We start from the raw sequence: 251,125 nt of genomic DNA, 5'->3' as shown, positions 1-251,125 counted from the left end.
GCACAAACTATTCTTGAGCGCTAGCTTTCCCACCCCGCTGCCATTATCGCCCCAAAAACATAAAAGTTGAAAATCCAGTCCTAATGGTCGGACTGGAACCCACAACCTTCTGATTCAGAGGCAACAGTGCCACCAACTGAGCCACAGTTGACACAGCAGTAACCAGAGGACACAGATTTAAGATTATTGGCAAAAGCACCAAACGGGGTGATGAGGAAACATTTTGTAGACAGCGAGTTGTTGTAATCTGGAATGCACTGCTTGATGGAACAGTGGAAGCAGAGTCAATAATAACTTTCAAAAAGGAAAGTGCATTTGCAGGGCTATAGGGAAAGAGCATGGTGAAGCGGGTTGGGGGTGCGGGCTGCTGGGATCGTGGGATTAATTGGATAGCTCTTTCATATAGAAACATATATATAAAATAGGTGCAGGAGTAGGCCATTTGGCCCTTCGAGCCTGCACTGCCATTCAACTTCAGTACCTCATTCCTGCTTTCTCACCAAACCCCTTGATCCCCCTAGTAGTAAGGACTACATCTAACTCCTTTTTGAATATATTTAGTGAATGGCCTCAACAACTTTCTGTGGTAGAGAATTCCACAGATTCACCACTCTCTGGGTGAAGAAGTTTCTCCTCATCTCAGTCCTAAATGGCTTACCTCTTATCCTTAGACTGTGACCCCTGGTTCTGGACTTCCCTAACATTGGGAACATTCTTCCTGCATCTAACCTGTCTAAACCCGTCAGAATTTTAAATGTTTCTATGAGATCCCCTCTCATTCTTCTGAACTCCAGTGAATACAAGCCCAGTTGATCCAGTCTTTCTTGATATGTCAGTCCCGCCATCCCGGGAATCAGTCTGGTGAACCTTCGCTGCATTCCCTCAATAACAAGAATGTCCTTCCTCAACATGACATAAATCAAAAAATAAATGCAACACTGCATTATAACATACCTGTTGTGCAAATATCATTACAATTATATTGCTATATAAATAAAAGTTATTATTATTACATTGATTAGTTAGCGTAAACCTAACTACAACTTTTTCAGTTAACAGCTTGGCAAGAATGATTGCAATTCTATAGTGAAGGTTCCCTTATTGCTCACTGGGTGGCACAGGCACAGTGGGCCAAATGGCCTCATTCTGCACTGTAAGATATCCGGTCACTTTATGATTTAACACCAACTATGTTTTCCCACATTAAGCAGTTGCTCACACACACTCTTATACACATACATTTATATACACACAGTCATACATGCACTCACACACACACTCACTCATTCTATGATTCTATACCTGCTCACTCTACAATTAAAGGCCAAATCTGTTCTGTTTTGTTCAATGGTTCCTCTCTAAATCCATGGGCAATAATGAATCCAATTTCTTAAAATCAGCTCAGAAAATAAATTGTACCTGGTAGCAAGCTGAGAAGGATCAGCATCAGTCTGAGTACATCCATCTTCAGATCCTCTCCTAACTGTAAAAACATAAATAGGGAGTATTTTTAACAAGTTTGAGCCAGCCTTCCTTCCTCAACCAACAATATCTTGCATTTAGATTGCATCTTTCAGGTAGAAATAACAGCCTAAGGTGCTTCGCCAACATCAAGCCAAGGAAGGAGAGATTGGGAAGGCATGGTCAAAACCATGGCCAAACAGATAACTATCAGTCTGCCCGTCATCTCCTTCGCTGGGTGTGGGATATTCTCAGCCATGGCTCAGTGGGGTTAGCACTCTCTCTCTATCTCTCTCTTGCCTCCGAGTCAGATGGTTGAGGGTTTGCGTTACCACTCCAGGGACCTGAGCTCATAATCTAGCTTGACACTCCTCGGCACCAGCACTGAGGGAGTGCTGCACTGTCGGAGGGTCAGCACTGAGGGAATGCTGCACTGTCGGAGAGTCAGTACTGAGGGAGTGCTGCACTATCAGAGGGTCAGTACTGAGAGAGTGCTGCACTGTCGGAGGGTCAGCACTGAGGGAATGCTGCACTGTCGGAGAGTCAGTACTGAGGGAGTGCTGCACTGTCAGAGGGTCAGTACTGAGAGAGTGCTGCACTGTCGGAGGGTCAGCACTGAGGGAATGCTGCACTGTCGGAGGGTCAGTACTGAGGGAGTGCTGCACTGTCGGAGGGTCAGTACTGAGGGAGTGCTGCACTGTTGGAGGAGCAGTACTGAGAGAGTGCTGCACTGTCGGAGGGTCAGTACTGAGAGAGTGCTGCACTGTCAGAGGAGCATCACTGAGGGAGTGCCACACTGTCGGAGGAGCAGCACTGAGGGAGTGCTGCATTGTCGGTAGGGCAGTACGGAGAGAGTGCTGCACTCTTGGAGGGGCAGTACTGAGGCAGTGCTGCATTGTCGTTGGGGCTGTAGTGAGGGAGTGCTGCACTGTTGGTAGGGTAGTACTGAGGGAGTGCTGCACTGTCGGAGGGTCAGTACTGAGGGAGCGCAGCACTGTCGGAGGGTCAGTACTGAGGGAGTGCTACACTGTCCAAGGGTCAGTACTGAGGGAATGCTGCACTGTCGGAGGGTCAGTACTGAGGGAGTGCTGCACTGTCAGAGGGTCAGTACTGAGGGAATGCCGCACTGTCAGAGGGTCAGTACTGAGGGAGTGCTGCACTGTCCAAGGGTCAGTATTGAGGGAGTGCTGCACTGTCAGAGGGTCAGTACTGAGGGAGTGCTGCACTGTCCAAGGGTCAGTACTGAGGGAGCGCTGCACTGTCCAAGGGTCAGTACTGAGGGAGTGCTGCACTGTCAGAGGGTCAGTACTAGGGAGTGCTGCACTGTCCAAGGGTCAGTACTGAGGGAGTGCTACACTGTCGGAGGAGCAGCACCGAGGCAGTGCTGCACTGTCGGAGGGGCAGTACTGAGTGAGCACTGCATTGTCGGTAGGGCAGTTCTGAGAGAGCGCTGCACTGTCTGAGGGAAGCACAAAGGTGCTGTCTTTCAGATGAGACATTAAACCGAGGCGCTTTAAGGTGGATCTAAAAGATCCCATGGCCACTATTGCAAAGAAGAGCATGGGAGTTCTCTCTGGGACCTGTTATTGCTCAACCCACATCGTTAAAAAATAGATTATCTTTTAATTACCATAATGTTATTTGTGGGACCTTGCTGTGTGAAAATTGGCTTTGCATTTCCCAACATTACAGCAGTGACTGCACTTCAAACAAAAGGACTTAACTTCAAAGTGTCTGGGTTGTCCTGAGGTCGTGAAATGCACAAGGATTTTACCTGAGGATGAAACCACGTTCTAGTTACTGAAGAATCCTTCTGGGTTGCAGGTTGAATCCTGTTAGATGAGCAGTCAGTTTGATCTCCTTCAGCACACTGATGTAAACCTGGAAGTGTTGAGTTGAACAGGATTGTAGGTGATTAGCTTTCACGTTCTACTGCATCAGACACAAGACGACATGGGAGCGGTCCGAGTGTCAGTGTCAACGCAGCTAATCTGTGTTTGAGGGGAGTTGTACATCCTGGGATGGCAGATGGCTTCTGACGTAATGCTTCTAGGTCCTTATTTGGTGCAGTGGTTATTTTAAAGCTATGAAACTACACACAGTTCCTTTATATCACTGACAGTTTCTGTCTGACCATTGCACAATAACATACAGAAATGATTTAGACTTTGATGTAGGTGCATGATTAAGAAGTGTGCAGATGATACAAAAATTAGCCCTGTGGTTGATACTAAGGAAGATAGCTGCAGACTGCAGGAAGATATCAATGGACTGGTCAGGTGAGCAGAAAAGTGGCAAATGGAATTCAATCTATAGAAGTGTGAGATAATGCATTTGGGGAAGGGTAACAAGGCAAGGGAATACATAATAAACGGTAGCCTACTGAGAAGTGTAGAGGAAACATAGAAACATAGAAAATAGGAGCAGTAATAGGCCATTTGGCCCTTTGAGTCTGCACCACCATTCAATATGATCAGGGCTGATCCTCTATCGCAACATATTCCCGCTTTCTCCCCATACCCCTTGATGTCTTTTGTGTCTAGAAATCTATCTATCTCCTTTTTAATTAAATTCAGTGACTTGGCCTCCACAGCCTTCTGTGGTAGACAATTCCACAGGTTCACCACCCGCTGAGTGAAGACATTTCTCCTCATCTCAGTCCTAAATTTCCTACCCCGTATCATGAGACTGTGACCCCTTCTTCTAGACTTCCCAGCCAGGGGAAACATCCTCCCCGTATCCAGTATGTCCAACCCCGTCAGAATTTTATACGTTTCAATAAGATCCCTTCTCATTCTTTTAAACTCTAGTGAATACAGGCCTAGTCGACCCAATCTCTCCTCATAAGACAGTCCTGCCATCCCAGAAATCAGTCTGGTGAACCTTCGCTGCACTCCTCTAAGGCAAGTATATCCTTTCTTAGGTAAAGAGACCAAAACTGCACACAATACTCCAGGTGTGGTCTCACCAAGGCCCTGTATAACTGTAGTAAGACATCCTTGCTCCTGTACTCAAATCCTCTTGCAATGAAGGACAACATACCATTTGCCTTCCTAACAGAGGGACCTTGGATTGCATGTCCACAGATCCATGAAGGTAGCAGGTCAGGTAGATAAGGTGGTTAAGAAGGCATATGGGATACTTTCCTTTATTAGCTGAGGCATAAAATATAAGAGCAGGGAAATTATGCTACAACTGAATAACATACTAGTTAGGCCACAGCTAGAGTACTGCGTACAGTTCTGATCACCAAATTACAAGAAAGATGTGATTGCATTAGAAAGGGTACAGACGAGATTTATGAGAATGTTGCCAGGACAGGAGATTTTTAGTTATGAGGATAGGTTAGATAGGAGTCTGGCGAGATTTAATTGTGTACAAAATGATGAGGGGCCTAGATAGAATGGATAGGAAGGACCTATTTTCCTTAGCTGAGAGATCAATTAGCAGGGGGCATAGATTTAAAGTAATTGATAGAAGATTTAGAGAGGAGTTGAGGAGAATTTATTTCACCCAGAGGGTGGTGGGAATTCACTGCCTGAAAGGGTGATCGAGGCAGAATCCCTTATCACATGTAAAAAGTACTTGGATATACAGCTGAAGTAATGTAACCTACAAGCCTACAGAACAAGAGCCTTTAGTGGGATTACAAGTGGGATTTGGCTGGATGGCTCTTCATTGGCCGGCACGGACATGATGGGCTGAATGGCCTCCTTTTCTGTCGTATATTTCGATGATTCTATGGTGCAGCCAGCTTCGTGATTGTTTAACGAAGGAAGGTATTTTTAACGTGTGCTGTTATTCTTGTTGCTGTGGCCAGGTGGTGATAGAAAGCTGCAGTAGTGTTGGGGCCCAGAAATGAATTTGTCGCTCTGTAAACCACTTCCTCTGTGGCAGGTTTGGTTCACCTGATTTACTCATAGTCAAATCTCAGTCGTTTCAAAAGAAAAGTCAGGTTTGTGTTCGAGGAAGGAGTGGTTTCAAAGCTGTGTGCTTCTGGGTGAAGCAAGATGTAAAATGGGAACTGTTGCGGCGAGAGGCACAGAAATGTGGTAACGAGTGGAAAGTTCAAACTTAACTTAAGGATGTGAGGTAATCTGTATTGTTCAGTATGTTTACATTGAATTACATAGGGCTAGATTTTCCACTTTTGTGCTTATCGCCCAAAATGTGCGTAATTTCCAGCATGGGCGGTAAAAAAGGGTTTTCAGATCGCTGGCTTCTCGCCCATTCTCAAAGCACCTAGTCTCCATTTTTGAAAATGGGCATTACTGCGAGCGATATGAAATGGGCGTAGCATTACATTTCGCTGACCTTCTGCCATAAAGTGTCGCCATCCTTAGCAATGGCTAGGCAACGTTCGATTCCCACGATTCAGGAGGTCAAGGGTCATCATGACATGCGCAGAAGAGGAGACAGTGAGAGAGGTTGCTCAGAGGGACTGAAGGCGTGTCTGGGTGCGGTGTGGCTGGTTTGGGAGCAAGGAGGGAGAGTTTAGAGTTTTACAGCAAATAGGGAAACAAAAATTAGCTGTTACCAGCCATATATTTGCCCGAATCTGGCCTATAATGGTGGGAGATGAGGAGGCATCACATCACGCTGTGGAGACTGATGCTGGAGAGAGTAGTGAGGTGGGAGAGGAGCACATTGGAGGGCACAAAAGAGCGAGGAGGCTCTCAGATGAGGAAAATGCCTCCCTCCTGCAGGAGGTTGAGTTACGCTGGGGTGATTTGACACAGGAAGGGCGTGGGAAGCCCACCCCAAAGACCTACCAGAAAAAATGGACCGAAATAACAGAGGTGGTCTTGTCGGCGACCATCGAGGTTCGTGAGGGCAACCAATGCCGCAAACGATGGAACGACCTTGTGTGATCCGCAAGAGTAAGTATTACATTGATTTACATGTAATTGAAGAGCATTCGTAATAAGGTGGATGAATTAGCTGCGCAGATAGCTGTTAACGGACATGATGTAATTGGGATTATGGAGACATGGCTCCAGGGTGACCAAGGCTGGGAACTCAACATCCAGGGGTATTCAATATTCAGGAAGGATAGACAGAAAGGAAAAGGAGGTGGGGTAGCGTTGATGGTTACAGAGGAGATTAACGCAATAGTAAGGAAGGACATTAGCTTGGATGATGTGGAATCTGTATGGGTAGAGCTGCAGAACACCAAAGGGCAGAAAACGCCAGTGGGAGTTGTGTACAGACCATCAAACAGTGGTAGTGAGGTTGGGGATGGCATCAAACAGGAAATTAGGGATGCGTGCAATAAAGGTACAGCATAGACATAAAAACATAGAAAATAGGTGCAGGAGTAGGCCATTCGGTCCTTCGAGCCTGCACCACCATTCAAAAAGATCATGGCTGATCATCATCTCAGTACTCCTTTCCTGCTTTCTCTCCATACTCCTTGATCCCTTTAGCCATAAAGGCCATATCTAACACCCTCTTGAATATATCCAACGAACTGGCATCAACCACTCTCTGTGGTAGAGAACTCCTCAAGTTAGCAACTCTCTGAGTGAAGAAGTTTCTCCTCATCTCGGTCCTAAATGGCTTACCCCTTATCCTTTGACTGTGGTCCCCTGGTTCTGGACTTCCCCAACATCAGGAACATTGATCTTGCTTCTAACCTGTCCAGTCCCGTCAGAATTTTATATGTTTCTATGAGATCCCCTCTCATCCTTCGAGGGATAATATTAAGTCCAAGGAAGAGGCATATAAATTGGCCAGAAAAAGCAATAAACCTGAGGACTGCAAGAAATTTAGAATTCAGCAGAGGAGGACAAAGGGTTTAATTAGGAGGGGGAAAATAGAGTATGAGAGTAAGCTTGAAGGGAACATAAAAACTAACAGCAAAAGCTTCTATAGATATGTGAAGAGAAAAAGATTAGTGAAGGCAAATGTAGGTTCCTTGCAGTCAGAATCAGATGAATGTATAATGGGGAACAAAGAAATGGCAGACCAACTGAACAAATACTTTGGTTCTGTCTTCACTAAGGAAGACACAATTTACCTTCTGGAAATACTAGGGGACCGAGGGTCTAACGAGAAGGAGGACCTGAAGGAAATCCTTATTAGTTAGGAAATTGTGGTAGGGAAATTGATGGGATTGAAGGCCGAGGAAGGACATTCTTGCTATTGAAGGAGTGCAGCGACGGTTCACCAGACTGATTCCTTGGATGGAAGGACTGACATATGAAGAAAGACTGGTTCGACTAGGCTTATTTTCACTGGAATTTAGAAGAATGAGAGGGGATCTCATGGAAACATATAAAATTCTGACGGGGTTGGACAGGCTAGATGCAGGAAGAATGTTCCCGTTGTTGGGGAAGTCCAGAACCAGGGGTCACAGTCTAAAAGTAAGGGATAAGCCATTTAGGACCGAGATGAGGAGAAATTGCTTCACTCAGAGAATTGTGAACCTGTGGAATTCTCTACCACAGAAAGTTGTTGATGCCAGTTCGTTAGATATATTCAAAAGGGAGTTAGATGTGGCCCTTATGGCTAAAGGGATCAAGGGGTATGGCGAGAAAGCAGGAATGGGGTACTGAACTTGCCATTATCATATTGAATGGTGGTGCAGGCTCGATGGGCCGAATGGCCTACTCCTACACCTATTTTCTATGTTTCTATGTTTCTTTCACTTTTACTGGAAATGTTTTACTCAAAGCCTTCAGTCACGGTACACATCTTTAGGTAAAGAATGATAATTTTCATAATAATCATGATTACATCTGTCGGTTATGTGTTGTATCAGTCTCTATGACAATACCTAGCAATGATATCAAGCAATGATCTCATGCCATGTCGTCCTGTCACCTTTTACAGAAGAAGCTATCGATGATGAGGTCCATGCAGAGGCGAACAGCTGGCGGGCCACCCCCAGCAACATCACTGAAATGGAGGAGCAGGTGCTCGCACTTGTGGGGAAGCACCCCCGGACAGTCACAGAAGCATCTGCAGACCCTGAAGTGATGCCACGTGAGTAAAGCTTACACCATTGCGTGATGTAAAGTCAATAGATGCCACACCTACTCATATCCGAACAATCATATACATTTGATGATTTCTAAAGTTGTCCTATAAATAATGCTGGTCTAATGAAAATCATTGCAATGCAAATGTGTTGATGATTATGAAATGTGATGTCTGTGATGATTTTGAGAGCGGTGGTGCTTTTCTCATGCATATGCTGTGTGTAGCACTGGACTAACCTTGTGACCCTAGCACCCACTTCTCCTCTCATAACCTTATTTGTGTTTTGAAGCTCAGCCAGCAGCGTGGACCCAGGCAAGACCACAGAGGCCAGAAGGTGGGGAGCGCGGGGCCCGACTCTCCGGACAATCCTACATCTGCTGCTGAGGAGCTCAGATTCTCGCCCGTCAATCCGCTGGATCTGTTCTCCATGGATGAGAACGTGGACTTCGAGGAACCTGCATCGCCATGATCCAGAAGCCATTCTACCCCAAGACCATCTAGTGGTTCTCCAGTCATTCCTGCCTCCACTCTGGAGATTCCGGCCCCAAGCACCTCGCCACAGGGCACCCTATTTGTCCCCAGGACGGCGCCTACTCAGCGGAGGCCTCGTGGACGCAGCAGGTCTGTTCCACGAGCGCCACGAGAGCGGAGAGTGAAATCCTTCTCTGTTACGAAAACACTCCGAGTCCTGAGAAGGTGGCCGCATGGCGATGTGAGTGTACTGTATAGCTCCCTGTACTCTGGGGAACTTAGAAATGTGGTAGAATGCTCAAGCCTTGTCAGTCTGATCCTCCGTGGTCATGGGGAAGCAGATAAAGTCCATTCTTCTCGCCTCCGTGACCTGTCTGATGCAACGATGGGTTGCATGGTGAGAGAGAGGGCAAACCTCGACCGCGGAGGCCCGAAAGGAACAGGATGTGTAGAAAGACAGTGCCGCGGTGACCTTGACCTTGACCGACACTGATGTCCTGATGGCATGCTGCATATGTGGCCTGATGTGCTCACATATTTCATTGATCACCACCTTGTGGAAGCACAGTCTCCGAAGGCAGGTGTGGTCGAAGACGTCGAGGTAAGACCTCTTTTCCTTGTACCTGCAGGGTGTATATGGTCTGGCCCTCCTCCCCATTCTTGCACATCTTAAATTGGGGACATAATGATGTGCATCACACATTGAGCCATCTGCACTCTGCAGCATCTGTGTATTAATCGATGCAGGCTGAGAAATGGCTGGCTCCATTGCAATGAAAGTATAATAGCGATTGATTAGAAGCAATGATTTTCTCACTAAAATACGCCTAGAGCAAACCCCAGTAGTCCAGAGTCTGAAAATATGTCTGTTGAGATGTTCACTTCACCTGAGAAGAACTCCAGAGTCAATGCAAACTCCCCCAAAGTTGAAGTAGCCTTTTGAATGAAGCGACCTGCGATTTAAAAAAATGGCAGCCACACTGCTGGCATTCGTTCAGAACAGTTCCACTTTTTGTGGGCAGTTTTTTAGGCGAGCGATATTGTGGGCGATATGTGTGCAAGCTGGTGAAAGTGACAGTGGGCGATCTCCTGGGCGTTAGTTTCGTCAAATGTGCTCTTTACGACAAAGAAAAGTGGGTGGGCGGTATTATTGAATCTCGACGTTAATTCCTTGTGGAAAATAATGCTGGTCGATATTATGGGCATTGATTTTGCCCATTCTGATGATTCCGCCCCAAAAAAGTGGACGGGCGGTAATATATTTCCCCGGCGGTAAGCACATGGGGAAAGTAACGCTTGGCGAAGTTTCTTAAAAATGCTTGTCAGTTTCCATTTTGTGCCAAAATGGGCGATATATGGGTGTTGTACGTCATTTCAGCAGTAAAATGGGCATTATGTGGGCGTTAAGCATGCAAAAAGAGTGGAAGCTCTAGCCTATCGAATTTACAGCACAGTTTATGCGCTACACGAGCCTCCTCCCACCCTACTTCATCTCAGCCTGTCGACATATCCTTCTATTCCTTTCTCCCTCATCTACTTATCTTGCTTCCCCTCAACTGAAGCTGTACTATTCGCCTCAACCACTTCATATGTTTGCAAGTTCCAGTGAGGAAGGAATCAGGGAAATTTCTGATTATCAATGAATGAGATAGTAACAGAAAATTAATGAACATTGCTTACACCAGGAGCCCAATATTTAGGTTTTATAATTTTTCATTTCATTTACAATGAGAAATATTCCATTTGGAAATTAATAACTTGCCAATTGCCTGAAACCAATATTTGAAAAATTGTTTGTTAAAGCAGTAAAAATTACAGCGATAGCGTCAATGAAAATAAGGAAATGGCGGACATCTGGAATAATGACTTTGCTTCAGTATTTACAGCATGGCGGATTTTCCAAGGAAACAAATATTGAATCAGGGACAGGGACTAACCAGAATTAACGTAAGCAGATTAATGAGGACAATAATGGTACTAAGGAGTGCCAAATCCCCAGGACCAGATAGTTTCCATCCCAGGGATTTAAAGGAAGTAGGTGAGAACATTGCAGATGGCTTAAATATAATCTTCTGAAGTTCTCTCGATTAGTAACTGTTCCTTTAGATTGGAAAATTGCCCATATTTAAGAAGAGTAAGAGAGGGAAACCAGGGAATTATAGAGCAGTTAGCCTAATACCTGTTGTCGGGAAATTACTAGAATCTATAATTAAGGATAGAGTGACTGAACAACTTAAAAATTTGCAGCTGATCAGAGAGAGCCAGCATAGATTTTATTATGGGTAGTTTATGCCTGATGAACCTGCTTGAATCTTTTGAAGAAGTGACAAAAGTAGTGGACAGGGGGACTTCTATGGATGTTATATATATATGGACTTCCAGAAGGCATTTGATAAAGGCCCTAGGAAGATACTGTTATCTAAAGTTGAAGAGCATGGAATTGGAGGCAAACTTTTAACCTAGTTAGGAAATTAGCTGAGTGGCAGGAGACAGAGTTTAGGGATAATGAGCAGATACGATAATTGGCAGGATGTGACTAGTGGTGTCCCGCACAGATCTGTGTTGGGGCCTCAACCATATTTATTAACGACTTAGATGGTGGGATAGAAAGCTACATTTCCAAGTTTGCTGATGACAAAAAGATAGGTGGCATTGTAAGCAATGTAGATGGAAGCATAAAATTACAAAGAGATATTAATAGATTCATGAATGGACAGACTGTGGCAAATAGATTTTAACGTAAGCACATATGAGGTATCTACCTAAAAAGGATAGAACAAGGTACTTTCTAAATGGTGAAAAGGTAGAAGAAGTGGATGGGCAAACAGACTTGGGGGTTCGGGTATATCGATCATTAAAATGTCATGAACTGGCACAGAGAATAATAAAAAAGGCTAATGGAACGCTAGCCTGTATATCTAGAGGATTAGAATACAAGAAGGCATAAGTTAGGCTACAGCTGTACAAAGCCCTGTTTGACCACACCTGGAGTATTGTGAGCAGATAATTTCAAAGATTCCACCACCCTCTGAGTGAAGAAATTCCTCCTCATCTCTGTCTTAAATGGCCTCCCCCTTATCTTGAGACTGTGCCCTTTAGTTCTAGACACTCCAGCCAGGGGAAACAACCTCTCAGCATCTACCCTGTCAATCCCCTTCAGAATCTTGTATGTTTCAATAAGATCACCTCTCATTCTTCTAAACACCAGAGAGTACAGGCCTATCCTACACAAACTCTCATCATAAGACAGCCCACTCATCCCAAGAATCAATCTGGTGAAGCTCTGTTGTACCACCTTCAGGGCAAGTATATCCTACCTTTGATAAGGAGACCAAAACTGTGCACAGGTGTAGTCTCATCAAGGCCCTGTACAATTGTAGCAAGATGTCCTTACTCTTATACTCCAACCCCCTTGCAATAAAGGGCAACATACCATTTGCCTTCCTTATTGCTTGCTGTACCTGCATGTTAGCTTTCTGTGTTTCTTGCACAAGAACACCCAAATCTCTCTGAACACCAACATTTTAAAGTTTCTCAACACTTAAAAAGTATTTGGTTTTTCTATTCTTCCTACCAAAGTGAATACCCTCACATTTCCCTGCATTATATTCCATCTGCCAAACTTACAGCCCATTCACTTAGTCTATCTATATCCCTTTGCAGATGCTTTGTGTCCTCCTCACAGCTTACTGTCCCATCTAGCTTTGTATCATTAGCAAGCCTGTTTACATTACACTCAGCCCCTTCATCTAGATCATTAATATAGATTGTAAATAGCTGAGGCCCTAGCACTGATCCTTGCGGCACCCCACTAGTTACAGAATGACAACCTGAAAAAGACTTGTTTATCCCTACTCTCTGTTTTCTGTCCATTAACCAATACTCTATCCATGCTAATACATTACCTCCAATCCCATGAGCCCTTATCTTGTGTAATAACCTTTGATGTGGTACCTTATCGAATGCCTTTTGGAAATCCAAATATACTACATCGAATGATTCCCCTTTGTGTAACCTGCTAGTTACATCCTCAAAAAACTCCCAAAAATTTGTCAAACACGATTTCCCTTTCATAAAACCATGTTGACGCTGGCTAATCATGTTATGATTATCTAGGTGTCCTGATACCACTTCCTTAACTATGGATTCTAGCATTTTCCCGACGACTGATATCATGCTAACTGGCCTGAGTTCTGATAAAGGGTCATCGACCTGAAACGTGAACTCAATTTCTCTCTACAGATGCTGCCTAACCCGCTGAGATTTCCAGCATTTTCTGTTTTGATTTCAGATTCTAGCATCCGCAGTATTTTGCTTTTTCTAACTGGCCTGTATTTCCGTTTTCTCGCTCCCTCCTTTCTTGAATAGCGGTGTTAAATTTTCTACCTCCCAATCCACTGGGACCATTCTTGAATCTAGGGAATTTTGAAAGACCAAAACCAATGCATCCACTATCTCTGCAGCCACCTCTTTTAGAATGTTAGGATGTCGGCCGTCAGGTCCAGGGATTTGTCAACTTTTGGCCCCATTAGTTTCTCGAGTACTTTGTCTCTACTTATATTAATTACATTAAGTTTTTCACTCTCAGTCGACCCTTGGTTCTCCACCATTTTAGATATGTTTTTTATGTCTTCTACTGTGAAGTCAGATGTGAAATTTTTTTCAATATTTCTGCCATATCCTTATTCCCCATAATAATTTCTCCTGCCTCAGTCTCTAAGGGACCAATGTTTACTTTTGCTACTCTCTTCCTTTTTACATACTTGTAGAAGCTTTTACAATCTGTTTTTATATTTCTTGCTAGTTTTCTCTCATAGTTTATTTTTCTCTTTTTATCAACTTTTTGGTCATTCTTTGCTGGTTTCTGAAACTCTCGCAATCCTCAGGCTTACTACTATTCTTCGCAACATTATCATCATCATCATCATCATAGGCAGTCCCTCGGAATCGAGAAAGACTTGTTTCCACTCCTGAAGTGAGTTCTTTGGTGGCTGAACAGTCCAATATGAGAGCCACAGTCTCCGTCACAGGTGGGACAGATAGTCATTGAGGGAAGGGGTGGGTGGGACTGGTTTGCCGCATGCTCTTTCCGCTGCCTGCGCTTGATTTCTGCATGCTCTCAGCGTTGAGACTCGAGGTACTTCGCGCCCTCTCGGATGCACTTCCTCCACTTAGTGCGTTCTTGGGCCAGGGACTCCCAAATATCAGTGGGGATGTCGCACTTTATCAGGGAGGCTTTGAGGGTTCCCTTGTAGCGTTTCCGCTGCCTGGCCTTGGCTTGTTTGCCATGAAGGAGCTCCGAGTAGAGCACTTGCTTTGGGAGTCTCGTGTCTGGCATGCGAACTATGTGGCCTGCCCATCGGAGCTGGTCGAGTGTGGTCAGTGTTTCAATTGCAACATTATAAGCTTCTTTTTTCAATCTAATGCTATCCTTAATCTTCTTTAGTTAGCCACGGATGGATCACTTTTCCCGTGGAGTTTTTTTTTCTCAATGGAATGTATTTTTGTTGAGAATGATGAAATATGTCTTTAGATGCTAGCCACTGCTTATCTGTTGCCATACGTCTTAATCTATTTTTCCAATCTACCTTAGCCAACTCGCCCTTCATACTCTGTAAAGGGCTTTATTTAAGTTTAAGATTCTAGTTACAGACTTAGGCAAGTCACTCTCAAATGTAACATGACATTCTAGCATATTCTGATCACTCAGCCCCAGAGGATCCTTTACTATGAGATTGCTAATTAACCCTGTCTCATTACACAATACAAGATCTAAAATAGTCTGTTCCCTGGTTGGTTCCATAATGTATTGTTCTAGGAAACTGTCCTGAATGCATTTCATGAACTCGTCTTCCAGACTATCTTTACCAATTTGATTTTTACAGTCTATATGAAGATTAAAGTCCCCCATGATTATTACATTACCTTTGTTACAAGCTCCTACTATTTCTTGATTAATATTCTGTCCAATGGTATAGCTACTGTTAGGAGGCCTATATACTACTCCCACCATTGTTTTCTGCCCCTTGTTATTCCTTGTCTCCACCCTGATCTTCTGAGCCAAGATACTTTCTCTCTACTATCCTTAGTCATCCTTTATTATTAAATAATAGGAGCTTGTAACAAAGGTAGGGGACTTTAATCTTCGTATAGACTGGGTAAATCAAATTGGCAAAGGTAGTCTGGAGGATGAAATCATGGAATGCATTTGAGACAGTTTCCTAGAACAACACAGCATGGAACCAACCAGGGACAAATCTATTTAGATTTTGTATTGTGTAATGAGACAAGGTTATTTAGCAATCTCATAGTAAAGGATCCTCTGGGGAAGAGTAATCATAATATGATAGAATTTCACATTGGGTTTGAGAGTGAAATACTTAAATAAACACAAGAGATTAAAATTAACTAAAGCCAATTACAAGGGGCAAGTTGACTAAGGTAGAGTGGGAAATTAGATTAAAAGGTATGACAGTAGATAAGCAGTGGTAAAACTTTGAAGAAAGATTCCAAAATTCTCAATGAATATACATTCCATTGAGAAATAAAAACTTCTCAAGGAAAGCGATCCATCCGTGACTAACTGAAGAAGTTAAGGATAGTATTAAATTAAAAGAAGAGTCTTATAATGTTGCAAAGAATAATAGTAATCCTGAGGATTGGGAGAGCATGTACAAAGGAAGAGAACAGTAAAGGTAAGCGTGGGACCGTTAGAGGCTTAGACAGGAGAAATTATAATGGGGAATAAGGAAATGGCAGAGAATTTAAACCAATATTTTTTCTCTGTCTTCACTGTCGAAGACACAAAAAGCATACCAAAAATAGTGGGGAACCAAGGGGCTAATGAGAGTGAGGAACTTAAAGCAATTAAAATCAGGAGAGAAAAAGTACTTGAGAAACTAAGGGGACTAAAAGCCAACAAATCCCCTGGACCTGACGGCCTACATCCTAGGGTTCTAAAAGAGGCGGCTGCAGTGATTGTGCATGCTTTGTTTGTGATCTTCCAAAACTCCCTAGATTCCAAAACGGTACCAGCAGATTGGAAGGTAACAAATGTAACCCTGCTATTCAAGAAAGGATAGAGAGAGAAAACAGGGAGCTACTTGCATAGAAATTGTTAAATCTCTAACATCTTCCAGGACTGTTGAAAGCTCATCGACCTGAAACAGTGGAGGGAATTTTAATCCCAAATATGGGTGGGTTGGGGTCAGGTGGGAGATTAAAATATTAACTATGTGAATGCCACCCTCAACCCACCTCCAACCTGCTCACTTCCTAGTTTAACGGAGGTGGGACGGGGGTGCGCCCTGGCGATCGGATGGACCCCTGTCCCCGGGTTCGGTGATCAAATCCCCCTGTCCTCCCAGGCTCACACCTACCTGTGGTTGTGGCCTCCTGACTGGAAGCCAGTCAATCAATCAGGACTTCCGGGTTTCCCTTGCATCAAAGGGCCCAGCTAAAATTCCACCCATTAACTTTGTTTTTCTCTCCACAGATACTGTCTGATGGTCTGAGGGCTTTGCAGCATTTTCTGTTTTTATTCCTCTTTAGCCACGTTGCAAAAATAGGGAGAATACATTTCCCTTTCCTTTTGAATGGATGCCTTTCATCAATTTTGTGAATGCAGCCAAGATAACAGACCATGATAAACCCCTTTCAATCCAGTACAGCTTATTATCTCAACTCTGCCCTCAGATCACATATTTTGACCCAGCTCCTGTAGGTTTATAATCATAATTCAATTTAACCTACCTGCTCACAGCTAAATTGTCAGTCACCCTCATCATCTTAAAGACTTGGATCATGTCGTTTGACCCCCCTCAATTTTTTCCACCGAAACTATCTCCATGTGTCACTCACTAGATTCTGACATAACCAGAAGGGAACATTCACTGGGTTACAGATCCATCCTGTTTCTATGCAGAAGTTACCATTTTAAAACATCTTCCACTATTTCATTTTTACACAGACTATTTTAAAATAAAACCTTCAAAAATCTGACCTCATTGAAAATCATTCCTTAGAATTCTATGTGTGTAATTCCCATCGTTAGGAAGGATAGGGGGACTGGAAGAGGAGAAGGGGTAGCTTTATTGACGCAAGATACTATTAAAACATTAGTAAGATAGGATAGAATTCAGGAAAAGCAATCAATGGTTACTCTGTGGTTAGAATTGACCAATAAGAGAGGACTTAAAACTGCTATGCGAGTTGTCTACAGGCTTCCTGATAGGAGCAATGAAGTGGCAGAATTATTAATTCAGAGATTGGAGAGGAAAGTAGAGGAGACGCACCAATGTCAGTGTTTTCGCTCAGGCCAACATCCCCAGCATCGAAGCATTGACCACGCTCGATCAGCTCCATTAGGCGGGCCTCATCGTCCATATGCCCGTCTCCCAAAGCAAGTGCCCTATGTGGAGCTTCGACAGAGCAAGCGAGCCCCAACTGGGCAGAAAAAAACACCTCAAGGACACCCTCAAAGCCTCATTGACAAAGTGCAACATCCCCATGGACTCCTGGGAATTCCTGGCCCAAGACCGCCCAAAGTGGAGGAAGAGCACCCGGGAGGGCGCTGAGCACCTCAAGTCCCATTGCTGAGTATAAGAAGAAAACAAGCGTAAACAACGGAAGGAGCGTGCGTCAACCCAGACTCCCCACTCACCCTTTCCTTCAACCACTATCTGCCCCACCTGTGACAGAGACTGTAGGTCCCGGATTGGACTCCTCAGTCACCTGAGAACTCACTTTTAGAGTGGAAGCAAGTCATCCTCGAATCCGAGGGACTGCCTATGATGATGATGATGATGATGATGAGCAAAAGACGAGTTGTTTTATTGGGAGATTTTAATTTTCATATGGGCTAGGAAGAGTAGAGTAGCTCTAGTCAGAAATGAGTCAAATTTTTTGAGTGCTTTCAAGATAGATTTCTGGATTAGTAGGCTGTAAAAACTAAAAGGGGGCAGGACATACTAGATTTAGTAATGGGTTATGAGACTGAGTTCGTGAATAATCTAATAGTAAGGGTACATTTATTTAATCATGATATGATTGAATTCAATGTTATGTTTCTCCCTTTCAAACCTAACACAGTTACTGTAGGGTCCAAGTTTCCCTAGGAGTTGCTCCTATTTTTTGGAGCAACTAGTTTTTTTTGGCGTATCTTAAAAATCGTAATTCTCCCCATTTAGTTTGCTCCAGTTTAAGTGAGTTAGTTCAGTTTCTTTTCAGTTCATTTTTTTTTTCAAAAGTGGGTGTTACCAGCCACCCACACCTGTTTTGGCCATTTAAGCAAATTTAGCCAGCGAAAAGTTACTCCAAACTAACTTAGGCCAGCATCTGTCCACTTTTGTATGCTCAGAAACACCTCGTGGAGACTTAAGAAATCAGCGCAGATAGCCAGAGATGGGGCGGGGAGGGAAGTGAGAGTTAGTGCTTATCCAACAGTTAGAAGTATATTTGCAGTTCATAGTCTTTATCACAACAAAGAGAGCAACTATGCTATAAATTCCAAAGAATACAAAATACAAACAATCTTTTTAAATATATCAAAGAATCTCCTCCTGCAAACACTCCTATGCTATCCACAGAGAAATAAATGCCTGAGGAAGAATAATTGGCTCTGCTAATGTTACCCTTGGCAATAATCAAAGAGATTTGCATTTCATTAAAATTTTGTAATATAGAAATTCCTCAATCCCACATTTAATTGTTGCCCCTAAATGCATATGGAGATGAATGTGTTGTGCAGATGGACAGGAGTAAGCCCCCATCTGTTATTGACTATATCACTATAATGTTTTGAAAATGATTACACCATCCCACACCATAACTATTTTTTGACGTAGTAAATTTGCTAATTAACTGTTGACATGCCTAATCACAACCAACTATCGCAGCCAGTTCCTCCGAACGTACGCCTTGGATTACAAGCTTACTGCTTCATGCATTGCTAAATCAGACGTGCTTCAGAACTGCCCCTCCTTTACCATATTGATTGCTTTTACAGAATCCTAGGTAAAATAACATAAATTTACAAGCAACAGGTAGGTGGAGATAAAAGCTGCATAAAGTGCTTTAAAACAATAACAATTTAAACATCCAGTAACACAGGATCTTTACACCCTCAAGTGACTTTTGTATAGTTTATCAAATTATTTGAAACTGTCTGCACGACATTACATTTTTAGCTTTGTCATTGTAAACCCCCAACTGGCTGAGCCACTGTGAGAAAGCTGAGTGTAATTGCTTCTTCAGAAAATAATGCAAAAACCCACAACTCCATGGGGTGGGGGAGAACAGACACATGTTTAGGAACAAGCCCATCCCTTTTTAAAGAATCTCAACCCCAGAAACCCAGCTTTTCCCCATACCCTTCAATCATTTTCTCTCCAGAAACTTACCTTAAACTCATTTATATTATTACTCTCTATTGCTCTCTCTCTCTCTCTCTCTCGAGCAACTTCTTCCACAACGTCATTACTCTTTGTGTAAATAAATGCTCACTGACTTCCCTCCTTGTTCCATGATACAACAATAAGGCATGAATTCGGGATGGTGCAGGCTTGGTGATTCAAATGGCCCTTTCTCATTCCAGACTTTATGTTCTTTATAGTACTCCCGGCTGAACGCGGCAGGCACTGTTCCCGCAGGTCGCGGCAGGGAACCCATTCGGTCAGGGCTAGGGGCGGCGTGCTTCAGGCCCCTCCTGCACATCCTACACAGATTTGGGGGTGAGGAGCACGCTTGTGCAGAGGTCCCGGCACTGTTTTCAGCACAGGGACCTGGCTCCACCCCCCACCCCTTGTGCTGCGCTACGTCAAGGGCCTTCATCGTTCCAGCTTCGGGGAGAATAGCAAGGTAACTTTTAGGCGCAATTTTTGTTCTAAAAAGTCGGCGCACCCCACGGAAGTGCGCCGTTCTATGCGTGGGGGCAAACTTGGGCCCATTAGTGAGTCTAAATTTTAGTAAATCTAACTTTAACAGGGTAAGGCAGAGACTGACCACAGTCAACGAGTCAAAACTGTCATCAGTAAAATTACAGAGGCGTTATACTCAATGACAGTGTAGACCAGTTTGCTGTCATCAGTGTGAGGTGTTCAAAAAGAAATTTAGCTTAATGTAGGACCAGTATATACTCCTGTGGGCCGAGAGCTCTACTTACCAAATAAAACAGCCTTGATCGACAAAAGAAGTGAGAGAAAATGGCCCTGAAATTCCGATGTCCCGGGTCCGTAAGAATTTCCTACGGACCCGGGAAGGCATCAGAAAAGCCGGGTTTCTAGCGCGCAATGTGCATGCGCTGGAAAACTACTTTTTCAATCTGTCAAGTTTATGGTTTTGACAGATGGCCGTATCTTGGGAGCTAGGACACTTGCAGGGTAAGATTTCCGATATTTATCAATATTTTGCCCTGCAAATGTCCTTTAAAATCCTGCGCCTGAAAAAGCAGGCGTAAAGCCTACTTTTACAGGTGCACGTGGTTAAAAATACACATACAAATAGAAAATAAAGTTATAAAAGCACTTTTTACGTTTAAAAACCCTCCCCACTACGGTAAGTTTACTTTACGTGTTAATAAAAAAATATTTTTAAAAAGTCGGAAAACAATTTTTTTATATAACAACTTTAATTTAAATGCATATTAATTGTGTACTTTATTTTCTATTTGTTATTGTTTTTTTAAGTGTTTGGCGGTGGCGGGGGGGTTCTCATTCATAGCAATAGGAGTTCCGTACTGCTATGAATGAGAAACTATACTGCACCTGATTGGCTGCTGTCGCTAGATCCCAGCCTGCGCACGTCCCCATGTGGACGAGCTGTGCGCGCAGTCACCTCTGGGCCTCATGCTGGGAAGTTCGAACAGTCGCAGCAGCAGCAGGTAAGTGCGTATTTTTCTGCTTTTTTTAGGTCGGTTCCCCACGGGAAGAGGTCGAATGAAATTTCAGGGCCATTATGAAACTAAAGGAAAGAGCATAGAGAAGTGCAAAAAGTAGTGTAGATCTAGGGGACTGGGAGAGATATGAAGAACAGCAAAGCAAAATAGTAAGAACTGCATAAAGGAAATACAATAAGAAACTTGCGAGCGATATCAAGATTAACACAAAAAGTTGTAAAGTGTCTTGGAGAGTTTCTTTCATAATAGTTTCTTTGCTACATAAATGTCCATTTTTTTGTTAAAGCTTTGGGAGGTGAGAGAATGTATGAGAAACCACAATCCATTGTAATAAGTGCCTACAGTAACAATAATTACACAGATCGGATTGAGAAGTTGCTATCTAATTTTAAAATGTTTTTCCTCTTTTCTTGCAGGAGGCCGGAATTATATTTATTTTTTTGATCAGGAAGGTAACTTTGTATTGAAAGGGCCAAACAATCCTGGAAATGGCTCCATTGTCTGGGAATGGAGACCACACTCAGGGCAACAAACTACAAAGCAATTGGGAACTTTTCACAGAGAAGGTCACAGTAAGCAAATCCTGAAACAGTATGAAGCATTTGGGATTAAAGGTAAGTAGTACTAGAAAGGGTACAATAATAATTCCACCAATATTCCTAACAGAATCTCGGGATGATGTCATGATTTTCCAGTTCTATCACACAGCCCAGAATGAATCTCTCTTTAAAAACAGCCATGTGGGTAAAAATCCTCTGTGCATTAGAACTAAGGGTGAGTAATTTTGATTGTGAACATTAGCATTTGTACACTATTTTTTGTCTATCCTCCTAAAATTCCTAAGACAATGGCCGGGAAGGGAGAGGGAACTGGTGGCGATGATATTGTATTCGTGGCGAGGGTCGAAGACGATGGTTTCCGTCTTTCAAATATTTAACTAGAGGAAATTGCAGCTCATCTAAGACTAGATGTTAGATAAGCGATTTGAGAGCACAGAGGCAGTGGAAGGATCGAGAGAGGTGGTGGAGTGGTAGAGCTGGGTGTCATCACCATACATGTAAAAGCTGACCCAATGTCATTGGATGGTGTTGTCAAGGGGCAGGAAGTAGATGAGGAAGAGGAGGGGCCAAGAGAGACAAGTCGACACTATCTGGGAAATTTAGATAGTCAGCACTAAGCACGGCCGGTTAGCATTTGTCTGACTGTTCTGTAGTGAAAAGAAAATTCTGAAAGCAATAATTCAGGAAGTTTATGGAAATCTATATTACACGTCATTTATCTGTTTTTACAGTTGAGACAGATTCACAGAGGCCTGTAATGGGCAGTGACATGACCCTCAGTTGTACCATCTCCAGACTCTCAGATACAGTCAGTCTTCAGTGGAAACCACGAGACTCATCTCAGCAAGACAGGAGGAACACTGATGAGATCCAGCTGAATAACACAGTCTATCTGATTGTCACACACGTTGGAGCAGAAAATCAGAATTTGTATACATGGGAAGTGCAGGAAAATTACTCCATTGTTCTCACTGGAAACACAAATGTTGATGTGGATCAGAGTAAGTCCAAAGCTACCTTGCAGTAGGTATTAAATAGTTACTGATATAAAACTGTTACACACAAAGTACAGCGAGCACAGGCACCCTGTGGGCTTTTACTGCAGAATGTGATCCTTTTTTTTATCCTGGAACATGGGTGTAAATATAAAATGGTGACATTACAAGCTGATGTAAACAAAAAGGTGAACTCAATGGATTCATTTTGATTCACATGTATGAATAAAAAAGAATTAAATCAATGAATCGAGAAAAGCAACTGCAATTCCAGTCTATATTGGAATAGAGAAATATGAACAAATTAAAGGATCCCAACACAGGTGTTATAAGATTCGGGTCTTTCCTGAGACATTTTCTTGTGTAGAGTGGAGCTGTTCCCTCACATAAGAACATGAGAAATAGGAGCAGGAGTAGTCCATTTGTCCTCTTGAGCCTGTTCCACATTCAATGAGATCATGGTTGGTCTTCTACCTCAATTCCACTTGCCTGCACTATCCCCATATTCCTTGATTCCCTTAATATCCAAAAATCTATCGATCACTGTCTTGAGTATATTCATCAGTGAGCTTCCACGGCTCCCTGGGGTAGAGAATTCTAAAGATTCACGATCCTCTGTGTGAAGAAATTGCAAATTTTTTTTTGTTGGCCATTACCTATCTCTGGTTGCAGCAGTTAGTCAGTGTGGCTGCTGAACCGATCTCAGTGATTGTTTGCTCAATCATTGTGCTATCTCCTACCTTTTCCCCTGTATCACTCAGGGTACTTTCAACTTTGTACCATTTATGTCACTTCTTGTGGTCTGTGGTGGCAGTCGACCGCCTGCTCCAACTTCACCATTAGAGGATGCTTCGCTGAAGACAATGGCACTGCCAATTACAGAGGAAATGGCATCAGGAGAGTGAGAGAGAAATGCTACAACTAGGAGAGGCCCATGAAGAAGTCTATGGAAAAAGCCATGAAGCATGCCACAGGGAGAGGCACAATTATAAGGAAAGGAGAGGGAAATGGAGAGGCACAGAGCAGCACATCCAGAACCACAGGGAGAAGCACATCCAACAGAAGGCCTTTCTCTCCCAGGGTATTCCACCAGCAGTTCTCCTGCATAAATTTCAGTGAGAAACAGTGTGTGCGAAGGCTGCGTTTCAGGAAGGATGTGATCACAGAGCTCTGCCATCTTCTGCAATGAGATCTCGAGCCTCAGACGAGGGTGAGGACGGCTCTCTCAGTGGCAGTCAATGTCACCATCGTGCTCAATTTCTATGCCCAATGGACCCTTCCAGGGTGCGACAGGAGCCATCGCCAACATCTCTCAGTTTCGCGACCATTGCTCCATCCACGAGGTCACAGATACTCTGTACAGAAGGAGGAGGGGCTACATCTCCTTCCCCATGAGCAGAGAGAAGCAGCATGAGTGTGCATGTGGCTTTCCCAGGACAGTGGGCTTCCCCATGGTGCAGGGTGCTATTGACTGCAGCCAATTCGCTTTGCGGGCACTGCGGCACAATCCAGTGATCTTCCGTAACCGCAACGGCTATCACTGAATGTACAGTTGGTGTACGATCACACACATAAAATAATGACCGTCAATGCCCGCTATCCTGGCAGCTGCCACGGTGCCTTCATCCTGCGTCAGACCAGTGTGCCAGCTCTGTTCCAGCCTCCAAATGAAGCTCGTGGCTGGCTGTTCAGAGATAAGGGCTATCCGCTATGCACCTGGTTCATGCCTCTCCTCCACAATTGCAACACTCCTGGCCAAGACTCGTACAATGCGAGCCATGCCGCCATCAGTGTCATGTATGCAAACTCTTTGTATTCACTATGTAACTATGTATGATGTACCACCTGAGGACGTTGCTTGTGGAGGTTCAGGGGTTGCTTACCCTGGTGTGAGGGGGATATAAAAGGGAGCCAGCCATGCTGCTCCTCACTTTGCAGTTGTATTAAATGGACTGAAGTCACACAGCTCTTACTCACAGTACAAGGCCTTGTGGAGTTATTCAATGGTAATTGCAGATATAATAACTGGCGATGAGTTATTTCACGCGATTATGGCTACCTTTGGCATACTAAAAGACTTCACAGAGGCTGATGATTGGGATGCCTTCAAGGAAAGACTCGTGCAATATTTCGTGGCAAACGAACTGACAGGGGAGACGGACACATTGGCGGAGAAGCGCAAGGCTATACTGCTGACCAGTTGTGGGCCCGAGGTCTACCGCCTCATAGAGCCTTGCTGGCACCCAGGTAGGCCAAGGATAAGACATATGATGAGCTGACTGAACTAATTCGCGATACCATACAGATGACTTCCTATCAGAATCGGAGCTCACTGGCAAGTACTGTACGTAAAATAACGCCGATTGCAGGCAGAACTGTTGAACTAATAAGAACTGTACAGAGCAGAGCCTACATGCCTGCTGCAACTAGGCCGCCAAGGGGTGTAAATGCGAAATCATTAACACAATGCTAGCGTTGTGGGGGTAGTCATGGGGCACCTCCAGCGAATGTGCAAATGTACTGCAACTCACCATGTGGCAGTGGAGTCGGCAGAAGAGTCCCGATCCAGCGTGGATCGCAAGGCACAAGCTAGAGAGGCAACTCAGCCCAAGGGAGCAGAGTACAGGGTGCACACCCTCTCCACAAAAAGTCCTCCCATGATGATAAAAGTCAAATTAAATGGCGTTCCTGTATTCATGGAGCTGGACACGGGGGCGAGTCAGTCAATTATGAGCCAGAAGGCATTTGAAAGGCTGTGGGGCAACAAAACACAAAGACCCAAGCTGAGCCCGATTCAGATAAAGCTGCACATTTACACCAAGGAACTGATACCAGTTATTGGCAGTGCAAATGTAAAAGTATCCCATGATGGAGAGGCACATGAGCTGCCACTGTTGATTGTACCAGGCGATGGGCCAACGCTGCTTGGCAGAAGTTGGATGGGGAAGATTCAGTGGAACTGGGAAGATGTCAAAGTATTATCGTCAGTGGACAATGCTTCCTGTGCTCAAGTGCTGAGCAAGTTCCCATCTTTATTTGAACTCGGCATCGGCAACTTCACAGGCGCCAAAGTACAGATCCACATGGCCCCGAGGCATGGACCATTCATCACAAGGCTCAAGTGGTCCCCAACATGATCAGGGAGAAAGTGGAGATCGAATTGGACAGACTTCAATGCGAGGGAACCATATCGCCAGTCCAGTTCAATGAGTGGGCCAGCCAGATTGTTCCAGTACTAAAGAGCGATGGCACGGTCAGAATCTGTGGCGACTACAAAGTAACGATCAACCGAGTCTCGTTACAGGACCAGTACCCACTACCCAAAGCCGATGCCTTTTTCCAGACATTAGCAGGGGGAAAGGCGTTCACCAAGCTGGATCTAATCTCCGCTTACCTGAGTCGTCAAAAAAATTAACATGCATTAACACGCACAAAGGACTGTTCATGTACCACTGGTGCCCGTTCGGGATTCGCTCGGCTGCAGCCATATTCGAAAGAAGCATGGAGAGCCTGTTGAAATCAGTTCCACACACTGTCGTATTTCAGGACGACATCCTCATCACTGGCCGCGACACCTCCGAACACCTGCACAACCTGGAAGAAGTTTTAAGCAGAGTTGGACTCCAGGTGAAACGATCCTGGTGCCAGAGGTAGAATTCCTGGGGAGGAAGATTGCGGCAGACGGCATCAGACCCACGGACTCAAAGACAGAGGCCATCAAGAATGCACCCACACCACGAAATGTAACGGAGTTGTGCTCGTTCCTGGGACTCCTCAAGTATTTCGGTAACTTTCTTCCAGGGTTGAGCACCTTGCTGGAACCATTGCACAAGCTGTTACGCAAGGGAGACGACTGGGCTTGGGGTAAAAATCAAGAGGCCACCTCTGAGAAGGCCAGAAACCTGCTGTGTTCGAATAAGTTGCTGGTATTATATGACCCATGTAAACGTCTAGTTTTAGCATGTGATGCGTCGTTGTACGGTGTCGGGTGTGTTTTGCTGCAAGCCAATGCAGTGGGCAAGCTCCAACCAGTTGCATATGCATCCAGAAGCCTATCAAAGGCCGAAAGAGGCTACAGCATGGTCGAAAAGGAGGCTTTAGCCTGTGTTTACGGTGTAAAAAAGATGCACCAATATTTGTTTGGACTCAGGTTCGAGTTAGAGACGGACCACAAGCCCCTAATCTCACTGTTTTCGGAAAGCAAAGGCATAAACACCAATGCTTCGTCTCAAATCCAAAGATGGGCACTAACATTGTCTGCCTACGACTATGTGATCCGCCACAGGCCAAGCACTGAAAACTGCACCGATGCCCTCAGCCGACTACCGTTGCCTATGGGGTGGAAACGGTGCAGCCTGCAGACCTGCTACTGGCCATGGATACCTTTGATAGCGAAGGGTCACCCGTAACGGCCTGACAAGTTAAGACCTGGACCAGTCAGGATCCTCTGCTATCCCTTGTAAAAAGTTACGTCCTCAATGGGAGCTGGTCAGTGGACCCTAGAGACATGCAAGACGAGATCAAGCCGTTTCACCGTCGTAAAGATGAAATGTCGCTCCATTCAGATTGCCTCTTATGGGGCAGCCGCGTTACTTGCCAAAGAAAGGCAGGAAAACTTTCATACGTGACCTACACAGCACCCACTCAGGCATAGTCATGATGAAGGCTAGTCCGAGGTCTTGAAATGAGGCTGTGAGTGTGAGTAGGCACAGAAGGTTGGTGGCTACCTGCTGGGTTAAGTGCTGGTTAGCAGAGTGTGCACAGACTAGGCTCAGAGGCTGCTATGTAAGAGTTGTGGAAACATGTACTCACTTTGATCACCCGAGTGAGGTAATTGAATTTTTTGCGACACTGTGTAGGGGCTCTATCCACCACCGTGCTACCCGATACCTCCGCAGCCATCTCTGCCCACATCGCCCTTAAAATCTGTGGAGTTGGCCTTCTCCCAGATGGAGGGAACAGTGCATCCCTCCTTCTCTCGACTGCCCCCACCAATGTCTCCAACTCCAGCTCACTGAACTGAGTGCTCCTTGCATATTACCTTGCAGCACCCATTGCACACCTTCCTTGCAGCTCAGTCAACTGAACAAATGATGAGATTGACCAGGTGCTGCCCGAAACAACATACGAACATAAGAACATAAGAAATAGGAGCAGGAGTAGGCCATTTTGCCTCTTGAGTCTGCTCCGCCATTCAATAAGACCATGGCTGATCTGATCCTGGCCTCGACTCCATTTCCCTGCCCGCTCCACATAACCCTTGACTCCCTTATCGGTTAATAATCTGTCTATCTCCACCTTATATATATTCAATGACCCAGCCTCCCTCCTCATTTCCATTTTAAATGGGCAATCCCTTATTCTGAAACTCTGCCCCCTAGTTCTAGATTCCCCCATGAGGAGAAACATCCTCTCCACATCAATCCTGTCAAGCCCCCTCAGAATCTTATACATGTCAATAAGATCACCGCTCATTCTTCTAATGAGTATAGGCCCAACCTGCTCAAGCTTTCTTCATAAGACAACCCAATCATCTCAGGAATCAACCTTGTGAACCTTCTCTGAACTGCCTCCAATGCAAGTATATCCTTCCTTAAATAAGGAGACTAAAACTGTATGCCATACTCCAGACATCCCCTTTAAGAACTGGAATGAACAGCAACCTCATTATCAGTGAAAGAAAGTCAGGTGAGATTGTGTGCAGCGTTGGTAATAGCGCCCCTGCAGCGCCCCCATGAGGCCATTAGCGCCTGATACCGCCTTGCTTCATTTCTGAGGGAAAATTGCCCAATTTCCCACAATTTCCCAGGCCATCTCGCAGGGCGCTAGATCGTCAATGTTTAAAAAGTTATCGTCTGAAATGCGGTGCTATTGAATTTCGGCCCTGAATGTCTTACATTTAGGGATGTTCTCATTCTGCCCAATATCTAACCATATGACAGCATATCTTAAGGGTGTAAGAATAAGACCCCTTTGTCATCTGAACTGGATATTCCTGTCTATCGCATGTTCACTTCTTTAGTCATTTTGAAGGTGGACCAAAAAACCCCTTGGTGAGACAAGGCTGAGATGAATTGTTTAGCTGCTTTATTTCACAGCGAGTGAATATACAGAATAATCATTATGATCAGATTCATTTAGTTCGATCAGTACAACCTGTCTTTTTATATAATTTCAAAATTAGGAGCAGCTATTCTTTTCCAAACCAATTGGTCACCTATCTTAACTCCTAACTACCTTCCTCTCTATCGACTCTCTAAGCCCGGCCCAAGCTGGCCCTTGCAGCTTCTGTTTTAAGCCAGAATGATGTTGAACTGCCTATGTCTCTCTCTTTTTATCTTCTGCTGTTAACCCGAGGAGACCAGAGGTGCCCAACACAATGGGTAGAGGCATTCATTGATAATCAATTGCTGAGACAGTTTAACAAATTGGTTATAATCTACAATCCACAGGGAAACAACATCAGAGTTTATCTGTGAAGCATTTTGACCACGTATGTTAGAATAACTTGTGTGAATACACTTCACGTTAAATCCCAACATTTAAAAGTAACTAGAGAAACAGAGTGAAAGTTTTCAGTCGATGACCCTTCCTCATCGACCTGAACCGCTAACTCTGTTTCTCTCTCCACAGATGCTGCCTGACCTGCTGAGTATTTCCAGCATTTTCTGTTTTTATTTCAGATTCCAGCATCCACAGTATTTTGCTTTTGTATTTAAAGTGAACTCTTTTTCCAAATCCTTTCTGGAATGGTCAAAGAATCACAAAATATGACATCATCAGTCTTGAAGAACTTTAATCACAATTAACTAAGGATTGTCACTGTGCTTATCCCTTGTTACTTGACAATATCTCTTTGCCCTGTTCTAACATTTATACTTGCCACACTTGGCCCTGGTTTTTGTGATGTAAATGTCTCCTGTCATTTGGATTGAACATCCGAAGCCAGAGGTGGGCCTACTCTCGGGATTGCTGAGTCTTAGGATGGACCCACCACAACTTGCTTCTCTGGGTTTGGATCCTCAGTAATCTGGGTCTACAGAGCAACTCTTTCTTGTGAAGGCATCTGGGAGGACAATCCTGAGAGTTCCCCTGAGCTGCTGTGATGAGGGAGACTTGGCCCCTCGGAGCAGTCTCTTGCAATTCATCTAAAAGAAGGGTCAGAAGGCTGATGATTGCAAATCTGTGTGAGAACAGAGCGACTGGAATCATTAGTATCTTCAAACCTCTGACAGAGAGTCTACCTGATATCCTCCAAACACCCTGAGATGTTGCTCTGTGGAAATCTGAATCTGGCAGTCAATCATCATTCTTTTTCTTTGTTTCTTTTCTTCTTTTCTCGTTACCTTTCCTAGATTCCTCTCTCCTGTCATTATGTTCCCTTTCATTTCTCCCCTCTTGGGCACTCTGCTCTGACAAATCCCCACCCCAACACCTCACCACCCCTTGACCTTCTTACTCTCCTGCCAAGGCTTGACTCCCTCTTATATAAGCCTCGAGCTTCCCTCTTTGCCTCTCCTGGCATCCTCCGAATGGCCCATTGAGACACTTGCTGCTGGCTCCTTCTGAACAGCAACCCCAACTGCCCCATCCTACTCCCTCACCGACCTTCCCACCTAGCGTGCCTGGTGGGGGAAAATCTTGCCAATCTCCTTACTGCCCCACTCACCTTTCCCAATGCTGACTCTGCAGACTCTGCGAGCAGATTGGCTATCACCACCGCTCTCCGAATCTCCCTCCAGAATGCCTGTTCATTTTTGAACAAGGCCCTTGCCATCCATGAGCTTATTGTAGATGATTGCATCAACAACCTGGCCTTGACAGAAACCTGGCTGATTGGTGATGAAACCTTCAGCTTTAATGAAGCCTCCCCACCTGCCTATACCTTCTACCCCTTGCCCCGCCCAAACCGCCCCAGTTGTGGTGTGGTCTGATCACTAAATCACACTTTGGCCTGTCCCCTTCTCCTCTGGCACCTTTTCACCAACTCACCTTGTTCCATCCCACTCGCCTCTCATTAAAAATCATCATTCTCTACCACCCACCCAAGTACCACACTGTTTCTCATTGAGTTATCTTCACTGTTTTACCGACGTTCTGGTGATCGTCGACTGATTCTCCAGACGGGTAGAGGCCGTACTAACCAGAAGGGCCACGGCCACCCACACTGCCAAGGTCCTGTGCAAGGATTATATTCCCCAATGGGGGGTTCCAAATAGTATTGACTCCGATCAAAGAACCCATTCTACGGGTGCTGTTTGCCAAGAAGTTTGTAGGTTACTGAACATTACATGGAACTTACACTGTCCTTATCACCCACAGTCATCTGGGCAAGTAGAACGGACTTTCCCAGCATGCCACATATTGCTGCATTAAACAGGTCACTGACGCCCTGTACGCACGTAGGAGCGACTTGATCAGCTTCCCTATGAAAGAGTGAGAGGGCTCTAGGATTCTCCAGAATTGCAAACTTCCCCAAGACGCAGGGAGCAATAGACTGTACGCACATCGCGATGCGGGCACCTTTTCAGGATGCTGAGGTTTTCAGGAACCGCAAGGGATTCCACTCCCTGAATGTCCAACTGGTTGTCGATCACCAGCAAATTATACTGGCAGCGAATGCTCAATTTCCGGGCAGCATCCATGATGCTCACAGCCTGCGTGGGAGCACTGTATCTGACTTGTTTAACAATGAGCCACAAGGTCAATGCTGGATGCTTGGGGACAAAGGATATGGCCTTGCCACCTGGCTGATGACCCTACTGCGTGACACCCACACCGAGGCTGAGAGGTGATACAACGAGAGCCACAGAGCAACTCGCAATATCGTGGAGAAAACCATTGGAATGCTGAAGCAACACTTTAGATGCCTGGACCACTCAGGAGCTGATCTTCAATACCACTCTGAGTAGGTAGCTCAATTCGTGGTGGTGTGCTTCAATGCTACACGACTTAGCTATTAGGAAGGGACAAGAATTGCCTGATGAGTCTGACAGTCCCCTTCACCAGAGAGAGGAAGAGGAGGATGAAGAGGCGGACGCTGACATCGGCCCAGACAATCAGGCTGATGCTGAAGCCATGCCCCCTGCTACCCTGTAGACCACATGAAAGGGCCCCTGGTGGCATGATAGCTGCAAGAGCCTTATGTCAGGAGCTCATCAATGATTGCTTTGCCTGAAAGAACATTGGTGTTATTTACAAGGCTGACACACTGCTGGGTGTGCAGGTCATATATCAATGGTGGGCATCACTTTAGTGACAGTTAAAGTTTAAATTGATTAAAGTTAAGTGTGATGTCAAGGAATCACCAGCGTGTAATGGTGCAGCAATCTGAGCCAATGTGCTACAAGGTTTTGTTAAATAAAAAACATCTAAACCAAACATTAGTCTGAAATCATTAGTATTCCTGTAAAAACCAATCCTTTCCCCGCCCCGCTTCTCTTCCCCACCTCTACTCCTTCCCCTTCCCCTCCTGACTCCATGCCGCCTGGCCGAAGAGGCCCTCAGGCGATGCTTCATTTGGGGGGCGGGGGGGGGGGTGCGGTGACAGCCGAAGCACTGCTTGGACGGATACGGGAGAAGACGGTCCCGAGGCGGGAACGTGCTCTGAGCCAAGGATTCCCAGGTGTCGGTGGGGATGCTGCACTTTATCAGGGAGGCTTTGAGGGTGTCCTTGTAACGTTTCCTCTGCCCACCTTTGGCTCATTTGCCGTGAAGGAGTTCCGAGTAGAGCGCTTGCTTTGGGAGTCTCGTGACTGGCATGCGAACAATGTGGCCTGCCCAGCAGAGTTGATCAAGTACTTCAATGCTGGTGATGTTGGCCTGGTCGAGGACGCTAATGTTGGTGCATCTGTCCTCCCAGGGGATTTGTAGGATTTTGCGGAGACATCGTTGGTGGTATTTCTCCAGCGACTTGAGGTGTCTACTGTTCATGGTCCATGTCTCCATGTCTCTGTGCCATATAGGAGAGCGGGTATTACTACAGCCCTGTAGACCATGAGCTTGGTGGCAGATTTGAGGGCCTGGTCTTCAAACACTCTTTTCCTCAGGCGGCCGAAGGCTGTACTGGCACACTGGAGGCGGTGTTGAATCTCGTTGGCAATATTTGCTCTTATTGATAAGAGGCTCCCGCGGTATGGGAAATGGTTCACGTTGTCCAGGGCCGCACTGTGGATCTTGATGATTGGGGGCAGTGCTGAACAGCATGGACAGGTTGGTGGAGGCCTTTGTCTTACGGATGTTTAGCATAAGGCCCATGCTTTCATATGTCTCAGTAAATACGTTGACTATGACTTGGAGTTCAGCCTCTCTATGTGCGCAGATGCAGGCATCGTCCGCGTACTGTAGATTGACGACAGAGGTTGGGGCGATCTTGGACCTGGCCTGGAGGCGACGAAGGTTGAACAGGTTCCCACTGATTCTGTAGTTTAGTTCCACTCCAGCGGGGAGCTTGTTGACTGTGAAGTAGAGCATGGCAGTGAGGAAGATTGAGAAGAGGGTTGGGGCGATGATGCAGCCCTGTTTGACTATGGTCCGGGCATAGATTGGACCTGTAATGGATCCATTGGTAAAGATTACAGCCTGCATGTCATCGTGGAGCAGGCAGAGGATGGTGATGAACTTTTGGGGGCATCCGAAATGGAGGTGGACACTCCATAGACCCTCGCGGTTGACAGTGTCAAAGGCCTTTGTAAGGTCAAAAAAGGCCATGTATAAGGGCTGGCACTGTTCCCTGCATTTTTGCTGCAACTGTCTTGCTGTAAAAATCATGTCTGTTGTGCCCCGGAGGGCACAAAATCTGCACTCTGACTCTGGGAGGAGCTCCTCAGCCACAGGGAGAAGACGGTTGAGGAGGACTCTGGCGATGATTTTCCCAATGACTGATAACAAGGAGATTCCTCTGTAGCTGCCGCAGTCGGACTTGTCCCCTTTTTTAAAGATGGTCATGATCACTGCATCTCTGAGATCTCCTGGCATGCTCTCCTCCCTCCAGATAAGAGAGAAGAGGTCAAGTATTCGAACCAACAGTGCCTCTCCACCATACTTCAGTGCCAGACTGCCAGCGACGACCAGGCCTCCTGCGGTGGCGATCTGGGCCTGGACCTCTTCCCTCCTTCAGCGGCCTCCTCCTTCGATGTCGACTCAGCTGCCCCACCCGATTCCTGATCCTCGATGATGGCTGGTGAGCCAGGTGAGCCTCCAACCAGGCGACCGGGCCTCCATTCCCGCCTCCAGCGGCGATCAAGCCTGACTATAAGAGGGAGCTGAGCTAACACTACTGAGCCTGACCACAAGAGGGAGCTGAGCTAACAATACTCATGGTCGACAGGGCTGTAGTAATACCCGCCCTCCTTTATGGCTCAGAGACATGGATCATGTACAGTAGACACCTCAAGTCGCTGGTGAAATACCACCAATGATATCTCCGCAAGATCCTACAAATCCCCTGGGAGGACAGATGCACCAACGTTAACATCCTTGACCAGGCCAACATCCCCAGCATTGAAGCACTGACCACACTTGATCAACTCCGCCAGGCAGGCCACATTGTCCACATGCCAGACACGAGGCTCCCAAAGCAAGCACTCTACTCAGAACTCCTTCACGGCAAGCGAGCCAAAGGTGGGCAGAGGAAACATTACAAGGGCACCCTCAAAGTCTCCCTGATAAAGAGCAACATCCCCACTGACACCTGGGAGTCCCTGGCCAAAGACTGCCCTAAGTGGAGGAAGTGCATCCGGGAGGCCGCTGAGCACCTCGAGTCTCATCGGCGAGAGCATGCAGAAATCAAGCGCAGGCAGCAGAAGGAGCGTGCGGCAAACCAGTCCCACCCACCCCTTCCCTCAACAACTATCTGCCCCACCTGTGACAGAGTCTGTGGCGCTCGTATTGGACTGTTCAGCCACCTAAGGACTCATTTTTAGCGTGGAAGCAAGTCTTCCTCGATTCCGAGGGACTGCCGATGATGAAGAGGGAGCTGAGCTAACAATATTGAGCCTCACTGTCAGAGGGAGCTGAGATAACGTCACAGAGTCGGACATCGTGTATTTCTAGCATTTCCTATCTTCTTTACAGATTTTTGCCATTTCCATTGTTACTTTGTACAACATATACGGGAGATTTTGATATATATGGATGGTGATTTCGTCATCATCATAGGCAGTCCCCTGAAATCGAGGAAGACTTGCTTCCACTCTAAAGGTGAGTTCTCAGATGACTGTACAGTCCAATGCGGGAATTACAGTCTCTGTCACAGGTCGGACAGACAGTGGTTGAAAGAAATGGTAGGTGGGGAGCCTGGTTTGCCGCACGCTCCTTCCACTGTCTGCGCTTGGTTTCTGCAGGCTCTCGGTGACAATGGTGATTCATATCTCTGCTGATGCTTGTTCAGGTTACTCACACTGATGGACCCTATAACTATTCTAAAGCATTATCTACATTGATGTTAGCAACATTCAGTATTTACATAAAATGGCGGGGAGGTTAATGACTGCAACCAATCAGTAGTTCATCATGGAAGGACCACAGAAGTTAGCTGACTAATGGCTCAGTGAAGTTATAGAGAGAGTTGGTGAACCATAGAGACAGCATAGGAACATAGGACCCGGAGTTGGTCATTTAGCCCATCGAGCCTGTTCCACCATTCAATGAGATCATGGTTGATCTGTGATCTAACTCCATATACCCGCCTTTGTACGATATCCCTTCATACCTTTGGTTAACAAAAAATTATCAATCTCAGATTTAAATAAAACTACTGATCTAGCATCAATTGCCATTTGTGGAAGAGAGTTCCAAACTTCTACCACCTATTGTGTATATAACCAAAGATGTTTTACAATTACATAAAGAGCAAGGGGATAACTAAGGAATGGGTAGGGCCTATTAGGGATCAAAATGGAGGCGGAGGATATGGGTAAGGTACTTAAAGAATACTTTGCGGCTGTCTTCACAAAAGAGGGGGACGATGCTGATGTTGTTCAGGAGGAAGATTATGAAATATTGGATGGGATAAATATAGTAAGAGAGGATGTATTAAGGGGTTTAGCATCCTTGAAGTAAATGACCAGGACCGAAGGAATATATCCAAGGATATTAAAAGAAGCGAGAGAAGAAATTGCGAAGGCTCTGACCATCATTTTTCAATCCTCCCTGGCTGTAGGAGTTGTGCCAGAGGATTGGAAAATTGCGAACCTTGTACCATTGTTTAAAAAGGGAGGAAGGGATAAACCGAGCAATTGCAGGCCAGTTAGTTTAACCTCGGTGGTGGGCAAATTACTGGAATCAATTCTGAGGAACAGTATAAAGCTTCATTTAGAAAGATACAGATTAATCAAGGAGAGTCAGCATGGATTTGTTAAGGGAAGGTCGTGTCTGACTAACTTGATTGAGTTTTTTGAGAAGGTAACAAGGACAGTCGATGAGGACAGTGCCTTTGATATAGTTTACATGGATTTCAGCAAGGTTTTTGACAAGGCCCCACATGGTAAACTGATCAAAAATGTAAAAGCCCATGGGATCCATAGGAGAGTGACAAATTGGATCCAAAATGGGCTCAGTGGCAGGAAACAAAGGGTAACAATTGAGGGGAGTTTTTGCAACTGGAAGACTACAACACTAGTTAGGCCACAGCTGGAGTACTGTGTGCACTTCTGGTCACCACACTACAGGAAGGATGTGATTGCATTAGAGAGGGTGCAGGGGAGATTTACAAGGATGTTGCCAGGAATATGAGAATGTAGCTATGAGGAAAGATTGGATAAGCAGCGGTCGATTTTCTTGGAACAGAGGAGGCTGAGGAGAGATTTAATTGAGATGTAAAAAATTATGAGGAACCTAGATAGAGTGGATAGGAAGGGTCTATTTCCCTTAGCAGAGGGGTCAATAACCAGGGGCATAGATTTGAAGTAATTGGTGGATGGACTAGAGGGGATATGAGGAAATATTTCTTCACCTAGAGAGGGTGGTGGGGGTCTGGAACTCACTACCTGAAAGGTATTTAAAAAGTATTTGGATGTGCGCATAAAGAGCCGTAACCTACAGGGCTACGGCATGGACATGATGGGCCGAATGGCCTCCTTCTGTGTCATAAATTTTCTATGATTCTATATTTCTAAGTGTTTCCTAATTTCATTCCTGAAAGGTCTGGCTCTAATTTTTAGACTATGCCCCCTCGTCCTAGAATCCTCAACCAGCAGAAATAGTTTCTCTCTATCTACCCTATCTGCTCCCCTTAGGACCTTGAAAACTTCGATCAAATCACCCCTTAACCATCTAAATTCTGAGGAATACACCATAGTTTGTGCAATCTCTCCTCGTAATTTAATCCTTGGAGTGCAGGTATCATTCTGGTAAACCTGCACTGCACTCCCTCCTAGTCCAATACATCCTTCCTAAGTTATGGTGCACAGAACTGCCCAGAACTGGGACAAGGATGATCCCAGTTTGATCTTGCTCCCACATACCACATTGGCTCAGCTTAGCTGGGGCGGTGAACACAGGGACGTTGCAATTAGCCACCGCTAATTGAGATGTGGAGGCCACCATTGACCAGGGGTGCTGCCCCTGATGCTAGTCAGCTCCCACATTTGGATGTGTACATTTGTGGGTATTTGGTGAGGTCACAAGTAGGCTCGGTTATGATGCCCACCAAGGGCAAATAGGCTGTCAACATCCACCCTCAAGGCTTACACATGAACAATAGCCATTTGGGTCAGGTACCAGAGAGTAGACAGTGCCCATGGAATGCTATGCAAGCTAGCATTTAGGAGGAGAGAATGGAGAACATTGGCCAGCAATCAGCTGAAACGGAGTCAATTTGCAACTTTTAATTTTAAAGTAAGAGATACCAGGGGAATTGGGGTCCTTTTTGTCAAGCTATTTTAAATAAAGGCTGTCATTTACAGTTCAAAATAAAGTACTTCCTCCTCCAGTGGAAGTTTGGAAAGTTTTTTGTATTAAGCTGTTTGGTAGAAGATCTGAATTTGTAAACAATCCTTTGATTAGTCTAGATTACGGAAATAGTTCTTACCAACTAATCTGGGTTGGGTCAGAAGGAGCTTTTCCATAATATCAACATTTTTTTGTAAAACTCTAAAATGTTATATCTAAATGGTCAACGATATGATTTTTTTTCAGAGTGGAATAAGATTGCGTATTTCAACTATATTCTCATTTCTGTGATTCTTGTGCTTCTTCTGTGGATCATTGCAGCAGTAATGATCTACCAGAGGTGGAGCAACAAAGCAGGTAAGAGAAATACCCGTCTGCAGATGATTCAGTCACTAGGACCAGACAGAATGATGATAAAAACCCGAAGGACAATGCACCTTGTTCCAACGTTACTTGCTCTTGCCCTGACGAGCACCTGCACAGAAATAATGACTTAAGATAGTTTTAAGCGACTGTACTGGAGCATTCACTGAGCAGCACTGAGCAGGTGGAGGTACCAAACCATGCCAAGGTGAGGGAGCGTGTGGGTTGGTGGCAGTGAAGTAGGTGAAAGAGCTCTTTAGACAGGCATTATAGGGACCAGTAAAAAGAAGAAATCATGACTTGGCTTTATATAGCACCTTTCACGACCACCGGATGTATCAAAGCGCTTTACAGCCAATGAAGTACATTTGGAATACCACAATACTGCTTGACATCTTTGTGCGCAGAGTGTTCCTGCAGTGGCTGGTGATCTTGCAATGTTAGTTAACATGAATATTAGTATTGGTGTTTGGGCAGATGCTGCTAATTGTAGGGTGGGAGGACTGGGACGTATGTTAGACATGACTTTGACACAGGGGATGAAGGGATAGTTTAGCTGAAGTTCTCGGCCAAACAGCCCAGGCTGCTGGAAACTGTTGGACCTTTCCCACTTTCTCGCCATCCTCCCCATCAAGGAGGCTCCCATGTGTTACAACTACAGCAACTTGTACTTATAGTGCCTTTAACGTAGCAAGTTGTCCTAAGGTGCTTACCCCCATTATAGTGCAAAACTATGCAGCATAAAGGACGTTCTTTCTGAGTTGTATTGTCCAGGCCTCAGAATCACTGTCTGAGGACTCCAATGGTTTGCTCCATGGGGGCTCTAGTTCACAATATCTCATTGTTGAGAGTGAGATGGAGCACTGCAGCAAGGAAGATGGAGAAGAGCGTTGGCGTGATGACGCAGCCCTGCTTGACCCCGGTCCGGACGTGGATTGGGTCTGTGGTGGATCCGTTGGTCAGGCTTGCATGTCGTCATGGAGCAGGCGGAGGTTGGTGACAAACTTTTGGGGGCAGTCAAAATGGAGGAGGACGCTCCATAGTCCCTCGCAGTTGACAGTGTTGAAAGCTTTTGTGAGGTCATAGAAGGCCACATACAAGGGTTGATGCTGTTCCCTGCATTCCTCTTGTAGTTGTCGCGCAGTGAAGATCATGTACGCCCTCTTATATGGCTCAGAGATGTGAACCAAAAGCAATAGACACCTCAAAGCCCTGGAGAAATACCCCCAGCCTCGGCAAGTGAGCCCCAGGCGGGCAGGGGAAATATTTCAAGGTCACCCTCAAAGGGCTTGATGTAAAATTTTTTGTCAAGGACCAACACTAACACCACCACCAGCAGCACTGCCAACATCACCAACAACAACATCCCCACCGGCACCTGGGAATCCCTGGCCAAAGACCACCATAAGTGGAAGAAGAGCATCCGGGAGGGTGCTGACCACCTCGAGCCGAGAGCATGCAGAAACCAAGCACAGACAGCGGAAGGAGTGTGCGGCAAACCAGACACCCCACCTACCCTTCCCTTCAACCACTGTCTGCCCCAACTGTGACAGAGACTGTAATTCCCGCATTGGACTGTACAGTCACCTGGGAACTCACTTTTAGAGTGGAAGCAAGTCTTCCTCGATTTCGAGGGACTGCCTATGATGATGATGATGATGATAATGACCATGGGTGACTGAGCTGTACGGGGGCGGGGGGGAGGAAGAAGAGTGGTAAGGCAATAGTGGTAAGGGATTCGATAGTTCCGGGAGCAGAGAGATATTTTAGCAGGGGCAGACATGACTCCAGTATGATATGTTGCCTCCCTGGTGCCAGGGTCAAGGATGTTACAGTTGCAAAACATTGTGAGGGGGGAGAATGAACAGCCAGAGGATGTGGTCCAATTTGGTACCACAGTAGGTAGAAAGAGGGATGAGGTCCTGCTGGCAGATTGTAGGGAGCTAGGACAGAGATTAAAAAGCAGGACCTCAAAGGTAGAAATCTCCGGATTACTCCCAGTGTCACGCGCAAGTGAATATAGAAATAGAAGGATAGAGCAGATGAATGCATGGCTCGAGAGATGGTACAGGAGGGAGGGCTTCAGATTCTGGGGCATTAGGAGCAGTTCTGGGGGAGGTGGGACCTGTACTGCCTTTAAGTTTCTGTATAATTATTTAATAGTCCAATAAATAAAGGCATGGCAGGGCATTTCAGTACCATGGAATGCACATCCTGTGTCATGTGGGAAATCCAGGACGCTTCCTGTGTCCTGGAAACCTCAATTGGGCTGGAACCAATATCCTCACGGGGAGGTTTGCTGGTGCTGTTGGGGAGGGTTTAAACTAATTTGGCAGGGGGATGGCACCAGGATGTAACATTATAAAGGGGAAATAAAGTGTTCAAAGGATTGGGAGAGGCAGAGAGCCCTAAAGTAAAAAATGGTAAGGTATTAGGTGGGGTTCTTACACTAAACATCCATAAGACAAATGTCCTCCACCAACCTGACCCTGCCACACACACATCAAAATCCACAGCCCGGCCTTGGACAACGTGGACCATTCTCCATACCTTGGGAGCCTATTATCAGCAAAGGCAGACATCGACGACGAAGTCCAACACTACTTTGTGTGTTAATTCACATAACAAATGTTGTTGCTATCAAATGATCAGTTTTGATTTCCTGTGTGCACTATTTAATGTGAATGTGTAAGTTCCTATCTGTGATATTCTAACATAATTATGAAATGTTTTATTTAAAATATATGCCATATAACTAAACTAATAACAGAAGCAGCAGATTAGGCAAACATATGAATTGATATGATAAAAATAGGATAACAAAGTATTTCACACAAAGCGAAATGTGGTATTCACTGCTTGAATACCATTAACAGTCTTCTCTGACCATTAGAGTTCAGGCTGTAGGCTCAATATCTGAGGAAGACAAGAATGGGGATAGTGGACACTATGATCCCACATAGGACACAATTTTTTTTATTCCACATTGATTCTTCCACATGGAATTTTCTCAATAAATTGGCCTCATTTTATTTTCCAGATTTTTCAATCTAGTTTTAATACCCCAGCATAGTCAGCAGAATTATTTCATTCCAGTTAACATTATATTACTGACTTGTCCAAAAGAATTTGTTCATAAGTCTGCTGAAGTTTGCATCCAATTATAGTTGACCAGAGTTATGCTTCAAATAATAAAACTTAGTAGTTCATATTGAACAGCACTTTCTCATAGGAGACGCTGAACTAGATCTCAGCCCAGACACTGGAGAAAGTGCAAATCCTTTTGCTTCCCTCCCTTTCCCTGGTCTACCAAGGCAGATGGGGTCTAGCCTCATCCCCAGCTACACTTCAAAAGTACTTCATTGACTGTAAAGCGCTTTGGGACGTCCAGTGGATGTGAAAGGTGCTTTATAAATGCAAGACTTTATTCCTTCTTTCTGTGGAATGTACAATCGGAGATAATGGTTGAAGCAGAGAATATACCAACATTAAAAATAGCAGCTCATGGGTCTAGAGGTATGATTCTTGCTTGGGATGTTTCACAGATTGAAATGTGAGAGGTTGTATAATATGTTGTACCACAGCTGTATATAATGTGGACTAGACCGCTAAACCACAGCAAAGGCTTTAAAAAGCTGCTATATTGATATGACTGAGTTGTGGGGAGCGGATGCTACATTGAATGAACATATGATTCTGTGGGCTGAAGTTCGACCACAATGTGGGAACTAATGGTGTTCAGGTATGAATTTTACAATCATAGAATCATAGAATGGTTACAGTACAGAAGAAGGCAATTCAGCCCGTGCCGGTTCTCTGCAAGAGCATTTCAGCTAGTCCCATTGCCCTGCCCTTTTCTGGTACCCATGAAAATTCTATTCCTTCAGGCACTTATCCAATTCCCTTTTGAAAGCTGTGATTGAGTCCACTTCCACCACCCTTTCAGACAGCACATTCCAGATCCTAACCACTCGCTGCGTAAAATTTTTTTCCTCATGTCGCCTTTGGTTCTTTTGCAAATCACCTTAAATCTGTGTCCTCTGGTTCTCAACCCTTCCGCCAATGGGAACATGTTCTCTCTATCTACTCTGTCCCGACCACCTCGTGATATTGAACATCTCGAACATCTCGAACAGATCTCCTCCCAACCTTCTCTGCTCCAAGTAGAATAACCGCAGTTTCGCAAATCTAGCCATGTAAGTGAAGTTCCTCATATCTGGAACCATTCTTGTAAATCTTTTCTGCACCCTCTCTAAGGCCTTCACATCATTCCTAAAGTGCCCAGAATTGGACACGATATTACAGTTGAGGCCGAACCAGCCACTGGCTGCCATGGTTTGTTGGGAATAGGGTCGAGGGAGCAGGTAGTGAGTCTCATGGACAAGAGGAACTCAGAGAGGGCATGCGGGGACACAGAAGTTTGGCTTGGTAGGCCAGGGGAAGGGGGGAAGCAGCAGAGGCAGCTGAATGTATGGTCTCCATTTTATTGACAAAAAAAACCATGATTGATCACAATTTTTGTTGGTGAGGGTGGAGGGGGCAATGGAGAGGGATTTAAGGAGGCTATTTGTCATGGAGAAGAGAAGCCGGGGGGTTAGTGAACAGCTTTGGCAGTGGACCCGATAGTGCTTTATTTTGTTCCAACTACATCTGGCGATGAATGGCTAAACCAGTTCTCCACCATAAATGTTCAAATCTACATATGTTCGACTTAAGAGAATGTAAATAAGGACCGTACCAGGGGGAATGACCAGTGAGAGAGTGCAATGGATTAATGTAGACAAGGGCAGCAAAAGTGGAGGTGAGAGTGTGATTATGGAGAAATGTCATGGTGAAAGGAAGGCCAAAAGCTAGACAGTTGGGAATTTGAAAAATCTGTTATAAATGACTTGGGAAGAGATTTTTCCAGGGCAGACACAGAAGGAAGTGGGATTGGGACAGGGAAGGGGGATGTGAGTGGAGATAGATACAAGGAAGTGGTCAGAGATGGCCTGATCTGTGATTGACGCGATGGAAATAGAGAGGACACATGAGATAGCAAGGTCGAGGGGGTAGCCGTTATTATGGGTAGGGGAGTTTATATTGAAGGTGTGATTAAGGGAGGGTAGGAGGACAGTGAACTCAGTGGAGAGAGGGCATGATGAGTTGAGATTGATGTTGAAATCGGGTACAGAAGCTAAGTGAGGAAATCAGTGAAGATATATTGGTGTGAAATTTGCATGGTATTTGGGTAGGTGGTAGCAAACAAGATTTAAATGAAACAAGAAGGGCAGACAAGGTGACATGTTCAAAGGAGAAGGTGCCGGAGGAGTAGTCGGACAGACCAAAATGTGATTTGGTATTAGGGCCACAACACCACCGCGGCAGTTCGGCAGGACAAGTGGTGCAAGGTATAGCCAGGTGGGGAGGCTTCATTAAAAGGGAAGATGTCATCACCTGTCAGCCAAGTTTCAGTCAAGGCCATGATCTCGATGCAATCATCCATAATAAGCTCATGGATGACAAGGGCCTTGTTCACAAGTGAACAGAATTCTGGAGGAAGATGCGGAGAGAGCCAATGACAGCTGATCTGCTGCCAGACTCCAAGGGCTGGATTTTAGGCTTTTCTGTTGTCGGGGCGAAATCGGAGGTGGGGCGGGAAAGTTACCGACTGGGAATAGGTTGTGCTTTAGTAAGGAAGTTTGGGCATCTGGGATCTGTGCCAGAGTGCGCAGCGCAAAGGGAAGCGTACAACTTTGGAGACGCAAAAATAGGAACCTCAAGAAAGAAAGTGCCGGGCCATGTGCTCTCCGAGAGAAGCCTTGGTGGGGGCAGGGGGGGACCTCAAAAAAAGGAACAAAAACATTGCCCACGCCACCACAACACAAATCGCTAAAAAAATTAAAAGAACAAACACTCGCACTTACCTTTACAGCACTTTACCATCCTCACCACTGCCGGCATGGCTGCACTGCTCTGGTTTCCCAAGCGGCCATTGTGAGGCGCGATTCCAGGTGTATGAGTCGGGTTTGAGTCAAAACTCAGAAGATGTTGCAACGAGTGGCGTTGTACACCCGGTGCAGCTCTTCCCGGCGGTGCTGCTAAGCACCACCGCAAAACCCGACCCGAGGATCGCGACCGGACACAGGAGACCTCACCACCGCATTTCACGCCGCTCCGGGGCGAAACCCAGAGCGCAAAGGGCCGGAAAATCCAGCCCCACAGGGTCAGTATTGGGAGGGGTGAGTGGGACAGAGAGGAGGGAGGAAAGATTAAACCCGAGCAGCCACACTGCTCAGGGAGGTCGGTGAGCGAGTAGGATGGGGCAGTTGGGGTTGCTGTAAGGAGGCAGTAACAAATGCCTTGATGGGCCCTTCAGAGGATGCCAAAAGAGGCACAGAGGGAGCTGTGGGCTTTTCTAAGAGGGAGTGTGTTGGGGGAGGCATTTGGGGGCATGGTATTCGAGAGGGGGGAAATGAAAGGAGGCTTGACAGTAGGAGAGAGGGGCCTATGACGGACAATGAGTAAAGGGGTAAAAGGTGGGGAGGGGAGAGGGCAAGCATGCACTATTTTGGTAAAACTTGTACTTGTAACACAGCTTGCAACTATAACTTTCGAGCAGTTCCAATTATCTAGTCAGAAGTGAACATTTTGGATGGGGCTGGATTTAAATCTTGGAATGTCTCAAGCAGAACACTTTAGGACTAGCCCATCGCAGAGCATTACCAAGTTGATGTTAACTTTTCTCACATGAGGTGCCTTTGGATTGACCTTCGGGATATTTATATGAGTTAATGAAGCCATTTGAGGATATGAATGGGCAGCCTTTACCGGCATTATCTGAGTGACTCCAGATGTGAGTATCCTAGACAAAGGACAATGACTCACTAAAATTACCTCATCAATCTACAATTTTTGTTTTCTGTTTTTAAATGTTACTTATCAGAGTTGTTTTGTATTGAAACTCCTCTCCCAGAGTTTCTTTCTCCTATAACGGTGAGCACTGGTTACATGGAAAGGCTCCTCTCTGCGGCTTCATGTTTTGTGAGCTGTCCCAAACTTCCAAGGATTGAAGAGCAATGCAGAACTAGAGAGGCAGAGCCAGGCTCTTACCATTTAAAACTCACATTAGTCAGCGTCAACCCACTGGTGGATGTGTTGCAGCTTTCACTGTTTTCTATTCTTCAGATCTTTCAGTTTTCATTTCAAAATGAACAATTTGAGTGAGTGGGGCTTTATTCTGCTGCACCGCTGACAATTCAATAGATTGTTTAAAAATGAGGAACCCTCGTGGATCCACTCTGTTGCTGACGATTCTAATTTTCATTCATCAACTTCCTTCAGATGACACACCCACAAAGCACCCAAATTCTAACTTCCCATCGTTGTCCCGTAAATTGCGGTCGGAGGCTTCCCGCGGGCAATTGCTTCCGGCCTGAAACATTTCTACGAAAGTACCTGGTGGTCCGGGAAGAGCCTGTGATTCCCTTGGGGAGACCTTCTCTTCCCGCGCTGGTTCCCACGGAGAAGGTGCAGTCACGTGTGACTGCTCAGCCAATCAGGTACTGTATTCCACAGCTATTCCGTATCTACGAGTTCCCATTGCTAGTAATGGAAGAAAAACCAAACACACTAATAAAAAATAAAAAACAGATGTCACATTATTAAAATTAATTGAAATTAAAGTTAATAAATACCTTAGAAAAAAACAATATTTTTCCGATTTTTCAAAATTTTTGTAATTCGGGTTAAAAATAAATTTACCTTAGTGGACAGAGTTTTTAACAATAAAATGTGTTTATTTAATTTTATTTCATTATATTTGTTTTTAAACATTTACGCTTGTAAAAGTAGGCTATGCACCTGCTTTTTCAGGTGCAAGAATTTTGAGGACATTTGCTGGGCAAGATATGGGTAAATATTGCAATCTTGCCCAAGCAAATGTCCTCGCTCCCAAGATGTGGATCATCTGGCAAGCTCCAACTTGACAGATCGGAAAAGCCGGTTTTCAGCGCATGCGCTTTGTGTGCTGAAAACGGGCTTTTCCGATGTCTTACCAGGTCCGTAGAAACTTCGTATGGATCCGGGGAAGCTGGGATTTCCAGGCCATTATCTCCATATCAAGATGGCCACCCAGGTATGGAGGATCAACGTATTATGGGAAATTCACAACTGGGCCAAGAGTGGAAAGCAGACTGATTGTCAGCTGACAAAGGAATATAGGAAGAGGAGTAGGCTATTCAACTCCTCAAGCCTGTTCTACCATTCAATTAGATCATGGCTGATCTGTATCTGAACTCCACCTACCTGCCTTGATACAGCAACCCTTAATACCCTTGTCTAACAAAAATCTATCAATCTCAGTTTTGACATTTTGAATTGACCCACAGCCTTTACAGCTCTTTGAGCATTGGGAAGAGTTTGAGATTTCCACTGTCCTTTGTGTGAAGAAATGCTTCCTGTCATCACCCCTGAACAGCCTAGCTCTCATTTTCAGGTTATTCCCCCTTGTTCTTAACTCCCCCACCACAGCATCTGGAATTTGTGGTTGAACCTTATTTCACCAGGATTCTCCGTTCCATTTCTTGCTTGCGGGCATTTTCCGATGGGGCTGGGGTGGGGGTGGTGAGTGGGCTACTGCACCACCCATCCCCCCATGTTAAGGCAGTGGTCTGAAAAACAACCATCATCACTACTCTCTGATTTCTGTATCTCAGACTGTTTCGTATCTACGCTACCACTTCCTCTGTAATCCCATGGGCCATTATGTGGCACTTTATCAAACACATATTGAAAGGCCATATGTCAACATCAACCGCAGTAGCCCCATCAATGTGACTCACCTTTGACAAATCTGTGCTGGATGTCATTTATTAACCCATGCTTTTCCAAGTAAAAATGAATTTTGTTTATACAGTTTTGGTTGAGTGTCAGTATTTGCTGAAGAAAATCAGTATTTTTGCTGCTTTCAGCTATTCAGGCGAAGAATTGCCGCAGAAAATCGCAAACGTTCTTTGTGAGCATGCACCGATTTGTGCTGATACCAGTTGCTCTTAAAGCCTTTGACTACATATCCTCTTCACACCTCCACCTCTGTAAGATCACCTGCCTCCACCTCTGTCTCAGCCCATCTGCTGCCCAAACCCTATTCCATGTTTTTATCATCTCCAGACTTGACTAGTCCAATGCTCTCCTGGCCAGTCTTTCATCCTCCATCGACCTCTGCTGATCTAAAATGTTTCTGCCCCTTTTCCAACCTGCACCAACTCCCATATACCCACCACTCCTGTGCTTGCTGTTTCACTTTGGCTCCCAGTCTATGGTAGCATAGTGGTGATGTTACTGGACTAGCAATCCAGTAGGTCTGCACTGATGATGGTGATGTGAGTTCAAATACAACCACAGCAGCTGCAGAATTTAAATTCAATTAATTAAATAAATCTGGTATTAGTGGATTGTTGTAAACCCATCTGGTTTACTCATGTACTTTGGAGAAGGAAATCTTCTTTCCTTACCTGCGTTGGCCTATATCGATGCCAGACCCACAGCAATGTGGTTGACGCTTAACTATCTTTTATTCGTTCCTAGGATGTGGACATCACTGGCAAGGCCAGTATTTATTGCACATCCCTAATTGCTCTTGAGAAGGTGGTGGTAAGCCACTTTATTGAACACACTGCAGTCCATGTGGTGAAGGTATTCCCACAGTGCTGTTAGGGAGGGAGTTCCAGGAGTTTGACCCAGCGACGGTGAAGGAACAGATGGTGGATGAGGTGGCAATCAAGCGGGCTGCTTTGTCCTGGATGGTGTCGAGCAGCTTCAGTGTTGTTGGAGCTGCACTCATCCAGGCAAGTGGAGAGTGTCCTCTGAAATGATCGAGCAAGCCACTCCGTTGTAACAAACTGTTGCTGCATCGGTTCAATAAGGCGGCTCACCACCACCTTCTCAAGGGTAATTCGGAATGGATAATAAATGCTGGCCTTGCCAGTGATGCCCACATCCTGTGAAAGAATTTTAAAAAAAATCCCCCAATCGTTCAAAATTAAAATCCTCATGTTAAAATTCTTTCATGACCTTGCTTTCCATTTCTCTATAATGTTCTCCAGCCCTGTAACTCTCCAGGAACTCTGCTGTCCACGAACTCTAGCCTCACCCGTCCCCCACTTCCTTCTCCTCACCATTGGTGGTTGTGCCTTCAGGCATCTAGGCCCTAAGCTGTGGAATTCTCCCCACTAAACCTCTCCTCCACTGCACCTCTCTCGGTCCTTTCACACCCTCCTTGAAGCCGACTTTTTTAGGAAAGCTTTTAGTCATCCCACCTTATTCTCCTTCATTGGTGACAATTGTTGTCTGATTATGTCTCTGTAAAGTTCCTTGCGACGTTTTCCTAATTTAAAGATGCGACATAAGTGCAAGTCCCCCCTCTGTGCGAAGCTCTACTGCCCATATCCTATTGTTATGAAGAAGATGAAAGCACTGGGAGTATGCAATCAAATATTGGATTTTTTCTGGAATTTTACTCCACCTCCAACCACCCATGTAAAGGTGGATAAGAGGCATTAATCCCTCCATGAATGGATAGATTGGATAGGCTGGTTTGTTTTCTTTGGAACAGAGCAGGCTGAAGGGAGACCTTATTGAGGTGTATAAAACGATGAGGGGCCTAGATAGAGTGGATAGGAAGGACATATTCCTCTTAGCAGAGAGGTCAATAACCAGGAGGCATAGGTTTCAAGTAATTGATAGGAGAATTGAGGGAAAATTTCTTCACTCAAAGGGTGGTGGGGATCTGGAACTCACTGCCTGAAAGCGTGGTAGAGGCAGAAATCCTCACATTTAAAAAGTACTTGAATGTGCACTTGAAGTGCCGTAACCTTCAAGAGCTGGAAAGTGGGATTAGGCTGGATAGCTCTTTGTTGGCTGGCATGGACACGATGGGTCGAAATGGCCTCCGTCCATGCTGTAAAAGTCTGTGATTCTGAAATTAAATGGTGGGAAAGGACCAGGGCTGAAAAAGTGAAATGTGTGGCACGGGACCCAACCCGCCGTTCATGCACCTGCCGCCATTTTTATGGTGTGGCTAGTATGACACTAATTAACATATTTAAATCAGGTTCCTACAGTCCAATTGGGAGCCCGATTTGAAGTTACCTGATGCTGTACGGTGTTGGGAAACTTGGCAGTGAAATGGAGACGTGGGCTGCCGGCTACCCAAGGTAAGCAATCCATATGGACCAAGAGCAGCAGGTGTGAATCCCTCAAGGAAACTTTCAGGCTCTCCCAGCCCCAATCTCCAGCCTTCTGCCACCCCGCCCCCCCCAGCCCGAATCTCCAGCCTCTTGCCCCCTCCCCCAACAGCCCCAATTTCCAGCCTCCTGCCCCCTCCTCCCCAGCCCCAATCTCCAGCCTCCTGGCGCCCGCACCCCCCCAGCCCTAATCGCCAACCTCCTGGCCCCCCACCTCCCCAGCCCCAATCTCCAGCCTCCTGGCGCCCGCACCCCCCCCCACCTCCCTAGCCCCAATCTCCAGCCCCCTGGTCCCCCCAGCCCCAATCTCCAGCCCCCCCCCCACCTCAAGCCTCCTGCCCACCCCCCCAGCCCCAATCTCCAGACTCCTGCCCCCCCAGCCCCAATCACCAGCCTTGTTCCCCCTCCTGATTGACGAACTCCCTTTTCCGATTACTGACCTTCCCTTGTCTCCCGATCGGCAGTAACCGTCCACAAGGATCCCTGGCTGCGGCCTCCTGCTGCTGGTGGTCCTACCTGCCTGCCGGCCAGGCTGCCCAGTGGGCTGACTGATGGACAGGAGGCAGAGCTACAAGATGTTAATGAGGCCCGGCCATTAAGATCGGCAAGACCTCTGTGTCCCCGGCCTTGCCGGGTTCTTCGGCCATTGTCGGCCTCACCTGCAACCTCCCCGTGAACGTATCTCTCTCAAAAGAGTCATCAGGCAAAGTTGTCCACTGCAACTTGTCCATTTGAATATCTTCATTAATGGCATTGTAAGCGATGTCCTCGGAGTATCAGCTGGGGGAGATCTGTAGCATGTTCCTTTTCACAGACTGTTGGCAGACTCACCTGGGGATCTATATGCTCTACTCACCAGCTGCGGCATCAGTCATAACAAATCCGTGTCCCACTGCACTCTCATTGCAGATATTTCTTATTGTATGTCATGGGTTTCGGGTCTCAGTGAAAAACAGACTCAATTGTGGAACATATTCAGAAAGCATCGATTCCGAGTATAAAAAAAAGGAAATTAACTCAATCGGTCACTTTAAATCAATGGCACTGGTCGTAGTGATTTTATTCCGAGACCTTTTTTCAGTTATACATTGGTTTTTGAGTTGTCAGCTTCTCTGGGGCTGAATCAGCTTTTTCAACACTGTTTGTTGGTTTTACCAGATTGGTGAAATTGTCATGTGTGAATCGAGATAGAAATTTAGCTGGCTTTATTTTAGCCTGCAGAATTTGTTTTTAAGTTCAGAATGTACAGTAGCAATCTGTAATTGACATTGAATATTAAGTCCTAGACCTACGCGCTGGCTGGGTCACTGTAACATCGCTACACTAACAATGAGGCAACTTCTTCATTGCCCACTTCCTCCTTTAGGTTAACAGGAACTGGCAGTTTGAAAGAAAGAAATAACTTTTCAAGTTGCCAAAGACGGAAGCAAGTGACAGATGCCCACCACCAGCACCAACAACCACTATATTTCTATAGCGCCTTCAGTATCGAAAAACAAAGCATTTCACAGAGGAATAATGATACAAGTATACGCTGAGCTAAAGAAGGAAATATTTGAAGGACTGTCCAAAATCTTGATGAAAGAGATGGATGGGTTTAGGAAGGGAATTTCAGAGCATGCAGGACATGTCAGCTCAAGGTCCAGCTGGCAATGGTGAGGTGAAAGAATGGGGGCGGGGGGGGGGCGGGGGCGGTGCACAAGAGGCTGGGCTCAGAAGAATGGAGAGTGCGACGGTGGTGGGGTGGAGTTGGAGCACTTGAGGAGGCGACAGAGAAAGGAAGGGAGAGGCTATGAAGAGATTTAAACATCAGGGTGAGAATTTTAAATTTCAGGTGTTGAGCCAATGAGGACATGGGAGATAAGTGAGCAGGGCTTGGTGTCGGAAAGGATATGGGCAGTAGAGCTTTGGATCGAGGGTAGGGGCCTTGCATTTATATAGCACCTTTAATGTAGAAAAATGTCCCAAGATGCTTCATAGGAGCTCAATCAGCTAAAGGAGGAGATTTTAGTAAGGTGCTTAAAAGCTTGGTCAAAGTGTTAGGTTTTAAGGAGGGTCTTAAAGGAGGACAGAGAGATGGGAAGAGGTTAATGGGTGGAATTTCAGAACTTAGGACCTAGATGGCTATCAGCATTAGTGCCGAGAAAAATAAAACACAAGTTGGGCCGGATTTTCGGCTTTGCCCATTTCGGGGCGGTAATGGTAGCGGACGGTAAAGTTTGCGCCCGGGAATAGTTTGCGACTCAGTCAGCAATATTCAGCAGCTGGACCCTGAGTCTGGACGGAGTGCTGAGCGAGGCTTGGACACCTCACTTAGGGCACTAGGCCGGCTGAGTCTGTGAAAATCCTGAGCTAAACAGCCGGCCTCGGAGCGCTCTAAGAGAGGCCGGGGGGGAAAACCTGAAAAAACCCATCAGAAACATTCTCAATAAATAACTCACGCCACCACAACGTAAGTCACAAAAAAATAAAATAATAAACAATGGCACTGACCTGAGGTTGACTTTACTTACCTCACTGCTGCTGCTACAGGTCGGACTGCCCGCTTTCACAGGCGGTCCCAGCAGGGAGCTCGACGGAGCGCTACAGATCGAGCGGCAGCAAAAAATTGAGCCGGTGTTGCAACCAGGGGCATTGCACTCACCTCTTCTGGGTGGGGTGCCGGTAGCTGGCCGCCCACCCGGAAGAGCTTACCGCCTCCATTGCCACCCCTCCGTGGCAAAACCAGGTGCATCAACAAGCTAAAAATCCAGCCCCATGTCGTCGGATAATGTCGCTGAGCAGCAGCATGTCGATGGGAAGCAGCAAGGGGCCAAGAATAGATCCCTGTGGAACTGTAGAGGTAATGGTGCATAGTAAGATACATAGACAAAGGGTGTCTGTATTAGAAAGATAGAGACATCCAAGGGCAACATGTTAATTTTAATGTTAGGCCTCCCCTGTTTCCAATGGAGAACTGCTCCAAGGCTTTGGCCTAATTTAAAAAATAAATGAGATCTTAAAGCATCTTGCACACAGTCCGTTCACAGGCTTCTAGTGCGCTAAGTTCTGTCTGTCCACATTTTCATTGGAATGGGTGCACAATAGGCTAGATCTCCACCCCTAATTATACCTGGTCTTGGTGACATTTTTAAATTATTATTCATCCTCAGGATGTGGGCGTCGCTGGCAAGGCCGGCAATTATTGCCCATTCCTAGCTGCCGTTAACTGAGTCACTCGCTAGGCCACTTCAGAGGACAGTTAAGAGTCAACCACGTTGACCTCTGAAGCACTACAGAGTCATGGACTGCAATATGCACCCCATAATGTTCCTGTAGCCCAAATACTAAAGAGAAAAACAATTTAAACCTCAGGATTTTATATTCAGTCCTGGTCAAATTCTAAAAGAATTGTTTTATGAAGATGGAGCAGTTACTGTCCTGAGTAAACTCAGATATAATGTTAATATTTTTCACAGCAAAAATTTGCATCAGAAGCAAGGCTTAGTGGCTTTGGAGAAAACAAACGGTTGTGATTTTGGACAGCTGAAAACACAAAATCTGTCGGTGTGAGCCAGCTACAGGATCTGTCTCAATAATGGTTTGTTTTGTGGTTAACCACATGGAGCTAAGATACTCATTTGACAGTTTCCGCAGAGCCGGAGTGAAGAGACAGCCTAGAAATTCTTTAAATCGTTTATATTGTGGTAAAGGGGCTGCTGAATGATCCCAGTGCCCGAAGACTTTGGCCCGAGGATGGCGAGAAATTGGTCCTCGGGCCTTATCTCAATATTCTCAATACTCCTTGTCGGCACCTCTCACACCTCCACAGATAGCCCGCCCGAGGGGCGCTGATTGTGGCCGACACTGGTTATTGGAAGCACTGTGCAGCCATGAGCAGCACTCCTGGTCCTCCTGACTCCACAGACATTCAAACATTAAACTTTCACTTACCTTTTCAGTGGCAGTCACTGGTTAGACCACATCTAAGTCCCAAAAACCAAGGCAGCCCAATTTCTTGTATGGTTCCTTAAACAGGTGTTTGGCCCACCCATTGGCATATGTAAAGGGGTTGAATGTCTATTTTAGGCATCTGTGTCAGACGCCTCTAAAATGCTAAGACCCAATTTCCGGTCAGGCGTTTTTCAGGCATTCTGGGGGCACAGTGTGTTGTGCACCCCTTTTTGCAGCTGTTGCCTGAACTTCTGTTTTTAATTTTGAACCGACTTCAGCTTGTTCTGTATTATTTGTGTATCGGGTTACTCTTCATAGAGAAATGAACCTGAAGTGGAAAAGAGGGACAAGGATAAGCAGTTAGTGGCAAGAGTAAGTAGTTAGTGGCAAGGGTAAGTAGTTAGTGGCAAGGGTAAGCACTTAGTGGCAAGGGTTAGCAATTAGTGGCAAGGGTAAGCAGTTAGTGGCAAGGGTTAGCAGTTAGTGGCAAGGGAAAGCAGTTAGTGGCAAGGGTTAGCAGTTAGTGGCAAGGGAAAGCAGTTAGTGGCAAGGGTTAGCAGTTAGTGGCAAGGGTTAGCAGTTAGTGGCAAAGGAAAGCAGTTAGTGGCAAGGGTTAGCAGTTAGTGGCAAGGGTTAGCAGTTAGTGGCAAGGGAAAGCAGTTAGTGGCAAGGGAAAGCAGTTAGTGGCAAGGGTTAGCAGTTAGTGGCAAGGGTTAGCAATTAGTGGCAAGGGTTAGCAGAGACAATGCCCGGTAGCACCGCACCTCAAGATGTCATCGCCGTGCGCGCTGACCCCTCGCCGCCCCGCTTTGACCCCTGTGCGTCCTGCGAAGGTGACAACCCCACGGGCCACAAGGCTGGTGCAGGCGGATGTAAATGCTGGACATTTGCCGCCGAGGCGCCCCTTAAAGGGGAGGCCTCCAGTACCCCGGGCCTACATTTTGATTTGTCGTCTGACTCTTGCGTTGGCCGGCCAATGGTGGCCCTTGCCTCGACCGGGCCACCATCGTGCAGCCCGGCACTCTGCTTTGGATGCTTGGCTGCTGGCCCAGTCGATCGCCTCCCTGGTAGCCCAGTGATAGCCACCGAAGGGCCTGCAGAGTGTGCAGCATCCCTCCCGTTTAATTGAAGGGGAGAGGCATTGTTGTAAAGTCCTTACTCTGCAGCATGCAACCACACGAGGCACATTCCAGGGACAAGGCCACTCTGTGACCTTAACTCTTTATTACAGGACTCCAGAAGTGAAGACCCTGCGTGGGACCTCCCTTTATACCTGTGTGATCAGGTAAGGAGTGTCTCCCACAAGTTCACCCCCTGTAGTTAAGGTGTGCATCTAAGTTGAGTGTATACAGTAATACAGTGGTGTTACATTGTAGTTACAAACATGACATCACCTTCCCCCCCCCAAAGTCTTATTGGGATCATACGTTTAGTCTTTCAGGTGGTCTACGCTCCCTCGTGAAGCGCCGCAGTTGGGGCTCTGGTTGTTGGGCACTGACGTGAGTGTCTGTCACCTGTGGTGATTCCGGCCTGTCCGGGCTGACCGCAGGGACTGTGCATTCTTCTGATTGCTCTTGTTGCACGTTCGCTGGTGGTAGTGTGAGCTCCATCTCATGGTCTTCTTCAGGTTCCTCCGAGTCCATGTTGAAATTTTTTTTTTACTTGGTCCAGATGCTTATGGCAAATCTGGCCATTGTTGAGTTTTACCACGATGACCCTATTCCCCTCTTTGTCAATTACAGTACCCTCAAGCCATTTGGGTCCCATGGCGTGATTGAGGGCGAATACAGGATCATTTATTTCTATACATCTCCCCCTTGAATTACGGTCATGGTACTCGTTTTGTGACTTGGGCTTGCCCTCAACTATGTCGGTCAGGACTGGGTGGATGAGGGACAACCGAGTTTTGAGTGTCCGTTTCATGAATAGTTGTGCGGGCGGGACCCCCGTGAGCGAGTGCGGGCGGGATCTATAGGCCAGCAGGAGGCGCGATAGGTGGCATTGTAGGGAGGGTCCTTGAATCCTGAGCATACCTTGCTTAATGATTTGGACTGCCCGTTTCGCCTAGCCATTGGAGGCCGGCTTGAACGGAGCAGACCTGACGTGGTTGATGCCATTGCCCGACATAAACTCCCGGAATTCATAGCTTGTGAAACACGGGCCATTATCACTAACCAGGATGTCCGGCAAGCCATGGGTTGCAGAGATCACACATAGGCTTTCCACGGTGGTGGATGACGTGCATGAATTCAGGATGATGCACTTGATCCATTTTGAATACGCATCTACTACAATGAGGAACATCTTCCCCATGAACGGGCCCGCGTAGTCAACGTGAATGTGTGACCATGGCTTGGTGGGCCAGGGCCATGGGATGAGCGGGGCCTCCCTGGGGGCATTACCCAGCTGGGCACAGGTCGTGCACCTGCAAACACAGTGTTCTAGGTCTGAATCAATTCCAGGCCACCAAACGTGTGACCGGGCAATGGTCTTCATCATCACAATGCCTGGGTGCTCCCTGATGAATGCCTCCCTGCCCTTCTGGGGCATGACTAACCGGCTGCCCCTTAGTAGGCAGTCGGCTTGGAAGGAAAGCTCATCCATCCGCCTGTGGAATGGTCTGACCTCCTCAGTGCATGCTCCGTGTACAGGCGCCCAATCCCCAGTCAGGACACATTTCTTAAACAAGGATAGGAGGGGATCTCTGTTTGTCCAGATTTTGATCTGGCGTGCTGTGATGGGGGAGCCTGCACTGTCAAAGGCATCAACAGCCATGACCATCTCAGCGCTGTGCTCAGCTGCCCCCTCAGTGGTGGCCAGTGGGAGCCTGCTGAGCGCGTCAGCGCAGTATTCAGTGTCGGGCCAGTGCCGGATGGAGTAGTCATAAGCAGCTAGCGTGAGAGCTCACCCGCTGTATGCGAGCTGATGCTTTGACATTGACAGCCTTGCTGTCTGACAACAGGGATGTGAGTGGCTTGTCTCTGTCTCTAATTCAAACTTCCTACCGAAGAGATACTGATGCATTTTTTTTACACCATAGACACATGCAAGTGCTTCCTTTTCGACCATTTCATATCCCCGTTCTGCTTGAGAGAGCGACCTGGAGGCATAAGCCACAGGTTGTAGCTGACCCTCAGCATTACCCTGCTGCAACATACACCCAACCTCATAGGACGATGCATCACATGTCAGAACTAAACGTTTACAGGGGTTGTACAGGGTCAACAACTTGTTTGAACAAAGTAGGTTTCGCGCCCGATCAAAAGCCCGTTCCTGACAGTCCCCGCAAAACCAATCGCAACCCTTACACAAGAGCATGTGTAGCGGCTCCAACAACGTGCTCAAGTTCGGCAGAAAGTTCCCGAAATAGTTCAACAGTCCCAGGAATGAACTCAGCTCCGATGTGTTGCAGGGCCTGGGTGCTCGTCGAATCGCCTCTGTTTTGGATTCGGTGGGCCGAATCACATCTGCAGCAACCCTCCTGCCCAGAAACTCAACCTCAGGAGCTAAAAGCATACATTTAGACTTCTTGAATTGCAGGCCTACCCGGTCCAGTCGGTGTAGTACCTCCTCCAGGTTGTGGAGGTGTTCCTCGGTGTCTCGACCCGTGATGAGGATGTCGTCCTGGAATACGATCGTTCCCAGAATAGATTTAAGCAGGCTTTCCATGTTATGTTGAAAAATCGTGGCCGCTAATCGAATGCCAAACGGGCACCTGTTATACGCAAACAGTCCCTTGTGCGTGGTGATGGTGGTCAGTAGTTTGGATTCGTCGGCCAGTTCCTGGGTCATATAGGCTGAAGCGAGGTCCAACTTGGTGAACAGCTGCCGCCTGCCAGCATGGCAAAAAGGTCCTCCGCTCTCGGGAGCGGGTATTGATCTTGTAGGGACACCCGATTGATGGTGGCCTTGTAGTCGTCACAGATCCTGACAGAGCCATCCGCTTTTAGAATGGGAAAGATGGGGCTCGTCCAGTCGCTGATTTCAACAGACGAGATGATGCCCTCTCTCAACAGCCGGTCCAGTTCTCTTTCGATTTTTTCCCGCATCACATATGGCACCGCTCTGGCTTTGTAGTGCACTGGCCTGGCATCCGGGGTGATGTGTATCACTACTTTAGTGCCTTTGAAAGTCCCGACACCTGGTTAGAATAGTGACTCGAATTGTTGTAGGACTTGTGAGCACGTACTTCGCTCCACCGAGGACATTACGTGAACATCCCCCCATTTCCAGTTCATCTCGGCTAACCAGCTCCTCCCCAACAGTGCGGGACCATTGCCCGGGACAATCCAGAGTGGCAGCCGGTTCACTGACCCATTGTGTGTGACAGCCATCATTGCACTGCCTAGCACCGGAATGATTTCTTTGGTGTAAGTCCATAATTGTGTCTCATTCTAATTTGGGTCTACTGGCTTTGAGTGGCCATAGCTTCTCAAATTGCTGAACGCCCATGAGTGACTGACTGGCCCCAGTGTCCAGCTCCATGTGTACTGGGATACCGTTCAACAAAACCCTCATCATCATTGGTGGCGTTTTGGTGTATGAACTGTGAATATTCATCGCATGGACCCGCTGAACCTCGGCGTCCATCGATTTGCCCCAAAAGTCATCCTGCCTCACAGAACCCTCTTCTGGTCCATCTGCCTCATATATTAGTCTGGTTGCAGGTTTTCTGCACGTTCGAGCTAAATGGCCACTGAGATTGCAGTTTCTGCAGACAAACTATTAGAATCTGCAAGATCTGGCTGAGTGTTTTCACCCACACCCCCAGCATGAGTTAAAGTTTCCATTGTTGGGGACAAAGGGACTATGGCCAGGAATTCCAGGCTGACTGTCCCTTTGACTGCTTTTAAGTACCCTATTAGTGGGTGTCAATGGCCCCATCCGGGCCGCATTGTCCACTGTGATGGTGTGAACGTCTGTTCAGCCTGCTATTGTCTCTGTTGAGGTCCTGCTCTGTGGTCTATTGCTGCCTGGTAAATGTCGGACTGCCCCTGCCTGCCTGCGGGGCTCAGAATAGCATTAATGATGTTGACTCCCTGATCCATCGCCACGTTAGAGGCAGTATTGCGCGCGGAAATCATTTTTGTCTCTTCCTCCCCCCTCCATGAAAGTTTGAGCTAAAAAGCTGCCGCTTCCAAGGTCAAGTCTTTGGTCTCAATTAACTTGCAAAAAATTCCCGCATGATCGATATCCTCGATAAAGAAGTCCCTTAGCATCTCCCCCCTGCAGGCGTCTGTAACTTACAGAGGCTGGCCAAACGCCGGAGGTCCGCTACAAAGTCCGGTATGCTCTGTCCTTCATGACGTCGGTGGGTGTAGAATCTCTGTCGAGCCTGTCTATGCTGCTCGCCGGCTTGAGGTGCTCCACGATTAATTTGCAAAGCTCTTCAAAGGTTTTGTCTGACGGCTTTTCGGGTGCCAGTAAGTCCTTCATGAGCGCATAAGTCTTTGGCCCGCAGCTGGTCAGGAGATGAGCCCGTCGCTTGTCGGCCGCTGCATGCCCCAGCCAGTCTTTAGTAACGAAGCTTTGCTGAAGCCTCTCGACAAAATCGTCCCAGTCTTCCCCAACACAGTACCTTTCTTCTGTGCTACCGGTGGCCATTCTCGTGGGTCGTGAATTCCCGTTTCTTGTCACCAATGTAAAATCCTTACTCTGCAGCATGAAACCACACGAGACACATTCCAGGGACAAGGCCACTCTGTGACCTTAACTCTTTATTACAGGACTCCAAAAGGATGACCCTGCATGGGACCTCCCTTTATATACCTGTGTGATCAGGTAAGGAGTGTCTCCCACAAGTTCACCCCTTATGGTCAAGGTGTGCATCTAAGTTGAGTGTATACAGTAATACAGTGGTGTTACATTGTAGTTACAAACATGACAGTTGTAGCACGTCAAAGTTGCGCTGGCCTCCTCCCCGTGTCGCTGGACTCAGCTCCGTGCTGCCGCCCCAGGAGAGCGCCTCCAATGAAGTGAAGTGCCGGAAACAGCGCTCCTCTTCCTTTTAGTGACACTCGGTCCAAATTCCATGTCGGGTCGGGGTTGACTGCAGGATCTCCCGGCCCGGAAGGTTACCGCCCCCAATCGGGGCGAGGAGCAATTTCCAGCCCCAAAAATCTACCCATCTTTGCCTTGAATATACTCAACGATTCAGTATCCAGGGCCCTTTGGGGAAGGGATTTCCAAGTATTCACAACCCTCTGAGTGAAGCAATTCCTCCTCATCTCAGTCTTAAATGGCCGACCCCTATCCTGGTACTATGTCCCCTAGTTCTAGACGCTCCAACCAGGGGAAACAAGCTCTCAGCATTGACCCTGTCAGTCCTCCTCAGAATCTTATATGTTTCAATGAGATCACCACTCATTCTTCTAAACTCCCTAGAGTATAGGCACAATCCACTCAACCCTTCCTCATAGGACAACCCTCTCATTCCAGGATTTGATAGCATTTATTCTGCTACTTTCTAACTTCTAAGTTTACAAGGACTGGTGCTGTATTCAGTAACCAGAAGATCACTGGGCAAGTTTAGTACCAAATATTGTTCATTTAAAGTTAAGAAAAAGGTCCCCTTATGTGTGTGCGGTATGTGACTGAGTATGAGAAGGCAGGAAGAGACCCTCTTATCCCTGGGCTGGGTCTCACTTTTTTCTTGTTTCAGAAATACTGTCAGTAGCATCAATCTCCCAGATTTACTATTTAATTAACTGATGAAAAATCCCGCTGGTGTCTGCAAAAACTATTGCATTTATAAGAACATAAGAATTAGGAGCAGGAGTAGGCCATTCGGCCCACCAATTCCCTCTGCCATTCAGTAAGATTATGGCTGATCTTCTACCTCAACTCCACTTTCCCGCACTATCCCCATATCCCTTGATTCCCTTAATATCCAAAAATCTATCGATCTCTGTCTTGAATATACTCAAAGACTGAGCCTCCACAGCCCTCGTGGTAGAGAATTCCAAAGATTCACCTCCCTCTGTGTGAAGAGATTGCTCAGTGCTTCATGTTTTCGTTGCTGATGTTTTGCTTTTGGATGTACCTCTGCAATATAGGTCACAGAGTCTCTCTTAACTTCGCATAATTCTACAAAAAAAGTGTCGTCTTAACTGAGCTGGTGCAGCATTTGGCTGTTACTCAAAGACCTGACCGATTGGCCTGTGCTTTCCACTCTGTGCTCACAGCCACTGACTTTCTTACTATTAAAGTGAAAACACAACAGAAATCACAGATTGGCAAATGCAAAGCAGAAAGAGTCGTCCAATATCTGCAGCGATTGGATGTAGAGGGCAGTAACCGATATTAGCAGCAGAGTTATTGTGGGCCACAGTTGTCCCTCAGCAAACATCACTAAAACAGGTTGGGGCTGCAAATGGACGAGGGCGGGAATGGAAATTAGTCGCTATCACATCGTTCATCTGGTAAACTCTCCGCCCGATAGTCAGTTCTGCAGAAAGCTCATCGACCTGAAACATTGACTCTGTTTCTCTCTCCACAGATGCTGCCTGGCCTGCTGAGTATTTCCTGCATTGTTTTTATTCCCTATTTCCAGCCTCCGCAGTTTTGTTTCAGTTCCATTGACTTCAATACAACAATCGGGCGTGTTGTATAACAATCGGCAAACACCATTCGGCCCCTTGTGTGTCCTCGTCCATGTCCAGTTCCTCCCCCATTGCTTGCTGTTTGTGGGACTTTGTGTGCCCATTAACTGCCTTCTATCCCTCCATTTCAAAAAGTGCTTCATTGGATATCGAGACGTCCCGAAGACATAACAGTTCTTTAAAAGGACAAGTTCTTTCTTTCGGTGTGTGATGTAAAAGATTCAGTTCACACAAGCGGGCTGTACCCAGGGTCAGATTTACTGCACCTGCAAAGTTATATTGAAGTCATGATTAATCTCATATATTTACAATATCTGAAACTCTGGAGAAATTATTTTTGGCTTAAAATGTGGAATTACAGTTGGCTTCAAACTATCACGAAATGCACCAAATAAAGAATTGATCAAATCATAACTTTCTGGGGATGTTCCTCCAGAAAATAAGGGGGTGATTTTAACCCATCCATCCAGCAGCTACTGGGCAAAGTAATTAAAATTGTCTCTCAGACTTCATAAGAACATAAGAGCATAAGAAATAGGAGCAGGAGTAGGCCATAAGGCCCCTCGAGCCTGCTCCGCCTTTCAATAAGATCATGGCTGATCTGATCATGGACTCAGCTCCACTTCCCTGCCCACTCCCCATAACTCCTTATCCCCTTATCATTTAAGAAACTGTCTATTTCTGTCTTAAATTTATTTAATGTCCCAGCTTCCACAACTCTCTGAGGCAGTGAATTCCACAGATTTACAACCTTCTGAGAGAAGAAATGTCTCCTCGTCTCAGTTCTAAATGGGCGGCCCCTTATCCTAAGATCATGCCCTCGAGTTCTAGTCTCCCCTATCAGTGGAAACATCCTCACTGCATCCACCTTGTCAAGCCTCCTCATAATCTTATACGTTTCGATAAGATCACCTCTCATTCTTCTGAATTCCAATGAATAGCGGCCCAACCTACTCAACCTTTCCTCATAAGTCAACCCCCTCATCTCCGGAATCAACCTAGTGAACCTGCTCTGAACTGCAAGTGTATCCTTTCGTAAATATGGAAACCAAAACTGCATGCAGTATTCCAGGTGTGGCCTCACCAACACCTTATATAGCTGTAGCAAGACTTCCCTGCTGTTGTACTCCATCCCCTTTGCAATAAAGGCCAAGATTCCATTGGCCTTCCTGATCACTTGCTGTACCTGCATACTAGCCTTTTGTGTTTCATGCACAAGTATCTCCAGGTCCCGCTGTACTGCGGCACTTTGCAATCTTTCTCCATTTAAATAATAACTTGCTCTTTGATTTTTTTCTGCCAAAGTGCATGACCTCACATTTTTGAACATTATACTCCATCTGCCAAATTCTTGCCCACTCACTTAGCCTGTTTATGTCCTCCTGCAGTCTCTTTGTGTCCTCCTCACTCTTCCTCCCACCTTTGTATCGTCAGCAAACTTGGCTACGTTACATTCAGTCCCCTCTTCCGAGCCGTTAATAAAGATTATAAATAGTTGGGGTCCCAGCACTGATCCCTGTGGCACCCCACTCGTTACTGATTGCCAACCCGAGAATTAACCATTATTCCCGACTCTCTGTTTTCTGTTTGTCAGCCAATCTTCTATCCATGCTAATATATTACCCCCAACCCCGTGAACTTTTATCTTGTGCAGTAACCTTCTGTGTAGCACCTTGTCAAATGTCTTCTGGAAGTCCAAATACACCACATCCATTGGTTCCCCTTTATCTACCCTGTTCTTTACATCCTCAAAGAATTCCAGCAAATTTGTCAAACATGACTTCCCCTTATAAATTCATGCTGACTTTGCCTCACCAATTTTGCTTTTCCAAATGTCCTGTTATTGCTTCTTTAATAATGGACGCCAACATTTTCTCAACCACAGATGTTAGGCTAACTGGTCTATAGTTTCCTGCTTTTGTCTGCCTCCTTTTTTGAATAGGGGCGTTACATTTGCAGTTTTCCAATCTGCTGGGACCGCCCCAGAATCCAAGGAATTTTGGTAAATTACAACCAATGCATCCACAATCCCTGCTGCTACTTCTCTTAAGACCCTAGGATGCAAGCCATCAGTTCCAGAGGATTTATCTGCCTTTAGTCCCATTATCTTAATGAGCACCGCCTCCTTAGTAATTGTGATTGTGTTAAGTTTCTCCCCCCCTATAGACCCTTGACTATCCACTGTTGGAATATTGTTAGTGTCTTCTACCATAAAAACTGATACAAAATACTTGTTTAGAGTTCCTGCCATCTCCATGTTCCCCATTACTAATTCCCTGGTCTCATCCTCTAGAGGACCAACATTTACTTTAGCCACTCTTTTTCTTTTTATATATCTATAGAAACTCTTACTATCTGTTTTTATATTTTGTGCTACTTTACTTTTGTTGCGTCCATAATAAAGTAATGTGATTGAGTACTGTATTCGTGAGTAAGTGTGACCTTAGTCTCTTTATTCTAACTCCAGAGTGTTGGTACAGCATAGGAGGCCTGCTTTATACAGTGCTCCCAAGGGATGCTGGGATCCGTTGGGACTCCACCAGATGCGCCCTCTGGTGGCGGTAGAATGCTGGTTACATAGGGTTGCATACATAACATCACTCCCTCCCAAAGTAATTAGTACACTTATTTACAGGGTGAGACGATCAGGGGCTTTTCGCTCCCTAGTCTCGGTACAAATGCAGGTGCAGGTGAGTTGGTTGGTTCTTCGCTAGCTGCTGTGCAGCTGGGTTGCTGGGCTGCTGGGATTGATGAGTTCAGCTTCGTGGTCTACCGTGATGTCGGTTGCCATGTGTGTGTGTGTCGGATGGTCGAAGTTGGTGATGTCATCTTCAGGTTGCTCGTGGCTGTCTGTGAATCGCAGTTTGGTTTGGTCCAAATGCTTTCTGCAAGTTATTCCATTTACGAGTTGGACCTGAAACACTCTACTCCCTTCTTTGGCTATGACAGTGCCAGTGAGCCATTTGGACCATGTCCATAGTTGAGTACAAATACAGGGTCATTGACTTCAATATCGCGTGACAAATTTGCGCGATCATGGTACATGCTTTGTTGATGCCGCCTGCCCTTGATGCTATTATGGAGATCAGGGTGGACAAGAGAGAAAGCCTAGTTTTGAGCACCCTTTTCATGAGCAGCTCGGCTGGGGGAACCCCGGTGAGCGAATGGAGTCCAGTGCGGTAGCTGAGCAGGACTCGGGACAGACGGGTCTGCAGGGAGCCTTCTGACGTGCGTTTCAAGCTCTGCTTGATGGTTTGGACTGCCCGTTCTGCTTGGCCGTTGGATGCGGGCTTGAACGGGGCAGATGTGATGTGCTTGATCCCATTGCAGGTCATGAATTCCTTGAATCCAGCACTGGTGAAGCACGGCCCGTTGTCGCTGACAAGGACATCAGGCAGGCCGTGTGTGGTAAACATGGCTCGTAGGTTTTCGATGGTGGCAGTGGACATGCTTACAGACATTACACACTCAATCCACTTAGAATGAGCATCTACAACAACCAAGAACATTTTGCCTAGAAATGGGCCCGCAAAGTCAACGTGGATCCTAGACCATGGTTTAGAAGGCCATGGCCACAAACTTAGTGGTGCCTCCCTGGGTGCATTGCTCAGTTGAGAGCAAGTGTTGCATTGGCGCGTGCAAGACTCCAAATCTGAGTCGATGCCGGGCCACCACACATGGGATCTGGCTATAGCTTTCATCATTGCTATGCCTGGGTGGGTACTGTGTAGGTCGGGTACGAATGTTTCCCTGCCTCTCTTGGGCAAAACCACGCGATTACCCCACAAAAGACAGTCCGCCTATATGGACATTTCGTATTTACGTCACTGGAACGGCTTGATCCCTTCATGCTGGGACGTGGGACCAGCTCCCATGGAGGACACAAGGGACAGTAAAAGATCCTGGTTGGTCCAGGTCCTGATCTGGCAGGCCGTAATGGGTGACTTTTCATTTTCAAATGCATCCATCACCAAGAGCAAGTCTGCAGGCCATTTCCACCCCGGTGGTGGGCAATAGTAGCCGACTGAGGGCGTCAGCGCAGTTCTCTGTGCCTGGCCTGTGGCGAATTATAGTTATATGCAGACAGCGTGAGCGCCCATCTTTGGATGTGAGTAGAGACATTGGTATTGATATCTTTGCTCTCTGAGAATCGTGATATGAGCGGCTTATGGTCAGTTTCGAACTCGAACTTAAGCCCAAACTGATTCTGATGCATTTTTTTTACCCTGTAAATGCATGCCATAGCTTCTTTTTCAATCAAGCTGTAGGCCCTTTCGGCCTTGGACAAGCTCCTGGAAGCATAAGCGACCAGTTGCAATGTTCCAGATTCGTTTGTTTCTTGGAACACACACCCGAAATCGTACGAAGGTGCATCACAAGCTAGCACGAAGCATTTACAAGGATCATACAGGAACAGAAGTTTGTTGGAACATAACAAATTTCTGGCTTTCCCAAAAGCAGTCTCTTGTGATTTCCCCAATACCCAGTAATCACCCTTGCGTAGCAACACATGTAGAGGTTCTAGCAAGGTGCTTAATCCGGGGAGGAAATTACCAAAATAATTGAGGAGTCCCAGGAACAACCGAATCTCCGTCACATTCTGTGGTCTCGGCACGTTCTTGATGGCCTCCGTCTTGCCGTCGGTGGGTCTGATGCCGTCTGCCGCTATTCTTCTCCCTAAGAACTCGACCTCTGGTCCCAGGAAAACACACTTTCAACCTGAGTCCCACACTATCTAGCCGACTTAGAACTTCTTCCAGGTTCTGCAAGTGTTCGATAATGTCCCAACCTGTGGCCAGTATGTTGTCCTGGAAAACCACGGTGCGCAGAACTGACTTTAGCAGACTCTCCATGTTCCTTTGAAAAATAGCCGTGGCCGATCGAATCCCAAACGGGCATCTATTGTAGATGAATAGACCTTTGTGTGTGTTGATGCAGGTGAGGCCTTTCGAAGATTCTGCCAGCTCCTGCGTCATGTAGGCCGAGGTCAGGTCCAACTTGGTGAACGTCAGCGTCAGCGTCGCAAATAGGTTGTCTGCCTTGGGTAGCGGGTACTGGTTCTGCAGCAAAAAATGGTAAATCGTTACTTTATAGTGCCCGCAAATTCTGACCGTGCCATCGCCCTTGAGAACCAGAACAATCGGACTGGAACACTCGTTGAATTCCACCGGCACGATGATGCCCTCTCGTTGCAGCCTGCCAAGCTCGATCTCCATTTTCTCTTGCATCATATATGGCACCGCCTGTGCCTTGTGGTGGATGGGTCGTGTACCGGGAATCAAGTGGATCTGCACCTTCGTCCCCGAGAAACTTCCGATGCCTGGCTCAAACAACGACAGAAACTTGCTCGTAACCTGGACACATGAGGAGTTGTCGATGGATGTAAGTGCTCGGATGTCGTCCCAGGACCTGCAGTTTTTTCCCAGCCAGCTTCTGCTGAACAATGTGGGGCCATCTCCTGGTACTATCCATGGTGGGAGTTCGTGCATTGCTCCATCATAGGAGACTTTTACTGCTGCGCTGCCAATTACAGGGATCAACTCTTTAGTGTAAGTTCTCAGCTTGGTGTGAATGGGGCTCAGCTTGGGCCTGTGCACCACAGCCTGTCGAAGGCCTTTTTGCTCATAATGGACTGACTCGTACCCGTGTTCAATTCCACGGATACTGGAATTCCGTTCAGTTCAACTTTTAACATGATCGGTGGACATTCTGTGGTGAAGGTGTATAACCCGTACCCTTCTGCCGCCTTGGTTTGAGTCTCTAGTTCAGTTTGATCCGCAATGGATCGGTCTTCCTCTGCAACGTGGTGGTTTGCAGGGTTTGCAGCTCATCTGCACATTCGCTGGAGGTGTCCCATTGTTCCACACGCACAATGTTTGAAGCGGCATTGATGGGCTCAATGATCACCGACGCAGTGCCAAAAAGGTGTTAACTGCCTCGCATTAATGCTTGATGGTGGACTCTGAGTCATGTGAGGTCATGCAGGCGTGTATGTTCTGCCATATACATTCCTGCCTGAAAATGATGTTATTTTGTGTACAGTACTTGCTGAAACATTTTTATGCTGCAAAATTTGTTTGGTGTTATCGCTGATGGACATAAATGCCTGGGTTAGCGTTATGGTTTTGCTCAGATTCAATGATTCAACAGTCAATAGTTTGCAAAGGATAACCTCATGGTCAATGCCAATCACAAAAAAGTCTCTTCGCATTTGCTTCAGGAATCCATCAAATTCGCAATGTCCTGCAAGGCGCCTTAGTTCGGCGATGTAGCTCGCCACTTCCTGGTCTTCAGACTGTTGATGTAAAATCGATACCTTGCCATCAGAACGCTCTCCTTTGGATTCAGGTGCTACCAGACTAGCGGACACAGTTCTTCATACGATTTGGTTGTTGGTTTCACCGGAGCAAGAAGATTCTTCATGAGGTCATAGGTTGTTGCCCTGCAGATGGTAAGGAGAATCGCCCTTCATTTGGCAGCGTTCTCATTCCCTTCCAGCTCATTGACCACAAAGTATTAGTCGAGTCACTCCACGAAGGCCTCCCAATCGTCCCCTTCTGAGAATTTCTCCAGGATACCAACAGTTCTCTGCATTTTCGCTTGATGGTTTGTTATCTCGTCGCCAGTTGTAACATCCATAATAAAGTAACGTGATTGAGTACTGTAGACGTGAGTAAGTGTGACCTTAGTCTCTTTATTCTAACTCCAGATTGTTGGTACAGCATGGGAGGCTTGCTTATATACAGTGCTCCCAAGGGGTGCTGGGATCCCTTGGGACTCCAACAGATGCGCCCTCTGGTGGTGGTAGAATGCTGGTTACATAGTATTGCATAGATAAGAACTTTCATAGTCAATCTTCCCTTTCTTAATCATTTTTTTAATCATTCTTTGTTGGCTTTTAAAAGCTTCCCAATCTTCTGTCCTCCCACTAGTTTAGGCCACTTTGTATGCCCTTGTTTTTAATCGGATACCATCCTTTATTTCTTTAGTTAGCCACAGATGGCTATCTTTTCTCTTTCCTCCTTACTGGAATATATTTTTCTTGAGAGTTGTGAAATATCTCTTTAAATGTACACCACTGTTCATCAACCGTCCCACACTTCAATCTGTTTTCCCAGTCCACTTTAGCCAACTCTGCCCTCATAACTTCATAGTCTCCTTTATTTAAGCTAAGTACGCTGGTTAGAGATCCAACTTTCTCACCCTCTATTTGAATTTGAAACTCAATCATGCTGTCATCACTCATTCCAAGGGGATCCTTTACACAGGACCAAATCTAGGATAGCCTGCCTCCTGGTTGGCTCCATTACATACTGCTCAAGGAACCCATCCCTTATGCACTCTATGAACTTTTCCTCAAGGCTACCCTGACCAATTTGGTTTGTCCAATTAATATGGAGGTTAAAATCATCCATGATTATTGCTGTTCCCTTTTTACAAGTCCCCACTGTTTCCTGATTTATGTTCCGACCAACAGAGTTGCTATTTCTGTATTCACTAGCTCGTGGCACTGGAAGTAATCCGGAGATTACTACCTTTGAGGTCTTGCTTTTTAATCTCTCTCCTAGCTCCCTAAACATTTCCTGCAGGTCCTCATCCCTCTTCCTACCTATGTCATTGGTACCAATGTGGACCACTCTCCCCAAGAATTCCCTGCAGCCGCTCAGTGACATCCTTGACCCTGGCACCAGGGAGGCAACATACCATCCTGGAGTCACGTCTGTGGCTGCAGAAACGCCTGTCTGCTCCCCTGACTACCACTATAGCTCTTCCATTCTTTTTCCTCCCCCCACCCGTGCAGCTGAGCCACCGTGGTGCCGTGGACTTGGCTCTGGCTGCACTCACCAGAGCCACCATCGCCCCCATCGGCACTCAGAACAGAGTACTGGTTGGAGAACAAGTTGCACTGAGGGGACTCCTGCACTACCTGCCTAGTCCTCCTCTTCTATCCAGGGGTCACCCACTCCCTATCTGCCTGCACACTCTTAAGCTGTGGGGTGACCGCCTCTAGAAACGCGCTATCCACGTTGCTCTCAGTCGCGCGGATGCACCGTGGTTACTCCAGCCGCCGCTCAAGTTCCAAAACACGGAGCTCAAGTTGGTGCAGCCGGAGACTCCTCCCACACACGTGGTCGTCCCGGCTGCACGAAGCATCCAGGATTTCCCACATGCCACAGGATGTGCAATCCACGTGACTGAGCTGCACTACCACCCCTCTAGTTATACCCGCAACTATCAAATAGAAATAAACTCTAAACCTTAGCAAAACACGCCCAGAAACTACTCAGCAAAAGCTGATTTAATGAACTGGTTCTCCTTAGATAATAAGGATCACATATATTTACTTTCAGTTCTGACTTACTTACTTACAACATTGCCGAATGTTTCCCACCAAAAGAAAAGAAAAAGATAAAATACTCACCAACCCACCAGGTAATCACTTACCCACTTGGCTGTGATGTCACACTTTGATTTCTTTTTACTTCTATGTTTACTTTCTGCCCCTGCTGCAGCTGGCCTCCTCCCGACTGTCGCTGTCTCAAGCTGCCGCCGCCCTTCGTAGTCCCGCGCCCGCTCCGCTCCGCTCTGCGATGCTGGCCTCGGTGTTGTCACTCCAATCCCACGTGTTCCCACCTTAACTGGGCCGTTTTTTAACTAAGTCCAAGTACCTGGGGCGGGAGTTTTATCACTATTTGCAAATCAAGATCCTGCGATGCCGTTAGGCAACTCCACTCAGTAAATCTTCTTGGGGAAGAAGCGAAAGCCCGAAAAGAATCGATTTTAACTCATCTTTAGGAGGCAGGTCTAGGCCTCTGATGTCCTGGCACCCCCCTTTCTAACCCATTATACCCCACGGAACCCCCGCCACCCTTCCCTTGCAACTTTGCTCAGTGCCAGCGGGTTGCCTCTAGGCCACGCGATCTTCACCTGCCGGTGGGCAGCCAGCTAGCTCCCTCATTGCCGGTGGGCAGCTGGCTGGTGAGATGTAAATGAGGCCTGGAGGTTAAAATCGGAGGTGTGTGGAGGGGTGGGCGTGGGGGAAGGGTTTGATGCTCGCCCCGCCCCTGTCTGTTCGAAACATGCTCCAAGTTAAAATCCCCCAAAGTCACATGTCCAGAACACTTGTATTTCCCTTTGGTAAATTGTTAAAATCCATTTCTGCTTTTCTCTTGCATTAAAGGAGATGTTGTTTAAGTTATGATAGACCTGTGTCCCACTTCACTTTCAATCCAACTTCTCATCTTCACAGGTCATTAGGCCATTATTTGGAGTGGTCATCTATTTTGGGGCTGAGTAAGTTTTTACCAGCCTGCTAGAATAACATGTACACAGACATGATGGGAACAAACACTTATCAGAAGTAGCATACATTCTTGCAGCATTGATGGGAAATCCAAAGCCCAGCATAGGCCCCAACTTTGAATCCCCTTTGCAACATTTCTTATCTTTCTATCTCAATCATACTGTTGCAGTCAATGCTTCTCTGAGCTTTTCTCTCTGGTTTCTCCTAAGTTACACATTTGCCATCTGACTCAATCTGCCTCTTACTCACATCCTCAATGTGTTGCAATCAAGATGCACATCCATTGTGACTGATGAGAAACTGACCAACAGCTTCAACAGAAAGTTGCCACACCATCAGAAAGAGCGACAACTCCTAAACCACCCCGAATGTGCGTTTGCAATGTGTGTTGTAATTTATGCTGCAAAATCCACCCAAAATTATTACACATCTTGAAGGAGAAAAATCAGAAGTTTATGAAAGTTTAGGAGAGGCTTAAGTTTAGAAAGCACAAGATTTGATTTTTTGACCATTATTCATTTTTCAGAATTTTAGATTCTAGAGTGAAAATGGGCATTGATTTTTTTTTTACATCTTAAAATGGAGAAATCTGAGAATCATCTTGAATAAAATATATCCTTGGCTGTAGGGGCAGCACCCTGAGAGAGTGGGAAGGTGCCCATCCAATTCTTCCAGCCACTCTGTGGGGCGGATGCCCACAGGCCCTTGGGACAGGTGGGCTATGCTGACAATGGGAAATCCCGCCCCCTGCACTTCCATGCTGGAGCCTCCAGCAATTTCAGGCCCCGTATGATTTTCAGTCCAAGCAACACCTGGTAAGGTGTTTATGGCCTGCTGATTAGATGGAATTTTACACCACATGCATGGAATTATGATTTATCCATCCTTTCGATAAATCATGGAGCACTCTGGTATTTCCTCATCTTAGATTGGAGTTTGAAATACTGCAACTCCATCATTAGACCATCACCTAAGCTAGGTCTGGGGAATGGTCTAATGGTGGAGTTGCATTATATTAAATCCAGTGTAACATGAGGAAACAGCACAGTGCCCCAGATTCTATGACACATAATAATATGCACATCAATGCTGTTAATCATTTTCACCCATGGATAGGAGCCTGAATCTAGTGGACAATATTCCTAGGGGACAAAATTCCTCTGTTGGGCATCTCCTGTTAGTGCGTCTGGGGAGCGGCGACCGCTTAGCACCCCACGGCAACGCCTTTCCGCCCCGCGATGGAAATTGGCTAGTGCCCCATGAATGGTTTTTAGCTCCAGCCTCGCGGGTCGTGTACCGGGCCGACTTCCGCGCCCAGGGCAGAGGTTAAAGGGGAGGTGCGCTGTGCCATGCACCACCATTTTGTCGTCTTGGCTGGCTCACCGGTCAGCCCGTCTTGCTGCTCCGTGGCATGCAGCCCAGCACTCCGTTTGTGTGCCGGGCTGCGGCCAAGGCAGCACGCCACCCTGATGGGCCAGTGGAGTCCATCAGAGGCCTGGCTACCGGAAGGGGAAGAGGTTTGAAACGCATCTGCGCTACATGGAGAAGCCGAGTAACGCCCCGGATACTGCCCCTACAGGAAGTGGGATGTGCATCATTGCGCTCCACTTCCTGTGAGGGGCGGTAACCCCAATTTCGCTTCTGGGGATGGACTTCTGCACCAGGCACAGAATGCCCGGCCCCTTAGAGGTTACCGCCCCCAATCCGGGAGATAGCGAGGCTGAAATTGCCCTTCCCCAGTAACGGGGTGCACCCACCGCATTTTAGCCTCCCTTACCTCCGATAAGGATGCTGCCATGTTAAGATCGAAATTGCGCTTTTTCGCGCCCAAAACGGAGCAGAGTGATAATGACTGGGCTAATAGGCTGGTTTCAGCTGGGGTGCCGTTTGGACCGTGAAATTCCACTCCGAACCAATTGATCCGAACGATGCAGCAGCTCTCTGGCCTTCTTAAAGGGCATGTTTTGCAGCCGAGTCTTGACTTGGGTCTGACTTGCATCAGAGGAGATGGCTGCAGGGGAACGTTTGAAGAGGGTCAGCTGCCTCAGTGCCGCTGAGCTGAAAAGTCTGATCGAAGCTGGGGAGGGAAGGAGGCAGCTACTCCTCCCCGTAACTGGTGGGAGACCAATTAGGAGCATCATCCTAAATGTCCGGAGGGAGATTGCAGAGAAGGTTTCGGGGACCTCCATTCACCAGCACACCCCCACCCAATGTAGGAAAAGACTCACTGACCTTATTCGACTGATGAAAGGGAGTACATGTTCCTCTAACTCCTCACATTACATCTGACAGACTCTCCTTCACCTTAACTTCTTTCTCACCAAGACTACACAGTAGCTGAAGTGCCTGTTGATTGCTGGCCTGTATGTGTGCACACTCACAATGGAGGATCCCCTACATCTGAGATTCACATCCATATGTAATCGACCCAGGCTTGCATTCATTGCTGAGGCTTCTGGAAACTCCGACTTCCCAAGCTTTGCAGGCCAAGGTGGTGCACAACCATGCCCAGCAACAAGCCACTGGTGAGGGCGAGTCGCAAAATGTGCAGCTCACAGATCTGGAGGAGAGGGTGCAGCAGCCAGTGGGCACACATGTTGGAATCCCTGTGGCCGCTGCTTGTTGCAATGGTGCTGGGGGGGGCATGGGTAAGTGAAGGCCTTTGTGCAATGCCATCTCTCCCTGACAATGCAATGGGTTTCCTGGCTATTGTTTATGCTTGTGTACAAGCTTCATGCTGCTTGGTGCTATGCAGCACATCACCCTCATGGCTGCCCTTATCCCTTTTATGATGGCAGATGAGACCCCGTGTGTCAGCATGAGCAAAACAGACACCCTTCATGGGACTGGAAGCCACAGTCAGGAGGACACAGTTGACACCCTGGATGATCTTGGTGGCATGTCCGATGATGGCGATGGAGAGATGGAGAGCTTTGCCAGCAACACTGCATCACTGCTTCATACAGTGACACGCAGCAGCTCAGATACTGGGAGTCCGTGGTCGGGTACCTTAGATTTAGGAGACGGGTCAGCACTGGGTGAAGCACTGGGACCCTGCGGGCTGCAGCATGGTGAAGGGCAAAGGGAACCTCGGGTGCCATCTCTCCGGGGGGGGGGGGGCGAGAGCGCAGCCGAGTCCTGCTGAGGAGGACTTAGACAAGACTATCGATGTTGGGGGTCATGAACAAAGGGTGGAGTCCATGCAATCCGAGCTCTTGGCGGCAATGCAAGGGGTGCCGAGAGGCTGTCGCAAGTGGTCAGGAGTGTGGAGGAGTCCACCTCTCGCATTGTGGACAGCTCTGTGCATACCATGGAGCCCATCATTGCCAGTGTGCTGACGATGGTGGACTCCCAGAGAGACCGTGCGGATCCAGCTGTGATGACGCCTCTCTTGGCTGAGGTGCCAGCTGCCATTGCAGCACAAGCGCAAGGGAACGAGTGTGGCTGTGCTTCTTTGGACAGGATGGCCGCTGCCTTGGAAGCTCAGAATGCTCTCATGCACTCTAGGCAACAGGGCATGGAGTGTCTGACTGCTGTCGCCTCTGATGGCTTCCAGAGTGTGGCTTCTCTAATGCAGTCTCCAGCTAAATGCTACGCTGCCATTGCGACTGGTTGCATCATGGTCCACCGGGGGCCTAACGGTGCCACCCCACCCTGCCGACCTGCGCTCCAGCAGCTTGGTGGGGGAGGTGGGCTGTTGCCCGTGGGAGAGGTGCTGGCTCCTCAGATCAGGATTCTGATGTGGGTTCTCCGGTTCACAGCAGTCCTGAGCCCGAGATCTGCCACTCTGCAATTGCTGCCAACCATGGAATCGCACAAGCCACTTACGACTGAAGGTACAGAGGAGGATGCAGCCCAGTATGCAACAGCCCTTCCAGGGCAAGAGCTGGTGGAGGGCGTCCGAGAAAGACAACTGTAGAATCCTCTACAAACACACAGCAGCCTTCCCAAAGCCACGATGCATACACAGGGGAGAGACTGCAGTGTAGTGTAAGGATAGGTCTGCGTAAGAGGGGTAATATGGAGTTGCACAAAGGTGATAATTAATTATGTGAACGTTTTGGAAACTCATTGTAATAAATCTTTATTTTTTGGGGGGAATTTCTGTTCAGGTCTCTCATTTAAGTGTGCGGGAATGATGTGTGAGAGGGCTGACAGATTGGTCCATGGACATGGCCAGCTGCAGGCTCAGCTGGCCATGCAGTTATGTGAAAGGCGCAGCTATGAGACGGCTTTGTGCTTCCCTTGCAGGGTCACCATGGCGATGGCACCCCTGCGTGGCTGCCCACCCGCATCCTGCTCGTCTTCCTGTGCCTCCTCCCCCTCCTCCTCCTCCACAGGTACCACTGCTGCCTCGTCCTACAATGGCTTGCCCTCATGATGGCCAGGTTGTGGAGCATGCAGCACACCACCACAAATATGGAGACACGCTCAGGCGAGTACTGCAGCACACCCCCTGAGCAGTCCAGACAATGGAACCTCTGCTTGAGGATCCGAATTGTGTGCTCGATGACGGTCCTGATGGCCGAGAGACTGCGCAGCAGTTCTAGGGTTGCGAAGAGGAGTCATGAGCCAAGTGCTCAGTGCGTAGCCCTTGTCACCGAGGAGCCTGCCGCAATCTTGATTGGGACCAGTGAAGAGGCCTGGCACATCGCTCTGCCACAGTATGAAAGAATCGTGGCTACTGCCAGGAAACCGGGCATCAACTTGCATAATCTTGCTGTTGTGGTCGCAAACCAGTTGAACATTGAGGGAGTGGAATCCCTTGCGGCTTCGGAATTGCTCGAGAGTGTGTTGGGGTGCCCTGAGAGTGGCATGGGTGCAATCAATGACCCTGTGGACTATGGGGAAGCCGGTACTGCACGTGAATCCAGTCTGCTGCTCCAACTGCTGGTCCCTGATCATAGGGAAGGAGATGTAATCCGCCCTGTCCCATATGGAGCACCTGTATCGATAAATGGGCTGTAATCCGCGGGATGTTGCAGATGTCCTCAGTGGCAGCTTGGAAGGACCCAGTTGTATAAAAGTTCATGGCGATAGTAACCATGGATGCCACACTCAGGGCTGTACTCACCCATGTTTGCGCCTCCAAGTCTGCCTGCAGCAAATTGCAGAGCTCCTGTCACTACGTCCTGTGAAATCGTAGTCTGTGCAGGTACTGATCATCATTCAGGTCCCTTAATGAGAATTAGTGGGGGAGGACCCTTTGTTGATATGGGCTTGTGCCCCCGCATCTTGCTCTCTGTTGTGCCTCATTGGCTTCTCCCTGCTGGCCCGCTGCTCTGCTGACTCCTCCATCTCTGCAGCTTGCTGCTGCCCAGCATCTGGCAAGCTGCCTCCTGTCCTGCTGTCCCAGTATCTGGTGCGGGGGGTCCATGTACCTCACGCTCCTCCTTCAGGACGCACTTGCTCAGGGCCTTCCTGTAGCAGCTCTCTGGCCTCCCATCTGTCGCCATCTCCCTGGCCCTCTCCATGCTGGGCTGCCATGATAGCTGTGGTCCTTGCCCGCTGCCTCTGCAGCCATTGGAACTGGTATCTCTGTGGCACGCACATGTGCAGGAAGCATTGGCCTGCCAGCACTGCCCCCATTTCCATCATCATCATCATCATCATTATAGGCAGTCCCTCGGAATCGAGGAAGACTTGCTTCCACTCCCAAAGTGAGTTCTTTGATGGCTGAACAGTCCAATATGAGAGCCACAGACCCTGTTACAGGTGGAACAGACATTCGTCGAAGGAAGTGGTCAGTGGGGCTGGTTTGCCGCGCGCTCCTTCCGCTGCCTGCGCTTGGCCTCTTCACGCTCTTTGCGTTGAGACTCGAAGAGCTCAACGCCCTCCCGGATGCACTTTCTCCACCTCGGGCGGTCTTCGGTCAGGGTCTCCCAGGTGTCAGTGGTGATGTCGCACTTTACCAGGGAGGCTTCGAGGGTGTCCTTATAATGTTTCTGCTGTCCTCCTTTGACTCGTTTACCATGAAGGAGCTCCGCATAAAGCATTTGCTTAGGGAGTCTCGTATTTGGCATGCGAACTATGTGGCCTGCCCAGTGAAGCTGATCTAGTGTGGTCAGTGCTTCAACACTGGGGGTGTTAGCCTGGTCGAGGACACTGATGTTGGTGTGCCTGTCCTCCCAGGGGATTTGCAGGATCCTGCTGCGATATCGTTGGTGATATATCTCCAGCGACTTGAGGTGCCTTCTATACATCGTTCATGCCTCAGATCCATACAGGAGGGCAGGTATTACGACAGCCCTGTAGAGCCCCATTTCCAAGTCCTCCCCACATCCAACCTCCTCGAAGTTACCTCCCTGTTTGCAGATGGAGGTACCTCCAGCACTCGCAAACAATCGCGGACTGTAACCTTGCACTGCTTGTCAAACATGGAGAAAAAGTCGCCAACACAAATTCAACAAAAACCAACACACCTTGAAGGCACGCTGGTGGTGTGCATCAGGAATTATGCACCACCCGGAAAAAACAACTCTTGGCACTGCCGAGTGATCGGACAATTTTTAAAAAGGAATATCGCTTCCGGCCCGAGATGTCGGCGTGCGCACTGTGATGATGTACTTAGGAGTGCTGGCCAGCACCGCGGCGGAAGTGGAGTAAGCGGTGCAGTGATAGTCAGCACCAGGAAACCGCAGCAGGGCAATTGCGCGACCGGCGGCCATTACACGAAAAGTCGGCGGCCACTCCACTCCACAGCATGGCCGATTTCCGGTGGTAACAGTCCGTAAGGAAAGGGGCAATTGCGGCCCCAGCCAATTTTGACCTCTGTGTTGATCAGGTAATTTAATTTTTTACTTCTGAATATAATTTGTAGCATTACCAGATATATACACTTGATGCATGACACAGAGCATGCATGAAATTGATTCGTGATTTGGGTGTTTAATGTGCAGGAACTTAAAAGTGGTTGCATAAGATGGAGCTCTCATTGGTAACCAAAGGAAACAAGAAAGAAAACAAAGACTTGCATTTATCTAGTGCCTTTCACAAACTGAAGACATCCAATAGTGCTTTATGTAATATAGCTCCACCTATTGAACTACTGCTCAACCGAGTGGACTACTGTGGTAATGCAATGACTGATGTAGAACAAAAAGACTCATATGACAATGACAACATTTGGAGCCATTTTTTAGAGTAGGCTTCTTAGTGATGTTGTAAGAAAATATATCATGTTGGCGAATGAGGATAGGTTTTCTGGATGCACTAGCTGAAATTTTTGTTGGCGGATTGTCCTGCCTACCAACAGAGAAACTCTGAGAGGTTCTTTATTCTCCAGAACAACAAAAAATCCAAGGTAAATTACAAGCATACTCGGCTGAACTGTCAGAGTCCAGATGACCACGCCTATAGGAATAATAGTTGGGTGAGTTCCATCATGACCGAGAGACTTTCGGAGCATACGTGGAGCGGCAAGAAATGTTTTTTTAACTGAGAATAATATCGTCAAAGTCCCCAATGATGAAAATCATAACCAAGTGGTGTTAAAAAGAAAACGGGCTATTTTCTTGACTGAAACAGACCTCGAGGTGTATGAAACCATGAAAAATGTGCTTGTTCCCGTCAAGCCAAAGGACACACATGGAGATTCTAAACAAGTTAGAACAGCACCTGAATCCCTGGAAATTGCTGAAAGTTATCATTTTGGAATACAATATCAATTCATTGACGAGGGTATCAGTGAGTACATTGTAGCTTCAAAAAAGCTATCCATTCACCATCATTTCGTAAACTTTCAGGACCGAGCATTGCGTGATCTCTTTGTTTGTGGATTGACAAATGAAGCAATCAGAAGAAAGTTGTTGACAACCCCTGAATTGACTTCTGTTTGGTTTGTCAGACAACTATGTTGATGGATAGGGCCGACCAGTATTCCCGAGACTTTCGTGCCATTTCCAGTCATCAGACAACTGAGGTGACTCACCTGCAGGTTAAAAATAAAAGGCCTCAGTAACTAGCCAAGGTAATAACACATTGAAGTCATCCTATTGGTGCCTGGGACAACACATTGCTCAAAGCAGCCCATATGGGAAGGCAGAGTGTTTCTTCTGCAAGAAAACTGGGCATCTTGTGGAGGCATGCCAACTGAAGATCAAACCAACTTTCAAAGCTAGAAGTAGAAATCGCCACACACTGCAAAGCATTGAAGAGAAGCAACAGGACAAGGAGGTTTTGGAGATACACAAAGGTATTTAACGACGATTCACAATGTATTGTCAACCAAGTAGACAGTGTAGGAACCAGGATACCCATGGAAATCGACACTGGTATATTTGTGAGCATTGTCCTGGAATCACCATATCTTGACAAGTTGCAAGATTTTTCACTGGAGAAATCGAAGTTGGAGCTGCGAGACTACTCAGGAGAGCAAATCCCTGTTATAGGATGTAAAACCGTATTGGTCAAATACAAGGATCAGTTTCAGAGCTTGCCTCTCATAATAATGGCAGGAGACAAGCCTGCATTGATAGGTAGAAATTGATTGAGATCACTGAAGCTGGATTGGAATGAGATTTTTCAGGTAGAAACAAAATTTTCATCATAAGATAACATCATCAAGCTGTATACAAAGCTGTTCTGTGAAAAAGGCAGTCCGATCCAAGACTTCAAGGCAAGTATCAGAGTACAGAAGGATGCAAGACCAGTTTACTGCAAGCCATGTCCGGTACCATTCTCAATCAAGGAAAAAGTTGAGCAAGAACTCAAAAGATGAGAAACTGAGAACATTAACTCAAAGGTAGATCTAAGTAATTGGCCGACACTCATTGTTGTTGTACCTAAGGTTGGTAAGGTTGTATGATGATTATAAAGTAAACGTAAACCAGGTTCTAGAGGATAATCTACCCAATACATTGACAAATGTAGAAGATTTGTTCACAACATTGACAGTTGGCCAGATGTTCTCAAAGTTAGATCTACTTACAAGCTAGATGAAGAGTCCAAGTCAGACTTAACTATAACTACTCATCTAGGCCTAGATCAATTTAATAGGCTACCGTTTGGAGTGTCTTCTGCCATATTCCAAGGAGTGATGAACCAGATTTTGCAAGGCACTAAAGGGTAGTATAAAATCTAGCTGACATATTCATTTCTGTAGCAAACAGGCAAATCCACAAGAGTCTATTGAAGGAAGTGCTCAAATGGCTAAAGAAGCACAGAGTACCAGTGACTGCTCATAAGTGTGAGTTAATTCAAAACTCAGTGGAGTACTTGGGGCACAGAGCAGACAAAGATGGTTTACATCCAACCAAGGGGAAGCTGGATGCAATCAGAATTGCACTGACTCCCAAGAATGTCACTGAACTTCGATCATTTTTGGGTCTTCTGAACTATTATGGGAAGTTCCTACTAAATTTGGCTACAATGTTACATCCATTGAATGAGCTGTTGAAAAACAGATCCATTGGAAGTGAGCAGAAGAATTCGAAACAGCTTTCAAGGAGTGTAAAATCCAGTTAGTAGAGACTACCATGTTAGTTCACTATGGCTATCTAAGGAGGTCAAGTGACCCCTCTCCATATGGAGTTGGGGCAGTAATCTCTCATGTACTACATAGTGTAGAGGAGTGGCTAATTGCTTTTGCTTCACGCACTCCATTGCCAGTGAGCATAATTATGCAGATTGAAAGAGAAGCTTTGACTTTGAGTTTTGGGGTCAAGACGTTCCATAAATACTTGTATAGTCGTAAGTTTACCAGTATTACTGACCATAAGCCCCTGACAGCAATCCTCCATCCAACATCTGCAGTTCCAACCTTAGCTGCAGCCCGAATGCAGAGATGGGCTTTGATTTTGTCAGCATATACGTATGACATTGAGTTTAGATGATCAGCTGATGCTATGTCGAGATTGTCATCCCCATCACAAGTTACACCCAATAGCGAAGAAGTGTTCTATTTTTCATACATTGATGAACTGCCAGTCACAGCTGAAGAGATTGGTGGAGCAACCAAACGTGACCCTATTACATCAAACGTGTAGGATTACATAGCAAATGGATGGCCAAACCAGGTATGTGAGAAAGATATTCATCCATACTTCATTCGTAGGAACGAATTATCATTGGATAAAGATTTTATCATGTGAGGTGCAAGATTGGATATTCCAAATAAGTTCAGGTTCCAATAATTAGATCTTCATGACCAGCACCTAGGAATGTGCTTGACCAAGAGTTTTTCACGCAGCTACTTATGGTGGCTAGTTTTACATAAAGATTTCGAGTTCATCGACAGTCAGTGTACAACATGTCAATCGGTAAGCAAGAAACCACCTTCAGTACCATTAAAGTCATGGAAATGGCCTCCCAGTGTGTGGAAAAGATTATATATCGAGTTTGCTGATCTAGAAGGAAAACAACACTTCATTGTGATTGATAGTCAAAGTGGGTAGAGGTATTTTCAATGTGGAAAATAACAAGTAAAACACTAGACAATTTGTGAAGATAGTTTTCTTCATATGGCCTCCCAGAAAAAATTGTGTCTGATAATGGCCCACAATTTTGATCAGAAGAATTTGCAGAAATGGTGTGAAACATACCAAATTCCACCTTACCATGCTGCTTCAAATGGTGAAGCAGAGCGCATGGTACAAATTGTAAAACGTGCCCTTATCAAGCAAATGTTGGATCCAAATCCAAAGAAATGACAGTTGTCGTTGGACCATAAACGAGCAAATTTTTGGATTGCTTATTGTAATACTCCTCATACAACTACTGGAAAAAAATCAGCAGAGTTGTTTCTCAAGCAACAGGCACAAACCAGATTCTTGTTGTTAATGCCACACTTGGCAAAGTCAGTAGAAGAGAAATAATCAATACAGAAACAGAATCATAGAAACATAGAAATTTACAGAGCAGAAGGAGGCCATTTCGGCCCATCGTGTCCACGCCGGCCGACAAAGAGCTGCACGGCCCTTGGTCAGCAGCCCTGAAGGTTACATATAAACATATGAAGAATGCCGGAAAGGCAAAGAGCACCCAGCCCAACCAATCCACCTCACACAACTGCGACACCCCTTATACTGAAACATTCTACACTCTACCCCAACCGGAACCATTTGATCTCCTGGGAGAGGCAAAAACGAGATCAAAACCCAGGCCAATTTAGGGAGAAAAAATATCTGGGAAAATTCCTCTCCGACCCATTCCAATAATTTTCCCAGCATTGAGGTTAGGCTGACAGGCCTGTAATTACTCGGCTTATCCCTTGCTCCCTTCTTAAACAAGGATACTACATTAGTAGTCCTCCAATCCTCTGGCACCATGCCCAAATCCAAAGAGAACTGGAAAATGATAGAAGTAGAGTAAGAGAGTGAAGTGTGAAATTGAATCAGAAGGTTAGGGTGAAGAACCATCACCATGAATGTTTAAAGTGGTTACCAGGAAGAGTAGTGAAGATATGTGGTCCTCGCACATATTTGTTCAACATGCTCGATCAGGTTTGTTCACATTGATCATATTTTACTGACAGATGTGGAAGGAGTTGAAAGTTGGAATGATTTGATTATTCCTGATGAGTCAGAAAGTCTTGTTACAAATGAATTACCAATAGCAAATCCTACAGCAGATGTACTAGACACAAATCCAAAAGAAAGTCAGAATTTAAGTATGAGTCTGAGTCAGGCAAGCAGACAAACAGTCTGAAGTTGTATAGAGTCAAGAATAGATCAAGGGTCGCCCTTGGAGAAAAATTCTCCTTAGGCTCCGCCTAGAATGAATCTAAGTTCGATACCAAGTTTGGAAAGTTCTGTTCGAGAGCGAAGGTATCCTCGTCAAAACAGAAATCCAGTTGTTAGGTTTGATTTATAAATATGGAAAAATAAGTCCATATCTACCTAGTGGACTACTGTGGTAATGCAACTACTGATGTATTACAATAAAGGGTCATGATGACAGTTGGATTCATCTTATAGAATGTGTTTCTTAGTGATGTCGTAAGAAAATATCACACTTTACAACTAATTAAGTACTTTTGAAGTGTAATCATCATTGTAACATAAGAAACACAGCAGCCAATGTGCGCACAATAAGCTCCCACAAAAGCTGTGTGATAATGACCAGACAATCTGTGTTAGTGATGTTGATTGAGGGATTAGTGTTGGCCAGGACACCAGGGCTATCTCCCCCGCTCTTCTTCAAAATAAAGCCATGGGATCTCTTATGTCCAGCTGAGAGAGCAGATGGTGCCTCAGTTTAACATCACATCTGACAGTGCTGCATTCCCTCAGTACTGCAAGATTAGATTTTTGTGCTCAAGTCTTGAGAATGGGACTTGAATACACAATTTTCTGACTCAGAGCTGATAATGCTCCCAACTGAGCCATGGCTGACACAAGGATAACCAGAGCAAGCAGTAGGTGCATCACAGAGTGAATTAATTAAATGCTGGTGGCTATTAAGGGATGAGTTTACCCATATTGACCCAATCAGAAACAGAAAAACTGGAGCTTAAGCGACACATTGCATATTTGAATCATTATTGTTGGTTATTACACTTCAGAGATATTAATTAAGTGGGCAACAAAATTATTTGTAAAATTACATTTATTTTTCATAATGTAGCTGCTTTTTTTACATAGCTTCTGTGGAAACTGTGAAAGAATTATTGAAACTATATTAATAAACCATTTCTAATGAAAGTTATCATTCAAAAGTTAAGTTCATGTTTGAAAAGCGTGATGCAATGCTTGTGTAAAATCAGAGCAGATACATAGGAAGAAAGCTACATATCTGTTCTCAGGTAATAATATCAATTCCCAAACATGTTATATTCCACATGAGAATTCCACGGAGTGCAGCAGGAGCTCAGAGTGCAAAGGTAAGAGTTTGGTAAGTGGGAGAGTTTGGGCAAGTGGGAGCGGGAGGTGTGGCTTTGTCTTGCTTTCCCCACCAGTGCTGACTCCCCGACCTCAGAGGAAAAGAAAATGAAGTGTGACGTCACAACCAAGAGGATAAGTGAGTGGCTGGTTGATTGGTGAGTAGTTTTTCTTTTTTCCTTATCTTGTCAGTAAGAACCCTTTGGTGTTGTTGCCAAATTAGATTATTTTAAGGGTTAAGTCATGGCAGGAAAGCCCAGACCCATGTCATGCTCCTCCTATGCCATGTGGGAAATCAGAGACGCTTCCAGTGTCCCTGACGACAATGTGTGCAGGAAGTGTATCCAGCTGCAGCTCCTGTTAGACCGCATGATGGATTCACTCTGGAGCATGCGTGATGCTGAGGATGTCATGGATAGCATGTTCAGTGAGTTGGTCACACCGCAGGTAAAGGTTAAAAAGGTAGATATGGAAAGGGTGACCATCAGGCAGAGCAGGATTGGGAGGCAGTGCAGGACTCCCCTGTGGTAATCACCCTCCAAAACCGATATACCACTTTGGATATTGTTGAGGGAGATGGCTCACGAGGGGAAGGCAGCAGCAGCCAAGTTCATGGCACCGTGGGTGGGTCTGCTGCACAGGAGGGCAGGAAAAAGAGCTATAGTGGTAGGAGATTCTATTGTAAGGGGGATAGATAGGCGTTTCTGTGGTTGCAACAGAGACTCCAGGATGCTATGTTACCTCCCTGGTGCAAGGGTCAAGGATGTCTCAGAGCAGCTGCAGGGCATTCTGGAGGGGGAGGGTGAACAGCCAGTTGTCGTGGTGCATATAGGTACCAACGATATAGGTAAAAAGCGGCATGAGGTTCTCCAGGCTGAATTTAGGGAGCTGGGAGTTAAATTAAAAAGTAGGACCTCAAAGGTAGTAATCTCAGGATTTCTACCAGTGCCATGTGCTAGTCAGAGTAGAAATAGCAGGATAGCTAAGATGAATAAGTGGCTTGAGGAGCGGTGCAAGAGGGAGGGATTCAAATTCCTGGGACATTGGAACCGGTTCTGGGAGAGGTGGGACCAGTACAAACCGGACAGTCTGCACCTGGGCAGGTCTGGAACCAATGTCCTTGGGGGAGTGTTTGTTAGTGCTGTTGGGGAGGGGTTGAACTAATATGGCAGGGGGATGGGAACCTATGCAGGGAGACAGAGGGAAATAAAATGGGGGCAGAAGCAAAAGATAGAAAGGAGAATAGTAAAAGTGGAGGGCAGAGAAACCCAAGGCAAAAATCAAAAAGGGCCACATTACAGCAAAATTCTAAAGGGGCCAAAAGTGTTAAAAAGACAAGCCTGAAGGCTCTGTGCCTCACTGAGAGGTGTAGTCATAATAAGGTGGATGAATTAACTATACAGGAAGCTATTAATTATTTTGATATAATTGGGATTACAGAGACATGGCTCCAGGGTGACCAAGGCTGGGAATGCAACATCCAGCGTTATTCAACATTCAGGAAGGATAGACAGAAAGGAAAAGAAGGTGGGGTAGCATTGCTGGTTAAAGAGGAAATTAAAGCAATAGTAACAAAGGACATCAGCTTGGATGATGTGGAATCTGTATGGGTCGAGGTGCGGAATACCAAAGGGCAGAAAACGCTAGTGGGAGTTGTGTACAGAGCACCAAACAGTAGTAGTGAGGTTGGGGATGGCATCAAACAAGAAATAAGGGATGTGTGCAATAAAGGTACAGCAGTTATTATGGGCGACTTTAATCTACGTATAGATTGGGCTAACCAAGCTGGTAGCAATGCGGTGGAGGAGGATTTCCTGGGCTGTATTAGGGATGGCTTTATAGACCAATATGTCGAGGAAACAACGAGAGAGCTGGTCATCCGAGACTGGATGTTGTGTAATGAGAGTGGACTAATTAGCATTCTTGTTGTGCGAGGCCTCCTGGGGAAGAGTGACCATAATATGGTAGAATTCTTTATTAAGATGGTGTTAATTCAGAGACTCGGGTCCTGAACTTAAGGAAAGGTAACTTTGATGGTATAAGACGTGAATTGGCTAGGATAGACTGGCAAATGATACTTAAAGGGTTGACAGTGGATAGGCAATGGCAGACATTTATAGATCACATGGATGAATTTCAACAATTGTACATCCCTGTCTGGAGTAAATATAAAATGGGGAAGGTAGCTCAACCGTGGCAAACAAGAGAAATTAGGGATAGTGTTAAATCCAAGGAGGAGGCATATAAATTGACCAGAAAAAGCAGCAAACCTGAGGACTGGGAGAAATTTAGAATTCAGCAGAGGAGGACAAAGCGTCTAATTAGGAGGGAGAAAATAAAGTATGGAAGGAAGCTTGCAGGGAATATAAAAACTGACTGCAAAAGCTTCTATAGATATGTGAAGAGAAAAAGATTAGTGAAGACCAATGTACATCCTTTGCAGTCAGAATCAGGTGAATTTATAATGGGGAACAAAGAAATGGCAGACCAATTGAACAAATTTTTTGGATCTGTCTTCACTAAGGAGGAAGCAAATAACCTTCCGGAAATACTAGGGGTTCGAGGGTCTAGCGAAAAGGAGGAGCTGAAGGAAATCCTTATTAGTCAAGAAATTGTGTTAGGGAAATTGATGGGATTGAAGGCCGATAAATTCCCAGGGCCTGATGGGCTGCATTGCAGAGTACTTAAGGAAGTGGCCCTAGAAATAGTGGATGTATTGGTCATCATTTTCCAACATTTTATTGACTCTGGACCAGTTCCTATGGACTGGAGGGTAGCAAATGTAACACCACTTTTTATAAAAGGAGGGGGAGAAAAAATAAGGAATTATAGACCGGATAGCTTGACATTGGTGGTGGGGAAATGTTGGAATCAATTATTAAAGATCAAATAACAGCGCATTTGGAAAGCAATGACAGGATTGGACCAAGTCAGAATGGATTTATGAAAGGAAAATCATGCTTGACAAGTCTTCTAGAATTTTTTGAGGATGTAACTACTAGAGTGGACAAGGGAGAACCAGTGGATATGGTGTATTAGGACTTTCAAATGGCTTTTGACAAGGTCCCACACAAGAGATTAGTGTGCAAAGTTAAAGCACATGGTATTGGGGGGTAATGTATTGACATGGATAGAAAACTGATTGGCAGACAGGAAGCAGAGAGTCGGAATAAACGGGTCCTTTTCAGAATGGCAGACGGTGACCAGTGGGGTGCCGCAGGGTTCAGTGCTGGGACCTCAGCTATATACAATATACATCAATGATTTAGATGAAGGAATTGAGTATAATATCTCCAAGTTCACAGATGACACTAAGCTGGGTGGTGGTGTGAGCTGTGAGGAGGATGCTAAGAGGCTGCAGGATGACTTGGACAGCTTAGGTGAGTGGGCAAATGCATGGCAGATGCAGTATAATGTGGATAAATGTGAGGTTATCCACTTTGGTGGTTAAAACAGGAAGACAGAATATTATCTGAATGATGACAGATTCAGAAAAGGGGAGGTGCAACGAGACCTGGGTGTCATGGTACATCAATCATTGAAAGTTGGCCTGCAGGTTCAGCAGGCGGTGAAGAAGGCAAATGGCATGTTGGCCTTCATAGCTAGAGGATTTGAGTATAGGAGCAGGGAGGTCTTACTGCAGTTGTACAGGGCCTTGGTGAGGCCACACCTAGAATATTGTGTTCAGTTTTGGTCTCCTAATCTGAGGAAGGATGTTCTTGCTATTGAGGGAGTACAGCGAAGGTTCACCAGACTGATTCCAGCGATGGCAGGATTGACATATGAGGAGAGACTGGGTCAACTGAGCTTGTATCCACTGGAGCTTAGAAGAATGAGAGGGGATCTCATGGAAACATATAAAATTCTGACGGGATTGGACAGGTTAGAGGTAGGAAGAATGTTCCCGTTGCTGGGGAGTTCCAGAACCAGAGGTCACAGTCTAAGAATAAGGGGTAAGCCATTTAGGACAAAGATGAGGAGAAACTTCTTCACTCAGAGAGTGGTTAACATGTGGAATTCTCTACCACAGAAAGTTGTTGAGGCCAGTTCGTTAGATATATTCAAAAGGGAGTTAGATGTGGCCCTTACTACCAAAGGGATCAAGGGGTATGGAAAGAAAGCAGGAAAGGGATACTGAGATTGAATGATCAGCCATGGTCTCATTGAATGGCGGTGCAGGCTCGAAGGGCCGAATGGCCTGCTCCTGCATCTAATTTCTATGTTTCTTTGTTTCGACATATTGAACTCTAAGCTCTTCCTCTGTCCTGTGCAGATCATTTCTACTTTGCTTGTGCTATTTTTGCATAGATGACAGAAGAATCATCTTCCTTTGAAGGAGCCAGGTTCTGCAAGAGAGATATTAACCATTTAAAATAATGTGATCCATTATTGCATCTTTTGACATTAGAAAATAACTTTACAAATTTGTTGCAGACATTAATATAATAGGTTGTGTTAATTCACCTATAGGAATCAATATACTTACCGTATCTGAAGATTGCTTATTGCACTGCGTACCATGTCTGGACCCTGTGACAATTGCAAACATCACAATTAAAGGATAACATTGATGGATTGGACTGACAAAAAAAACTGACAATTGGCTTACAAATGTCCTTAACTTACTGCATTTCACTGGTACAGCCAATGATCAGCAAGACATTGATTGACAGTGAACCCAGTTGTCTTCTGTATCCACACTGAGCCCTGCATTTACAAAGTGAGCCACAGGGATGACCATTAATGAACAAAGCTCCTTCTGTGATGGTTGGGAGATTACATGACCCACTGCTAGCTCGTTCAGGTGCTGTTGGAAGTGGGTGCTCTTCATATAAAACCACAGAGAGTGAGGCTGGAGGAAGAAGGAACTGCTTCTCCAGTTTTATCTCCATTGAAGCATAAAAGGGATGGAGGTCCCATGTCATAAATCATCTCCCTTCATTAAGTCACAAGGAATAAGGGGCTGAAATTGCCCTTTTTGTACCACCATTAATGCCTCCAGTGGGCGTTAATGGGTGCAATGGATTTATCGCCCAGGCAAGGGGAGTGAAAGCGCCTCCTGGGAAATTGCCCCGGAGGGTTCAGTTGCGCTGTCCCGGTATCGCCACGCCCCACGATTGGCGCCCCTGGCTGGCGCATGCGCAGCAATGATGTCATTGTTGTGTGCGCTGATACCTTTGTGCCCCGCGGGGGAAATTGCCCTGCAGGTCGTGAGGCTGGTATGGGCGGATGTCAATGCAAGCTTCGCGGGTCGTGAAGCTGGTGGACATCCGCCACCGGGTCATCCCTTAAAGCCATCATGCAGGCCAGTGTTGTGTATGGAGAAAGAGTCAGACTGAATACTGTGAGTTCAAAGTAAAGTGTGACCTTAGTCTTTTATTGCAGGTCTCCAGAGTGCCTCTCCAACCTGTGAAGCGTCCTTAAATACCTGTGCTCCCAAGGGATTATACGATCCGTTGGGACTCCAGGGGATGAGCCCTCTGGTGGCTGTACAGAGTAAATACAAGTCCACATAAATAAAAACACTGCCCCCCTTCCCAAAGTCAATAGTATAACTATTTACAATGTGAGTCGATCTGGGGCCCTTCTTGCCCTGATTGATCGTCTCGGTGTGAAAGCTGGTGTTGTTGAATCATTTATTGGGCCCTCGCTGGGCTGCTGTGCAGCTGGCCTTGCTGGGCTGCCTGGTGTATTGGGCCCTGCAGGGCTGCTGTGGATGATGGGTTCTGCTTCGTGGTCAACCGTGGTGCCGGTCGCCACTGGAGTATATGTTGGGGAATCAAAAAAGATAGGGTCCAAGATGGGTTTTGCAGGATAGTCCGTGAATCTGAGTTTGATTTGGTCCAAGTGTTTCCGGTAAATGAGTCCATTTGACAGTTTGACCTGAAACACCCTGCTCCCCTCTTTGGCCACGACAGTGCCGGGAAGCCACTTGGGACTTTGTCCATAATTTAATACAAATATAGGATCATTGATTTCAATCTCGCGTGACACATTTGCGCTATCATGGTATGCACTTTGTTGAAGCCGCCTGCTCGCGACCTGTTCATGTAGATCAGGGTGAACTAATGAGAGCTTTGTCTTAAGTGCTCTTTTCATGAGCAGTTCAGCAGGTGGGATTCCAGTGAGTGTGGTCTCATGCGGTAGCTAAGCAGGACTTGGGCAGTGAGCCTTCAGTTACCTTCTTCAAGCCTTGCTTGATGGTTTGCACTGTTCTCTCTGCCTGACCATTGGATGCTGGTTTAAATGGGGCAGATGTGACATGTTTGATACCGTTTTAGGTCATGAATTCTTTGAACTCAGCACTGGTAAAACATGGCCCGTTGTCACTCACCAGGACATCGGGTAAGCTGTGAGTGGCAAACATGGCTCGCAGGCTTTCAATAGTGGCAGCGGACGTGTTAGCCGACATTATCTCACATTCAATCTGCTTGGAGTACGCGTCTACAACCACAAGGAACGCTTTACCTAAGAACGGGCCTGCATAATCGACGTGTACCCTAGACCACGGTTTGGAGGGCCAAGACCACAAACTGAGTGGCGTCTCCCTGGGTACATTGCTTAACTGCGAGCATGTATTACATCTGCTAAAAGCAGGACTCTAAGTCCGCATCGATACCGGGCCACCACACGTGGGATCTGGCTATTGCTTTCATCATTATGATGCCTGGGTGGGTACTGTGGAGGTCATTGATGAAAGTGTCTCTGCCCTTCTTGGGGACCACTACTTGATTGCCCCACAGAAGGCAGTCTGCCTATATAGACATTTCATCTTTGCGCTGCTGGAACAGCTTTATCACTTCCTGCATTTCCACTGGGACACTGGACCAGCTCCCATGAAGTACACAGCTTTTGACTAGAGATAATAAGGGGTCCTGGGTTGTCCAGGGTTTGATCTGCCGGGCAGTGACGGGTGATTGCTCACTCTCAAATGCTTCCACAACCATGGCTAGATTTGCGGGCTGTGCCATTTCCACACCTGTGGTGGGCAATGGCAGCCTACTGAGAGCATCAGCGCAGTTTTCTGTGCCTGGCCTGTGACGGATGGCCTAGTTGTATGCGGACAACGTGAGCGCCCATCTCTGGATGCGGGCCGATGTGTTGGTATTTATCCCTTTACTCTCGGAAAACAGGGATATAAGTGGCTTATGGCCAGTTTCCAATTCGAATTTTAGCCCAAACAGGTATTGATGCATTTTCTTTACCCCGTAGACACACGCTAACACTTCTTTTTCAATCATCCTGTAGGCTCACTCAGCCTTAGACAGACCCCTGGATGCATAAGCAACCGGTTGCAGTTTCCTGAAATCATTAGCTTGTTGCAATACACACCCAACGCCATATGACGACGCAGCACATGCTAGTACCAAACGCTTACATGGATCATACAACACAAGCAATTTGTTTAACAATTTTCTCGATTTTACAAAGGCATTTTCTTGGCTTTTGCCCCAAACCCATTCACCCCCTTTTCGTAGTAAGACATGTAGAGGTTCTAGCAGCATGCTGAGACCTGATAAGAAGTTACCAAAGTAGTTCAAGAGTTCCAGAAACGACCGCAGCTCCGTCACGTTCTGTGGCCTCGGTGCGTTCTCAATTGCCTCCGTCTTCGCGTTGGTGGGCCTGATGCCTTCCGCCGAAATCCTCCTTCCCAAGAACTCCACTTCAGGTTCCAGGAAAATGCACTTCGAGCATTTTAACTTGAGCCCCACATGGTTGAGTTGACTAAGAATCTCCTCCAGGTTCTGCAGGTGCTCGACTGTGTTCCGACCTGTGACCAAGATGTCATCCTGGAAGACCACGGTGTGCAGGACCGACTTCAGTAAACTTTCCATGTTGCTCTGGAATATCGCCGCTGCTGATCGGATTCCAAATGGGCATCTGTTATAAACAAAAAGACCTTTGTGTGTGTTGATGCAGGTGAGGACCTTCGTTGATTCCTCCAGTTTCTGCGTCATGTAGGCTGAAGTCAGATCCAGCTTCATGAACGTCTTTCCTCCCGCCAGCATTGCAAAGAGGTCATCGGCCTTTGGTAGTGGGTATTGGTCCTGCAGGGAGAAACGATTGATAGTTACTCTGTAATCATTAAAGATTCTGATGCTTGAGGTCTGGGACAATAGGACTTGCCCACTCATTGAACTCGATCGGTGAAATGATACCCTCTCTTTGCAGCCAGTCTAGCTCGATCTCTACCCTTTCTCTCATCATGTATGGTACTGCTCTCATCTTGTGATGGCTGGGTTGCGCCCCCGGAATTAGGTGGATATGCACTTTTGCTCCTTGGAATTTTCCGATGCCTGGTTCGAACAACGAAGGAAATTTGTTTAGACCTGGGCACACGAAGTTTCGTCAGCGGGCGATAACGCTCGGACATTGTACCAGTTACAGCGTATCTTTCCCAGCCAGCTCCTGCCGAGCAGCGTGGGACCATCGCCCAGTACCACCCAGGGTGGTAGCTTGTGCACCGCTCCATCGTAGGAGACCTTTACGGTAGCGCTGCCGATGACAGGAATCAGTTCTTTCGTGTAAGTTCTTAGTTTCGTGCGAACTGGAGTTAAGACGGGCTTTGAGGCCTTGTTGCACCACAACCTTTCGAAAGTCTTTTTGCCCATGATGGACTGGCTCACGCCCTTGTCCAGCTCCATTGACACCGGGAGTCCATTTAGTTCAACATTCAGCATTATCGGGGGACAATTCGTTGTGAATGTGTGCACCCCATGTACCTCTGCCTCCTCTCTGTGAGGCTCTGGTTCGTCGAGATCCTCCGTGGATCTGTCCTCCTCTGCAACATGGTGGTTTGCAGGTCTAACAGGCTTTGCAACTTGCCTGCACACTCGTTGGAGGTGTCCCATTGTTCCACAGCCCTTGCAAATGTACTCTTTGAATCGGCATGAATGGAAACGATGATCACCCCCGCAGCGCCAACAAGGTGTTAATGGCCTTGCATTCATCACCCTTGATGGTGGACTCTGAGACATCTGTGGACGTGTAGCTGCAGGTATGTGTGACCTGCCCTGTATGTTACGATTTGAAAACAACATCACTTTGTTCACAGTACTTGTAGCAGCACTTGTGTGCTGAGAGATTTGCTTCGTATTGTCACTGGTGACAATGAACACCTGGGCTATTGCTATGGTCTTACTCAAGGTTGGGGTCTCTACAGTCAAAAGTTTGCGAAGTATTGTTTCGTGGCCAATGCCAAATATGAAAAAGTCTCCAAATGTCCTTCAAATTCGCAATGTCCTGCAAGGCGTCTTAGCTCGTCGACATAACTCTCCACTTCCTGGCCTTCAGGTGTAGGTGTAGAACCGATACCTCGCCATTAGAACACTTTTCTTTGGGTTCAAATGCTCTCGGACCAGTGTGCACAAATCGTCGTATGATTTCTCCGTGAGTTTCGCTGGAGTGAGCAGACTCTTCATGAGGCTATACATTGGTGCCCCACAGATGCGAGGAGGATCGCCCTTCATTTGGCAGCGCTCTCTTCCCCATCTAGCTCATTGGCCACGAAGTATTGGTCGAGTTTCTCCACAAAAGTTTACCAAACATCTCCCTCCGAAAATTTCTCCAGGATGCCCACTGTTCTCTGCATCTTTGGGTTCACTATCTGTACCTCGTCACCAGTTGTTTTGTATGGAGAAAGAATCAGACTTAACACTGTGAGCTCAAAGTAAAGTGTGACCTTAGTCTTTTATTGCAGGTCTCCAGAGTGCCTCTCCAACCTGTGAAGCCTCCTTAAATACCTGTGCCCCCAAGGGATTATGCTATCCCTTGGGACTCCAGGGGATGAGCCCTCTTTTGGCTGTGCAGAGTAAATACAAGTCCACATATATAACAGCCAGCATGCTGTTTTGGGTCCAGTGGTTGGCCACTAAAGGGCCTGCAGAGCACGCAGCGGCCCTCCCCTTTAAATGAAGGAGAGGGGCATTGTAGCAAGTTAGCGTTCCGCTGGGCTCCTGAGCGTAGCACTGGACTCAGCTCCCACACTGGGAGCGCCCCTCCAAGGAAGCGAAGCATCGGAGATGATGTTCCACTTCCTTTAAGGGGCGCACCTTCCCAATTCCAAGGACTTCTGGGCCGGGCCGATAACAGACCCGGTCCCAGAAGATTACTGCTCCCAATTGGGCCAAAGGGCAATTTCGCCCCCTCAGTGTTTTCTAGCCATTTATCGGAAAATCAGTTTTACTTATATCAACTTGGGAAGAATTTTCACAGTGCCTTTCACATCTTCAGGACATGTGAAATAAAAATAAACACTTTTATAATTTAGTTACTGTTCTCGGCAACACGCCTCCAACACTACAACACTCCCTGACTCTAGATTGCAGCAAGGCTGAAACCCAAAACCTTCTTTCTCAGAACAAATGGTATGTTAGCTTTTGTTACAACGGGATTAGAGTATATGAGTAAAGAAGTCTTAGTACAAATATACAGGGCATTTGTGAGGCCACACCTGAAGAACTGTGTACAGTTCTGGTCTCCTTACCTAAGGAAAAACATCTTAGAGAGCATGCAACAAAGGTTCACTAGACTGGTTCCTGAGATGAGGGAATTGACCTATGAGAAGAGATTAAGTAGACTAGGCCTATATTCCCGAGAGTTTATAGAAGAATGAGAGGTGATCTCATTGAAACATATAACATTCTTAAGGGGGGTTTGACAGGGTTAATGCTGAGAAAATGTTCCCCCTCGATGGGGAATCTAGAACACGGGGGCACAGACTCAGAAAAAATGGTCGGCCATTTATGATTGAGATGAGGAGAAATTTATTCACTCAAAGGGTGGTGAATCTTTGGAATTCTCTACCCCCAGAGAGCTGTGGATGTTCAATCGTTGAGTATATTCAAGACAGAGGTCAATAAATTTTGGGGAACTCAGGGAATTAAGGGCTATGGAGATAGTGCGGGAAGGTGGAGTTGAAGTTAAATGAAATCTCAGTTTAAGAGGAGAAGTGTGAAATATTAGATGAGATAAACATATTGAGAGAGGAAATATTAAGGGGTTGAGCATCTTCGAAACTAGGCCCGGATGAAATGTATCCCTGGCTGTTAAAAGAAGCATATGAGGAAATAGCGGAGGATCTGAACATCATTCTCAAATCCTCTCTGGCTAAAGGTGTGGTGTGAGAGGACTGGAAGACTACTAATGTTGTACTATTGTTTAAAAAGGGAGAAACGGATAGACTGAGTAATTACAGGCCAATCAGCCTAACCTAGTGGTGGGAAAATTATTGGAAACATTTCTGAGGGACAGTATTAATCATCATTAGAAAGACACCGATTAATCAAGGACAGTCAGCATGGATTTGTTATGTGAAGGTTGTGCCTCACTAACAATTGAAATTTTTGAGGAGGTAAGAAGCAGTGTCGTAAGGGTAGTGCATTTGATGTAGTCTACATGGATTTTAGTAAGGCTTTTGATACGGTCCCACATGACAGACTGGTCAGAAAAGTAAAAGCCCATGGGATCCAAGGGAAAGTAGCAAGCTGGGCCCAACATTAGCTCAGTGGCAAGAAGCAAAGTGTAATGCTTGATAGGTGTTTTTGTGACTGGGATAGCTGTTTCCAGTTGGGTAGATGAACATTTTTGGCCAAGTAAAAGCAGGCTGGGAAAATGTGTGGGCGGATACAGACATTGTGGAGTCTGGCTCACAAGCGAGACAGAGGCACTGGCCAATGGAGGGTCTGGCATTCTGGCAGGCCAATCAGGGGTCGAGTCGGGCCTGAAGTGGGGAAATCCTCAACCAATAAGGACTCCCCGGCCCAGTTTGAAAATGACTTCCCCCCCAAATCAAACTATGAATGTGGGCCATTATCTACCTAATTAATATGGACAGTAGCTCTGAATCAAAACTATGAATCACTGCAGGAATGGCTTACTGACTCCCAGGACTATAACAAAGGACCCACAGACTTTCAGGCACCTATGTACCCCGTATCTATATCCTGGTCCTCACACCTGCGTGTACCTGTGACATCTTCTGATTAAATATTCAAAGCTATCTCCCCGCCCAAACTTACACAATGGACCACCCACTGGGCTTGAGCGCGTAAAGACCAGAATTGAATACAAATATAGGACACAGAACCACCAAAAAAAAGGATTGTGGACCAAAAACAAGTTGTGGACCAAGAAGAGTTGTGGGCAGAGTTCACAGGGGAGGAAAGGTGTGGAGAGGAAAAGACTTGCAGGAGTTGTGGAGAAAAACAGTTTGGGGTCAGTTCTTGAAAGGGCTGCTGGCTGCTGGGGGGAGGAGCTGAGAGAGTTTTGCAAACTTTGATTTTGGTTGAGACTAAAACCCCACGATCTAACCTCCTGGTTAGTAAGTGGCAGCAGGTGCTGCTGTTAGCCCTGAACACACTGGACAGGGTGAGAATAGCCGAAGCATCAGGCTGGGGCATGCAGAGCTGTGCAGACCTGGACACCTGGTTCAATAACCTGGATTCACAGCTGTAGTCTGACGATAACCGAGAGGCAGATAGAAGAAACCGACACAACATCGAAGAGGAAAACCGAACAACAACAGAAAACCCACCACAGAGGGACCCTGAGCAGAAATACGTGGTACAGAACCCCGGAGTTGATAGGATTGTGAATATAGCCCAAAGCCCCTCACAGACTCAATTTAGGATAGGAATTAGTAGGAAGGGTGGGAGGTGTGGTTGTGTGTGAGTAGAATGTTTTAATCTCTTGTTTTCCCCTTCCCTGTTGCGAGATTTTTTGGGTTGTTGAATGAGATTTTGCCATTACTGCTATTTTATGACCTCTTCCTATGCCCTCTATCTTTGTGTTTGCTATTCTAAATAAACAACATCAGCCATTTTGTACTCTTACCCACTGTGTCTGGTGCCTCATTACTCACCCACCCTCATAAATCGCATGTGCAGAACCCAAGGGGAGTGTGGATTCGAACCCACACCCCAAGCTCCCCTTACAGTTACACAGGGTTCAGTGTAAGTTCCATTGCTTTTTGTGGTATACTTCAATGATTTAGACTTCACTGTAGGAGTCATGATTAAGAAGTTTGCAGATGATAAAAAATTGGCCGTGTGGTTGATAGTGAGGTAAACTGTCGGATGATAGCAATGGACTGGTCAGGTGGGCAGAAACGTGGAATCCAATCTGGAAAAGTGTGAGGTCATCTATTTGGGGAGGGCTAACAAGGCAAGGGAATACACAATAAATAATAAGATAATGAGAAGAAGTGTAGAGGAATAGAAGGACCTTAGAGTGTAAGTCCACAGATCACAGAAGGTAGCAGAACAGGTAGATAAGGTGGTTAAGAAGGCATACGGGGTACTATCCTTTATTAACCAAGGCATAGAATATAAGAACAGGGAGGTTAGGCTTGAACTGCATAAAACATTAGTTAGTCCACAGCTAGAATATTGCGTACAGTTCTGGTCACCACATTACAGGAAATAAGTTATTGCACTAAAGAGGATACAGAGGAGATTTACGAAGGTGTTGATTGGTCTGGAGAATTTTAGCGATGAGTAAAGATCGAATAGGCTGGTTTATTTTCCTAGAACAGAGGAGGCTGAAGGGAGACATCACTGAAGTATATAAAATAATTAGGGGCCTCGATAGAGTGAATAGGAAGGGCCCATTTCCCTTAACAGAGGTGTCAATAACCAGGGGGCATAGATTTAAAGTAATTGTTAGCAAGTTACAGGGAGTTGAGGAGAATATTTTCACCCAGAGGGTGGTAGGGGTCTGGAACTCACTGCCTGAAAGGGGGATAAAGACAGAAACCCTTTTTGCATTTAGAAAGTACTTGGATATACAATTGAAGTGCCATATCCAGCAAGGCTATGGACCAAGAACTAGAAAATGGGATTAGGCTGGATAGCATTTTATCTGCCGGCACAGACACGATGGGCCGAATGGCCTCCTTCTGTGCCGTAAGATTGTATGATTCTATGATTCTGCAGTCTCAATGTAGTTCCTACAAGGAATGGACCTACAGCACAATACTTTCTCTACTTAAACATTATTGACAATTTCTCTCAGAGAGCACAAGCTGTATGTTTATGGCAAATGCAAAAATGGTAGAGTTGTGCCATTGAAGGATTGAAAAATGAAAATAAAGATAAACATTGCAATATTAGGTTTCATTACCTGGGTTTTTTTTCTGGAAAGAGATGGATCCGTAATGAATATCTTCTCTTTCTGTGTCTGCAGAGAATAAGATGGAAATAATGATTTATATATATATCTATATCTAGATCTAAATCTATAAATCTCTACCTCTAAATCTCTAAATCTATATCTATATCTATATATATCTATATCTCTATATATATCTCTATATATCTCTATATATCTCTCTCTCTATATATCCCTCTATATATATCTATATATATATAAAATCTCTCGCTCTCTCTATATATTTATAAAGTTTCTGAACATATTCCAAAGTAAGTATAAGTATTGTTGTTAAGATCCGAAATGCAGATAATGAGATAACGACCAGTTAATCCCTTGTGTTCATTTTGGTTGAGCAAAGAATGTTATCAGTACAACTTCCTGCTCTCCTTCAAATGATACAATGATATCTTTAACATGCACCTAAACAGGCCTCAAGTGAAAGAAGCACTTTTAAAAATGCAGAACTCCCCCTGTGTGTCAGTCTAGAGTACACACCCAAGGTTTGAAGTTGGGCTTGAACCCAGAACGTTCTGTCTCCGAAGTAACAGAAATGTCAAGTTGACTCATAAATTGGAGAATCAGCAATGTACATCTGTTGCGGCAGATTTACTGAACAATGTGAATTACAAATATAGATCGCTCATTATATTATCTTTTCCAATTTTATTCTCTTTACCCTACCTCTCCTGACTCTCACTGGGTTCTGGTTCCACAAATACTGACAGTCCTCCAGTCTATAATATGCGGTGGCATGCCATTTCAGGGAGCAACTCGTGCTGCTGCAGGCGGGCGATGGCTGATTGCAATGCGGGCAGGTACAGCATGAGCGGCGAGGTCAGGGCGAAGGAGCGGCAAGTGTTTGTAGAGGGATGTGATCGGGGCCCAGGAGAAGCGAGAGTTCGGGGCCCAGAAGAGGCGAGGGCTCAGGGACAGAACGGACCAGCCCACACTGCAATATGTATGCGCACTAGGTCCGTGCAGCAGAGCTGGTCTCCAGTTGCCTTGGTAAATCCTCACCACTGGACCAAGACCTACCTCTGTCAAGCCCATGTGGTGACTGCAGTGCAATGGCCACCACACGTTAAAAAAATCCACGCACAGGCATCTTCCCCCCTTCAAAATGTAGTTCGGGATCCAGAATATTAGATACTTCATTGAAACACCTGTGAACTCATACCTTTTCGATGTGGAAGCAAATCATCCTCGTTTCGCGGGACTGCCTATGATGATGAACTCAAATGTTAATTCTTCATGTGTGAGACGGATATGAAGTGTTGGGAAGCTATAGGATCATGTGGCGTCTCAAAGTCAAGCGTGATCCTGACATCCGCACTTGCTTACTTTGTTTTAATGATTCGTTATAGCACGGAATTTGTGGTGGTAATGATGGTGAACTTGCAGCATTCACTGTTACTACCCCTTTGAAATTATTTGCAACTTCAGGATGTAGCACATGCGCATCTAAACGTGGAAATCCTGAGGTTGTGGCCAGTCATTCACTGCCCTGACACTGGCTGCGCTGTGTCCCACCATTCCCCTCCAGCCTATTGCCAGCAATCAGTGTAATCTGTGTAATCAGTGAAACTGACAAAATCTTGGACTTTTTCACGGTATTATCGCTGTTACATACCCCATTAAATGTTAAGCCTTGTTGGAATAGTTTTAACAGTGTATTAACTGCTATATATATATATATTCTCAAGTCTCAAATGTCTCCATTATGATAAAAATTACAATTTTTTAAAAACTTGAATTTTTGTTTAACTTTGTTGATATTTCAGCTTCTACCTTATCCCCTTGTGAATGTCCCAATTTTCATTTCGCTCTCTGTAACATTTTTTAATAGACCGGTTAAAAGCAACTTCTCATTACCTAGTGTGTTGTCGGTGAGAATTCTTCAATGTGATTGGCTGCTTAGACAGCTTGTTAATGTCACAGCAACTCTTCACTGGCAATTCCACTGACCGAGCTTTGCAATTAATTGATCATCAAAAAGTAAACTTCTCACCACTAGATCATGGGATCTCTGTGGCAGCTTTCTTCTGGGCCAACGCGAACACCTTTGCTTCATCGCTGACTGCAAATTACGGACCATTATTTCTAAACAGCCATTCCTATTGCAAATTTGTGATATAGTCAATGACTAAAATGACTGAATAAATAGACTGCTTTATTGTGCTTGAAGCCTTTTATATTGGACCAACATCACACAGATGTATTTTGCTAAAGACTGTTAAAATATCTCAGAATAAATCATTGTAAATCTAAAGAGATTCTGAGCAGTATTAAAATATAAACTATTTTAACAACATTTTAACTCAACAAATTCTGACAATTTCTATGTTAACAATTCCTACACAGAGAGAGCCACCTAATATGATTCATCTACTTACCATCTTCTTTTGCCTTTATATTGACATTTGCATATTCAGCAAAACTACTTGTCTCAGGCACCGTAGTGTCATTTTCTCCTGAAAATATATTTTTCTGATTAAGACATTAGCATGGTCTGATTTTGAAAAAGCTGTAACAGACATTTCTACAAAAACTGCTCCATTGCTCATGAGATATATTTGAATGATCGGGAATGTGGAATCAATCCTTCAGAGAAAACATTGGCCCAGATTTTGCATGGTAATGATGGTGAAACTGTCAGCATTCTCTAGCATTGCCCCTCTGAAACTGACAGAAGCTTCAGGATTCAGCAGAGGGGCAGATAAATGCGGGAATCCAGAAGTTCCGATCACTCATTCTGTGCTCCGCCCACGTTGCACTGTGGATCTCCACGGAGCCGATGCATATGTGGTCATCGGCCCCAGAAAATCTGCGGCAACATATTTTTTCGAAGTTTGTTTATGATATTGCAGTTTCTACATTAATCCTGTGTGTATACATTAATCCTTGCCAGCGACACCCACATTCCGGAACAAATAAAACATTTCCCAATCTTGATTTCGCAGGTTGTACAATTTATGAAAAGTAATTTAGAATTTGTGCATTTTACTTCCCGGTTTGCTGCCTATGAGAATTCTTCAATATGATTGGCTGTTCAGCCTGCATGATGTCACTGTTGCTCAACACTGTTGACTCATTTAATGTGGTGCCAGATTCAAACAAAGGTTGGGGGAGCTGAAATTCAGGCCACAGGAATTGCTCGATATCTGTGGACAGCTTTCTTCGAGGTCAATGGTGCGCACCATCGCTTTGCCACTGACTGCAAATTCTGTGCTAATATTGCTTAAAAAGACGTTCAAACCATACTGAATCTTTGGCACAAGTTGTCAACAGGGTTTTGGAAATACTAGAGTATTTGTAATGCATGCTGGAGGCATCTAATGGTGGTAGGGTGATATCTCAGGAAATGTATGAGCACTCTTTTAGTGAGGAAGTGTTAATGACTCAAAATACAACTATTAATCAGACTGTTAATTGAGTTGCACAGCAAACTATAAGTTAGATTTAAACTAATGCAGACTATCATTGTTTGTTTGAAAATAGTGATACCTAAAAATATATGGTTATGTGAATGAAACTGACGCAAATAATAATATGTTTAAATGATTGCAATAGAGCTCGAGACAAGTAAGGAATTCATGTATAAGTTACGTTTTACTGGAACATACTTTGACATACTATTGGGCACCTTGTTTTAAGGGGTCTTGCCAATATTCTACCCCAGGCCCACCTCTAAAAAGAGAATAAAAGCAAGACCCTAAAATCCCGAGGGTGGATACCATGCTGACTCTGGTCTAACACTCTTGTTCAAGAAGCGAGAGAGAGATAAGTAAGGCAAGAAGGAGTGCTGCTCACGCACACTAGCCGCCTGTCCGGTCAGGAACAGTACCAGCTACTTGTCATGGTCGTATGGTTTTGTTGTATAACTAATGTGTTGTATCCATTCTAACCTCAGTTCTGATTAAACATAATATACCCACCTCATTGGTTTGTAATTGATCCTGATTATTTGAAAGAACAGAAATAAATTAATCTCAACAGTATGATGTGGTTACTTAACATTTATGGTATGAGCGTACTGTTCAAATGAAGATTAGACTATGCTGTAATGTCATGCTTAAGAAATAGGACAAATAATGGAATATATTATGACATAAAATAATATTGAACTACATTGTAGAAAGTTCCAGATCAATTCTCAGTCCAATTGCTCTCAATAAATGAGCTTCAACAGGTTTATGGATGGCTAACTATGACTAGTCTCACCAGCAGTAATCTTACTCCTGGGTGTTGTTTAGGAAAACCTGTTCATAGAATCATAGAATGAGGCTGCACAGAAGGAGGCCATTTGGCCCATCATTCGTGTGCCGGTTGTTAATTGTGATCTTTGAGTAATCTATGACACACAGCATCCTAGGATGTTAAACTAAGAAAGTCCCTGAATAACAAGAGTCTGCAGAAAAGACCCAACAGTAAAAATGGGCAGAGATGAGGAAGAATAAGAAAATGTACTTGCTCTACAGGATATTTGGATGCAAAAGAATAAAGGCACAATATGTCCGTACTTCAGTGCCTTTTAAGTGTAACTGAAAATTACAATGGGGGATTTATAATTGCCAAGAACAAATGGAGCACAGCACTTGTAAAACTCCAACTATGTTATTGGTGTTTAAATGTTACCTTGCATTTGCTGTATTTCATTAGCATTTGAATAAAGCTGCGATGCATCGTCTTTATTTTCTCCTGGTTGCAGAGGTTTCTGTCTTTGATTTCCCAAACCTGTTCATACAGAAACCACCAATAAAATGCATTCAGCTTTCCTTATGAATTTCAGGCACTCTAATAAATCAACTCGGTTTTATAATGGACCATTTGCATAGATATGACAGACATTCTGACAAGATATAATTGATATTTCTGCAGACAATTGTCACAGACTTTTGGAGCTTCCTGACTTGGTTCAAGGCCTACTTCAGGACATGAGCACGTAATCTAGGCTGATACTTCAGTGCAAATACTGAGGGAATGTTGCACTGTCGCAATGTAAAGTGATATTCAACCAAAATTCTGTCTGCCTGTTCAGTTGGGTGTCAAAGGTCAAAGCTCACAGAATGAGTGCTTCCAGTGTCTCGGCCAAAATTTCTCCATCAACCAACGGCAGCAAGAAACAGACTAAGTGATCAATCATCTCATTTGCTGTTGTAGGAAATTAACTTGTTCAATTTGATTGCTACGTTTGCCTCGATAACAACAGTAACTACATGTCAACAGCAATGTATTGGTGTGAAATGTGAAAGGGCATCTTGAGGACCTGATATTTTCTTTCTGGACTGGTATTCATAGAAACATAGAAACATAGAAAATAGGTGCAGGAGTAGGCCATTCGGCCCTTCGAGCCTGCACCGCCATTCAATAAGATCATGGTTGATCATTCACCTCAGTACCCATTTCCTTCATTCTCTCAATACCCCTTGATCCCTTTAGCCATAAGGGCCATATCTAACTCCCTCTTGAATATATCCAATGAACTGGCATCAACAACTCTCTGCGGCAGGGAATTCCACAGGTTAACAACTCTCTGGGTGAAGAAGTTTCTCCTCATCTCGGTCCTAAATGGCTTACCCCTTATCCTTAGACTGTGAGCCCTGGTTCTGGACTTCCCCAACATCGGGAACATTCTTCCTGCTTCTAACTTGTCCAGTCCCGTCATTCCAGAGGCTTGGACTCATAATCCAGAAAACCTGAGTGAAAGTTCACCATGGCAGTTTGAGAATTTGAATTCAGTTTAACGAATAAATCGGGAAATAAAGGGCTGGTATCAATAAGAATTGATCATGGAACTATCGGATTGTTGTAAAAACCCAACTGGTTCACTAATGTCCTTCAGGGAAGGAAACATGCCATCCTTACCCAGCCTGGCCCATGTAAATCTAGTCCCCCACAAATTTGGTTGACTCTTAAGCAAGTGCCCTCTGAGGTGGCCTAGCATCCCACTCATTTGATCATGGGCAACTAGGGATGGGCAGTAAATTTCAGTGACCCCCCACATCCTGAGAATTATTATTTTAAATATGATGCTATATTAATGGAAGCTTTTTCTCTTTCCTTTAATTCACTTGTGATAAGATGTTTTATTTTCCTTTCCCAATTTCCCCGATTATAGGACTACAGTTCCATCGGCAGCACAGACTGTTGCTCTCTCTGTGGGCATGGATGATGTACATCATTGGATAGCTCTTCTGTGGACATCAGCACAGTTGAGGCTAATAGCACCCTCATAAAATGCTATCAGCATAGGAGTTAATGTCAATCATTTAGGTTACAACAAATCCAGATATGAGACAAGGAAAACTCCAGTGGTTGAGAGCTTTGGGAGCCACAGGTCCAAGGTCACCTGTTCCTCCCAAGCACACTAAAAATATCTTATGTTCTGTCTCAAATAAAATAAAAAAGAAAGACTTGCATTTATATAGCACCTTTCATGATTTCAGGACATCCCAAAGTGCTAAACAGCCAATTAAGTACATTCGAAGTGCAGTCACTATTGTAATGTAGGAAATGTGGCAGCCAATTTGCACACAGTAAGTTCCCACACTCAGCAATGTGACGTTGATTTAGAGATAACTATTGGCCAGGCCTACTTTGAAATAGAATAGGATTTTTATATCCACCTGAGCGAGCAGACGGGGACTCAAGTTCATGTCTCATCTGAAAGAGAGCACCTCCAACAGTGCAGCACTCCCTTAGTACTGCACTGGAGGATCAGCCTAGATTTTTGTGCTGAAGTCTCTGGAATGGGACTTGAACCCACATTCTTTTGACTCAGAGGCGAGAGTGTTACCAACCAAGCCACTGCTAACATTTTACTCATATACTGTATCCAAAAATATTATTTTTTGAAAAGAAATCTATCTAATTTGTATCTGAATGAATCAACCTATGTCCCTCCACTGTCTCTCTACAGAAAAAAATCGAAGAGCAAGTTATTATTTAAGTGGAAAAAATTGCATAGTGCTGCAGTACAGCGGGACCTGGGGGTCCTGGTGCATGAAATACAAAAGATTAGTATGCAGGTACAGCAAGTGATCAGGAAGGCCAATGGAATTTTGGCCTTTATTGCAAAGGGGATGGAATATAAAAGCAGGGAAACCTTGCTATAGTTATACAGGATATTGGTAAGACCACACCTGGAATACTGCGTACAGTTTTGGTTTTGAAGGGTGCAAAATTCGTGGGAGAATCCTCCCCCTCCAGTATTTGGACTCATTGGAAAGGAAATTTAATTTGGAACTATCTACCAGAAAGTTTGAAATCCTAAAGTGCACATGGAAGAAACTACGAACTTTAATCGAATTTGGGATTTTTAAAAGATGAATGTTGGGTCTGCAAGGGTGGGGTCAATCTCTAAAGGGCCAGTTTGGACATTGGAGCTAATCAAATTTCTGGGAACTGTTTACCCTCGAAACCTGTCCCTAGAAGACATTTACATTTTAACAATCGACCACGGAAGAAACATTATCCATCCCACCCAGAGGACCCAAATATCACATACATATTCCAACACCTTTTCAACAGGCATAGAAATATCTAGCTCAGGCCAGACTTCCAAAAGCAAAAAAAACAGTGCTATCCCTATGGACAAGAGCTCATCAACTCAGAAAAGCCTATCAACACCAGATTAAAACCACTTAATCAAGTTTCAGTTAGCTGGGTTGCAAAACTTAAACAAAGAACCAAGGTTGATTTGGTGCACAGTTAAGGAAGTATCTCAAAGTATAATAGGGCCTATCGTACCAAGAGAGCTATCTCTATTCTGACCATCACAGAAAGAACTTTTCTGGCCAAGCACTTCGGAACAACAAGATCGAGAGCACACGGCAAGGAAAAGCAGGAAGAATCATCGCGACATCGGAGAAAAGTACTCGCCCCAACTGGCTTCAATATGCAGCAGAGATCTTCTGCCACGTCCGGGGTACGGCAAGGCAAACCGGCTATAACCAAAGAACCCCGAGACCGTGAAACAGCCCGAACTGTCAAAGGAAGGATTGGTGAGCATTTTCCCTGTTGCCCTAGTGTCTAACTTAGCTAGAGAGTAAGTGGGAGGTGGAAATTTATGATGTGTTCATTACCTGTAATAAATTATTCCCCATTGTTTAGAACCTTTTGTAAGATTTTACAGTTTTACTGGAGTGTATTTGTGTTATTTGCTTTTTGAATAAAATCCATACCTTCTTTGTACAAAACAGTTGTCTGCCGTACTTTATCACACCCTGATTAATAAATCCAGGCTCGAGAACTAGGGAGTGGAAGCGACTCACTCTGGGTCAGGGAAGGCAAACTGACCCCGCACACCACTCCCTACAGTTTCCATATTTAAGAAAGGATATACTTGCTTTGGAGGCAGTTCAGAGAAGGTTCCCTAGGTTGATTGACTTATAAGGAAAGGTTGAGAAGATTGGATTTCAGAAGAATGAGAAATGATCTTATCGAAACGTATAAGATTATGAGGGGGCTTGACAAGGTGGATGCAGAGGATGTTTCCACTGATGGGGGAGACTAGAACTAGGGGGCATAATCTTAGAATAAGGGGCCGCCCATTTAAAACTGAGATGAGGAGGACTTTCTTCTCTCAGAGGGTTGTAAAACTGTGGAATTCGCTGCCTCAGAGAGCTATGGAAGCTGGGTCATTGAATACATTTAACACAGAGATCTACAGTTTCTTAACTGATAAGGGAATAAGGGGTTATGGGGAGCGGGCAGGGAAGTGGACCTGAGTCCATGATCAGATCAGCCATGATCGTATTGAATGGCGGAGCAGACTCGAGGGGCCGTATGGCCTACTCCTGCTCCTATTTCTTATGTTCTTATGTTCTTATGAGCAGATTCACTTGAGCAACCAGTCTTCATGTTTGAACCTAGAGAGTCAAGGTTATATGGGGACATCACAACCCAATCCTGTTCTCAACAAATGTGCCCACCCACACATTTGGTGAAAAACTCGAGGACATAATCAATATTATTCATCTCAGCGTATTACATTTCACAGGTAAAATTCCTCACAGTCAGAAAATGAATGGAATATTATATGGCTTATCCCTGTGTCCCCTTCAAATATTTTCATTGCCAGATATAACCAACACAAATGCAAAACGTATGGAATCATTCAGCCCATAAACCCATTAATCCTATAGATCATGGTTCTATTGTGAAATCCACCCAACATAATAAATGTCCCAACTTATGTTTTCCCTAGCTACAAATATAACTGAGAAAATAGCCAGAGCATCTATCCAACGTTGCAACCTATACGATGCCTGGTCTGGCAAAGCCTCGATTTTAAAATTCTCATCCTTGTTTTCAAAACCCTCAATGGCCTCGTCCCTCCCTATCTCTGTAACTCCACCAGCCCTACCACTCTGCAGGATCTCTGCTTCCTCCAATTCCAGCCTCTTGAGCATCCTCAATTTTCATCGCTCCACCTTTGGTGGCCGTGCCTTCAGCTGCCTTGGCCCAGGGCTCTGGAATTCCCTCCCCAAACCTCTCCGCCTCGCTATGTCTCTCTCCTCCTTTAAGATGCCCCTTGAAACAGATCCCTTTGTCCAAGCTTTTGGTCACCTGTCCTAATATCTCCTTCTGTGGCGTGTGTCAAATGTTATTTTATAATGCTTCTGTGAAACACCTTGGGATGTTTTAATACATTAAAGGCGCTATATTAATGCAAGATGTTGTTGTTATTCATTGGTGATCAGTTGCATAACCTCGTGTAGAACTCCCATCATTCTAGCAGTTCATGAATTGTTGCCTCCCTGGAACATTTGGCACATAGAAACACAAACACATCTGTTTATCTAATCCTAGTGAATTAATTGTTTAATTTCAAGCAAAGGTAGAAGCCAGAATCTTCTGGGGTCCGTGCGGGCATGATCAGGGCAGGTCGGGAGAGAAATTGGAAATAAGTTAGAGTGAGTCAGGAACCCGCTGTCATCCCGCCCCCCCCCATGCACCTTTCCCTCGGACATGTTTGCCAGTGCAGCAGCAACCCGAACGGCAGAGGTGGGCGACCTAATTCAAATCATTATCACCTTGTTGTCAGACCCTTAAGCACCTTTTTTAGATTACCTTTCAAATTTCCCTGGCTGACCATGGGATTCACGCAGCTCGGGAAACATGACTGTCAACCTGAGATGGAAGTTGAGTGGTCATTGCTCCAGCTGATTAGTTGACAGGATGAAATGTACTATAAAAGCTCCCACCTCACAGCTGATCACTTTCCTCAGGCAGACTACATCCCCAGCACAGATTTAGCTTTCCATAGGTTGCAAGTGTTTGCAGCAAAGCCGCCATCCAGTCTCACCTCATTGGTAGAACCTATCATTCCATTGATAAATTGAATCTCTCATTTCTACTAGATCTGCCATCTATTCTATCAGCATGGATTCCATTGATATTTTCTCAACATGGTCCTCAGAATCGGACCACAATGAGCCCCAACACCAGCAGCACCAACAACACCACCAACATTCTCCTCAATCACCTGATACTACACAGGACAGTGGGTATCAGTGCAGGGCTGCACCATGCTGGAGGCAGTACCCCCAAAACAGAGTATACAGGCAGAGGATGAGCTTCCTCAACATGATTGAGTAGCAGTGCCAAAGGAGGCTCAGGCTATCGCGCCAGGTCTTGTAGACATTTACACATTACTTGAGCAAGACCTGCAGCCCAGAGGAGCGGGTGGACACACCTTACCAGTGGCTGTTAAAGTCACCAGCATCCTCAATGTCCTCAACTCTGGCTCCTTCCAGGAATCTGCAGCAGACTTTGGTCGCCCATAGATGCATCACACAGGTGCACTCTTTGACAAGTCAGCTAATTATATCAAGTTTGCCACTGATGAAGCCAGTGTTACTGAGTGGGCGCTGGGCTTTGCCACTCTGGCTGGCTTCCTATGCATGCAGGGCGTCATCAACTGCACACATGTGGCCAACAGGGCACCCCATCAAATCCCAGGTGTCTTTGTCAACCGGCAAAGGGCTTCCACTCTATCACTGTGCAGCTGGTCTGCAACCATAGGAAGATCAGCATGCATGTGTGCGCCAAATTCCTTTGCAACTGCCTTGACTCTTTTGTCCTTCGCCAGTCCACCCTCCCTCAGCTCTTCGCACTTCCAAACAGATTTTCCAACGGCTACTTGGAAACAAGGGCTATTCACTGAAGATGTGGCTCATGACACCATTGAGGAGGGTTCCCTGCTGCGATTGCATAAACACTCTTGGCAGATATCCTCTGGGTATTGGAGCCTGTGATGGCCCCACCAAAGTCTGCTCCTCCTGCGACTGTCCAGGGGCGGACATTGTTGTCTGTGAAGGCATCTCGGGCTCTGACCAGGGGGTGGCAATGGGGCAGAAGTGAAAGTGCTTTGAGAGAAGTCCAAACTTCCATATCCCCTCTCACCGTCATCCCTCTCATAGGCCATCAGCACTTCCCTGTGAGCAAAGAGGTGGAAATCACCTTGTTGCACATCAGTGGGGCCATGAAGTTCCATATCGACGCTAACATCCCTCCTAGTTAGGAGGTGTGAGTGTCTACCATCTATTCTCCATATGTAACTGCAAATGTAATGCCCCTATTTAAAAAAGGAGGCAGACAAAAAGCAGGAAATTATCGACCAGTTAGCCTAACATCTGTGGTTGGGATAATGTTGGAGTCCATTATTAAAGAAGCAGTAGCAGGACATTTGGAAAAGCATAATTCGGTCAGGCAGAGTCAGCATGGATTTATGAAGGGGAAGTCGCGTTTGACAAATTTGCTGGAATTCTTTGAGGATGTAACATAGAAACATAGAAAATAAATGCAGGAATAGGCCATTCAGCCCTTTGAGCATGCACCACCATTCAATATGATCATGGCTGATCATGCAACTTCAGTACCCCATTCCTGCTTTCTCTCCATAACCCTTGATCCCTTTAGACGCAAGGGTCATATCTAACTCCATTTTGAATATATCTAACGAACTGGCCTCAACGCCTTTCTGTGGTAGACAATTCCACAGGTTCACAATTTTCTGAGTGAAGAAGTTTCTGCTCGGTCCTAAATGACTTACCCCTTATCCTTAGACTGTGACGGCTAGTTCTGGATTTCCCCAACATCGGGACATTCTTCCTGCATCTAACCTGTACAATCCCATCAGAATTTTATATGTTTCTATGAGATCCCCTCTCATTCTTCTAAATTCCAGTGAATATAAGCCTAGTTGATCCAGTCTTTCTTCATATGTCAATCCTGCCATCCCAGGAATCAGTCTGGTGAAGCTTCGATGCAATCCCTCAAGAGCAAGAATGTCCTTCCTCAGATTAGGAGACCAAACTGTACACAATATTCAAGGTGTGGCCTCACCAAGACCCTGTACAACTGCAGTAAGACTTCCCTGCTCCAATACTCAAATCCTCTCGCTATGAAGACCAGCATGCCATTTGCCTTCTTCACTGCCTGCTGTACCTGCATGCCAACTTTCAATGACTGATGTACCATGACACCCAGGACTCGTTGCACCTCCCCTTTTCCTTAATCTGTCACCATTCAGATAATATTCTGCCTTCCTGTTTTTGCTACCAAAGTGGATAACCTCACATTTATCCACATTATACTGCATCTGCCATGCATTTGCCCAGTCACCTATCCTGTCCAAGTCATCCTGCAGCCTCTTAGTATCCTCCTCACAAATCGCACTGCCACCCAACTTAGTGTCATCTGCAAACTTGGAGATATTACATTCAATTCCTTCGTCTAAATCATTAATGTATATTGTAAATAGCTGTGGTCCCAGCACTGAACATTGCGGTCCCCACTAGTCACTGCCTGCCATTCTGAAAATACCTGATTATTCCTACCCTTTGCTTCCTGTCTGCCAAACAGTTCTCTATCCATGTCAATACATGACCCCTAATATCATGTGCTTTAACTTTGCACACTAATCTCTTGTGTGGGACCTTGTCAAAAGCCTTTTGAAAATTCAAATACATCACATCCACTGGTTCTCCATTGTCCACTCTACTAGTTACATCCTCAAAACATTCCAGATTTGTCAAGCATGATTTCCCTTTCATAAATCCATGTTGACTTGGACTGATCCTGTCACTGCTTTCCAAATGCGCTGCTATTACATCTTTAATAATTGATTCCAACATTTTCCCCACAACCGATGTCAGGCTACCCAATCTATAATTCCCTGTTTTCTTTCTTCCTCATTTTTTAAAAAGTGAGCTTACATTAGCTACCCTCCAGTCCATAGGATCTGATCCAGAATCCATAGAATGTTGGTAAATGACCACCAATGCATCCACTATTTCGAGGGTCACTTCCTTAAATACCCTGGGATGCAGACTATCACGCCCTGGGGATTTATCGGCCTTCAATCCCATCAATTTCCCTAACAGTGCAATCAAGCAGACGCAACATGGATTCATGAAGGGAAAATCATGTTTAACTAATTTACTGGAATTCTTTGAGGACATAACGAGCATGGTGGATAGAGGTGTACTGATGGATGTGGTGTATTTAGATTTCCAAAAGGCATTCAATAGGTGCCACACAAAAGGTTGCTGCAGAAGATAAAGGTACGCGGAGTCAGAGGAAATGTATTAGCATGGATAGAGAATTGGCTGGCTAACAGAAAGCAGAGAGTCGGGATAAATGGGTCCTTTTCAGGTTGGACATCGGTGGTTAGTGCTGTGCCACAGGGATCGGTGCTGGGACTACAACTGTTTACAATATACATAGATGACCTGGAAGACGGGACAGAGTGTAGTGTAACAAAATTTGCAGATGACACAAAGATTAGTGGGAAAGCGGGTTGTATAGAGGACACAGAGAGGCTGCAAAGAGATTTAGATAGGTTAAGCGAATGGGCTAAGGTTTGGCAGATGGAATACAATGTCGGAAAATGTGAGGTCATCCACCTTGGAAAAAAAAAGGGAATATTATTTGAATGGAGAGAAATTACAACATGCTGCGGTGCAGAGGGGCCTGGGGGTCCTTGTGCAAGAATCCCAAAAAGTTAGTTTGCAGGTACAGCAGGTAATCAGGAAGGCAAATGGAATGTTGGCCTTCATTGCGAGAGGGATGGAGTACAAAAGCAGGGAGGTCCTGCTGCAACTGTACAGGGTATTGGTAAGGCCGCACTTCGAGTACTGCGTGCAGTTTTGGTCACCTTACTTAAGGAAGGATATACTATCTTTGGAGGGGCTACAGAGACGATTCACTAGGCTGATTCCGGAGATTAGGGGGTTACCTTATGATGATAGATTGAGTAGACTGGGTCTTTACTCGTTGGAGTTCAGAAGGATAAGGGGTGATCTTATAGAAACATTTAAAATAATGAAAGGGATAGACAAGATCGAGGCAGAAAGGTTGTTTCCACTGGTCGGGGAGACTAGAACTAGGGGGTACAGCCTCAAAATACGGGGGAGCCAATTTAAAACCGAGTTGAGAAGGAATTTCTTCTCCCAGAGGGTTGTGAATCTGTGGAATTCTCTGCTCAAGGAAGCAGTTGAGGCTAGCTCATTGAATGTATTCAAATCACAGATAGATAGATTTTTAACCAATAAGGGAATTAAGGGTTACAGGGAGCGGGCGGGTGAGTGGAGCTGAGTCCACGGCCAGATCAGCCATGATCTTGTTTAATGGCGGAGCAGGCTCGAGGGGCTAGATGGCCTACTCCTGTTCCTAATTCTTATGTTCTTATGTTAACACAATTTCCTGACTAAAAAGGATTTCCTTCAGTTACTCCTTCGAGCTAAACCCTCGGTCCCCTATTATTTTCGAGAGGTTATTCGTGTCTTCCTTCGTGAAGACAGTACCAAAGTATTTGTTCAATTGGTCTGCCATTTCCTTGTTCCCCATTATGAATTCACCTGTTTCGGACTGCAAGGGACCTACATTAGTCTTCACTAATCTTTTTCTCTTTACATATCTAACAAAGCTTTTACAGTCAGTTTTTATGTTCCCTGCAAGCTTACTCTCATACTCTATTTTCCCCCTCATAATTAAAACCTTAGTCCTCCTCTGCTGGATTCTAAATTTCTCCAGTCCTCAGGTTTTCAGCTTTTCCTGGCCAATTTATATGCCTCTTCCTTGTATCGAGGGATGGCTGGACTGTCAATGAGGAGAGACTGGATCAACTGGGTCTTTATTCACTGGCGTTTAGAAGGATGAGAGGGGATCTCATAGAAACGTATAAGATTCTGACTGGACTAGACAGGTTAGATGCGGGAAGAATGTTCCCGATGTTGGGGAAGTCCAGAACCAGGGGACATAGTCTTAGGTTAAGAGGTAGGCCATTTAGGACTGAGATGAGGAGAAACTTCTTCACTCAGAGAGTTGTTAACCTGTGGAATTCCCTGCCGCAGAGAGTTGTTGATGCCAGTTCACTGGATATATTCAAGCGGGAGTTAGCTATGGCCCTTACGGCTAAGGGGATTAAGGGGTATGGAGAGAAAGCAGGAAAGGGGTACTGAGGGAATGATCAGCTATGATCTTATTGAATGGCGGTGCAGGCTCGAAGGGCGAATGGCCTACTCCTGCACCTATTTCCTATGTTTCTATGTTTCTATTTAACACTATCCCTAATTTCCCTTGTTAGCCACGGTTGAGCCACCTTCCCCTTTTTATTTTTACGCCAGACAGGGTTGTACAATTGTTGTAGATCATCCATGTGATCTTTAAATGTCTGCCATTGCCTATTCACCGTCAACCCTTTAAGTATCATTCGCTAGTCTATCCTAGCCAATTCACGTCTCATACCATCGAAGTTACCTTTCTTTATGTTCAGGACCCTAGTCTCTGAATTAACAGTGTCATTCTTAATGAAGAATTCTACCATATTATGGTGGATTAAGGAGAACCAGTGGATGTGATGTATTTGCAATTCCAGAAGGCATTTGACAAGGTTCCACATAAAAAGTTACTGCACAAGATAAATGTTCATGGGGTTGGGGGTAATATATATGCATGGATAAAGGAATGACTAATGAACAGAAAACAGAGAGTCAGGATAAATGGTTCATTCTCGGTTTGGCAATCAGTAACTAGTGGGGTGCCGCAGGGATCAGTGCTGGGACCCCAACTATTTACAATCTATATTAATGACTTGAAAGAAGGGACTGAGTGTAACGTAGCCAAGTTTGCTGACGATACAAAGATGGGAGGAAAAGCAATGTTTGAGGAGGACACAAAAAATCTGCAAAATGACATCGACTGGCTAAGTGAGTGGGCAAAAATTTGGCAGATAGAGTATAATGTTGGAATGTGTGAGGTCATGCAATTTGGCAGAAAAAAATGAAAGAGCAAGTTATTATTTAAATGGAGTAAGATTGCAAAGTGCTGCAGTACAGTAGGACCTGGGTTACTTGTGCATGAAACACAAAAGGTTAGTATGCAGGCACAGCAAGTGACCAGGAAGGCCAATGGAATCTTTGTCTTTATTGCAAAGGGGATGGAGTATGAAAGCAGAGAAGTCTTGCGACAGTTATACTGTGTATTGGTGAGGTCACACCTGGAATACTGCATGCAGTTTTGGTTTCCATCTTTACGAAAGAATATACTTGCTTTGGAGGCAGTTCAGACAAGATTCACTAGGTTGATTCCAGAGATGAGGGGGTTGACTTTTGTGGAAAGGTTGAGTAGGTTAGGACTTTACTCATTGGAAATCAGAAGATTGAGAGGTGATCTTATTGAAACGTATAAGATTATAAGACGCTTGACAAGGTGGATGCAGAGAGAATGTTTCCACTGATGGGGGAGACTTGTACTCGGGGGCATAATGTTAGAATATGGGGCCGCCCATTTAAAACTGAGATGAGGAGAAATTTATTTTCTCAGAGTGTTGTGAATCTGTGGAATTTGCTGCCTCAGAGAGCTGTGGAAGCTGGAACATTGAATAAATTTAAGATAGAGATAGATAGTTTCTTAACCGATAAGGGAATAAGGGGTTATGGGGAACGGGCAGGAAAGTAGACCTGAGTCCATGTTCGGATCAGCCAAGATCATACTAAATGATGGAGCAGGCTCAAAGGGCCATATAGAAACATAGAAACATAGAAAATAGGTGCAGGAGAGGCCATTCAGCCCTTCTAGCCTGCACCGCCATTCAATGAGTCCATGGCTGAACTGAAACTTCAGTACCCCCTTCCTGCTTTCTCACCATACCCCTTGATCCCCCGAGTAGTAAGGACTTCATCTAACTCCCTTTTGAATATATTTAGTGAATTGGCCCCAACCACTTTCTGTGGCAGAGAATTCCACAGGTTCACCACTCTCTGGGTGAAGAAGTCTCTCCTCATCTCGGTCCTAAATGGCTTACCCCTTATCCTTAGACTTTGACCCCTGGTTCTGGACTTCCCCAACATTGGGAACATTCTTCCTGCATCTAACCTGTCTAAACCCGTCAGAATTTTAAACGTTTCCATGAGGTTCTTCTGAACTCCAGTTGATCCAGTCTTTCTTGATAGGTCAGTCCCACCATCCCGGGAATCAGTCTGGTGAATCTTCGCTGCACTCCCTCAATAGCAAGAATGTCCTTCCTCAAGTTAGGAGACCAAAATTGTACACAATACTCCAGGTGTGGTCTCACCAAGGCCCTGTACAACTGTAGCAACACCTCCCTGCCCCTGTACTCAAATCCCCTCGCTATGAAGGCCAACATGCCATTTGCTTTCTTAACCGCCTGCTGTACCTGCATGCCAACTTTCAATGACTGATGTACCATGACACCCAGGTCTCGTTGCACCTTCCCTTTTCCTAATCTGTCACCATTCAGATAATAGTCTGTCTCTCTGTTTTTACCACCAAAGTGGATAACCTCACATTTATCCACATTATACTTCATCTGCCATGCATTTGCCCACTCACCTAACCTATCCAAGTCACTCTGCAGCCTCATAGCATCCTCCTCGCAGCTCACACTGCCATCCAACTTAGTGTCATCCGCAAATTTGGAGATACTACATTTAATCCCCTCGTCTAAATCATTAATGTACAATGTAAACAGCTGGGGCCCCAGCACAGAACCTTGCGGCACCCGACTAGTCACTGCCTGCCATTCTGAAAAGTACCCATTTACTCCTACTCTTTGCTTCCTGTCTGACAACCAGTTCTCAATCCACATCAGCACACTACCCCCAATCCCATTTGCTTTAACTTTGCACATTAATCTCTTGTGTGGGACCTTGTCGAAAGCCTTCTGAAAGTCCAAATATACCATATCAACTGTTTCTCCTTTGTCCACTTTACTGGAAACATCCTCAAAAAATTCCAGAAGATTTGTCAAGCATGATTTCCCTTTCACAAATCCATGCTGACTTGGACCTATCATGTCACCATTTTCCAAATGCGCTGCTATGACATCCTTAATAATTGATTCCATCATTTTACCCACTACTGAGGTCAGGCTGACCGGTCTATAATTCCCTGTTTTCTCTCTCCCTCCTTTTTTAAAAAGTGGGGTTACATTGGCTACCCTCCACTCCATAGGAACTGATCCAGAGTCAATGGAATGTTGGAAAATGACTGTCAATGTATCCGCTATTTCCAAGGCCACCTCCTTAAGTACTCTGGGATGCAGTCCATCAGGCCCTGGGGATTTATCGGCCTTCAATCCCATCAATTTCCCCAACACAATTTCCCGACTAATAAAGATTTCCCTCAGTTCCTCCTCCTTACTAGACCCTCTGACCCCTTTTATATCCGGAAGTTTGTTTGTGTCCTCCTTAGTGAATATTGAACCAAAGTACTTGTTCAATTGGTCTGCCATTTCTTTGTTCCCCGTTATGACTTCCCCTGATTCTGACTGCAGGGGACATACATTTGTCTTTACTAACCTTTTCCTCTTTACATACCTATAGAAACTTTTGCAATCCACCTTAATGTTCCCTGCAAGTTTCTTCTCGTACTCCATTTTCCCTGCCCTAATCAAACCCTTTGTCCTCCTCTGCTGAGTTCTAAATTTCTCCCAGTCCCCAGGTTCGCTGCTATTTCTGGCCAATTTGTATGCCACTTCCTTGGCTTTAATACTATCCCTGATTTCCTTAGATAGCCACGGTTGAGCCACCTTCCCTTTTTTATTTTTACGCCAGACAGGAATGTACAATTGTTGTAGTTCATCCATGCGGTCTCTAAATGTCTGCCATTGCCCATCCACAGTCAACCCCTTAAGTATCATTCGCCAATCTATCCTAGCCAATTCACGCCTCATACCTTCAAAGTTACCCTTCTTTAAGTTCTGGACCATGGTCTCTGAATTAACTGTATCATTCTCCATCCTAATGCAGAATTCCACCATATTATGGTCACTCTTCCCCAAGGGGCCTCGCACAATGAGATTGCTAATTAGTCCTCTCTCATTACACAACACCCAGTCTAATGGCTTACTCCTGCTCCTATTTCTTATGTCCTTATGTTATGTTCTTATGTTCTTATAGCCATCTATTCTCCATAGAATCCATGTGCTCCTGTGAGTGGTGCATTAGCTGCTCCATGTAAATGGACATCTTATCCATGGAACAGCCTACAGTCACCATTCCCTGCGACACCGTGGTGCTCATGTTGGAGATGGACTCCTCCATTCTCTGAATATTTTCAGACAGAACGGTTGCAAAACCTGCCAGAGCCTCCTGCTCTTCTTCCTGCACCTCCAAGTCCGTCCTCTTTCTGGATGGCCCCCAAGGCTCAGTATCTGCATGTGGCTGAGCAGAGCTGTGAGCATCCTGTGCCCTCTGGCGAGGAGTCTCTACTGCAGTCCCTGTCTCCACCATCTGCTCTCGCTCATGTGTGACTTATGACAGACCAGTTGACAACACTGCTCTATCTCGCGTGGGACCCACCAAAGTGTCCATCTGCTGGCAAGGAACTGGTGCTGGGTGCGGTTATGTCTAGTGATGGTGCGCCCTCAGAGGCTGCAAGCCTCTCTGAGGTGTTGTCTTCCTCTTCCTCCTGGATAGTGAGGGGGGGGTGGAGGCGGCTCTTAATGGATGTATAGGAGAATAATGAAAAGAGTTAGATATGTCATATCAAGAATGGGTACAGGTACCATTATGCACTTGATGACCATTCAGTGGCTGATGACAGAAGTCCTCATATGAGTGACTGCTGTATGCCATGTGGCTGTATGAGGTGTAATTCTGTCACCAGGTTGCTGAGAGAAACTCCTGTCTCCGTCTCCCACCTCCAGCTGCTCGGCCATTTCTGATACTTCTACCACAGCCTCCTCTGCTGCTGTGAGAGTAGCAAATGATGGAGGTCCACCTCCAGTTCATTCCCTCTCGCTCATATTGCGGGCTCTCTTTTCTTGCAAGGAGGGAAAGAAGAGAAGGTTGAGTGAGAATGATGGAATGAGAGAAGTTAATAGATAGCTTAGATCTTTAGAGGGTGATTATGATGGAGTAGGGTGCCAAAGCCAAGTGGCCTCCTTGTGTGTTGTTCGTTGGAATGATTGCATTAGGATGAGGGTGATTGTGAGGGGTGGTCAGTCAGATGGGGATGTGATAATGTAGATAGAGAGGGATGGGTGCACATACAAGATATGTTGGTGTTAGGATGTGCAGCAGTAGGGTTGGGAAGGCAGAGTGATAGGGATGTGTTGAGACGCAATGCAGGATGAGGGTGAGTGTGGCTTTGCACTCACCTTTCCTGATCTCATGAGATCACTGAAACGTTTCCGGCACTGCACCCAGGTCCGTCTGACCACATCCCTCCAGGTGACCTCCTCTGCAATTTGGAGCCAGGCTGCTTTTGTCTCCTGGGGAGATCTCTTCCATCCATTCGAAGGGTAAAGCACCACCCTACCTGCTCTGGAGAATTGGAGGGAATTATCGGAGAACCTGGGTGCAGCCCTCTGCTTCTGTGCAATCATGTCTCCAAGTGTTTGCTGCAATCAAATCCTCCAGTGCAGTGACTGCACAATCCTAGATGAATCTCCAAATGCAATGTGGCCATAGCTCCTTTAAATATCTTGGCTGAAAATGCATCATCAGCGACGGCATCAGACCCGCACCATTTAATAGGGCCTGGTAATGCGTAGAGTAGGTTAATTAGGCCCCATTAGCGCAAAGTTAATGTCTGCAGCGGGATGGATGCAAGAACAGGGTCGTGACCTGCCACGCCGACTGACTGCACCCGACCTTTCCAGATAAAGAACATTCCCGCCATAATTGTCATTCCTAAATTTTGGAATCAAGTGGCACATTTTCTTACATGGTTGAAAACTGAAATTGGATGCAGCAATAAACATATCTTACCTGAAACCTTGCGCTTTCTTAGACACAGCACCACTGCCAGGATAATAATGAAGAGAAGAGCCAGACTCCCGAGAATAACAACAGTGGTGTGTTTAAAAGTGTAATCATCTGTCAGAAGAATAAACATAGATTTAACATTTAGTTTATAGATTAACTTCTTCAAAAAATTAACTCCCCTAATAACCCAGTGGATAAACCTACTGCCTGATTTACCATTAAACCATACAGGCCAGAAGATCCGTGGTTTAATTCACTGACCTCACTCAGGAACGTTGGAGCTACAACTGTCCTCAGTGCCCTTCAGTTAAGGACAGGCGGGAAATCACACAGAGTTCTAGCTCCTGGTTTCAATTCGGTGATTCGTTTTGGAAAGGAGATGTGGGCAGATGATGGGTAAGTAAAGGGTCTGATTCAGCTGTGATGCTTCCCGCTGTACAATCGGTGAAGGATACTCATTGTCTAGATTTATACTTGAATAGCGGCTATTTGATTGAGAATGCACTCAGCGGGGTAGGTCCTGACTCAGTGCGATAGTGTAAACCGGATGGGAATAAAAATGGAGAGAGATGTAAAATGGGCTGCTGACTCGCTATCACCTGTTCTACCCCAATATGGGAGAAGAGGGAAGAGGGAAAAACAGACAGAAATTTTGTACAATATATTACTGGCCATAATATTGAGCAAGAATTAATCCATGACAATGCTTCCTCATTAATGGCACCACAATGCATATTCGAGCAGCAAGACACGACCATGGAATGAGATTGTGACCATGATGTGCCACAACCTAAATATATGTGGGCTAGACTTTCCACTAGGTGGCTAAGGCCCAAAATAATGGGCCTTGTTCCAGCGATGTGGGATGTATCGCCCGTGTTGATCGCCGGCTCAAGGCCCATTTTTATTTTTGCTACTTTCCACTTGGCCTTACCTCAGCGATGTCAAATGGGCAATGTGATTTTTCAGCGATCTCACGATTGCCCAAAGAAAACGGAAGTGAATGAAAAAAAAGCTTCCCTAACAACACATTACTGCGCATGTGTAGCTTGATTTTTATTTCAGGTTGTTTCGCTTTGCCGTGTTTTGAGAGGTCAGGGGTCATCACACATGCTCAGAAGCTCTGTGTGGGTCTGGGAGAGAGAGATAGAGAGAGAGAAAGAGAGGAGAAAGGAGAGAAGATAGGAGAAAGCAGTTACCAGAGTGATCAAATTTAGATAAAAATACTACCCTTAATTCTAATATGCAGGGATCATTGGAAAGGCGAAGGGCCAAGCCCTTCAGCGAGGAGGCCAATGAGGCCCTCGCCAACATCGTCAGCGCGAGGTGGGAGGATCTGACACGGGGTGGGCATGGGAAACCTCCAATCGTGCATATCGGAGGATTTGGGCAGAGATTGCCGACGTGGTCACGTCAGCATCAAATGAAGTGCAGACACCGGACCAGTACCGCAAAAGATGGAACAGCCTACTGGCGGCTGCCCGAGTAAGTTGAAATTTATATTTGAAATCATCCATATGTATTATTTAATGATGTATGGAAATTGTAACTAGAATCTGCAAAGTCATCTCGTAATTTTTAAACATAACTAAATAATTAAATTATGATTAAATTATGATTACATTTATGCACCGCAACATAAATTTGAATGTTACAGTATGAAATATTTTATTCCTAGGCAATGTAATGCAAATTTGCAATTGAACATATAAATCTGTCAGACTGAAATGTTTATTGCCAAATCCATTTGCTTATGCCGTGCAATGTTATCTTATCACTTATAGAAGAAGATATCTATCAATCAACGTGAGCAACGCAGAACGGGCGGGGTCCGTGCCATGCTGCAGACTTTTAATACTTATGAGGAGCTTGCAGTGGCCTTGGTGGCGCCAGAAAGCCGTTCGGTCACAACCCATGATGTGGCCGAACCCACCCTTGAGTCACGTGAGTAATGAGAACTGTGCATTGTGCAATGTGTGAATCAATAGTAAATATTTGTTACGCGGGTAATCCTATGCAATTATAATTTAATTTGATATATAATTGAGATATACTATTGAGATGTACTATTGATCTTCAAATTAGGTCATGTTAGGCCTGATGATCGCTTGTGCATATGGGCTAATGTTTTGAGTTTTTGAAAAATTGAGATGTATTGATTTGAATTGTTAAACGTCGTTTATAAATATCATTTGTCTTTCAAAGGTCAACAAGTGTCCATGTATCTTCCGGAACCTCACAGGAGGAAGAGCCAGAGGAGGAGCCAGTGCAGACTCCTGCTGCTGCTGTGCATGAGCAGGAGGAGGAGGAGGAGGAGGAGGAGGAGGAGGAGGAGGAGGAGGAGGAGGAGGAGGAGGAGGAGGAAGAAGAAGAAGGAAGAAGAGGAGATTTTTTTTGTTGGGGGGGGGAACAACCTGCGGCCATCTTTTTTGAGAAAGATGAGGCACCAGGACCAAGCGGTGTGCAGGTGGTGATGCCAAGGCACGTGACATTGCACACGCCGACCCCACGGAGGTCCGGTCAGCGTGATATACACTCGCCTGCCACGGAGGACCAGACGGAGAGCTTACTATCTCTGTGCAGGGAGGTGGTCGTGATTGGTCATGACCTTATCCAGGGGTTCACGGGTTTCTCAGCCAATTGGAGCCAGTTCTCCACAACCTGGAGCGAGTTCTGCACGCACTTCTCCAGCTGGTCTTCTGAGCAGTCACAGACATGATTGTTTGATTGTGGTCGACAACAAGCTGCACATTTAGTGAGTGGAACCCCTTTCTGTTATGAAACACCTCTGCGTTCTTTAAGGGTGCTTTCAGGGCAATGTGAGTGCAGTCTATTGCTCCATGCACCTTGGGGAAGTCTGCTATTCTTGAGAAATCCAAAGCCCTCTCGGTCTGTGCCTCCCTGGTCATTGGGAAGCTTATGAAGTCCATCCTGCGAGCGTAAAGGGCTTCAGTCACCTGTCAAATGCAGCAATGTGTAGCGTGCTGAGAGATATGGCAGATGTCGCAGCTGAAACCTGAAAAGATCCCGATGCGTAGAAGGCTAGTGCAGCAGTAACCTTCACCTCAATGGACAGTGCGGTTCTGATGTGCTGGAAGATCACCCTTCACGAGTTGACATATCTCATCGATGACCTCCTTCCGGAATCGCAGCCTCCTAAGACAAGCATGTTCAGACAAGTTCAGGTAAGATTGCTTTTCCAAGTACCTTCATTGGCTGTACGGTCTCCTCCTCTGTCTTTGTCTCTGTCTACGCATTTCTCTGCCACCTCTTCGATTGATCCTTTCAGTAACCAGTGTGTGAACAGTTGCAATTAAAGGCAGGGAAAGCATAGGCCCCATATCACTATCAATAATTACTTTCATTAATCTTTCTACTCTATACTCTCTAATCACTGTATTCTGCACTTTCTGTACACTCTATGCTGTATACCAGTCAGTTTGATAGGCCCCAACAATATCAATAAATAACTTCACTATGTAAATGCTATTTACAAAATAATTTCAATATATAAAAACTATTTACCAAAAATAAGTTGATAATACCTTTATATTCCCTTTCCCAATATTCTGAGTACAATTAACTTCTATTTAACTCTCTAAATAACTCACAATTAATTTTCTACCCTTCCTCCGAAGTTCAAAATGGCGTCCATAGTGTCCATTTCCTTCTCTTAGGCCCAGTAAAAGCAACTACTTTCCAGCACTCTTTTGGGCCTTGCATCGGCCAGGTGCCAAAACTTGGGATGGGCCTTGTGTGGACGATCATCTCAGCGATCAAAGTGGAAACTTAGGCACCTGTTTTTCCGGCGATATTTTGGGCCTAGTTTCCACTTTTTGCTCAAAATGGACGATAGAGGTCCATTTTAGGCAATAGATGGGCCACAGATGGGCGATGTGAAGTGGAAAGTCTAGCCCATGATCTTTGTCCAGGTTTCAAAAGGAGGTGGGAAAGTGTGGATGAGCATTCCCCAGGGAGCATGAAGAGATACAGCGGCTATAACTCACCACATGTGGCAGGTTGGAGGGCACCTTTGGTAGGGACCTGGAAATAGGCTGCCTGTCCACACTTTCAGGTAGGTCATGGTCCACAAGGTGGGATACCAAAAGAAAAATGTTCCCCAACATTTAATTGATTATTCGACTGAACTTTGCATCAAAATAGCACCTAAAAATAGGCACCTTGCATAGGATCAATGAATATAAATCCTGTGCTACTGTGTTGCACCTGTATAGCACTGCATCTGAATTTCCTGCATAGATTTTCAGAGCGATGGCCCTGAAGGTGTTGACCAATATAAATTGAATGTAACTGCGTGTGGGAGTCCTGTGCACTCAGATTGCCAACTCTATTGCTGGGGATAATTCAGAGGCAAATCCACTCCAAAACAAGAAACCCGGAGATGTAGTTCCCAGAGCAATAAAGTTAAAATGATCAGAGTAAATGGCAAGCAAGTTATTTCTGCACCCTTCCCAATCCGATTTCACATGGGTCTGGGGAACACGTCAGCTAGTCAGCCTTTTTCATTATTCCTCAACCAATCATTCTCCAGCCAATCTCCAGCCAATCATTCTCCGGCCAATCATTCTCCGGCCAATCATTCTCCGGCCAATCATTCCCCGGCCAATCATTCTCCGGCCAATCATTCCCCGGCCAATCATTCTCCGGCCAATCATTCCCCAACAAATTATTCCTTGGTCATTCCTTCCTTGGTCAATTATTGCCCGAGCAAGCATTTTCCGGCCAATCATTCTCCGGCCAATCATTCTCCGGCCAATCATTCCCAGGCCAATCATTCCCCGGCCAATCATTCTCCGGCCAATCATTCCCCAACAAATTATTCCTTGGTCATTCCTTCCTTGGTCAATTATTGCCCGAGCAAGCATTTTCCGGCCAATCATTCACTGACCAATCATTCTTCAGCCAATCGCTGCCACTGCCAGGATTTCTATTCTAAAGTGTGATTGGTCAAGTAGAGGTCATATTCAAATGAGTAGTGGGGACAGAGTGACACCATGGCCGCGATTTCACCACCTGTGGCGAGACCGAGGCGGCTGGCCTCAATGGCATGTGGGAAACCCGCTCCAGGCTCCATCCCACCCTATTGAAGCAATCTCCCCTAGATGGGGCTTGTTAAGCCCGCCCTGCGAGGTTCCCGGCCAATTAACAGGAAGCGGGTCTGATGATGTCACCTGACGACGCGTCATCAGCCGGTTTCCTTAAAGGGACCATACCCACATTGATTTTGACAGTTGTTCTGTCAGTGTTCTGCAGCCTTGAGCTGCTGCAAACACGGACATGCACTGCACAGAGGTGCATGGTTGCACCCAGGGTCTACCATCACTCCCTGAAGATGCTTATGGAGGGAGTCACAGCAGACAGGGAGATCCTCTTCCTTCCAATGGGCGGAAGAGATCTCCTCAGGACAGCAGCGCAAGCAGGAATGTCGTTAGGAAGACCTGCCTGCAGTGGCACAAACCTTTCAATGATCTCAGCAGATCACGAAATGTTAGTGCAAAGCCACACTCAACCTCATCCTGCTGTGCCACTCATCAATTCTCCATTACTCTGCCTTCCCTACACTAGACCTGCACATCCTTACTTACAAGTTACCTTGCACCTCCACCCATCCCTCTCTCTCTATCTACATTATCAATTTCCCATCTCAGTAGCCACCCCTCACACTCACCCTCATTTTTGTCCAATCATATGAATCATTAAAGGGTAAGCACTTGGGGCTAGACTTTCCGGCCTTAGTGCTTCTTTTATTTTTCAGAATCACTGGAATATTGCCCATTTTAAAAACTGCTAGTTTTGCCTTTTTAATTTGGGAGGTAGCCTTAGCGATGTATTCAGTTGTGCAAGGCTGGCATCCATACAACAGACATTCTGCGCATGCCTGTTTTTTTTCAGCAAATAACTTTTCCCACGATTTTGGAGATCAGGGGTCATCTGCGCATGCTCAGAAAGCAAAGCGAGGGTGAGAGAGAAGGAAGGTTTTGAAAGAAGTTGATTTTTGAAGGAATGCTCAAGATGTCGCATGAAGATTCCGGAGGTAGTATGCAGGAGGTTTCAGGGAGAAGAAGGGCAAAAGCGTTTCCTGATGAGGCTAATGAGTCCTTAATTAACGAGATGGCGAATCGCTGGGGAAAATTAACCCAGGGTGGGTGTGGGATACCTCCTTCCACGCGTTTATCAAAAAAAAAGTTATTACATTTAAAATTGTAATGATGCACTGACTCATTAATTAGAATGTAAATCTGCCAGATTGTAACTAAGCTGAGTAATCTTGGGTAGCTTCCCTGCTAAGATTTGGACTGGGGTTGGAACCTGTGCTCTTTAAGTCTAATTTTGCTGAAATGCCTTAAATTTAATCGACAGTATTAATTATTATTTAAAGACTTTGATCGAATATTGTGGCCAAAGGACTGACTGGAAAAACAGACAGACCGCAAACATTCGGCATTCTACCACTTTAGTTTAGAAAGAGAATTATTAAATTATATCGCTGCTTGTATGCTGTGAGCAATTCTTTAACTTGGGCACCGTCTTCTTTTTGGTTATGTTGGTGGATGGGGCACGACTGAGCACTGAGGGGTCAGGTCAACTTTACCCAGACTGTGCGAGTCTCCCCGGCTGCTGTCAATCACACAGTGACCCAGCCTGGACTGGGGGAGAGCTGCCCTGGCTCACTGTCTGCCCTGGGACACTTTGGGACATTAGCTCCGGCCACACGAAGATCTCCGAGCGCAGCCCAGGGACACGGTGCCCCCTCCCATTACGGTCCTGTCATTATCAGCGGTCCTGATGTCCCCCGCCCCGCCCACGGAGGAACTTCATCAATTCAAATAAACCGTCTACCTCCCCTCAGCTGCCGAATGGCACGGCCCTTGGATGGGGCCTTTCCTGGAGATTGTACGCGAGATGTTTGGTGTCAAGCATTAGTTCAGAAACACCATCTTATTAAATATTTTCTCTGAACATAGATATTATAACCATGCATCAATTGGATACAAACCGTATTAGCATATAATGTTAACGTTAACGATGAATAGCATGTGGGGCGACTCATTGTGGATTACAATATCTGTTGTGTTTCCGTAATAGTACCTAATCAATTAGCTTATGCCATGTTCTTATCACATTTGCAGAAGAAGGTATCTAAGAATAAGGCGGAGCGGAGGCGGATCAGAGGAGGGTCTGCTGACCTGCACCCTCTCACTGATCTGGAAGAATGTGCCCCAGCCTTAGTGGGCATCCATAGTCGTTCTCCACCTGTGGTGGTGCAGATCCCGTTGTTGCGCCACATGAGTAATGTGTAAACCAGTGGTAAACCAGTGGTAATTTAAGGTAATGTAATGGCATTTGATTATAATATATGAATGATGTAATGTTATGCATGCAGCTTCTGTACTCTTCTGTACTCTCATGTTAATCATATGTAACTCCTCTCGTTCACATTTATTGTAGTAGTGCTGCTTCTCGTACGTATGCCTGCACAGCACAAGCATTCTCATGTCTTCACTTCTCTTCTAATAACCTGAATTATGTTTTCCAGGCTCCCCAGGCTCAATGGGAGGCCCCTGCAGCAACACCGATACCGCTGCAGGTTGTGCTCACCACGGGTGACGAACAGCAAACCGAAGAGGAGGAGGACAACTCTGAGCCAGAAATGTCATCTGCGGTACCTGCGGCCACATCATCCTCAACGGATGAAGTGATGGGGCCAAGTGGCTTTCAGCAGGCCATTCCAAGTCGTCCACTGTCCACGCCGACCCTGCGGAGGTTCAGTCGGCGAGGTAAGCACATGCTGCGATGGGCAGATGTCAATGAGGACATGGTGTCAACTCTCGAGGGCGAGCGACGACATAGGTCGAGAGCTTCTCCAGGTGGTTGGTGGGTTGACTGGCAACATTGCCACACTGTCTGCCAGAATAACGGAGGGCATGGGGCAGATAGTTGCGGCAATGGGGCGAACGACCGACTCTGTCGATGCTTTGCAGCACGCGATAGTTTCGGGATAGGGCACTGCACCCCAAGGTGCGGTAGCACCAACCAGCACGACAGATGCGAGAACTTCCTTCCTGACTCGGAAGACGTTTCTTCATAAACGTCTTCTCAATTCACTGAGGTCATTCTGCCGACGTCACCACCCCAACCCACCGGCCACAGCAACAACCCTTGAGGTGCTCTGTTGCAAGACGTCTTGGTTCCCTTACTCAGGGGTTACAACAAGGCGGGGTCAAGGTAGAGGAAGGAAGTGTGGCCATAGGTGGGGGGTGGGGGGGAGTATATTTTATTGTTTTGTTGTTATTAAAAACAAATTGTTGAATGTTGACTTTTGGCAATGGTGGGAGGGTGTTCTTGTTATACTGTTGTGTTAAAAATGTTGTTCACTGTTGGAGTTGGGGAGAGGTGTTATATATGTTTGTTAAAAAATGTTGTTAAGTAATTGTTAAATTATTAAAAATGTTTATTTAAGTTTACAATTGTTGTGAAGTGTCTTCTAATAACATAAGGTAAAACATCAATTCAAGGGTTGCAAACAACGGCCATGGCCAGGCCAGGCAAGGATGAAAGGGAATTAAGGGTTACGGGGAGCGGGCGGGTAAGTGGAGCTGAGTCCACGGCCAGATCAGCCATGATCTTGTTGAATGGCAGAGCAGGCTCGAGGGGCTAGATGGCCTACTCCTGTTCCTAATTCTTATGTTCTTATGTTCTTATGAAACGTAACTTCACGCAAAGCATTCATTTATGAGCTGCTAACGCAATAGTTTTGCAGCTGCATAAGTACCACGGGGCTTTTCCAGTGGTGTGGGGAGGCGGGGCGTGGGGGAATGGGTTCATTGGCAGGCTGATTATCTTCCACGAGCTCCTCGCCCTCCTCCTCGTCCTCCTCTTCCGCCTCCCCTCTCTCCTGAGGTGGACCAGCAGTCTCATCTGGCAATTGTTATCCTCTCCTGATAGCTAGTTTATGCAACATGCAGCACACCACAATGAACTCAGCGACCTGCTCAGGGTGATATTGTAGGTTGTCTCCTGAGTGGTCCAGGCAGCACTCCAATTGTCTTTACAACAATATTGCATGTAGCTATATGGCTTTCATTATAGCGCTTCTCGTCTTCTGTCTGGGACTGATGCAGAGGGGTTATGAGCCTGCTGGCAAGGCCATATCCTTTATCCCCTAGCATCCAATCGTGACCTTGTGGCTGACTCTTAAATAGGTCAGAGACAGTGCTCTCATTCAAGATGTGTGCATCATGGATGCTCCCTGGAAAATTTACATTTACTGCCATGATTATTTGCTTGTGGTCGACAACGAGTTGCACATTCAGGGAGTGAAATCCCTTTTGGTTCTGAAGTACCTCTGCATCCTCTAATGGTGCTCGCAGGGTAATGTGTACACAGTCTATTGCTCCCTGCACCTTGGGGAAGTCTAATATTCTCGAGAAACCCAAAGCCCTCTCACTCTGTGCCTCCCTGGTCATAGGAAAGTTTATAAAGTCCATCCTGCGTGTGTAAAGGGCTTCAGTCACCTGTCGAATGCAGCAATATGTGGCATGCTGAGAGATACCGCAAATGTCACCAATTGAGGCCTGAAAGGAGCCCGATGCGTAGAAGGAAAGTGCCACAGTAACCTTAACCTCAATGGGCAGTGAGGTCCTGATGATGCTGGTAGGCTGCAGATTTCCCTTAATGAGCTGGCATATCTCACTGATGACCTCCTTTCGGAATCGCAGCCTTCTAATGCACGTGTTATCGGACAAGTCCAGGTATGATTGCTTATCCCTTTAAATGCGTTGGGTGTAACGTCTCCTCCTTGTGAACAGTCTGCCACCTCTTTGATTGGGCACATAATGCTCTTCAATATATCTTCTCCCGTCTCTGTTCTGCAGCATGTGATTAGTCATCAATACTGGTTGAGAAATTATAGGCCCAATAACTATAATCAGTTTAAATGCCCTTAATCTCTCTTCTTAATTTGTCCTCAACAAATACAGCGATTAGATGATTGGCAAGAGTCAAAATAGCCCTTAAAATCACTCACAAATTATTTCTCCTCCCAACCACTTCATGCAGCCTTTTATTTAAGATCCTCCAAGTTACAAAATGGCGTCCATAGTGCCGAGTTAAGATAAGGTGAGTGCAGCTTTTCTTGAGTGTCTTTTTGGGCCAGGTTTCATTTGGGCGAATTATGGTTGAAATGCCAAAGGTAGCACTCGGCGATAATCTGGGCCATAATTGGACGCGAGTTTCCGTTATAAACAGTATTCTTGGCCTTGCACAAGGATGATGTTATATATATATTTTTTTAAATAGGCTGGGCGATACAGCTCATTCCTGTATGCCAAAAGTTGCGCCGGCGATAAATGGGTGATAATCGAGCGCTAGTTTCCATTTTTCACCAAATATGGGCGCTAGCCTAAATCTCAGCGCTTATATGGGTGTTAAATGGGCGATGACGTGCTGAGAGTCTAGTGCTTGGATCTTTTAGCCAATTTTCATGTAAAGTTTATGTTGATGTGTTGTCAAACATTGAAATCTTTATTTTCAACATTTTGCATTGTTGGACAGATACGTGGGCACCTTTGCAAGTGGCTTAGTGAGTTGTAGTGAATGGTGAGACATAAGGGTACCCCCACAATGGTGAGGAGATGGGCATTGCAGTGATGCTTTATGGAGCTGGTGTGGGGTGGTGCTAATCTAGCATATTATGTGGCAGCCAGGGTGTACAGCATCAAGTAAAGTAAAAGTGGTCAAGGTGAGGCCTCGCGAGCAGCATTGTGATCGGGTGCTGTGACCTGTGCAGCATCAGTTGATTGCGGAGAAGACTGGTGTTGTTGTTGATGATGCTGATGCGCCGAGTGATGTTGGTGGTGAGGCTGATCGTGGTGGGATTCTGTGGACCAAGGTGAGATTTTTTTAAGGGCACTAATGCTGCTGGAATAGATGACAGGTGAGGTTGAGATGACAGAAGCGATCTGTCAATGGTGAGATTGGTTGCCCTAAGAAGGTGTCAGTGAATAGAGCGTTCACTGCAAAAAGCTCAAAATATTCTTCCATTCATGAAGGCTTCAGCTTCTGACATTGGAAAGTGAACAGCTGTGAAATGGTAGCTTTTATACCACTTCTGCAGCTGTCAACTAGTCAAAGCAATGGACAGCCATGGACAACCCGACTCCACTTACCTGGCATGTTCCCCGAGGGACAGCAAACTCATCGAAAGGTTGGTAAAATTCTAAGTGCCTGGTTTTAATGCAATTAAGTAGCATTCAACTACCTGTTAAGTATCTTAACGAAGTGGCCCGCGAGTTGGTGTCAGGTCTACAATCTGCACGCAGACCTGACAGCTGAGAAACTGACACGGAGGTGGATTTAGAGCGGATTCTTACCTGCTGTCACTCAGGGCCACTTTGACACTGGGCTCGCCTCCAAACCCGCACTTGCCGGGTGGGCAGTGCAGATGGCGCATGAGAACACCCTGGACCAGCTCTTGGCCTGGAAGGCCCAGCTGCGGACTGCTGCGCCTCATCATCGATGCGAAGCAGTCACTGGTGGCTGGGATGTGTACTGTGTATGGGACATTGTTGGCCAGTCAGTGGTGGGAGCGGGAATTCTGTCCTCCTGAGGAAAGACAGCACCTTCCATTTCCTGGGAGCCACTGACATTCCGAGGGGGCTGGGCCTCAGCATCAGGAGCACAATGTGTCTCCACAACTTGCTGGTCTGCTTCGGCACCATCCCTTCCCCGATGGACAGTGGAGAATGCAGAGAGGATGGCAGCAGTCATCGAACACGTCACATCACCAAGCTGCAGCATAGCTTGTGCCTGCGATGCGCTCAAGGCTGCAACGTAATCAGGGGCGCGGGCTACACACTCTGCAATGCCACTGTCCCTGCTGGAGGCCACCAGTTCCGTATGTGGGCAATGATGGCCTCGCTAGAGTCCTGAGTTGCACCGACAATGCGTGACGCTGCCTCCGCAACAGTCGCAGAAAGCTTGTCGATGCTCTTGGGGATTCGTCCCATCCATCCATAAGCTCACGGTGCAAGCTTGTGTTGTCCCTGAACAAGTCCAGTTCCATGTCTGCCTGTCGTTGAGCAGACCTACTTTGCCGACTCACTCTCTCCGGACAGCTGGCCTGCGAGATTCCCCTCTCTCACTGCGTTGCTTCAGGCAACTGGGGCCGGGAGCCTCCAGTCTCAAATCCCGGAAATTGTCATCATTGCCAGGTTTCGTGTCTTGAGTCGGGGCAACTGGTGGGCTCTGCGTCTCAGTCATCTGAGTTGTCTTAGCAACCCCGTCATTACTGCCATAGCTAGATGTCGATGTGTCCCGGCAATGCTGGTGCGATTGTGGCTGTTCTTCTGCAAGCACAAAAAAACATGCGTGTGGTTAGCAGCAGGTGAGGGGGCAAGGTGACAGGAGGAAGGTGGCATTGCACATGTACATTTGAAGGCCTGCCACCACTATATTATACGCCTCAATACAGTCTCATCAGTTACACATTCCATTTACATACCCTCACTACCCGAAGGGGGCTCAGCATCGCCCCCGGCAACTGTCCGAGATGGTGCTCCTATAAATGCCAACACCAGTTCCTCAACATCAGTGAGTGACAGAATTTGAGGCAGACCCTTGTCTATGTGCAGCTGCCCCTCCTGTTGTGAGAGAAAAATAGTAGGGGTTCAGAAAGAGTTCCTCTCCTGCTGTGCCACATATGCCTAACATATTTCATTAGGTGAGACTGTGTGGATGTTCTAATGACTTCCCTTCAATCTGCGTGAATGTTGCATGAGCTTTGCGAGCGATATATTAGGAGGTGAGAGGCATGTAACATAGGGGTCTGCAGGTGACCTTTATGAAATCCATAGCTGCAGTGGGAGTGTATTGCGAGGTAGGTTTTCAATGATTAAGAACCAGGTTTATGTGCATCGATCATTAGGAGGCAATGGGTAGAAAAGTCATCCTTCATCTTTCTTATGCATTATGAAGTCCATCCCACAGACTGCAAGAATTTTGAGAGCGACCATATGCATGAAAGACTTCACAAAGTGTTTGAGATTCATGTTAGAAGGAAAGAAGGCATACATAAATGTGACTGGTACTCACCCTGATGAGCCTTGTAAGGTCGTTGAAGTTTTTCCTGCATTGTATCCCAGTGCTGGGCACAGTGCCTGCTGCAGAGACCTCCTGGGCAATCGCCGTCCACAGCCTTTCAAAGATTGGTGGCAGCGATCTGGCTGCCCCCCCCCCCCCAGCTGGGAGGAGTGAGGCCCACCTCCTCTCCACACAGTGTACTAATGCCTCAGTGACCTCATGTGAGAAGCGCCTGGCACACTGCCTTCCCTTCTGCTCCACCATCGCTGCACAAGTGGCTGAAGTGAGGCGGTTCACATGTGCATGCGCGGAGGAAGCTGCCTCGACCTCAATTAGCGTTTGCAGCCGGGGGAAAAAAAACCTGCGTGTGCAAAATGGTCGCCTCCTTTACCGCTGCGAGTTCCGGCTCAGGTGCACAAAGTCCGTTATGTAACGCCTAAGTTAACGTCAATGCTCTTCCATCTTAATTTCTTGTCAAATCTTACAGTCGAGGGTGTAGACTATTTTCAGGCGGAATTCTTACCGCCCCACCGCGATTAACGTCACAAAATCTCATAAGCCCAAAGTCCAGCCCCAAAGTTATAGGGGCCGAATTTGGTCAAGGCCTCCACCCGCCCAAGTGCCACCCAAAGTGCTGCCGATGGCCACCAAGTTACCGACAATACTTTCGGCGGGGTTTTCATCCCCAAGGTCCCTCAAAGGTCGGCGGGCAGCAATGAGGGACTTACACCGCCATTGTGGGCTGGAATGGGCGGGAGCTCCCACTCTCGACAGCAGAGGCGCTTGCCGCCCAAGTGCCACCGAGGATGGAGTCGGGCCCACGGAGGGTCGAAGACCTAAAAATAAAATCCATTCGCAAAAAATAAGAAATGATCGGAAGACCTTCGGGGGGCTCCATCAAGGTAGGTCGCTGTGGAAAACACAAATAAAAAATGTTCATTAACCTTTTTTTCCACGATCTTCTTACTTACCATCGGGGACAGACCAGGCTCCAGCCGAAGGTCCACTGCCGTCCTGCCACCGACTCCAGTGGACCCCCGCCCGCCCCCACCAATCTGGAGTCTCGGCGGGCGGGAGGTCAGTTGTGCCACTTGGCCGTCCGCTGACATCGGCGGGCACTTCCCGACGGCTCTCCCCTCCCGCCCGCTCCAGGCCACATCGAAAGTGGCACTGGGCAGGTGTTGCCGAGGAATGTCGGCGGCAGGCAGCGGCAGGCAGCGGCAGTGGCCAGTAAGTTGATCAATTTCAGCCCCCTTAAAATATGTACAAAAGTAAAATACTGTGGATGCTGGAATCTGAAATAAAAACAGAGAATTCTGGAAATCTCAGAAGGTCAGGCAGCATTTGTGGAGAGAAAGAGACTTAACGTTTCAGACCCATGACCCTTTGTCAGAACCCAGTTTCTGTATTTATTATAAAAAATATGTCGTCCTCTTCAGGTCCTTTCCATTGCTTTGAGCTTTACAGTTTGACTTTTGAAGTGAAACTGTTATATGTGAACACCAATGACTGAATTCTGAGTAATATGGAGAGCAATAGGATGTGAAAAGTAAGAGGTTCTCATAATAAAAGAGCAGTAAGTGACAAGAGCTTTCTATGGAGGTTACAAAGAGCAAAACGTGAGACACTTACTGTCAAACTTCAGATAATATGGAATTAAAATCTTGGGCGAGTTTTGATGAAACAAAACACATGTCCAGTTCCTTCTGTCTCTATTGGCTTTCTGAATAATCAGCCGTAACAAATCCTCTTCCTGCTTCTGGTCCTTAAAAATTTTCTCGCCAACAGTTTTGCCATCACTATTGATCCAAACAAGTCTCATTGATTCAGGGACATCAGAGACAGAGCAGGTCAGGGTAACGGTGTCTCCCTCAGTCACTGCATCAGATGGTTCAGCTGTGACTGTGGAAACAGGAAAATCATTTAGATTTTAAACAATGACTTTATCATTGAAAACAACAGTAACATTCTGTCTCCTACCTTTAACTGTGATTAGTTTAATGGTCACATAATTATGTGTTCCAAGAGAACATGTGTAGACTCCTGCATCATCAAACAATACAGGAACAATCCTCACATTGAAGTTCTTGCCATTATAATTTCCCACTGTGGGCACCAGTCGACTCCCAAAGTAGGTCCTGTTTACATCGATAGGCTTGGATCTGAAAGTAGAAGCTATTTCTTTCTCTTGATTCTGAAATTGACGTGACCTCCAAGTCCATTTAGTTTCATTGTACTCAGAAAGAGCTTCACAAATCAGGTCGAGTTCACTGTGATCTGTGTCTGATCGATAAAGTATGTATATCTTATTGAATAAATCTGCAATCGAGAAACAAGGTGTTAGATTTTTATAGCTGCTGAGAGACAGATGTTGAGAATTCTCACAACAACAACAACTTGTATTTTTATAGTGCCTTTAATGTAGTGGAACTTCCCAAGGTGCTTCACAGGAGTAGTATGTGATAAAAATTTGACACCGAGGTGTATAAGTAAAAATTAGCACAGGTTGGTAAAAGAGTTAGGTTTTAAGGAGCATCTTGAGGGAGGAAAGAGAGGTAGAGAGGTAGAGAGGTGGAGAGGTTTAGGCAGAGAGTTCCAGAGCTTGGGGCCGAGGCAACTAAAGGCACGGCCACCAATGGTTGAGCGATTACAATCAGGGGATGCTCAGGGGGCAGAATTAGAGGAACGCAGGGTCCTCGGAGGGTGGTGGGGCTGGAGGACATTACAGAGATAGGGAGGGGAAAGGCCATGGAGGGATTTGAAAATAAGGATGAGAATTTTGAAATTGAGGTGTTGCTTAACCAGAAGCCAATGTAAGTCAGCGAGCACAGGGGTGAAGGATGAGCAGGTCTTGGTGCAAGTTAGGACACGGGCAGCCGTGTTTTGGGTCATCTCTAGTTTAGGTAGGGTAGAATGTGGGAGGCCAGCCAGGAATGCGGTGCAATGGTCAAGTCAAAAGGTAACAAAGGCATAGATGAGGGTTTCAGCAGTAGATAAGCTGAGGCAAGGGTGGATACGGGCAATATTACGAAGCTGGAAATAGGCGGTTTTAGTTATGCTGCTGATATGTGGTCAAAAGCTTATTTCACTGTCAATATGACACCAAGGTTGCGAACAGTCTGGTTCAGCCTCAGACTGGAGTTGAGGAGAGGGATGGAGTCAGTGCCTAGCGAACAGAGTTTGTGGTGGGGTCCAAAAATAACGGCTTCGGTCTTCCCAATCTTCAATTGGAGAAAATTTCTGCTCATTGATAACTGGATGTCGGACAAGCAGTCTGACAAATCAGAGATCATGGAAGGTCAAGAGAAGTGGTGGTGAGGTCATCATCATAGACAGTCCCTCGAAATCGAGGAAGACTTATTTCCACTCTTAGAATGAGTCCTTAGCTGAACAGTCCAATAGGAGAACCACAGGTGGGACAGATAGTCTTTGAGGGTAAGGGAGGGTGGGACAGATTTGCCGCACATTCTTTCCGCTGCCTGTGCTTGAGTTCTGCATGCTCTCGGCGATGAGACTTGAGGTGCTCAGCGCCCTCCCAGATGCACTTCCTACACTTAGGGCGGTTTTTGGCCAGGGACTCCCAGGTGTCGGTGGGGATGTTGCACTTTATCAGGGAGGCTTTGAGGATGTCATTGTAACGTTTCCTCTGCCCAACTTTGGCTCGTTTGCCGTGAAGGAGTTCCAAATAGAGCGCTTGCTTTGGGAGTCTCGTGTCTGGCATGCGGACAGTGTGGCCTGCCCAACGGAGTTGATCAAGTATGGTCAGTGCTTGATAGATTCTTGGGGGATGTTCATGTATGTACATTCTGTTTGTAGCCACCAGATGGCATCATTGTTGGAGGCCACTGAGCAGCACCATATAAAAGGCCAATCATTTTGAGAGTCAGGCACTTTGGGCCTAAATAAAGCAGAGCCAAGGTTGTACCTTGCTTAGTTAAACAGTACTCAGTCTGAACCTTTATTGCATACATAACATTTGGCGACAAGAATACAAGAACCTTTGTTTGCAAAATGAGCACGATTGGATTTTTAGAGCGGTTCATGGAGGGAGAAGATTGGACAGACTTTGTGAGCCGTTTGAAGCAGTACTTCGTGACCAACAAAATGAAGGGGGTTGACGATGCAGATCGACGCCGGGCTGTGTTCCTCACTGTGTGCGGTTCAAAGATCTACGGTCTGATAAAGACTCTACTCATGACTAGTGATCCAACAAAGAACACATACAAGGAGTTGTGTACATTGGTACGGGAGCACCTCAAGCCAGACGACGGCATCATCATCTCGAGATACAGGTTTTATACACGGAGGGCCAGAGCGCGGCGGAAGTCATTGCCGACCTGAGATGTCTAGTGGGACTGGTCAAGCGCGGGACGGTATTGGCAGACATGCTGCAGGATTTCTTTTTTATCGGTATTAACCACGAGGTGATCCAACGCAAACTTCTGCCGTGGAGGAGTTGGATTTAAAAAGGGACATCCAGATTGCTCAATCATGTATGATGATGGACAGGAGTCTAAAGCAACTAGCAGTGAAGAACCAAACCTCGGCAAGTACTGTAAATGCACAGGGCCTATCCGGCTGCGTTCGCGAAACCTGTGGCTGCCCAAAGTCCGCCAGTGGGAATGTATCCGGCTTCTCCGTGTTGGCATTGTGGGGGAAATCATCGGCACCAGCAGTGCCGATTTAAGCAATATAGTTGCAAAAACTGTCTGAGAGTGGGGCATCTCCAGCACAAGTGTCTGCAGATGAGCAAGCGAGCTGCAACACACCACGTGGAGGATGAGGGTCAGACTAGCGCGGATCCGGATACCCAATCCGAGATGCAGAGGAGGAAGTGTATGGACTGTACTCCTTCATAACCAAGATTAAACCAATTTTGATTAACATGAAGTTTAACGGGATATCGGTATCAATGGAACTGGACATGGGGGCGAGTCAATCGATCATGAACGAGAGAGCATTTTATAAGCTGTGGGATATTAAGACTGTGAGGCCCAGGCTGAGCCCTGTAAACGCCAAGCTGCAAACGTGCACCAAAGAACTGATAAAGGTGATTGGCAGTGCACAAATTAATATGACATATAACGTTGCGATTCATGAGTTGCCGCTGTGGATTGTTCCAGGCAATGGCCAACGCTGCTCGGCAGGAGCTGGTTGGAGAAAATCAGATGCAATCATAAAGGCATTGTCAAAGGAGGAAGATACATGTTCCCAAGTATTGAGCAAGTTCCCCTCGCTGTTCGAACCGGGTATGGGAAACTACACGGGAGCCAAGGTGCAGATCCATGTGGACTCAGATGCAAGACCGGTCCATCATAAAGCTCGGGCAGAGGGAGAAGATCAAAATTGAACTGGACAGACTCCAGCGTGAAGGGATCATATCACTGGTCGAATTTAATGAATTGGCCAGTCCCATTGTTCCTGTGCTGAAAAGTGATGGCACAGTCAGAGTCTGTGAAGACTACAAGGCTATGATCAACAGGGTTTCGAAACAAGATCAGTACCCGTTACCGAAGGCTGATGACTTGTTAGCGACACTAGCCGGAGGGAAGTCATTGACAAAACTGGACTTGACTTTGGCCTATATGACACAGGTGTTGGTCGAGACATCGAAGAGACTTACATGCATTATCATGCACAAAGGACTGCTAATTTACCACAGGTATCCTTTCGGAATTCGCTCGGCTGCAGCAATATTCCAGAGGAATATGGAAAGTCTACTGAAGTCCGTTCCCAGAACCGTCGTGTTCCAAGATGACATCCTGATCACCGGTCGTGACTCCAAGGAACATCTGAACAACCTGGAAGAGGTTCTGCTGCATTTGGATCGAGTGGGACTCAGACTGAATGCTTGAAGTGCATCTTCATGGCACCGGTGGTCAAATTCCTCGGGAGGAAAATCGCCGCTGATGGCATCAGACCTACTGACGTGAAAACCAAGGCCATCAAGAATGCACCCAAGCCGCAGAATGTGATGGAGCTGCATTCGTTCCTGGGTCTACTCAACTACTTTGGTAACTTCCTACCTAAATTGAGCACCTTACTAGAACCACTGCACATGCTATTGAGAAAAGACGACAACTGGGTGTGGGGCGCATTGCAAGACAGAGCTTTTGAGGAAGCCACCAATCTGCTTTGCTCGAACAAGCTGCTGGTACATTATGACCCACGTAAACGTTTAATTTTGGCCTGTGACACATTATCATCTGGAATTGGTTGCATACTCCAACAAGCCAATGTGTGGGGGAAACTTCAACCTGTCACATATGCATCCAAAAGTTTGTCTAAAGTGGAAAGAACCTACAGCATGGTAGAAAAAGAAGCTTTAGCGATTGTGTACAGTTTAAAAAAGATGCATCATTACCTGTTCGGTCTGAGGTTCGAATTAGAGACTGATCACAAGCTGCTCATTTCATTGTTTTCCGAGAGCAAAGGTATCAATACCAACGCTTCATCCCGCATCCAAAGGTGGGCACTGACATTATCTGCCTATGATTATGTCATTTGCCACAGACCTGGCACAGAGAATTGTGCCGATGCTTTGAGCCGGTTGCCGTTGCCCACTCCAGAGGTGGAAACAACACAACCGGTGGATCTAATGTTAATCATGGATGCTTTTGAGAGTAAAGGAACCCATGTCACGGCTCAACAAGTTCAGACCTAGACCAACCAGGACCCGATTTTATTGGTGGTAAAGGGTTGCATCCTCAAAGGGGATTGGTCTGCCATACCTAAGCAAATGTGTGAGGACAAACTGTACATTCGCCGCAAGGACGAACTGTCTATTCAAGCAGATTGCATATTGTGGGGCAATCTGGGTATAGTGATGATGAAGGCCATCGCCAGGTCCCATGTACGGTGGCCAGGTATTGATTCTGAGCTGGAAGCATGCGTGCATCACTGCAACACTTGCATGCAGCTCAGCAAAGCACCAGCGGAATCGCCGCTGAGTCTGTGGTCGTGGCCATTTAAACCTTGGTCCAGGATCCATGTAGATTTTGCAGGTCCCTTCCTGGGCAAGATGTTTTTAGTGGTAGTGGACGCTTATTCTAAGTGGATAGAATGCATAATCATGTCATCCAGCACGTCCACGGCAACCATAGAGAATCTCAATGTCATGTTCGCGACACATGGTCTGCCTGACATAGTGGTGCGTGACAATGGGTCATTCTTCACCAGTCAGGAGTTTTAGGAGTTTGTGAAACTTAATGGCATAAAATATGTAAGGACAGCACCGTTCAAGCCTGTGTCCAACGGGCAAGCTGAACGTGCAGTACAAATTATCAAGCAAAGCAAGAGGAGAGTGACCCAAGGGTCACTGCAGACCCGCTTGTCCTGCATACTGCTAACTTACAGGACAAGACCCCATACACTCACAGGGGTCTCACCTGCTGAACTCATGATGAAAAGAGGTCTTAAGACCAAGCTATCTCTGGTACACCCAGATTTAAATAATCATGTTGAATACAGAAGACAAAGTCAACAAGGCTACCACGATCGCGCAACTGTGGCATGTGAGATTTCTGTTAATGATCCTGTATATGTGTTGAACTATGGTCAGGGTCCCAAATGGATTGCTGGTACAGTCATGGCCAAGAAGGGCAACAGAGTATTCGTTATTAAGCTCAAGAATGGGAAAACTTGCAGGAAACACATGGATCAGACAAAGCTGAGGCACACAGACGAGCCAGAGCAGTCAGACGAAGAAACCATCGACAACCAACCAACCTACCAGCAGTCTTCAGAGGACTCAAGGGTTATCAGTAAACCCGGAATTTCCATCACGGACCTGTTCAATAAAAATGAATTTGCAATTCCTGACATGGCCACTGCCACCCCCAACAAGTCAGTCATCCAGCCATCAGCCACAACAGACCCCGCACACTCACTCAAGGCTGGAATTGAACTGAGACGGTCAGCCCGGGAGCACAAAGCACCGGACCATCTCAACCTGTGAAAGACTGTGATAAGTTCTCAGATGGAGGGTATTGTCATGAATGTAAATTCTGTTTGTAGCCAGATGGCGCCATTGTTGGAGGCCACTGAGCAGCACACACATGGTGCTGCTCAGGTATAAAAGGCCAGCCATTTTGAGAGTCAGGCACTTTGGGCCTAAATAATGCAGAGCCAAGGTTGCACCTTGCTTAGTTAAACAGTACTCAGTTTGAACCTTTATTGCATACATAACAGGGGACACCAGAGGTAACGATGCGGGGTCGGGAAGAGAAGCCGTTGTAGGTGATTCTCTGGCTCTGATTCGATAGATAAACCAGCTGGGAGTGCAGCACTGGAACAGGGAAATCGGCTGGGACTGGATACGGCCCAGGCTGCCTATTGTTTAAACGTCAGGTTGTAGTTCATCTGCCCTAAACATAGTCCCCCATCAGTGATGTTGTTTCCCCGTGTGTTGTAGATAATAACCAATTTGTTAAACTATCTCAGCAATCAATTATCAATAAATGCCTCAGACCCATTGTGTTGGGCACCTCTGGTCCCCTCGGATTGTTAACAGACGGAGACATAGGTAGACAGGCAGGTCAACCAAAGGGTGCAACGTCAGTCAGGTTTGAAACAGAAAGCTGCAAGGACAAGCTTGGCCAGGCTCAAAGGGTTAGTACGTAGGAGGGTAGTTAGGAGCTAATTTGATTTTGTTAAGTAGTTGACCCACTGGTGTGGGAAAGTGCAACGTGTTCATTATTTTAACCTTATACACAAAGACAAGTGAGACTGAATGATCTAAGTGAATCTGATTATAACTGTGAACTCTTGTTCACTTGCTGTGAAATAAGCAGTTTAACAATTCATTACTGTAGTTGGCTCACTAAGGGGTATTATTTTCCATCTTCAAATAGAATGAATAATTAAACATGCGATAGACACAAATATCCAGTTCAGATCACAAGCCTTACACTCTTAGGTTATGCTACCATATACAACAACACAACTTGTATTTATATAGCACCTTTAATGTAGTAAAATGACCCAAGGTACTTCACGGGAGTGATATAAGACAAGTATTTGAAACCGAGCCACATAAGAAGCAATTATGGCAGATGACCAATAGCTTGGTCAAAGAGGTAGATTTAAGGAGCGTCTTAAAGGAGGGAAGAGAGATAGACAGGGGGAGAGGATTAGGAAGGGATTACAGAGCTTGGGGCCTAGGCAACAGAAGGCATGGCCACCGATGGTTGAGCGATTATAATCAGGGATGCTCAAGAGGGCAAAATTTGAGGAATGCAGATATGCCGGGGGTGCGGGGGGGGGGGGGGGGTGTTGTGAAACTGAAGGAAATTACACAGATAGGGAGGGGCAAGGCCATGGAGGGATTTGTAAACTAGGATGAGAATATTGAAATCTAGGTGTTGCTTAACCGGGAGCCAATGTAGGTCAGTGAGCACAGTGGTGATGGGTGGGCAATGTTACAAAGGTGGAAATAGGTGGTTTTAGTTATACTGAGGATATGTGATCGGGAGCTAATTTCTGAGGGTCAAATATGATATCAAGGTTGCGAACAGTCTGGTTCAGCCTCAGACAGACAGTCAGATATTGGGTAGTGTGAGATAGTCAGTTATTGGGTAGTCGGAGATCATCCTTAAATGTAAGACACTCAGTCCAGTTTTGTGAGGGAGCAGCACCACTGTACCCAAGAGAATGTGTCAGGAAAGACGCAAATCTTGTACCACCTGTATTGGGTGCATATAATTTGTTTGTATTTCTCTATTCCAATTTAGACTGGAACGGCATTGGCTTTTCTCGGTTGATGGATTTTATTTTTTTGATTCATACATGTGAATCGAAATAAATCCATTGAGTTCACCTTGTTGTTTCCATCAGCTCTTAATGTCTCCATTTTATATTTACACCCATGTTCCAGGGTAAAAACACGGAGCACATTCTGCAGTAAAAGCCCACAGTGGTGCCTGTGCTCGCTGTACTTTGTGTGTAACAGTTTTATATCAGTAACTATTTAATACCTACTGCAAGGTAGCTTTGGACTTACTCTGATCCACATCAACATTTGTGTTTCCAGTGAGAACAATGGAGTCATTTTCCTGCACTTCCCATGTATACAAATTCTGAATTTCTGCTCCAACGTGTCTGATGATCAGATAGACTGTGTTATTCAGATGGAGGTCATCAGCGTTGTTCCTCCTGTCCTGCTGAGGTGAGTCTCGTGGTTTCCAGTGAAGACTGACTGTAGCTGAGAGTCTGGAGATGGTACAACTGAGGGTGACGTCACTGCCCATTACAGGCCTCTGTGAATCTGTCTCAACTGTAAAAACAGATAAATGACATGTAATATAGATTTCCATAAACTTTCCGTACTATTTCCTTCAAAATTTTCTTTTCAAATTCTCTACCCCAAAGATGCTCAGTCGTTGAATATATTCAAGACAGAAATCAATGCACTTTTGGCTATAAAGAGATTCAAAGTATATGGGGATAGCGTGTGAAGATGGAGTTGAGGTTGAAGATCAGCCATTTGATGGAGCAAGTTCGAAGACTTGAATGGCCTACTCCTGCTCCTATTATGTTATTTAGTTTTTATCTACAAACCGATACAGTCAGTGAAATGCTAACCAGCCTGGCTTGGTGCCGACTATCTACATTTCCCAGATAATGTTCACTTGTTCCCTTTGGCCCCTCTCTTCCCCACCAACATGCTGCTCCTTGCCAACATCACCAAAGACTTTGGCCGTGATTTTGCTGACCTTGGCGGGTCCATGGCAGACGACATTGGTGGCGTGTCCTGATGCCGCTGCTGGCTCCATCCCGCTCTGTAAAATAAATTTTCCTTGATGGGGCTTGTTAAGCCCGTCCAACACATTTCACAGGCCAAATAGAGGAAGCTTTATGTCATTTGATGACGCATCATCAGACAGTTTCCTTAAAGGGACCATGTACATATTTATTTAGACAATTGTGCTGTCAATGTTCTACAGTATTGAGGTGCTGCAAACACTTGCAATGACTGCACAGAGGTGCACGGCTGCACCCAAACTCTCCCATGACTCCCTTCATATGCTTATGAAGCAAGGCACAGCATACAGGGAGGTCGTCTTCCCTTCCCATGGGTGGAAGACACCTCCCCATTAGATCAACAGGGCCTGGTTACACATTGCACAGGAGGGCACAAGTAGGGATGTGGTCAGCAGGACCTGGATGCAATGCCGCAAACGTTTCTTATGATCTCATTAGATCACGAAATGTTAGTACAAAACCACACTTAACCTTATCCTGCTGTGCCTCTCATCACATCCCCATCACTGCCTTCCCTACCGTACGCCTGCTCATCCTTACTCACACCAACTTACCTTGCACCTTCACCCATCCCTCGATATCTATATTATCACTAGCCACTCCTCACACTCAGTCTCATCCTAGTGCAATCATACCGACTAACACAAGTGTAGGCACTTGCGTGTTTTATGCAATGTTCATGTAACCTTTCTGTTAATGTACTGTCAAATATTGAAACCTTTATTTCCAAAACTTTGCATTCTTTGACAGATCTGTGTGCATCTTTGGAAGTGGCTTAGTGAGTTGCTGTGAATGATGAGAGACAACGGCCCCTGTGCAATGCTGATCAGTGTGGAAGGAATGGCTTGGGTTTTGTAGGAATACTTTATGGTATTGGTGTGGCGTGGTGCGACCCTGGCACATCATGTGACAGCCAGGGTGTACTGTGTCAAGTGAAGTAAATCTGGCCATGGTGAGGCCATCCCCGGCATCCTTACTACTCGGGGGATCAAGGGGTACGGCGAGAAAGCAGGAATGGGGTACTGAAGTTGCATGTTCAGCCATGAACTCATTGAATGGTGGTGCAGGCTCGAAGGGCCGAATGGCCTACTCCTGCATCTATTTTCTATATTTTCTATGTTTCTATCCCAGGCAGCAATGTAGTTGGGTACTGCTGCCCTGTGTCCTGTGCACCATCAGGTGATTGCTAAGAAGGTTGGTGTTGTTGTTGGTGCTGCTGGTGACACTGGTGCTGCTGGTGTTGGGGATGATAGTGGTGGGATTCTGAGGACAAAGTTGAGAGAGTATAAAGGACACCCATGCTGATGGAATAGATGGCAGGTGAAGTTGCGATGGCAGAAGAAATCTGACAATGGTGGGAGAGGTTGTTCCAATGAGGTGAAACTGGATAGAGAGTTTGCTACAAACATTTGCAACCTGCATAAAGCTCAACCTGTCTTCCAAATGCAATAAGCAACAGCTTCTGAGCTTGCAAAATGAACAGCTGTGAGGTGGGAGCTTTTATTACACAGTTAAAGCTGTCAGGTAATCAGCTGTTTCAATGGCCACTCCTCTCCTGCCTCAGCTTAACAGACGTGATCCCCGAGCAGCGAGGACCCCATGGGCGAGCAATTAAAATCAAAAGATGAGCTCAAATGTATTCTTAATGATTTCTAAACAAGATCATAATTGCCTGAATTCTATCCCCCGCCGCTGTGTGTCGGGTCTGCTCAGCGCTGACAGAGCGACATTGGGAAAGGCGCGTGGCGGTGGTTTCATTTGCCACCTGACCCGCCATCGATCGCGCTCACTGACCCCACTGAAAATTCCAGCCATTGGGTCAGATACCACGTGTGTATTCAGGACACTCAGCTCTACCACTCCACCACCTCTCTCAAAACCTCCACCGCCTCTGTGCTGTCAGATCGATCATCTAACATCTAGTCTTGGATGAGCAATAATTTCATCCAGTTAACGATTTGGAAGACCAAAGCCATCGTCTTCGGCACTTGCCATGAATTCCATCAGCACCATCGGCACCAGCTCCCTCTTCCTCCCTGGCCGTTGTCTCAGGAATGTTAGAACGATGGATGAAAAAAAATACGAAAAAATGCTGTGCTACCAATCAAAATTACTCATCCTCAGTGCATCGTCTAGTTTTAATGCACAAAGAATTTTTACCCACCTGGCTGTTTTTAAAGAGAGATTAATTTGGGTGATAGAACTGGAGAATCATTGCATGATCCCGACATTTTGTTAGGAATATTTATGGAATTACTCAGAAAAATCATAGAAATATAGAAACATAGAAATTTACAGAGCAGAAGGATGCCATTTCAGCCCATCGTGTCCACGCCGATTGACAAAGAGCCGCACAGCCCTTGGTCAGCAACCCTAAATGTCACATATAAACCTATTAACAATGACGGAAAGGCAAACAGCACCCAGCCCAACCAGTTCACCTCATACACTGTGTCGCCGCTTATACTGAAATATTCTAAACTCCACCCCAACCAGAGCCATGTGATCTCCAGAGAGAGGTAAAAACCAGATAAAAACCCAGGCTAATTTAGGGAGAAAAAATTTGGGAAAATTCCTCTCCAACCCATCCAGGCGATTCAAACTAGTCCAGGAGATAACCCTGGCCTTATTCTATTCCCTGCAGTACTTGCCATTATATCTGCACCGTCCAACAGAGGTCATCCAGCCTGACATCAGTAGTGGAGAAAATGTTGGAATCAATTATTAAAGATGAAATAGCAGTGCATTTGGAAAGCAGTGACAGGATCGGTCCAAGTCAGCATGGATTTATGAAAGGGAAGTCATGCTTGACAAATCTTCTAGAATTTTTTGAGAATGTAACTAGTACAGTGGACAAGGGAGAACCAGTGGATGTGGTGTAGTTGGACTTTCAAAAGGCTTTTGACAAGGTCCCACACAAGAGATTAGTGTGCAAAATTAAAGCACATGGTATTGGCGGTAATGTATTGACATGGATAGAGAACTGGTTGGCAGACAGGAAGCAGAGAGTCGGGATAAATGGGTCCTTTTCAGAATGACAGGCAGTGACTAGTGGAATGCCGCAGGGCTCAGTGCTGGGACCCCAGCTATTTACAAATTACATCAATGATTTAGATGAAGGAATTGAGAGTAATATCTCCAAGTTTAGAAACATAGAAACATAGAAAATAGGTGCAGGAGTAGGCCATTCGGCCCTTCTAGCCTGCACCGCCATTCAATGAGTTCATGGCTGAACATTCAACTTCAGTACCCCATTCCTGCTTTCTCGCCATACCCCTTGATCCCCCTAGCAGTAAGGACCTCATCTAACTCCTTTTTGAATATATTTAGTGAATTGGCCTCAACAACTTTCTGTGGTAGAGAATTCCACAGGTTCACCACTCTCTGGGTGAAGAAGTTCCTCCGCATCTCGGTCCTAAATGGCTTACCCCTTTCCTTAGACTGTGACCCCTGGTTCTGGACTTCCCCAACATTGGGAACATTCTTCCTGCATCTAACCTGTCTAACCCCGTCAGAATTTTATATGTTTCTATGAGGTCCCCTCTCATTCTTCTGAACTCCAGTGAATACAAGCCCAGTTGATCCAGTCTTTCTTGATAGGTCAGTCCCGCCATCCCGGGAATCAGTCTGGTGAACCTTCGCTGCACTCCCTCAATAGCAAGAATGTCCTTCCTCAGGTTAGGAGACCAAAACTGTACACAATACTCCAGGTGTGGCCTCACCAATGCCCTGTACAACTGTAGCAACACCTCCCTGCCCCTGTACTCAAATCCCCTTGCTATGAAGGCCAACATGCCATTTGCTTTCTTAACCGCCTGCTGCACCTGCATGCCAACCTTCAATGACTGATGTACCATGACACCCAGGTCTCTTTGCACCTCCCCTTTTCCTAATCTGTCACCATTCAGATAATAGTCTGTCTCTCTGTTTTTGCCACCAAAGTGGATAACCTCACATTTATCCACATTATACTTCATCTGCCATGCATTTGCCCACTCACCAAACCTATCCAAGTCGCTCTGCAGCCTCACAGCATCCTCCTCGCAGCTCACACTGCCACCCAACTTAGTGTCATCCGCAAATTTGGAGATACTACATTTAATCCCCTCATCTAAATCATTAATGTACAGTGTAAACAGCTGGGGCCCCAGCACAGAACCTTGCGGTACCCCACTAGTCACTGCCTGCCATTCTGAAAAGTACCCATTTACTCCTACTCTTTGCTTCCTGTCTGACAACCAGTTCTCAATCCATGTCAGTACACTACCCCCAATCCCATGTGCTCTAACTTTGCACATCAATCTCTTGTGTGGGACCTTGTCGAACGCCTTCTGAAAGTCCAAATATACCACATCAACTGGTTCTCCCTTATCCACTCTACTGGAAACATCCTCAAAAAATTCCAGAAGATTTGTCAAGCATGATTTCCCTTTCACAAATCCATGCTGACTTGGACCTATCATGTCACCTCTTTCCAAATGCACTGCTATGACATCCTTAATAATTGATTCCATCATTTTACCCACTACCGATGTCAGGCTGACCGGTCTATAATTCCCTGTTTTCTCTCTCCCTCCTTTTTTAAAAAGTGGGGTTACATTGGCTACCCTCCACTCCATAGGAACTGATCCAGAGTCAATGGAATGTTGGAAAATGACTGTCAACGCATCCACTATTTCCAAGGCCACCTCCTTAAGTACTCTGGGATGCAGTCCATCAGGCCCTGGGGATTTATCGGCCTTCAATCCCATCAATTTCCCCAACACAATTTCCCGGCTAATAAGGATTTCCCTCAGTTCCTCCTCCTTACTAGACCCCCCGACCCCTTTTATAACCGGAAGGTTGTTCGTGTCCTCCTTCGTGAATACCGAACCAAAGTACTTGTTCAATTGGTCTGCCATTTCTTTGTTTCCCGTTATGACTTCCCCTGATTCTGACTGCAGGGGACCTACATTTGTCTTTACTAACCTTTTTCTCTTTACATATCTATAGAAACTTTTGCAATCCGTCTTAATGTTCCCTGCAAGCTTCTTCTCATACTCCATTTTCCCTGCCCTAATCAAACCCTTTGTCCTCCTCTGCTGAGTTCTAAATTTCTCCCAGTCCCCAGGTTCGCTGCTATTTCTGGCCAATTTGTATGCCACTTCCTTGGCTTTAATACTATCCCTGATTTCCCTTGATAGCCACGGTTGAGCCACCTTCCCTTTTTTATTTCTATGCCAGACAGGAATGTACAATTGTTGTAGTTCATCCATGCGGTCTCTAAATGTCTGCCATTGCCCATCCACAGTCAACCCCTTAAGTATCATTCGCCAATCCATCTCAGCCAATTCACGCCTCATACCTTCAAAGTTAGCCTTCTTTAAGTTCTGGACCATGGTCTCTGAATTAACTGTTTCATTCTCCATCCTAATGCAGAATTCCACCATATTATGGTCACTCTTCCCCAAGGGGCCTCGCACAACGAGATTGCTAATTAATCCTTTCTCATTACATAACACCCAGTCTAAGATGGCCTCCCCCCTAGTTGGTTCCTCGACATATTGGTCTAAAAAACCATCCCTTATGCACTCCAGAAAATCCTCCTCCGCCGTATTGCTTCCAGTTTAGTTAGCCCAATCTATGTGCATATTAAAGTCACCCATTATAACTGCTGCACCTTTATTGCACGCACCCCTAATTTCCTGTTTGATGCCCTCCCCAACATCACTACTACTGTTTGGAGGTCTGTACACAACTCCCACTAACGTTTTTTGCCCTTTGGTGTTCTGCAGCTCTACCCATATAGATTCCACATCATCGAAGCTAATGTCCTTCCTAACTATTGCCTTAATCTCCTCCTTAACCAGCAATGCTACCCCACCTCCTTTTCCTTTTATTCTATCCTTCCTGAATGTTGAATACCCCTGGATGTTGAGTTCCCAGCCCTGCTCATCCTGGAGCCACGTCTCCGTAATCCCAATCACATCATATTTGTTAACATCTATTTGCACAGTTAATTCATCCACCTTATTGCGGATACTCCTTGCATTAAGACACAAAGCCTTTAGGCTTGTTTTTTTAACACCCTCTGTCCTTTTAGAATTTTGCTGTACAATGGCCCTTTTTGTTCTTTGCCTTGGGTTTCTCTGCCCTCCACTTTTCCTCATCTCCTTTCTGTCTTTTGTTTTTGCCTCCTTTTTGTTTCCCTCTATCTCCCTGCATTGGTTCCCATCCCCCTGCCATATTAGTTTAACTCCTCCCCAACAGCACTAGCAAACACTCCCCCGAGGACATTGGTTCCAATTCTGCCCAGGTGCAGACCGTCCGGATTGTACTGGTCCCACCTCCCCCAGAACCGGTTCCAATGCCCCAGGAATTTGAATCCCTCCCTGCTGCACCATTGCTCAAGCCACGTATTCATCTGAGCTATCCTGCGATTCCTACTCTGACTAGCACGTGGCACTGGTAGCAATCCCGAGATTACTACTTTTGAGGTCCTACTTTTTAATTTAGCTCCTAGCTCCTTAAATTCATTTCGTAGGAACTCATCCCTTTTTTTACCTATGTCATTGGTACCAACGTGCACCACGACAACTGGCTGTTCTCCCTCCCTTTTTAGAATGTCCTGCACCCGCTCCGAGACATCCTTGACCCTTGCACCAGGGAGGCAACATACCATCCTGGAGTCTCGGTTGCGGCCGCAGAAACGCCTATCTATTCCCCTTACAATTGAATCCCCTATCACTATCGCTCGCCCACTCTTTTTCCTGCCCTCCTGTGCAACAGAGCCAGCCACGGTGCCATGAACTTGGCTGCTGCTGCCCACTCCTGATGAGTCATCCCCCTCAACAGCACTCAAAGCAGTGTATCTGTTTTGCAGTGGGATGACCACAGGGGACCCCTGCACTACCTTCCTTGCACTACTCTTCCTGCTGGTCTTCCATTCCCTCGCTGGCTGTGGACCCTTCTCCTGCGGTAAGACCAACTCGCTACACGTGATACTCACGTCATTCTCAGCATCGTGGATGCTCCAGAGTGAATCCACCTTCAGCTCCAACTCCGCAACGCGGACCGTCAGTAGCCGGAGGTGGACACACTTCCCGCACATGTAGTCGTCAGGGACACTGGTGTTGTCCCCGTGTTCCCACATGGTACAGGAGGAGCATATCACATGACCGAGCTGTCCTGCCATGACTTAACCCTTAGATACACTTAAATTGCCGACAACAATGTTAAAAGTTACTGACTAATAAAGAAAAAGAAAAACTACTCACCAATCAGCAGCCAATCACTTACCACGTTGGCTGTGACGTCACCTTTTGATTTCTTTCTACTTCTTTTTTGACTTCTCTCAGCTGGAGCTGCACCGGTACGTCTCTCTCGACGCTCCCCGGACTGCTGAGCCTTTTATAGGCCGCTGCCTCTCTCGACTCCCGCCTCTCTCGACGCTCCCCGGACGGCTGAGCCTTTTATAGGCCGCTGCCTCTCTCGACTCCCGCCTCTCTCGACGCTCCCCGGACTGCTGAGCCTTTTATAGGCCGCTGCCTCTCTCGACTCCCGCCTCTCTCGACGCTCCCCGGACTGCTGAGCCTTTTATAGGCCGCTGCCTCTCTCGACTCCCGCCTCTCTCGACGCTCCCCGGACTGCTGGGCCTTTTATAGGCCGCTGCCTCTCTCGACTCCCGCCTCTCTCGACGCTCCCCGGACTGCTGAGCCTTTTATAGGCCGCTGCCTCTCTCGACTCCCGCCTCTCTCGACGCTCCCCGGACTGCTGAGCCTTTTATAGGCCGCTGCCTCTCTCGACTCCCGCCTCTCTCGACGCTCCCCGGACGGCTGAGCCTTTTATAGGCCGCTGCCTCTCTCGACTCCCGCCTCTCTCGACGCTCCCCGGACTGCTGAGCCTTTTATAGGCCGCTGCCTCTCTCGACTCCCGCCTCTCTCGACGCTCCCCGGACTGCTGAGCCTTTTATAGGCCGCTGCCTCTCTCGACTCCCGCCTCTCTCGACGCTCCCCGGACTGCTGGGCCTTTTATAGGCCGCTGCCTCTCTCGACTCCCGCCTCTCTCGACGCTCCCCGGACTGCTGAGCCTTTTATAGGCCGCTGCCTCTCTCGACTCCCGCCTCTCTCGACGCTCCGCGGACTGCTGAGCCTTTTATAGGCCGCTGCCTCTCTCGACTCCCGCCTCTCTCGACGCTCCCCGGACTGCTGAGCCTTTTATAGGCCGCTGCCTCTCTCGACTCCCGCCTCTCTCGACGCTCCCCGGACTGCTGAGCCTTTTATAGGCCGCTGCCTCTCTCGACTCCCGCCTCTCTCGACGCTCCCCGGACTGCTGAGCCTTTTATAGGCCGCTGCCTCTCTCGACTCCCGCCTCTCTCGACGCTCCCCGGACTGTTGAGCCTTTTATAGGCCGCTGCCTCTCTCGACTCCCGCCTCTCTCGACGCTCCCCGGACTGCTGAGCCTTTTATAGGCCGCTGCCTCTCTCGACTCCCGCCTCTCTCGACGCTCCCCGGACTGCTGAGCCTTTTATAGGCCGCTGCCTCTCTCGACTCCCGCCTCTCTCCAGCTGACACTAAGCTGTGAGCTGTGAGGAGGATGCTAAGGGGCTGCAGGTGACTTGGACAGGTTAGGTGAGTGGGCAAATGCATGGCAGATGCAGCATAATGTGGATAACTGTGAGGTTATCCACTTTGGTGGCAAAAGCATGAAGGCAGAATATTATCTGAATGGAAAAGGAGAGGTGCAATGAGACCTGGGTGTCATGGTACATCAGTCATTGAAAGTTGGCATGCAGGTGCAGTAGGCGGTGAAGAAGGCAAATGACATGTTCGCCTTCATAGCTAGGGGATTTGAGTATAGGTGCAGGGAGGTCTTGCTGCAGTTGTGAGGCCTCACCTGGATTATTGTGTTCAGTTTTGGTCTCCTTGCTATTGAGGGAGTGCAGTGAAGGTTCACCAGACTGATTCCTGGGATGGCAGGACTGACATATGAGGAGAGACTGGATTGACTGGGCCTGTATTCACTGGAGTTTAGAAGAATGAGAGGGGATCTCATAGAAACATATAAAATTCTGGCGGGACTGGACAGGTTAGATGCAGGAAGAATTTTCCCGATGTTGGAGAACCAGGGTCACATTCTAAGGATAAGGGGTAAGCCATTTAGGACTGAGATGAGGAAAAACTTCTTCACTCAAAGACTTGTTAACCTGAAGAATTCTCTTCCGCAGAGAGTTGTTGATGCCAGTTCATTGGATATATTCAAGAGGAAGTTGGATATGGCCCTTACCCTCTGCGTAAAGAAGCCCCTCCTCAAATCACCTCTAAACCTTCCACCAACCACATTAAAACTATGCCTCCTCATTATAGACCTCTCCACCAATGGAAATAGGCCCTTACTATCCACTATGTCCAGGCCCCTCAGTCTTTTGTACACCTCAATGAGGTCTCCTCTCAACCTCCTCTGTTCCAATGACAACAAACCCAGTCTATCCAATTTGTTCTCATAAGTAAGATTCTCCATTCCAGGCAGCATCCTAGTAAATCTCCTCTGTACCCTCTCTAGTGCAATCACGTCCTTCCTATAATATGGCGACCAGAACTGCACACAGTACTCCAGCTGTGGCCTAACCAAAGTATTATACAATTTAAGCATAACCTCTCTGCTCTTATATTCTATGCCTCGGCCAATAAAGACAAGCATCCCGTATGCCTTTTTAACCACCTTATCCACCTGGCCTGCAACTTTCAGGGAATCTGTGGACCAATGGTGGAGCTTTGGCGGCGTGGCCTATTCAGTTGGAGCTCTGTTGCTGTAGAGAGAAGGAGCTCCCTGTTGTTGCTCCTGTCTGGAAAGCCTTGAGTGAGCCCTGTGAAACAACCCAGAAAGAGGAGGAAGGGGCTTTCTACATTCCAATCCATCCAGAGGGAGAGGAGGAGAGCGGAAAATTCAACAACCTTTAATACTGCTGCAGAGAGTTGGAGAGAGGGGGGAAAAAGAACAACTATCCAGTGTGGAAGGAGGGAGAAACTTCATCAACCAAAAGTGGGTGTGTTTTGGTGCATTCCCCGAAAGACTTTGTTGTATCGGTGGGGGGAGGAAAGAAGACTTGCTAGAGGGCCGGAACATCGCGGGGGGTGTGTATGTGTGGAAGTGCGTGTGGGGGTCTTGCTTACAGCTAGGCCCCACACACCACTGAAGCACCCCTCCCCCATTGCCTAGCCTGGGATAGCTGGAGCTACCTGGCTGAAGAACTATTAATCACCTATTTTAACATCGTTGGGAGTGTGTGCCTGGGTGGCTCCAGCTGTCCCAGGTGAAGACATCTTCTCCCCCCACCCGAAGACCATCTACAAAGACTGTGTTTGTTTTTACATCATCTGGGGAGTGCACCCCAAGAAAAATACCCAACCATCGCTGTGAGGGAAGACCTGCCCTCACAGCTTCCCTCTTTCCCACCCCCCACACTCTTTCACTCTCTCTCTGTTTTTCCCCTCTCTCTCTGAGAGCTCCTTTCCTCCTAATTGAAAAACCAATTAAGACAACTGAGCAGAGGGAGCAAGGCCCCTCCCCAATTGTCAACTAGGGGAGAGGTGTGCCTCTTTTAGAGCTCCCTCTGTTCAAACACTAACGAGGCCATTTAAGACCATTAAGGCCTGTGACTTTGGGGTGGGTGTAGCCCTTAAAGGGACCCCGTGATGGCGACCCCATCCACGCCGGTGGCAGGGCCAGCAAAGACATATGCGCAGGCGGCGTCCACATCCACGGTGCCTCCTGCGCCTCCTGCTGCCCTGCCACCGTTCAGACTAATAACAAAAAAACACGGGGTCAAGAGCTACACTCACCCCACAATGAGCATTGAGGAGTGCGTGCGGGCGATGGCTGGGGTAGTCGGCCCCTCGGCCATTGTCGCAGCCTCCAAGATGTCTGGGAAGGCTGTGTTCTTCCTGGGGTCGGAGCGGGCGGTGTCCCTGGCCCTTGAAAAAGGGCTCACGGTGGGCGGGACGTTCCTGCCGGTGGACCCTCTCGAGGCCACCGCGCAGAGGGTCATCCTTTCAAACGACCCGGCCTTTGTTCCCACTGAGCTCCTCCTCCCTCACCTATACCAACTGGGAGAGATAAGGTCAGGGATCAACCCCATACCGCTTGGCCTCAGGGAGAGCAGCCTGCGCCACGTGTTCTCCTTCCGCCGCCAGCTCTTTGTCCGGCTGGCGCGGGAGGAGACGACGGAGGGATCGTTTAATGTGGTGCACGAGGGGACTGCCTACCGCGTCTTCTGGACGTCGGACGGCGTGTGGTGCCATGCCTGTAGGGAGGTGGGGCATGTTCGTAAGAACTGCCCCGCCTTCAAGGCCGCCAAACCACTGAAGGCGGCCAAGGCTGGCGCCGCCGCCACCCCTCCCCCTAGTAGCGTCCACGTGCCGGGAACTGTGGGTGCGCGGGCATCGTCGGGGGCCTTTGTTTTCACGGCCTCCGGCGGGGTGGAGGGAGAGCGTCCAATCGGAAGGAAGGCGCGGAGGAAGGCGAAACATCTCGAGGCGGGTCCCCTCAGTGCGGCAGACAATTTGATCCCCGCGCTCAGCCCAACCCCGTCACCGGCGAGCGCGGGGTGCCCTGAGCCCGTGCCCGAGCCCTTGACCAATATCACAGAGGGGCTTGGGCGCGGGCAAGATAAGAAAAAGGAGGGAGTGGAGCGGGAGGCCTCGGCAGACATGGAGGTCTCCCTGCCTCCGCGCCCCCCCAGGAACAAAAGGAAGCGCCGCTCCAATGAGGCGGAGGGGGAACAACATCCCTCCGCGGAGGAGTCGGTGCCCGCCGCGTGTCCCGCGTCCCCCACCAGCGCCCCCAAACTGCGCTGTAGGCGAGAGGAGTCTGTCGCCGGGGAGGGTGAGACAGTCGAGGCTGCCCAGCCTCTGCCTCCTGGGGATGGCGTGAAAGATCTGCCTGTCGTGGGGGGCGTGGGGCCAGCGGAGGAATGCGTAGCCGCCGGGTCGAGCGTCCCGGGGACTGAGGCGGGTGGGGCCATAAAGGCCGAACCTGAGCCCGCCCAGCTATTAACCAACTTCCCCCGGGAGTCGTTCGACCCGGAAGAAACAAAATATGTTAACAATTTTAATGATTCTGTACACGCTGGGCCGGGGGATGGCGGCAGGGAGGGGGAAGAACAACAACCCTCGCCCCCTACTTTGGAGCTGGGGTACTTGGAGGACCTGGAACATTTCTTTGACCAGGTCTCTCCGTGTTCCCCGGCTCCTGGGGCGGAGGAGGAACCCCTTCTAAAAGAGCCCAGTGGGGACTCCTCTGCCGACGATCCTGGGGGTGGGATTGGGGCAGAGCCAGGGCCGGATGGAGCGGCCGGGCCGTTTGCCGTACCTCGTGCGGTCGACGGGCCGGCTGCTGGTGGCGACCTCCCGGAGGGGGACGGGGACTCGGGAGAAGATCTCGAGTCCATCGCCAGTGAGGCGGTGGATCTCCTCGAGCCCGCCGCTGAGTCCCCCCTCATTCCTGCAAAGGAACTCCGGGACTTTTTGGTCCAGAGCCAGGGTCGCCGCAACCGAGCCCATCTGGCCCTGGAAAAATGGTCCGAGCCGGGGCTGCTCGTCGCGTCCGTCCCCTCCGCCGCTAAAAACATGGCCGCGGGCGGGCCCTTATCAATGGCGCAAGGCCTTGAGCTGCGCCGGCTCAAAAGGTTCCTCGCTGGGCTGCTGAAGGAGTGGAGGTCAACAAACGACTCCACTCCTTCCCCACAATAGGTTAGGTAGAGGTTGCACTATGCTCTAGTCATGAAGATAACCATAACCAGCCTCAACATCAACGGCGGCAGAGAGGCACGCCGTAGATTTAACAATTTTTCGCTCCTGCGGGAGGGGAAATATGTGGTGTGATTCCTGCAAGAAACCCACACCGTTCCCGGGAGACGAAGCCACGTGGCTCCTGGAATGGCAAGGAGAGGTCCGCATGAGCCACCTCACCGCCACTTCTAGTGGGGTGGCCATCTTGTTGGCCCCGCATTTTCAGCCGGAGATCTTGGGGGTCGAGGAGCCCGTGCCAGGCCGCTTGCTGCACGTCACAGTTCGCCTGGGGGACATGCCGCTCCATCTCGTGAACGTGTACGCCCCTCAGCCCGGCCCGCAGCAAACGCGTTTCTTCGAAGAGGTGTCCGCTCTTCTTGGCTCCGTCGACGTCGGCGACTGCGTTGTCCTCGGGGGGGATTTTAACTGCACCCTCGAGGCGAGGGACCGCTCCGGTGCCCCGCAGAGCATGACGGCGATGGAGAAGTTGAGGGACCTGGTCGGGTCCTTCGACTTGGTGGATGTCTGGCGAAATCTCCATCCCGACTCCAGCGCCTTTACTTGGGTGAGGCCTGGAGTAGGATGGTCTAGAGTCAACCGCCTTTACGTGTCTCGGGCGTACGTTTCCTGCGTCCCGGCGGCCTCCATGCCGTGTTCGGACCACCACCTGGTGTGGGCGGAGCTATCTTCGCTCCGCGCGAGGACGGGGTCCGCGTACTGGCATTTTAACAACCAGCTGGGTGGAGGATGTGCGGTTCCAGGACTCGTTCCGTCGTTTCTGGGTCGACTGGAGAAGGAAGCAGGGGGGCTTCCCCTCCTTGAGGCTATGGTGGGACGTGGGCAAGGCTCACGTCCGCGTCTTCTGTCAAGAGTACGCGAGGGGGTCGACCAAGAGGCGGGCGGCCAGGGTCGGGCGCCTAGAAAAAGAGGTGCTCGACCTGGAGTCCCGTCTCGGTCAAGTCGTCCAGGACCCGGCCCTGCGGATGGTGTACGAAGCGAAGAAGGCCGCGCTGAAGGACCTGCAGCTCGTCGGGTCCCGAGGCGCGTTCGTGAGGTCGCGGATCCAGTTCCTGCGGGATCTGGACTGCGGCTCCCCCTTCTTCTACTCGCTGGAAAAAAGACAGAGTGTCCGTAAGCAGCTCTTGACGCTGCTGGCCGACGACAGCTCTCTCGTCTCGGATCCGGAGGGCGTCAACAACAGGGCCCGTGAATATTACGGGGCTCTGTTCTCTCCGGATCCGTCCAGCGAGGAAGCGCGTAGAGTTTTGTGGGAGGACCTGCCGAAGGTTGGCCTGGAGGGCGCCGAAAATCTGGAAGCTCCGCTAAGCCTGGCGGAGCTGACCGGCGCCCTCGACCGGCTCTCGAGGGGAAAAGCACCGGGGCTGGACGGGCTGACCGTGGAGTTCCACAGGGCGTTCTGGGACGTCCTGGGGGGCGACTACGCGCGGGTCCTGGGGGAAAGTCTGGCGACCGGGGAGATGCCCCTCTGTTGGCGCAGGGCAGTCATCGTCCTGCTGCCTAAGAAGGGCGATCTCCGCCTCCTTAAGAACTGGCGCCCCGGTCTCCCTCCTCAGCACGGAATACAAAATCTTCATCAGGGCGATGTCTGCTCGCCTTGGCGCCGTGCTGGACCACATGATCCACCCCAACCAGTCCTACACGGCCCCGAGCCGGACAATCCACGATAACATCCATCTGGTCCGGGACCTCATCCATCATTCCCAGGAGGCTGGTCTGTCGGTCGCCTTCCTATCTCTCGACCAAGAGAAGGCGTTCGACAGGGTGAATCACGACAATCTGTTCGGAACTCTGCGCGCTTTCGGGTTCGGGACGCATTTCGTTGCCCGGATCCGACTTTTGTACGCTGCCGCGGAGTGTCTGATAAAGGTTAACGGGTCCTTGACGGCGCCCCTTCGCTTTGGGAGAGGGGTACGCCAGGGATGCCCCATGTCCGGCCAGTTATATGCATTCTGTGTGGAGCCTTTCCTGCGCCTCCTGCGGACGAGGTTGATGGGACTGGCTCTGCAAGGGCCGGGCGTGGAGGTCGTCCTCTCGGCTTACGCCGATGACGTGCTCCTCGCGGTAGAGGATCCCGCTGACCTGCGGAGGATGCGTGAGTGCCAGGAGATTTACTCAGCCGCATCCTCCACCAGGATCAACTGGGAGAAATGTTCCGGACTCCTGGTTGGTCAGTGGCGGGTGGACTCCCTGCCGGAGGAGCTCAGGCCTTTTGCCTGGAGCACGACCCATCTCCTCTATCTGGGAGTCTACCTTAGCCCCGACGAGGAAGCCTGGCCGGCGAACTGGCAAGAGTTGAAGGCCAAGGTCACCGCTCGCCTAGGGCGTTGGACAGGACTGCTCTGAGTGCTGTCCGACAGGGGTCGAGCGCTAGTCATAAACCAGCTGGTGGCCGCCATGTTGTGGTACCGGCTGGTCACTTTGACCCCTCCCCCTGCGTTTGTCACCAAGATACAGAAGAAGCTGGTGGACTTCTTCTGGAACAACAGGAAGCACTGGGTCTCTGCCGTGGTCTTGAATCTCCCGCTTGGGGAGGGCGGTCAGTCGTTGGTGTGCGTCAGCACCCAGCTCGCGACTTTCCGTCTTCAGACCCTGCAGAGATAGCTTTACGTCGAGCCTCCTCCCAGGTGGCGTGCTCTGGCGACGTACTTCTTCCGCCAGCAGCACGGCCTCAACTACGACACGCAGCTCCTGTTTGTGAGCTTGGGGGGCGTCAGGACCGCCTTCCAGGAGCTGCCTGTCTTTTACAAGGAACTCACCAGGGTCTGGAACAAAGTCTCCACCAAGCGCAGCTCTCCGCCGGCTGGTGTGGCGGCCGTCCTGCAGGAGCCGCTGCTCGGGAATCCGTACCTCCACGACCGATGTTTTAGGTAGCGGTCGGACGAGAGGGCTGTGGCTGGTGAGGTGACCAGGGTCAGGGACCTGCTTGATGGTGGAGGAGCGGGCTGGATGGTGCCAGACATGCTGGCGCGGCGCCTAAATTATGTCAACGTCCGCCGTGCGGCCGATGCCATCGAGTCGCTAAAAACAGCTCTGGGCCCCGACTCCGTTAGGTGCATCGAGGAGGCTCAAGCACGTGGGGAGATCCCGTCTGAATTGACCCCCGTCCGGACGGAATTCCTCATCGGCGCCAAACCCCGGAACCTCCCTCGGGAGCCGGCACCTCACAACTTGAGCCGCCTCGAGGAAATCCCCTCCGTGCCTTTCAGTTCCGCGTGGAGGGGTTTCCTGTTCGGGCTGCTCCTGCACACTCTCAACTTTGCCATCCTCGCCTGCCGTCCAGACACGCCATGGCGTACCATCTTGCCGTCCGGAGGAGGCGGGGGTCCCCGATGGAGGGCACTCTATGCGGGAGTCCTCCCACTATTTATCGGGGACTTGGCCTGGAGGGTGGTGCACGGAGCAGTGCCGTACAATAAATTTTTAAGCCGGTTCACGGGCTCCCAGGCCGCCTGCAATTTCTGCGGTCTGGAAGAGTCCGTGTTCCATGTTTTTATTGAATGCACGAGGTTGCAGCCTCTGTTTTATTATTTAAAGGGGCTGCTCCTGAAATTCTGGCTGCACTTCAGTCCCACACTCCTGATCTTTGGGCACCCTGTGCGGAGGGGAGCGGGTAGGTCCGAGGTCCTCCTCGTAGGACTGCTCCTGGGCACGGCCAAGGGTGCCATCAGCTGGTCCAGGCAGCGGGCGGTCGAGGGGGTCGTTCAACCTGACTGCCTGCCTCTCTTCCGCGTGTACATCCGCGCCAGGGTTTCCTTGGAGATGGAGCACGCGGTGTCCACCGGTACGCTCGCGGCCTTCCGCGAGAGGTGGGCACCGGAGGGACTGGAGTGCATCATCACGCCCGGCAACCAAATTTTAATTTGATTTTATGTTTTAAAGTTTAATTTGTTTTAATTGCCGGTGTTTTTAGTGTCCCCCTCCCCTTTTATAGGGGGCACTTGGAGAAAAAAAAAAATATATGATTTTAGTGCCCAAAAAAACTTTAAAAACAAAAAAAAACACACAAAAAGGCCCTTGTAAATGTTTGGTGTGCCCCCCAGATCGGGGGGGGACACAATTTAAGGATTAATGTTTTAGTTTCTTCCCAAAAGAGTTCTGTGGACAAGTACTCCAAGATCTTTTTGTTCATCTGCATTATTAAGTGGTCTACCACTTAATGTGTATACCCTTTCCTTATTAGCCCTCCCAAACGGCATTACCTCACACTTCTCGGAATTAAATTTCATTTGCCACTGCTCTGCCCACTGGACCAGTAGGCTGATATCCTCCTGCAGCCTATGACTTTCCTCTTCATTATCAACCACACAGCCAATTTTAGTTTCATCTGCAAACTTCTTAATCATACTCCCTATATTCAAATCTAAATCGTTGATATATACCACAAAATACAAGGGACCCAGTACAGAGCCCTGCAGAACCCCACTGGAAACATCCTTCCAGTCACAAAAACATCCATCAACCATTATCCTTTGCTTCCTACCTCCAAGCCAATTTTGGATCCAACTTGCCACTTTGCCCTGGATCCCATGGGCTTTAACCTTCATGACCAGTCTACCATGTGGGACCTTATCAAAAGCCTTGCTAAAGTCATATATACTACATCATATGCTCTACCCTCATCGACCCTCTTGGTTACCTCTTCAAAAAATTAAATCAGATTAGTCAAACACGATCTTCCCTTAACAAATCCATGCTGACTGTCTCTAATTAATCCTTGCCTTTCCAAATGCAGATTGATCCTGTCTTTCATGATTTTTTCCAATAATTTTCCCACCATTGAGATTAGGCTGACAGGCCTGTAATATCCCTTTTTCCCTTCTTAAACAAGGTTGCTACATTAGCAGTCCTCCAGTCCTCCATATTATTGAATCCTACTTACCTTTGATCCAAAATACTTCATACTGTTTCAGGATTTTCTTACTGGGCTGTGTCTGAGTCCAGGTGAACAATCCCGCAAGTTCAAAAGTGGGGTTTCTAATTCTCAGATTAAGGGTACCCCAGTCCTCACGGATCCTCTGAGAAATGCCTGGTATATTATTGTACTCAGTGTTCCATTGTATGGCCCACCGCTGACCTTCTCTGTGAAAAGTACCCAATTGCTTTGTAGTTTGTTGCCCTGAGTGTGGTCTCCATTCCCAGACAATTGAGCCATTTCCAGGATTGTCTGGCCCTTTCAATACAAAGTTACCTTCCTGATGGAAAAAATAAATATAATTCTGGCTTCCTGCAAGAAAAGAGAACAAACATTTTAAAATCAGATAAAAACTTCCCAATCTGATCTGATTTTTTTCAGTAAGTTGTTAGCTATGACTCAGAAATTACACAGCACATACATACCAGAGTAATATATTGTATAGCTGAAAGAGAAAAACTCACTTTCCTATAGATACACTTAGTATAATAGATTGGGGTTTCTTAGACGTTCTCAGCCCCCAAAGATTTAACAGAAAACAAACATTTATGTAGCACTTTTAATGAATAAAACATTCCAAGACACTTTACAAAGTGTGGAAAAATGCAGAATGTTTTAAAAAGTGAACAACTTGAATTTATATAGCACCATTAACATGTTAAAACATCCCAAGATGCTGCACAGGAGGAGCATTATCAAACAAAATTTGAAACTGTGCCAGCGGATTGGAAAACTGCAACACCCCTATTTAAAAAAGGAGGCAGACAAAAAGCAGGAAACGATAGACCAGTTAGCCAAACATCTGTTGTTGGGAAAATGCTGGAGTCCATCATCATAGACAGTCCGTCGGAATCGAGGAAGACTTGCTTCCACTCCTGAAGTGAGTTCTTTGGTGGCTGAACAGTCTAATACGAGAGCCACATACTCTGTCACAGGTGGGACAGATATTTGCTGAGGGAAGGGATGGGTGGGATTGGTTTGTCACACGCTCCTTCTGCTGCCTGCACTTGACCTCTTCACGCTCTCGGCGTTGAGACTCGAAGAGCTCAACACCCTCCCAGATGCACTTTCTGCACCCAGGGCGATCTTTGGCCAGGGACTACCAGGTGTCAGTGGTGATGTCACACATTATCAGTGAGGCTTTGAGGGTGTCCTTGTAACGTTTCCGCTGCCCACCTTTGGCTCGTTTGCCATGAAGGAGCTCCGCAAGAGCATTTGCTTCGGGAGTCTCATGTCTGGCATGCGAACTATGTGGCCTGCCCAGCGAAGCTGATCGAGTGTGGTCAGTGCTTCAATGCTGGGGATGTTAGCCTGGATGAGGACACTGATGTTGGTGTGCCTGTCCTCCCAGAGGATTTGCAGGATTTTGCGGAGACATCGTTAGTAATATATCTCCAATGATTTGAGGTGTCTTCTGTACATCGTCCATGCCTCTGATCCATACAGGTGGTCGGGTATTATTGCAGTCAAGTAGACCATGAGCTTGATGGTAGATTTGAGGGCCTGGTCCTCGAACACTCTTTTCCTCAGGCAGTCGAGGGCACTGGTGCACTGGAGGCGGTGTTGAATCTCCGCATCAATGTCTACTTTTGTTGATAAGAGGCTCCCGAGGTATGGGAAATGGTCCACATTGTCGAGGGCCGCGCCGTGAATCTTGAAGACTGGGGTGCAGTGCTGTGCGGCGAGGACAGGCTGGTGGAGGACCTTTGTCTTATGGACGTTAAGCATAAGGCCTATGCTTTCATATGCCTCGGTGAATACATCAACTATATCCTGGAGTTCAGCGTCGACTGCATACTGTAGCTCAACGACAGAGGTTAAACAGCTGCAGGAAAAAAGCAGGGAGCAGCGCCAGCCCTTATACATGGCCTTTTTCGATCTTACAAAGGACTTTGACACTGTCAACCGTGAGGGTCTATGGAGCGTCCTCCTCCGTTTCGGATGCCCCCAAAAGTTTGTCAACATCCTTCGCCTGCTCCACAATGACATGCAGGCCGTGATCCTTACCAATAGATCCATTACAGACCCAATCCACATTAGACCTGGCCTGGAGGCGGCGTAGGTGAAACAGCTTCCCATTGATTCTGTCATTTAGTTCCAGTCCAGCGGGGAGCTGTTGACTGTGAGGTGGAGCATGGCAGCGAGGAAGATTGAGAAGAGGGTTAGAGCGATGACGCAGCCCTGTTTGACCCCGGTCCGGATGCGGATTGGGTCTGTAATGGATCTGTTGGTAAGGACCACAGCCTGCATGTCATCGTGGAGCAGGCGAAGGATGTTGACAAACTTTTGGGGGCATCTGAAATGGAGGAGGACGCTCCATAGACCCTCACGGTTGACAGTGTCAAAGTCCTTTGTAAGACCGAAAAAGGCCATGTATAAGGGCTGGCGCTGTTCCCTGCTTTTTTCCTGCAGCTGTCGCGCTGCAAAGATCATGTCTGTTGTGCCCCGTATGGGACAAAATCCACACTGTGATTCTGAGAGGAGCTCCTCGGCCACAGGGAGAAGACAGTTGAGGAGAACTCTAGCGACAACTTTCCCAGTGGCTGATAGCAGGAAGATTCCCTCTTAGTTGCCATCGTCGGACTTGTCCCCTTTTTTAAAGATGGTCAGAGATGGCATCTCTGAGATCTCCTGACATGCTCTCCTCCCTCTAGATGGGAGAGAAGAGGTCACGTATCCATGCCAAGAGCGCCTCTCCGCCATATTTTAGCACCTCAGCAAGGATTCCATCCGCACCCGTAGCCTTGATATTCTTGAGCAGTTTTATGGCTTTGCCTACCTTGTGCAACATTGGGGTTTCACTGAGGTGGTGGCGGATCGCATGCTGAGGGATGGAGTCAAGAACACTCAAGTCAAAGGCAGAGTCACGGTTGAGGAGATCTTTGAAGTGCTCCTTCCAGGGGGCCCTGACAGCCTCGGTGTCCTTGATGAGTGTTTCTCCGTTCTTGGCCAGGAGTGGGGTGGGGCCTTGGGAGTTTGGACCATAGGTGGCCTTGACTGCAATGAAGAATCCTCGCATATCTTTGCTGTTGGCCAGTTGTTGTCGCTGCTGTGCTTTCTCCATCCGCCACCTGTTCTTTAGGTCCAGAGTTTTTTGTTGAACCTCAGCCTTGAGCCGTCAGTAACATTGCTTTGCTGCTCCCGAGTTGGGTTGTTGCTTGAGGCTCAGAAATGCTCTGCGCTTGCGATCTATTAGTTCTGGGATCTCCTGATAATTTTCATCAAACTAGTCCTGGTGTTTTCTGGTTGAGTGACCAAGACTCTCTTCACAGGCACTGGTTATAGAGGCCTGGAGGCCAGACCAAGCGCTGTGGCATTGGACATTGGAGTCCATTATTAAGAAAGCAGTAGCGGGACATTTGGAAAAGCATAATTCAATCAAGCAGAGTCAGCATGGTTTTATGAAGGGGAAATCATGTTTGACAAATTTGCTGGAGTTCATTGAGGATATAACAAGTATGGTGGATAAGAGGGAACCAGTGGATGTGATGTATTTGGATTTCCAGAAGGCATTCGATAAAGTGCCACAAGATAAAAGTTCCGGGGTTGGGGGTAATATATTAGCATGGATGGAGGATTGGCTAACTAAAAGAAAACAGAGAGTCGGGATAAATGGGTCATTTTCCGCTTGGCAAACAGTAACGAGTGGGATGCCGCAGGGTTCTCAAAGTATTTACAATCTATATTAATTACTTGGATGAAGGGACCGAGTGTAATGTAGTCAAGTTTGCTGATGATACAAAGATGGGTGGGAAAGCAAATTGTGAGGAGGACACAAAAATCTAGAAAGGGATAGAGACAGGCTAAGTGAGAGGGCAAAAATTTGGCAGATGGAGGATAATGTGGGAAAATGTGAGGTTACAAATTTTGGCAGAAAAAATGTAGAAGCAATTTCTAAATTAAATGGAGAAAAATTACAAAGTGCTGCAGAACAGAGGGAACTGAGGGTTCTTGTGCATGAAACACAAAAAGTTAGTATGCAGGTAGAGCAAGTAATCAGGAATGCAAATGGAATGTTGGCCTTTATTACAAGGGGGATAGAGTATAAAAGCAGGGAAGTTTTACGACAGCTATATAAGGTATTGGTGAGGCCACACCTGGAATACTGCGTGCTGTTTTGGTTTTCGAAAGGATATACTTGCTTTGGAGGTAGCTCAGAGAAGGTTCACTAGGTTGATTCTGGGGATGAGGGGGTTGACTTATGAGGAAAGGTTGAGTAGGTTGGGCCTCTACTCATTGGAATTCAGAAGAATGAGAGGTGATCTTATCGAAACGTATAAGATTATGAGGAGGCTTGACAAGGTGGATGCAGAGAGGTTGTTTCCACTGATGGGGGAGACTAGAACTAGAGGGTACGATCTTAGAATAAAGGGCCGCCCATTTAAAACAGAGATGAGGAGAAATTTGTTCTCTCAGAGGGGTATAAATCTGTGGAATTCGCTGCCTCAGAGAGCTGTGGAAGCTGGGACATTGAATAAATTTAAGACAGAAACAGACAGTTTCGTAAACGATAAGGGGATATAAGAACATAAGAACATAAGAATTAGGAACAGGAGTAGGCCATCTAGCCCCTCGAGCCTGCTCCGCCATTCAACAAGATCATGGCTGATCTGGCCGTGGACTCAGCTCCACTTACCCGCCCGCTCCCCATAACCCTTAATTCCCTTATTGCTTAAAAATCTATCCATCTGTGATTTGACTACATTCAATGAGCTAGCCTCAACTGCTTCCTTGGACAGAGAATTCCACAGATTCACAACCCTCTGGGAGAAGAAATTTCTTCTCAACTCGGTTTTAAATTGGCTCCCCCGTATTTTGAGGCTGTGCCCCCTAGTTCTAGTCTCCCCGACCAGTGGAAACAACCTCTCTGCCTCGATCTTGTCTATCCCTTTCATTATTTTAAATGTTTCTATAAGATCACCCCTCATTCTTCTGAACTCCAACGAGTAAAGACCCAGTCTACTCAATCTATCATCATAAGGTAACCCCCTCATCTCCGGAATCAGCCTTGTGAATCGTCTCTATACCCCCTCCAAAGCTAGTATATCCTTCCTTAAGTAAGGTGACCAAAACTGCATGCAGTACTCCAGGTGCGGCACCAGTACCCTCCACAGTTGCAGCAGGATCTCCCTGCTTTTGTATTCCATCCCTCTCGCAATGAAGGCCAACATTCCATTCGCCTTCCTGATTACCTGCTGCACCTGGGCCAATTGTGGAGCAGTGGAGGCGTGGCCTAAACAGTTGGAGCTGTGAGCAGTGAGAGAAGGAGCTGCTGCTTTTGCTCCTGGCTGGGCCTGTGAATCAGCCCAGGAAGAGAAGGAAGGAAGGAAGGGGCTTCACCACCAACTTTCACCCAGAGGGAGAGGAGGAAAAAGCAGAAAACTTGAACAACTTCACCATTTCTACAAAGAGTTGGAGAGAGGGGGAAAGACCAACAACAACATCCAGTGTGGAAGGAGGGAGACTCTACCATTCTACAGGTGGGTGTATTGGTGCAGTCCCTAAAAGACTTTGCTGCATCGGTGGGGGGAGGAAAGAAGACCAGTCGGGGGCCGGAACATCGCGGGGGGTGTGTGTGTGTGGAAGTGTGTGTGGGGGCCTTGCTTACAACTAGGCCCCACACACCTTTGAAGCACCCCTCCCCCATTGCCTAGCCTGGGATAGCTGGAGCTACCAGGCTGAAGAAACAATTAATCCACCCTAATTAAACATCGTTGGGAGTGTGTGCCTGTGTGGCTCCAGCTGCACTCACCCGAAGACCACCCCAAAGACTATTTTTGTTTGCCATCTGGGGATTGCACCCACCCACAGCTGCGAGGGGAGACCTGCCCTCGCAGTTTCCCCCCCTTCCCATTCCCCTCTCTCTTTCTCTGTTATTCTCTGTCTCTCCCCTCTCTCTCTGAGAGCCCTTTTCCTCCCAAATTGATTGGAAAAATATAAAACAATTAAGACAACTGAGCAGAGGGAGCAAGGCCCCTCCCCAATTGTCAACTAGGGGAGAGGTGTGCCTCGTTAAGAGCTCCTCTGCTCAGTCTATTAAACGAGGCCATTTAAAGACCATTAAGGCCTGTGACTTTGGGGTGGGTGTAGCCCTTAAAGGGACCCCGTGATGGCGACCCCATATACGCCGGTGGCAGGGCCAGCTAGGACTTATGCGCAGGCGGCATCCACATCCACGGCACCTCCTGCGCCACCTGCTGCCCTGCCACCATTCAGACTTATAACTACGAAACACGGGGTCAAGAGCTACACTCACCCCACAATGAGCATTGAGGAGTGCGTGCGGGCGATGGCTGGGGTAATCGGCCTCTCGGCCATTGTCGCAGCCTCCAAGATGTCTGGGAAGGCCGTGTTCTTCCTGGGGTCAGAGCGGGCGGTGTCCCTGGCCATTGAAAAGGGGCTCACGGTGGGCGGGGTGATCCTGCCGGTGGACCCTCTCGAGGCCACCGTGCAGAGGGTCATTCTATCAAACGTCCCGCCCTTTGTTCCCGCTGAGCTCCTCCTCCCTCACCTACACCAACTGGGGGAGGTAAGGTCGGGGATCAACCCCATACTGCTTGGCCTCAGGGAGAACAGCCTGCGCCACGTGTTCTCCTTCCGCCGCCAGCTCTTTGTCCGGCTGGCGCGGGAGGAGACGACGGAGGGCAATTTTAATGTGGTGCACGAGGGGACTGCCTACCGCGTCTTTTGGACGTCGGACGGCGTGCGGTGCCATGCCTGCAGGGAGGTGGGGCACGTTCGCAAGAACTGCCCCGCCTCCAAAGCCGCCAAACCACCGAGGGCGGCCAAGGCTGGCGCCGCCGCCACCCCTCCCCCTAGTAGCGTCCGCGTGCCAGGAGCTGTGGGTGCGCGGGCATCGTCGGGAGCCTTTGTTTTCACGGCCTCCGGCGGGGGGGAGGGAGAGCGTCCGGCCGGAAAGAAGGCGCAGAAGAAGGCGAAACACCTAGAGGCAGGTCCCCTTAGTGCGCCAGACAAGCTGTTCACCGCGCTCGGCCCAACCCCGTCACCGGCGAGTGCGGGGTGCCCTGAGCCCGTGCCCGAGCCCTTGACTAATACCGCAGAGGGGTTCGGGCGCGATAAGATAAGAAAAATTGGGGGAGTGGAGCGGGAGGCCTCGGCAGACACGGGTGTCTCCCTGTCTCCGTGCCCCCCCAGGAAAAAAGGGAGGCACCGCTCCAATGAGGCGGGGGGGGAACAACATCCCTCCGTGGAGGAGTCGGTGCCCGCTGCGTGTCCCGCGTCCCCCACCAGCGCCCCCAAACTGCGCCGTAGGCACAAGGAATCTGTCCCCGGGGAGGGTGAGGCAGTCGAGGCTGCCCAGCCGCTGCCTCCCGGGGATGGCGTGAAAGATCTGCCTGTCATGGGGGGCGTGGGGCCAGCGGAAGAATGCGTAGCCGCCGGGTCGAGCGTCCCGGGGACTGAGGCGGGCGGGGCCGAAAAGGCCGAACCTGAGCCCGCCCAGCCAATATCCAACTTCCCCCGGGAGTCGCTCGACTCGGCAGAAATACAAAGTATTAACACTTTTAATGAATCTGTACACGCTGGGCCGGGGGGTGGCGGCGGGGAGGGGGAGGAACACCCACCCTCGCCCCCTACTTTGGAGCTGGAGCGCTTGGAGGGCCTGGGGATTTTCTATGGCCGGGTCCCTCCTTGTTCCCCGGTTCCTGGGGCGGAGGAGGAACCCCTTCCGCTGTCGCTTCCCGACCCAGCACCAATTCTAAAAGAGCCCAGTGGGGACTCCTCTGCCGACGATCCTGGGGGTGGGATCGGGGCAGAGCCAGGGCCGGATGGAGCGGCCGGGCCGTTTGCCGTACCTCGTGCGGTCGACGGGCCGGCTGCTGACGGCGACCTCCCGGAGGGGGACGGGGACTCGGTGGAGGACGCGGGTGAAGATCTCGAGTCCATCGCCAGTGAGGCGGTGGATCTCCTCGTGCCCGCCGCTGAGTCCCCCCTCATTCCCGTAGAGGATCTCCGGGACTTTTTGGTCGAGAGCCAGGGTCGCCGCAACTGAGCCCATCTGGCCCGGGAAAGATGGTCCGAGCCGGGGCTGCTCATCGCTTCCGTCCGCGTCGCCGCTAAAACCATGGCTGCGGGCGGGCCCTTATCAAGGGCGCAAGGCCTTGAGCTGCGCCGGCTCAAAAAGTTCCTCGCTGGGCTGCTGAAGGAGTGGAGGTCAACAAAAGACTCCGCTCCCTCCCCCGCAATAGGTTAAGGTAGAGGTTGCACTATGCTTTTGCCATGAAGATAACCATAGCCAGCCTTAACATCAACGGCGGCAGAGGGGCACGTCGTAGATTTGACAATTTTTCGCTCCTGCGGGAGGGGAAATACGCGGTGTGCTTCCTGCAAGAAACCCACACCGTTCCGGGAGACGAAGCCACGTGGCTCCTGGAATGACAAGGAGAGGTCCGCATGAGCCACCTCACCGCCATTTCTAGTGGGGTGGCCATCTTGCTGGGCCCGCATTTTCAGCTGGAGATCTTGGGGGCCGAGGAGCCCGTGCCAGGCCGCTTGCTGCACGTAACGGTTCGCCTGAGGTACGTGCCGCTCCATCTCGTGAACGTGTACGCCCCTCAGCCCGGCCCGCAGCAGGCGCGCTTCTTCGAAGAAGCGTCCGCTCTTTTTGGCTCCGTCGACGTCGGCGACTGCATTGTCCTCGGGGGGGATTTTAACTGCACCCTCGAGGCGAGGGACCGCTCCGGTGCCCCGCAGAACATGACGGCGATCGAGAAGTTGAGGGACCTGGTCGGGTCCTTCGACTTGGTGGATGTCTGGCGAAATCTCCACCCCGACTCCAGCGCCTTTACTTGGGTGAGGCCTGGAGTAGGATGGTCCAGAGTCGACCGCCTTTACGTGTCTCGGGCGTATGTTTCCTGCGTCCCGGCGGCCTCCATGCGGCCGGTGCCGTGTTCGGACCACCACCTGGTGTGGGCAGAGCTCGCTTCGCTCCGCGCGAGGACGGGGTCCGCGTACTGGCACTTTAACAACCGGCTGCTGGAGGACGTGCGGTTCCAGGACTCGTTCCGTCGATTCTGGTCCGACTGGAGAAGGAAGCAGGGGGGCTTCCCCTCCTTGAGGCTATGGTGGGACGTGGGCAAGGCTCACGTCCGCGTCTTCTGTCAAAAGTACGCGAGGGGGTCGACCAAGAGGCGGACAGCCGGAGTCGGGCGCCTAGAAAAAGAGGTGCTCGACCTGGAATCCCGTCTCGGTCAAGTCGTCGAGGATCCGGCCCTGCGGACGGTGTACGAAGCTAAGAAGGCCGCGCTGAAGGACCTGCAGCTCGTCGGGTCCTGAGGCGCGTTCGTGAGGTCGCGGATCCGGTTCCTGCGGAATCTGGACCGCGGCTCCCCCTTCTTCTACTCGCTGGAAAAAAGGCAGAGTGTCCGTAAGCAGCTCTTGACGCTGCTGGCCGACGACGGCTCTCTCGTCTCGGATCCGGAGGGCGTCAACAACAGGGCCCGTGAATATTACGGGGCTCTCTTCTCTCCGGATCTGTCCAGCGAGGAAGCGCGTAGAGTTTTGTGGGAGGACCTGCCGAAGGTCAGCCCGGAGGGCGGTGAAAATTTGGAAGCTCCGCTAAGCCTGGCGGAGCTGACCGGTGCCCTCGACCGGCTCTCGAGGGGAAAATCCCCAGGGCTGGACGGGCTGACCATGGAGTTCCACAGGGCGTTCTGGGACGTCCTGGGGAGCGACTACGCGCGGGTCCTGGGGGAAAGTCTGGCGACCGGGGAGATGCCCCTCTCTTGGCGCAGGGCAGTCAGCGTCCTGCTGCCTAAGAAGGGCGATCTCCGCCTCCTTAAGAACTGGCGCCCGGTCTCCCTCCTCAGCACAGACTACAAAATCTTCGCCAGGGCGATGTCTGCTCGCCTTGGCACCGTGCTGGACCACATGATCCACTCCGACCAGTCCTACACGGTCCCGGGCCGGACAATCCACGATAACATCCATCTGGTCCGGGACCTCATCCATCATTCCCAGGAGGCTGGTCTGTCGGTCGCCTTCCTATCTCTCGACCAAGAGAAGGCGTTCGACAGGGTGGATCACGACTATCTGCTCGGAACTCTGCGTGCTTTCGGGTTCGGGACGCATTTCATCGCCCGGATCCGACTTTTGTACGCCGCCGCGGAGTGTCTGATTAAGGTTAACGGGTCCTTGACGGCGCCCCTTCGCTTTAGGAGAGGGGTGCGCCAGGGATGCCCCATGTCCGGCCAGTTATACGCCGTTTGCGTGGAGCCTTTCCTGCGCCTCCTGCGGACGAGGTTGACGGGACTGGCTCTGCAAGGGCCGGGCATGGAGGTCGTCCTCTCGGCTTACGCCGATGACGTGCTCCTCGCGGTAGAGGATCCCGCTGACCTGCGGAGGATGCGTGAGTGCCAGGAGATTTACTCGGCCGCATCCTCCGCCAGAATCAACTGGGAAAAATGTTCCGGACTCCTGGTGGGTCAGTGGCGGGTGGACTCCCTGCCGGAGGAGTTCAGGCCTTTTGCCTGGAGCACGACCCATCTCCTCTATCTGGGAGTCTACCTTAGCCCCGACGAGGAAGCCTGGCCGGCGAACTGGCAGGAGCTGGAGGCCAAGGTCGCCGCTCGCCTAGGGCGCTGGACAGGACTGCTCCGAGTGCTGTCCTACAGGGGTCGAGCGCAAGTCATAAACCAGCTGGTGGCCGCAATGTTGTGGTACCGGCTGGTCACTTTGACCCCTCCCCCTGCGTTTGTCGCCAAGATACAGAAGAAGCTGGTGGACTTCTTCTGGAACAACAGGAAGCACTGGGTCTCTGCCGCGGTCTTGAGTCTCCCGCTTGAGGAAGGCGGTCAGTCGTTGGTGTGCGTCAGCGCCCAGCTCGCGACTTTCCATCTTCAGACCCTGCAGAGATACCTTTACGTCGAGCCCCCTCCTAGGTGGTGTGCTCTGGCGACGTATTTCTCCTGCCAGCAGCTCGACCTCAATTACGACACGCAGCTCCTGTTTGTGAACTTGGGGGGTGTCAGGACCGCCCTCCAGGAGCTGCCTGTCTTTTACAAGGAACTCATCAGAGTCTGGAACAAAGTCTCCACCAAGCGCAGCTCTCCGCCAGCTGGAGTGGCGGCTGTCCTGCAGGAGCCGTTGCTCGGGAATCCATACCTCCACGACCGAGGTTTTATGTGGCGGTCGGAAGAGAGGGCTGTGGCTGGTGAGGTGACCAGGGTCAGGGACCTGCTCGATGGTGGAGGAGTGGGCTGGATGGCGCCAGGCACACTGGCGCGGCGCCTAAATTCAGCCAACGTCCGCCACGCGGCCGAAGCCATCGAGTCGCTAAAAACAGCTTTGGGCCCTGACTCTGTTAGGTGCATCGAGGAGGCTCAAGCACGTGGGGAGATCCCGTCCGAACTGACCCCCGTCCGGACGGAATTCCTCATCGGCGCCAAACCCCGGAACCTCCCTCGGGAGCCAGCGCCTCACAACTTGAGCCGCCTCGAGGAAATCCCCTCCGTGCCTTTCAGTTCTGCGCGGAGGGGTTTCCTGTACGGGCTGCTCCTGCACACTCTCAACTTTGCCATCCTCACCGGCAGTCCGGACACGCCATGGCGCAACATCTTGCCGTCCGGAGGAGGCGGGGGTCCCCGATGGAGGGCACTCTACGCAGGGTTCCTCCCACTATTCATCGGGGACTTGGCCTGGAGGGTGGTGCACGAAGCAGTGCCATGCAACAAATTTTTAAGCCGGTTTACGGACTCCCAGGCCGCCTGCAATTTCTGCGGTCTGGAAGAGTCCGTGTTCCATGTTTTTATGGAATGCACGAGGTTGCAGCCCCTGTTTTATTATTTAAAGGGGCTGCTCCTGAAATTCTGGCTGCACTTCAGTCCCACTCTCCTGATCTTTGGGCACCCTGTGCGAAGGGGAGCGGGTAGGTCCGAGGGCCTCCTCGTAGGACTGCTCCTGGGCATGGCCAAGGGTGCCATCAGCTGGTCCAGGCAGCGGGCGGTCGAGGGGGTCGTTCAACCTGACTGCCTGCCTCTCTTCCGCGCGTACATCTGCGCCAGGGTGTCCTTGGAGATGGAGCACGCGGTGTCCACCGGTACACTCGCGGCCTTCCGCGAGAGGTGGGCACCGGAGGGACTGGAGTGCATCGTCACGCCTGGCAACCAAATTTTAACTTGATTTTATGTTTTAAAGTTTAATTTGTTTTAATTGCCGGTGCTTTTAGTGTCCCCCTCCCCTTTTATAGGGGGCACTGGAGGAAAAAATGTGATTTTAGTGCCCAAAAAAAAACCAAAAAAAAAAAGGAAAACACAAAAGAAAACCACAAAAAAGAAAAAAAAGGGCCTTGTAAATGTCTGGTGTGTCATCCAGGGCGGGTGGCACGGTTTAATGTTTATGTTTTTTCAGGTAAACTCCAAAAGAATTTCATGCACAAGGACCCCCAGGTCCCTCTGCACCGCAGCATGTTGTAATTTCTCCCCATTCAAATAATATTCCATTTTTTCTGTTTTTTTTTCCAAGGTGGATGACCTCACATTTTCCGACATTGTATTCCATCTGCCAAACCTTAGCCCATTCGCTTAACCTATCTAAATCTCTTTGCAGCCTCTCTGTGTCCTCTGCACAACCCGCTTTCCCACTAATCTTTGTGTCATCTGCAAATTTTGTTACACTACACTCTGTTCCCTCTTCCAGGTCATCTATGTATATTGTAAACAGTTGTGGTCCCAGCACCAATCCCTGTGGCACAGCACTAACCACCGATTTCCAACCCGAAAAGGACCCATTAATCCCGACTCTCTGCTTTCTGTTCGCCAGCCAATTCTCTATCCATGCTAATACATTTCCTCTGACTCTGCGTACCTTTATCGTCTGCAGTAACCTTTTGTGTGGCACCTTATCGAATGCCTTTTGGAAATCTAAATACACCACATCCATCGGTACACCTCTATCCACCATGCTCATTACATCCTCAAAGAATTCCAGTAAATTAGTTAAACATGATTTCCCCTTCATGAATCCATGCTGCGTCTGCTTGATTGCACTATTCCTATCTAGATGTCCCGCTATTTCTTCCTTAATGATAGTTTCAAGCATTTTCCCCACTACAGATGTTAAACTAACCGGCCTATAGTTACTTGCCTTTTGTCTGCCCCCTTTTTTAAACAGAGGCGTTACATTAGCTACTTTCCAATCCGCTGGTACCTCCCCAGAGTCCAGAGAATTTTGGTAGATTATAACGAATGCATCTGCTATAACTTCCGCCATCTCTTTTAATACCCTGGGATGCATTTCATCAGGACCAGGGGACTTGTCTACCTTGACTTCCATTAGCCTGTCCAGAACTATCCCCCGAGTGATAGTGATTGTCTCAAGGTCCTCCCTTCCCACATTCCTGTGACCAGCAATTTTTGGCATGGTTTTTGCGTTTTCCACTGTGAAGACCGAAGCAAAATAATTGTTTAAGGTCTCAGCCATTTTCCCATTTCCCATTATTAAATCCCCCTTCTCATCTTCTAAGCGACCAACATTTACTTTAGTCACTCTCTTCCGTTTTATGTATCGGTAAAAGCTTTTACTATCTGTTTTTATGTTTTGCGCAAGTTTACTTTTGTAATCTATCTTTCCTTTCTTGGTTGCTTTCTTAGTCATTCTTTGCTGTCATTTAAAATTTTCCCAATCTTCTAGTTTCCCACTAACCTTGGCCACCTTATACGCATTGGTTTTTAATTTGATACTCTCCTTTATTTCCTTGGTTATCCACGGCTGGTTATCCCTTCTCTTACTGCCCTTCTTTTTCACTGGAATATATTTTTGTTGTGCGCTATGGAAGAGCTCCTTAAAAGTCCTCCACTGTTCCTCAATTGTGCCACCGTTTAGTCTGTGTTTCCAGTCTACTTTAGCCAACTCTGCCCTCATCCCACTGTAGTCCTCTTTGTTTAAGCATAGTACGCTCATTTGAGACACAACTTCCTCACCCTCAATCTTTATTACAAATTCAACCATATTGTGATCACTCATTCCGAGAGGATCTTTTACTAGGAGATCGTTTATTATTCCTGTCTCATTACACAGGACCAGATCTAAGATAGCTTGCTCCCTTTTAGGTTCTGTACCATACTGTTCTAAGAAACAATCCCGTATGCATTCTTTGAATTCCTCCTCAAGGCTACCCCGTGCGATTTGATTTGACCAATCGATATGTAGGTTAAAATCCCCCATTATTACTGCCGTTCCTTTTTCACATGCCTCCATTATTCCCTTGATTATTGTCCGCTCCACCGTGAAGTTATTATTTGGGGGCCTATAAACTACGCCCACCAGTGACTTTTTCCCCTTACTATCTCCAATCTCCACCCACAATGATTCAACATTTTGTTCATTAGAGCCAATATCGTCTCTCACAATTGCCCTGATATCATCCTTTATTCACAGAGCTACCCCACCTCCTTTCCCTTCTTGTCTATCCTTCCAAGTTGTCAGATACCCCTTGTGTGCTTAATTCCCAGTCTTGGCCACCCTGCAACCACGTTTCTGTAATGGCCACCAAATCATACCCATTTGTTATGATTTGTGCCATCAACTCATTTACTTTATTTCGAATGCTGCGTGCGTTTAGGTCGAGTGTTTTAATACTAGTTTTTAAACCATGATTTTTAGTTTTGACTAAAAAAACAAGGGGTTATGGGGAGCGGGCAGGGAAGTGGTGCTGAGTTCATGATCAGATCAGCCATGATTTTATTGAATGGCGGAGCAGGCTCGTGGGGCCCTATGGCCTACTCCTGCTCCTAATTCTTATGTTCTTATGACATCACTGACATGGACGAGTGGGTTCACACACTCGTGGGGAAGCACCCCCCCCCCCCCCCTCCGGACGGCCACACATGCATCTGCAGACCCTGAAGTGATGCGACGTGAGTAAAGTTTACACCATTACGTGATGTAAAGTCAATGGATGCCACACCCACTCATATACGAACAATCATATATGATCGATGCTTTCTAACATTGTCTCATAAATAATGCTGGCCTAATAAAAATCATTGCAATGCAGAATCTGTTGATGGTTCTGAAATGTGATGTCTGGGATGATTTTGATAGCGGTGGTGCTTTTGTTGTGCATATGCTGTGTGTAGCGCTGGAATCACCTTGTGACCCGAGCACCCGCTTCTCCTCTAATAACCTCATTTGTGCTTTGCAGCTCAGCCAGCAGCGCGGCTCCAGGCAAGACCACAGAGGCCAGAAGGTGGGGGTGCGGGGCTGGACTTGCCAGACGACCCTACATCTGGTGCTGAGGAGCTCCGATTCTCGCCCGTCAATCCGCTGGGTCTGCTCTCTACGGGTGAGAGCGCGGACTTTGAGGAACCTGCATCGTCACGCTCCAGAAGCCATTCTACCCCAAGGCCATCTAGTGCTCCTCCGGTCATTCCCGCCTCCATTCTGGAGGTACCGGCCCCAAGCACCTCGCCTCAGGGCGCCCCATTTGTCCCCAGGGCAGCGCTGACCCAGCGGAGATTTCGTGGACGCGGCAGGTCTGGTCCACGAGCACCACATGAGAGCGGAGAGATAGTACAGTTGTCCAGGAGGACTGTAGACATTGGTGAGCAGATCCTCGATGCATTGGGGGGCATATCCCGACAGCTGGCCACCATGGCTTGAGTACGTTCCGCGGATAGTGAAGGCCCTGGAAGCGATAGCCAGGAACACTGCTGGCACAGGCCTCCCAGTGGTCCCGGAGCGCGGCACTCCACCCCTAGGTTCCGCACCACCACTGCAAATGACAGATGAGAGGCAGGACCAAGATTATGCTTCTGGATCCGAGAATGTTCCCCCCTCAGCACCCCCTGCTCCCGTACCCATCCAATCACCGCCTCTGCTTTCATCCCCCCCTGAATGAGGCACCGCCTGAGGAGCTCTTCGGCAAGGCAGCGTGGACCAAGGAGGGGAAGGGGTAGAGGTGAGGAGAAGAAGGGGAGGGGGGAAGGAAAGAGTGGTGCATGTCCACAGATAGCTGTGTTATATCTTTATATGGATGTATGCAACTTGTTGTAATGTATGGGGGGAGGGGGCTACCCTCCTGCTTTACATTAGTATTCTGTGTTGCTGGACATGTTGACCATTTAATTGATGTCAATGTTCAAAAAAGTGGGGTGCAGGCGTGGGTGGGGTATTTTTGGCCGTGACACTTATGATTTCAGACCAATGTTGGTAAAAAAATTTTTTATTCAACATAACCTTGTTGCGCATTGTCTCAGATAGCTGGACCATTACACACCGGTGATTCCTTAACATGGAAGTGTTAAATAAAACTTAACTTCAATCAACTTATACTTTAACTGGCACCAAGTTGATGAGCACCATTGATGTCTGAGCTGCACGTTCTTTCAGACAAATCATTCAGTTATCAGCTCCTGACTAAAGAGTGTTGCAGCTATGTAGCTAACACGGGCCCTTTCCTGTGGTCTGGAGGAGGGCGTGGGCATAATTGCATAGCCAGCCTGATTGACTGGCCCTAGGTCAGCATCCAGCCCCTCATCCTCCTCTTCCTCTCTCTCCTGAGGTAGAGTATCAGTTCCTTCTGTCAATTCTTGGCCCCTCCTGATAGTTCGGTTGTGCAGCATGGAGCATACGGCCACAAATTTAGCTACATGCTCAGGGTTGTATTGTAGCTCCCCTCCTAAGTGCTCCAGGCATCTAAAGCTCTGCTTAAGAATTATTTTTTTCTGGACCACATTGTGTGTGTTTCTGTGGCTCTGGTTGTATCGCTTCTCGGCCTTGGTGTGGGTGTCATGCAGGCGGGTCATCAGCCAGGTGGCTAGGCCATATTGGTTATCACGAAGCATCCAGCATTGTCCTTGTGGCTGACTTTTAAAGATGGCAGAGACAGCGCTGTCACGCAGGATGTGTGCTTCATCGAAGCTGCCTGGACATTTGGCATTCACTGCCATTATGATCTGGTTGTGGTTGACAACTAGTTGGATCTTCACGGAGTGAAAGTCCTTTTCTGTTGTGAAAAAGCTCTGGGTCCTGAGAAGGTGCCTGCATGGCGATGTGAGTGCGCTGTATTGCTCCCTGCACCCTGGGGAACTTAGCAATGCGGTAGAATGCTCCAGCCCTGTCAGTCTGAGCCTCCGTGGTCATGGGGAAGCTGATATACTCCATCCTACGCGCGTACATGGCCTCTGTGATCTGTCTAATGCAGCGATGAGTGGGATGGTGAGACAGAGGGCAAATCTCGACTGCGGAAGGCCGAAAGGAACCGGACGCATAGAAAGACAGTGACGCAGTGACCTTGACCTCGACCGACACTGATGTCCTGATGGCAGGCTGCATATGTGGCCTGATGAGCTCACATATTTCATTGATCACCACCTTATGGAAGCGCAGTCTCCGAAGGCTGGTGTGCTCGGACACTTCAAGGTAAGACCTCATCTCCCTGTAAGTGCGGGGTGTGTATGGTCTGGACCTCCTGCTCCTTCTGGCACCTCTTAAATTGGGCACATAATGATGTGCATCAGACATTAAGCCATTTGCACTCTGCAGCATCTGTGTATTAATCGATGCAGACTGAGAAATGGCTGGCCCCAGTGCAAGGAAAGTATAATAGCGATTGATCAGAAGCAATAACTTCCTCACTAAAATACACCTACAGTAAACCCCCAATAGTCCAGAGTTTGAAAATATGTCTGTTGAGATGGTCACTTCACCTGAGAAGAACTCCAGAGTCAATCCAAACTCACTAAAGTTGAAGCAGCCTTTTGAATGAAGCGACCTGCGATTTAAAAAATGGCGCCCACACCATTGTGATTCGTTCAGAACATTCCAATTTTTCTGAGCGGTGTTTTGGGCGAGCGATATTGTGAGCGATATGTGTGCAAGGTGATGAAAGTGACGGTGGGCGATCTCCTGGGCGTTAGTTTCGGAAAATGTGATCTTTACAACAAAAAAAAGTTTGCGGTCGGTATTACTGAATCTCGGCGTTAATTACGTGTGGATATTCTGGGCGTTCATTTCGCCCATTCTGATGATTCCACCCAAAAAATGTGGGTGGGCGATATTAATTTTTCCTGGCGTTATGCACATGGGGAAAGTAACGCTCGGTGATAAGTGTCCGAAAAATGGGCATCAGTTTCCATTTTGTGACTAAATGGGCGCTATCTGGGCATTATACATCATTTCAGCAGTACAATTGACGTTAAGTGGGTGTTATGCATGAAAAAAAAGTGTAAAATCTAGCCCATAGTCTCAGAATAAGGGGCTGCCCATTTAAAATAGATGAGGAGGAATTTCTTCTCTCAGAAGGTTGGAAAGCTATGAAATTCTCTATCCCAGAGAGCTGTGGAGGCTGGATCTTTGAATATATTTTAGGTGGAGATAGACAGATTTTTGAGTGATAAAGGAATAAAGGGTTATGGGGAGCGTGCAGGGAAGTGGAGCTGAGTCCATGATCAGATCAGCCTTGATCTTATTAAATGGCGGAGCAGGCTCGAGGGGCCAGGTGGCCTACTCCTGCTCTTATGTCTTATGTTCTTATGTTCTTATGAGATATTAGGACAGGTGATCAAGAGCTTAGGCATAGAGGTAGGTTTTAAGGAGTATCTCAAAGGAGCAGAAAGAGATAGAGAGGTGGAGAGGTTTTGGGAGGGAATTCCAGAGTTTAAGGCCAAGGCAGCTGAAGGTATGGCTGACAATGTTGGAGTGATTAAGATCAGGCATGCACAAGAGGCCAGAATTGGAGGAGAGCAGAGATTTTAGAGGGTTACAACAAGCAATGATTTTTGAGTAGATCGATTGAATATTCAAAAAATGGTTTTGGAGAAGGTTTTTAAAGCAGCACAGAGAAAGAAGAGGTAGAGAGATTCTGTGGTATTTTCAGACAGTGTCTGAAGGCTCTCCCACCCCTGGTAGTGATGGGTTTGAAGGATGTTGTGGAGAGGGAGAGCTGGGTGTCCTCAACCTACATATGGCAGTGACCCTGTGCATAATGTCACCAAGGAGCAGCATGTAGATAAAGAAGAGGAAGGAAAAATATATTTGGAAACAAGCAGCTGCCTTTTTCAACCTCTTCCACAGGTATCTAGTCTGTTCATGTAACCAGGGCAGAGAAAATTTAGGTGAACCTTCTTATCTCCACATGGAGGGGAACACTTTCTGGACAATTTCATAGCATCGCTCTATGGCCAAATATCCCGAACAATGCAAATTCTCTTCCTCCACCACATACCACCACTTCAGACCTCTCTTCCCACAGCCTATATTGTGATCTTTGTTAAGAAATGCAAAGAGTTCATGGACATATTTGTCTTAAATCAAGGCAGCCTCTGCCTCCTCTGCTCCATCATCTTCCCTATTTTACACACTGCTTAGTGATCCTAGGAGTAAATGAGGAAGGCATTTGCTGAACTCCCAAGGGTTGCTAAGATAAGCGAGCTCACACTTTGCCTCCTTTAACAATGCAGGCTATCAATACTTCACTGCAAGCTTGGCGGAGCGTCAAGGTGGGAAATGCACCGCTCTCTGACAACTGTTCACCCAGTTTCCAAATGTGCAGAAACACTGTAAAATCCAGCACACTGCTAACATAAGATATCTGCATACTGTGTGTTCACAGACTCACATAAGGTTGAAGCTAACCTTGGCTCTAGGGTGACATTGTCTCCGCTTTTCCCAATTCCAGCATATATCTCTTCTATATCTGTTTACAGAAGACTGCACAAGTGAACAGATTTGTACCTGAGGGGGACCTTCCAACCAGTGCTCACTGACTCCGAGAGTAAACTCAGCAATTCCATACTCCCAGTGTAATTATTTTTGACAGCAAAATGGGGAAGAAGCTGTTTCGTTTTCATATCCACTCTAAAGTTAATCCCCAAAAATCCCTAAGAACATTTTTCCCCTTCCCACTTTGTGCCGGTGGAGTTCCCAATTTAGCTAATTTACATATATTATAACGAGGGCCAGTGAGTCTACTGCCTCGAGATTTCTGCTTTTGCACTCACAATGCACTTGGCCTAAGTTAGAATGAATTTTTGATTCTTATTTATTTAATTTTGATTTAAGTTCGACAGCACCTCCCAAACCCGCAACCTCTACCACCTAGAAGTACAAGGTCAGCAGGTGCTTGGAAATGTCACCACCTCCAAGTTCCCCTCCAAGTCACACACCATTCTGACTTGGAAATCTATCGGTGGAGACAGACAGAGAAGAAGAGTTTCTCTGAGCCTGAAGAGTGGAGACTTTCAATTGCATTGTTTGCAGCTGGGAATTATTTTTTGCCGTGATTTTCTGGGTATTCTGTCTCAGCATTCCGATTGATTCTGGGTCACAAAACAAAACAAAACGGCTTCTGTAGCACTTTGTTGTCACAAGAAAATGGTTTCAGTGTCTCAGTGAATTTACCAAGTGCGTAGTTGAGACACACAGACCAGGAAAGTTCCAAGCTCGATCCCAGGCTGTGCTGAGTTATCTCAGGGTAGATTTCCTGAGGCTCTGCATCACTGTAGAGCCTCACACACAGGATATAAAGGAGGGGTTACTCCCGGCAACAAGAACAATAAGTGACAAGAATTTTCTATCGCGCTTATAAGATTAAAAAGCAAACCCTGAGTCACTTACCACTGGGCTCCAGATAGTACGGGACTAAAATCTGGGGCCGGTTTTGATAAAACAAAGCACATATCCAGTTCCCTCTGCCTCTGTCAGCTTTCTGAATAATCAGTCTCAGTGATTTCTCTTCCCCATTCTGTCCATTCAATGTTTTTTCTCCAACAGTTTTGCCATCACTACTGATCCAAACAAGTCTCATTGATTCAGTGACATCAGAGACAGAGCAGGTCAGGGTAACGTTGTCTCCCTCAGTCACTGCATCATATGGTTCAGCTGTGACTGTGGAAACAAGAAAATCATTTAGATTTTAAACACGGACTTTATCATTGAAAACAATGGCAACATTCTGACTCCTACCTTTAACTGTGATTAGTTTAATGGTCACATATGTACTTGATTCCAGATAACATGTGTAAACTCCTGCATCGTCAAACAGTACAGGGACAATCCTCACACTGAACTTATCGCCATTAAAATATCCCACTGTAGGCACCAGTCGACTCGCAAAGTAGGTCCTGTTTACATCAATAGGCTGGGATTTCGATGCAGTTGCTATGTTTTTCTCCTGATTTTGTAGATGATGTGAGCTCCAGGTCCATGCAGCAGCATTGTAAGTAGTAGAAACAGCAGAGCAAATCAGGTCGAGTTCACTGTGATCTGTGCCTGACCGATAAAGTGTGTAACTTTTTTGATATAAATCTGCGATAGAGAGACAGAGAATGAAGTGTTAGAATTAAACAGTTCCTCAGGTCGAAAGAAAAGCCAGAATAATTATTGGCCACAATTATATAAAATATTTTGACTTTTGATTATCATAATAGCCACGCCTCTAGTCAAGCTGTTCCAGTACAGCTACAACACTGGCATCTACCCAACAATGTGGATAACTGCCCCAGGTATGTCCTATCCACAAATAGCAGGACAAATCCAATTAACCGATTACCCCCTCAATCATCAGCAAAGTGATAGAAGGAGTCGTTGACAGTGCTATCAAGCGGCACTTACTCACCAATAACCTGCTCATGATATTCAGTTTTGCTTTCGGCCACTCGGCTCCAGACCTCATTATAGCCTTTGAATTCCAGAGGTGAGGTGAGAGTGACTGCCCTTGACATCAAGGCAGCATTTGACTGAGTGTAGCATCAAGACGCCCCAGTTAAATTGAAGTCAATGGGAATCAGGGGGAAAACTCTCTACTGGCTGGTGTCATAACTAGCACAAAGTAGATAGTTGTAGTTTTTGGAGGTCAATCATCTCAACACTACACCATTGCTGTACGAGTTCCTCAGGGCAGTGTCCTCAGCCCATCATCATCAGTTGCTTTGTCATTGAACTTCCCTCCATCATAAGGTCAGAAGTAGAGATGTTCGCTGATGATTGCAGTATTCAGTTCCATCTGCAACTTCTCAGATAAGGAAGCAGTCCATGCCCACTTGCAGCAAGACCTGGACAACCTTCAGGCTTGGGTTGATAAGTGGCAAGTAACATTCGCGCCAGAAATGTACCAAGCAATGACTATCTCTAACAAGTGAGAGTCTAACCACTGCCTCTTGACATTCAATGGCGTTACCATTACCGAATCCCACACCATCAATAAACTGGGTTCACCATTGACCAGAAACTAAATGGACAGCCACATAAATATGGTGGCTGCAAGAGCAGGTCAGAGGCTGGGAATTCTGCGGCGAGTATCTCACCTCCTGATTCCCAAAGCCTTTCCACCAAATATAAGGCACAAGATAAGGGGCATGATGGAATACTTTCCATTGCCTGGATGTTTGCAGATCCAACAACACTCAAGAAACTCAATACTATCCAGGACAAAGCAGTCTACTTGATTAGCACCCCATCTTAAACATTCACCCCTTCCACTGCCGGTGCACTGTGGCTGCACTGTGTACCATCTACAAGATGCACTGCAGCAACTCGCCAATGCTTCTTCGAAAGCACCTCCCAAATGACGCGACTTCTACCACCTACAAGTATAGCAGGTGCATGTGAACACCACCAGCTATATTTTCCCTTCCAAGTTACACACCATCCTGACTTGAAAATATATCACCATTCCATCATCGTCGTTGGATCCAAATCTGGGAACTCCATCCCTAACTGCACTGTGGGAGTACCTTCACCACACGGACTGCAGCAGTTAAAGAAAGCGGCTCACCACCACCTTCTAAAGGGCAATTAGGGATGGACAATAAATGCTGGCCTTCATTTGATCAAGTTCCTCAGGGCAGTGTCCTAGGCCAAACCATCTTCAGCTGCTTCATCAATGAGCTTCCCTCCATCATAAGGTCAGAAGTGGGGATGTTCGCTGATGATTGCACAGTGTTCAGTTCCATCCGCAACTCCTCAGTTAATGAAGCAGTCTGTGCCCATATGCAGCAAGACCTGGACACTATTCAGGCTTAGGCTGATAAGTGGCAAATAACATTCACACTACACAAGTGACAGACAATGACTATCTCCAACAAGAGAGAGTCTAACCACCTTCCCTTGGCATTCAATGACATTCCCACCATCGAATCCCCCACCAGCAACATCTTGGGGGTCACTATGACCAGAACCTGGACACCACCTTAAACATTCACTCCCTCCCCCTCCGGTGCACCGTGACTGCAGTGTGTATCATCTACAAGATGCTTTGCTGCAACTCACCAAGGTTTCCTCGACAGCACCTCCCAAACTAGCGACCACAACTGCCGAGAAGGGCAAGGGCAGCAGGTGAACACCACTATCACAATGTTCCCCTCCAAGACATACAACATCCTGACTGAAAATATATATGACTGTTCCTTCATTGTCACTGGGTCAAAATCCTGGAACTCCCTCCAAGACACACACATCCTGACAGCACTACACAGACTGCGGCATCTCAATAAGCTGCCCCACCACCACCTTTTCAAGGACAACTAGGGATGGGCAACAAATGCTGGTCTTGCCAGCAATGCCTACATCCATGGAATTAATTTTTAAAATGATATTGTCAAAATTATAAATGTTTAAAAATTGTACCACTTAGGTGTATTCATTTCACAAATGATAACAGGAATTTATAAACACGAAACCTTTTTAATTTTTAATATGATGAGATTTTTGAGCCATGGCAGACACCATCACAGACCCAACATTCTGAGGCTGGGCCGGCAACATGGAGTCCTGCTGGTGGTGGCTGCGGGTTGCATAGAATTTTGCAATCTTCCAAATTTGGTTTCCTTCAGACAAATGCAATCCTCATTTACCTGGAATAATTATTCAAAGAAGGTGCCGTGCAGAATTTTATAAATTTTGGCAAATTTCTGACTCACTGCTCACCTCCACCTTATAAAATGGGCACAAGTCTGCTCCATGGGACTGGTCCACATTAACATCATCCTTAAAGCAAGGTCGCTGTTTGAGTTGGTGGCAGTTGAGTGGTTCATTCACAGTGAACATCTGTCTCCTTCTGTATTGAACATTCTGCACAGACTTTATACCTGTGCCTTTTCTATTGTTTCTTTGTTAGTTCCTTTCTTTCTCCCGAGATTTCTTTCAAAATTTCTGCTAAAGCCTTCAAATTTTCTCAGCAAGACTAACCCAGAGTCATTTTAATTGCTGCTGCAATACAACTTGGCAGTTGACAAGATTGGAAAATTGGAAAATATTTCCTTATTGTCCAGGGAGCAATCATGATGCTTTTTACAAAACATGGGGGCAATTTGGCTTTGTGCGATAGTGTAAACGTGATATCTTCTTTATGACATCACAAACACACACATGCACAAGATGGCTCTGCAGGAACTTGTCAGGTAACCTTGTCACATGATGCTTTTATTGAATTTACATGATTATTTGCATTACCACAGTGGTCCACTAAGTGGAGCTCTATTACACTTCTCCCTCCTTAATGAAGAAGTAATCATAACAAAATAATCATGTACATAATTTGCATGATTAAAGAAAACAATAGATATAGACTTATTTTGCCATATTTACAAATCAAACTTAATCACTTGTTTTCTGTTTCGAAGAGGATACTTCGCTCTCGAACAGAACTTTCAAAACTTGATGTCAAACTTAGACTCATTCTAGGCTGAGCCTGAAGAAAGTTTTTCACCAAGGGCAACCCTTGATCTACATTTTGATTCTCTATAACACCACACTGTTTATCTACCTGACTCTGACTCAGACATAAATTGTGACTTTGTCTTGGATTTGTTTCTAGTACTTCTTGTTTTGTGTGCAACACCTTGTAACCAGCATTCCACCGCCACCAGAGGGTGCATCTGTTGGAGTTCCAAGGTATCCCAGCCTCCCTTGGGAGCAGTGCATATCAGCAGGCCTCCCATGCTGTGCCAGCACTCTGGAGTCAGAATAAAGAGACTAAGGGTCACACTTATTCAATTCTACAGTACTCAGTCACATTGCTTTATTTGAGACATAACAACTGGCGATGAGCAATAGATAACGAACCATCATGCGAAAATGCAGAGAACTGTTGGTATGCTGGAGAAATTCTCAGAAGGTGATGATTGGGAAGCCTTTGTGGAGCGACTCGACCAATACTTCATGGCCAACGAGCTGGAAGGGAATGAGAACGCTGCCAAATGAAGGTCGATCCTCCTCACCGTCTGCAGGACAACAACCTATGGCCTCATGAAGAATCTTCTTGATCCGGTGAAACCAACAACCAAATCGTATGAAGAACTGTGTACGCTGGTCCGGGAGCACCTAAATCCGAAGGAAACCATTCTGATGGCAATGTATCGATTTTATACGTTTCAATTGTCTGAAGAGCTACGCCGCTGAACCAAGGCACCTTGCAGGACATTGCGAATTCAGTGGATTCCTGGAGTAACTGCTAAGAGACTTTTTTGTGCTTGGCATTGGCCATAAGGTTATCCTTCACAAACTATTGACTGTTGAACCTGAGCAAAGCCATAACGAAATTGATGGGATTGAAGGCCGATAAATCCCCAGGGCCTGATGGACTGCATCCCAGAGTACTTAAGGAGGTGGCCTTGGAAATAGCGGATGCATTGACAGTCATTTTCCAACATTCCATTGACTCTGGATCAGTTCCTATCGAGTGGAGGGTAGCCAATGTTACCCCACTTTTTAAAAAAGAAGGGAGAGAGAAAGCAGGGAATTATAGACCGGTCAGCCTGACCTCAGTAGTGGGTAAAATGATGGAATCAATTATTAAGGATGTCATAGCAGCGCATTTGGAAAATGGTGACATGATAGGTCCAAGTCAGCATGGATTTGTGAAAGGGAAATTATGCTTGACAAATCTTCTGGAATTTTTTGAGGATGTTTCCAGTAAAGTAGACAAAGGAGAACCAGTTGATGTGGTATATTTGGACTTTCAGAAGGCTTTCGACAAGGTCCCACACAGGAGATTAATGTGCAAAGTTATAGCACATGGGATTGGGGGTAGTGTGCTGACGTGGATTGAGAACTGGTTGTCAGACAGGAAGCAAAGAGTAGGAGTAAATGGGTACTTTTCAGAATGGCAGGCAGTGACTAGTGGGGTACCGCAGGTTCTGTGCTGGGGCCCCAGCTGTTTACATTGTGCATTAATGATTTAGACGAGGGGATTAAATGTAGTATCTCCAAATTTGCGGATGACACTAAGTTGGGTGGCAGTGTGAGCTGCGAGGAGGATGCTATGAGGTTGCAGAGTGACTTGGATAGGTTAGGTGAGTGGGCAAATGCGTGGCAGATGAAGTATAATGTGGATAAATGTGAGGTTATCCACTTTGGTGGTAAAAACAGAGAGACAGACTATTATCTGAATGGTGACAGATTAGGAAAAGGGGAGGTGTAACGAGACCTGGGTGTCATGGTACATCAGTCACTGAAGGTTGGCATGCAGGTACAGCAGGCGGTTAAGAAAGCAAATGGCATGTTGGCCTTCATAGCGAGGGGATTTGAGTACAGGGGCAGGGAGGTGTTGCTACAGTTGTACAGGGCCTTGGTGAGGCCACACCTGGAGTATTGTGTACAGTTTTGGTCTCCTAACTTGAGGAAGGACATTCTTGCTATTGAGGGAGTGCAGCGAAGATTCACCAGACTGATTCCCGGGATGGTGGGACTGACCTATCAAGAAAGACTGGATCAACTGGGCTTGTATTCACTGGAGTTCAGAAGAGTGAGAGGGGGCCTCATAGAAACGTTTAAAATTCTGACGGGTTTGGACAGGTTGGATGCAGGAAGAATGTTCCCAATGTTGGGGAAGTCCAGAACCAGGGGTCACAGTCTAAGGATAAGGGGTAAGCCATTTAGGACCGAGATGAGGAGAAACTTCTTCACCCAGAGAGTGGTGAACCTGTGGAATTCTCTACCACAGAAAGTAGTTGAGGCCAATTCACTAAATATATTCAAAAGGGAGTTAGATAAGTCCTTACTACTCGGGGGATCAAGGGGTATGGCGAGAAAGCAGGAAGGGGGTACTGAAGTTTCATCTTCAGCCATGAACTCATTGAATGGCGGTGCAGGCTAGAAGGGCTGAATGGCCTGCTCCTGCACCTATTTTCTATGTTTCTATGTTTCTATGTTTCTATGAAAGCCCAGGCATTTATGTCCACCAGCGATAACACCAAACTAATTTGCAGCATAAAGATGCATCGGTAAGTACTGTACACAAAGTAACGTTGTTTTCAAGCAGGAATGCATATGGCAGAATGTACACGCCTACAGCTGCATGACCTCAGATGACTCAGAGTCCGGCATCAATTGTGAATGCGAGGCAATTAATTCCTTGTTGGCGCAGCGGAGGTGATCATTGAGCCCATCAATGCCGCTTCAAACACTATGCCTGCAAAGGCTGTGGAACAATGGGACACCTCCAGTGAATGTGCAGAAGAGCTACAAACCCTGCAAACCATGACATTGCAGAGGAAGACCGATCCATTGCGGATCAAACTGAACTAGATACTCAAACCAAGGAGGCAGAAGCGTACGGGGTACACACCTTCACCACGGAATGTCCACCGATCATGTTAAAAGTTGAACTGAACGGAATTTCAGTATCCATGGAATTGAACACGGGTACGAGTCAGTCCATTATGAGCAAAAAGGCCTTCGACAGGCTGTGGTGCAATAAGGCACACAAGCCCAAGCTGAGCCCCATTCACACCAAGCTGAGAACTTACACTAAAGAGCTGATCCCTGTAATTGGCAGTGCAGCAGTAAAAGTCTCCTATGATGGAGCAGTGCTAGAACTAGAGACTCGAACCGAGGAAACAGAAGTGTATGGGGTACATACCTTCACCACGAAATGTCCACTGATCATGTTAAAAGTTGAACGAAATGGAAGTCCAGTATCCATGGAATTGGACACAGGTGCAAGTCAGTCTATCATGAGCAAAAAGGCCTTCAAGAGGCTGTGGTGCAACAAGGCACAAAGGCCCAAGCTGAGCCCTATTCAGACCAAGCTGAGAACTTACACTAAAGAGCTGATCCCTGTAATTGGCAGTGCAGCAGTAAAAGTCTCCTATGATGGAGCGGTGCATGAATTACCACTATGGATTGTATCAGGAGATGCCCCACACGGTTCGGCAGAAGCTGGCTGGGAAAAATCTGCTGGAACTGGGACAACATCCGAGCACTTTCATCTGTCAACGATGCCTCGTGCCCAGGTTTTGAGCAAGTTCCCGTCGTTGTTTCAGCCAGGCATCGGAAATTTCTCTGGGGCGAAGGTGCAGATCCACTTCGTTCCCGATACACGACCCATCCACCACAAGGCATGTATGATGCGAGAGAAAGTGAAGATTGAGCAGGACAGGCTGCAACGAGAGGGCATCATCGCATCGGTTGAGTTCAATTAATGGGCCAGTCTGATTGTTCTGGTTCTCAAGGGCGATGGCATGGTCAGAATTTATGGGGACTATAAAGTTATGATTAAAGTTTTTTCGCTGCAGGACCAGTACCCGCTACCCAAGGCAGACGACCTATTTGCGACGCTGGCTGGAGGGAAGACGTTCACAAAGTTGGACCTGACCTTGGCCTCCATGACACAGGAGCTGGCGGAATCTTCGAAAGGCCTCACCTGCATCAACACGCACAAAGGTCTGTTCATCTTCAATAGATGCCCGTTTGGGATTCGATCGGCCGCGGCTATTTTTCAAAGGAACATGGAGAGTTTGCTAAAGTTGGTTCCATGCACCAGGACGACATATTGATCACAGGTCGGGACACCATCGATCACTTGCAGAACCTGGAAGAGGTTCTAAGTCGGCTAGATTGTGTGGGACTCAGGTTGAAACGCTCATAGCGTTTTTTCCTGGTGCCAGAGGTCGAGTTCTTCGGGAGAAGAATCGCGGCAGATGGCATCAGACCCACCGACGCCAAGACGGAGGCCATCAAGAACGCGCCGAGACCACAGAATATGACGGAGCTGCGGTCGTTCCTGGGACTCCTCAATTATACTTGGTAATTTCCTACCCGGGTTAAGCACCTTGCTCGAACCTCTACATGTGTTGCTACGCAAGGGAGATGACTGGGTATGGGGGAAATCACAAGAGACTGCTTTTGAGAAAGCCATAAATCTGTTATGTTCCAACAAACTGCTTGTTCTATGTAACCCATGCAAACGCTAGCTTGCGATGCTTCTTCGTACGGGGGCGGGTGTGCGTTACAACAAGCAAATGAATCGGAAACATTGCAACCGGTCGCTTATGCATTCAGGAGTTTGTCCAAGGCCGAAAGGGCCGACAGCATGATTGAAAAAGAAGCTCTGGCATGCGTTTATGGGGTGAAAAATTGCACCAGTATCTGTTTGGGCTTAAGTTCAACTGACCATAAGCCGCTCATATCGCTATTCTCAGAGAGCAAAGGTATTAATACCAATGCCTCTGCTCGCATCCAAAGATGGGCACTCACGCTGTATGCATATAACCATGTAATTCGCCACAGTCCAGGCACAAAGAACTGTGCTGATGCTCTCAGTTGGCTACCATTGCCCACCACCGGGGTGGAAATGGCACAGCCTGCAGACTTGCTCTTGGTGATAGATGCATTGAAAATGAAAAGTCACCTGTTACGGCCTGCCAGATCAGGACTTGGACCAGGCAGGATCCTTTACTGTCACTTGTAAAAAACTGTGTCCTCCATGGGAGCTGGTTCAGCATCCCAGCGGAGATGCATGAAGAGATCGAGCCGTTTCAGCGGCGCAAAAGCGAAATGTCCATACAGGCGGACTGTCTTTTGTGGGGTAATCGCATGGTTTTGCCCAAGAAAGGCAGGGAAACGTTCATACACGACCTACACAGTACCTACCTAGGCATAATAATTATGAAAGCTATAGCCAGATCCCATGTGTGGCATCGACTCAGATTTGGAGTCTTGCATGTGCCAATGCAACACTTGCTCTCAAATGAGCAATGCACCCAGGGAGGCACCGCTAAGTTTGTGGTCATGGCCCTCCGCATCGTGGTCTAGGATCCACGTTGACTTCGCTGGCCTGTTTCTAGCAAAATGTTTTTGGTTGTTGTGGATGCTTATTCAAAATGGATTGAGTGTGTAATAATGTCTGTAAGCACGTCCACTGCCACCATCGAAAGCCTACGAGCCATGTTTGCCACCCCCGGCCTGCCTGATGTCCTTGTCAGTGACAATGGGCCGTGCTTCACCAGCACTGAATTCAAGGAATTTATGACCCACAATGGGGTCAAGCAAGTCACATCTGCCCCGTTCAAGCCCGCATCTAATGGCCAGGCAGAACGGGCAGTCCAAACCATCAATCAAAGCTTGAAACGCATGTTGGAAGGCTCCCTGCAGACCCGCCTGTTCCGAGTCCTGCTCAGCTACCACACAAGACCCCACCCGCTCACCGGGGATCCCCCTGCCGAACTGCTCATGAAACGGGCACTCAAAACAAGGCTCTCTCTAGTCCACCCTGATCTCCATGATCATGTCGAGGGCAGGCAGCATCAACAAAGCATGTACCATGATCGCACAAATTTGTCATGTGATATTGAAGTCAATGACCCTGTATTTGTACTCAACTATGGACATGGTCCCAAATGGCTTGCTGGCACTGTAGTAGCCAAAGAAGGGAGTAGAGTGTTTGAGGTCAATTTGCAAATGGACTAACTTGCAGAAAGCATTTGGACCAAACCAAACTGTGAGTCACAGACAGCCACGAGCAACCTGAAGAGGACACCACCAACTTCGACCCTCCGATACACACACGAGTAGCAACCGACATCACAGTTGACCATGAAGCTGAACTCATCATTCCCAGCAGCCTAGCAAGGCCAGCTGCACAGCAGCCCAGCAACTTACCTGCACCTGTGTTTGTACCGAGATGATCGACTAGGGAGTGGAAAGCCCCGAATCGTCCTTTTCCATGACTGTAATGGTACTGATGGTGGTTTCTTGCTTACCGATTGACATGTTGTATACTGACTAACGATGTACTCTATGGGCTAGACTTTCCATTATTTTTGCATGCATACCGCCCACTTAACATCCATTTTAACACTGAAATGAGGTATAACGCCCATATAGCGCCCATTTAGCCACAAAAAGGAAACTAACAACCATTTCTCGATCACTTATTGCCAAGCATTACTTTTGGCATGAACTTAATGCGTATAAAAAATAATACCGCCTGCCCACTTTTTTTGGGTGGAAATATCAGAATGGGCGAAACCAACACCCATAATATCGCCCAGCGTTACTTTCGGTAGTAATTAACGCCGGGATTTAATAATACCGCCCGCCCACTTTTTTTTGTCGTAAAGATCATATTTGACTAAATTAACGCCCAGAAAATCGCCGAGCGTTACTTTCGGCACCTCGCACACATATTGCCGATAATATCGCTCGCCGGAAAAACTGCTGTGAAAAAGTTGTTCTCACCTGAACTAATCACAGTGGTATTAGAAAATGGACGCCATTTTCTAAATCACAGATTGCTTCATTTAAAACACTGCTTCAACTTCAGGGGAATTTGGATGTACTCTGGAGTTCTTTTAAGGTGATGTGAACATCTGAACAAACATCTTATATTGTGGACAACTGGAATTTACCTTAGGTGTCTTACTGGGGACATTTATTGTTTGTGAATAATCGGTGTAATAGTGATACTTATTGGAATGAGGCCTGTCATTTCTCCAGCCTGTCTTGATGAGTACACATATGCTGCAGACTAGAGATGGCAGAAGATATATTCAACAGCATTATGTGCCCAATCTAAGACATGCCAGACTGATGAGGAGGACCAGACCTTATACTCCCCACACTTACAGGGAGAAGAGGTCTTACCTCAACTTGTCTGATAACAACTGCCTTAGGAGACTGCACTTCCACAAAGAGGTTATCAGTGAGATATGCCAACTCATCAGGAGAGATCTGCAGCCTGCCAGCACCATCAGGACCGCACTGTCCATTGAGGGGGTCACCGTGGCACTTTCGTTCTACGCATTGGGTTCATTTCAGGCCTCAGCTGGCGACATTTGCGCTATATCTCAGCATGACACATTGCTGCATTAGACAGGTCACTGAAGCCCTTTACGCACACAGCCTGGACTTTATTAGCTTCCCTATGACCAGGGAAGCTCAGACTGAGAGGGCTTTAGGATTCTACCAAATTGCTAGCTTCCCCAAGGTGTAGGGAGCAACTGACTGTGCGCACATCGCGCTGCGGACTGCTTTTCAGGATGCAGAGGTTTTTAGGAACCACAAGGGATTCCACTCCCTGAATGCAACTCGTTGACCACCAGCAAATAATTATGGCAGTGAATGCCAAATTTCTGAGCAGCATCCATGGTGCTTACATCCAGCGTGAGAGCGCTATATCTGACATGTTTACCAGTCAGCCACAAGGTCAATGCTGGATGTTTGGTGACAAAGGGTATGGCATCGCCATCTGGCTGATGACCCCCCTGCGTGACACCCACACCGAGGCTGAGAAGCGATACAATGAGAACCACAGAGCCATTCGCAATATCGTCGTGAAAACCATTGGAGCGCTTAAGCAGCGCTTTAGATGCCTGGACCAATCTTGAGGAGAGCTCCAATATCACCCTGAGCAGGTAGCTCAATTTGTGGTGGTATGCTCAATGCTGCACAACTTGGCTATCAGGAGGGGTCAAGAATTGCCAGAAGGGACTGATGGTCCACCTCAGGATAGAGAGAAAGAGGAGGACAAGGAGGTGGATGCTGACCTCGGGCCAGACAATCAGGCTGATGCTGAAACCATGTCCTCTCCCCCCTCTAGACTGTAGGAAAGGCCCCATGGTGGCTACATAGCTGCAAGACTCTTATGTCAGCTGCTCATAAATGAGCGCTTTGCTTGAAAGAACGTTGTTGTTATTTACAAAGCTGCAACACTACATCAATGGTGACAGTTAAAATTTAAGTTGATTCAAGTTAAATGTAATTATACCATTTCATGTTAAGGAATCACCAATGTGTAACGGTGCAGCTATCTGAGACAATGCACAAGAAGATTATGCTAAATAAACACATTGAATCCGACCATTTGCGTGAAATCATACTTATAACTGTAAAAAACATCCCACCCCACCCCACCTCCACCCCACAACAAATTTATCACATTTACATTATTCGAATGGTCACCATTTCCAGCAACACAGAACACAAATGCAAACCAGCAAGTTAGCTCCCTCGCCCCTTCCCCCGATACTCCCACCAAAACAGCACAAACAACATAAAAATATGCCCAAGACAACACCTGCGGACGTGCACCTCACTTTCCTTCCCACCCGCCCCCGCCCCCCGCTTCTCCTCCACACCTCTACCCCTTCCCCTTCCCCTCCTGACTCCAAGCCGCCTGGGCGAGGAGTTCCTCAGGTGCTGCTTCATTGGGGGGATGACGGCAGAACAGCTGCATTGACGGGAGAGGACGATCCCGAGGTGGCAATATCCTCCGGACCAGAAACAAGATCTTCCTCTTGCCTCTCATGTGTCATTGGCAATGAGGGTGCAGCACCTTGGGGTGCAATGCCGTGCTCCGGGACCACGGGGAGGCCTCTGCCATCAGTGTTCCTGGCTATCAGCTCCAGGGCCTCCGCCATCCGTGGCACATACTCCGTCATGGTAGCGGATATGCTGGCCAGCTGGAGGGGTATGCCCCCCATTGGACCTGCTGACTTATGTCAACACTCCTCCTGGACAAGTGTACCATGTCCCCGCTCAGATCTGCTGCTCGTGGAGCAGACCTGCCATGCCAAACCAACCTCCGCTTGGTTGGCGCCGTTTTGGAGACATCTGGGGTGCCCTGTGGCAAGGTGCTTGGGCCCGGTACCTCCACGGTGGATGTGGGAATGGCCGTAGGAGCACTAGATGTCATCAGTGTCGAATGGATTATGTAGGTTGGGGATACAGGCTCCTTGAAGTCGGCACTGTCATCTGTTGAGAAGGGACCCAGCAGATGCACAGGCGAGAATCGGTGCTCGCCAGCACCAGATGGAGGAGAATCCGGAGAGTCCGTCTCCGCGCCCCCATCTTCTGGGGTCAGCGTTCTTGCATGGGGCCGCGCAGCTGGCTGGGCTGCAAAACATAAATTTGGTTATTAGAGGAGAAGGGATTGCCAGGGTCACAAGGTGAGTCCAACACTATACACAGCATATGCACGACAAAAGCAACACCGCTATCAAGATCATCACAGACATCACATTTCATGACCATCACCAAATTCTGCATTGCAATGATTCTCATGAGGACATCATTATTTAGAGAAGAATTTTATGATTCATCTATCATATAATATTGGTCAGATATGAGTGGGTGTGGCATCTATTGACTTTATATCATGCAACGGTGTATACTTTACTCACATGGCATCAGATCAGGCTCTGCAGCATGGCCGATCGGGGGTGGCTCCCTACTAGTGCCAACACCCGCTCCTCAATGTCGGTGAGGTCGATGATGACTGGTGGCCCCCGACCCGTTTGCCTCTGCTCGGCCCTATTCCTCGAAAGCTTCTTCTGTAAAAGGTAACAACAGCATGACATGGCATGAGATCATTGTGTGAGATCATTGCTCGGTACAGTCACAGAGATTGATACAACACATAACCGACAGATATAACCATGATTATAATGAAAATTATCATTCTTTACTAAAGACGTACAACCTTCCCGGTAAAAGTGCAAGACATCACATATGATTTTAATCACTCATTACACTTACAATTAAAATTATATAATTATATAAATACATGTGAATAAATGTAATACTTACTCTGGCGGATCCGACAAGGTCGTTCTATCGCTTGCGGCACTTGTTGCCCTCATGCACCTCGTTGGTTGCCAACAAGACCACCTTGGCTATCTCAGCCCATATCTTTGGCTAGATCTTTGGGGTGGGCTTCCCATGCCCACCCTCGTTCAATTGACTCCAGCGTGACTCCACTTCCTGCATGACAGAGGCATTTGCCTCGTCTGAGAACCTCCTCGCTCTTTTTTGTCCTCTCAATTGTTCCTCTGCCAGCTCACTGCTTTCACCAGCGTCAGTCTCCACAGTGTGCTGGGTTGCCTCCTCCATCCCTTCCATGATAAATATTATTTTTTCCACAAAACTTCGGTGCCAACTACCTTCTTTGTGCTTAGTAGGCTTTTTGCTGCTGGCGAATCTCCCTCCTGCCTCCCACAGCAGCCAAACAAGCACACACCACACACACACACACACACACACACACACACACACGCTTTCAGTCCCTCTCTGCTCCCTCCATCTCAGTCTCCTCTTCTGCGCATGTAATGATGAGCCCTGACCTCCTGAAACACGGGAAACAAGCGTTGTCATGCCATTGCTTTGGTCGGCGACACTTTATGGCAGAAGGTCAAAAAACTTTAATGCTAACGCCCATTTCTGATTGCTCACGGTAATGCCTATTTTCAAAAGTGGAAAGTTAGTGTTTTGAAAATGGGCCATAATCCGGCGATCTCAAAACCCATTTTTACCACCTACACTGGAAATAACGCCCATTTTTGTGCGAACTGCTCAAAATGAAAAGTCTAGCCCCATATCTTTATATAGGGCTAGACCTGGCCACCATAAGTAACTGCATGTAAAACTCTTGGTCAAGCACATTCCCAGGTGCTGGTCATGAAGATATCCTAACAATTTGGACCTGAATTTATTTGGGATAACTACTCTTGCACCCCACATGATAGAATCTTTACCCACTGATAATTCTTTCCTACGAACAAAGTATGGATGAATATCTTCCTCTGATACCCGGTTTAGCCAGCCATTTGCTATGTAATCATACACCTTTGACATAACTGAGTCATGCTTGATTGCTCTACCAAGCTCTTCAGCTGTGACAGGCAGCTCATCAATGTATGAAAAATAGAGCCTATGGCCACACTAGTCTGAAAACACCTGATCTTGTCTGATCTCAGAAGCTAAACAGAATCAAGCCTGGTTAGTACTTGGATGGAATACTGCCTGGGAATGCCAGGTGCAGTTGGCTTTACCGTTGGTTAAATGGTGTAATAGTGAGCACTCTGGACTTTGAATCCTGCGATCTGAGTTCAAATCTTGGTAAAAGCTGCATTTGTATCCCCTCCCATTTTATAGGGGGTACTTGGAAAAAATTATGATTTTAGTGCCCAAAAAAAACAACAATAAAAAATCAAACAAAAAACCCAAAAAAATACACACAAAAAAGGGCCTCGAAAATGTTTGGAGTGTCCCCCAGATCGGGGGGCACGTGATTTAATTTATTATGGTTTTCTCCAAAAGAGTTGTATGAAAAATAGATGGGCCTTGTTAAGTGTTTGGAGAGTCCCCCAGATCGGGGGGCACGTGATTTAATTTATTATGGTTTTCTCCAAAAGAGTTGTATGAAAAATAGATGGGCCTTGTTAAGTGTTTGGGGAGTCCCCCAGATTGAGGGGCACTTGATTTAATGTTTATTTCTGTCACCTCTCAAAAGAGTTGTATGAAAACTAGAACACGTCTTTCCTATTGGGCGTAACTTGTGATGGGGATGGCAACTGGACATAGCATCAGCATTACCATCTGACTTAGGTACAACAACAATGGGTGTAACCCAATTACCTAGGTCTACTTTAGAGATAATATTCTCAGTTTCTAGTCTTTTGAGTTCTTGATCAACTTTCTGTTTGAGTGCCTATGGTACAGGACATGACTTACAGTAAATTGGTCTAGCATTCTTCTGTACTCTGACACTCGCCCAGAAACCTAGGATTGCACTGCCTGTTCCATGGAACATCTTTTGGATACTGTTTGATGACATCATCTTTTGATACAAATCTCGTTTCAACTCAAAAAATGTCATTCCAATTCAGCTTCAATGATCCCCACTCATTTCTACCTATTAAGGCAGGCTTGTCTCCTGCCACTAATAAGAGAGGTCAGCTCTGAAACTGATCCTTGCATTTCACTGTTACAGTGATATACCCTACCACAGGGATTTGCTCTCTTGAGTAGCCTTCCAACTCTATGTTCAACTTTTCCAGTGGAAAATCACTCAACTTGTTGAGATATAATGATTCCAGTACTGCACTCACGGATGCACCAGTGTTGATTTCCATGGGTATCCTGGATCCTGCAAGTCTACTTGGATGACGATACTTCATGAAACATTGTTAGGTACCGTTGTGCTCCTGATGACGTGTATCTCCAGAATCTCCTCATCCTGTTGCTTCTGTTCAATGCTACGTAGTCTCTAGTGATTTCTACTTATAGCATTGATCAGTGGTTTATTCTTCAGTTGGTACGCCTTCGCAAGGTACCCAGTTTTCTTGCAGAAGAAATTCTCTGCCTTCACATATGGACAATTTTGAGTGAGATATTGTCCCAGACACCGATAGCACAATTTCAATGCGCTGTTATCTTGGCCAGTTGCGGAGGCCTTGGGGTCCAACTGCCTTTTACTTCTAGCCTGAAGCCAATACACCTCGGTTGTCTGAAGACTGGAAATGGCGTGAAATTCTCCGGCATGTTGGTCAGCCATATCCATCGATATAACTGTCTTACGCTAAATCAAAAATCAATTTGGGGTTGTCAACAACTTTCTTCTGATTGCTTCATTTTTCATCCTAAAAACGAAGTGGTCATGCAATGCTTGGTCCTGAAAGTTTCCAAAATGACTGTGAACGGATGGCATTTTTAAAGCTATAATATACTCACTGATATCCTCGTCAATGAATTGATCTCATACTCCAAAATATTAACTTTCAGCAATTTCCCGGGGCTCAGGACTGTAGTGCTTAGAATCTCCTTCAGTGGTGTTCTCTTTGGCTTGACAGGAACAAACACATTTTTCAGGGTTTCGTACACCTCAGGGCCTGATAAAGTCAAGAAAATAGCCCGTTTTCTTTCTAACACCACCTGGCTATGGTTTTTATCATCAGGGACTTTGATGATACGATTCACGGTGAAAAACATTTCTAGCCACTCAAAATATGCTCCTGAAGTCTCTCGGTCATGATGGAACTCACCCAAGCACCCTATTATTCCCATAGGCGCGGCCTTCTGGACTCTGGCAATGTCAACAGTGCGCTTGAAATGTACCTTGGATTATTAGCTGTGCTGCAAAACAAAGAACATCTCAAAGTCTCTGTTGGTTGGCTGGAACATCCAGCAACAAAAATTTCAGGTAGGGAATTCAGAAATCCCATCCTACATCGCCGATGTGATATTTTCCTTATGACATCACAAACACACACATACACAAGATCGCTCGACAGGAACTTGTCAGGTGGCTTTGTCACATGATGCTTTTATTGTATTTTCATGAATAGTTGCATTACCAAAGTAGTCCACTAGGTGGACCAGTAGTTCGCTAGATGGAGCTCTATTATGTGATAGTGTAAAACAGCTGTGGAAGGGGGAAAAAGTACACTTGAGTAGGAAGCATAAGGGAATTAGGAGGCTCTGAGGAATCAGGAGTTCTTTTGTCCTTTATATGGATTGTAACCCTCTTATGTATGTAAAGCATGCTTATACACTCACTTACATTAGGCTAGTAAGAAGGGAATAGCTTGATGGGTAATCAACCATCTGAAATAGCCAAAATTGCATTGACCCTTAGCACAGAAAATAGAAGATGTACGGAGATGTAGGGACACAAATATTTGGGAACCTAAACTGTAAACAGAATCTGACAAACGAAAACTGTATCCCGAGTTCTGTCGGGAAGAGAAAAGGAAGCCAATATTTTTTAAATAGAGTTACTTCACACGTTATAGGGACTATGGCAAAGTTCAACATGATTGACATGTGATGAGAGATGGACAGGTGGGAAAGAACCACTCAGAGCTAGTCTGATAAGAGTCAACAAATCAATATTACTTCGCTGATAGCAGTAGACCAATCAATGATTTTGTAGGAGGGCAGCAACCCTCGAAAGTTGTATAAATTGTAATTGAAACCTCTTGTACTTGTACTTGCATTTGCTCGAAATAAACTAGTTGTACCGGCGGTTTCATTTGATGGTTTCCGTGGTCGTTATATGGGCGGGGATGTCGATTCCTTATATCAGGGAGTCCACCTTTAAGGAGAGAAGTCTTCTTTCTACCCCAACAAGCTGGTAGTGAATTGGAAGCACATTTTACATCTCACAAAGATGACTTACTATTGCACGAAGTCAAAATTACTCATCCACATTCTCTCCCACACTAAAACCTCCTACTTTGTCGACACACACACTGAAAACCTATCTTTTTGACCAAGCTTTCAGTCAGCTCTCTTTCTCACTAATACTGACATCCATTTCATTCTTCCTCAGTGAAGCATAGTTTTATTTCTTTCTTCAAGATGTTGTGATTGAAAACATTTTCTGTTTTTGTTTTATCTCTGGTACCATTATTTAAACAATGCTGCAATTCAGATTTTCTACCTTCTGATGTTGAACTGCTTCACTTACTTTGACAACTCTAGACAAGTAAAACAAATATTAGCTGCAGCCTTGTCCCTCTCCCCCACTTGCCTCTCGACAACTGGTGAAGTGGTTCCCCACTCAGTTACTTGTACAGAACCAGGCCACATTATAACCACCCACCCTCCCTCCACTCCCTATCTATTGATATCAGATGCTGACAATCACAGAGCAACATAACTGCCGGTACAATTCTTGTACTACCAATGATGTTCAAACAAAGTCAATCACAATTGTCCCCTCTGTGTGTGTATTGGAAAAGTACTAAGTACATATTCAAGGCTGGTCTTTAATGCTGCAGTGCCCTTGCAGTGAACCATATTTAGAAAAGAATTGTCGCAGTGAACCATATTTAGAAAAGAATTGTCTCTGTGTTTTGGTCACTGATGAGCTGTGTGAGAATGTTTCTATCCACCTTCAACCCTTTAGCTATTTATTGTCCGATTCATCAACACCTGGTTGTTGATATTTGCCCACTGTATTGCAATGTTACATTTACACCAATGTTCCACTCTGTAGTAAAATAATATGATGTCTCTGTGCTCCCTGTACTTTGTGTGTAAGTTACATCAGTAACTATTTACTGTAAGGTAGTTCTGGACTTACCCTGATCCACATCAATAGTTTTGATGCTATTTTAATAATGGCCATTTTTCTACACCACACAAATGCAAATTCTTATCTTCTGCTCCAAAGTGCCAGTCTCAGCTTTTCCCCTTTTCCTCCGCCAAAGCCCCACTCCCAGCCTCTGTCATTTCCCTCTGCCCACCATCTCTCCTCTACATTCCCATAATTTCCATCCTTCCCTCTCCCGTTCATGGCCATTGATTCCCTGCCCTTCCCTCTTCCCTTCCCTCTTCTCCCAGCTCAATGCTTATTTGAAGCCGAGAGTATGCAGCAGCTGGAATCACTTCCAATAGCAGCAGAACTGGGTTAGAAGTGGCATTGAGGGGAGAGAGGCCAGTTTTTTGTTCAATGCTGATATGTGCACCAGGCCGCCCACATGCTGACTGTAAGCAGGAAGTGCTGATGGTTGACATGTATGACTCCACTTTATATGTAACAGTTTTATATTAGTAACTCTTTAATATCTACTGTGAGGTAACTGTACTTACATTTGGACACATAAAAATCTGCTTTTCCTGTGAGAATAATGGATCCATTTTCCTGCACTTCACAAGCATACAATCCCTCATCCTCTACTGCAACATGTCTGACTATCAGATAGACTGTGTTATTTATTCGGATCTGACCAGTGTTCCTCCTGTTCTGCTGAGATGAGTCTCTCTGTTTCCATTGAAGACTGACTGTATCTGAGAGTTTGGAGATGGTACAGCTGAGTGTAACGTCACTGCCCACCACAGCACTCTGTGGACTTGACTCAACTGTGAAAAACAGATCAATAAGATTTAGTGTAAGTCGTGGCATGTACAATCCAATGATTAGGTTCTAACTGACAGTAAGATGTGCCCATCATCAGCACTTGTATCTTGCTGCATTAAAGAGCCAGGTCAGGTTACTAACAGTGCATTTTAATCAGTAAAATATTGCGCCTGAAATTTCTCGGTCCTGCTCCACCAATGTAAGTGAGGCAGAGTGGGGTCAGTGAACTTTACTCCTGACCCTGCTGGAGGATCTGGGGTCAGGTCAAGGTTAAGAACATAAGAACATAAGAACATAAGAATTAGGAACAGGAGTAGGCCATCTAGCCCCTTGAGCCTGCTCCGCCATTCAACAAGATCATGGCTGATCTGGTCGTGGACTCAGCTCCACTTACCCGCCCTCTCCCCATAACCCTTAATTCCCTTATTGCTTAAAAATCTATCTATCTTTGACTTGAAAACATTCAATGAGTCAGCCTCAACTGCTTCCTTGGGCAGAGATTTATTGGATGGCATTTGGGGATGGTGATACCACAATGGACAGATGATTGAATCTCACCAGAGGAGGGTGTGATGGAAATATAGCGCCCATATTATCAGACATGGAGAAGGCTCCAGTCCTACTCTGTTCTCGGGCACACTTCAGTAAGACCTCCCAACACATGCACTGGGAGCCTGTGCACAAAACCCACATCAAAAGTCATTACAGTCCCAGACGTTATTTAAATTAGTGTGCTTCCAGAATGCACCTGAGCAGAGCTCCAATCATTGAGCATCCAAGAGCAATGGAACTTCAGGAGAAGCTTGTTCTAAAAATGTCCACCCTGAAGTTCAGTCCCACCTACAACAGGACAAATAAAAATCAAATCTTCAACAGGGACTTTATTTCCAATGTCAGATCAAATCAATGGTGCCATCCATTAGCTGCTGGCACCCAACACTCTGGTGCCTGACCTATGTGGCATTCCCCATGTACCATGCACTATGTACCATGAGTGCTACTAAAATATGTAAATGAGTTGACTTTCTATTATGGTCAACTCATTCTGGAGCAGTTTGAGCCAACACCTCAGGAACAATTTTCTTTTTTCTCATCTCTTGAATAGAGAAGGGTGAGGGGTGACCTGATAGAGGTCTTCACAATTATGAAAGGTGTTGATAGAGTAGATGCAGAGAGAGTGTTTCCACTTGTAGGGAAGAGCAAAACTAGAGGCCATCAATATAAGATAGTCACGCAAGAAATCCAATAGGGAATTCAGAAGAAACTTCTTTACCCAGAGAGTAATGAGAATGTGGAACTCACTGCCACAGGGAGCGGTTCAAGGGAATAGTATCGATGCATTTAAGGGGAGTCTAGATAAGTATATGAGGGGAAGGGAATAGAGGGTTATTATGATATATTTAGATGAGGAAAGACGGGAGGAGGCTCGAGTGGAACATAAACACCAGCATGGACTTGTTGGGCCGAATGGCCTGTTTATGTTCTGTATATCCGATGTAATCCTATGTAATGGTCCAGAGCTAGTACAGTCAGGATCATATTTTGGCCACTATGACATTTCAGGATTGGATTATGTTTTGTATCAAATTCATTTGACAGTCACCTTAGCCTCATTTAGATATTAACATAGAAACATAGAAACATAGAAAATATGTGCAGGAGTAGGCCATTCAGCCCTTCTAGCCTGCACTGCCATTCAATGAGTTCATGGCTGAACATGAAACTTCATACCCCATTCCTGCTTTCTCGCCATACCCCTTGATCCCCCTAGTAGTAAGGACTTCATCTAACTCCTTTTTGAATATATTTAGTGAATTGGCCTCAACAACTTTCTGTGGTAGAGAATTCCACAGGTTCACCACTCTCTGGTGAAGAAGTTTCTCCTCATCTCGGTCCTAAATGGCTTACCCCTTATCCTTAGACTGTGACCCCTGGTTCTGGACTTCCCCAACATTGGGAACATTCTTCCTGCATCTAACCTGTCTGAACCCATCAGAATTTTAAACGTTTCTATGAGGTCCCCTCTCATTCTTCTGAACTCCAGTGAATACAAGCCCAGTTGATCTAGTCTTTCTTGATAGGTCAGCCCCACCATCCCGGAAATCAGTCTGGTGAACCTTCGCTGCACTCCCTCAATAACAAGAATGTCCTTCTTCAAGTTAGGAGACCAAAACTGTACACAATACTCCAGGTGTGGCCTCACCAAGGCCCTGTACAACTGTAGCAACACCTCCCTGCCCCTGTACTCAAATCCCCTTGCTATGAAGGCCAACATGCCATTTGCTTTCTTAACCGCCTGCTGTACCTGCATGCCAACCTTCAATGACTGATGTACCATGACACCCAGGTCTCGTTGCACCTCCCCTTTTCCTAATCTGTCACCATTCAGATAATAGTCTGTCTCTTTGTTTTTACCACCAAAGTGGATAACCTCACATTTATCCACATTATACTTCATCTGCCATGCATTTGCCCACTCACCTAACCTATCCAAGTCACTCTGCAGCCTCATAGCATCCTCCTTGCAGCTCACACTGCCACCCAACTTAGTGTCATCCGTAAATTTGGAGATACTACATTTAATCCCCTCGTCTAAATCATTAATGTACAGTGTAAACAGCTGGGGCCCCAGCACAGAACCTTGCGGTACCCCACTAGTCACTGCCTGCCATTCTGAAAAGTACCCATTTCCTCCTACTCTTTGCTTCCTGTCTGACAACCAGTTCTCAATCCATGTCAGCACACTACCCCCAATCCCATGTGCTTTAACTTTGCACATTAATCTCTTGTGTGGGACCTTGTCGAAAGCCTTCTGAAAGTCCAAATATACCACATCAACTGGTTCTCCCTTGTCCAGGATGTGCAGCTATTCAGCAACATCTTTTGTTGGCACCATTTAAAGATGTTGATTTATTTACACTAAAGATTTTAAATATTATTATTATTAATAAATATTATTGAATTGACACAATATATCTATTTTTCTCTGTCATGTTTCTTCCCGCTTTCCTGAAGGTATTAACTCTTTAGCAGAGTACAAGTTCCACAGACACTCGACCTCCTCTGGGACCTGAACCAAGTGACACATCTAACAGGTTCACTGGACAGCAATCAGGAGCAGTGATACTGGCCAATCGTATACCTGTCCCACAGTGCTGAGGCCGATTACTACAAGTGATTTATTGGTGTGGTAACAGAATTCACTACATCTTACAGAGAGTGCGCCAGTGTACAGACCATAATACTCTCTTCTAGGGTAGATTCCTCGATTTGTTATTTCTGGTGACATTATCAAAACATTGTTACTCATGTTGACTATTTCAGGAGAAACAATGAACAAAACCTTTCCCCTGGTTGTTTAATGAGAGCTGCTCTCTGCACTGGGTGATATAAACCTCACGTGATTCTGGCAATCTCTTATCGTTACATACAAAATATATTTACCGAGAATCATTTTATTGAACCTTTTCTAGTCTTTGTCCCACTCACCTTTGATCCCAAATAATTCATACAGTTTCAGGATTTTATTACTCGGCTGTGTTTGAGTCAAGATGAGCAATCCCGCAAGTTTAAATGTGGGAGTTTTAATTTTCAGATTAATGAAATCACCATCCTGAAATGCTTTATTGTACAAGTCCTTAATGGCTTCAGTCCAATGGTTCCAACGTGCGACCCACCGTCCCAAACTCCCTTTGTGAAAAGTAACCAGCCGCTGGATTGCTTGCCCTGAGTGTGGTTTCCATTCCCAGACAACAGGGCCATTCCCAGGATTGTCTGGTCCTTTTAATGGAATGTCATCTCCCTCATCCAAAAAATAAATATGAGTTCGGTTTTCTGTTAGAAAGAGAAACAATGTAAGCATTTTAATATCAAATTACATCTCCTTAATCCAATGTTAGTAATTATTTATATTGGAGTTAAATTATTTACAGTCATATTTTTATATTTAACTGATCATGTTGCCTTCACTGCAGGCACTATTATAGTGAAAAACAACAATTCCATTATACATTTAGAGTATCTATTACTAGTGTTATAAAAACATACATCATTACTACAAACAATTATCTACATAAAAAGAGAGGATATAGTTAATTCCAGGTTATAGGAAATAAAGGCTCCAAATATCTTTTTAAAATTTTATTCATGGAATGTGAGTGTCGCTGGCAAAGCCAACATTTATTGCCCATTCCTAATTACATTGAAGCAGGGTTGGTCCCGTGGCTTGATGGTAATGGTCGAGTGAGAGATATGCCGGGCCATGACGTTACAGATTGGTCAGATTGACGTTACATGACGTGGTCGAATACAATTCTGCTGCTTCTAATGGCGCAGAGCGTCTCATGAATGATTTGAGCTGCTACATCTGTTCTGAATCTATCTCATTCAGCACGGTGATAGTGCCACAAAACAGGAAAGAGGGTGTCCTCAGTGTGAAGACAGGACTTCGCCTCCACAATGACTATGCGGTGGTCGCTGCTACCGATGCTGTCATGGACAGATACATCTGCGACAGTAGATTGGTGAGGACAAGGTCAAGTAGGTTTGTTCCTCATGTTGATTTTCTCACCACCTGCTGCAGGCCCAGTCTGGCAGCTATGTCCTTCAGGACTCAGCCAGCTTGGTCAGTATTGGTGCTACTGAGTGACTCTTGATGGTGGACAATGAAGTCCCCCACCCAAAGTACATTCTGTGCCCTTGATACTCGCAGTGCCTCTTCCAAGTGGTGTTCAACATGGAAGAGTACTGATTCATCAGCTGAGGGCGGGCGATAGATGGTAATCAGCAGGAAGTTGCCTTGCACATGTTTGACCTGAAGCCACGAGACGTCATGGGGGTCCACAGTCAATGTTGAGGATTCCCAGGATCACTCCCTCCCGACTGTATACCACTGTGCCGCCACCTCTGGTGGATCCGTCCTGCCGGTGGGACAGGACATACCCGAGGCTGTTGATGTAGGAGTCTGGGACATTGGCTGAAAGATATGTTTCAGTCAGCATGACTATGTCAGGCTGTTGCTTAACTAGTCTGTCGCACAGCTCTCCCAATTTTGGCACAAGGCCCCAGATGGTCGTGAGGAGGATTTTGCAGGGTTGACTGGGCTTGCAGAGAGCAAGGGAAGGGGCGTTGAAGCATAGAGCTTCCTTCAGTGCCCCACTAGTGCTCCAGGTACCACCCCAAAGGAAGTGCAGCGCGTGAGATTGCGTTCCGCTTCCTTTGAGGGGCAATTGCGGGCGCTAAAACTCTCAGCCACAGATGGTTACTGCCCCCAATCAGGGCACAAAGGGCAATCTTTCCCCCAAAGTATTTCTATATAATTGTGGCCACTGATTATTCTTTCTATTCTCTGTACTTCAGCAATTGTAAAAATGTTTTTTTTAATTAATTCTTGAGATATGAGCATCACTGGCAAGGCCAGCATTTATTGTACATCCCTAATTGCCCTTGAGAAGTTGATGGTGAGATGCCTTCTTGAACCACAGAGAGCAGTTAAGAGTCAACCACATTGCTGTGGGTCTGGAGTCACATGTCGACTAGACCCAGTAGGTACAGCAGATTTCCTTCCCTAAAGGGCATTAGCAAACCAGATGGGTATTATAACAATCAGATAGTTTCATGCTTACCATTACTGATAATAGCTTTTCATTTCAGATTTATTTAACTAACTGAATATAAATTCCCCAGTTGCCGTGATCAGATTTGAACTCAAATCTCTGGGTCATTATTCTAAGCCTCTCAATTACTAGTCCAGTAACATAACTACTATGCTACCATTACGACTCCTGGTCAACTGTGGCTGTGACAAATGCCCTTTGGGTTAATGCATTCCGATACTTCCAGGTGGCCTCTGGTGACATGGTCACATCATTCAATCAATAGTCCATTGCTACATCGCTGGACTGCATTTTCATCTTTCATTCATTAGGTGCCTTCAATCCAATTACAGCAGTAAACAAATAGTATTGGATACTCAAGGGTAACAGTAGATTCCTCATTGTAACCATTTTTAAAATTTACTTTTTCATAAATGAACTTAGTTAAAGTAATAAATTCCATGTATCTATGACTCTAAATTAAATAGCAATTCACATCACAGTTACCAAAATTAAAAAGATTCCGTGCTTAATGTACACACAGAGAAGTTTAAACACAGAGGTCTCGAAATTGGCCTCCTTAGCGCCTCCCGTTATTACCTCTGGGGGGCGATAACAGGGCCCTAAGCACTTACCGACCGGCTGTAGGGAGAAGATCAACTGAACAGTTGTTTATCAGACTGGAGGAAGGTACACAGTGGTGTTCCCCAGGGTCGGTACGAGGACCAATGTTTCTTTGATATATATAGTCTGCTTGAGTGCTGGGCTGATCAGGCGGGATCGCGGCTGCCATTGTGGAGAAGGTAAGTTTTTTCCTTTGCAGAGCCTGCAGTGATGACCCGTCCCTTTCAGGGAGCGAAGGAGCATTTCAACACGGCAGCGCTGCACGGCCTGGTGTGTACGCTGCTCCACTCACCGCCCCGCCTGCTGCCGATTGCACTCCAGGAAAGAAGTGGAGCAGTGCTGCATACTGGGCAAATGCCGAATGTTTTAAAAGTTTGAAATCATTAGTGTTTGGAACTAGTGTTTTAAACTTTTAAAAGTTAATGCCCCAAACGGGGTGCTCACAATTTCGTCCCCTATGACTCTCTGATTCTAAAGGAGCAGAGACATGAAAATTATGGGTCTCAATTTTCCCCAGTAATTTGTGCCGTTTTTTTGGCGTGCCACATTTTTAGCCTAAATTTTAAAATCCAAGTTTCCCCAAAGATCGTGCACCAGGGTAACTCAGTTATTTATGATTTTTTTAGGTTAGCTTTTCTTTGCGTCATAGTAACCTGATGTCTGCGCCAGTTTTTCACAATTATGCAAGTTTGGCCAACTTATATTTCTCCTATGTGACCCAAAAAACCTTCTGGGCACTTAAGAGAAACCAGCGCACATCAAAAAATCAGCGTAGAAAGACGCCATTGTTTTTAGGCGAAGAACACATAAATATGCATCATCAAGCTTAATTTTTTCCAACTGAAAATGCAGAGAATGGAGGTTTCATGCAATCCTTTAAGTTTGGATATTTTTAAAAGTGCCACACCACCACCAAATGTCTCCAAAACAGTCTAGAGGGTCGGAGCATCGGCCGGCAGAATCAGTCCCTTGCCCGCACACAGGGGCTTGGGACTCGGCTTGAAAAGAAGCCCCAGTGGGGTTGGGGGTGCGGAAGCCAAACTGAAGGCATGAGAAACTTTATACTATGCCACTATGCATCAAAAGAAGCCCAGGAGAGTGGGGGTGGGGGGCTGTGGGGGGGTGGGGGGGGGGAGGGTGTGGAAGATGAACTGAAGGGATGAGAACCCTTACACTATGTCACTAATCATCAAATAAATCCAGCAGCGGGGGGAGGTGTTTTCGGATCTAAGCAAGCCGATTGCGCATGCTCAGACCTGGGTGTGGTCCATACTACAGCGTCGATCTTGTGGAGAGAGACAACAAAGAAGCTTGACCTGCCTGCCATTTTGAGCTTCTTGCAAAGGTATAATTTAATCATGGGGGCCATACTGACAATGCCATACTCGTGCAAGCCTTCTGCAAGATGGTGCTGCGGAGGAGACAATTGATTAGATGTCATCGCATGAGGAACCTCAGAGTACGTAGGATGACAGGCAGGAAGCTTTACCCATGTTGGCTATATCGAGACAGGTGTTCGTACCTGCACCTGAATGATGCAGACTGTGTCAGAAGGCTGCGTTTCCACAAAAAAGTTGTAACCGAGGTCTGTGAGTTAGTAAAAGCAATCCTGCAAACTAGAAGCATCAGGAGGATGCTTTGTCAGTTGAAGTGAAGGTTACAGCTGCACTTTCACTCTATGCAGCTGGATCGTTCCAGGCTCCAACTGGAGATGTGTGAACCATTTCGTAACAAGAAACACATATCTGCATTCGGCAGGTGACAGCTGCACTATATGCCCAGAGAAATGACTACATAAAGTTCCCCATGACCACCCAGGCAATGCGTGAAAGGGCTGTGGGCTTCTCCAAGATTGCTGGCTTCCCAAATGTTCAGGGCTGCATTGATTGTACCCACATCTCCTTGCAAGCACCTTTGGAGGATTTCGAGATATACAGGAACAGAAAAGACTTCCACTCTATTAATGTGCACCACGTGTGTGATGACATGCATCGCATCATGTCAGTTGACGCAAGATACCCTAGGAGCACCCATGATGAGCTCATCCTACGCGAGAGCGCTATTTCTGCCATGTTGCAGCAACAGCCAGAAGGGCAGAGCTGGCTACTGGGTGACAAAGGGTACGGCCTCACTACCTGGCTCATGACGCCCCTACACGTAATCCGGAGAGAAGCTGACCTGGAATACAACATGTCGCACATTGTGATGCACAACATAATAGAGAGGACCATTAGCATCTTGAAATATCGTTTCCAATGCCTGGACTATTCCGGAGGCTACTTGCAATACTCGCCTGAGATTGTCGGTCAGTTCACTGTTGTGTGCTGCATGCTGCATAACTTAGCCATCATGAGGCAGCAGCAGCTGGTCATAGAAGACCCACCTGAGGTGAGAGTGGCTGATGATGAGGAGGAAGATGCAGATGTCGAGGAGGAGCAGGAGGACGAGGAAGCCATGCAACTACCTGAACCCTGAGCACAACGGCGGAGGAGGGTGGGCTGTCGTGCCCATTTAACGATTGCTTGAGCCTTGCGCCAGCAGCTCATCCATGAATGCTTTGCTGCCTGAAGGCTCAGCGGCAATTATTCCAAATTGACCAAGTTTACAGTTTGGACCTGTTCCATAATGTTGTGTTGTGTTAATGGAACAAATAATGGAAATGCTTCTTGTTTACTTGAAAAAGTTGTGTTCGTAATGGAACAAATAATGGAAATAATTCAGTTATAATTTAAAATATATTTTATTCAAAAGTTTAACAAACATTTGTTTGTACTGAACTTAACTTTAATAAAAATATTCTGGTATCAAACTTTTAAGTTTTCAGTTAAGATCACTTACAAACTTTAACATTGCTTACAAATCTAAGATCACTTAAAAACTTTAACATCACTTACAAACTATTAAACTTGTAAATTTATATAACTTACAAAAAACTTTTAATTTGAGAACAGTTACAACAGTAACAACAATAATAAAAAGAATAAAAGAACAGCATCTCTCCTCCACCTTATTCTATGACCGTCCGCTGCGCTTGGTCTTGGTAACTCCACCCCTGCCCACAGGTGGTGGCGCAGCTTTTCTCGGTTTGGTACCAAGCTTATTCTTTCGAACATCTCGAGTAATGCGCAGCTAGTAATGTGGAAGGCCCTGGTTGGGCCTCTTCAGATGATGGTCTGGGGATTGGTGTGGGAGTGGGAGTTGATTCTGTCAATGGGTGTGGGATCTGGGTGTGTTCCCTTTATTGTAGCACCTAACTCCGACATACCCTCCCTCATGTGCCCTGACAGTGTGTCAACTGCCTACAACATTCCCTCCCTCATGTTCGCCGACAGTGTCTCAACTACCTGTGACATGCCCTTCCTCATGTTGAGCAACAGTGCCTCAACTACCTGCAACATTACCTCCCTCATGTTCATCCACAATGTTTCAACTACCTGCGACAACCCCTCCCTCATGTGCACCGACATTGTATCCGTTGCCTGAGGCATTCCCTCCCTCATGTTCCCGGACAGTGTTCCCATTTCTCGTGAGAGTGTTGTTATTTCTCCCGACCGTCACGATACCTCATCACCCACCCCACTGATGGTGTCCAGGAGTGATCACTTAAGATCAATACTCTCCGCACTCACTGTCATCAAGTGAACCACATCTGTTAGATCCTGCACCTCAGGAGAGCACTGTGAGCTCTCCAAGTCCTCCCTACCCTGGCTCGCTGCACCCCACTGCATCCTTGGACGGTGGGGCCCTGGGTATACCTTGCTGCATCCCACTGGGACCCGCAGCCTTGGATGATGGGAAACCATGGAATGTCCCAACAACAACCAGCAAATGGGTTGGCACCTCAATGGGCAGCACCTACAACTCCTCAAAAGTGAGTATAACAGTAGGGGCTTCATCCATTACCTCCCCCTCCCCACCATGCTCTTGGCCTGGAAGGTGAGATTTGAAGATGTTCTCTTCAGGCTCGTCCGCGTCTGGATCTTCTTCTGCATCGTCGGGGTTGGCCTCAAGTTCTGCAAAATATAACAGAACAGACAAATGGTTAGCAACAGAGGAGGGGCAGGGTGGGTGACATGAGTAGGCTCACACAGCGCAGGCAGCAGGCTGATTTGAAAGACCATGATAAATGTTAGCACATTACATCAACCGAAGCGTAGCTGACTGAGAAATCTGCATGAACAGAAGCATGGTTTTCTCACGCAGTACTTAATATTTAGCAAAGCCAGACTGTGGAATTTGCAGGATGTACCCTCTCCCTCGAGTGTGGGCCCAGCTTGTGGAGTGGTGGTTGATTTTCTCCAGGCAGGACCCATCAAAGCAGTGACCCTCTCTTCCAAGGGTGTCAGTGGGTGCACATTTGCCGGGACATAGAAAATTAGAAACATAGAAAATAGGTGCAGGAGTAGGCCATTCGGCCCTTCGAGCCTGCACCACCATTCAATGAGTTCATGGCTGAACATGCAACTTCAGTACCCCATTCCTGCTTTCTCGCCATACCCCTTGATCCCCCTAGTAGTAAGGACTACATAAAACTCCTTTTTGAATATATTTAGTGAATTGGCCTCAACAACTTTCTGTGGTAGAGAATTCCACAGGTTCACCACTCTCTGGGTGAAGAAGTTTCTCCTCATCTCGGTCCTAAATGGCTTACCCCTTATCCTTAGACTGTGGCCCCTGGTTCTGGACTTCCCCAACATTGGGAACATTCTTCCTGCATCTAACCTGTCTGAACCCATCAGAATTTTAAATGTTTCTATGAGATCCCCTCTCATTCTTCTGAACTCCAGTGAATACAAGCTCAGTTGATCAAGTCTTTCTTGATAAGTCAGTCCCGCCATCCTGGGAATCAGTCTGGTGAACCTTCGCTGCACTCCCTCAATAGCAAGAATGTCCTTCCTCAAGTTAGGAGACCAAAACTGTACACAATACTCCAGGTGTGGCCTCACCAAATCCCTGTACAACTGTAGCAATACCTCCCTGCCCCTGTACTCCTGTTTGAGTTCTTTCCTTTTTGTTGTGTGCCAGCTTCCTCTGCAAAGATGAAAACATAACTTTTTAGGGAGGATTTCTTTCTGCTGGGTGGGACATATATAGCTGGTCACCTTTACAATTACAATTCCATTGAATAAATGAAAATATTACTTACACTAACTACTTGACCAAGGTCCTGCCACTTCTTTTTGCACTCGCCTCCAGACCTCAGCGTTGCATCTTGCATTGTAGCTCCGATTTTTCCAATGGCAATTAAAGTTCTCACACACAACTGGCCCTTTAAAAATAGCCGAATGCAGACAAGGAGCTGTACTGGGCATGCGCGCCCATAGCAATCACGTCAAAAACATCCTTTTTTTTTGCGCATGTGCAGAAGGGGGAACGTTGTTTTTGAGGCGCAGACATTAGGCTCAACCCACTGAAAATACAGGACAGGCTGCGCAGCGCCAATTTCAAAAAATAGAACAGGGAAACTTGCTACTTATTTTTTTGGAATAGTTAAGGCCAAAAAAAAACAGGCGTAACTCTGGCAATATGCAAAAAAACGGCATTGGGAAAATTTGAGGCCATAGACCTTCCTGAATGCAAAGTGCATGAATTCATTAAACAGAATGATGAAGTAAAACAATATGACTGTGATTGGTGGAATTAAGGCACTTACTTTGTGTGAAAACAGTCGAAAGTAGAATCATAAAGAAATTGAACATCAAACCAGCTGGCATTTTGCTGCAGAAAAATCATCGACTCATTTCACAGATTCAGTCTCTTTCCCTGTAAGAAATATACACATAGATATATATATATCTAGTACTAGAAAATCTCCAGACGTAAAACTGAGGCACATTTCTTCAATATGTTTAACACTTCAGTCTGTGAAGAAAAATAAAGCAGAAAAAACAGCTTACCAAATTATTTCCTTATGGATGGGAACACCATCACCTCCAAGTCCCCCTCCGAGTCTCGTGTCATCCTGTCTATATTCTTGAATTCCCTACCTCAGAGCATTGTAGGAATATCTTTTCCACATGGACTGCAGCGGTTCAAGAAGAAGGCCCATCACTACCTTCTCAAGGGCAACTTGAGACGGGCAAAAATGCCAGCCTAACCAGCGATGCCCATATCCCGAGAAGAATTATTAATAAAAAATATTTGTTGTACCTATTTGAAAGACCTTTACCAGGCTGTTATGCACCCCAGTGAACAGGTATTACAGGATACCATCTCATAAACTGATGTAAAAACATAAACTACTGGTCGGGATTGGGGTTAAAAGAACTCGTTAGCAAAAGGAAAGTCTTGGTGTGTTCATCACTAACACTGAGCCAAATCAGAGTCAACTGAGTTCCATCACACCTGTCCACCGCTACATTTTGCACCTCAATTGTGTGATCTATTTGGCAGCCTTCCCTCAGGTTGATGCTCTCCGTAGTGACCAATGAAACTCTTTGTAAATGAGATTGTATCAACTCAGCAGCCTGGAGTTGGAAGCTATGTTGAGGCTGAGACTCATAGGCCTAGAAACTCGATGGTGCAGCACCCATTTTTTGCGCACAAAACGGATCCCTAATCTTTCAATGTGGTGGGCAGAGATGTCATAGTGTTGAGATGATTGGCTTGAAATTGCCACAACAATCGTCCCCACTCATCCCCATTGATGTCAGTTTTACTGCGGCTCCTTACTGCCGCACTTGGTTAACTGCTGTCTTGATTTCAAGCGCAGTATATAAGTACCAGTTCTTTCCCTCTAAGACGTGTGTGCATGCACATACATGTGTGTGCGTGTTGAAAGTTATGTGAAACTAATCATTTTTATATTTAGCGTTACAAATAAAACGTATAATACCAACTCCGAAACACAAGCTAAAATGTTTTCTTATGAATCTTTAAAATGTCGGACAATATTGAAATGTTGTTTAATTGGTCCTGACTTTGGTCAGGTGAGCGACCCAAAGCAGTAGATAGTTATCTTAGTGTCACTGTTTTGGATTAACCACATTTGCATCCTTCACTGAACTGCCAAGTCCCAGATAACTGTAAATGGGAAGTAATCCTCCTGTTTATAGATTTCTAAATAGAATTCCTTAAAGGTAGTCGGGGTTAAATTAAATAACCCCTGAGAACGTGCGCAGGGATCGCGATGTGTGATTAACCCACACCCGTTGAATGAAATGCAGGCAGGACACTAACATTATGCTGCCTGCGTATTACCATGATGTTTGCAAGAAGGCAGTGCTCCCCACGCTGTTCATTAGCTGCACACAGCAGCAGGGGACCGGATTTTGTGAGTGCCAAGCATTACTTAAACCTAGCCTTAAAAGGGAGGTGCAATGTGGCTCTGGAGGTGCTGACATCATTGGGAATAGTGTGCTATGCAACAATCAACAATCCATGGGAGAGAGCGTGTACCAAGGTTTCGGTCACTGCATCGGTGGCCGTGGTTGAAGAGGTGGAACAGAGGAGAATGTATCTTCAGGGGGGCAGAAGGTTCTCCAGGCACTTGCTCAAAAGGCAACAGCAAGAAATAGCCGTGGAGGTCAATGCCAGGCGTATAGCTCCAAGAAAATGATTGTGGTGTAGGAAGAAGTTTAATGACCTCACTTGTGTGTTCATTTTCAAATGCCATAACCTACCAACTGCCATGTGTCCTAACTACAGCATGCACTAGCCTCAGCCACTGCTCAATTCACCACATCCCTATCAATCACCTACCAAATTAATGGAGCAGGCTTGAGGGGCAGAATGGACTTCTTCTGCTCCTAATTCTAACCTCAAACCTACATCTCACAGCTTGTACACACTGGCAGCTATTCAACCCTGTCAGCCACATCTCGCAAACAGATTGTACAATATTCACTGACACACTTCCCTCTTTCTTGCTGGAGAAGGTAATGCACAACTGGATGTAGCAGGGACTAACCGGAAGGGGTGAGGCGTGCCTGCATGTTCAAACCTCTATGGAGGTACGATGCTACACATTTTCGGAAGCGCCATTGCTAAGGCCTTGGCCAACGACGGGGCCGAACGATTGAAGATAAGGGTCTCCGCATACCTAATCCTCCTTCTCTCATCCCACTCCTACCCCATCCCACAATCTCTTTTTGACTGAGATGGTGTAAGCAAGCACTTCTTTCTTTCTCCTCTCCCCTCACCACAACCCGACGCGTGTCCCTTTTCATTTCAAATGCCCAAGAACTACAACCTGCCCAGACAGTGGAGAAAGACCACGAAGATGTGAAGATGAAGACACACCGTCACTCGATTTCACAGTCGCAGCTACCAGTTCACATACTGATATTGTGTGTAATTTTTATAGGAAAGAGGCGGGATCTGCAAGCGGTGAGACACCGGGCACAAGTGCGCTGCAGCCAGGGCAGGGGGAAGGGATAGCTCTGGTACCAGCTCGCCGGAGGTTGGGGTCATGCACTAGTTCTGATGCAGAGGACTCAGCTAATGACTTTTGTGGTGTATGTAGCACACAAATCACTGACTCCACACGGTCTGGTGTAAGTCTAACTGCTGTGACCTTCGTCCTTTATTGTTCAGCTCCAGAGTGCCTCCCAGGTGTGGTGGACAGTCTTATATAGCCTTTGTTACAGGTACTACCAGGGTTTCCCACCGCAGCGCCCTCTGTGGTGTGGCATAGTACTTACGATACATTTAAGGTACTGGGACGATACACACATCATTACATAACATCACCTTCCCCCCCCCCCCCACCTGGACGCAGGACAACGATACACACATCATTACATAACATCACACTTGTCCAATGGAAGGCAGGTGGGCATAGACAGTGCGTTAGTATGGTACATATTATCTGGTACATGAACTGGTTATTGACTGGTAGCGGAACCTTGATTTCTTTGTTAACCGTTATCATTAATTGTACTTCATCCATTATTTTACACAAATACAGTGGCCATTCAGCATAAAAAAAGTAATTCTTATTATAAATTCATTATCTCACATTAACATAGCTCATTTTAGACTCGCTCTGCCAAACAGAAGTCCTTTGTGGGGACCACCTCTTTGTAAGGCCCTTTTAAGACTCCCAGGTGCATTTCCTCTTTAAGGCGCCATCTTTGATGCAGGAGGATTCCACGAGGCTTCTCCTTGGGCGCCGCCATCTTTGATGCTCTGCAGCCGCCGCCTTCTTCGCCGCCGCCTTCTTCTTCTCCGCCGCTCCGGATGCCCTCCGCCGTCGCAGCCTCCGCTCCCCTCCCCTCCGCTGCCACCTGACTTGCCGCATCCCCCCGCGGCCTCCCCTGCGGCTGCCATGGCCGCCGACTGACGCTACCAGCTCCTCTGCGGGGCCCTTCCGAACCGCCGGCCCTTGGATCCCTCAGCACCCCTCCCGCAGCGCCCCGCCGGCTCAACCCCCACCCCCCCTTGGGTCCCTCTGTGCAGGGCTGCTTGCCTGTGGGGGCTGGGGCTGCAGGGTCTCTGTGTGACATCCGGGCCTGGGGCTTGCCTGTGGGGACTGAGACTGCAGGGTCTCTGTGTAAGATCCGGGCCTGGGACTTGCCTGTGGGGACTGAGACTGCAGGGTCTCTGTGTGAGGCCCGGGGCTGGGACTTGCCTGTGGGTGGATTGAGCCTGCAGCTCCAGCTCAGTCGGCGGTGCTCTCTGGGGACCCGGGGCACGGCAACACCCCGGGGAGCAGCAGCCTGTGGAGTGATGAAGTCTTCCCAGCTCCCACGGACCTTCCCCATCCACCTCCGGCCGAGGAGCGTCGGCCCATCGCCTGCAATGACCCACAAAGGTAAAGTGTGCGTCTCGTCCCCGTGGGATACCTGCACCATCGCTCTGCCGAGAACAGGTATAAGTTCCCTGGTGTAGGTACGCAGCTTCGCCGCGACCGGGACCAGCTTGGGTCGTGCAGCTGGGTTAATCCACAGTTTATCAAAAGTTCTCTGACTCATCAACGACGGACCCGAGCCCGTGTCCACTTCCATACTCACTGGGACTCCGTTGATTTTTACTTCACTTATCACTGGGGGCGAATCGTCGGTGCACGTATACAGTCCAAGCACCTCATCTTCTTCTGCCTGCTCCTCGCTGAACAGTGGATCATCCCCCATCTCCTCAGCTACATGGTGAGTCCGATTTCTTTTACACATACGCTGAAGGTGGCCTTTAACGTGGCAGGTATTGCACGTATACTCCGCAAACCTGCACTGGTGAGCCCCATGGCTTCCTCCACAGCGTCAGCATGCTGCTGCTTGATTGGCCCTCCTCGGCGGACTCTGAGCTCCAGGATCCCGAGGTCCGTGCTCTCTGCCCCGGGCAGAGCCACGTTCTGCAGTTTTGTCCGTGGTGGGCGCTATCCTGTGGACAGTGCCTGCCTGGTTCGAGACTGTGTGGATCATTTGTTTGGTGCTGCAAGTCGAGGTCATATATGCCCGGCTGATGGTGATGGCCTTTGTCAGAGTGACTGTGGGTTCCATGGCCAGCAGCTTGTGAAGCAGGCCCTATTGCCAATCCCCATAACGAAAACGTCCCGCAGAGCCTCGTCAAGGTGTGCCCCAAAATCACATGGCGCCGCGAGTCTCCTGAGGTCTGCAGCATATTTGGTGATATCCTGGTCCTCGGGTCTGCAGTGATGGTAAAATTTGTATCTGGCATGAGGATGCTCTCCTTCGGTTTCAACTGGTCACGAATGAGTTCAGTCAGCTCCTCGTATGACTTGTCCCTGGCGCTCCCAGGTGCCAGCAAATCCCTGACGAGACAGTAAACCTCATCTCCACAACTGGAAAGCAATATCGCCTTAAGCTTCTCTCTCATTGAGTATGTGTCCTCCGTCAGGTCCTTTGCTGTGAAGTAGTACTCGAGCCTTTCCGTAAAGGCCTCCCAATCATTGCCCACGGTAAAATCCTTTAGCGAGCACAGAGTAGCCATGGTTGCGTGGAGCTCGTCCGCTTCCTCGTTGCCAATGTGGTGTATGTAGCACACAAATCACTGACTGCACACGGTCTGGTGTAAGTCTAACTGCTGTGACCTTCGTCCTTTATTGTTCAGCTCCAGAGTGCCTCCCAGGTGTGGTGGACAGCCTCATATAGCCCTTGTTACAGATACTACCAGGGTTTCCCACCGCAGCACCCTCTGTGGTGTGGCATAGTACTTACGATACATTTAAGGTACTGGGACGATACACACATCATTACATAACAACTTTGATGGGCCAGGTTACACAAGAGGCTGATGGGTGGACACACACAAATGCTTGGTGTACCGGAAAGCCTGCCAGAAAGCTTATGTTCAATGTTAAGGAGCATGGACGACTCAGGCACCAACTTGGCACAGGGCTTTGCGCAGAACTTGGGGCCCATCATTTCCAACATGGAACGGGTGGCTACCTCCAGCAGAACACCTGTGGAACCAAGCAGGATGCAGTGTCTCATGGCCGATGTCTCAGCTTCCATTGCAGCACAAGTAGCATCCACCCAACGTCTGAGTGCTGCAGTGGAGGCTCAGGCTACTGTCATGCAATCTCAGCTTGCGGTCATGGAAGCTCAGACTGTTGCCATCGTGGCCATAGATACCAATGTTCAAAGGGCCTTTCAGGGCATCACAACACTCCAGAAGTTTGTTCATCAACAGACCTGCTCCCTAAAGGCTCTCGCGGATATCATCATCATAGGTGGTCCCTCGAACGAGGATCACTTGCTTCCACATGAGTTCACAGATGTTTCAATGAAGGACCCGATGTTCCAGTCCTGAATCCAATTGAAGGGTGGAAGTTGACTGTGCATGGATTTTTTTAATGTGTGGTGACCGTTGCACATCAGCCACCATACGGGCTCAACAGAGCTAGGTCTTTATCCAGTGGCAAGGGTTGAACCAGGACAGCTGGAGACCTGCTCTGCTGCACGAACCAAGTGTGCATACATACCGCAGTGTGGGCTGGTCCATGCTGTCCTGGGACCTCACTCTTCTGGGCCTCTGCGGACATAGCCTCCTGCTGAGTGCACTTCTCCCCCTCCCTCCTCCTCCTTCTTCCTACTCTGCGAGGCCTCTGCTCACTCTCCTAGTCATGCTCAATGCCAAGAGAAAACCCTACTAGGCCACTCATGCCTGGAAGCAACTGATTTGTGCACAAGCCTTTAAGTCACCAAAAAGTAAGTCAGCACCAGATAGACCACTCCATGTCGAATATTGAAGTTTTAACCAGTATGAAAAACATCCAAACCATAGAATTTCAGCAAGATACAGAAGAAATAATCCAGCAACTAACCTGCAAGTATTTTATGATAATTTTAAATAGCGCTAGTGGTGGTGTCCTTCATATAGTTGAACGTGCTATCACTAAGTCCACCTATTTCCACCTACAGAACATCACCCAACTCCACCCCTACCTCAGCTCATCCACTGCTGAAACCCTAATCCATGTCTTTGTTACCTCTAGACATGATTAATTCAACGCACTCCTGGCTAGCCTCTCACGTTCTATGCTCCGTAAACTTGAGGTCATCCAAAAATCTGCTGTCGTATCCTAACTTGCACCAAGTCCCACTCACCCATCACCACTGTGCTCGCTGACCTACATTGGCTTCCAGTTAAGCAACGCCTAAAATTCTTGTCTTTTTTTTCTTGGTGTTCCTCACTGAATTTTAAAATCCTCCCAAACCTCAGGCTTACTGCTCCTTTTGTCAACATTATAAGCCTTTTCCTTTAATCTAATACTATCTTTAAATTCTCTTGTTAGCCACGGTTGGACCACATTTCCCGTAGGGTTTTTATTCCTTAAGCAAATTTATATTCGTTGCGAATTATTTCTTTAAATGTTTGCCATTGCTTAACTACTATCAAATCTTTTAATGTAGTTTCCCAATTTACCTCAGCCAACTCGCCCCTCATTCCTACATAATTTACTTTGTTCAGATTTAAGACACCAGTTTTGGACTTAAATATTGACAGTCGTTTAGCTGTAAGAAACCTCCTTCTTCGAGCTTTATGAAAAATGAGAGAAAACTAAATAAATAAGCACGATGCCCTTGTTTAGTCTAAAGAGGAACAGGGTGCAACAGAAGAATTGATCTGAAGCAGTGAAAGATCAAAAAGGGACTAGATCTTTGAGCAATGTCCAAATGTGATCAGTTATTAAAACCACATTTACATCAATCCTTTGAAAAGAAGTAAGATTGCAGTAAGATTGCCTACCTTGTAGGAAGAGACTAGTGAAGGAGTCCAGAGACTGAGCAGCAAAGCTCCCAGCACAGCGATACACAACACCCTGAGGTTCTCAGGCATTACTCTGAACAAAGTAACTGATCTTGTCTCTTGTGAAAGCACAGGAAAGGCGAGCTTCCTCTTCCCTTCCAGCTCAGGGTTCGGACATCATTGGTGTTGTGCACGTTCGAGCTGATATTGGCTCAATAAATAAAACAGAGGGTAGTGCAAAATGGGAACTTATCAAGCTCAAAAACATTTCAGGGTGGGAGGCAAAGTGTTCAGTCTTGGTAATTTAAATGTTACTGGAGGATCTCAAATGGCAGAGCTCACGGTAAATCAGAGAATCTGCTGTGTTATAATGAAAGGAGTGTTGTACCATGAAGTGCCGGAGTCGGAATTCTGGGCTTCCAGCTCCACTACATATAGGGACAGAGCAGAACTCCCGGCCATCTCTAGCCATAAACGCTGACCCCGCTCCAAATCCCAGGGAAGGGTTCATTCGCAAGTTTGGGTAATTACATCACACCTGTAAGGTGAATCTGTGATTCCCCCTCGATCCACTCCCAGGAGATAAGGATCGGGAGATGACGGCTCCAGATAGCAGAAGATGAGAGAGGAAAAATCAGGAACATTATAACCAGATTCAGAAGGACTTAAATCTTACTGGCACAAATATAAAACAATGAGTAGAACCTATTCTGCATGACTGTGTACATCTTTGGTCACCCAATTATAGGAAGGATATTATTGCTTTTGAAAGATTACAGAGATGAGCAAGAAAGATGATTTGGAGATCAGGAGTGTAATTTATCAGGAAAGGTTAAGGAGGTTGTCAGATGAAAGTGTTCAAGATCCTTAGAGAGCAGACGGAATTGATCCGTATAAGTTGCTCTGTATGATGAGGGGGCGACATACCAGGTGGCACAAATTAAGTTTTGCATAGGAAGGGAGAGCAGAGAGAATGTTTTCACTGAAAGGATATTAGGGATATGATCAGATATCAGAGATGACCATTGAAAGATCACATGGATGAAGTTCAACAATTATATATCCCTGTCTGGAGTAAAAATAAAACGGGGAAGGTGGCTCAACTGTGGCTAACAAGAGAAATTAAGAATAGTGTTAAATCCAAGGAAGAGGCATATAAATTGGCCAGAAAAAGCAGCAAATCTGAGGACTGGGAGGAATTTATAATTCAGCAGAGGAGGACAACGAGTTTAATTTGGAGGGGGAAAATAGAGTATGAGAGGAAGCTTGCTGGGAAGACTGACTGAAAAGCTTCTATAAATATGTGAAGAGAAAAAAATTAGTGAAGACAAATGTAGGTCCCTTGCAGTCAGATTCAGGTGAATTTATAATGGGGAACAAAGAAATGGCAGACCAGTGGAACAAATACTTTGGTTCTGTCTTCATGAAGGAAGACACAAATAATCTTCCAGAAATACTAGGGGACTGAAGGTCTAGTGAGAAGGAGGAACTGAACGATATCCTTATTAGGCGGGAAATTGTGTTAGGGAAATTGATGGATTGAAGGGCGATAAATCCCCGGGGCCTGATAGTCTGCATCCCAGAGTACTTAAGGAAGTGACCATAGAAATAGTGGATGCATTGGTGATCATTTTCCAACAGTCTATCGACTCCGGATCAGTTCCTATGGACTGGAGGGTAGCTAATGTAACACCACTTTTTAGAAAAAGAAGGAGAGAGAAAACTACTAATTATAGACCAGTTAGCCTGACATCAGTAGTGGGGAAAATGTTGGAATCAATTATTAAAGATGAAATAGCAGCGCATTTGGAAAGCAGTGACAGGATCGGTCCAAGTCAGCATGGATTTATGAAAGGGAAATCATCCTTGACAAATCTTCTGGAATTTTTTGAGAATGTAACTAGTAGAGTGGACAAGGGAGAAACAGTGGATGTGGTGTATTTGGACTTTCAAAAGGCTTTTGACAAGGTCCCACACAAGAGATTGGTGTGCAAAATTAAAGCACATGGTATTGGCGGTAATGTATTGACATGGATAGAGAACTGGTTTGCAGACAGGAAGCAGAGAGTCGGGATAAATGGGTCCTTTTCAGAATGGCAGGCAGTGACTAGTGGAATGCCACAGGGCTCAGTGCTGGGACCCAGTTATTTACAAATTACATCAATGATTTAGATGAAGGAATTGAGAGTAATATCTCCAAGTTTGCAGCTGACACTAAGCTAGGTGGCGGTGTGAGCTGTGAGGAGGATGCTAAGGGGCTGCAGGTGACTTGGACAGGTTAGGTGAGTGGGCAAATGCATGGCAGATGCAGCATAATGTGGATAAATGTGAGGTTATCCACTTTGGTGGCAAAAGCATGAAGGCAGAATATTATCTGAATGGAAAAGGGGAGGTGCAATGAGACCTGGGTGTCATGGTACATCAGTCATTGAAAGTTGGCATGCAGGTGCAGTAGGCGGTGAAGAAGGCAAATGGCATGTTTGCCTTCATAGCTAGGGGATTTGAGTATAGGAGCAGGGAGGTCTTGCTGCAGCTATGAGGCCTCACCTGGATTATTGTGTTCAGTTTTGGTTTCCTTGCTATTGAGGGAGTGCAGTGAAGGTTCACCAGACTGATTCCTGGGATGGCAGGACTGACATATGAGGAGAGACTGGATCGACTGGGCCTGTATTCACTGGAGTTTAGAAGAATGAGAGGGGATCTCATAGAAACATATAAAATTTTGGCGGGACTGGACAGGTTAGATGCAGGAAGAATTTTCCCGATGTTGGGGAGTCCAGAACTAGGGTCACATTCTAAGGATAAGGGGTAAGCCATTTAGGACTGAGATGAGGAAAAACTTCTTCACTCAAAGACTTGTTAACCCGAGGAATTCTCTTCCGCAGAGAGTTGTTGATGCCAGTTCATTGGATATATTCAAGAGGAAGTTGGATATGGCCCTTACCCTCTGCGTAAAGAAGCCCCCCCTCAAATCACCTCTAAACCTTCCACCAACCACGTTAAAACTATGCCTCCTCGTTATAGATTGGTGTGCAGAATCAAAGCACATGGTATTTGGGGTAATGTACTGACGTGAATAGAGAACTGGTTGGCAGACAGGAAGCAGAGAGTCAGGATAAACAAGTCCTTTTCAGAATGGCAGGCAGTGACTAGTGGGGTGCCGCAGGGCTCAGTACTGGGACCCCAGCTCTTTACAATATACATTAATGATTTAGATGAAGGAATTGAGTGTAATATCACCATGTTTGCAGATGACACTAAGCTGGGTCACGGTGTGAGCTGTGAGGAGGATGCTAAGAGGCTGTAGGGTGACTTGGACAGGTTAGATGAGTGGGCAAATACATTGCAGATGCAGTATAATGTGGATAAATGTGAGGTTATCCACTTTGGGGGCAAAAACACGAAGGTAGAATATTATCTGAATGGTGGCAGATTAGGAAAAGGGGAGGTGCAACAAGACCTGGGTGTCATGGTTCATCAGTCATTGAAAATTGGCATGCAGGTACGGAAGGCGGTGAAGAAAGCAAATAGTATGTTGGCCTTCATAGCGAGGGGATTTGCGTATAGGAGCAGGGAGGTCTTACTACAGTTGTACAGGACCTTGGTGAGGTCTCACCTGGAACATTGTGTTCTGTTTTGGTATCCTAATCTGAGGAAGGATGTTCTTGCTATTGAGGGAGTGCAGCGAAGACTCACCAGACTGATTCCCAGGATGGCTGGACTGACATATGAGGAGAGACTGGATGAACTGGGCCTTTATACACTGGAGTTTAGAAGGATGAGAGGGGTTCTCATAGAAACATATAAGATTCTGACAGGACTGGACAGGTTAGATGCGGGAAGAATGTTCCTGATGTTGGGGAAGTCCAGAGCCAGGGGACACAGTCTTATGATAAGGGGTAGGCCATTTAGGACTGAGATGAGGAGAAACTTCTTCACTCAGAAAGTTGTTAACCTGTGGAATTCCCTACCGCAGGGAGTTGTTGATGCCAGTTCATTGGATATATTCAAGGGGTGTTAGATATGGCCCATACGGCTAAAGGGATCAAGGGGTATGGAGAGAAAGCAGGAAAGGGGTACTGAGGGAATGATCAGCCATGATCTTATTGAATGCTGGTGCAGGCTCGAAGGGCCGAATGGCCTACTGCTGCACCTATTTTCTATGTTTATATGTTTCTATGAATCAGATGGTAGACATGGGATGAAGAGAGAATTGGAAACATTCCTCGAGAGAGGAGGGATTGAGAAAATAAAACAAAGGGGAAGAAGGAGCAACAGGCAGTGGAATGGGTCTGAGGGAATCCTGAGCCCAGCTCTCACGTTCATGGTAGCCAGGTTGCTGTCCAGAATGGCTGGTGTGGGGCCGGGACAGAAAATACTTGTTTAACCTCATTCCCTGCACATAGCTATTATTGTCAGTCTTTAGACTTTTTGTTCATATTGCTATTTATTGTTAAAATGAAAAGAAAATTAGTAGAAAGTTAATCTCATCTGCATGAAATACTGTTTTTTTTATTATTCGTTCACAGGATGTGGGCGTCACTGGCAAGACCAGAATTTGATAGCACTGTTGATGACACCTTCTATCACTTTGCTGATGATTGAGAGTAGACTGACGGGGCGATAATTGGTTGGATTGGATTTGTCCTGCCTTTTATGGACAGGACATACCTGGGCAGCTTTCCACATTGTCGGATAGCTGCCAGTGTTGTAACTGTACTGGAACAGCTTGGGTAGAGGCGCAGCTAACTCTGGAGCACAAGTCTTTTGCACAACTGCCGGGATGTTGTCGGGGCCCATAGCCTTTGCTGTATGCAGTGCGTTCAACCGTTTCTTGATATCATGTGGAGTGAATCGAATTGACTGAAGACTGGCTTCTGTGATGGTGAAAACCTCAGGAGGAGGCCAATAGGTATCATCCACTCGGCACATCTGGCTGAAGATGGTTGTAAACACTTCAGTCTTTTCTTTTGTACTCATGTGTTGGCGCCACCATCATTGAGGATGGGGATATTGATGGAGTCTCCTCCTCCCGTTAATTGTTTACTGGTCCACCACCATTCATGACTGGATGTGGCAGGACTACAGAGCTTTAATCTGATCTGCTGTTTGTGGCATCGCTTAGCCTTGTCTATAGCATGCTACTTCGCTTTTTATCATGCATGTAGTCCTGTGTTGCAGCTTCCCCACATTGACACCTCATTTTCAGGTATGCCTATTGCTGCTCCTGGCCTGCTCTTCGACACTCTTCATTGAACCAGAGTTGGTCCCCAGGCTTGATGGTAATGGTAGAGTGAGGGGATATGCCAGTTACAGATTGTGGTGGAATACAATTCTGCTGCTGCTGATGGCCCACAGCGCCTCATGGAGGCCCAGTTTTGAACAGCTAGATCTGTTCTGAATCTATCCCATTTAGCACGGTGGTATTGACACACAACACGAAAGTGGGTATCCTCAGTGTGAAGATGGGACTTCATCTCCACAATGATTGTGCGGTGATTCCTGTTACCAATGCTCTCATGGACAGATATATCTGCGACAGGTAATTTGATGAGGACGAGGCCAAGTAGGTTTTTCCCTCGTGTTGGCTCTTTCACCACCTGCTACGGGCACAGTCTGGCAGCTATGTCTTTCAGGACTCGGCCAGCTCAGTCAGTATTGGTGCTACTGAGCCACTCTTAATGATGGACATTGACATCCCCAACCCAGAGTACATTCTGTGCCCTTGCTACTCTCAGTGCTTCTTCCAAGTTGTGTTCAACATGGAGGAGTATTGATTCATTAGCTGATGGAGGTCGATAGGTGGTAACCAGCAGGAGGTTTCCTTGCACATGCTTGACTTGAAGCCATGAGACTTCATGGCGTGTCCGGTGTCAATATTGAGGTCTCTGAAGGCCATTCCCTCCCGATTGTATATCCCTGTGCTGCCACCCCTGGTGGGACTATCCTGCCAGAGGGGGAGCGGTGGGGTGGGGAAGGGAGTGGGGGTGGGCTGGGAGAGATGGAGCGGTGGGGGAGAGTGTGGGGAAAGGTGTGGTTTCGTGGAGGGGGTGGGGTGGGGAGGGGTTCTGGGAGAGGTGGAGTGGAGAGGGGGTGGGGTGTGGATGGGTTGGGATGGGGAAGGGGAGGGGGCGGGTTAGTGGGTGGGGTCTAGTGGGGTCGGGGGTGGGGTCGGGGTAGAGGTGGGAGCGAGAGTGCGCATGGGTAGGGGAAGGGGCGAGGGAGGCGTGTGGCAGGGAGCGAGGGGGAGGGTGGGGGAGAGGAAAGGGGTAGGTGAGGGAGTGGGTGGGGGAGGGGAAGGGGGTAGGTGAGGGAGGGGGAAAGAGGTGGAGAGGGGAGGGTGTGGTGTGGGGGATGGGGAGGGCAGTCATTTCATGACGACGGGTTCACAAGTTGGGAAATTGGAAAAATTAATCATGTTTAAAACGGTCCACTTTCCTCGTGCATCTCCCATTGTACTTCGATCCTGACGTTACAGAACGCACCAAGACTTTCACAAACTTTGAAAATAGCTAATATGGTCTTCTGTTTATGGCAATGCTGAGTTCTCAACCACAATCTACTGGCTTTTTTCTGAAACCTGTCAGGAGCACTTCCTCTGCTAAAGAGGCATCATTTATAAAACATATGTTACTGCAAGCAAACCCTTTTGTGCACAAAGGGTAGTGGAAATGTGGAACTCACTCCACCATGTGGATGTTGGGGCAATTGAAATGTTCAAGTCTGAGGATGAAAGATCTTTTGTTGCATAACCGTATCAAGGGATATGGAGCAACAGTGGGTATTGTGGATTATTAAAAATCTAACACTCGACACAATATATACAAAGAAAAAAATTGTTTATTAAAACCTGATTAATCAAGGGATAACTGGTTGCATCAGTAACGATACTGCATGCTATAATCACCAGTCTCGTGGAACAACCTGTGCTGTTACATTTTATACATTCAAAATACAGTCAAAATAATGAAACTACACGGGGAAGTGTTTCATTGGTTATTTGCCACCAGTCCCCGCCCACCTGCTACTAATACATTGGTTAATACAGTTACAATAATTTCATTGGTTATTACAGTTACAGTAATTTCATTTGTACATTCAGTCTCTAATGATTTCATTGGTACATTCAGTTATGGCCACTGTGGCTGGGGAGGCCCCCTATTGGTTATGTGTTACATCTCTGTGAATTTGTTCCCAGGTTCCAACTCTCAGACTAGTGTCCTTGACAAATATATCTGGCTATCTTCATTTCAAAAAGGCTCTGTTTTCTGTGATCACATGTGACTCGAAAATGGCTGCCTCAGCTTATTATTTCAGCGAGCTGTCTACATTTGTCTTGTGTGTGCTCTCAGGAGTGTTATCTCCTCAGAGAATTTCTCTGACCTTAGTCCTAGCCCCTTGTGAAATCTGTTGTTCTTTGTTTCAGCCTAATTGCTGGAATGTGGGACCCAGCTATTCTCCCATGAATATATTAAGCCTTTCTCTCAGCCTTTCTTGCTTTCGGTTTTAACTTTACTAAATTACTTTTCCTCTGATTAAGTTTTTCGCTACTACAGTGGATAAATGGAGTTGATGTAGAGATCAGTTATAATCTAATTGAATGGCAGTTAATAGGCTCAAGGGGCTGAATGACCTACCCCTGTTCCTATCTTCAATTTGAATTTGTGACTATTCATTTGTGTATTCTGAGTTAGAATTAAAACTTATCAAATAAAACTCTGATATCTGGGCTAAATATTTCATATAAGGACCGTTAAATTACCACCTGGGCTCAGTGGTGGCACTCCCACTTCTGAGTTAGATGGTCGTAGGTTCAAGACTCCCTCCCCTGCTTGTACACATCATCTAAGCTCATACTACTGAAGGAATACAGCATTGTCAGAGTTTCCATCTGTCAGATGATGTAAAAGTTTAGATTTGAAGCAGAACAGAGGAGTTCTCCCAGTGACCTGGCCAATATTTATCTCTCAACCAACACCAACTACAACAGGTTAACTGGATATTTATCTGATTGTGTGTGTGGGACCTCACTGTGGGAAAATCAGCTGTCACATGTGCCCACAAAAAGCAGCAAGTGAATCCACTTCAAAAATAAATCATTGGCTGTAAAGTGCTGTGACTATCCCGAGCAGTGACAGGCACTATATAAATAAAGATTCTTTCCCACAGGGAGGGTAACGCAGACTTCATCATGGGCTGCTTTTACTGCCCTGGACAGGTCACATGATGGGTCAGTATTAGAAGGTCTTATTGCTCCTGTTTAGGATCAAGCCCTGCTGCATCCTCTGCAATCTGCATAAAATGTCCCTAATTAACAGAATTAGACTGTCTGCATTTCAGAATCACACGGGTTAGGAACATAGGAACAGGAGTAGGCCATTCAGTCTCTCTATTAACCTTTTTGATTACTTTTTGTACATGACCACTATATTTTAGTGATCTTTGTGAATGGACCCCTAAATCTCTTTGGATCTCCCTGACCTAAATTGTCACCATTTAAACATACTCAGATCTATCCTTTCTTGGTCCAAAATGGATGACCTCATACTTGCCTCCATTGAAGTCGATCTGCCACAGTATTTCCCACTCATTTCATTTACAAATGTCCCTTTGTGATTTTATGCTCCCGTCTACATGACTTGCTATACCAACAATCTTTGTATCATTGGCCAACTTGGATACATGGCTCTCTCTTGTTATATTCACTTAATTAATAAACATAATGAATAGTTGAGGCCCCAGCACAGCTCCTTGTCGGATCAGACCATTCACTTTGATCCAATTTGAGTAAATGACCATTATCCCTACTGTCTTCTTCTAACACGTAACCAATTTCCGAATCAGGTCAATAATTTACCTTCAGTTCCATGAACTTTAAATTTAGCTAACAGTCTCTTATGTGCAACCTACGAACATACAAACAATGACAGACAGGTAAAGACCATCTGGTCCATCGAGCTTGTCCCACACAATTGCGATACCTTGTGTATCACAACATATACACTTCACCCCCACCCAAAACCATGTGATCTCCTGGGAGAGGCAAAAAAAACAGATTAAAAAACCCAGGCCAATTTAGGTGAAAAAAATCTGTGCAATTCCTCTCCGACCCATCTAGGCGGTCGAAACTAGTCCAGGAGATCACTCTGGCCATTAAATTCCCTGCAGTATCTACCTTCTGTAAGAGTTAATATCCGCCACAGCCAGGAACAAATCCAGCTACTGCTTGAAGGAGTTCAGTGGGTCTGCATCCACCACATGAGAGGGCAGCAGATGTTCCTGAGGTCTACTATTCTCTGTGAAAAGAACCACCTCCTGACATCTAACCTAGATCTAGCATACAACTTAAATTGTGTCCCCTGGTCCTGCCTAACGTATTTAATTGAAATAAACGGTCAGCTGGAACACTGTCTATTCACTTCATTATCTTATAAACCTCAATCATATCCCCCCTAAGTCTATGCTGCTTTAAGTTAAAGAGTCCCAACTCTTTTAACCTATCTAGATAACTAAGATGCTTTAGACTTGGCATTAGTCTAATGGCCCTCTTCTGCACCCTTTCCAGTGCCTCAATATCGCCCACCATGTGAAGAGAGCAAATCTGAACAGAGTATTCCAAGTGCGGCTTGACTAAGGTCTTGTACAAGGACAAAACAGTACCCCTCGCCTTATACTCAATTATCCTATGGATACACCCCAATACCTTATTTGCTCGAGCTATCGCTGCACGGCATTGCTCGTGTACCATTAAGGATGTATGCACTAGAATGCCCAAATCTCTTTCTATCTCCACCATCTTGAATGCCTTTCCCTGGAGAGTGTATGAATGTTGACCATTTGCCCTGCCCGCATGCATAACACTGCACTTATCTAATGTTATACATCATTTTCAAGTCATGAGATCAGTTTCCTAACACATTAAGATCTGCCTGAATCAGACGAGCCTCTTCTACAGTTCCAGAACTAGCACAGATCTTGGTGTCATCTGCAAATTTGCAAATTGTGTCGCCAACCCCTGAATCCTGATCATTAATAAAAATAGTAAAACGCAATGGTCCCAACACTGATCCCTGTGGGACACCGCTGGTGACCAGTCTCCAAACAGATCCAAATCCATCTATAACTACTCTTTGCCTGCATCTGCCAGCCAGTTCTGAATCCAGCTCAAATTATTTCCACTAATACCAGCGGCTCCGATCTTATAGAGAAGCCTCTTGTATGGTACCTTGTCAAAAGATTTTTGGAAATCTAAGTAGAAAATGTCAACTGGGCTTCCCTCATCCACCAACTTTGTAACCTCTTCAAAAAATACATTTAGAATTGTAAGACATGACCACTTTTTTATGAAGCCATGTTGGGTGTCCTTAATATGTCCCTACCTATCCAAGTATTCATATATTGCATTCCTTATGATTCTTTCAAGCATCTCCCCTATTACTGATGTTAAACTGATGGGCCTATAGTTACACGGATCTGCCTTGTCACCATTTTTAGACTACTGATGCAAAGTACTCATTTAATATTCCCGCCATACTCAGTGAGTCATTTGTAACCTGTCCTTGAACACCCTTCAGTGACCCAATACAGTCTTTGATAGTTCTCTGACTCTTCACATAACTAAAAAAGCTCTTCACATTACTGCCACAGCTGTCTATAATCCTTTTTCCCATTAGTCGTTTTGCTGATCGAATAGCAGCATTAATTTTCTTGAGTTGTATTTTGCACACAACCCTATTTATTTGAGTGTTACACTTCTTTAATTTGTAGAAACATTTCTGTTTACATCTTATTTGTCGTACATACCCAGTCAACCACCTTGGCTTTTTCTTACCACATTTCCTTCTTTTGATTTTGGGTAAATGTTTGTTTACCACATTTTTAATCTGATTCTTAAAAACTTTCCACTTATATTCAACATCGGCCGCAGCACCACTGAGGAGGGTTAGCCAATTTACCTGTTCCAAATCATCTGCCATTTTGGAAAAGTTTGTCCTTCTGAAATCCGGTACGAGTTGCAGGTTCTCGATACCTTTAGTTCTACTAGACAAGCCAATTGAAACCGTATAATATTGTGATCACTGTTGCCCAGATGTTCCCCCACATGGAGGCCTGATACGAGGTCAGGCTCACTACTAAACACCAGATCCAATATATGATTTTCCCTCGTTACTTTATTAACATGTTGAGTCAGGAAACAGTCTTGTATATTGTCAATAAATTTTTCAGCTGCACTTCCCACCACAACAGCAGGTAAACCATCGTGCCACTGAATGCCAGGAAAATTAAAATCACCCACCAGACAAAGGTGGCATTTGATATTAAAAACATCAGTGATCTGTTTCTATAATAACTTTTCACGTTCAAGTGTCTGACCCGGGGGCCTATAACAATTACAATAATTAATCCCTGCCCGTGAGCTTGGTCCATGTGAACCCAGATAGCTTCAGCTGAGCCTGATGAGGCAATATCAAGTCTCTCTCTAGCTGTTAGATTTTCACTGATAAAAATAGCAACCCCACCACCCCTTTGACCTACCCTATCCTTTCTCAAATCTTTGTAGCCCTTTAGGTGAATTTCTGTTCCATCATTGTCATCTAGCCATGTCTCAGAAATACACATTACATCTAAATTGTTCATCACAGCATTTGCTTCTAACACTCCATGCATTTACATAAAAGCAATTTAAAGGTCTCCCATCTAATTTCTTAAAGTTATTCATTCTTATTTGCTTCCTACCTGGTTCATCTTCATGCTTAACATCTATGTAGTTATCACTAACTTTAAACTGATCCGCACTATCTCCATTCTGACTGAGTTTAAATGCTTTCTGAAAGCATGCTCAACACCCCCTGCCAGCCTTTTTCCTCCCACAAAGTTACGATGGAGGCCATCCGTCCTAAACAACTTACCTAGTCCAGCGAACAACTCCCTATTATCCATGAAGTGAAGCTTCTTCTTTTTGCAGAGGTCCCGAAGCCAGATGTTGAATCCCACGATTCGGCTATTCCTCTCCATCGATCTGGACATGACCGGTAATAGCCTGGAGACTACTGCCTTGCACCCCTTTGCTTAAGGGCATCAATGAGGCTTTTGTAGGTATCCTGTAAAACAAATGGTCTTCTATCCATAATATTATTAGTGCCAACATATAAGCCTACTACAGTACCTCTACACTCACCTTTCATCAGTTTATCCACACGATCCTGGAGATCAGCTGCCGTGTTCCCTGGGAAACAGAAAACTGCACGAGGCAGAGCCTTACCTCTACATAAGAACATGAGATAGAAGCAGGAGGAGGTCTCCTGCCCCTCGAGCCTGCTCAACCATTTAATAAGATCATGGTTGATCCGATCATGGACTCAACTCCACTTCCCTGCTCTCTCCCCATAACCCATTATCCCCTTATCGCTCAAAAATCTGTCTATCTCCACCTTAAATATATTCAATGATCCAGCCTCCACAGCTCTCTGGGGCAGAGAATTCCACAGATTTACAACCCTCTGAGAGAAGAAATTCCTCCTCATCTCAGTTTTGAATGGGCAACCACTTATTCTGAAACTATGCCCCCTATTTCTAGATTTCCCAATGAGTGGAAATATCCTCTCTGCATCTACTTTGTCGAGCCCCCTCTTTATCTTATATGTTTCAATAAGTTCACCACTCATTCTTCTGAACTCCAATTTGCGTAGGCGCAACCTACTCAACCTATCTTCGTAAGTCAACCCCCTCATCTCCGGAATCAACCCAGTGAACCTTCTGTGAACTGCCTTCAATGCAAGCATATCCTTTCTTAAATAAGGAGATCAAAACTGTACGCAATACTTTAGGTGTGACCTCACCAATACCCTATATAGTTCTAACAGGACTTCTCTGCTTTTATATTCTATCCCCATTAAAATAAAGGCTAACATTCCACTTGCCTTCCTGATTACTTGCTGTACCTGCATACTAACTTTTTGTGTTTCATGCACAAGGACCCCCAGGTCCCTCTGTACTGCAGCATTTTGTAATTTTTCTTCATTTTAATAATAATTTACTTTTTACTTTTTCTGCCTAAGTGGATAATCTCACACTGACCCACATTATATATTCCATCTGCCAATGTTTTGCCCACCCATTTAGCCTGTCTATGTCCCTTTGCAAATTTTTTGTGTTATCCTCACAACTTGCTTTCCCACCCATCTTTGTATCCTCAGCAAACTTGGCTACCTTACACTCAGTCCCTTTATCCACGTCATTAATATAGATTGTAAATAGTTGAGGTCTCAGCACCAATCCCTGTGGCATCCCACTAGTTACTATTTGCCAACTACAAAGGGTGCTGTCGATGTGCCTGATGATAGAGTCCCCAATGAGGATTGAACATTGCCCCTTGCTGTTCTTTGGCTGTTCAACCAAAGTCTTCTTGGACTTTGCAGCCTTCCCCTTACCTTATCCAATGTCTTCTGGAAGTCCATATCAATTACATCCATAGACATTGTAAGAAAAAAAGTGTTTATTCACAAAATGGAGCTGCCACATGTGTTTTGTGTACTGGAAAGGTGTTTAATCTAATCAAAAGATGGCTGAGTCAGGCCTGACAGCCACATGTGTGAGGAGAGCCAATAAGGACCTGCCTTGGAACTATGGTCCAATCGTGAGGCTTTCGGAGGGACAATGGCTTTGAGAGGTTTAAAAGAACTCAGCAAAAGACTTTCCTCTCTTTCATGAACCAGCCAGCCAAAGGGAAGTAACGTATATCACTATTTATTTTAATCTCATTGTATCTGTTGTAGCTAAGGTACATGTGCATGTGTGTGTGTTTTTTTAATAAACTGTTCCAATTGTTTTATAAGTATTGTCTCGCTGTTAAATTTAATGCCAGAGATTTAGAAATCTTACAATTGGTGGAGAATGTGGGTAACTGGCGGGAGAGCTTTTTGATGATTCTTTTGAACAATTGGAAATCTCGGGAGTTGCGATTCTAAACTCTGTTGCGAAGTATAGCTTGAAATGATTAAACGGATCGGGAGAAATTGCATCTGAAGGAGCGGTCTTCTCGATAGTTGTAACTGTTTAAGTGGGATGGGTTGTAACTGTTTTAGTGGGGACCCACCAGTAGTTATATTCAAAAGACACAGGATGAAGGATTCCGTCATGGACAGAAAGCCAACAATAAAACGAGATGATGAGATAGTTTATCAGGAGAAGTTGTCCAAAAAGTTCCCGATACAAGACATAGACGAGTTAAAGGCACAGGCACGGCATATCCATGAGGGTCAATCTGTGTCATTTGGGGAGATGGTGAAACTTATCCAGGAAAGGGTAGATAAGGGAGCGATAAGGCCAAAACGGGCAAAGTCTTGTGGCATTTAGCGCATTTTATTCTGCCCAGAGAGATGAGGAATTAATGAGACAAGACGCCAAAGTGATACAAGATTTGAAAGAATTGCAAATAAACGAGAGTTTGAAAGTATAAAACAACAAAAGGAAGAAGGCCTCCAACTTGTGAAGCAGTTAAAAGAGGGAAAAATACAGCATTTAAGACAAGTAATTGGCCAATTAAACCACAGTATTAAGCAATTAGAAAGAGGGGCCGAACAGGCAGCTTCATTGCTACAACAACAAAGCCTTTCAGACTTAAGCGCCACCGCAACCGTTGTTGAAGAAAATGAAAACAAATTAGAGTTAAAAAAATATAAATTGGAAAGATTGAGGCTCCAGCAAGAGATAGAAGGTGCTGGGGCGGGGGCATTAATGGAACTACAGGGAGGTGTTACTACAGTTGTACAGGGCCTTGGTGAGGCCACACCTGGAGTATTGTGTACAGTTTTGGTCTCCTAACTTGAGGAAGGACATTCTTGCTATTGAGGGAGTGCAGCGAAGGTTCACCAGACTGATTCCCGGGGTGGCAGGACTGACCTATCAAGAAAGGCTGGATCAACTGGGCTTGTATTCACTGGAGTGCAGAAGAATGAGAGGGGATCTCATAGAAACGTTTAAAATTCTGACGGGTTTAGACAGGTTAGATGCAGGAAAAATGTTCCCAATGTTGGGGAAGTCCAGAATCAGCGGTCACAGTCGAAGGATAAGGGGTAAGCCATTTAGGACCGAGATGAGGAGAAACTTCTTCACCCAGAGAATGGTGAACCTGTGGAATTCTCTACCTCAGAAAGTTGTTGAGGCTAATTCACTAAATATATTCAAAAAGGAGTTAGATATAGTCCTTACTACTAGGGGGATCAAGGAGTATGGCGAGAAAGCAGGAATGGGGTACTGAAGTTGCATGTTCAGCCACAAACTCATTGAATGGCGGTGCAGGCTCGAAGGGCCGAATGACCTACTCCTGCACCTATTTTCTATGTTTCTATGTTTTCTATGTTTCTAATTAAGAAGCCACATAGGGAGATAGATCACTCCCAGTGCCAACGAGGAATAGTGAGGCTAAAAAGTAATTCAGGGGAGCAGCAGGTCCTGGTATCCGCAGTAACACGGGGAGCCATAACAGTGACAGCAGAAGGGGATGAGGCAGAGACAGATTGGGAAGAGGAAGGAAGTCAGTATAATCCCCAGGAGAGTGGTGTAGAATGGGATACCTTGGAGACACAAGAGCCAGTTGTAGCTGTAGTAACCACTTCTTCATGATGCAATGCGCACGGCCACATCATCTGTAATCATTCCAACTCACAGCCCATATCTGGTGCTGATGCTACCCCGTGTAGCCACGAGTTGGGGCCCATTAATGATGGGGATGACCCACTGGAAGTTAATAGGAGATGGGAACATTTCAGGAGGGGTCACCCCGAGTTGGAAGACAGAGACTTAACACGAGTTCTTCTCTTGGCCTGTTCCACTTCCATAATCTGCCAGAAGCAGTCCTCCAGCCTGGCACAGTGATCGATCTACTCATGATCGAGATCCTAAACCATTTAGGGATCCGAAACTTGAACTTAGTGACTCTGCTTAATCAGACCAAGCAACGCCAGAAGAGACCCCTAGAACCTTCAGTAATTGCCTGTACAATATCTATCAACGTACGCAGAACCAGGCACCCGCAAATGCTGCAGTAGGAAAGAATCAGGAATGTTAGATCTCTTAATTTCCAATTAAATACGAACTCCGATGGTAGTTTTAACTTCTTTATTTTTGGCAGAGAGCAACAAGCTGCTGGCTGATTGCCAGTTCCTTTGTCTTACTGGGACCACATGGTCAAAATGGCTGTATTTATACCGGGTTCAATTTACAGAAAAGAACTCACCTTCTTTGACCTTATTGGCTCAATTAATAGTCTTTTAACCTTTTAATTGGCTCGCTACCCAAGGTCCTAAAATGTCAAGTTGATTGATGAGTTTATGCAACATGCTGAGCAGCACGTAGTAGCTTTGACTTGGGGGTCTGTGAATTTTCAAAGCCTGTCTAAATGAGCCTGTTTGAATACTCTATCAAGGAACAATTTAAATTGATGTTCCTGACTCAACTCTACCCTTTAGTTAAAACGACCCTGGGAATAGCTATGAGGCCCACCAATCGGTGGACAGATATAGAGACCAGCGTTCAAAGAGCCTAGAAGATGGTAAAAGACCAGTTAAAGGGGAAGTCACGACCCACTGCAAATAAACCAGTGTCAATTGTGGAGGGATTTTGAAACTACCCCTTTAAGGGACAGTGCTTTACTTGTAAGAAGGTAGGCCACCTAGCAAAAGACTGCAACAGACCCAGATCAGCACCGAACCATGATGCAGCACATAGATACCTCCCAAGGGACGAATCCAAGCCCTCTGGGAAAGATCAGTGATTGGATCAATTGATAACCCTTATACAAACCCAAATTGGCTAACTCATTTACCGGTGCACGCAATCGCTGATGCACACTCATCAGAGAGACCCCTTCAAGGGTCGACCCTATGACTGAGTTCAGCCCCCAAAGATTGGTTGGAAGTGGGGTTCCGACATGATGGTAGCGGGAGACCAGTAGTCCTTGTTGTCTTAAAAGGGGACAGGCAACATATTATGCTTATCGATACTGGCTCAGCCGTTACCATCATCCACACCCCATACCCTGAACACCATGCGGCGGCGGTCAAGGGTTATATGACCCTTAAAGGGTTTAACGGTGATACAACCACCGCGTATACAGGGAAGGCCACTGAACTTCAGTTGGGAGGCCTCACCTGTAAGGTCCCAGCACCTATGCTGATGACCACCCCCGGCGGAAGGGGAATTTTAGGGACTGATGTGTTGGATCAGTATGGCGCGGTGATAGATTATAATCAGGACTGTGTTTGGATGGGATTGGGAGATAAGGCAGGTGTGATAGAAATTTCAGATGCTCACTTGGTTTTTGCTATTAAAAAGCCATCTGAGTATGACCCTCCAGGGAGCGAAAATGAAGCTGTGGCGAAATTAATTCGGGAACACCTAGCGGTGTTTGCCATATGCAAGCATGACTGCGGAAAAATGGCAGGTGAGGAATCTACTGAGGGACCCCCCCCCCGACTCATTCACTAAACAGTACCCCATCCCAAGGGAGAGTCACCCTAACATCTGAGACCCATACAATCCCTAGTCGAGCAGGTTGTTCTTAGGATGGGCACTTTCCTGACCAATTCACCCGCATGGCCGGCTAAAAAGCCTGATAGCAGCTGGCGACTGACTTTTGATTTTGACTGACTTTTTAACACCAGCCTGCTCACCAGTAGTAAGAGAAACTCCCACCATATTATCTCAAATTCCTGCTGGTTCCAAATACTTCTCGACCCTCGACATCGCTAATAGATTCTGGAGTATCCCTGTTAAAGGGGAAGACCCGTACAAATTTGCATTCACATTTGAGAACCAGAGCTACACCTGGACATGCCTGCCTCAGGAGTTCTACAATGCCCCCACAATTTTCCACAAAAGAATGGCTGCAATTTTAAAATAATTTTCCCGCCCTAGCTGCTTGCTGCAGTCTGTAGACGACATACTGCTAGCAACCGACAGCATGGAGGAGCAGCTTGTCCCCTTTGCATGAACTTTTGACATTGTTGGCTCAGGCGGGACTAAAGGTGAATCCCCGTAAGGCTCAATTAGTAAAAGAACGGGTCACCTTTCTAGGAGTGTCCATTTCTCCAGAGGATCATCCCCCAACTCTCACAAGGTGGAGATAATACAGCGACTGCCATTACGCACTTCCAAAACAGACTTACGATCATTCTTGGGTTTGGTGGGGTACCAAAGGAACTTTATCCCAGGCTTTGCAGAGTGTGCAAAGCCCCTGTATGGTTTAATAAAACTGTAGGGTGATGACACAGGCCTGGCATGGACTGATGCCCACACCCAGTCCATGGCTAAATAAAAGACTGCAGTAATACAGGCCGCAAGTCTCCCTCCTGATCCCATGCAGCCCTTCCATTAGAGGTCAGGGCCACAGAGCAAAGCCTCTGCAGTTCTGAGTCAAATGTGAGCTGATCGACTGCAGCCCATTGCATATGCGTCTCGAATTCTGCAGGGAGCAGAAAAGACATTTACCACATGCTAGTGCCGCCTACTGGCCGCCTTCTCATTGGTACATCACTTTACCTTTATTATTGGGTTACAGGCTACAATCCTGCACAGCGGAGACACACCTCTGAAACTACTGATGAAACCTGGAGATTCGCTAGTTTCCTCGCAGCGCCTCAGCAAATGGACTTTGGAATTTATGGAAAGAGACATTGATACCATTTCCAAACCCACCCCATTGCTGCCACAATTTCTGATCTATGAGGGTGACCTGCATGAATGTCCGTTACCCCTGATTAACTTTGAGACTCAGCCTGTGCAGAAAGAGCCCATACAGGGTGCCCCAGATGTCTGCATCAATGGGTCCTCATATGACATTGAAGGATCCCCTCACATCGGATATGCTGTGGTATTGCCAGAAAGAACCATCCAGCGAAGATGCAACAGACAGTCTTCACATTATGCAGAAATCGCCGCACTTCTAACTGCTGTAAAGGAAACCTCAATAGACCCGTGAATATTTGATCCGATGTCTATACTATACACACCATGCTCTCCCTGCCCCTATACCAGAAAAATTACTATTGTACAATAGACGGTAAGGCCCTGGTCCATGGGCCCTGTTTATGCCTGCTCTGGTCATACCTTAAACAGCAATCCCTGCCCTGCTTCATAGGAAAGGTAGCAGCCCATAGAAAAGGGGGTCCACAGAGTGAGGGAAATTCCAGAGCAGACAGAGCAGCCAAGGATGCTGCAATTGATGGGGAGATAGAAGATATAGTTGTTGAGCCCTGCAATGCTGTTAGCAAAGCCTCTCCAACAGATCACCTAGATTTAAAATCCCTGCAGCAGCAATACTGGCCATATGCTGTTGTAAGCGCCTACCATGAGGAAGGCAGACCCCTTCCTCAACCATCAGCCTGGGCTCCCAATATCACACTAGCCACTGTCCCCTGGCTCAGATAAGCAGTTGCTGATGTTCAAAAGAAAGCCAAACGCCTGCCCGGTGGTGTGTGTTCTACCAGAGGTGGGTCAGGAACTGCTCTCCCTCTTTCACTCCCACCCCACAGCAGGGTACTATTTGGCTTTGGTAAGGTAGCATCCACAGCTTGGTGGCCTTCCATGAGGGAAACAATCAACCAATACATGGCACGATGCTTACCGTGCCTGCAACACAATCCTCCCGCATGCACTAACTGAGCCTTGTTTCAAAGCGCACCCCCACCTCAAGGGCCATGGACTCACCTCCAGACAGACTTCATTGGGCCACTTCCACAGGTGCAAGCCAATTTTCAGCATGCCAAAGTGATGGTGGATCAATTTACTAAATGGATCGAAGCATTCTCCTGCCGCTCCAACACCGCAATCACAGCAGCCAAAACACGATTGAATCATGTGTTTTTTAGGTGGGGAGTACCAGTACAAGTGGACAGCGATCAAGGTTCACACTTTACCGGTAGAATTTTTACCTACCTGCAGGAAATGTTGGGGATAAAACACAAATGTCATATTGCTCACCACCCCCAGTCATCCGGAGGGGTCAAAAGGGGGAACAGGACCCTCAAGTTAATGTTAAAAAAATTATGCACAGACCACCCCACTCAATGGGCTAACATGCTGGGCCAATGTGCTTAATGACAATGAGGTCCACACCTCATAGAACAACAGGGATCTCCCCATATCAGGCCATGACGGGGAGGCTCATGAGAATACCAGGCCAGCTAACACTGACTGGGATGAGTCCCCTCACAATGAAAACATGTAGTTCCAAGAGGCTGGAACAAGTGGTAGATCACACCGATCAAATGAATCGATTTGTGGCCACCAAATTGGGGAAGTCAAGAAGACAAATTAAAAGGTATTTGAGAAGAAAGTACATCCCTTTGAATACGAGATGGGAGATTCTGTAATGATTCCAAATTATGGGAAAAAGAAGCTGCCTTATAGACCGATTGAACCCCGCGGTTTATTTGATTCAGTTACTGGGGGAAAAGGGCGTTAAGTACAAGAAGTGGTTGCACATTAATCAGTTAAAAGCTGCCAAAGAGTAAATACTGCCCTGATCTTGTTTCACACAGACCATGTTACGGATCCTCACGATTGTCAGGACGACACTGGCCAAGACCGCAGCCGAAGATGGAAGATGGAGAAGCGGGAGCTGCAGCATGACTCATGAACATCATCAATCATCAATATGCTCCGAGAAGTGACGGTGCACTGAAGATAAGGGAAGGGGAGAGTCTCCGCTGGAGATGTGATTGGACTATAATAAATCCCCTACATGGCTTACACCTTACGAGGTGGGGACCAAGTCAGGCCGCCACTTTTCTGTCTCTTCATCTCAATGTCGATGATATGTGATCCCTGAGGAGATAAACCATATGAGGGGTCAATAAGGATATTTCCCCTTCAAGGTGGGGAGTTTGTAAGAATAAAAGTGATTATGAAATTATTAATGATTAAAATTGATTCTGTGTATGCATAAATGTTAAAAGTATAGATTATACATTATACAGAAAGGCCTGTTTGTGTTGAAACAAAATGAAAGCCCCCAGAGCTGTCACTTGGGTTTTGTGTATTGGAAAGGCATTTAAATTAATCAAGAGATGGCTGAGCCAGGCCAGACAGCCACATGTATAAGGAGAGCCAATAAGAAACTGCCCTGGACTCATGATCTTTCGGCAGGACAATGGCTCGGAGAGGTTTCAAAGAACTCAGCAAAAGATTTTCCTCTCTCTCCTGAACCAGCCAACCAAAGGGAAGTAATGTATACAAATGTATCGAACGGAACTGCCGTCAGCACCCAAATGTAGTGTATGGGATTGCTGACCGCAGCTAAATGTACTGAACTGCTTTTGAATGTACTGTACAAATTTTTATATGAATAAAGTATATTTTGAAATTTAAAAAAATCACTCTTTATTATAACCTCATTGTATCTGTTGTGCCTAAGGTGGATGTGCATGTGTGTGTGTTCTTTTAATAAACTGTTCCAATTGCTTTAGAAGAATTGTCCCACTGTCAAATTTAAGGCCAGAGACTTAGAAATCTCACAACATCCCTCTCCCACTTTAGTTACTTTCTCAAAAAATGCAATTAATTTTTTAGATATGACAAAGGCTTTACAAATCCATGTTGGCACTCTCCAATCAGCTCACATTTCTCCATGTGTTCAGTCACGCTGGCCGGAATGTTGCCTACCTCGGAGGGTCTGATGTGGGCGATGTTCATGGCTTGCCGCAAAACTGCTGCTGCTTCCAGGTCCTGGAGGTGTGTTGCTCTTTAGTGCCATTTTTGGGCCCAAGTTTCGAGCCGCGCCTAGAACGGCGCAGTCCCGACCTGGACGCCCGTTTTTCGCGCCACAAAGTGCGCCTAAAAAAACCCTCCAGATTCTCCAGCTCCCTGCAGGTCCTCTGGCCCTCGGTGCAGCGCAGCAGGAGCTGTAGGGGGCGGAGCCAGGTTCCCTGCGCTGAAACCTCTGCACATGCGCGCTACAGTGGGCGCGCATGTTCAGTAGCTCCGGGCGCCCAAAACTGTGTGGGAGGGGCCCGAAGCATGCAGCCCCTAGCCCTGGCCGAATGGCCTCACTGGGGCTGCGTGAATAAGGCTCCTCCCACGGCCAGCTCCTGCTTCCTCTGGACCGGACGCGACTCGACTCCCGCTCCCCCGCCCCCCCGCCCCCGGACCGGACCCGACACCGACCCGACTCCGGCTTCCCCCCCCCCCCAGCCTCCGCCCCCGGAACGGACCTGAACCGACCCCCCGGACTGGACCCGACCCAACTCCCGCTCCCCCCCGCCCCCGCCTCCGCCTCCGGACCGGACCCGACACCGACACCGACCCGACTCCCGCTTCTCCCGTCCCCTCGGACTGGATCCAACCTGACCTCCCTCCCCCCGACCTGACCTCCCTCTCCCCGACCTGACCTCCCTCTCCCTCTCCCTCCCTCCCCCCGACTCGAACTGAACCGACCTCCCTCCCACCAGCCACCGACCCGCGCTCCCTCCGACCCGACCCAACGCCACCTACCTGTAAATCTGGTGCTGGGGGCGGGCCCTGCCCGATGTCTCGGGCCCGGCCCGTTCAGCCTCCCACCCCCTTCTCCTTCCCCCCCCCCATCTCCTTCCCCCCCCATTTCCTTCCCCCCATCTCCTCCCCCCCAATCTCCGCCCCCCCATCTCCTTCCCCCCCCATCTCCTCCCCCCCATTCCTTCCCCCCCATCTCCTTCCCCCCATCTCCTTTCCCCCATCTCCTTTCCCCCTTCTCCTCCTTCTCCCCTTTCTCTCCCCTCCCCCTTATCCCCCCTTCTCCCCCTTCCCCATTATCCCCCTTTTTCCCCCTTCCCCTTATCCCCCCTTCTCCCCTATCCCCCCTTCTCCCCCTACCCCTTCTCCTCCCTTCTCCCCCTCCCCCTTATCCCCCCTTCTCCCCCCTTCCCCTTATCCCCCCTTCTCCACCCCCTCCCCCATATCCCCCCTTCTCCCCCTTCTCCCCATTCCTCCCCCTTCTCCCCCCTCCCCCTTCTCCCCCCCTTCTCCCCATCCCTCCCCCTTCCCTCCCTCTGCTCCTCCCTCTCTCCTTCTACCCCCCTCCTCCCCCTCCCCTCGCTGTCAGAAACACAGACACTGACAGACAGAGAGATAGAGACACTGACAGAGACACGCTGAGGGGGGGGGGGGCATCCCAGCACGATGTTGGAGGGCTCCCGATGCTGCAGTTGGTAAGTAGAAAATGTTTTATTTATTGATTTAAAAAATATATATTTCTTATTAATTTTTTTTGATTGATTTATTGGTTGATTTATTGATGTATTTATCATTTATTATTGATGATGGTTCTTTATTTGTAAAACTGGTGTTTAATGTTTGTAAACTTCCCTTTAAACCCCCCCCCCCGCCCCCATTCCCTACTCCTGATTTGTAACCTACGCTTGATTTTCTAAAGTGTAGACAAGGTTTTTTTGAGCATACAAAAATCTTCACTTACTCCATTCTAAGTTAGTTTGGAATAAGTTTTCACTGACAAAACTTTGAAAACAGGCGTAAGTGGCTGGACACCCCCCTTTTGAAAAAAAATTCTGTTCCAAAGTGAAACTGTTCTAACTGACGAGAACTGGAGCAAACTAAATGACGAGAATTCCGATTTCTAAGATACTCCGTTCTACACCAGTTGCTCCTAAAAATCAGGAGCAAATCATGTCAAAACTTGGGGCCATTGTTTCTAATGCTATTTTCTTGCTTATATTAACTTAAGTGGGTTCCACTCCTTGATACTTTATTAGTTTGCCTGGAATGTCAGGTATATTATCCTATTCCTCTGCTGTGAAAACTGACACAAAGTAATTCTTCAACAAGTCTGCCATTACTGAACACTAAAGCAAAATACTGCGGATGCTGGAATCTGAAATAAAAACAGAAAATGCTAAAAATCTCAGCGGGTCGGGCAGCATCTGTGGAGAGAGAAACAGAGTTAACGTTTCAGAACTGACAAATGTTCAAAATGAACAGATTCTTAAGGAGCACTGAAAGGAGGAGGGGAGGAAAGAACAAAAGGGAAGGTCTGTGATAGGGTGGAAGACAGGAGAGATTTGAAAGAGAACACGGAAAATGTGCCAACTTGAGATGGGGATGGCGGAAGTTAGATGAAGTCTAGATTGGATGTGAATCACGGAATAATTACAAGCTGCCATCGGAAACAGACAGAAAAAAATACATAGATCAGGGGGGTAGTGGGGGGTTAAAAAAGGAGGAAATAGAGCAAAATATGGGCAGAGGGTATGGCTGAAATTTTTGAACTCAATGTTGAGTCCAGAAGGCTGAAAAGTTCCTAAATGAAAGATGAGGTGATGTTCCTCGAGCTTGCATTTAGCTTCATTGGAACAATGTAGGAGACCAAGGAGATGTCGGAGTAGGAGTGGAGTGGGGAATTAAAGTGATAGGTGACCACAAGCTCGGGGTCATGCATCGTGAGCAGCGAATACAATATACTAAATTGAAAGAAGTACAAGTAAATCGCTGTTTCACCTGGAAGGAGTATTTGGGGACCTGGACAGTGGGAAGGGAGGAGTTAAAAGGTTCGGTATTGCATCTCCGGTGATTGCATGGGGAAGTGCCATGGGAAGGGGAGGGGATGCTGGGGATGACTGTCCAGGGTGTCGCAGAAGGAGCGGTCTCTTTGGAATGCTGAGAGGGGAGGGGAGGGGAAGATGCGATTGGTGGTGGGATCACACTGGCGGAAATGGCAGAGGATGATCTGTTGAACATGGAGGCTGGTGAGGTAAAAGGAGAGGACAAGGAAAAGTCTGTCATGGTTCTGAGAGGGAGGGGAAGGGGTGAGAGCAGTGGTATGGGAGCTAGAACGGACATGGTCAAGGGCCATGTTAACCATAGTGGAGCGGAATCCTCTGCTGAGGAACTAACATGTCAGAGGCACTAGTGTGGAAGGTGGCGTCGTCCGAGCAGATGTGATGGAGACGGAGAAACTGGGAGAATAGAATGGAGTTCTTACAGGTTGCGGGGTGGGAGTCAGTGGGCTTATAGTGAATGTTTGTCAATAGTCTATCCCTAGAAATGGAGACAGAGAGGTCGATGAAGGGAAGGGAGGAGTCGGAGATGGACTATGTGAAGGTGAAGAAAGGGTGGAAACTGAATGCAAAATGAATGAAATTTTCTAGTTCAGGGTGAGACCAGGAAACGGCACCGATACAGTCATCAATGTACCAGAAAAAGAGGTGAGGGAGAGGACGCAAGTCGGACTGGATCAAAGAAAGTTCCACATATCCCATGAAAAGGCAAGCATAGCTAGGACCCATGTGGGTTCTCATAGCAACACCTTTAATTTGGAGAAAGTAAGTAGAGTTAAAGGAGAAGTTGTTCAATGTGAGAACAAGTTCAGCCAGGTGGAGGAGGGCGGTGATGGATGGGGACTGGTTGGGCCTCTGCTCGAGGGATAGAATTGGAGTGTCCTCAGGCCGTCCTGATGGGAGTGGAAGTGGCGGATGGAAGTGTAGAGGGATTGGACGTCCATAGTGAAAAGGAGATGGCTGGGGCCTGGAAACTGGAAACTGTTAAAGTGACGGAGGGCTTCGGAGGAGTCGCGGATGTAAATGGGAAGAGATGGGACCAGGTGAGAAAAAATAGAGTCGAGATAGGAAGAAATAAGATGCATGGGCCAAGAACAAGCTGAAATGATGGGTCAACTAGGACAGTCCTGTTTGTGGATCGTGGGAAGGATGTAGAAGCGGGCTGTGCGGGGTTGGGGAACTATGAGGTTGGTGGCTGTGGAACGTAGATCTCCAGAGGAGGTAAGGTCAGTGAAGGTCTGGGAAACTATGGCTTGATATTTGGTAGTGAGGAGGTAGGAGGAGGAGTCAGAGAGTTAGCGATCAGCCTCTGCAAGGTAGAGGTCAGTTCCCCCATCAACAACAGTGCCACCCTTGACAGCAGGTTACATGAAAAGGTTGGGGTTGGATCTGAGAGAGCGGAGTGCTGCAAATTCAGAGAGAGGTAGGTTGGAGTGAGTGAGGGGAGCAGAGAACTTGAAATGGCTAATGTCCATCGGTTCTTTGTAATGAAGAGATCCAGAGAGGATAAGAGGCCAGAGGAAGGGATCCAGGTAGAGCGAGAATTCAGAAAACAAGAGAAAGGGTCAGCTGTGTGGGAGGTAGACTCCTGGCCGAAGACTTGGGCATGGAGGCGCAGGTGGTGGAAAAAGAGCTCATTATCGTGCTGAGCTTGAAATTCATTGAGTTGGGGGCGTAAGGTGATGAAGCTCAGGATGTCCTGAGGACTTATCGCTCGAGATCAGAGAGGGGAGGTCAGAGGGGATAGTGAAAACACGGCAGGGGGTGAGATTGGAAGAAGGGATAGGATTAGAGGGTAGTGAAGGGGAAGAAGGTTCCAAAGGGGCGTTGGTGTCCGAGTTTTTTGTTAAAGTGCCGGATGAGGCGAAGGATGAAATGGAAATGCGGACCAGGACTGTTTAGAGATAGAGTGAGTCGGTGTTGCTGAAGAGAGAGGTCGAGAGCGTACATGTAGCGGTACATAGCGTTGAGTGTGGATCTCAGGGTGCAGCGAGAGCAGTAATCTGCCATTACTTTATTTCATTTGCAATATTACCTGCATCTGTTTTTAAAGGGCCCACATTAACCTTGACTACCCTTTTATCTTCAAATATAATTATAAAATTTTTTGTGTTAATCTCCATATCCCTCGCAACTTTCTTTTCATATTCCCTTGTTGCAGCTCTTACTATCTTTTTGTCTTGCATTGTTGTTCTTTATATCTCTCCCAGTCCCCTGAATCTATACTTTTCTTTGCACTTCTGTATGCTCTTTCCTTTAGTTTGATGTTATCTCTCAGCTCGTTTATCGGTCAGGGCTGTTTTATTTGGGAAGTAGAGCTCTTCCCCTTATGGTTATATACTGGTTCTGCATTAAGCTAAATGATTTTTGAACATGTCCCACTGATCCTCAGTATTTTTACCCAATGACAGTTTTGACCAGTTTGCTGTTTTTAGTCTCTGCCTTATCCCGTTAAAGGTGGATTTACCAAAATCTTGAATCATTGGGCCCATCATTGCCCAAACCATTTTTTCGGTGTACTGACCTGAAGTGCGCCGACCTTGCATGCTGGAAAGGGAGCCAGAAAAAAGAGGCCCCATCCTGGCTGCTCTTCAGAATTCCCGGAGTCGTGGCGTGGCGTGCAAACTGAAGGGGGGGGGGGGGGGGGGGGGGGCGGAGCAACAGGCCAGCGCAGAAAGCACTGCCGACACCTGCGCGCATGCTCAGTAAGGGCTGCGCGCATGCTCCTGCGGGTTGTGAGCAGGATCCGAACCCCGGCTGAAGGGACGCCCGATCTCGCCGCACCCTCTCCCCGGCTGGCCGGCCTGCTGAGTTCCCGGGCGAGGTAGGACTTCGGTTCTATTCTTTATTTAGTGGCTATGCTATGCTTGAGACTTTTGATTGAGGGGGGAGGAGGAGAGTTTTGTGGGGGGAGGAGGAGGAGAGTTTTTTGGGGGGGGGGAGAGAAAGAGTGTATTGGGGGGGAGGCGGAGAGTTTAGGGGGGGTGGAGAAAGAGTATTTTGGTGGGGTGGGGGGGGGGAGAGAGAAAGAGTGTTTTGTATACCAGAATCTCTCTCTCTGATTACCACCTCCCCCCCGCCTCACTCCCCGCCAACCCCCCCACCCCCCCCCCGCCGTGACATCGCAGCCAGCAGCTTGCATTTCTCCGGTAGGATTTACTTCATTTTTATTAGTATTTTAATTGTTTGAGCTTTTCCTTGCAATGTTTGGTGCTTGGTTGTTGAGGTCCTCTCCAGTTCCCTTCTTTCCCCTATCCCTGCCCCAATGTCTGCTGAATGTGCGCTGCTTTTTCTTCACTGCCCGCAAGGGTTTTCAGAGCTGGCCACATACGCTGACTTAAGTCGATTTGGAGTATGTTTTTGCTGGCCAAAGTGGCATAAATGGCCAAAACTGGCGTAAGTGTCTGGGAACACCCCCTTTTGGAAAAGAAAGCTGACCTAAAAAAAAAGTACCTAATTGACTTGCTCTGGAGCAAATTTTTGGGGAAAATGGCATTTTTTAACTTACGCCAGAAAAAACAACTTACTCCCAAAAAATTGATGCAAGTCATGGCCAAAATTGGGCCCATAGTAACTGTGTTATGTTTCTCCTCTTCAAACCTGACATTGAATTCCATCGTATTATGGTCATTGTTAGATAAATGTTCCCTTACTATGAGACTATTAACTAAGTCTGGCTCATTACTCATTGCTAACTCTAGTATGTCCCACCCTCTTTGGTTCTAGAACATATTGCTCCAGAAATTTATCTGGAAAGCACTCAAAAAATTCACCTCCTTTCTGACTAGAGTTATTCTGCTTTTCCAAGCCTAGATAGAAATTAAAGTCTCCCATTAAAGCAACTCTGCTTTTGCTGTAAGCCTCTCCAATCTCTGAATTGATACATTCTTCCACTTCATTGCTGCTATCAGTATATATCAATGACTTGGGCTTGAATGTTGTGGGTATGATTAAGAAGTTTGCAGATGACACTAAAATAGGCTGTGTGGTTAATAATAAAGAAGAAACCTGTGGATTGCAAGAAGATATCAATGTACTGGTCAGGAAGGTGGAACAGTGGCAAATGGAATTCAATCCGGATAAGTGTGAGGTAATGCATTTGGGGAGGACTGACAAGGCAAGGGGATACAGATTAAATGGTACGACACTGAAAAGTGTAGAGGAACAACGGGACCTTGGAGTGCAGATCCACAGATCCCTAAAGGTAGCAGGCCAGGTGATTAAGAACGCATATGGAATACTTGCCTTTATTAGTTAAGGCATGGAATACAAGAGCAAGGAGGTTATGCTTGAACTGCATAAAACACTGGTTAGGTTGCAGCTGGAGTACTGTGTGCAGTTCTGGTCAGCACATTACAGAAAAGCTGTAATTGCTCTGGAAAGAAGATTTACAAGAATATTGTCTGGACTGGAGAATTTGGCTATGAGGAAAGATTGGAGATGCTGGGACTGTTATCTTTGGAACAGAGGAGGCTGAGACGAGACCTGATTGAGATGTATAAAATTATGAGGTGCCTGGATAGAGTGGATAGGAAGGACCTGTTTCCTTTGGCAGAGGGTTCAACAACCACAGGGCATAGATTTAAAGTAATTGGGGGGGGGTGTTTAGAGGAGATACGAGGGCAAATGTCTTCACCCAGAGGGTAGTAGGGTCCGGAACTCACAGCCTGAAAGGGTGGTAGAGGCAGAAACCATTAGCACTTTTAGAAAATACTTGGATGTGCAGTTAAAGTACCGTAACCTACAGGGCTATGGGCCAGGAGCTGGAACGTGGGATTAGGCTGGATAGCTCTTGGTCGTCCAGTGCGGATACGATGGGCCGAAATGGTCTGCTTCCGTGCTGTAAATTTCTATGATTCTGTGATCAGGAGGCCTGTAGACAACTCCCATTATAGTTTCAAGTCCTCTCTTATTGGTCAATTCTAACCACAGAGTAACCGTTGATTGCTTTCCCTTATCTATTTCTGCTTTTACTAATGTTTTAATAGTATCTTTAATCGATAAGGCATCACCTTCTCACCTTCCGTTTCCCTATCCTTCCTAAAGATGGAAATTACACATGTAGAATTCGAAAGAATGATTTTCAATGTAGTCAGATTTGTGTAGGTTTTATTTTAAAATAGTCAGTGTAAAAATGAAACATTGGTTAAAAACCGTAAGATCTGTATAGAAACAGGAAGGATCTGTAACCCAGTGAATGTTCCCTTCTGGTTATGTCAGAGTCCAGTGAGAGACACATGGAGGTCTTTTCACTGAAGTGATACATTTTGGGAGGAAGAACGAGGAGAGGCAATATAAACTAAAGGGTACAATTCTAAAGGGAGTGAATGAACAGAGAGACCTGAGGTATATGTGCACAAATCGTTGAAGGTGGCCGGGTGGGTTGAGAAAATGGTTAAGAAAGAATATGGGCTTTATAATTAGAGGCATAGAGTACAAAAGCAAGGAAGTTATGATGCATCTGTATAAAACATTGTTTCGGCCTCAACTGGAATATCATGTCCAATTCTGGGCACCACACTTTAGGAAGGATGTGAAGGCCTTAGAGAGAGTGCAGAAAAGATTTACAAGAATGGCTCCAGTGATGAATGAATTCAGTTACATGGATAGAAAAGAAAAGCTGGGGTTGTTCTCCTTAGAGCAAAGAAAGTTGAGAAGAAATTTGATAGAGGTGTTCAAAATCATGAGGGGTCTGAACAGAGTAGATAGAGTGAAACTGTTCCCAGTGGCAGAAGAGTCAAGAACCAGAGGGCACAGCTTTATGGTGATTGGCAGGAGAACCAAAGGCGACATGAGGGAAAAGGTTTTTATGCAGCGAGTGGTTATGATCTGGAATGCACTGCCTGACAGGGTGATGGAGGCAGATTCAATCGTGGTTTTCAAAAGAGCATTGGATAAGTACCTGAAGGACAACAATTTGCCGAGCTACGGGGAAAGGGCGGGGGAGTGGGACTGGCTGAAGTGCTCGTTTTTTATTTACACAGATCCATTGCCTTGGATGCATTCCCGTAACTGGTTAAAAGAATGGAGTCCAAAGGAAAAGGAAATGTATTCTCCCCATTATTGCAACATGGGTAAAGAGGAATAAAAACAGAAAACGCTGGAAAGCACTGAGCAGGTCAGGCAGCATCTGTGGAGAGAGACACAGAGTTAATGTTTCAGGTCGATGACCTTTCAACAGAACTGGAAGATGTTAGAGATTTTACAGTTTTCAAACAAATAGTGAGCCAGGGAAAAGGGTGTGGAAAGAACAAAGGGGAAGGTCTGTGCTCGGGTGGAGGGCAGGAGTGGTTCAATGACAAAAGGAAATACTTTCCCATTCTATTCCGAACCAATCTCTTCATCACAATCTATCAGTACAATCAGCAAACAATTGATTATCAGGACTTTTAAATGATTGTTAAGGATAAATTATAGAACAATCCCAAAGTTGGAATCATTCCTACTTTAATTTGCATATTTACTTTTCCACAACTCTTTTTCACACTATTTCTTTTCTGTTAATCTTTCAGCTGCGCTCCGCTGCAAACAATTCCCTGGGTGAGAGCATGGAGACAACCCTCTCCTGAGATTCCGCTATCTCGTTGTGTGAACAGGTGCTAGGAGATGCATGGGAGACGCCCATCTTTACTGAGTGAGGTTCATTCCTTCTCATTTGTAGCAGCTCAGCTCCATTCAGCTCCTCTGCAGAGAGAGTCCAGCTGAGATCACTCATTGGGGACCCACAGTCACAAATCCACATCCCAACACTTCGAGCTTCACACACGGCTGTACCACGGGGTCACTGTCAGTCCCCACAGTTATAAAACTGTGCACTGTGGGAGCTGTGGGAAGGAGGGAGGAGGGCAGTAGGAATATGTGTGTGTGTGTGTGTGTGTGGTGTACTAGGCCCATGCAGCGGAGCCTGGTCCCCAATCGTCTTGTATCCTCGGCCAT

General features: G+C 46.7%; 1 protein-coding gene and 1 pseudogene across 1 annotated transcript; one reads left to right on the top strand and one right to left on the bottom strand.

Moving 5' to 3' along the window:
• Positions 1-85,833: 85,833 nt before the first annotated feature.
• Positions 85,834-231,671, bottom strand: LOC139262434 (obscurin-like). Its single transcript, XM_070877624.1, has 15 exons — positions 231,554-231,671; positions 219,645-219,725; positions 203,764-204,108; positions 200,007-200,276; positions 180,378-180,719; positions 180,030-180,299; positions 140,995-141,267; positions 132,975-133,313; positions 132,627-132,896; positions 117,897-118,004; positions 101,287-101,385; positions 99,045-99,122; positions 96,622-96,678; positions 86,987-87,030; positions 85,834-86,846 (listed from the first exon to the last, which is right to left on the bottom strand). Exons 1-15 carry the CDS (start codon positions 231,669-231,671, stop codon positions 86,781-86,783), a joined length of 2,760 nt encoding a protein of 919 aa, XP_070733725.1. The 3' UTR covers positions 85,834-86,780.
• On the top strand, positions 195,338-195,456 carry LOC139263552 (5S ribosomal RNA; annotated as a pseudogene).
• Positions 231,672-251,125: the final 19,454 nt, after the last annotated feature.

Source organism: Pristiophorus japonicus, chromosome 4 (assembly GCF_044704955.1).
Source record: "Pristiophorus japonicus isolate sPriJap1 chromosome 4, sPriJap1.hap1, whole genome shotgun sequence".
NCBI lineage: Eukaryota > Metazoa > Chordata > Chondrichthyes > Pristiophoridae > Pristiophorus > Pristiophorus japonicus.
The sequence above is the reverse complement of the archived record's forward strand: the minus strand, read 5'-3'. Positions and strand labels throughout refer to the sequence as shown.

What these genes read in the sequence shown, in the direction of transcription:
- LOC139262434 (XM_070877624.1), bottom strand. Translation starts at nt 231,671, where the DNA reads ATGTCCAGATCGATGGAGAGGAATAGCCGAATCGTGGGATTCAACATC. An exon ending in ATATTATCTGAAGTTTGACA is followed by an intron (nt 118,005 to 132,626) that starts GTAAGTGTCTCA and finishes TTCTTCTGACAG; the next exon opens with ATGATTACACTTTTAAACAC. An exon ending in TGAAATACAGCAAATGCAAG is followed by an intron (nt 99,123 to 101,286) that starts GTAACATTTAAA and finishes ATATATTTTCAG; the next exon opens with GAGAAAATGACACTACGGTG.